The 232,381-nt window shown below is 30.8% G+C and overlaps 3 protein-coding genes across 8 annotated transcripts; all 3 read left to right on the top strand.

Annotated features, from left to right (window-relative positions):
* Positions 1–4,208: 4,208 nt before the first annotated feature.
* On the top strand, positions 4,209–187,105 carry NFAT (nuclear factor of activated T cells 3). 6 transcript variants are annotated; one of them, XM_075356140.1, is made up of 14 exons: positions 4,210–4,446; positions 7,129–7,233; positions 55,593–55,749; positions 135,246–135,359; positions 147,986–148,131; positions 152,307–152,437; positions 153,800–153,995; positions 157,124–157,314; positions 159,254–159,435; positions 162,485–162,669; positions 164,631–164,811; positions 174,633–174,677; positions 180,927–182,645; positions 186,064–187,105. In XM_075356140.1, exons 3-14 carry the CDS (start codon positions 55,659–55,661, stop codon positions 186,069–186,071), a joined length of 3,189 nt encoding a protein of 1,062 aa, XP_075212255.1. In that variant the 5' UTR covers positions 4,210–4,446; positions 7,129–7,233; positions 55,593–55,658; the 3' UTR covers positions 186,072–187,105. The 6 variants fall into 6 exon arrangements, with proteins under 6 accessions (XP_075212258.1, XP_075212257.1, XP_075212255.1 ...); XM_075356139.1 differs by lacking the exon at positions 7,129–7,233; XM_075356141.1 differs by lacking the exons at positions 4,210–4,446; positions 7,129–7,233 and adding an exon at positions 50,747–50,840.
* A 9,022-nt stretch (positions 187,106–196,127) lies between these two features.
* LOC142319161 (uncharacterized) lies at positions 196,128–210,775 on the top strand. Its single transcript, XM_075356138.1, has 3 exons — positions 196,128–196,342; positions 201,583–201,836; positions 204,346–210,775. The coding sequence occupies exons 1-3, from the start codon at positions 196,278–196,280 to the stop codon at positions 207,207–207,209; spliced, it is 3,183 nt and encodes a 1,060-aa protein (XP_075212253.1). The 5' UTR covers positions 196,128–196,277; the 3' UTR covers positions 207,210–210,775.
* A 10,971-nt stretch (positions 210,776–221,746) lies between these two features.
* On the top strand, positions 221,747–225,333 carry LOC142319160 (protein FAM32A-like). Its single transcript, XM_075356136.1, has 3 exons — positions 221,747–221,902; positions 222,229–222,373; positions 225,068–225,333. The coding sequence occupies exons 1-3, from the start codon at positions 221,838–221,840 to the stop codon at positions 225,188–225,190; spliced, it is 333 nt and encodes a 110-aa protein (XP_075212251.1). The 5' UTR covers positions 221,747–221,837; the 3' UTR covers positions 225,191–225,333.
* The last annotated feature ends 7,048 nt before the right edge of the window (positions 225,334–232,381 follow it).

The raw sequence follows: 232,381 nt of genomic DNA, 5'->3' as shown, positions 1-232,381 counted from the left end.
TTTATTTTATTTTGACAAATTATATAAGGAATAGAACTCAGAAATTAATTAATTAGTCATACATATGTGTTTATTTCTCAACTTACCAAAACCAGAAATAGTATTAATAATATATCAATGACTTTTTTTTTTTAAGTTTTATCAGTTTAAGTTAATACTTGTTAGTTTGCTCAATTTCAGGAGAGATGGCTTTGTGGATATGCCAGTGTGCTGCACTTGTTGTGTGAGGAGCAGTGGAGGGAGTTTACACACATCAAAAGTTAACATTATGAGAAAATAATAATTTCTTCTTTGGTTGGATTAAAAATAAGTTCAGGCAAGTTTTTAACCAAGCATATATTCATATAGTTAAATTAATCCTGATAAAATCCTATATTTTTTTTTAATATAAAAAAATTATGAAGCAAATCACCTTGAATCATTCTGAACATAAAATAAAAGCATAAAAACACAATTCTTTAATAAATTATTGGATTTGAGATTAGTGAACAGAGAACTAACTAGGAAACACATTCAAGTGAGAATTTCTAAGAAGCCGCAGGAGGCTAGAACTACATGGAACTAGTAAACAAGGTTAGAATGTTTTTCACTGCAGTGGGATAATTTTTTTAATTCATTCAATTAATCACCAACATCACAACATTAATCAATTTGCATCTATCTAGAGATTTTCTCCAGAATTCCTTTTGTGTGTGTGTGTGTGCACACGTGTGCGTGTGTATGTATGTCTCGTCATCCTATGGTTATATGCCTGGGACAGGTACCACTCACCATGCTCATATATCTACACTCCATTATTTTGAACTAAGCTAACACCATATTTATAACTTCCATTCCTTTTAAATCATGTATAATTTTTACTCTTTTCTGACCGTTTTTTTTCCTCTTCTACTGATTCTTCTAACACTGTTCCTAACAATCTTTCTCTTTTCATTATCTGTCCAACCAATTAGCTTTCCTATTCTGATTAAGCTTTGACTCTCATTAATTCACATCATTTAATCCATTACTCTTATCCAACCTCTTCTATGCTCACAATTTAAACATCCCAATTCTTCTTTTCTGATTTTCTTAGTAACAATGTTTCAAATTTGCATCAGACAATTGTATAAGATTGTGATGAAACAGACTGAAAGCACCTCATTACTTGATCTAAAAAAATTAACTCTGTAATTAATAGAGAATAAATAACATAATATAGCAATAGAACCATATTCTAATAATATAAAACATGCCTCTGTTAAGCTTTCTTAATTAATCATTTTAGACACTGACTTTAATTATATCAGAAACAATAAGTTGAAAAACAGTAAATTAAAAAAAAAAAAGATTATTTTGTACTATGTTTTGTACTTTAATATAGCTTTACCTTTTTTTATTGTTAATAAAAAATTTTACTTATGTCTGCTTCATACATCCAAATTCTTCTACAAGTTGCAACTTCATTGGAAGGGTCACTTTCATTACCAATACAAACTACTCATACAATAAACTTTATTATAATTCCAACTTGAATCGTAATGGTTGTGTTATGACTAGGTTGTGTTATGACTTTTGTTGTCTCTTCAAGGTTAATCATACATTCAAATCAGGATCCACATTTTTCTAAAAGTTCTTCAAAGTGATACAAAGTAAAAATAAAAGTAAAAGTTCTTCAAAGTGTAGTTTTAAGTAACTTAATTGACTCATTTAAATGTGTTTTTAACACTGACAAATTAAATGGAATATGATTCTTTTTCAGGTAGTCGTAGTTTCATCAACAAATAAGTTGGGATATGAGGCATATCAAGAACTACAACTTATTGTGGAGGAAGGTAGAGAATAAAAATATTGCACAATCATAAAATTATTTATGTTCATGTTATAATAATCAACTGACTTTCAAGTTACATCAAATTTAGAACTATTAACCTCATTCCTCCCCTGGCATGGATTATTATTAAACAATCACTTTTATTAATCAACAATTTAAGTCCTTCACCAATATCATCAGATCATGACTTTGTCGTAAAATGTAAAATTAAAATATAAAATTCATCCAAACTAACAATTGGAGCATATGCTCTTTGTAAATATTCAATGCCTTGAAATATTCAATTTTCTTCCACCAACTATCATTAGTTTTCTCAATTAAAAGTTTCTTTGCTTTATTTACTTTAATTCCTTGCCTGTTTACATTTTATGTATCAGTCTTTATGTCTGTAATGAAACACAGATATAAAAATGTCACATAGAGTTATTTGAGAAGTATATATATTAATATTAAAAAAAAAAAAAAAACTATTAATAAACAGTATTAACAAGCAAGTTCTATGGTTAAATATAAATAATATCAAATGTAAAAATCATTCGTAAGCAAAAAGATATTTACTGGCAGGGGACAGTGTATAAAGTATTAAAAATGTGCTTATGAAATACTTAAACGACTTCTAAATTAATATTTCATTCAGATTAATACATGTGTAAATCTATCAAGAATAGGTAGGTGGGGTTTTGCATAGAAAACAAAAGGAACTATTCTGAAATTTTTTTGGAGGCATAATGGAAACCAAGATTAGAGCAGCATCACACCTTATGTTTATAAACGGAAATGTTATAATTTCATTTAGTAATTATTGATTGGGTTTGTCTACATAATTTGAATTCACTAGTGAAAAATTTTGACACTCAATTTAGTGTCCTGATTACTTTTTCTGATTTTTGTAGGTAACTGAAGTTGTTTGATTTTGTATGGTTACATATAAAATATAATAAATATTTAATAAGAAAACAAGATTAGTCTTATTAAGATGCTTTGAAGTAAAACAATAAGATTCGACCTTTAAAAAACAAAATTAATTTGGTTGCTTCTCAATAACTAACTTATCTTACAAGACACCATCCGAAACTTTTATGCTATTGGCAACAAAAATCCTTCTATTTCACTAATGTTAAATATTATCCATGTGATTAGCAGTGGCAGATCCACTTGAGAACAGACTGCAAAGGTTTTATCCACTTTTGAAGACAAAATGTTACAATCCATCTAATTTCTTAAATTCAAATACAGAATTTTCTAATGAAAGTAAAATTATCTTTAGATGTAGACATAATTGTACGAACTCTGACGTGTTAATAATAATAATAATAAATGACTTAGATTTTGAAAACAACTTTTAATATACATTAAATAAATCAAAGATCTGAGAAGAGTTCCTTGTGCAAACTACTTTCCTCATCATGGAGCATTCTGCATTTTTTATGGATCTCTTAGTATAAAATTGCCAACTCTGTTTTTACAGTTGTATGACCAGTTGTAAGTAGCTTTTCTAATAGTCTAACAACAGAATCTATTTATCATTAAAGAAATGATGCCCCAAATGTTTTATTGAACATAAAACAAAAAACAGAAATTTTTTAAATCGTTATTGGAACGTAAGATTTTATTTTTTTGTTAACGTTTTCTCTAATCTTTGGGATAAAATAAAACAAGTTTTGTGTTTTATTTTTATTTTCCATTTCTTTTAATAATAGCTTATAATAACCATGAAATAAAAATCTTGAGGTATGCAGTGACATCTAACAATATTACATTTTAATCTGCTCGCAGTAGTCACATTATTCCACTTAATACAGTTAATTCATAATTATTATAGTTTAAAAAATGTCATTGTTATACCCTTTATCTGTTATTTTATGTTAAAACAAATTTGCTTCTACAAGATTTTTTTTCTTCTGCTAGAATTTGTTTGTGCAGACTTATCTATTTTAATATTTTATTTTTCTTGATAAGTGCTGAAGTGGAAGAAAAACATACAACTGTATAGGTTAGTACAGAAAATTGAATATGTTACAGTAACAAATTCACAGTAGAAAATCTTTTATTTTTATTTCTGTAGTCAGACAGACTATTTATTATAAATGCAATTGTTGAATGTCTAATTGAACATTAATATTTAATTGCTATTTGTGTATCATAATTACAATTAATCTTCTCGAAAATAATTTATAAAATATACTGTTTGAGTTAGTGACAACTACCGAATAAGCTGGTCATTTGAAATATGTCACAGCATATATTTCAAAAGGTCAGACAGAATTGCAGTTCAAATTCATTCTCTTCTAGTAGTGTCGATTGAGCCGACATCTATCGGAAACAATGGTAAATTGTAATGACGTCAAAGAACAGGCCAATCGAGATGTCAGTACGCAGAAAACAAACTCAGCTGATGAAAGAATACGATGAAAGCCAAACGAATTAGAGTGGGGATATACGAGGGGTAATGGCCGATCATCAATGATCGCTTATTATTTTCTTCAGTGTTTGTTAGACTGTAGTCTTTGTGAAATCTTGTTCATTAGTTTTTTTGAGTCAAATTCTTTCATCTTACAAAATGTTGTTAAAGTATTCTCAAGCACAAAAACGCATGAAAATTACAGGAAGTGGAAAACCTCAACGAGCAACCGGTGAGTCTAATATGATATTCATTAGTTTGTGATTGACTTGTAAGGATTTACATATCCATGATTATATTTTATTTCATTTTTTATTGAAAAATTTATACTTATAATTGTTATTAAAATTTATGAATGTTAACGTAGAATTTTTAATTGTATTGATAAGATTTTATATCTTTCTGTTCTAATTTCTGTCCTAAATTATGTTACTCGTTTTTATATGATCTATATTTGTATGTAAATTAAATGATCAGTTTTAATTGGGGATAATCATTACTTGTTAGCATCTTTAGTTAATAGATTAAGAATGATAATTGGGTTTTATTTTCTTTATAATCTGCCCAAATTGCTTAAAACATTTGATAACCTCTCATTACAAATTAAAACTTATAAAACGATTTAATAATATCCTTCCAACGATGTAGCATTTTGATGGTAGTTTTATTATTAATATTTGTATTCTTATTCTATTCAGTTTCTTTCTTTTATGATTTTTTTTTATTTATTTCTTTTATTTTATTTAGTAAATAAAGTTATGTGTTTTATTCAACAACATGAACAATATTGATTTGTAATGTTAAAACATATTTTTATTATTTTGCTTAGATTTAAGGTTGATAAGTAATGATCTGACCAAAAAGCCGTCAATTTTTTCTTGTATCCCTTTTTTATTTTTTTGATCCTGTGAAATTCAGTATTGAATATAACAACTTTTTTAACATTTATAATAAATGTTCCAATTAAACTTGTCCAAAAGTGTTATTTTACTTTTTAACTAAAGTTTGTGTTTTGAGTAGGTTGTGTGCTTTAAAAGTTTATGCAAGATACCTTCCATAGATATTTTTATGGTCGCTTAAAGTAATTATTGCTATTTGTATTGCTCTTATTTAAATGTATAATTTCTACGTAAAGCAGAATTCATTTTTGTTTAAAATTGTAAAACTGTTTATTATTATTGCTTTATGCGGTTTTTGCTTTATTCTGGTTCTGATAGCTCTGTGTTTCATTTACTTTTAATTTTCATCAGTTTTTTAATTATTATTTTTTTATTAAAATTACATATTTCTGAATTTTAATATTTCTCTGTAATTAAATTAGTTCTTTTGATAATATTATTTTAAAACGATTATCTTTAGTGTACTTCAAACACAACAAATGAAGAGTATTCCACCCTTGATAAGTATCCAATCTTAAGAGGTAGTCTGTTCAACATATGTTTTATCAGTCATTAAATTTTTATCAGTCATAATATTTTTGTTAGTTTCTTTTATATTTTAATGTTTTATGATTCTGTGTAAAAATTTATTAATAAATAAAAAAGGAATGAAACAGTTAAACTGGTTATTACTTTGAATACCCCAGGCTGTTACATTGAATTTTGTGCACATTTAAAATTAGTTCATTAATGTAAATCATCTGTAAAATTGTCATGTAAATAGTCACGTTTATTTTTTGTGCATTTTTTCATTGTCATGGTATTTTTAAACCTGTTATTAAAGTTTTAGAATTGTAGTGAAAGTAAAATATGGTACTGGTATTTTTGGATAAGATTTAAATAAAATAGTATTAAATAATACTTAGGTAAACAAACCTTGAAGACTTAAAATTTTATTGAATTACAGATTATGACAGTCATGCAATTGTGTAATGATAAACTGATAAGACTGTAATTTAAAGCAGAAGTATTGAAAAGTAATTGATCTCTTAGTTTTAATTTTATTATCATACAGTTCTTAATCTTTAATTTTATGCCATTGTAGTCAACTTAACGGCCTAATCTTGTACCTAAAAATTTTATTTAAATTTAAGTAATGTATTTCTATGGTTTAGGTTTTATTATCCTTATCAAATACAAGTATTTCTAAGAAGTATAACTCATAAGTAACCTGAATGAGCTGTTTGGTATTGTTTTTTCTTTTGACATTTCAATTCAGCTTCAAAAAGTATCGGTAAAATATATTAAAAAAATTTATGATCACTCCAACACTTGGCATAAACCTTGTTCACGTAAATTTTTATACGTGTACAATATGCTTGGTTGGGATTCAAACCCAAAACTTATATGAAAGACTGATAGGCTGTTACTTTACCATAGAGGTTATCTAATTTATGAGTTTTTTTTATCTCACTCCAGCATAATAATAATGGGATATTTGATTTGGGATGTATATTGCTCTTAATTCAGCTTCAGTATATAGCACAATAATTATTTGATTTGGAACGTATGTTTCTCTTAAAAGTGTACAAAATGACTCTTTTTGTTAGTAAGTGAATTATTATTTTTTAGAAACTGTACTCTAGTTTTTAATCTAAGTTGTTTTTATGGGTCAAAATCATTGCTGTAAGTCATCTTTCAAAATATCCTCTAAAAAATGGTAGTCCTTTAATCAATAGATTTGTGTAATGTACATTGTTTGCATTCTGTATAACAGTGAAGTCATTAAGTGTGTTGAGAATTTTAAAAATATTTGTACAAATAGATAATAGAAAAAAAAAATAGAAAAATAATATATATAATATAATAAAATTAAAATAAATAGATAAATCAAATAGATTTATACAAATAGATTAGGAAAATGTGAAATTTCTGTATCAATTGACTAAAAATTCAATAAACTGTTTTTTATAAATAATAAAAAAAAAAATAATTTTGGGTTGCTTTAATTTTTTTCAAATTGGTTTCTGTATCAGGCTTTAATCCAGTTCGTAGCTCATAGATATCATAATTTTCATAGAAATTGTGTTTTTATTTGCCATCTTTTTACACTCGCTGAAAATAATTGTATTATCATCATGGTAAGTAAAATAGACACTTTATTCTTAAATTCTATTTATTTATAGTAATCAGAATTTAAATTAAATGTACTCCCTTTTGGATTATACTTTTTTTTGTAACAAAAGTATTTTTTAAATTTTGAGTAATCAAAAATATTTTGATTAATAAAACTCACCATGGTGATATAAACCTTCACTTTTTCCGCCTTAATTTCTGTCATGTAATTTCTACATGTTTGTGGATGGTCTCGTGCAAGTGGCTTAAATTAATTTTAAAAATCCATTCCTATAACAGATCCTACAATCATTTTTGACATATTATTTCCAAATAATGGATTTTAACAGGAAGTTGATAAAAAAATATTAATTTTCATAGAATTAGTCTCTATTGTTGAACAGAGCCGTTTCTAAATGTTATCATAGGAGGAAATTCCCGTTCTTGATAAGGAATGGTACATATTAATAATTTTGGTTACCTTTAAATTTTATAATGGTATATTTCAAAAAGACTTGTTAAATATTTAACTTGTCAATCTTTTTATTTCAACAATTAGTTTTTATTAGACCTATTTAAATGCAGATGCAGATGGAGTGATGGGCTGCTCAGCCCATATATCTGGATGAATCAAAGTACAGCAGGTAGCTTATTATTTTTTTATATTAAAAAATATGCCATAAGTTGATTGTGTGATACTTCTTAATTCAGTATTTATTTTATTTAATTTACATATTTGCTATTTGGATGTTATTAAATTAATTTTATTATATACTTCATTAGTCTGTTGTTTTTGTAATAGAATATGCTATATTGTATACATTAAACTATAGTCATTGTAATTATAAATAAAATATCTTTATTCGTGTAGAAACAATTGTTTGTCAAATCTGATAATGTTTGTAATTAAGTTTACGTGATATCACTTAGTCACTGATAATTATATCAAATATTTGCTTCATGGTATAATTAAAATTTCCTCATTTTCTTTCTCTTAATCACGGTTAATGTTACGATTTGGAAATACATAACTTTTCAGTGAAAATCTGTGTTTCTAACTATTATTATGGATTGTTATCAAAGCACTTCTGATTATTTCATGTTAGTACATTTTTAACATTAGTTTAATTAAGTTATATTTTACCAATTAAAGATGTATCTGCCTTTTGTGTTACTTATGTTAAGCATTTCCTAGTGATTATTTTACAATACAGGAACATCACAAGCTGACAGGTAGTACGGCGGGCATTTCAAGATGTATTCTTGTAATTATGCTTCTGGAGAGGACTTCAATCTGAGATAGTCCTCTGGGTCTTTGTCTCTTCATCCATCTACCACCTTCTTTTATACTTATTTCTTTAATCAACCTTTGTCAATGCTATATTGTGGCACTGTTTAAACTATGACTGGAGAAAACAGATTATGACAAAACAGAACAAGTTTTTACTGAATCAAAATTAAAATATCAAACGCTAATTTTCATAATTTTTACTAAAGATCTAATAAATGAACGATTATTATAATGTATTTATTAAACATTTTTTGATAAACCAGTGTTGTTGTACTTTCTGAACATTTTTGCTATTACTGGAACTATTTACTGGAATTTTTTGTAATAATTCCTGACCTCTTGCTGATTATTTATCAATTGTTTTTTTATTATAATGCAAAGGTCTAACCTAAAATACACAAATCTGAAGATGCGACTAAACAAAGCCGCAAAAGTCATTAAATAATATAAATAAATGTGGGTTTTAATTATGCAGAATTGTTGATAGAACACGATTGTATAAAATTGTGAAAATGCCATAAGTAGATTTTCTTTAGCCAGACTTATTGCTGGCAATTGTCCATGTTACGAAGACAAAATGAAAATTTAAAAATCAAATTAAGAATCTGTGATATGATCACAGGTAGTTTTTTCATTTTTTTTTGGAATAACACATTAAAATCCATATTATTAATCCATATTCTTTCCAGTATTTTATTGTATTATTTTTTCAAAAACCAATCAGATATTTAAAGAGTGTTTTAGTGCCTGATAGTGTTTAAATTTTGTAATTTTACTTACAATAGATAGATAGAAAAACTTAATTTTCTATCTATAACATGCTATAATAATTCTTCTGTTAAAACTTATGATGGACTTATATAAAAGACGGAAAAAACAACTAATAATCACCTTCGTCGACTTTAAAAGGGCCTATGATTGTATACACCGACCATCCATGCTGAATATTCTGAGAAACCTGGGCCTTCACCCTAAACTCGTAAACATGATAAAATTAACTTTAAACAATACCCAGTCCAGAGTGAAATTCAGAGGTGAACTCTCTCAACCCTTCTACATAAAAACTGGATTGAGGCAAGGAGACGGCCTCTCACCACTCCTTTTTAACTGCGCCCTTGAATTTGTCATGAGAAAATGGTATGAAATAAATCCCAAAAATATAAAAATGGGTACTAAGAAAAACTCCATCACACTAAATTGCCTAGGATTTGCAGATGACCTCGCTCTTTTAGCAAATAATATTCAAGAAGCCAAAACACAAATCATGAGCCTTCAAAACCTAGCACAAAAGATAGGGCTTCATATCTCTTTCGAAAAAACTGAACTAATGGCCATAGATCCTCTGGTAATAGAGCACATTACGGTAAACAATCAGAAAATTAAAATAGTAAAACAATTTAAATATCTAGGGGAAATAATAACTTATAATTTAAATGAAAAAGTGACATGGCAAAACAGGACAAATAAAATGATTAAATCCCAAAAATTAACTTGGTCAACATATAACAAAAAATGCCTTTCTGCTAAAACAAAACTTAAACATTATAAAACTGTAGTACAGCCAGAAGTCACCTACGGAAGCGAGACCCTTTTCAAAATCACTCAGAAAAACCGAATTGAAAAAATTCTGAAAATAGAGAGGAGAATTGTCAGAACGTGTATCAATAAAAAACACCAAAAAGAAGGCCAATGGTGGATTGTGCCAAATGAGGTGGTGTATCGAGAAATAGAGCCTGTTACTGATACTATGCGGAAAAAAAGAATCTCTTTCTTCGGTCATCTCATAAGGACACCGCAAACAAGACTGTCAAGAAATATCATTGAAAAGCTCTGGTTCCAAAAGCTAGAAGTAGGATGGATCAAAGAAATTAGAGAAGATATGAAAGAATTGGGAATTTCCCTGACTGATCTACAGAATAAAACTGGAAAAATTACAAAGCTAAAAGATAAAAGCATTAGATTTAAACAAAAGACAGACAAACGACAAAATACAACGAAGAGGGTGTTTACGGATGAAGAAAAGAAAGCAAGATCTGAACGGATGAAGAAATACTGGGCAGCTCGAAAGAGTAAAAGAACACGCTTTTCTCAGAAAAGATCCAACTAAAATTGACTTAAGTGGTCCCATGTTGGCCGTAAAAGCATAATAATAATAATAATTCTTTTGATGATTGTAGGTAAAAGTGTTTCTAAATTGATTTTAAATTTATACTTATATACTTATTTCTTTAATCAACCTTTGTCAATGCTATATTGTGGCACTGTTTAAACTATGACTGGAGAAAACTGCCATTATCCCATAATGGGAATCAAATATATATAATGGGAAACAAATATATAATCATATATAATCAATAAATCATATATAATGGGAAACAAATATCTATTATTATTATTTTGTCATTTTAGTTCATTTTTGTATAAATACTAAAATAATGGTCTGATGTCTTAAAATATAATCAGTAGTATCATTTCACTGAATCTGATAGTTATTCTATAAAAAATAATATTTCCATTAACTATATATATATATAATTTAAGTTTTTACTGAATCAAAATTAAAATATCAAACGCTAATTTTCATAATTTTTACTAAAGATCTAATAAATGAACGATTATTATAATGTATTTATTAAACATTTTTTGATAAACCAGTGTTGTTGTACTTTCTGAACATTTTTGCTACTTACTGGAACTATTTACTGAACTTTTTGTTATAATTCCTGACCTCTTGCTGATTATTTTTCGATTGTTTTTTTTATTACAATGCAAAGGTGTAACCTAAAATACACAAATCTGAAGATGCGACTAAACAAAGCCGCAAAAGTCATTAAATAATATAAATAAATGTGGGTTTTAATTATGCAGAATTGTTGATAGAACACGATTGTATAAAATTGTGAAAATGCCATAAGTAGATTTTCTTTAGCCAGACTTATTGCTGGCAATTGTCCATGTTACGAAGACAAAATGAAAATTTAAAAATCAAATTAAGAATCTGTGATATGATCACAGGTAGTTTTTTCATTTTTTTTTTGGAATAACACATTAAAATCCATATTATTAATCTATATTCTTTCCAGTATTTTATTGTATTATTTTTTCAAAAACCAATCAGATATTTAAAGAGTGTTTTAGTGCCTGATAGTGTTTAAATTTTGTAATTTTACTTACAATAGATAGATAGAAAAACTTAATTTTCTATCTATAACATGCTATAATAATTCTTTTGATGATTGTAGGTAAAAGTGTTTCTAAATTGATTTTAAATTTATAACATAGTGTTTTTGGATTTATAAGCAAACAGTCTATTTGTATTTATACTAAAACCAAAGTGTTTTATTCCATTACTTAAGCAGTATGTGTGATTAAACAATAAAATTAATAATAAACATTCTGTTCCTCTATTCTACAATTATTGCATAAAAGTAAATGACTAAATACAAACTAATTAAATAAAATACTTTAATTGTTATTATTTCTGTTTATTTTGTTAAACACATGTTTTGTGTCAGGAATCCTAAATAAATTTCATTAGAAGATTTAATTATAATTATAATATATGAATAAGTATTTCTCTAATTATTTCCTTCTATAGTCAAAAAATAAATACTGTATTTTTGTTAATCGATTGAAATTAGACAAATGCAAATATGATATGTCCTGTTTCTTCACTCTTCTATTTCTTAATGTTCTGTTTTAACAAGTTCTGTTAACAAAAGAACAGAACCTTTAACCAAGATACTTGGTTAAAGATAGGATTGATGCTCTAAATAGATTGATAGGGGTTATAAAATCTAAATTTAAGTCTTTAAGAATAATTAAGAGAAGTAATTTGCAGAACTGTACTGCAGTTAAATATTTAATTTTTTTTTAGTTTTTTGGTACTTCTGCTAACTACTCCATGTATTTTTATACATTTTGCATATCTAGTGGCTGCTTGCCACCTAAAAGTAGGCTGCTTGTTGTCAAAAAGAAGACTAATTTGTTCTCTTAACAATTTTTCTTTCCTCAAATAGTCTTGTTTCCTTCTCAAATACATCTGTTTACACCAGTGGAGTTATCAGCAGTACTGATGCCTACACTGTCCACCTTGAAGTTCAATTAGGTCACATTTTCTGTATATGGTCAGGTTAATTTGATGTATTCATTTAAGATGTTACTTTTGTCATATTCAACATAGTTGTAAATTTCTGATTGTTATATAAGTGAAGTTTTTCATTGTTCAAATATAGTGCGGTAGATCATTAACCATATATAAAATCAAATACAAAAAATACATAGAGTTGTTGCACAGTGATAGTATCACTGGTAATTTCATTAATGAAAAAGTTTCCTTATTTCCCTGAAAAGATATTCTATAAGCACCATTTACACAATATTTAAATGCAAGTCATTAACATCTGTTATATATTTAAAATTATCACTTTTCTCATGTTTATAATTTTGTTCTGCCTATCTTTCAATTAAGATTATCAGAGCTCTTTGTAGCATTTATAGTTTTTGTAATCATGATGTGGATTGATGTTAAATTTGTACCTTTTGTTTGTCATCTATTAATTTACGGTGGTTACAGTAACTCGAAGCTCTTATTGACAAAGCCACTAGCAAACTGGCCATTCGGTAATCTAACTTGTTTGTATGAAAGTGACTAAGTAATCTTTCTGCTGATAGATAAACCAATACAAAATAATTTGTTCAAGTCGTATTTCAGTATTGTCCCCATCTTTCTAATTTTATTATCTGTTAATCTATATGTATTGTTATTTTCGGAAACACAACATATTAATTAGTATATGGTCATCTTTGACAGTTGCAAAGATTATATCTGTATATGATTATGCAAATCTAGATTCCCTGGGTCCAACCTGTGAAATATTTCAGATAAGAAAAAAGTGATGAAAAGCCCTCAGTGATGAATTGTAAGTCCTTTCGCTTTACTACAGTGTTGTGGTTTAGAAAACCTAATTTTACCTGATTATTATAGAGCCACTCAAAAAAAATAATCACTTTCAGGTTTAGAGATACACCAAGTCTTACTATTTGGTAGGGATGTGGCCGATACTATACAACTTAAATATGGAAAGAAGGAGGTAAAGAAAGTGAAAGAAAGGAGTGAATCATCAATAGGGAGACTATCTAATGAGAAAAAACACCTCCTGAAGAAGGTTAATGTAAAGCTGCTTCCTTGTTGGAACTTATTCCACCTCAGGAGAGCATTTTGTCTGGAATTAGATTGTAGATTACTAATTAACAGTTTTGCTGAATGCTTCGTAAATTACTTAATTAATATTTTCCTAAGTACACCAGACTCCTGCGAAAGGTATGATTCTTTGCATACGTGACCAGAAATTAAAAATTAAAATGTCAACTTTAAAAATAATTACTAAGAATATTAGTTTCAACTTTTTAGTTGAGGTTGAAACTAAAATTCTTAGTAATTATTTTTAAAGTTGGCATTTTAATTTTAATTTCTGGTCAAGTATGCAAAGATGAAGTTAAAGTTAAGAAATTTAGTTGATTGTCTTATTTTAGACTGTGTTTAAATATTTTGAAATAACAATACATTTATTTAAAGTGTATCTCTGAAATATAAAATTTATAAAATCCATATTGCATAATAGAGTACATTTGTGTTTTATTTTCATAAGAAAAATAGCTTTTTAGGGAAGCTTGTTCTAAATTTTTCCTTGAAGTAATATTTTTGAATTAGTCTGATTAAAATAACTGTATCTATGTAAACATATTAGTATAGATTATCCAACTAATGTAAATCGATTATAATTTAGTTAGTAGTTTTTCATATAATGTGAAAAGTTAGTTCCTTTAATTTTTAAAGTATAGTGGCATTTGATTGTTTTTAATTTCATTAAAATAAAATCTTAAATGTAATTTTCTTTATACTCAGTCTATATTTTTTTGTAAATTTTATTTATTGTTTTTGTGGTGTGAAAATTTTGATTGGTGATATCAATTTTAAGAGTGTAGTGATATTTTGTAGGGGAATTAGTTTACATAAATACAATGATTGTTGAACTTGAGTGAGAAAAATTTATTGTTATTGTTCCAGGAAAAACCATTAGGTCTATAAGACTCATCGGTTCGGTACAATTCTTTGTGCATGGTGTTGCATTTAAAAAGTTTAGTGATGCTTTTATCAACCGAATAAAGAGTTTTTTTTTACATCCAAACATTTTTCACTATAAGTTGTATTTGAGTCATAAAAACGAATCGGGAAAATTGCTGTTTTAACAGCACAGTTAAAAAAAAATTTTGAAATTGATTGACTTTTAGGAGTATGTGGTTACTACAGACCCCTGAATTATCAATTATGGGCTTTTTTTTGGGTTCAGTAAGGAGAAACGATTTATTAAACGATCCTCTTACATTAGAGCAACTAAAGATATTGAAAAGTATTTTGGTCAGTGGTGAGTCATTTGGAAGTGTGAATAAGTGTTAAGAAGAAAAAATTATATTCCCATAAAGTTTACTTCATTGAATGTTTAACATTTTGCAACATTTTAAAAATTAATTCGTTGGTTGTTAATCAGATGCTATCTATTGGAATAATTTTTATTGTTATTTGAGGATGAACTTCTTGTATTGTTATTTTTTTTATAATTATTATTAATACTATTGCTACTACTAAAGAGTAGTGGTGTACTACTATTACTAGGTGATTCCATTTTGGTGGGTTCCATAAATAGAAGAAGGTCTAATTGATTTAATCATTTGTTGGAGTGAAAATAATATTTTTAAATATGTCATTAAGAGAATGATGAAGGAATTTTGTGGACAGAAGTAATAGATGTAGCAGACATGTATGTTACTTGCCAAAAGCCCAGTCGATGATCTGACGTAGTTAAAAGTCACTTGTGAGAGTGGCATAGTCATTGTGAAGACACCAAAACTCTCTTTCAGGGATTAAAATGAGGAGTGAAGTAGTTTTATATTCTTCACTGAAGTAAGCATAGCAAGAACTGTATAAACTAAGAATGCATTCCAAGCCCGTTAAATACAGGTAATGTTCAATTACAAAGCGTTAACCTTTCTGGTGTAAGGACTGTGTATGTAGTGAACATTATTACTCTCGGGGTAAGAGACTTTGATTAGCGCTTTTTATATATTATAAAAATTATTTTAATTGAAAACTTCATAAAACAATTCTATGTTTTCCAAAGATTGCCTAAAATTTTATTACTCATCCTGATTGTAAATTTGTAAATTATGCACGTTTGCAAACATTCAGATACGCATAATTTGTGGTTAGTTTCTTGTTTTATATCTCGGAACGGTGTAAACAGAAATCGTGAAATTTGATGTTTACGTAAGATCTATTCCAAAATAGATTATCGATCGGCATTAAAAATAAATCTAATAAATTAGTAACAAGTGTATTCACAGTAGCAATCAGCATTGTATAGTTCTATTTCGCTCTCATCTCCCATCCGTTCTGTTGTGTTCGTAAAAAAACTGTCGATAAAATATTAAACCTATGTGCGTAGCACGATTTGTTTGTTGTGAACAGGACACAGTGCAGCCGAGGTCGATAGGTGATTGTGCTATATTTATGATGGTAACGTTGTCTGTAGCTGTATTATAATACTGCGTGAGAGAGCGTCGGAAGTCAGTTAGAGAAGTAAAGAATGTAATGTACATTAAAAGATAGTAATGAACAATAAAGATTCATAAAATAGTTGTGTACAGAAAATAACAGGGTTAAGGAAGAGGAAACTAAAGAAAATTGAAATAAAGAGTAAGACATGAATGCTGTTTGTTTAGCTTATATTTGGAGAAGTTTATGTAAAAAGCGTAAATAAATAAATATTTATTTATTTCTCGTTTTTATTTGGTTTTAATGCGTAGTATTGCAGTAAGCAAACCTAAAACAGTATAAGAATACCACTCTGGTAACTTATGGGCAAATCCAAATTGAGATTATAATATTTCAACTTGACCATGAGTTTCTTAGGAATATAGAAAAGGATCATAATAGCTTAGTGACGATGCTGGAACACTTGCATTGGAACATTTAAAATAAGTGATTTGTTGTCTGTTTCCTGTTAATATTTGGAAACAAGCCTATGTTATTTAAATCTTCTGATTTTATTAAGGCTTAGAGTTATTTTACTTTATAAGATTTGCGAAAGACTAGGTGCAGCAGAAGGAATATTAGTACGTTTTATTCTCTTATTTCTTGATTACCATCTCGTGCTTAATTATGTTTATTGACCAAAACTCCTACAGATGAGGTTACCTTAGGTAGTTTTTTTTAAAGAGGTAGAGGAACCCCATTTACGGGCGCCTAGACAGTTTCGGGCTCGCTAACAGGTTCCGCAAGGTGTTAAAGTGCGTATGTATACCTGCGCACTACTGACTAAACCTCCACCACTGGCTCACCACCCTTCCTGGAGTAGCTTAAAGAAGAATTTCATCAAGAAGGGGTGTGATACGCCCTCACACACACTCATACTCCAATCATGCACAGAGCAAGGAAGAACAAGAATCACACACATCACGCCAAAAGCACACCAAACAGTCGCAACAGATCAACAAAGACACATCATACACATCAAGCACACAAGTCTTTCACACTACTTGCCGGAGGCCGCCATTGAGTACACGGGCGGAGTGCCTCCAGCCTCATTGCACCCAGGCGAGCCCCACATGCACGGGGAACCCCCTAGGCGCTCAGCAGAGGGCCTGTCCGCTATCGCACCCTCCGATGCCTCGTTCTCAAGCGAGACTCCTCCCAGGCCCTTATTTCTTCCATGACCTTATTTGTAAATCCAGACATGGCCTTCCAGTTACTCTCCGATTCTAGTAGCACAGACCTGGACCTCCTCAGGCATGAACATAGTCTCTCTATGGATGTTACTTAGCAATTCCACTTTCGCATCCTCAAATCTGGGGCAGGAGAAGAACACGGAAAGGTCTTCCTCGTCATAAACTGGTCAAGAATCAGAATAGTCCAACCCAAATCTAAATAGGTAGGATCTGAATCCCCTCCATGGCCCGCCAGGAACTGAGTCAAACAGTAATCAAGCGAGCCATGGGAGAGCTCACACCATCTCCTGATATCTCTCACCAAACGGTGCATCCACCGTCCCTTATAATCACCATCCCATCGCTGCTGCTACGAATCCATAAGTTCGTCCATCAGCATTACAGTCTTGCCTCTTCTTTTCAGCAGGTGGTATCGGCCCTAACTCCCTCAACCTCCTCCGGCGTTCTATTGCAAGATCAATCGGGAGGTGCCCAGCCAGCACCTCCGCCGCAGCTTTTGAGATGGTTCGGTACGCAAACGCTACTCGAAGGCAGCATCTCGTATGCAACGCCTCTAGCACGTCCCTATATATAACGTTTCTTGTGACTCCAGCCTACACCTCTGCGCTATATAAAAGTGTGGAGTAGGCCACTCCTACTAATAGTTATCTCTTCAACCCTATCACAGGCCGGTGTTCCAAAGGGTCGGTCCAAGGACCGACCCCTGCGGGACTCCCTTATCGACAGCACGCACCATTTCACATTCTCAACTTGAAAAAACCGACTGCGTCCCGTGAGGTAGGACGATATAATCCTTACAAGATAGCCATGAAGACGTTGTGTCATCAATGACTGCCTAATTTGCCGAGTGGGTGATGCAATTAAAGGAGTTTTCCACATCAAATATGACTATCACACACATTTTACCAGACGTTCTATTTGAGCCACCTCGTATAATTCGTTCAGCCGTCGAACAGACAGCGGATACTGCATCAAGGTTGGACTTACCCCACCTTAGAGAGACTAGACAGTTTGTAATGGCGGTTAGGTTAATAATTTGTAGTTTTCGACATTTAGCCAATTAGTACCAACTGCTTTGTAAACATAACCGTAACAACTTGATAATGTTGCCTTATAATAGGAGTATTTATCTACATTCTGTAGTTGATTAGCGCACCTTCGTATTGTTAATGTGTGTTTAGTTCGTAGCGTCCTCTCGTCACAAATATTGAGATTTATTAATTAAGAATCCATTAAATAAGATACATTATTCTCTTTGTGTGAATAAATGCATAAACTCAGTTTTGTGCGTGGGAATAGGAATTGAGATTTGGCTGAGTGTAAAAAAACATTCTATGGCTGATCGGAATTCAAATCCGGGGTCTTGCGGGTTAATGGTAAGTGTGACTGGTTTTAATTACATGTACTACTCAAATTTGTTTACCTGAAATAAATAATACGTCTGGCGTTGTTGACAGATTCGTCGTAGTTTACTTTTTTATTTCCGAGATACACGAACTAGCAACTTCCTAATATGCCAATGTGATTCTGGGTCATTCCATGTCAAGTGGACCAGGAGTCCCCAGTCCATCTTCTCCAAACTTCATCAAATTTTGTGTGAACATTCGCTGTGGTCTTAAATACTATTTTACCAAATTGTAGCTCTACATCTGCTATTGCTGATTTTCTGTTAACTCTTGAAAAAAGAGTTCTTACTGGTAGTACACCTGTATACATGCAAAAAAGTATAATTTTTACTCATAATTTTGAAGGCAATATAAAGCTATAGGTTTGAGTTTTAATACTTTCGGTTAACATTTTATGTTGAATTCAAATATCTTATTCATAAGTTTCTTTTAGCACTTAGTTTTGAGATATAGCAGCTGAAATTCAGCTAAAATGTTGTAGCGACATTTTGTAAGTCAAAGTTTGAGCTTATATTATTCCTTATCTAGTACTTTAATTGGAACGAGACGTTGAAACCTAAATAAGGGCATAATTGTGTATAACAACCTAAATTTTCAAAGCAACTGGATACTTGCTGGAGATACTCATCCTCAAATTTGGTCAAAAATGTTTTAGCTCGATTTTTGACCTATCTTTGAAAGCTTATATCTCAGGTATACCTTTTTAGATTTTTTTAATAGAAAGAGCAACTTTTAAAGTACAAAATCCATGCAGTGTGTTTTTGACCTGTTGCTTGTAAGTGCCAGAAAAAAACAGTTAAAAGACAATCTTTTCACACAGGGAGCAAGTTTTCCGTAATGTTGATAGATTAAATGAACACTCTGTAGTAGTAAGTAATATCCGTCTTTCTGCCTGTTAATACAAAGTTGTATTAGCCGTACTTTTTTCTTTTTTTTCTTGCTTTTACGGACGAATTGTCGGGCACACTAACAGATTCCGCAAGATATTAAGTGCATATGTGTGCCTGCCGACTAAACCTGCATCCCTGGCTGCTGTCCCTTCCTGGTACCGCTCTTATAACACTTCGTCAGGAAGAGGGTAATGCACTTTCAGCCGCAGTGGTCAAGTACCTCCGGTCTCATTGCTCCTAGGCGACCCCACACGCTCGGGGACCCCCTAGTCGCTCAACCGAAGGCGTGTCCGCCCCCGCACTCTCCTACGCCTCGTGAGAATACGCGACTCCTCTCACAATTTGAGATCACCCATGATTATCTTCGTGTAAGCTGCAATCACCTTCCAATGTTCCTCATTTCATAACATTATGTTCTGCAGATCTTCAGGCAGGAACATGTTGTCTCTATCAAGCGTATATAGTAGCGCTTCTGTCGCTGTTTCATATCTCCGGCAGAGGAAAAATATCTGATAAGGAGTCTTCTGCTCATCACAGACCGGACAGTTATCTGCGCTGTCAAGGCCAAACCTGAAGAGGTAGGCCCTGAACCCCTCTGAAAAATGTTAGAGCCTGGCGTATGGCGGTGCGCGAAATCTAAGGTAACAAAAGCACACGGATTGCCACTGGGTCGATTCCTTTCAATTCCGACAATTCTACTCGCTGATTGACAGACAGCAGCTACTGCATCTAGGGCGGACTTCCCCTTGCGAAAATCATATTGTCTTTCGGAGAGACCTCCCGTCTCCTCTGCTCCTCTGTTGCCTTTGAGAGCCTTTGTTGCAACATGCGTTGGTTAATCTTAGCCAGTGCGTGTTTTCATGGCCAACGGCCTGTAAGATCATGTTATACCCGATATAAAATGTTGTCGGGGAAAGATCCCGATCTTTCCCAGACAAGTTAAAGGTCAGACAAAGATTAAGGTCAAGACTAATCTCTGCATCCCGAGCCCATCTCCGAGACATACCTGGTCATCATGTCATTCTTCAAAAACGAATGATGACGTTTTCTTGTGCCACTTTCATTTACGTGCCAACAGCTGCCCGGTCTCCCCCCGGTTTTTGTTGCTGTGTTTTTTTTTGGCTACCTTAGGGCATGTGATACCTCCAGGGGGGTACCCCTCTCTGTTACAGGATAGGCATTTTGAGGTGCTCCTGCACTTAGCTGCTTTATGCCCTTCCCCACCGCAGTTAAGCAGGCGGTTGCCCTGTCCTCGTCCCTGCAACTCCTTACCGTATGGCTCGTCTCCATGCAACGGTAACATCGCTGGGGGAGGCCCACAGTACCCATCCTCCACGAGACCAATCCAGTTCGGACCCGGCTCTTCTGTACAATTGAAGTAACATATAACGCTGGAAGCCGGCAAGTTACAATTCTGGTCTCTCCATATCCTGGCCTTACACTGACCCTGAAGTCGTCCGGCAAGGCCAGTCCAGACGCCAGTGCAAGCCCTTGGCGGATCTCAGCAACCTGTATGTTTGTTCTCCAAATCCTCTTATCAAGTGTTCTTTCTAGGGGGCCAATGATAAGAACGAGCTGCACCATGAGGATGCATAAAACTAATGAGGGCATCATGTTCTTCAAAAGACATATTACATATATTTCCAATCCACAAATTATTGTCATATATGCAAGCCACATATTGGCCAGGTTGCAAGCTGGTAAGTGATATGCCTTGATTAGGTTTATTAGTTTCATAAATATCGGCTTCAAATACTGAAGTATCATTTGAGACTCTGCTGACCTGACCCAAGTTGGTTATCTCTTGTTCCAGCAATTGTGTGACCACTAGTAAACCGGCTTTTCTTTTCATATCGGATTCTCTCAACTTGTGGAATAAAAAAGAACCTGATTCCTGGTATATTTTCTTTACAAAATTCAAATGTCTCTTTTTGTTAATAGCTGGTTTTCTATAGGTCGCTGAAGATTGGCACATGCTGCTAATCATTTTTAGTGCCTCCACTTCCATCACAAGGTGATTTTCCGTAGCTAGTACCAAAGAAGTTCCATTCAGCTGTAATATGAAAGTCTTCTTCATGGTCGCACAAATTGATAAAATTCTTGTATTGAGCAGCTGAACCATCACTGAAGTAGTGTATATATTTTATTTCAGTAACTGTCTTCAAGTATTTTATCAGTTCAGTCAAAAATATATGAACAGTAATGATATCATGGCGCAGATAATCAGTGACAATGCAGATGCTATGATTCCGAAGCTTATTTTTGTTGTAATAACCATGAATCAATGCAATGTAGCGTGGCTGTTTTTGCAATGCAAGCTCTGTACAGCACAACAAACGAATAGTTCCCAGAAAAATCCATCAGGATAATGGTATGATTATCATTTAAATTTTCCTTAAGTTTTAAATATGAACTTTGATGTTTTCAAACAAAATCGTGGCTAATCAGGCAAAAAACCTTTAAGGAAATCTCTTCAATAAAATCTTCCATAGTTGACTGTTGCGTCTCTGTCTTTATGAATCCACTAATTATATTTTATTAGTTCCTCCAAGTCTTAATCATTAAGCTCATCTAATAAATAGAACTCCAATCCAGTGTTTCCAGGACACTGTTCACAATTGTAGCATGCAATCCTTAGATTCTAAGCTGCAGACAATTTTCTCAATCAATATCTTGTAGTCATCCTTGATGAATATTACAACTATCATGAGCTTAACATTTTGATGAATGGTACAAACACAAACTGAATGTGTGTCAGCCGCACCAACTGTAATGCACCACTTTGGCCTAAGTTTACAAAATTTTGAGAAGCCAATTTTACGGCCACAATGTGTGCAGTAAGCTATGAACATCTCTTTTTAAATTGCACAGAAGTAGATGTTTCTGCATGTGGAGTTTTTCACCATTGATCCTAACTGAAAAAAATCTTTCTTTCGTTGACAGATTCGGGAAAATTCATTATCTTCAAAAAATTAGAGGACCCGTTGTCTAATATAATCCTTCAATTTTTTCCTCCTTTTTTTCTGGTGTCGCCAAAATATCAACTTCAGATTTGAGCTTCCTGGCCTCTTCACCATTCGCATTGAAACCTGAAATTCATCAGCTGTTTTTCAATACTCCAGATACTGGGTGACAATGTCAAAACCTGAACTTGTTGTGGGCGAAGTCAGTTCAAACGTTTGGCTTTGAGCTCTTCAATCAGGATATCCAGATCTTTACATCCTTGACACTGCTTACCCTTTAATATTTGCATTACATCAGTAACACCCAGTTCACCGGCAGCAGCTGCTGCTATAGTAGTAATATTATCTTGTGCTCTTACCTTCTGCTTCAGGTAGCCTTTTGAATTCCGTTTGCTGACATATTTAAGCTTCAAAGGAGAGATTCCAAGTGGTGACAGTGAGGCACCCATTCTTCCAGAAGCCGCTCGCATTTCCAGTCACTAGATCTGATTCTCGTTGATCATCCGTTGGCTGAATCTCTCTTTGAGCCACTTATTGCTTACATCATGAACATAACTTTTGACTTGGCTTGAAGTCATGACTTGTTAAAAGTTTTAAATCAGTCAGAAGAATCAATATCAATAGGCCACAGTCCTTTTCTGGCTTTGTGCGACTCTTTTCCAAATGGATTACAGCAGTCCTTCTGTAGGAATTCAAACTTCGTCAGCAAAACAAACAGCTTTATGGTAGGAATATGTGTCACCCTCTTCATTAAAGCTAATTCCAGATCACCGCAGTAAAAGTTCTTTGTCCATTGCTGATAGTTCTTTCACAGGCAACAGAAAGGTTTTTCCATAATTAAACGTTAAAGACTTGTAGCATTCATAGGCATCAGGCTTGCCAAGTTGGTAGGGGGGGCCAAGAACTTCACTCATTTTAAAACAGTTCAAAACACAGTTGGAGAAAGCATTAAATGTCACAACTGATTATAGAAGTTATTTATTAACAACTATGCTAACTCACAAAAGATGATGCTTATATACTCTTTCTTCAAAATAAAGAACATTCTAGATTGTTCTAGAAGCAATGAAATTTTCCAGAATTTCTAAAATGTTGGAGAATGTAGTTTTCAGAACTTTCTATAGTGTTTTGTAGAATGGAGTTTTGCAGAAGATTCTATAAATTTCTAGAACATTCTGGAAAATGAATTTTCCCCCAGATCAACCTAGAAAGTTCTACAATAGTCCAAAATTTTCTGGAAACAAATTTTTTTAAGATATTGTAAATTTTAGAATTTTCTTTAGAAAATCTAATAATATTCTGAAGCATTGAATGTTTTTACAACTTCAGCTCGTTTTAATTAATTAGAAATGTCCACAGATTAAAAATCTAAGTTCAAACTTTGACTTCCAAAATTTTGCGACAAATTTTTGGCTGAATTTCAGCTGCTACGTTTCAAAACCAGGTTTCAAAAGAAACTTGTGATTAACGTATTCGGATATAGCATAAAAATTAACCAATAGTACCAAAATTCGAATCTGTATCTTTATTTTTGCCGTCAAAATAACAATTTTTACATGTGTCCACAAACTATAAGTAAGTTCCCCTTCTTCAAGAGGCCACAAAAAATCAGCCATAGCAGATAAAGAACTGCAGTTTGGTAAAATGACATTTCAGACCGTGGGGAACCTCCATTAAAAATTTGATGATATCTGGAGATGGTCAACCGGGAACAATTTTCAAAACTGGACCACTTGACATGGAATGACCCTTCTGTAATATTCCCGATTTATAGTGTTTTCATGCAAATCTTATTAGCTTACGCTTAAAAAGTTAGTAAGTGCGCGGGCTTTAGATATGTTGCCTAAGAAAGCGCGGCATAAGTAAAAGAGGAAAGAAAGGCTTATTGTATGAAATGCGTGACATTATACATTCCTTACAGGATAGTAGCTCTCAAACGTGCTGTTTATTTTAATCGGTGGGTAAATAACTATTATAATTTTTGTAATTATTAAAAATCTAGATAACGAGCTAACTGGGGTCGTTTGTAGAAAACAATCTTAATGCGTAACAAATGATTTTGCATTAAATTTAAAAAAAATTCTTTCTAATGTTTATGAATAATTCGTTACAAGTAGAATGTAATATTATAAAATTATTGGTATTTTAGTCTTCAGTAATCTTGTAATACTCGTATTTTTATTATCTTGCATTTAGTTTCAAAAATAAACGTTACTTTATTTATATAGAATCGTATTTGCTTAAGTTCAATTAAATCTGTTGTTTTCTATGTTAATCATTGAAGTGGATATCAGTTTTACTTTGTATACTTTGTAATTAAATAAAGTTTTGACTTCTACTAACGAAACTTCAAAATAATTTTGTTTGCGACTTCTTGATGTATGTCGCTGTGTTATCTTGCGGGTAACCAGAAGTGTATTTAGTAATCTAATATTTTCCTTTCTTGTTGCCCACAATTTTAGTTGTAATTTTCATCAAAATCAGCATAAATAGTAAATTAGATTATTCAACTTGTCACGGTTCTACTGTCTTGGAGCAATTTCTTATGCTCAATGTTCGTAGAAATATTTCTTCGTACGTTACCGTGCCGGAATTTGTACACTTATAATGTGTGTGCATGAACAGGTCAGAGAACTTAAATATATTTATTTTAATATTAGTTGCTTAGTGATGAGTCCTCTGTTAAATTTCATTACAGCTATTAAATTAGAAATGGTGGTACGTGTGGTGTACGCGTACTACATGGAGTGTTACTTGGTAGTATTTGTAAAATCTCGTTGTAGATTTTTTCTGTATTGTTGTAGGCACCGCATTATCAAACAATAGTTCAATTACAATTCTTTATCAAATAAAGGTTTTATTGAATTAGTAGTCTCTATTTATACACAATGATTAATGGTTATTGGAATTAGCAGATGTGGTAGGTAGATTATTGTAGGAATGATTGTAGTAAAATTTAAATTTATTTCTACGAATTTATTAATAATTTATGTTTTTAGTATTGTGTAAAGATTTGTAAATCTAATGGCAGATCAGAAAACCGTATGCTTCTACTTAGAAAACATTTTGAGTTTTTGAATACTTTAAATCATGTTATTGCTTAAATTTGACCTAGAGAAAAGTCTTTTTTGACTATGTTTCAAATTATTTTATTTGTTCTTTTCTTTGATAGTACTTTACATATGCATCTGTTAACATTTTTAAAACGACTTATAATTCTAATAATTAATCTATATTGATTCTAACAATAAGGAAACATACTTCTGTGTAGTGATACAATCGAGATGTTGGTTTGTGTCGATCGATAACGTGCGAGCATCGATAGTTACAGTAGTGTAAAGAAAAAAGAAAAAGACAAAATACAATACATGCAGTATACGTGAGTTCTTGTTTGAGTTATTAAAGTTTCATCAAAAATGTAAATTGCTGGTTGTCAGTGTGTGTATTTATTTAAAGCACTCTGTAACATTCTGTATTACTGCGTACTCTGATATCCGGAACTACTGCAACGATTTATTGAATTATTTCCCCTAATATTGAAAAGATTAGGGACAGACTTAGGTTTAGGTTGATTAAATTAGTGGCTTTTCTACTATCTTAAATGATAAGTCATTAAGCATGTAAAATGGAGAACAAATCAGAAATAGAAGTCATGTATTCATAGGTACTCTTTATTAATATGAAAATTAGTTAGCAGCCATTGACTTTTTAAAACTGCTTTCTAATATAAAATAGAGTAGCGGATGAATACAATTGCCAGGTCCTAGTTACATGTAAGTGTTCCATTCTCAAATAAATTTACATTATTAGAATTAAGCTTTTTCAAGTTATAAAATTAAAAATAACAATGGATAAACTAAACCAGTTTGGTGGCTTGGCTGGTTTGCAGTAACATATCCATTTTTCAGCTTCATGATCGTTTATGGCAGTTAGCGATTGTCGATGGAATAAATTTCGAAGGTATCTGTCTCAACATGAGATCTGAGGCTTCTCTGACTTCATAGATTATAGTTAAATGAAGCAATTCTATGGAGGAATTCCCACACAGTTGGAAGTTTGATTCGTATCAGAAAGCCTTGCCCGTAGCGAGAGCGTCCAGTTTTCTCTCTACCTTAATATTTTCAGGTGTTGTGGTCTCTAGTTCCTAAGAGAAGAGCAAGTAAACTTCCGTTACTCGATTGGACCATCAGCCGCTAGACCAGACCTCACCACTTTAAATATTGAAAAAAATGTCCGTGGTTGGACAGAGCCTTAGCGATAGACGCTCGCTCTTATATAGATTTCCTAGTATAGATTTATAACGACGGTCTTCCTAACGTTATGCCATTTTTCCCAAGGTAAGGCTTTTTTTCTTCTGGTTATCGCAATCTGGAACGTCTTCTAGATTCTTCTGGATGTCATTTTTCCCAAGCGAAGGCTTTTTTTTTCTTCTGGTTACCGCAATCTGGAACGGCGATGGCCATCTATACTTTTCTCCAAAAAGTATTACATCATCCCGAAGTCGCTCACCGAATAACGCCACCTTCTGCACCTTTCTCAGTTTCGACATAGCAGGCTGTCTTACAATCAAATCCGTTGGAAGAGCTTTTTCTAGAACGACAGTAGGATAGCCTCTTAAACTTAGTGTAAATTGTAATTTACACTGATAAGTATTTAGTCTTGCTTACTGGAATGTAGTATTGGATTTTTTTGCTGGTTTTAATATTTGGACCTCTTTTGTGTACTTGTATTGCAAAAATTCATCTGATTTTAAATTAAAGTTCCATATTTCTCTTTCTGCACGTTCTAATATTATTTTTAATTGTGATGCAAATATCTGTCACGTCGTTGAAAGACGACTACTCTTAAGAAAAATAACCATTCCTGATTTAAATAACAATTTGATGGAAAATAGCTAATAATCTAAGAATTTACTGAGAAGTATGGGAAGAAACGGGCGATAATTGGACAGGAAAGTTTTTTTTTAATTTTTGGGAAAGTTGTACAAAAAAACTTGTACAAAATGGGAATAGTTCTTTTTTAATCTTTCTTACTGAATTTTAACAATAAAGTGGAATTTAGTAATTTTGCTTAACATTGAAAAGTTATTAAGATATGAAAGCGTCTAATGTAGTATAGATATTCGTACTTTATTTCGTTTGTATGTGTTAAATACTTATAAATCGGACACCAGCGCTGTCCAGCCTTTTTACAACTACGGGCGCGTCGGAATGATCGCAAAGGTTGCTGGGCGCTAGGATTCGTTTCAACTATCTCGACACTACTGCTGCTACTAACAAAATCAATAATTATAAATTATAATAATGACGAAAACATTTGAAACTAGAATTAATTATATTTATTCACCACATAATTAATTAATGTGAAATTTGAAACCGCATGCTTGCTGCAAGTTGAGGAAAATCTGGTGTGTAGCTGGAACAAGCTGCCCTTAACGTGTCGTCAGTGTAGGAGTCTGTCAGGCAGGATCGGTATTTGTTTTTGATGATGTTTATTGATGAAAATGCAACCTGACCAAAATATGTTGAACCAAAGAACGAGTCTTCAGTGCAACACTAAAGAGAACGGGGTATTTTTTTCTATACACCTGAGTTCATATATTGCTACACGTTGCATATGAGGATTTCAAAGAAATGTCTTCTTGAAAATGTAAAAATTTCCATTTCTGATTCTTCAATTTTATACTTTCCGAATATTTCACACACCCTATTTCCAAGTTCAAATACTGAAAACTGGCTAGATCTATTGTCAGATTCAAACCCAAGAGTTTCAAGATGCTTGGCATAAGAGGAAGGATCAGACTAGCCGTCATTTACTGTTTTTAGAATTTTTTTGAAATTTGGAACGTGTGAAAGGGAACTTCTGTTTAAATGTGTAATCCATAACTTCACTTTCTTTACAAACGCATTTATAACACTTATCATACCTAAAATATTACGATATTTCCCTTCCAATTCGAGATGTAGCTCTTTTAGTTTTGAGGTGATATCTGCCATGAAATATAAATCTAGTAGCCTTGATATATCGTCAAGTTCATGATAATATGGTCTGGAAGATGACTTCAAAAAATCTCTTATTCATCTAACAGACAGCAGAATCGTTCTAGTGTTTTACTCCTACCAAGCCACCTTATATCTGCATGAAGAATTACGTTACCATACTAAGTATCCGGTATATTCAAAGTATTTCGAAACAATCTATGACGTGTAGAAGAAGATCTGATACAGTTCACCACACGAGTTACAACGTTCATGACATGATCAAACTTTAAAAACCCCTTGCGCCTAAAGCTTCCTGGTGGATAATGCAATGATATGAAATAAATTTTTAAAATAAATAATCCTTAGAGATAGAAATCCATTATTCTTACCGGTTATAGAAGGCGCCTATCTGTTGTGGAGAACAGACCAAATGAATGACAATTAGGTAACTTGTCCTGTCGAGCTAGACCCCCTGCTAGGAGGATATTATTCCTACGTATACCATTACAAACGTGATTTTACGGAAATGAATTTGTCAACAACAGTGACAAAGAAATGAACACATGTTACAAAGGCCGGCAGAATTACTTTTGTTGAACTTCTGGAAAATACAGCGTCTAAAATGTATTTTTACATCCTTTTAAGATGTAAAATATAATGTTATATTGAATTACGAATTAGTATTAAAAAAAGACAAATTGGCGCGGACGCCAAAAGACGAAACGAAGGGCGCCTTGGCGCCCGCGGGCCCCGGGTTGGACAGGACTGTCGTACACTATGTATCGAGTAAAACTGATATGAGATCGATGAATTATGGGTCATGTTTAGATTTCAATTGCTCTAAACTGTGTACTAGCTTTAAACCCGTTGAAAAATCATCCTTGTAAAGTTTTGAACCGTTAGCTCTCAAAAGAGTAACCCACCGGGTTGGTCTAGTGGTGAATGCGTCTTTCCAAATCAGCTGATTTGGAAGTCGAGAGGTTCAAGTCCTAGTAAAGTCAGTTATTTTTACACGGATTTGAATACTAGATCGTGGATACCGGTGTTCTTTGGTGGTTGGGTTTCAATTAATCACACATCTCAGGAATGGTCGAACTGAGTGAGACTGTACACTACACTCATACATATCATCCTCATTCATCCTCTGAAGTATTATCTGAACAGTAATTACCGGAGGCTAAACAGGAAAAAAGGTCTCAAAAGAGTGAGAGCAGTATTATTTTTTGTAATCTTCTTTCATCCTTATACCGATATGAAAAAAATGTTTTATGCAAGGCTTGTATAGAAAGATCTTTTTTTTTGTGATTCCTTGCATTTAATTTATAAAATTATAGTTTGAATTAAAATTATCTAAGTTTATTACTTATAGTTAATTAATTATGTGTAACCGTTTCGAGTTTGTATTTGCGATTGAAAATAAATTTCGTTAACACAGTTGAAATAAATTTAAACTGTGTAAAAAAGTTACTTCTACAATTCTGTTGATTATTAAATACTCCAAATTATATGTGTTGACGTTGAGGTTAACCATGCCCTCATATGTAAATTACGTTGTTTTGTTGTATTAGATTCAAATTTTCGAATGTAGTTCGGGAATTACGTCGCTAAGACCGGTAGAAAAACAGAATTGGAAGAAGAGTAGGGTTTCATCTGGAAACCTGCGGAACATGATTATGGTTTTTTAAATTAAGAAACTGACATTAGGAATTTTAACGATTTAAAATATTAGAGAATAATTTTTTTCTTTTTTACGAAAAAACAATTCACGACTATATAATAGACAAGTTAATTACAGTTGAGAAGATTCAAAATACACTGCGTCGAACTTATTAATGTTGTGTGGAACTACAATATCTGTTCGGAGACGTAAAACTTTTTAAAGTAAGTTGAAATATAATAAAAGAAATAGCTATGAAAAGCGCTGCAATAACTGTTTGCCAGTGGCGGCTCAAATCAAGTGGAGTCCCCAAGAGGTAAAAGTTTTGGGGCACTCAAACTCAATTTTAGATATAGAAGTTGCAAGAAAACTCTCATAAACTTAACAAAAAAGAAAAGTAATGAAAAATTTCATACCGTTACACATTAAATAAATTTATTTAAAAAATATTTTTACATCAATTTCCGACTTACTTTATTTCTTGCAAAATCATCAATTATTTTGGCAGTGTCAGTACTGTTTAAAATTTCATGCTCTATATACAAAATGGCCAAGTTATTTAGTATTCCTTCTCCCATTGTATTCCTTAAATAATTTTTTACTGTCTGTAAAACAGAAAATGATCTTTCTCTGGACGCAGTAGATAAGGGAATCGTTAGAAAAATCTTCAATAATACTTTAATATTCGGAAATGTGCAAGACATTCTTTGGCGGCTTGATAGATGCGATGTCTATCGACACCACTATCACACGAGAAATCTACGATGTCTGGATTGTTTGGTGTAGTTTTTATGGTGTTCTCGTTTTCTTTTAGAAGTTTTAAGAAATAGTCCAATTCATCTTCCAAAGTACAAATATCAATGTCTTTTTTGTACATATACTTCAACTTTTTTAACGCTTTCTTCGTTTCTTCTGTTGACAATTCCCGATCAAATAATATATACGTAAAGGCTCTAGAACAACTTCATACTTCTGAGCTCTTTTAGGTAGTTGTACCAGATATGACATAAATGAATCGACTTTAAAATTTTTTCTAATTGTGAATACATGTCCGGCTTCTTTGTTTTCATAAAAAAACACGTTTCTCTTTCGTCGTGTGCGAGTTTGTTCATCTTCCACACTAAATGATAGGCCTGATAATAAATCGGTTACCTCTTTTTCAACTTGTTAATATTCTTTTCGGAATTTATTGATAAAATTTCCTAATGACTTCAGTAGGATAGAACCTTTGAATATTTCGCACTCTACAGATTGCAGTGATTTAGTAGTAGCATTTATTCTTTGCAAAATAGTATTCTAAATCGCTGTCATTATGGTGGTTTCATATATGTCCATTTTCTTCAAAAGTGAAGTCGCCTCCACTATAATTTGTTTTTCTTCTGCATTACAAATTTCATTTAACGCCTCTTTTATATGTGCGAATCCAAATTTTATAGCTAATACAGAGTTTGCTCTTCTTAATCTTGTATCAGAAACTCTTTTCAGTGAACCGGATTCTTTATCTTTACACATTTCTAGTTTACTCGTTAAAATTTTCCAGCGATGAGTTGATGCAGAGGAAAATGTGAATAACTTCTGGACAAACGTAAAATATTGAACTGCAGCGCTACAACTTTCTGCAGCGAAATTTCCAATTAAATTTAAAGAATGGTTAGCGCACGGAATAAAAACAGCACTTGGACTATGTTCTTTAATGCGTGCTTGCAAACCTGAGTACTTTCCTGACATATTTGAAGCATTATCAAAAAATCGTCTTCGACAGTTTTTAAAATCCACACCTAATTTTGTTAAAGTTTCCAAAACTTCTTGTTCCAAGTATGAAGAATTGTGTCTATGGGAATGAATCCCACAAATCTTTCCTTTATGTTACCAGAGGATGAAACATATATCATCACAAAAGTAAGTTGGTCGACATGAGAAATATCGGGAAGAGAAGTCAACAATTATACCATAGTAATTCGCAGATTTGATTTCTTCAATTATTTCAGCTCTTACTTGATTGCCAACAAGGCCTACAAATTCGTCATAAATATTGTGAGATAAATAGTTCACATTTGTTCGTCCACGTTCGGCATATTTTTGTAGATATAATTTCAACAACTTATCATATTCGCTTAGGTATTCCAAGCAGGTTAAATACCGTATTTATTCGAGTACCCTAGCCCCCGAATAAGCCCCACACCTCGATTTTCCGGACCGAAAATCTAAAAAAAAAAAAATCGAGTATATATTCCGGTATTTTAGTGCAACAGATATGATAAAAAAATACGAAAATATTCAAAAAGTAAAGCATTTAATTCGTTCATTTAAATTGCAATATTAATATTACATTAATAATTAATTACCGTAAGTACTAGTTAGTTCAGAATCGGTAGGCCAGTAAAACGATAAGAAAGTATCATGTTGAAAAGGATCATTTCAATGCACTTATTAATCACTGATACTGTCTGTAGAAAAGTTACCGGTAGTGTCCACGTCGCTCTGCCAAAGATGATCGTCTTCACTACCATCAAGTTCATTAGATATTCCGCATTTTTTAAAACTTTTCGTTACTTATTCCTTGGAAATACCTTCCCAAGCATCTTTTATCCAAACACAAATCCGGTTAAAATCTGGGCGTTTGATTCTTCCTGTAGACGTGAGAAAGAAATTTTCATCAGCCATCCATTTACTGTACAATTGTTTTAATGCAGATTTGAACGGTTTATTAATGCAGACAATAATCTAGTGGTTGCAATAGAGATGTCAATCAGCCTGGAATTATTACTTGGTCTGTCATACCCTTTTTTAAAATGCCTTTCACTTTATCAGTCGTATGCCCCCGATAATTATCCATTACTAGCATACCAGTATTTTTTTTTTTATTTTTTTAAAGTAAATCTCCTGATCCCTTTTGCCATACACACCTGATCCGATCTAAAATTAAGGTTTCGTCCATCCAACCTGATTTCTTTCTCTGATAATAACTCCGTTTACCTGTACGGTAGGAAGAGTTTACCTTTTAAAAACAATGTACGGAGGTAATTTTGATCCATCAGAAGTAATGCAAAGCATAACACTACACCTTTGTTTTTCATTACCACCAGTGCGAATCGTAACACTTTTTTCACCTGTTTTGTCAAATGGCATTTCAAAATATACGGGGGTTTGATCAGCGTTTCCTATTTGAGAAGGCAAATAGCCTTTTTCTTTTCGAAGATTTATTATGTATTTGTGAAAATGTCATATTTTTTGTTCATAAGCGACTGGAAGTCGTTGAGAAATGATCGTCTTTCGTCTTATTGACAAATCATTCCGTGAAAAAAATCGTGTTTTCCATCTACGGCTTGCTTTAAAATCAACTTTATTCAACGATTTCACGAGCATATGATTGACACATTTCTGTCGTGACAGCATAACCGCATTTCCTTTTTTCCATAACAAAGTCATACAATTTTTTTTCTATGTCTGTGTATTTTGGTTTTAAGCAACGAAAAGCCCTTTTATTACCAGTGCCTTTCACCAAAAGTTGTTTTATCTTACGCCAGTCTCGAATGCAGCTTTCATCAACGTCAAATTTTCTTCCTGCCGCTCGATTTCCGATTTTTTTCAGCCTCTTCTATAACGCGCAGTTTTTCATTTACTGCAAAAGATCATAGACGCTGTCCTTTTGTACTCATTTTAATGCCGTAATTAAAATAAATCACCGTATTAAACTTTAAAAGATAAACTAAACATATAAAAGCACATAACCGTCCACATATACAAACAGTACAATGACTATGGCGAATAAACAAGACGACGATCGGTAACTGATACTGTAACTGTAGTGTCATTAGAACCGGATGCAGCCTATACAGAATGAATCAATTTTATAAAAATACCGTAACTTCGTTCCTATCGATAATATGAACAGGATGTTAATAATTAAGGATGTATTCTGTATAAGCGGCATCGGGTATTGATAAACGAAAGCCTAATGTAACTATATTTATGGGATTGAATTTAGGTACTTCTAAGAAAACGTTTACTTTGCATAAATTATCCTGGCTAAAGGCTATGTTTCAAGTAAGCCCCGCACCCTTATTTTTTCTCTCCAATTCCAAGAATTTCGTGTGGTTCAGAAGTTTCGAACGCAGACAATTTATCTGAAGTAGATCTTGATGGCAACTTTGTCTCTGAATTTACTATTAAAACCTTATGCGAGGCATTTCTTTGGCTTTCAACCATTTACAGGTTTTTCGCTTTTCTCCCTCGCTTTGATGCCTTCAATTTTTACCGTAAAGAAAAAAGTCGTTTACTTTTTTGTAGTGTAAATAAATTGAATATGTTTGTAAAAAAAATGAATGCTGTGAAATTCGGGGTCCTACGGTATCCGTGGGCTCCACGCGGCCGCTTAGTTCGCTTACCGTTAAACCTGCCACTGAAATTAGCACCGTAGAATATGCAAAGCTTTTGCGCAAGAAGACTTTTAGTTTCCGACATCCTCATTACTTTGCAGTCAGAAAGCGCTAATTTTCAGAGTACAACTCACTAAATACGCTCAGTTGAGTTGACCCTATAAAGTATCAAGTTTCGGTTCACTCAGCTGTGACTCGCTGCATAAAAGCGTATGAAAAACGCACCACTGTGTAGTGGTGCGTTTTTCATGCGGGGTTATGTTGACGTACAACATAACCACAAATTAAGGTTATGTTGCCGATCTTAAATTGAGCGTAACTGAAGAACGACTCAACCAGTCTTCTTCAATTTTTTTCATATGCACAATTTCAGTTGCACTACTTCAGCATATTCAGATTTCATTGAAATCTTTTATTTTTCTTCTATTTTTTTTTTTTTTTTTTTTTTTTTGGTTGATAATATAACCACATAAACTTGAAACTTGTGCGTGGGATATGGAAGTGGAATTTTGTAGCGTATGAAAAACGCCGTGCCCTGGAATTTGAACCCGAGACGCTACCACTCTGTCACGGAGATCGGAAATTGATCTAGTAGTTGTGAAAATTTTCGACCCACAAAATTTTATACGTGATTGCTACTTTTAAGATTTTCGAGCAACAAAACTTCATACGTTAATGTGTATCTCTGTAATCATCATACCTCAAAACGTAAAGAAAGTCCATTTTCACCCTCCAATCCCACCTTAACGACCGAAAGTAATACCTCACTTTTCTCCGAAAAGGCGGTAAAAATAAAATAGTGTTCATTAAAAAGATATATATATCGAAATATTGTGTACGGGAAACTTATAAAACAGCTAATAGTACCATTCTTATGTGAACGGAGTTAAATAGAAATATTAATCTGTATATATCATTTATGTAAATTAACTTCTTAAAATAACGTACCATTTTCTGGGAGGGATAACGTATCATTTGCTCTATGTAATTGGTAAGCGTGGGAACGCATCCGTTAGGTCATATAACCTTTCAAGATTCCTTTTAATTATCGTCTGGGAGATTGACATTATTTTTAATTGAAGAGTAATAAATTAATTAGTCTCCGCGAATTTTTTTAAAGGAGTTTTCTGTTGTGTAGTTGTTTGTGTGAATGCTATTACAATTTTCTGTCACTGAGTGGAGGTATTGTGTAAACAAAGCAGAAAATAATTTGTTGATGTGCATTTTTCAGCCAAACGTTTTGACTGTGGGAGATGTAAAACACCTGTCATAAAAGAGGTGACCAAGGTCTAATCTGAATTGTTTTCTCTGAAAGTTTCTATTTTTTTTCTATTCGTCAAATCAAATCCCCATGGGAAACCCAATTTAATTGTAATGTGTAATATTACCTGCATTTTGATGAACTTTGAATATCGGTTTAATAAAGAAGATTAAGGGAAATTGCATCTGGCTTAGTTTATCCCAGTATGCTTGGCACGGGATTGTTCTTGAGCATGGCTGTGCTATTTTTCAGTTGTGCAACTTGTGTTTCATGTAAGTTGGCTATAATTATTGTGGTCATAGCATATAACGGATGTAAATTCAAATGAATTTTCCAGTTTTTTACATATGACTTTGTATTATCACTAATAGGGTGAATGTGGATATAGTACTTATAGAGTTTTGCACGAAGTATAATTTAGTAATTGCCAACACCCAATTTAAAAATCGTAATAGAAGAATATACACTTGGAAAAAGCCAGGCGATACTGCAAGGTATCAGATAGATTATATCATGGTTAAGCAAAGATTTAGAAATCAACTCGTTGACTGCAAAACTTACCCTGGAGCAGACATTGATAGCGACCATAATTTGGTGATAATGAAATGTAGATTGGGGTTTAAAAACCTGAAGAAAAGTTGTCAGATGAATCGGTGGAATTTAGAGAAGCTTGAGGAAGAGGGGGTAAAGAAGATTTTTGAGGAGGACATCGCAAGAGGTCTGAGAAAAAAAGATAAGGTAGAAAATGTGGAAGAAGAATGGGAGAATGTTAAAAAGGAAATTCTTAAATCAGCAGAAGCAAACTTAGGCGGAATAAAGAGAACTGGTAGAAAACCTTGGGTTTCAGACGATATATTGCAGCTGATGGATGAACGTAGAAAATATAAGAATGCTAATGATGAAGAAATTAAAAGGAACTATCGGCAATTAAGAAATGCTATAAATAGGAAGTGCAAACTGGCGAAAGAAAAGTGGATTAAAGAAAAGTGTTCAGAAGTGGAAAGAGAAATGAACATTGGTAAAATAGACGGAGCATACAGGAAAGTTAAGGAAAATTTTGGGGTACATAAATTAAAATCTAATAATGTGTTAAACAAAGATGGTACACCAATATATAATACGAAAGGTAAAGTCGATAGATGGGTGGAATATATTGAAGAGTTATACGGAGGAAATGAATTAGAAAATGGTGTTATAGAGGAAGAAGAGGAAGTTGAGGAGGATGAAATGGGAGAAACAATACTGAGATCTGAATTTAAGAGAGCATTAAAAGATTTAAATGGCAGAAAGGCTCCTGGAATAGACGGAATACCTGTAGAATTATTGCGCAGTGCAGGTGAGGAAGCGATTGATAGATTATACAAACTGGTGTGTAATATTTATGAAAAAGGGAAATTTCCATCAGACTTCAAAAAAAGTGTTATAGTTATGATACCAAAGAAAGCAGGGGCAGATAAATGTGAAGAATATAGAACAATTAGTTTAACTAGTCATGCATCAAAAATCTTAACTAGAATTTTATACAGAAGAATTGAGAGGAGAGTGGAAGAAGTGTTAGGAGAAGACCAATTTGGTTTCAGAAAAAATATAGGGACAAGGGAAGCAATTTTAGGCCTCAGATTAATAGTAGAAGGAAGATTAAAGAAAAACAAACCAACATACTTGGCGTTTATAGACCTAGAAAAGGCTTTCAATAACGTAGATTGGAATATAATGTTCAGCGTTTTAAAAAAATTAGGGTTCAAATACAGAGATAGAAGAACAATTGCTAACATGTACAGGAACCAAACAGCAACAATAACAATTGAAGAACATAAGAAAGAAGCCCTAATAAGAAAGGGAGTCCGACAAGGATGTTCCCTATCTCCGTTACTTTTTAATCTTTACATGGAACTAGCAGTTAATGATGTGAAAGAACAATTTAGATTCGGAGTAACAGTACAAGGTGAAAAGATAAAGATGCTACGATTTGCTGATGATATAGTAATTCTAGCCGAGAGTAAAAAGGATTTAGAAGAAACAATGAACGACATAGATGAAGTCCTACGCAAGAACTATCGCATGAAAATAAACAAGAACAAAACAAAAGTAATGAAATGTAGTAGAAATAACAAAGATGGATCACTGAATGTGAAAATAGGAGGAGAAAAGATTATGGAGGTAGAAGAATTTTGTTATTTGAGAAGTAAAATTACTAAAGATGGACGAAGCAGGAGCGATATAAAATGCCGAATAGCACAAGCTAAACGAGCCTTCAGTAAGAAATATAATTTGTTTACATCAAAAATGAATTTAAATGTCAGGAAAAGATTTTTGAAAGTGTATGTTTGGAGTGTCGCTTTATATGGAAGTGAAACTTGGACAATCGGAATATCTGAGAAGAAAAGATTAGAAGCTTTTGAAATGTGGTGCTATAGGAGAATGTTAAAAATCAGATGGGTGGATAAAGTGACAAATGAAGAGGTATTGCGGCAAATAGATGAAGAAAGAAGCATTTGGAAAAATATAGTTAAAATAAGAGACAGACTTATAGGCCACATACTAAGGCATCCTGGAATAGTCGCTTTAATATTGGAAGGACAGGTAGAAGGGAAAAATTGTGTAGGCAGGCCACGTTTGGAGTATGTAAAACAAATTGTTGGGGATGTAGGATGTAGAGGGTATACTGAAATGAAACGACTAGCACTAGATAGGGAATCTTGGAGAGCTGCATCAAACCAGTCAAATGACTGAAGACAAAAAAAAAAATTATCACTAATCTAGAATAATGTTTAAAAAGGTTTAAATAATGTTTAAACATTAGGTCTTAGGTCTAGAATAATGTTTAAATAGGTATAAGGTATAAATGTAGATATTTGGATTAATTTAAACTATTGCTTCATTATGTTTTTAAATGCCTCTTAAGACGTTATTCTTAAAGGGCATATTATTTTAGCTAAAGTATTAGAAACGGGTTCAGAAAATGTGACGTTAGGTATTAACAATCTTATTGCCAGAAGAGTAAATTATTTTATCGATTAACTAACTGTCTTAATGTTTTAAAGTTTTAAAATCTGAATATCTAATCAATTAAAATAACAGTCGGATTCTGAGTAACGCTCTAAACTATGTTTTCTCTAAGGTTATTGCTTCGATTACACTTTGAACATGGAGCGAGTAGCACTTCCTGTAATATGAAAGACAAGGAATTAGATAAAATTCCAGCGGTATATGCCACGTGTAATAAACCTGTTCTCATCTGAAGCCAGACAGACGTGCTAGTAGCAGTTTCCTTTGAATGAAACTCCATGTGTCATTTTGTCTTAGTCGACTTCACTATTTACAAATAAAAGAGGGTTTTTTGTTAACTTTTTTCAGTCTTCATATTAAACTATTTTTTTTTAAATTATCTATTTCTATTGTTTGTTATTATATTAGCAAAAACATTTCCAAGGGATTACGAGTCCAGAGATTTTATTCCAGGACCGTCGATTCTTTCAAATTAATAGTTTATCGAGATTTTATAAATATAATTTTCGTATGTATGTTTAAAATTAATAATTCGTAAATTTATAGATTTTATTTACTGAAGTAGTATTTAGTGAATTAAAATGGGTATTTCAATTTATACACCAGAATCTCTTACGAGATCATAAAACATAAAAGAAATCCAGTAAACCGTATTTCTTGTTGGAATGATGTATTAGATATGTTTTTGTTCTTTTTTCATTTGGGGCTGTCGCAGTGTTTTGTATCAGTTACTAGATTAATTTTTGAGAAAAATTAATTTTATTCACAAGTAGTCAAATAATTACAGCCAAAGCTGGAACATTTTTTTATATTTGAAACTGTGTGATAAATTAGGGAGTTTTAATTTTTCTTTTTTTGTGAAGGTATGCTGCCCAATTATAATACAAATATTTAAGACTAACCTGATTGAGTATTTATTCATCGGGTAAAAAGAAAACTATTGCTGTTTGATTTCTTTAATGTGATGAAAAGAAACCATAGTTTAGTTTTGTTCTTTTAAATATCTGGTTGATATTTAAGTATTTACAGCTTTCATAACATTTAAACTAAAAACAAAAACAAAATTTGGGTATCGCTTAATTAGTGATTTAATGTCTATTACCTTTGGTCTTGCATTGATTTGTAATTATGTAATAAATAAATACATTCATAATATTTTTTTTTAACGGCATTGTTAATTATGGGAATAAAAATTACGGTGTTTTTAGTTTTCAGAAAATTACTACGTAGTGTCGGATTGCAAGTAATTTCTACACCCGAGTTGTCTTACATGTATAAAGTTGTTATAGTTATTAAAGTTATTTTATCTATTATTATCAGTTTTGTTTTTTAAATTACTGTTTCTAATTATTTGTTTTTATTGTCCGATATTATCTGTAATTTTTTTTAAATATAATTGTTTCAAATAGCCTTTTAACATTAAAAAGTCAACAAAAAAAGGTTTGTTACTGAATGTGTGCGTTTTCCTTCTTTCAGTTTTAATATTTTGTCATATTCCTAGTAAAACTTTATTTTATTTCTACTTTAGGTAGATTTCATAAGAAAGCTACCTATTGTAACGGGTACCATGATTCGACTCTAATGTATCTATACATGTATATATATTTCACTTTCTTGTTGACAGGATAACTGCCGTAATTTTGCGCCAATCATTTTCAAATTGATACATAAAATATAACGACCGAAAATCTCGTACGATTTCGTTAATGGGCAAAATCGGACTGTGGGGGTGAAAATGGGAGGGCTTTTTCGAAAAAACCAAAATATCGCTGTAACTTTCCTATTAAGTACAATATCGAATTCGTTTAAAGTTCCTACTGTTCTTTGGATATGGGCCTAAAACTTATCTAAGTAAAGTTTTTTGATATCACCAATATTGGCCCAGGGAATGGACAAATTGGGCTTTCGAAGAGAAAAAATCATACCTCCCTTAATAGGCACAGTATCGGATCTGTTTAAAGTGGTCGTTAGTCCTCTAAACATTACCTTAACTTTTTATCTGATGCAATTTTTGATATAACCAACCCTTACGGCAAGGGACGACCAAAATGTTGCTGGAATTGTAAGAAGATGGGGCTTGTCATATGCTAAATACGAGAAACTTTTTTTCACATGCAACCATTATCGTATCGAGTAAATTTGAAGTTTTTCTTAACTTTAAGATGGAAGTCATTTTTATCCCCTACTTAGCCGTGAAATCTATCCTACTACTATTACCGGTGAAATCTATCTCTGCCTTCCGGCGTGGCGAAAGGGATTTTTTTTTAAAATGAATTGTTAATTTTTTTTTGTTACTTACTTTTCGTGAATACAAAACCGACATATTTAAAAGAAAACTGATTTTCGAATTTAATCATTTTTTTTTTTTTAATAATTAATCAGAATGTATTTATTTGCTAATTTAATAATACCACCTGCTATAGTTTAGGCAGTTAGTGTATGTTTGTTACCTATCTGTATCCGACAGCTCATTGTTGCTGAATTTAATATTTTTTCGTCTTTATTAGTATTTTAATTTTAAATAAGTTTGCTTTTTTTTGCATCAAATTACTTTCTTTTTTTTTAGGGTCTGAAGTCGGTATTTTATTGTTGTAATTCAACATTTTTATTTATTAGGGGCCTGTTTTTAGTTGTTATGACTCCCAAATTTAACTCTAATTTAAAAAAAAAAACATATTTATTTTAAGTTCTCAAATTTTACGAAGGTAAAATAAATAGATTTACACAATACTTTTAATTTTACTGGAATAAATCCATACAAATTTAAGAAATATTATTTGAAATGGAAGATTCAGCAGTAATCTAATTAATATTCCTTTATAGGATAATTTTACTGAATAGGCGTTGCTAGGCAAACCCTTTTATCACGCCTGTCAACCGGCTATTGTTTACACTCGCTGCTAAGTTCTGTGAATGAACTGTTGGTTCAGTACAGTTCAGTGAAATACATTTAATACGATAAGACGGATCAGATATTTTTTCACGACAAAGAAAGAAAAAGAGAGAGAGAGAGAGAGAATGATGGAGCGGGAAGGTAGATCTTTAATTAATAATTTATAGTATACAAAAAAATTAAAATTATTTTTCTATTTATTTTTGACGTTCTAATAAGCACAGAATTGCCCTTTCTCATTTCTTCTATACTTCAGATATTTGTGGAAGTACTTTCGTAATTATAAAATCCTTGCACTGCCAAAAAAAAGAAGAAAATCTGAATCTGCTGTGATTATTGAAAATTAGACGATATTGGCCTATATTTACCGACTAATTCGAAGTTATAACTTAATGCATTTTAGAATTTTTATAGAATATAGCTTATTGTTCCCGTAATTTAAAAATCATGAACCAACAGCAGAGTTGGCCGCTTTTTTTGGTGGAAAAGCGGTCTTTTACAGAAGTGTAAAAGAGGCTTTTACACTTCTGTGAGCACGTGTTCAAACGCTCTCACAGCGAGTATTATGCAAGCAGACTACATCACAAGGAGCACGTTCACATAAAGTTGGAACCTATAAATTGTTAATGTTTGTACACTTCATACATGTATGTTCGTACCCATCGCTATCAACACAGTTAAATAGTTTTGACTAGGTCGCGAAATATATATATATATTTTTTTTTTGGAGGGGGATCGTGGAGCTGAAAAGGTTGAGAATCACTGTTCTTGAAAAATGAAACTATAGTATAAAACACCTTTCAATTTAATTGAAACATGTGATTTGATCTGATGATGTAACCTTTTGTTTACTTTGATATCCAATTTTTCTGATTTTATTTACACACGAATTATTTTAAATCATATTACAGAATGTTACGTGAAACTATATTTCTGTAATTATAAAAATAGTGTATACTCTATCAACTGATAATTTTCAGTTGGAAGTTTATAACTAATTAATTAATAACCTCTAAAACGTTATCTTTGATTGAACCCCCTTTGATGTAAGTTATTTTGAGTATTTGACAAGTGTGAAGCTAAGAACTTCTTATTTCAATATTTGATTGTGATTTCGGTAAAATTTCGTTTACCTTTAAGTTACACGCTGTTAAAAAATTCTTCATTTATAAAATTAAGCCGTGCAATTTCGTTTCGAAAATATCAATATTAATTATCCTTCTTTGAAAAAACTTTAAAGTTTCTGAAGAAGAAATTTTCCGTTACGTTGTTATTCGGAAAAAAGAATTGATCTCAGGCCCTTTTCCAAAAGGTTACAGGCCATGTGTGATTAGAAGTAGTATTAATATTTTTCGTTTCGTTTTCCCTGTTTAATGAAATACTTGTAAAAAAATTATGAACAAAACGAAATGTTTTTAAAGGGTTTGCATAAGCCTCTGTCTCGAGTTAATTGTGATCTTAAAAAGCTGTTTAGTATTTGTGTTCACTGTTGTCAGTAATTACTTGCATGTATGTTTTTGCTTCTATTTGAAATCCAAAAACAATTTGGTTATACATATATTTTTTAATTTAAAAAAAATTGTTGGTTTACGTATAAAAAGAACTAATTATACGTTGTTCTTAAGTAGTCTCAGAACACGTGGAAACAGACCTGTTTCAACGTGCCGGCAAGATATCCTTGAATGAGTCACTTACTAGCTATTTATCGATAACAAATCATTTGTTCATCTTTCAACGTCTTGTTTCGGGTACGTTTGTTTTATCGAAGCTTTATATCGATATTTTTTTTATCTATCGTAGTTAATTTGAAGCGTCTATAAAAAATAAACACAGTATTGTACGACATTTCGACCCGTCTGATAAAATAAGATGCGATGACGCGTCTCCTCGCCGGTGGCGTCAAGTCAGGCTGTTGCTTCTCGAAGGGATATGAAAACGCATTCCCTGATCGGTTGACCAGTCACTCTTTAACATAATAGTTGTCGGTGACGTTGCACGCTGCTCCGTATTTCCCCACAGCGTGTTTGAGCTGTCATACTTCTCTCTCATTTCTCTCCCACGAACCCTTCTTTATCTCTCATTCTCTTCTCTCTCAATTTCTTTCTCACTTCCTCCTCGTTTACTTTTCCATATCCCTTTATCATTCTATCTTTTTTCTTACTCGCATTCTTTCTCTTCTCATTCTTCATCTCACTTAAAATGTCCACTTTTCTACATGTCTCTGTTCTACCCGTCTCATTATTCTGTCGGCTGTCTTCATTACATGGTTTTCCTATTCGTCACTGTTCCCCCCTTCTTTGTCCGCCCCGTCGATTTTATAATTAAAATAATTGACAGAAGAAATTACTTGGAATTTTCATTTTCAGCTTGCATGAATCCTGTCCGTCCCCAATTGTGTGTGTGCTTTATATTTGTTTTAATAAAATAAATACTGCGCTATTCGCTAGTTTTAAAAACTATGTTAGTAATAATATTTTCTGGAAGTACACTCGTGCTAAAATTCGAACAGCTGCTTATTTCTATGAAAGCTACGTTGCACAACATACATAAATACTACTTCTTCTTTTATTACATTACACCAGTCGGATGTTCACGCCGAAATATAAATTTCTTGTTTACATCATGATAAATTTTATTTAAATTTAAAATGTAGGCTACTTATTTATTTTCGAAATGAATTTTAATTTTGTTTTTATTAGTATTATTTTTAAAATCACCGCATGATCGTCGGTTGTTGTGATATCCCGTAGTTAAAAAATTAAAAACAAAGGGCGATAAAAAGAGTTTTTCTAATAAGATACTATAAATTAAAATTTTTTAATTATTTTTATAATAAGAATCATTTTAATTTGTATTTTTCGCAGGAAAGAGCTTTCCTTTCCATAGTGTTAGCAATTACACTGTGTGGTACTAAGCGAATAAATTCAAATTACGTTGTATTTAAATAAAATTTTTATAGATGATTAGTCACAAAAGGGAACACGTGGTACTCTCTCTGCAAATGCTGTTGAAAATGTGATATCAGATAATTTTAATAGAAATTTGTATTGCTCCAATTGTAGTTTTGATTTTAAAAGAAGTACAGCTTATCTCTTTTCGTTTTAAAAGATCTTATTTTTACGGTTTTATTTCTTATGCCTCAACTGCTGTTTAGGTACCGTACTTTCCTAAGTTTAGCTTGCTGATTTGTTATCTGTCTGCGTGTTTGTGATAAATTACTGTTTAATGAATTTTCATATACGAATTTAGGTACTAAAAGAGGTAATATACATCATTTCTTTTCATTCTATTACTGACTGATTAATAAATATTACTATTAAAAAGAAATTGAAGTATGAAAAATGACTTTTTCTGTATTCTTATCAAGTAACATCAACATTGATGTTAAATTAAAATTAAATATTTATAACGGTTAACTGAACCTTATTGTATGCTAAAACAATTTTTTAAAGTCTTATTTCAGTAATCTGTGCAAGTATATGTGTCTATTGAGTACTCGAGGCGTTTTTAATTATCATAGACGACGACAAAAGTTTTATACGACTTGGTTCGGTTTCAGTTACAAAAATTATCTTATTTTTTATTCTTTTGTCTAGTAATTTATCACAGAAATCTCGAAGCTTGTACTATTAAAATACTTGTGAAATATGAAAATGGGAATTTTGAAGTATAAAAAATGCCATGCTTGACCGGTATTCGAACCCGGGACCTCCGGGTGATAGGCCGAGACGCTGTCACTCTTCCACGGAATATTTTAAATAAAAATATTTAATTTTGAACTTATGCTGTTGGAAAAAATTATCATTTTAATCTTATCTTTTCTTTCTTTTTCCTGTTTAGCCTCCGGTAACTACCGTTTAGATAATTCTTCAAAGGATGAATGAGGATGATATGTATAAGTGTAAATGAAGTGTAGTCTTGTACATTCTCAGTTCGACCATTCCTGAGATGTGTGGTCAATTGAAACCCAACCACCAAAGAACACCGTTATACACGATCTAGTATTCAAATCTGTGTAAAAATAACTGACTTTACTAGGACTTGAACGCTGTAACTATCGACTCGCAAATCAGCTGATTTGGGAAGGCGCGTTCACCACTAGACCAACCCGGTGGGCTACCATTTTAATCTACTCGTATTAAACGATACCTTTTGAGAAACAGATTTAATACCAACTTTTGCAGTGGTGGATGTAAACAGTAGTGTACTATTATTCGGGACTTATCGCGGAATGAAAATACCCAATTTTGCCACCGAATTCCCGGAAAAAAAATTGTTTGATAGGCGACAAAAGTAGGAATCTTTTGTCCCCATGTTGTATTATTATTTTATGATCGTTATGCAATTACAAAGCTGCAGGAAAATGTTCATAGCTGTAGGACTAGCTGTTTTCATGAAAAACAAAATTTTAGTTGAAAAAAAAACAGGGTTTTTTAGCCCTGTTTTAAAAACGATGAACTTTTTATCTTCTAAGTATTAGAACTAAAACAGTGACATTTTTACTGAAAATCCGTAATTAAGATGCCTAGTAACATCTTGGTAAAACTTTGACTGAAATGCAGTTATTTCTGGGACAAAAGCGATTCGACGAAATGCAGGCCATACACACACACACACACACACACACACACACACACACAGAGAGAGAGAGAGAGAGAGAGAGAGAGAGAGAGAAAGAGAGAGAAAGTTTCTTGAAGAAAGTTCAGTGGTTTCGAATGCAGGATCTAAAATGATATTCGTATATTCAATACAGCTATGAATAAAAAATATTCAAATTGTATTTTTTTTTTTCATGCTATTAACTCCTAAACTTGTAGTATGTTTAAATTAAACCCACCGGGTTGGTCTAGTGGTAAACGCGTCTTCCCAGATCAGCTTGTTTGAAGTCGAAAGTTCCAGCGTTCAAGTCCTAGTAAAGCCGGTTATTTTTACACGGATTTGAATACTCGTGGATACCGGTGTTCTTTGGTGTTTGGGTTTCAATTAACCACACATCTCAGGAATGGTCGAACTGACAATGTACAAGACTTACTTCATTTACACTCATACATATCATCCTCATTCGTCCTCTGAAGTATTATATGAACGGTAGTTACCGGAGGCTAAACATGAAAAAAGAAAGTATGGTTAAATTATCATGAATTCAATAAATTTTTTGAGTTATACTACATTCTCAGAAAGTTGTGTTACGATTACATTAAACGTGGCGAATTATGCGAGTGCTAATGGCGTCTTTTAAATATTTTAATTTTTAATGTACTTGTATTAGTATATGCATGCGCTATTGCGCGATTCGTTCGCAATCGCACGATTGTTCTTTGTTGAAAATTTATTTAGATTATGTCCATTTCAAGTCCATTTTTTAATATATAAAATTGTATTAAATTTGTTGATTATTTCTAAACTGATGTTTTAATGTAAATTTCTGACCGAATAAACAAATCATGAGAAATTTTAGTAACTTATTTGATAAGTTATTTTTTTCTTATCAGTTGATTTTAAAAATTACTATTTTGTTATTAGTCGTTTAGTCAGTTAAAAAAATAATATCTATAAGTGGGTTAATTCTAAGAATACGTTATAATCTTTGTAAATTTTTATCTTTTTTTTTTTATAATATTTATTAAGTGAAAATTATACTTAAATATATAATTGCGTACGTAGATAATTATCTAAGAAAGCAAATGACTCAGTCCCACAAGTATTATTTATGAAACTTTATGAAGATATAACAGCCTAATAATATAGTGTAATGCTCTGCACTACTTTAATAATTAGCACTAAAACTAAATAATTCATTAAATAAAATGTATATATGTCGGGTTTAACTAAATTGTGTAATAATAATTATTATTATTATAATTTTAATGATTATTGATACTGTAAATGATTACAGTCTTACAATTAAAATAAAGAATAAAAAATATGACTAAAACGCGGAATAAAATTTATTACATTATCTATTTATATTTTTATTTCATTATTACAGTATAGTAGTGGTAGACTGACCGCGTAGTGTAGTGGTAATGCTGACACACTTCTGTCCTGGGTTTGATTCTAGTCTACGACCTTTCATTGGTCTCCGTCTTTCAATATAGTACATTTTCCGTATGTCTGTTTTGGTCTATGAATACTATTATTTAATGTTCTGCCCGGAATGTGTGTGTTTTTTTTTTATTAAATACGCTAATGATAATTTGCGTTTGGGAATTACGTGTGTTCTTAAACTAGAACTCGCGTTGTATCTGTACCGATGAGTTTGAACCTTAACGATTCGTTTCATTACCGTGTTAGAAAGCCGATTTTTCCCTCATTCACTTTTATGTTAATCCACGCATTTTATTTATTAATGAAATTTTTCTTCTAAACTGAAAACTGAAGGACAGGTTCACTTTTTAGTATCATCCATTCATTATTAATGCAGTAAGATTTTACATCTTTTTCGTTTGAAACGATTAATACAACTTCCAAAACTATACTTTAACTGTTTAATAAAGTTTCTTATTATCCTCGACTAATTTGAGCGAATGGTTTTCTGTTTATCGGGCAGTTTTCTAACAATAGCCATTTTAATCAGAGTTGTTATTTTAACACGTTCCTTTCTCAGATCATCAAAGAATTGTATTTTTAATTTAATAAAAAAATTTGACTATCAAAAATTTTCTAAGTTGTTGAATAGTTCATTCCGTTATAAAGTAATAAAAATATTTTTTTCAGTAATTCAAACACTTTTATTTCGTTAAAGATAAACTAGAATTAATTCGTTCCATTTTTATCTTAGTTTTCCTTTTTTTGTCGTTCAAAACAATTTTTTCTCGAAAATCGTTAGTTTCCAAAGTAAATTAAACATGGCACTAAGATTTTGCTTCATAAATTTAAACGGGAAAGTATCTGTTTTTGTTGTTTTACTTAATGTTTTTGTTGTGTATTTATGTTTAACAGAAAAAAATTGGTTAAATAAAATTTTGATTATTTTTTTCAAGTTACCAGTAAATGTTTTAGAAAAAATTTATGGTTTTTTTAAACATTCTTTTTACGCGTAATACAATATAGCTACAGATTGTACTTAAAATAATGTTTGTTAAAAAATGTCAGGTAGATATTTGTTGATTAATTTCATGTCTTCAAATATAGTTAATTCAGAAGTGAGAAAAGGTTGTACCGATATAATGTGTTCTGCTTGTCAAGTAATGTTGTTCGTTCTTGACAAATTTATGTCCTTGTATTTGTGACTTTTTTTTGTATTTTATTTCATATCTTGAGAATGGAATGATATTTTTTTTTTAAATTAGTTCCTTTTTTCACCATTTTGAAAACTAAAAAATGAAAAAGACTAAAATATCTGTAACATTTTTAACCGGTATAGCAAATGTTTTACTTATAAAACTGGTAATCGATTTATTAATTTAATTTTAAAAGTTTATTTTTAACTAAGCGGTTTCTTTTGAAATTCATATTGTGTCTTCAAAAGTGAATGAAACAAATAATTTGACTAATCTCGGGAAAATAAAAACGTATGTTGTGTGTTATAACAGATAATGATTGTAGGCGACCTCATAGTCAGAAGTCACTTCTGAAAGTACCATAATCCGTTCTCAAGAACAATGAAATCCCATGCCAGGCCTACCGGAGGGAAGTTAGGAGTAAATATCGGTCACTTTGTAGATATAGATATTTTCCAAGTAAAGACAAGTGATTTCCCTTGCCTTCTTCACCGAGTCGATTGTACGGTCGCATATCAGCATCACAAATACGAGTACATTAAAATGCACTTGATATTCAAGTGACTTCTGTTCCCCACAATGAAACCTTTTTTTTTTTTAGAGGTGGGAGGATCCTCATTTACGGGCTCCTAAACAGTATCGGGTTCGCAGCAGGTTCTGCAGGATGTTATAAGTGCGTATATGTATACCTGCGCACTACCGACTAAACCTCACCCCTGGCAACCCTTCCCCCTGAAACAGCTAGTAGAGCAACACTTCAGAGGGTTTAACGCTCCCACACACCACAAGGAAACATCAGCGCCGTATCATCACAAAACACAGCACATCACAAAAGGATATCAAGCACAGTACCAACCAAGCACAAACTCCCACAGGCGCATTAGACCTCCTCAAACACACACGGGTACAGACCCCGCCAACGCACAGACACAGACATCGCAAGAGCTCAAGTAGAGAGAATCACCAAGCACGAAAAGCACTCTTGAAAGCAGTGTGTTGTTGCCCATCAACCAACAACACATGCACTCGCCGAGCCCAGCAAAACATGTACTCAACTCACATACTTACCCGTAACAGCTATCAGTCGTTGCTTCAGTGATGAGGGCAACACGCTTAGGCACCGGGAACGGAGTGTCCACGGCCTTAACGCGCCAAGGCGACCCCCGCACGCTCGTAGGAGCGACGTCTTCTCTGCCGGAACTCCTCCCATAGACGGAGCTTGTCTGTCACCTTCCTAGTATATCGAACTACCGCAGTCCACTATTCCTTTCCGCTCATTAATAATAGCCGAGTGTCTTCCGGCTGGAACATATTTCCATAGCCCAGGGTATCTAATAACTCCTTTCGCTCTTCCCTGAAACGTGGACATCTGAAGTAGACGTGCAGAGGGCTCCTATCTACACTCCGGACAGAGGTCGGTGTTCCCCACAAGGAAATCTATTTGGTATTCACCATTCTCTTAAAGAAAAAACAATGATAAATACTTCTTGTACCTTTGATGTTACACGTTCCATACCTACAAGAAAGATATGATATATAGCAAATTATTGTCTCCTTTTCTTTTGTGAAAACACGCGTTGTATATTGTACATTGCTTCAGCTTAGAACCGGTAGAAAAATTATAGTAACGATATTCCTGAACTTAATCCAATTTATGACTTAATTATTTTCTTATTTATGTATTTTCTTATTAAAAAAAATAAAACTGTAGGTTGTAAGACAAACCAGTAAAAAGTAATAAAATAAATATTTATTTTTATATCGATAACAGGTTGACGCCCAATTACAATCGCTTAATTTTTTTTAATGATGTGGAAAAACGCAGAATCACTTTCGAATCCAGAATCTTTCGACCAAATATACACAATCAATTCTCCGGTAAAGTTCTCTCTTGTAAGTATCATAAAAAAATTATTAGATAAAGAAAACCAATTTCTTATCTTCTATTTTATTAACCTCTCATTACGAAAAAAAACAACAAAACAATAAGTTGAAAGTTAAATGTAACAAAATTTATTATTTTTTTATGTTTTAGAACTTTTATGTTTTGAACTCTGAAAATTCTTCATTTTTTATTGGCTAAAGAACACGCTTGAGAAAATTTTCATAAATTCTATCTCCCTTGAAATATAGAACTCTATTTCCAATATATTTTTTTTCTTTATCCGATAAAAAAGCTGAATTAATGGCAGTATATAAAACCGTTTTAGGGTAAGATGGATACATCAATTCAGAAGTTTTTTCCAGGACCATTATTTTTGGACTCTAGTATATCAATACGTCAAAAAATTCATAGAATTGTTTTTCCTGTAACCATACGTTCTCCTTCTGTTATTTATTTATTATTATAGCCGGTAGAGACGTTACTACTCTGGCACAAAGGTCGACAGAATAGCGCATCTTCGTTTACCATACATAGACATAATTACTTTAATCGTCCGAATTCAATAATACTTTGTTGACGTTTTAAACAAATATGAAATATAGAAGTTTTATTCAGGAGTATGTGGTGTACAGTTTTTCTCTTATTATTAAATTGATCGCGTATTAAGTTTATTATATTATAAATGTAAACAAACGTAAATTATATATATTGTAGAACAGCTTTATTAATTTTCTAAATGAGTTTAGTTTCATCATGTTTTAGTTTTTTGTTATTATTTATAAAAGAACCCCACGTTTCGTGACTAATAGTGCAAATAATGATGAAAAATGTAAGTTACCTGCGATTTAGGATCGTTGATAGTTAATGCTTTTATAAAAATTAATGTTAATCAATACTTGTTGAAACATATTTAAAATTATGTTTATTATTTACATTTTTTTTTTTTACTAATTGTGTGTCATTAATTTCGTTTTCTGATTTCTACATGAGAAGAGTTATTGTTGGAGTGATATCTAGTTTAATTATTTTTGTATGTTTTTTCCGTGAACCAAATAAAGGCTATAACGATTATCTTGAAACTGATTTCAACGATTTGATGCGAAAATACTGACGGATGATAGGCTTATTTTCTCTCGAGTTCAAATACCATAATGTAGTAGTAGGTAGTGTTAAGATAATGGAATTCAATTGTTCAATCACAAAAAAAATTAAATACTTCATGATTATAAAAAATAATCAAATAATATTAAATATAATTGAAATAAATGCGAATTGGATCGCTGGAGTTCTGTTAAGAAATTGGTATCCTAAATACAACAGAGGAAAAATCCTACCTTTATAAATAAAACTATTTATTCATCCTACCTTTACTAAACTTATTTATTTATCCTACCTTTATTAAAACTATTTATTCTGTACTGAATGGAAACAGTATGTATGTTTTTTAATCAATTGCTTTCCACAAAAAGTAAATTGTTTTACATTATCTTTCACAATCCTTCTTATGATTGCGACGCAAGTAATATATTTGAGGTGACTACTTCATTCCTCATTTCTTTTATAGGTCTAGCATAGATTATTTTTTATTTTTGAAAAAAGGGATACCATTTTGTGAACGACTCTGTTTCGTGTCAGGTCGTCAAAAATCATTATGTTACATACAATACAAAAACGTACAATAAATATAGTTTGATTACTGATTTTACTGCATATAAAAATATTTTCAATGATTATTGTATCAGGCTCCTACAATACAAACTAAAAAATTTCGCCGTGAAATACAATAAGATTTTGTTTGTTTTTCATTATAGAAATAAAAATTCACTTAAATTATTTTTTCTTTTCATTTCTTATCTTCTTCTAAACGACTATTTAGAAGTAATAGCTATTTCCCCATTCCAGAGAGCCATTTCTTATGCTCGGTAGTAGTTTCTTATCATTGCGCATTTTCTTCAGAACTTGCAAACGATAACATATTCTGGCTTTCCAGAGAGTTTTAACTTCACGTTCGGTGTCAAATCAACGTAGTTTCTCTACATTAACGTTTTTTTTTAGACTTAAGTGTTTCTCCTTTACCTTTTGGTGCCGTTTTTCTTACTGTAGCATTTTCAATCATTTTATTATTAAAATAATAATATCTGTATTATTGGTAACAAATTTTAATAGATCTTTATTATTATATTACAAGATTAATTTATCATTTTGCATTGTATACTAACAGTACTGTATTAGTGCGTAAATTGAGATGGTATGCAACATTCGTTCCAATAAATTACGATTCTTATCTTTTTCCGCTGTAATTCATTTATATCATGTAACCTAAATTTATTTGCGGTTTTTTATGAATTCTTAACATAGTCATAAATTTATTTGTCTTGCATTTTATTTCTTCACAATATTTATATAATCGGTAGAATAATACACAAGATAGATTTACTTGATTAGAAATACTGTGCAAAAATGTAATATCACTTCTTGCGCTTAAAAATGTTGACTATTATTAAAAAAAAACATTGTCCAAAATTTCAAAATGCGTTCCGGAAGTTTGTAATAAAAATAATGATTTTGTTAATAATTATTGACCAGTCAAAGTGAAATGGTTTTTTTTAACTCTGTCTTCTGGCACTTCGTTAGTTTATGTGTTACGAATTTTATAAAATCTTTCAATAGGATTCCTTGTTTCCAAGCAACCGCCGGCAGGCTGAACACGTGGTCTCAATTTCACTCCTGAGGCGATCAACTGCTTCCTTCACACTTAATTTTCAGCTTTATCTCAGTGGCTACGCTTTAGATACTTCTTACTCATTTTATTTCATACTTAAGTTAATTTTTTTTTTTAATCGTCCTAGTACTGCAACAGCATCGCGTCTTTCTCAAAACGTTTTTAATTGCAGAACGATCTTGCATTGATAATCACTAGTTTCTCGTTAATTTTAGTACAAAACAAAAATCCATGAAGGTTTAGTGGAAGTACCTCTTTGATCGTCATCAGTCATCTTGTACGGTGTCCCTAGAAACACTGTTTACGATATGGCTGTTATAGTAAGAGGTTTATACAAGTATTTAACACTATAAACGTTTTTTGCTCAATTATAATCGACAGTTTGATTTTATACTTTAATTTTCACATTAATTAATAATTTTTTTTCGAGCTGAATTTGTTAAATACTATTGGCAACGTGATCGGTTGATAAAACTATTTGTCATGATAAAATAACGTAATAAAGAAAAATATGCTTGATGGATCGACCAGATTTCACCTTTTTTTTTTTGGACCAAATTTTACCTTCTTACCAAAAGATTTTCGCATATTTATTTTTCTTTAATCCTGAGCTCAACTATTTGCTTCTCAATAATTTCCAACAAATTTACATAATGTTATCCTTAATTTGAGACTACTTGTTTCCAAATTTGTCCAGCAGGAAATGTCACTCAAATTTTGGATAACCGGTTAATGTTTTAATGTTGTGGAATTCAAATTTTGTACCTTAAAATTATATTTTTTTAAATAGAAATTTAAATGATTAATATTTTTAGCTGGTTTGCAATTAGTTTGATTTGTAAATAAGGTCGCATTGCGTTTAGAAATAAATCCTTACCCGTTACACTGTTGTTTAAATTGTTTCTACATACATTATTGACATTTAATTATTGGGCGATAAGAAGTAGATTTTATTAGTAATTGTTGGCATCACTGCGACTGAAACTCTAGTCTGTCTATATTAATACAACACAGACGATTGTCTGTGTTAATATAGCCGGCAGTATATCGTTTAACAGTTAGTCTATTATTAAGGGTGCATTAATAGCCAACCCATTCAGCTTTAAAATTAGATAATGAGATTCAAACATAATTATTTAGATTGAAACTGTTAATTTTTTGAAAAAAATATGTACGTTACCATGTGATTTTTCGTTGTGTGATATTTGTTTGTTTTCTTTGAATTATTGAATGATATGGAAAGAAAGTTAGTTATTAATCTACGATGAATGCACTATCACACGTTATGCGGTTATTTGTAACTTCCGGATTGCTAGATCCAAAAACAAATAAAAGTGACCTTTCTGTTCCTTCTTTATGGTTGCTCTTAATTTATTCTGTTCTTTATAAGTTCTACTAATTAAGTTCCTTTTTTAATAAAAAAGTCTCAGTACATGATCTTTCTTAAAAATAAGTTTTTTATTAATTAAAAATTTGAAGAATTTTTTTGCATTGAACTGAAGAACAACGAAAGCGAATGATTGACAATGTTTTGCTTATCTATATTTGGCTGGGAGCAGTTGAAGCACGCAACCTTGTAAAAACAGGTCTTTGACTTTGTGCCTAGTAACTACAGTTTGTTTCTCCATCTCAACGATTCCTTTCTAGTGCTACGACTACGATGCAGGAGTGATAAATGCTTTACAACAATGGTTATTTTCACAGATGGCGCCGTTCTTCGAGGGAACCAATGATAAAATTGTTTAAAAGAAATGATAAATGCCTGAATAATGGTGGAAGTTATGTAGAAATGTAGTTTAAAGGAAGTTTAAGGAGGTTCTTCCGTGAAATAATAAACTTTTTCTGTTAAAAATTATGTGTATTTTTGAATTAAGTACTTACTTTTTTTAACGTCTCGTATTTCTAACTTTTGGATTTATCAAATAGATTTATAGTAATTTAAACTTTATTTGAAGTAATGAATGATATTAGAAATAATATTCTTAACTAAAAAAAGTCCTTTTACTGATTCTTTGTTTTAAACTATTGTTTGTTACAGGTGGTAAGATAGTTTCTGTGATCTTTCTCTACTTAGCTCAGATTTGCGTCAATCCCTTTCAGCGCCATGGTGTTGGAAGTTTTCCTCTTCGTCTCATCTGGTATTTACGTTTGCAGTCCGATATCGAATGCCTGGATACCTCATTTATGCTACGGAAGTAGGTATCCCTAAAAATATGAGCACAGAGTCCATTACGTATATTAGTAACTATTAATTTTGTACGCTGTTAGAACTCGTGTAGTTTAGTATTTGATGTGTTTTTCTATTTTGTTGTTAGTGAAACAAAATATGGTCGTGTAGCTAATGTGTAGTTAAAATAATTATAAAAATACTTGCTAGAATAATAATAATAGTAGTTTAATTTAATAAATGACTGCCTGTCTTCTCTGTATGACAAACAACATTACGTCTGTTGGTTTTTGTGCTATTTAGTAAATTACTAATGCTGTAGTAATTGATACTCTCCTTTGTTTTTCTTGTAATAAAAAAGTATTGTTAGTTTTTATTCCTAAAATGTGGTTTCTGAAGGTTAAAGTCATAAACACGTTGCGTTTTCGATGTAATCATAATCATTATTATCGTTTAAGAAATAAAAAGTCGTTTGAATATTTTCATGTGTATACTGTATTAATTTAACATTTTAACGGCGGCAAATTATTATCCTTACATCTTATCCTGTAGGAAGTTACCCGAATATATTTCTCATAGGTGACAATGATTTAGATGGCACCTAATTTGATAATTCATTTCTTAATTCGTTAGATTATTATAAAAATACTTTTTGATGTAGTCATTCATCCCTTTTTAATAGTTTGTTTATGATCCGTGTGGCTTCATATTTTATTATTTGTTGAAAGAAGGAGTATTACCTGGCAGTCTTTAAATCTTACTGTTCAGGTTGAATAAGCCCAGCAAATGTAACCTTTTCTTAACTAACTCGGTCGTATGAAAACCAAGATCTGAATATTCTTACAGTTACATAGTTGTTTTTCTTTCAACGGTTCCTAGTTCTATATTCATTCATAATGATCTGCCATTAGGGCTGATCCTGTTACGGCTGCTGCTCTCCACCTTTTTCTATCCTTTGCTAATCTCATTGTTTCAGCATATTTTCCCTTCTCCATAATCCCATCCGACATTTGAAATCTCTTTCTTTCCTTCCATTCACCAAGCCTTCTATCGCATCCACTAATAAACACTTTCTTCTCATATTGTACAATGTCCTAGTCAGTTCCTTTCCCTATATTCAATCACATTTGCCATTTTCCTGTTCTCCGATTCTCTTTACGATTTCAGTTGTTACGTGCTCTTGCCATCTGACATCATTCTGCGCCATACCTACATCTCAAAAGCCTCAATAGTTTTTATTCTCTTTTTTCAACGTCTACGTTTCAGCTCCATAGAGCAATACACTCCAAATAAAAAATTTCATTAATATCTTCTTTAACGCTAAGTTTAACTTTCCACATAGCAGTCTTCCCTTCTTATGCCTGTTTACTTCTTGATATTCTTGTTTATATTTTTACTGTGCAAGTCAGGACATCAGTTATAAAGCTCCCTAAGCACTGAAATTTCTTCACTCGCTCTAAAACTTCATTCCCTATCTTAATCTCAATCTTCTCCTCTTTTCCATCTAATACCCTACATTTTGCCTTCTTGTTGATTCTCATATCCTGATTTCGCAAGCTTCGTTTAAGTCATCAAGCATTTCATTTAGTTTTTCTTGGACTTTCCACCAGTACCGCCATGTCATCAGCAAAACGTATGCATTCTCTTCTTCCACCGATCTTTCTTCCTCTTTTCCCATTCAGACAGCACTTAATTATTGTTTCTAGATATATATACTAAAGAGTACTGATGACTTGCAGCATCCTTGCCTCATCCTCTTCCAATCTCTATTCTGTAATTTCGTCTCCTACCCTCGCTTTTATTCTCTGGTAAAAAGAGCTGTACTACAGTACAGGTCCTTTATTAGGTGCCTCTCATTCCAGTCAACTCCCTTTTTCTCCTTCTTCCTTCATTTATGTTTTTAAGTACGTAATAAATTGTGAAGTAAAGAATGTAGAGTTTATGTGGGCTTTTGACGGGGGGGGGGGGGACGGGCTGAGCTCACAATCCGAAGTTAACGTACGTATTCTCAGGATAAAACCTACCTGGATAGATTAGAATCTGTATTGTAGATTTACTTATTTTTTGCAATTTAGTATGAGTTCTTTAATTTTCTTAGAAGATTTCCTGGTGCATCTTGTAGGAACTGCATTTTTTTAACGTATTGCATGACCTAGTTGCAGTGGCGCCATGAAGCGGGGTAAATAGTCAGGCCAAACTGTTATGTTGAAATTTTAAAGAAATTTAGTCTCCAGCCGTTTGTTAAAAAAATAAAGAAAAAACTGGTTTCGAGCCCACTTTGGAATCTAGCCACTTGCTGCTACTAGGACTAGTATATGTTACAACCAGCTAGTTCAAGAACCGCATATTTAATGAAGCTGAAATAGAAAACCTGTTTCCTCTGTTTATGTTTTTTCTTTTCATCTATTAGATAATGGATCGGTGCTGTATTTTCGAATAGATTGACATTTTAGTACAACCTGATGTGTTGCATTATTGTTTTTTATTACTGTAAATTTTATCTATTACAATTTTTCTGCGATAAAGTTTACTTATATGCGTAATGTTATTCGTTTTTCAATTTTTGGAATTAACAGAATTTTTTTTCACATTAGGAACTGGTAATAATTTAACTACTTCGCTCCAAAGTTACCAAGAATTATGTACCATGCTACAGTTTCGTAGTGTATGCCCAGGATCGATAAATATTGTTGAATACACCAACAATGATATAAACATCCTGCACGCGTACTCCAGTGCGTAAAATGAAAAACTAAGTTCTTTTTTTTTTAATTTTTTCTTTCTTAATTAATTAATGTCAAGTACCCGAAATTAAAACGATCGGTTATTTTTTAACAGCTAAAAAAACTACCGATGTTTACTTGTAATAGTACATTTTCCCGTAAATTAATTTGAAAAGCTCATGCTGATTACAATAAGAAATCGTTTTTTTCTTTAAATAATGTTTATGTTTATTTTTATTAGTAAAATTATTATTTGCAAAATTTAGCCTGTAATGCGATGGTTTTGGATGCTGCAGAGTTTTACGTAACACTATAGTTGTTTTAAACAGTTATATTAAAAAAATGTGGAAAAAGTGTGGACGAAATTTTAATTCATTTGAAGGTTTCTTCGTAAATAAGTCGAAATGTGGAAAATAAGTTTTGTGTTTATCTTATGATATTAAAAACTTATTTTGTATATCGTATTTGTTGTACCTTCTGACCACCGTGATTGAGATACGATCAGTTTTCATATGCGCTGCTAGATATTACATGTTTTTGTGCAACTTTGCTGTGTATTAAATAAATATACGATAAATTTGTTTAGAAGTAAAAATTAATAATTAAATTAAAAATTAAAATTTTGTTCGAGGATAATTATTATATGATCAGTGTGGCCGCGAAATTGATTTACCTCCTTTTATTTAAGTGTAAAAATTGGACTTTTTTATTTAGTAATAGACAAATTGCGGTGTTATAGTTCTATTACGAGTATTACGTGTTGGTTATTTAAGTAAGTGAAAATTAAACATATTTACAAAGAGCTATGAATCAATTTTTGTGACTTCTCAGTGAAGTGATAAGTGGGTTTGCAGAGAAGCTTCACCTTTTTTTTAACGTACTGCAATTGGGTAGTTGGATATTTAAAAATGTAGCCTGTCGACTTGTAAAGTCTGAATAAACAAGTTTAATTTCTTATTCGTTGTAAACCGTACTTCTCTTATTTTTATAAATTTAAAAATCGTATCACGGCAACTGGAAATAATTTCTATGTACACACTCATTATTATTAAGCGTTTTGTTAAAATCTTGTTATATTACGTACTGCATTGATTTATATCCGGGTTTTTCCCAGACCGTCTTTTTAAGCCCGTATATAAATTACCTGAACCCGATATATACACATTATTAATTCAATATATTATTCGTAAAAGTTTTTTTTTGAAGATATTTTTAATCTGGTTTCTGGTCACTAGAAAGTTAACCTATATGGAACCCCACCATTAGCTTCGGGTTTTACCCCACTGTTTCAGTTTAACATTATTCTTGTGGTCTCTTTCTTGGTAAAGATGGCGTGTAGTTCGCATATTTGTAGAGTTATTCAAACCATGTATATACCTCTCGCAAATGTTGGGAAGTTTTACGTTCCTTCTTAGTACTCATATTAATCTGTGTTTACAAAATCATTTTTACGGTTTGTTAATCGAGAAAAAAATTATTTGAATTTCTCTGATTTTTTATTTATCTATTTATCGAATTCTGGCGCTTTATCTGTTTTAGAATTTTGTGGTAAATGCGTTTCTACTTTTGGTAGTGAAGAACTGGTAATGGCGACTGCTTATCTATGTCGTCTACATAATATAGACTTTGTGGCATACATATCTATTCGTTTACTTTAGAATATAAATTGTATACGCGTATAGTTTCCGATTGATTTTAAGAATCTTTTTCAAAAATTATTTAATCCATTAAATAATTAACGCTGTAATCGGACATTTTTATTCCTTTTTTTAAAGTGATCAATTAATTCACCACATACGTTTAAGGCTTATTTGTGGAATTATGATGTATAATAATCTTAGTGATGAAAAAACACCTCGGCTGACCGGGATTTGAATCCAAAATCTTCTGTCAAAGATCAAGACGTTACCACTCCGCCATGGTCAGTGGTCAAATTACTTAAGTTTATTTCGTTTAGCAATAGATTTATTTGAATACCTTAAAGATTCTACGTCGCAAAATCCACGCGGAATCCTTTTTGAATTAAGATTGCGTCATTTTTATGAATTTTTTGAGAATTTTTCAAATTTTAAAATGTTAAAAAGAATTGTTTTATATATAGATAAATGGTCATAGCTGCATTTAATTTAAATAGGTCTTCCCAAAAAAATATAAAAAGGATATTTGAACAGCCAATTGTTGCCAAAATGTCCTCTCGTGATATATTTTTTCCTCATAGTTTATATTTATGAGCCTCTAGACATATATTTCTGGATGTCCCATGTTTTTTCCAAATTGTTCACAATGTTTAAATTTACTCTTAATGTTGTTAGCTGTATTACTTGCGTTCAACTAAAGAGCTGCCAAACTATTTTGTCTACTTAGATATAGGGCTACATTGTGTTAGTGTTTGAAAGTACAGGATGATGAAATGCGATTATGGTTCGACTTAACGCGTAATTACTTAGATAACGTCGTATCAGTTAAACTTAGATAACACTTAGATAATGAGTGCAATTATAAGTCTTATACTGTTTAATTTATTTATCAATGGGTATTAAATAAAATAATGACACTTTTATTTGAATCCTCCTATGCAGTACCACAAGATTTGTTTGTAACGTGATAAATCAACGTTGTGAACCCAAAGTAGGGGTTTTTCTTTACTTAAACATGGAATCCGCTACACACCACGTACATTGTACAGTTTTGTATGAAATGCAGCACGCTTTTCCCGAAGCTTTATAAAAACTTTAAGAATTAAGGAAAGGTGATTTAAACAAAATGTTGAGAATAAAATTCCTGATTTTTTTTTGGAAATGGCTTTGTTATTTGATTGTGCGTGTTTTTACATTTAATCTCCCCTTATTCATTATTTGAAGTTACTTCAAAATGTTAACATGAACAATCTTTAAGTAACCTGATTAAATTTGTCTTATTACACGGAAGAACTGATGATACAGACCGGTAGTTACCGACCTAAGGTTTGTGGGGCCTTTCCTTATGATACGCTAGAACATTCCGTGCGAACAAGTATTATAATCAGAGAAATTACCGATAAACTAAATCAGGGAAATAGTTTTTTTACTTCCTTGTACAAAGTACGGGAAGTATTTTGATCGCGAAAAATTTCGGTTTTCAGATTTCAACGGAAATATCCATTTTGTTCATCCCTGAATCCATTTTGACTAGTTTCGGCATGACGTCTGTACGTACGTATTCTCGCATAACTCAAAAATGATTAGCCGTAGGATGTTGAAATTTTTGATTTTGGACTGTTGTAACATTTAATTATGCACCTCCCCTTTTGGTTGCAACTGACTGGACCAAAAGTGTCGTGATGTGTTTCCCCTTTTGACTAACCAAAAGTGACCGAAAAAGCCCAAAATCAAAAAAATTTGGATTTTGGAATTTTTCTTAACTGCAATTATAAGACCTCATTGAGAGCTTTTCAACGATGTATCATAGTGGTACTTATTTTCATCGGTTCCAGAGTTAGTCAAATGAAATTTTAATTAATGAAATACGTATCTTATAAGGGGAATGGACATTGGTTTGAGTCAGACTTCATCTCCTTTTCTTCTTTTTTAACTTTTTTATTTAATTTAAATATATTGATTTATTAATAATTATTAACCCGTCATTGTAAAAAAAGGTTTTAGAATAAATAATTATTCTGTAATTACATGAAAAAATCAGAAATTATTAATTAATAAATTAATTAATAAAATTAAATTAATAAATTAGAAATTATTAATTAATAAAATTTTTTGTGCTTTTAAAAATGTGTATAGATAATTTAATTGGCATTATTACATATCTGTATGTAATAGATTTGGTGAAACATCTGATTATTTAATATTAATTGAAAATTATAATTTATAATCGTATTATTTTTGGATTTTGTAGTTTAATTTTATTTAATTATTCTGGAATTTCTGTTTAATTTGATCTACATTAAAGTTAACTAGAGTAATTGAAAAATAGGCCCTCACAAGAACAACATACGCATTGAGGCATACATGCCCGATCTTTAATAAATTGCAAAAAATTCTTATCTTTTAGTTCATTACTCCTCTGATAATGTCGGACAATATTCCTCCAACTCGGAGTATTGTCGGACATCATTTCTTTTATTTATTTTTTTTTGCCAATCATTTAATCGCTCTTCAGTTTGATATAATTCTTCTTTCTGATCTTAATTTGTGTACACGTTCTCTAGTTTTCAAATTTTCTCTTTATATTAATCATCCTCTTAATCGTTTTATTCTTTCTTTGGTTTTAAAATTTCTTCCTCTTCATATTCATCTTCTTATTTTTTTTGAGATGTATTTCTTCATGTTACCTTTCTTTTTCCTCTATGATTATTTCTTTTTCATTTTTATTATTCACCAAATAATGCAATAATAAAAACTGAATATTTTACACCGTAAGGTCGAAATTAACATCTGTAGCCAGTATACAGGAGTTCACTAAACGGAAAGTTTACTTATTAACTTTTATTTATACGACACATCAGAAATCTGAAAATTTTGTTAATCAGCCGCTCACGAAGATACGATAAACACTGATCTAGTTATACAAGTAATAAATGGACTTTTACTCTATCCTAATATTTCATGTAAGATTGTTGAATTAATAATTGTATAAATATTTGAAGTTAATAAAAACTAATGTTTCATCAGTTGTGTAATTGTGCACTTTATTAAAGAATTGTATCTCGCTTTCAAATGAAATGAAACAAAAAATGTTTATTTGTAATTTAATAGGAGTACAAGAAAGTCATGTGGTATCCACATTAGATATTTTTCGTTTTAATTTAATCAACATGGTTAAAAGCAAACACTTGTGTAAAGTAAATACTGTGTTGTGTAAAATACTGTTAAAGTAAAGTATATTATACTGTTCAAAACCGATTTTGATATAATCGTACTTTCACCGTACTAGCCTGCGTTGTTAAACTTCGTCTTGAGTAATTCATAAGTAATTCTCGGAAATTATTAGTAAAATATTTCACAAAAAGCCGTGTTGAATCCAGTAGCATGTAGATATGCTAGTTCTTTTTAAGAAATCACAAAGAACTCGTCTAGCGTATTTATATATTAAGGGAAATTAATTGAATTAAACCATTTAACATAGAAAATCGTATAATTAAAACTCCGGTCTAGCACTCGTACTATTCGTTATAATTTAGGGAAAACCTGTGACACATTGGTAAGTTATAAATATCGTAATACCTTAATGTAATTTTTAAAGGATGAGCCCATAACAGCAGGATCACCTTTCAGACGTAAGCAAATTAGATATGAGGGGCATCCTGTCGACAGTTAACGTTGGAGTATCTCGGCTATAATCTCATTTTGATTTCGTTTACCTCACTTTTATCGCGTTGATAGCTGATTTTAACATTTTTGCTCTTTCCTAGATATTTTGTTTATTATTTTTAATTTAATTATCAGTAAATTAGTGTGTTGCGGTTAAATTTCGTTTATTAAGTTAGTTTTGCAATTCAACCAAAAATTGTATATTAAATATTTATAATTTTCAATGCGGACTGAAGATAGTCTGTTACGCTTGCCAGTTATTTATGTGCGGAAATGATTTCAGCTCAAGGTTTCACCAATCATAGTTTGACCTTGCTACTTTTGAGATAAAAGTTAATGTTGTGTAGATGTATATTCTAAGAATATCTTATCTGATATTAACATAAAGTATTTAGTGAATAAATGAAATAATGTAGTATTATATTACGTACTAATGCTAATTTTTTTTTTTACTTTCTCGACCAGTATAGTAAAGGTACGTACAGCTATCTGTAAAAATTTCACCCTCTCCTTTTGTTATTACTTGTTATGAACATTTCTGAACACAGAAATGCAAAATAAAAAACCTTTCAAATTTGTGTAATATACCCATCACCGATGTTGTGTATTAGCATTTTTTGAGGCGTAATAACTTTGGATAAATTTCTAAAATTTGGTACGATTATTTTTATGCGTAGGATTCTATTGTTAAATTTTTTAAACAGATCCGACAGGGTTTGAGTAGGTATGTAGAGTGTAGTTACTATTGCATATGGTAAATGATTGATTGGTTCCGTATACTTCTGAGCAATAAACAGGTTGTAAAAATTAATAAAGCCCTAACATTAACATTAAAAACCTTTTAAAATAAAAGCCCTAACATTGAAATATTTGGTTAGTTTTTATTACATAAATTACATACAATTGATATTAAATACACAATTTTAATGCACACATGGATCAAAGGGTGTGAAAAAATTGTATATTATTAAAAGTAAAAGTAATTTTTATTTCATAACAAAAAATATTATTACTGTTAACAGTAAATTCACAACATTCGTAAATTCAAAAGAATTAAAAAAAAACCGTAAATTAAAAAAAATTAACATTAACTTATACATAAATAAAATCGTTTCGCATCTGAAACGAAACCCGCAATCCTCTACAAAAATACTAACAAATAATTTTTATCTACGTAATGATTTGTTTAAATTCTCTTTTATAAATAACATTGCCAACATGTTGTTAGAAATGGATTTATCACAAGTCAAAATAGTTGTGAAGGATGAAGGATTTCTGAATTGTGATTTTGAGATCGTTATTTGGATAAGAATTTAATATATGAATCTGTTTCCTACTAATGATTACGTTTTCTCTTACGTACATTACATTTGCTGTTCTTTACGATACGCATGAAAAATATGCACGTATGAATTTATATTCATAGGCTCAGAAGAACTAGCAGTCTTTCATAGAACTCATTTGATTGTAGGAACAACATTTCTAACAATTTTATCTAACCATTTATATTATATTTTCTTCCTCTTCTTCTTCTAATAATAATAATTATTATTATTTGTATTACTACTGCTATTACGTTTAACCCTCTCCCATGTTGTTCCTATTGCCGAATTGTGTAGGGTGTTTGCCCTATCTTAAGCGGTCATTTCGTACGAGATGATGTTTAAAACTTTTTTTTTTTACATTACAATATTATGCTAATTATCTTCATAGTTTTAAACAATGAATAATTGTTCTTTTTGAATATTTATCTTTTGGTACAAAAAATTAATTTTTTTTTAAATAGCGATTCGTTTTTTCTTTTTCAAGACATGTAAATTGAATGTAGATCCGAAATTTTAGAACGTATTTTTAATTTTAATTTCTTGTTATGTTTGTATAAAGTTTAATTCATTTTCCAGTAATTTTGATCTCATTTATTTAAAATGTTCAGTAATTATTTTGTCTATATGACGATGAGAAAAATCGTTAATTCATAGATTATTGTTTTGTTTTCTTGTGGATTTTTTCATTTAAATGCCATAAAAGAGAGTTTACAACTAAAGAAATCGTTTATTCTAAATTATAGTTATTTCTTATAATTTTTTTTTTTCAATATTACGAAACCTTGAAGCTAGCGATCGAAAGTAACAATTTATTTTGAACTGCAATTTAACCTTACATTTTTTTAAATTCCGTCAACATAGTTTTTCTCTCTTTCTCTCTCACACGCGCGTGTACGTGCGCATGATTTTTTTCTTACCTTAATTTGTTAATGGGAAATCCTAACATTAAATATCCATATTGTTGTAATATACCCTGTTGTATTAGTCATTGTGTTATTTATAAATAATCATTTTACTATGCAATATAAAGACTTGTTTTCTTTAATGGCTATTTTGTAAAAATTGACGTAAAGTTTTTTTTGTTAACTTATATTTTTGTTACCTGTAAAAAAAACTATTTACCATCTTTGAACGCATTTTATGATACTGAAGTATTATATAACAAATTATATGCGTTGTTGAATGATACTTGCTATTGTAATAATCATTTTAATTACAACATTCTAATATTTACATCTGTTAATTAAATCCTTGTAAACATTTTTACTTTTAAAAAAAAAAAATAGAACGAAACTACAGTCTGCTATGTTTTAACAGAAAGTGTGTTAGTTCTAGTGATTATTAAAAATGTTCTTGTCCTCGTAAAAAAAATATAGTATTTATAATATATTTGTAAATTTCATTCGCTCTATTTTCGGAAAAATAAAATAAATTAAAAAATTTTAAAGTTTTATTGTAAAAATTTCAAAGGGTTTGCAATATATAAATGGTGGGTAGCCGTTGTGTTAGGTAACGGAATACTGCAAATTTGTAACTATGATAATAGTGGACAAATGTATTTAGAAATTGTAACCTTGTACTTATGAATGAATGCTCGTGTTACCACTGCCGCGGCGTTCGACAACCCCGACACAAGTGCGGCTAAGCACATACTGGCCGGCGTTAATCTGTAATGTGGTTACTCAGTCGACCTCACTCGTAAGTGTTTAAGTATCCTCCATATTACTCCCGTAATATTGGCCACGACATTATTCTGTTTTTAAATAAGTGATATATTAATTCGGTATTTACGTATCTTTATAATGACAAAACTAATCAATGATATATTGACTATATTCTACGTAAAATTACAGCCCTGACTTTGTTTTAATTTTAGTTAGATTGGTTTTTTGTAGCCTACATTTAGCTTATTCGTTCAAATCAAGATTGACTTTTTCGTTTGGAAACATAAAAACTAAAAAAAATTTTTATAATTCATGAAATAGTAGTTTTCTTAGCGACATGTATTTATTGAATTTTAAGCTGAATCAAGGGTTTTATTTTTTCCGATTGAGTTTTCCCACAAAACATCGTCTTGCCACATCTTTTCTTCGTATCAGGTTATTTATTAATCCTTTAGACCTGTAGTAGTTTAGTCCTGTAGTATCCTTTAGTTATTTATTAATCCTGTAGTCCAAACCTGAGAATTCTTTTATTGGTTTCTCGAATCTTCGCAAAAATCTGTTAGTTCTTAAGGAAAATTCTTTATCATATTTAATTGTACATATTATTGCCTCAGCCTCCTCCAACATACACTTAATTTTTAGTTTTTGTACCTTCTACAATTTGCCGTCTTCGACTAGGTTTCTCTGTTCAACAGTAAGATGTGTGTATTTGAAATAATGAAGAAGCTTGGGTGGGAAAAGATAAGGTAGTATTTTTCTTTTTGACATCGGTGAACACTTTTTCAAATTATGCGAAGATCCAAGAACGCTTGTAATGTCGTAAGGAAATATTACTTACTAATGTTATCGTTTAATTATATTGTTAAATGATTTGTTTTCATTTATAACATTTTTAAATTGTTTTAAAAGGAAGTAGGTTATTCAAATTGAATAACGAAAAATCTTAGTACCGTCTCTGTTTAACAATCAAATATGTGTCAACAGAGAATAAATGATTTTTTTTAATGAAAAAAATAGGAAGAAAAAACGTTTAAAATTTTTATTGGAGGAATTTTCTATAACGGAAGTAATTAAGTGACTACACGAATATTAAATGAGTAATTAATTTTCTTTTTACTTTCCCCATCTAGATAGCGCTAGCTCTAGAAGGGATAGTATTGTAATCGGTCCAGTTTGGGCATATGCGGTTTTCACCGGATCTTGACGTTTTCACACCTAAGGAACTCGTAAAACCGGATGCAAATTTTCCTTATGTTAATATTCGTATGTACGTGTGTGTTTTCGGTGTTGGCCTCTTATCGCCTTATATCTCCGGAACTATTGGACCTATTTTTACAAAACTTGATCAAATTACTTTTACGTGTGGGACATTGATGCCGTTAAATCTTCAACTTAAAAGATCAAGGAGATGAGGCTGTACAGCAAGGTCATCCTCAGTATCTTGAAATTTCGCCTAATTAAGGTCGTATTTTTCCTAGGCACATATGTTAACGATTAAAAAATAACAATATTTGCAAAAAAAAGACCTTTTGCAAAACCGCATCCCCATTCCCAAAAAAATGCTGTTGTAGTCGTTTGAATAAATGAATAATATTTAAAGTTTAAAAAAGTAACTCTGTCTCTGGCTGTGTCTTGAACTCGGCCGCCTAGTTGACTCGGTACTTGGTGCGTTAAGCTTTGTCGCTACGCTAGTCTGCTGACCGTACAAGCGAAATTTGTTCTATGTAAGTTGTGAAATTATATTAGTTTAGTTATGCCGACCGTCGCCGGTATTACCGCCACGCCCGCGCGAATTAAATACGGTATGCGCGCGCGCTTTAGTTAGAATCATTGAATTAAATAAACGAAAAATATTATATTTAAATAAAATTATAAATATTTCAAATCGAGTTGTGTGTGTATGTTTGTGTGTAAGCCGTGTATCAGAAACAACCCACAGTTGTAGGACTTCCCGGATCGCGGCTTTAGCCGTTTGACGGGTAAGTCCTACAACTCTATTGTCAGCTGTTTTCAAATTCTTATGTACGTAGTGGTACTTTCGTACTGAAGTATTATTAATTTAATTTAAAATTCGTAGTTTTTCTTCAATACCGAATCGAACTATTTCGCGTAGGAATATGTTGTTGATTTATTAAATAGATCTTTATTTGAATGAATATACGGAACAGAGAATTAGTATAGCCCGTATTTAAGTAGCTTTATTCTGGATATAACACCCGATATAATTCCCAGTATCGGTAATGTACTATCCAATCCGGAATAAAATTTACGCAATATGTATATAAGTTGCCATTTCGTCTATAGAATTACATAAATAGCTTTTTTTTTAAAAGCTGAAAAAAAGCATTTTTAAACATGAAATATACGCTCTCTTTCGTCAGTTTTATTTTTTATCTCCCTTGATGAGTTGCAAAGTTTTTTCTAATTTAAAAAAATGGCGTATACATATTGTCATCCCTTTTCATAAAATCAGTGTATCAAGTTCTCCTCGTAAAGTCGAGACAAATCGTTTTGATACTTATTTAACAAACAACCAAATAATAATTTTCTTCCTAACGTAATTTGCTAACGATTATTGTACTATGTTTTTTTTTTCAGAAACGATTGTATTCTAATATTTACTAAGTATTGTTTTGTTATCAGTTAAGTAGAAAATAGTAAAATTACAAAAGTTTTATATTCTTGTTTTCAGTGTAGTCTAAAATGCCTCATTTATCTGTTACTGTGTATCACTGCAGTTATCATTTATTTATTTATTTTTTTTTTTTTTTGACTACATGAATAAAGTTTACCAAGCATCGAGAAATAATAAAATTATTTCGTAATTTGTTTTCGTATAAATATTTTACCAATATTCTTGATTTATTTACTGAATTTTAAGATAACTTAAAAACACAATTTACTCCATTAAATCGGTTTTAAATTGTGTGATCTGTTTATTTAACCTGGTTTTTTAGACTGAATTATTTCAAAATGTTTATTTATTATTTAAAATACTCACTTTTTCTGAACGATGTTACAAAATGTAGTGCAATATGGGTTCTTTTTCTTTAATTTATAAAACTCTTAATTTTGAGTCCGTGGATTTTTTTTTAACGTAATTATAATTATTTGACATTCTTTTTTGAAATTATTATTCCAGCTTTATTCTTAGCTGTTGCCGTTATCCTCTGTTACTGTTTGTAATAGTGTTTGTAAATAAAAAACCTTCAAGATTTATTTTGTAGAGATACTTATTCGTCTATTATTTCTGCTTGTATTGTTACTTTACAGAGTTTTCATTATCCATCGTTTGGAACACAAATGAGTTTCGTTTTTTGCCATTTTTTCCGTTTCCTATTTTTTTCGAGTGAAGTTCATAATTTCAAGATTAAAGATAATATACCTACAATCTAAATTTGAATTAGTGCGAACTGAAAACTCCGGTTTTAAAAATAGTTTTACTTTACTTTTCGTTTAATAATTAATTGTATTATTTTTCTCCTTACCTAAAACTGCATTTCAACTGGGATTTAAGTTTATTTCTGAATCTAGATAGCGGTATAGCTGTAGAAGCGAAAGTATTGATATCGGTCCAATTTGGGCGTATGCGGTTTTCACCGGATCTTTACGTTTTGAACCTAGGGATCCAAAAAACTGGATGAAAATTTTCCGGATGTTAATGATCGTATGCACGTGTGTGTGTTTGGTGCGTTGGCCTCTAAATCACCTTATATCTCCAGAACTACTGGACCGATTTTTACCAAACTTGTATATACGGGGTTACTTATATATTATTACTTATATATATATATGGGGCATTAATGCTAATAAATTTTCAACTTAAAAGGTTAAGGGGTTGAGACTACACAGGAAGGTCGCCATCAGAATATCGATCGAGATTTCGCCTAATTAAGGTCATATTTTTCGTAGGTACATTTGTTAACAATTAAAAATAACAATGTTTGCAAAATCGCACTCCTACTCCAAAAAAAAACTCTAAAATAACTCTTAAACTAGTGGCTAAGTAGACGTATCTGCGTCAATAGTATTACGTATCACCACAAGGAGCGCTAGTGTGGCAGTCCGCCTTCTTGGAATTTCCCTTTTTCCCTATGGGAAATTTAATTTTCCCTCGTCCTTTTGGACCGGGAAATTTTTAATTCCTTAGGGAAGCCAACCAAATTATTTTTTCACTTAAAATATGAATTTATTTTATTTTATTTAGTTATTATTTCAAAGGTTGGTAGGGCTAACGTACAGTTGTAGTCGTCTGCTAGGTTGTGACGTCACAGATGAGAGTTAGAATTGAATGAATGAATAATATATAAAGTTAAAAAAGTAACTCGGTCTAGCTGGGTCTCAAACTAGATCGTCTGGTTGACTCAATACCTATGCGTTAAGCTTCGCGGCTACACCAGTATGCCGACTGTACAAGAAAAATTTGTTCTGTGTAAGTTGTAAAACTACATTACTTTAGTTAGTGCCTACCATCGTCGCTAGTACCGCTATATCCGCGTGAATTAAATACGGTATGCCCGCACGCATTAGTTAGAATCATCGAATAAAATAAAATAGAATAAAAAATATATTTAAATAAAATGATAGATATTTAAAATTAAATTGTGTGTGTGTGTGTGTGTGTGTGTGTGCGCGCGCGCGCGTGTGTGTGTGTGTGTGTGAGGACTTTCCCATCACGCGCCTAAAGCCGCGTTCCAGAAAAGTCCTAAACTGTGTTTTTAGCCTTTTTTACATGACATCAAGATAAATAGGTCAGTTTACATCTTTTAATCGGGTTTATCTTTTATTGTGTGGTTATTGTAAATATCATGTCAATTAATTTTGATCAGTTTCAAATTAGTTTTTTATCTCGTCGGAAAGGTTCAAGCTGTTTTTCATCTATCATTTATGTAAATATTCCTTAAAATAATGATTATTAAATAATATTACAATTTAAAAAAATTAGATGATGTATTATTGTGGTGTTGGTACAACTAGAGTCGGACAGCTGATATCGCTAATGTTTGGTGTCTACTGAATTAAGTGTTTTTGATTGAGATGTTGGTAATTTATTTTTTAAAGTTTAAGTATTAGATATTGGGGAGCGTTCGAAAAGAATTTAAAATGTGGCTTTGAAAATGAATGTTGACTAGAAAGATTCACGTAAGCATATCCTTAAATTCAATTATTATAAAGTTATTTGGTTAATATGAAATCGTTTAGTTGTGTCTGTATCGCATTTGTTTCAGAATGATTGCTTCATTAATGAAACATTTCATCATATTTTTGTTTAATATTCCAAATTTGTTAATAAAAAATGTTTTTATACTATTAACTATGACAGTAGTAATTTATATACGTGTGTTTAAGTCTCTGCTTAGTGGCTCTTTATATATAACTTTTACAACACGCAACCATGATTCAGCTGCTAGTTTATGTGATTCATGATTTCATCGTCGCTTGAAATACCTAATGTATACTTAAAGATTTAAAGGCTCTTAACCTAATCTGCCTCATTTAAGTTGATAGTAGCGCTCACAAACTAAAAACTTTTCTTTATTTCTTTGAGTGTGATACCTTATATTGTATTGATTTTTTGATTAGATCAATGCAACAGATTTGTAAGAAATTTTCTTTCACCCTTAGTTTGGAATAAGTGAAATTAAAATCTTTACAATAACGTTCGTTAACTTTATCGTGGTATGTCATGCACCTTACATTATAGCTAAGCGGAATAGTTTTTTCGTAAATAGCCTAGGGTATATCCGTAATTAAAGTTTAGCAGTAATCCGGTAGCACATTATAGCCCTTCGTTTATCTTTTTTTTTCAATCGTTGCAGTGGTTTTTCATCTCTAAAATATCTTCGTGGTTTCTGATGAGGTTTGGAAAAAACACAGATGTGGTAAATGCGGGAAATGAATTTTGCCTGACATATTTCATTCGATAGCTTTCCATGATTTAGTAAGTTCATCCGTAACATTTTCATATTTTGTGGGTTGACAAACAGAAAACTTTGGCATATTTCTTTTTTTTAAACCCTGCGTTAGCTGTGAGTGAAAGTTTCAATTTTGAACGATTCCCTTATTTCTTGACCACGAAAATTTACGTTAAGAAAATTGTAAAAAAAAATAATTGAGTGTTTTGTAATTAAGTAAAATCTATTTAACTATAATAATTGAAATTTTCATTCATAATAGTGTCAATTATCAATATCTATTTCAAATTAGCAGAAATTTTTAAACGTATCTTACCAAAAATAGAATATCTAACTTTTAATTTCAGACGCTGATAGAAATTTATAAACGAAATACGAATATTGCAAAAGTTTTGAAATATACGGAAAAATATGTATGAAAATGATTTTGATGATTTATTTTTCGCTGCGGGAAAGTGCAAAGTTATTGGAATCGGTGGGTGCGTCATTGACCGTGATGAAACTTACCATTTTCCATCAGAAAGTGATGATTTCAGTGCAGATAATTCAGTTCAAGTATATCTAACAGAAGAAAATACAAGAGTCACGAAAAAATATAACTGTTAAAAAACTTAAAGATCGTCTTTTTTGTTTGTTGGTTTAACCTTAGATGATATAAGAAGTACGGTAAATAATTTACCGAGCGAAATTGTAATTTGTGAAAAGGAACCACCAGATCACTAAAACATAAAGAAAGAAACGGAGGAAGGAAAGTTAACTGCACATTGGTAAGGTCTGTATTAAATATAAGGTAAAGAGGTTACTGTTAGTGAAGTGAAACCGCTAAAAGAATATAGAAACCCATGTAATAAATCTGTAATTGACAAAGTTCGCGTTGCCATTTTTCATGAATATTGGGACTTAGGTTATTTTATAAAAAAGAGTAGCTTTTATTATTATACACATCGCAAGCAAAGAATTATTGTTCAGTCAGGGAAAGCGTAATTCTCAATGAGAAAGAAATGGTCATTAAAAATCCTGAGGTGTTTCTGATATAAAATATGATATAAAAAAAGAAAACAATAGCAGGAATCGGAACTATTTGATCTCATATAAAATGTTTCCCTTCTTTGTTTGAAAATCAGTACACATGAGGGACAAAAAAAAAGTATCTTCCATTAAATCTAAATTTACGAACCGTGTATGTATGATCTGTATCTGAAGAATACCAAAAAAAAAACCGGTTTGAAGAAAATTCTTTTGCGTGAATTGTTTTTTTTTTTTTAATTCTTAAATCCGTGCAACAACCCACAAAGCCAATAAAATTTTACTGGTACGTGAGTTCTTTAATGAGAAAGTCATTTCCTGCGGTCTATGGCTCTCAAGGTCGCCACATTCCCATATTTTCATTTATTTATTTTTTAATCTAAAAGAAAAAGTGTTCAGAAATAATTCTTACACATCGATTGACTCGAACCGAACATTTAAGTCGAAATGTTTATTTACTTTAACCATGAGTGCTTATACTTTATTCCACGAGTGTTTTTTTCAGGCGATTGGTGACATGTACTCCAGACACCTACTATCTGTGAGATTCAGTGTGTTTCCCAAATGACTCAACGTAATCCGACTGTGAAATTCTGTTGTATCTCCATCCATATTGGAATTAAATGCAATGAACGCGCTGATAGTGTGGCAAAAGTGGCTTGTTTGCAGCCTCCTTTCACTAAAAGCGTTGTCCCGAACGATCTTGCCTCTTTTCTGAAGAGGGGTGTTTCATGATGAGCGGCAAAGTGAACGGAATCCTACTATCAACAATAAACTTCGTCCAGTAAAAAAAAAAAGCTCACAACACTGTTGTAGGACCAAAACACGGCTTTAGCCGCGTTACAGTTTTGGGACAGTCATACAACTGGTGGGTTGTTTCTGATGGACGGTTTACATACACACAACTTAATTTAAAGTATTTTTATTTTATTTAAATATATTTTTTCGTTTATTTTATTCAATGATTGTAACTATCATGCGCGCGCGCATACCGTATTAAATTCACGCGGATGTGGCGGTACTAGCGGCGACGGTCGGCACTAACTAAACTAATACAATTTTCCAACTTACATAGAATAAATCTTGCTTGTACGGTCGGCGGACTGGTGTAGCCGCGAGGCTTAACGCACAAGTTACCGGGCGATCGAGTTCGAGACCCAGCCAGACCGAGTTACTTATTACTTCGTTGAACGAAGTAAAGGAAGTTATGCGATCGCGAAAAATTTCGGTTTTCAGATTTCAACGGAAATATCCATTTTGACCATCCCTGAATCCATTTTGACTAGTCTCGGCGTGACGTCTGTACGTACGTATGTGCGTATGTATTTCGCATAACTTAAAAACGATTAGTCGTAGGATTTTGAAATTTTGAATTTAGGACTGCTGTAACATCTAGTTGTGCACCTTCCTTTTGATTGCAGTCGACCGGACCAAAAGTGTCCAAAAAAGCACAAAATCCAAAAAATAGGATTTTGAATTTATCGTAACTGAAGTAATAAGTCCTAATTGAGAGTGGTACTTATTTTCATCGGTTCCAGAGTTATAGCTAAATAAAATTTTAATTAATGAAATATTTGTATCTTACAAGGGGAAGGCACATCGGTCGAATCAAGACTTCATCTCCTGTCTTTTTAACTTTTTTTTAAATTTAAACATATTGATTTAGTAATACTTATTAACCTCTGATTGTAAAAAGATTTTTACGATAAATAGTAATTCAGTAATAACAATAAAAAAAAAAATTAAATAATATCAGAAGTTATTAATGAAATAAAATTTTATATATTTTTCATTTAACAAAAAATGTGTATATGTGATTTAATAGGCTTAGAAGATTTTTAATTCGGTGTCCACATCAGATTTTTTACACTTTAATTATTATTAATTTATTTTATTCTACTGCTCACCTGTGACGTCACAACATAGCAGACGACTACAACAGCATTTTTTGGGGTGGGCGTGCGATTTAGAAAATTTGTTATTTTTTGATTGTTAACAAATGTGGCAAGTAAAATATGACCTTAAGTAGGCGAAATCTCGAGATACTCAGAGTACTACGTCTCTACGCCTCATCCCCTTGTTCTTTTTAGTTGAAAATTTAATGGCATCAATGCCTCATATGTAAAAGTAATCTGACCAAGTTTGGAAAAAATCGGTCCGTTAGTTCTGGAGATAAAAGGTGATTTAGAGGCCAACACCGAACATACTGACGTACATATGAACATTAACATTCGGATCCGGATGTGGATTTAAAAATTTGTTTATTCATATAATCTTTCTCGTCTATTTATGCAATTTGGCGTATGCCAGATGGTAATTTCATGCTTTTAAGTTATTTTTTTAATGTTGTATTCAGTGTGGTTTTATTTCGCTTTTAACATAAGTCGTGGACGTTTTCCATGTATGCTGTGCTTTTATAACTGGTTTACTATATAAAAATCGTATGCGGGCGCTGATAACAACACTTTGTAGTACACCTAGGAAAAACACGTAAACTATTAAAAAGGTGGCTGCTAATGGGAAGAACGCGTATGCCTGTATAGCTATAACCTCGTTTTCTGGATGCCCAATGGTCCGATGAGCAATTGACCGTCGTGCGAATCACGAGGGGTACGCTTGATGTCGTACTGGTGTCGGGATACTTCCAGCTTGGATGGAGTATCGACGACTTGCTGGCGAAGTTAGGTAGGATTCTGGACAGGCTCCCTGGGACCAGAGTGCTGGTTGCTGTGGACGCGAACGCCAAGTCTACCGCTTGCGGTTCATCACTCACTGACCCCGGAGGCGCTGGTCTCGAACAGTTAGTGAAAGCCAGAAATCTCTACATGATTAATTATGCGGAGCAGCCGCCACTTTCTCTTCCGAACTGGGAGAAAGTTACATAGACGTCATTTTTGTGACGGGCGACTTGCTTCGAGGTACAAGTAGTTGGATTATCAAGTCTGGCTGCGATAGGGTCCATCCATTCGCCAATGGATGGACTCGTAACAGGAGGTCAGTCCGCTGATCTGAGCTTGCCTGGAGCCGTCATGACCGCTGCTTCCGGGGGTCCGTCTGTTAGACGCAGTCGGAGGCCAACGAATAAGTGGTGGTCCTCTGACCTTAGCGTGCTGCGCGCGCGTCCGCTAGGAATAAATACCAGCGTCGCTCCCTAACGGGGATTATCGTCGACGACGTGTGCGTTGAGCTTCTGCGGATCTACCGGCGTGCCCGTAACGAGTATGTTCATGCTGTCAGGAAGCCAAACTCAAGTTTGGCAAGACTCGATGCGCGAGTTGCAGCGCAACCCCTGACAGCTCGCAAAGTCATGTTACAGGCCGAAACCATTGCACGTGCTGTCCAGTGTTCGGTGCGAGTTTGGTGGCCGGGACCACACTTTAACATCTGTGGTGACTTACCAGGCGTTCCTGGATACTCTGTTTCCTGATGTTCTGGAGGGTGATACACCAAAATTAACGATCAAAATTGGCGAAGGGGAGATCGGCGTCAAGGCGGGTGATACACCATTCTCTGGCATGCGGACTGTGGATCCCGCATATATAGACAGAGTGGTTTCTCGAATGGCACTGAGGAAGGCACCTGGGATTGACCAGCTTAACCCGGATATATTTTACCATCTGTTGCCTGTCATACTCTTATGACAGGCAAGCCTCTTATGAGCGGCTCCTCTTATGAGGAGCCGCTTGGCAGACTTCTCGGGGTGCGTAAGCTGGGGCTGCTTTCCGGCTTGCTGGAAGGTGACTTTGGTGAGAGTGCTCTTAAAATCTGGAAAGGATCCTAGTGAGGTCAGTATTTATCGATCCATCAACCTCTTGCCGGTCACCGGTCACCGGCTGGAAAGGCTAGTTGTGGAACAGCTCTGGAAAAGCTTCGATATGAACTGTTTTCTAAATCGAGGCCAGTACGGCTTCATGAAAATGGTTGGCACCGAGGATTGCATCTTAAATGCTCTTACCGAGGTGGAAAGCGCCGACTGCAAATATGTTTTGGCAATTTTTATTGACATAGAAGCAGCATTTCCTTTCTTGTGTTCTGTCCTCTATGAGTTGGAACGCCGCAATGTTCCCGTAGCCCTGCAGGCCGCAGTAAGAGATTATTTGTCTAATCGCTCGGCTCTGTTTAAAGACGCGCACCTAGTTGTGAAAAAATCCGTCACTAGGGGAAGCCCGCAGGGTTCCGTTCTCTGTCCTCTGCTGTGGAATCTGATTTTTGATGGATTTCTGGGATTGGCATTCTAGGATTGACATCGGCTTTCGCCGATGACTGTCTGTTAGTTCGTAGTAATTCACGACCACAGCTAGAAAGTATAGCGCAGCAGGTGGCTTTGTCAACCACGGAGGGCGGGATTGACATGCAAAATTTAAAGTTTTCTGTGCCCAAGAAGTATATGCTTCTCAAGGGGTAGATAAATAAAGGGTGCAGTCGTAGCGCCCCATATTAAATATAAAGGCTGTGTAATCAGCCGAGTGAGGGTTCATAAGTACCTAGATGTTTTGTTCGATGAGAAGTTGTTTAGTAACCGCATTAAGCAAGTAGCGGCGGACGCCGGCTCAGTGATGCACAAACTTAGAAGGATTGCTCGGAAAGACTATGGTTTGTCGGGCCGTCAAATATGCACGGTGTACCGAGGTTTCTTTGAGAGCATGACCGGTTACGCGGCGCCCGTTTGGGCGCATAGGTTGGATATGAATAGAGCACAACTTCAAAATTTAAGGAGTGCCCAGCGTAGAGCCTGGATAGTATGCACTGGTGTTTTTAAAACGACCTCCTTTGAGGCTACTACCGTATTGGGAAAGGCTCTCCCAGTCGATTTAGTGGTGAAAGTTCAGGCAGCCATGTGTAAGTTGTGAAGAGGTCGGGAGGTCGAGGCATTTGGGATGCGGTTTCGGGCTGGGCCAGTACCGGAACGGTGATCTCAATGCACCGGATCTAAATTTCGTTCAGTTGCCCATCTCCCGTCTACGGAAGAAGCTATGGAGCCTCGCGATGGATGCATGACAGCTGGAATGGCACGCCACGACTAACGGAAGATCCTTGTATAAATTTATACAAGGGATAAATTATACAAGGTATAAATTTATACAAGGGATGGGGGGGATAGTATGCCTCAAGTTCGTTTTTATGGGCAACTGGTGCCCAGGTGCTCACCAACCATTTGAATTTAAACCAATATCTGTTTCGGTTCCGCCTGGCGGCTGATGAGTTGTGCGTCTGCGGGGAGGTCCAGTCAAATGAGCATATGATGTTAGATTGCCCTGCTCTTGGGGTGGCCAGAGACCGGGCCACCCGGGAACTTAGAGGTCGAGGGCAAAAACTGGCCGCTCACAAACTGCGAATCAGTGTGGCAAGAGCCGCATTGTCGGACCGTATGGGAGTTCGTCGATGCGGCTGCGTTGTTCAACCGACATCGGTAATTTATTTAAGGGTATAAGACTCCTACCGTACTGCTGTGGAAAGCTAATCCAGAGATATTGGCTGGCCACCAGCCACTTAAAGCTCCAAGCGCTTTAATATGCTGGACAGGTGACTGAAAATTGCTGTCTTTTAATATAATAACGAGGGGTGCGCCTCCCCGGTTTTGGTTTTAGTCTTACGACAAGTGAGCGGTTGGGACACGTTAGCCGGTGGTGTATGGCACCGCGCTTAATCCGCTCACGCTGTTAGGTAAGCTCATTAGGAGCTATTAGATTATTGGTCGCTAAACTGTTGAGGTACATTAGCCGTTTTTGGAACTGACATTTGGTCATATGCTCTAGGGCGACCGAACGGGGAGGTGGCGGGAGAAATGCCTGTATAGCTGCAAACTGAGGACATTTCAACATTTATTATTATAAAATTACTGTAAGATATGAAATTATATAATATTTATTACTTTAATTTATTAAAGTTTTTTTATATATTGGCTTCCATTATGTATTTTTTCCAAATGGATTGCGTAATTTTTCTCTTATCCTATGTGTTATCGTTAACTTTGATTATTTAACGTTGCTTTTGGGAATCAAAGATAGATCCGACTATGAAGTTGAATTTAAATTATTGCGACGTTTGCAATGGCAGATATGCTTACCTCGGATAAACGCACTCGTGTAAATTCTTGTGCGTTAGCTTCCGGCTTTGTAAACCGATAGTGACATTTGATTTCAACTGTTCTTGTAATGTATGTGTGTGGTGTGTGCTGTATATATGTGTATATATAATACAAAACATATCATTTTTAATGAGTAGTAAATGTTACGGCTAGGTTGTTACACATATAAAATTTATAAACAAAAATTAATAAACAAATTGGTGATCACTGAAGAACTGTAATGATACCCACTTCATTTTTTGTTAAGTATACCCTTAAATAATATTTAAATTTCTATTCTTACAAGTATATCTACATTGTAAAAGTCGATCATTCTCTCTCTCTCTCTCAAATCTTTTTTTTTATGCCGATATTGTTGGTCTTCATTTGTGTCCTTAACTTAATTCATGATTTATATAAAATGAATAATAATAATAGAGTAAATAAAATATCGTTGTTTTTTTTTTCAATTGTTTGATCTGTTTCCGATGTGAACAATTAAACACGAAGAAATGGTCGCTTTTAATAAGATAGAAATTCTTTTTCTCTCTTCTCTTTCCCTTCTTGTTCATTCCTGAATTCTATAAAATCGTCTAACTATCCTCTTTACCACTTCTCCACGACTAATCTTTGTACCCCTTCACCCCGTGACATTTCTGATATCCCGGTCATATAGTGCACGTGTCAAGTTTTGTTTACGTTTTAATTTTGCTAAAATAATATTTTGTTACCTTCAGTTTATTCTGTATTTACTTATTTTTACCTTAAGTATTTCTAAGGACAAACATTTTATTTTTTTTAATATAAATAATTGTTTTTAGAGTAATTTTATATTATGTAAGATTACGAGTCTAATATCAAAATTTCTTGTATCAGTTATTAAATATAAAAATGTAATGATTGAGCTCGAAAAACGTACTCTTTATTTTATGTAGCAAATGGCATTCCATTATAGAATGTTGGCAGTTACATTCTACACAAAGAAATCTGAAGCCTGGCTTTAAATTCCTGAGAGTATGTAATCATTGTTAGCTTCCAGCTTTGTAAACCGATAGTGCTGTTATTTAATCGTATTGCTTGTCGATACATATTTATAAAAATTTTTGAAATGTATTTTCAAGTATAAAACATTACACTTCGAAGGTGATAATCTTGCTTTTTTTAAATATAAGTTTTATATTTTGTGAAGTTTCATACTTTTAGTCCAAAGTGTGGAGAACAAATTTTTTCGTCAGCACTTAACGATATAGTTGAATAAATGTATCATTATTATATTAATAAAAACAAAATTAGAATAAATTTTGGCGGACTCGAAAGGTTTATTGTATTGAGTGAAAGAAATAAAAATTTAAAGAGTGTATTTTAGAACGCTGATCGGGTATTCCAACTCATAACAAACAATACAGTCAATTTTGTACATCTGATCCTAGACGCTGAAATATTAGATATCTGAGCTGTGTTCTGGCTAAAGTTAGCTACCAGTAACAGACAGTATGATAATTTTCATCCTACAGTCTTTATGTAAAATATTTGAATGGACGAGCAAAAAAAAAGAAACAAACCATCTCTCAAGTTGCGAGCACGAAGCTGTTCTTGGTGAGGGTTTTTAGCAGTTTAATTTTACGCGTGAAACTAAGCTTAACTGCGGTTACAATTTTTCCTCCTGATTTCAGTGTTGTTTCGGTTCTGCTCAGTTCTGTTCTCTTTTTATATACTATTAACGTAGTTTAATTGAATGGAACTTATTTATTCCGTTAAATTCGTTGTTAAATAATTTACTGTCGTTCGAACTTCGTTGTTCTGGCTTTATACAGAATGTTCAACTTAAAAGACATTACGTAGTTTAGCTTATAAATAACAGTTTATTGACAAAACTTACATAATAATTTAAAGGTGTTGAAAATTACGTCCATCCACTTTTATGCACTCAACACATTTAACCACGTTCCTGGGTACTGTTGTCAGCTATACCAGGTCTATTTTGTGACACTCATCGGTAATGTTTGTCTTCAATTCCTGCAGGATGTGGTGGGATTGCTCCTTCAAACAATTTATTTTGATTAACCCCACAGAAAGAAGCCAGACTAGTCAATCACGGAATCTTGGTGGCCACAATCCTTTAGAAATGATTCTTCCACCGAAAAAATCCTATAGTATCTCCATAATAGAGCGAACTTTACGACAAATGGCGCTTTCTTGTTGCAAGCAGCAGTCACGCTCATCCTCTTGCAGTAAGGCTGTAAACTGTTGGCTAATATCTACGGAAACGGCAGCATCCACAGTTTTTTTGTTTTTTTTTTTTTCAAAAAAAAGGGTCCTATTATTCGTCCCTTTGAAACCGCACACCAGACATCTATTTTTGGGTATAGGGGAGATTCAAAGAAATTGCGCGGGTTTTCTGTATTCCAGGTCCAGTTGTCCTAACTATTAACATGCCCACAGGTAAAACCACGCTTAATCTGTGAAAAACACGTGGATTTAAAATGCTAGTGTTGCCACTAATGAAGTTACTGAACCGTTGATAGTAGTAAACCCTTTTAGCGTAATTAGCATCAGATAGTTCATAGAAAACCTGCATTCGTTATGGATAACATTTCAGCATTCTCCTCTGAGAATAAAATGTGGTTCAGCCCACTCTTTTAGCAACGCGGGCTGATGCTAGTGAATGCTCTTTTTCCGGCTTAGTCTCCGCAAAGATTTATGAGAAGATGTAACTGACGCTTTAATTTCCTGTACGAGCTGGGTCGTTTAAACTGAGCTGTGTTGGGCAGATTTCTAGTCTAACACCGAACCTGTTCACGGAATTTTTAACTAACTTTTGAATAGCACTTTTCATTGGTGCTTCCTTTTCAAATTTCCTCTGAACGTTTGCCGACACACAACCTGAGATTCCGTCTCTAAATAAGTTGTGCCGTTAACTGCATTTTAAAAAACAACACACGATTACGCAGCCTTGTTCAAAAGCCAATGCTCGACACAGACTGGCGATACTAAAATGTGCAGACAATAAACAGTTCTCACTCCATTGTCAGTACCAATATCTTCCATATTCTTTTACCCATCTCACACCAATATATGCATTTTAACAAAAATATGCATTTAGTATAAACTGCCGGCTGATGGAGCTTCTTTTAAATTTAACATCCTGAATGTTCGCTATAAATCCTCGCTTTTATTGCTTATTTTTTCTGTAAAATAGTTTTTGAATATCTGAATTTGTCTCTTTTTTAGGTTAGGAACGGTTAAAAAAATAATATATAGTATTTTGTTAAACTTGTTCAAATATGATAATAAAGTTATTGGAGTGTTAACGAAATTGTTTGTGAAAAGGAGTTTAATAATTGAATGGAAATGAAATCGAGTAAAATTTAAAAAAAATATATTTAACTTTTAATCGCATTTTTATTTTTACTCTTAAATAATTTGAAAAATATCTGTTTCAATTTATTCCTCCTCCTATGTTTTGCTACAATTAACAAATTATTTGGATATTAAAATTCAGTTAAAAAATCCGACAATAATTTTATTCGCCGTCAGAAAACGGTCGAAATTTTTATTTTAATTTCTAATGTTGGACGAATATAATAATAACATTGTTTTACACCGTTTTGATCTCTGCCCCAAAGTCTTCTCCAAAAATATTAAACTACAAAAATTCAGCGTTCCTGAGAGGGATTGTCTGATAATTTTTTTAACTCATCTATATCCTAAATCATTATTAAATATACGGGTGTCAGCCGGCGTTAGTCAGTTGTTTCAGATCTTTCTATTTTCCCGTACAACGACATTGATACGTTGTTATTTATATATTTAGCTCGCAGGAATTTCAGCCGTGAAACGACTATAATCTTGAAAATTTGGATTCTCATTTCGTCTAAATTAAATGTATGTAATCTAAAAATTAATGATTATTGAATTTGTTACATAACAGATTAATTTCTTATATGTATTTGTCCTTTTGTTTTATCATTATTTTTTCTTCCTAATTGATTGTGCTATTATGTGGATTTTTCTTTATTCCTTATTAGACTTTTAACGAGTTAAAAGTACGTAATAATAGTAACTTAAAGGTTTTTTAATGATAATTATAATATAGCCCGTCGATAAATTCACTATTAATTAGTTGTTTGTGATTAGTATTCAGTATGCTTAAATCGCTTATCTGGCTGCCCTTTGAGGTTTAATGGTAAAGTTAACTGATGAATTTTTACTAGGATAATTTATAATCACACATATATATTCTTAAAACAGATTTAAGAATATATATGTGAAAACACGTATATATACGAGAAAACTTACTGAATAACAATAATTTGTTATTCTGGTATGTAGAAAGAAATAATGAATATCAATGGCTCGCAAAGTGTAGTAGCCTGTTAGTACTATTTTCATTCTTTTTTTTTTTTAATTTAAATTCAACCTTCCAAAGATGTTAATTGATGATAATGGATATGGCGACAGTATATCTGTCGCTCATTCTCTGTAAATTAACATTCGTACCAGTTTCATAAAGTGTGTCTATGTTGTTTATGAAATAACTATCGTTTGTTTATTATCTAGGGATCATTGTCCAGTCTATGCCTGTTATATATCGTTACCGTGGTTTGGTGTGTGATGGTTGAATTAAAATCGAACTCCACGATGCTTTGATCACGTGTTTTATACTTACTTTTTCTGATTTCTTCCGATTTTAATTTCATAATTATACTATAAACTATACATTACAATATCTATTTTATTTAATATTTTCAGCATAAATAAGTATAACTTGATTGATTTTTTAAAAATTCACGATTTTTTTTTTGGATTCTGAGAAATAAAATCCGTGATATAAGAAAGATAAAATCTATTCTAATTAAAATAGTTTTAGTAGCGTAAAAAGAATTCATGAACCGTCTGAAAACTCAATATTATTGTAATTTAACTTCAAATTGTGGTAGCTATACGGTTTTTTTTTTTTAATAAACTAAACTTATGTCCTTAAAATTTAACATATTTCATACCTGGACTTCTTTAAGAATGGTATTCTGAAACATAAAGGATGCGAAACAGTGGTTATGCCTTGTCAGATGAAGTTGAGTTTCTATAGCTTCCCAACGGATGGGTAAAATTCATTTTGATATACTAATTTTATAATTTTGTAATAGATTTACCGTTAACAGCCGTAACAGAACTTTGTAGAAAATCAGGTTGAGATCTTTCTAATGACTCGCAACTGTTTTTCTTGACACGGCTGCCTTGTAAAACCCTTTCTTTCACACTACGGTAAAATTCATTCTGTGTTATATATTGGCTTTTGTAGTTCGTTAACCAAATACTTATTTAAGTTTCGGGTTAATTTTTTTGGGTAGGAACGATGTAATTGTGGAAATTCGTTCTTGATATCATAAGACCGATTATTTTTCATTTTTAGCCAGAAATTGTAAGTTATTTCGTCGTTATTGTGTTTCTAGATAGCTCAAGCCATCATTACTAATTTTAGTTTATTTATTTCTACGGAATGTGATCAATCTTGCAATTACGATATTTCCGATGCGAAATTACAGAGATCTCTCTCCGCTCTCCGAATTATCGAACTCAAGTCGGGACACGTTTTTTGAATTTTTTTTTGCCGATTTAGATGTCGGTTAACAGTGTTATCGTATTAATAAAATAAGTTTTCAATTGTTTCTACTCGTATAAATAAATCGATATTACAGAAATACTGGCTAAACGTTTAATCGGTACGTTAAACTTTTTAATTTACTTGCCAAATTATAACCTTTACCAAAATAAGGTTATTTTTCTTTGTCACAGCCGTTATTTTAATTAAGTAGAAGTCAGCTCCTGCATTGACGACTGCATTAAGAGTTTCCGGAATCATATACATTGATTTTAACTGCCTCTCACGTGCTTTAATCGATGTATCAGGCGTTACCCAGTTGCTAAACATTTAATAGTTTACAACGTAGTTTTGTTTTCCTATAAAATATAAACTACGTATTTCTGATGATTTTTTTTTTAATTTTCTTAATATATTACTTAAGGATGAACGTACTTACATCTATGCTTTGAATGGAACAAAGTACTGTAGTATTGTTACAGTTAAAATTGGAAACTTACGATAAGACTTGACCAATTCAAGAAAATATATTTTTGCTTCATTAATAATTTATTGTAATTAGTAGTCAGATTCTTATTTCAAATAGAAGTTAAAATGAATAAAATTATTCAAATGTACACTAGTTTTTTTTTTTCAGAATTAATATCTTTCTTTCGAATCCTTGCCGGATTTTATGCATTTATGAAATGCTATTTTTTAATTTTTGAACAAAACTTATATAGATAAATTTATCTATAGATAAATTTTATTAATAAAAAGGCCAGTCGCAATGTTCTTAAAATCCTGGTTCGACATTATTAGATATCAAAGTACTGTCATTATCGCCAGTTACTGTTCCTTCCAATAGAAACGGATTACTCCAGAAAAAACATACTTCTTTTAACATACAACTCCAGTTGTTCTAGTTGTGTGAAGCACAGTAAGTTCTGTTGTGCCTGTTTACATAAAAAGTAAGGCAAAATGATTGCTTCATCAGATCAAAGATCTTGCGAAATAATAAATAAATCAGTCTCGCTTATCAAAACCATTTTCAGGTAAACATGAACTTATTGCAGATGTAATATTTAAATTTAGATGATTCAACGGTCTTGCATAGTGGACTTTTTCGTATATTCTAAATTTTCATAATTGAATTACTTGGGATCTGAACGAACACAACAGCTAAAATTTTCTTGCATTATAGGTTTTTTTAGGCCATCTTTTTCTTGATGACATGAGGCCATCGGTATGATCTTTAGAATTCTTAATGTAATAAAATACTTTCCCTCTAGACGTCATAACTCTATCGTAATTACTTTAATTATCTCGTAATTATCTTTATTCTGTGACAGTATTAATGCCATTCTTATTAAGGTTTTCGCTATAAATACCTGTTCTTCGTAATCGGTTTGCTAAATTCACGTAGCAGATTAAATTTAATTTAGATGTTTTGAGCTCTGGAATACTAGTTAAATCTGTTCTTATAACAGCTATTTGCTGATTAATCAATCTTTAATAATAAATAGTGCTGCCTACATTTTGAATTGAAGTTATTCTATTATTTAAACAGCGCAAAATAAAAGCTGCCAGTTTTCAGAATGATTCTTATTAATCCATTAGTCGTATTTCATCTTTCATCTGTTAAACAAAAATAGATCAAATAACAGATCAATAATAAGAACGTAACTAATGGACCATTTTATTGGCATAATGGACCTATCGGATTAAGTTGCATTTGATAACATTGTGAAACATTCTCTTAATTAAACTGCTTTCTTTGTTTTCACATGTTTAATAAATGATTATTTTGTCTCCTCTATAAATATATACATATATACATTATTATTATTATTATTTTTCCTCTATAAAAATATATATTATAATTATTATTAAATAAACATAAAAATTGTTTGTCTTATTTTAGTTTCTGTGAGAAACATACGATTGTAGCGTGATCAGGGATGTATATTAATTACTTACTATTTTACTATTTTGCGTATTAATATAAAATAATTTGAATATAGACTCGCGTTTGCATTTTCCTTTTACGGATTTTACATTTTATGTAGTGCCCTTTTTTTACAGTAGCACAAAATCAACTTTATTACGTATTTGTGAACCATTTCTCGAATTGGTGTTGATTTAACTTACATGTCTCATATTTTGCTACTGCTGCTGTGTTTTTATTAGGAATTCAAATTTTCAAATTGGAAACTGTTGAATTATTCGCAAGAAAGAAAAATTTGCAGTATTAAGTATCAGTTTCTTGTCAATAGTTATCAGAGTACGACCGTAATAAATATCGACAAATGACAAATCTTCAAGAGAATATTTTTAGAATGTATTTTGTATATTTGCATTCATCAAGGAGCAAAGTTGGCTGATCTTTGCCGCAACTTGTGTACGGTATTCAGTCGTGAACTACGCAATTGACAGTGAAAGTAAGGAAGGTTTAATTTCTGCCGTTCAGTTTTGACCCGTCCAGTGGCAGCAATATCAATCCACCGGGTTGGTCTAGTGGTGAACGCGTCTTCCCAAGTCAGCTGATTTGGAAGTCGAGAGTTCCAGCGTTCAAGTCCTAGTAAAGTCGGTTATTTTTACGCGGATTTGAATACTAGATCGTGGATACCGGTGTTCTTTGGTGGTTGGGTATCAAATGGCCCACACATCTCAGGAATGGTTGAACTGAGACTGTACAAGACTATACTTCATTTACACTCGTACATATCATCCTCATTCATTCTCTGAAGTAATATCTGAACGATAATTACCGGAGGCTAAATAGGAAAAAGAAAAAGAAGTGGCAACAATATCAAAATGATTTCAAAACAGTTTGTAATAGATAAATAATCTAATGAAATAGAAAAGAGGTTTGTAATTTCTAACTGTTAGGTTGGTTAATTATTCTTGTTTTACTTTAATTCATAAAGTATTAGAATGTACGGTAAACAGAATGTTACCGTCATAAAAATGTTAAAATGTACAGTAAGCAGAATATAAATAAAATTATAAAATGTTCAATTCATTTATTAAGCGTTAAGTCGTTCTTCATACAGTTATTTGCATTTTCTAAATTTCGGTCTATTTCTGGATTCGATTTTCATTTTTTCTGGTAACGCTTCAAAGCTGTAGCTCTAATAATTATCTTTTTTGTATAGTGTACTCGGTTAAAACACTCGTCTGGAATTCTTTGACGATTGCGGTACGGATTATATGTTTTAAAAGTTAAAAGATTTATTAACGAATGATGAACGGTTGTGTTAACGATTTAGGAAGCTCAGGATCGGCTTTATTCGATGAACACTTAGTCTCTAGATCGGACTTTTTGTACGATTAACTGTTACGGAAAGAGAATCCCCAGACGAGTTATACGTAGATAAAACGTCCGCTACCGAACTCCACCCGCATCCGTAGCACTGATCCTAAAGGCTTCTAACCGCTAAAACTCAGGAAGGGAATACACCTGGGGAAAAAGGTCGAAGATGAGGAAGGGAGTGACTTATCAGAAGGATGATCTATATACGGAAGAAACGAAACGTACAAATATATTCAAAAGAGTACTTATCGAGGCCTTCTTGATGGTGGTTGCTGATCTCTGTATTTCTTTAGCAGAGCAGGGAATAATTTGTAAACGGGATGGGAACAGCAACTTGCGGAATCAAGAGTTTGTGAATCGTGTTAGGTGAACTTCTTACGTTTTTTGATTAAACACAAAAGAAAAATCAGTAACCGACTTTTAGGGTATTTCTACTTGGTTTCCATTATGCAGTTACCTCACAAACCTATTTAATAAAATTGTACGTTTTACGAGCTCTTTCATTGATTTCTTCATAAGGACTATGATGACTTCCATCACGAATTCAGTTTTTTAGTTTAGTCAATTAATATTCACAGACACCGTTGATCCAACTGATTTCACACTGTTATTCATTTTTTTGACAATCTATCCTTAAGTATTAAAATTTTAAAATGTTTTTTTTTTAATCGTTATTATTGAGCGACTAAGTTACTGATTTAACTTGTTTGCTCATATTTTATTGTTTGTTATTATTTCGAAAAACATATATTAATAACCCAAACCGGTCTTATCCGCGGTAATAATTATTTCTATAAATGTTATTTTTATTTTCTTATCTAATTTACATTGCATTTTAATTATAGTGGGCTAATGATTTTGATAATAAAGTTAATTGAATTTAATTATTGATTGTTTTAGTATAAAATGTTTTGTTTTAATCTATTTATAGTCTGGTTGTAGTGATTATAAAATAATTTGTATTCCTTAGACCGCTACTCGTTTATGAGGTCATTTGATAATTCTAAGTTACGTGTAATAAAAGATCGTATGTCTTGCAACGTGCGTTCCAATTGACCACATTTATTTATTGTTATCTGTATAATTATTATTTACTTCGTGACTGTGTGATATTATCCATCGCTTACTATTAGTTTTCAGTTTTTAACGATTGTTTTGACTCGATGTTTGTACAATAAACACAGTAGAACCTCATTATTTTGGTTGTTCGTTGTTTAAGAATACAATTTAAAAGGAACGACAAAAGAATGCAGTGCATTTTGTAACATTTAATTACTTACATTATGAATTATTTTTCGGTACTTTTGAACAGAGATACCGTGTGAGTCTACGACCTTGATTTTTCGATCGAGTTTAAATGATGATGCGTTTTTAAAATCCTTGAATACATTTCAACTTCACAGAATGTAAAAAATATTGCCCGCGTCTGCGCATCTTACGTATCTACATGAAAATGTGACCCTTTGGGGCCTAATAGGTTGAGAATTAGTTAATCCATTTAAATTAGTTTTTTAACTGATATTCTTCTTATTAGTACCGTTATCGTAACAGGTAATTCAGTAAGATGTCCTTTTTTTCTGATCCAAGAATTCTTTTTATGTATTAAATTCCTTCGGTAAGATTTTCATACGCGATTTTTACGAGGAAAATCAAGTATTGATACGTGGATTTTTTTTGACATCCTAGTTAACAAAGGCTTTTCTTTTAAAGGTAATTATAATTTTAACGAAAATAGTTCCACTTTGGGATTACCATTCGTTGAATGTTAAAATTTGGCTCACATTTTAATAGGTAGTATTTCTCTTATCTTTTATTTCTTGGTAATGTGCGTAATTTATATATATATATATAAAAAAAACTTTCAGACTTTGTTATTTGATTATTAATATTTATTTAATGTATCTTCTCTTATTACTTAGATAATGAGGTAATTAATTTATCTTATTTTACTCGTAATAAATACTAAATGTTCACAGTTAAAAATATTTATTACCTTGCAGTTTGTTTTTCTGATGTTCAACAGATGTTTCAGAGTGTGGATGTCAACATTCTGTTGCAGAAAACATTTCACAGAGTAGGCTGTGTGCATGAACTAGGATAAAAATGAATCGTGTACGTAAGAAAAATTTGTTACCAATTATATGGATTCAACCAGCGTATATTAATACTCGTATATTTTATAATAATTCGCCGAATTTTTTTGTACGTCCTTATTTGTAAGTAATATATTCGTTTTTATGAAAAAAGATATGTACGTATTAATTTTTGTTTACCGTGGGAGTAAAAAGAAGCTTTAGTTATATTTATTTATTAATCTTTTATAATTAATTTTAAGTAGTTATTTGCTCCGGTAAAATTAGAAATCAAAGATTACATCAGTATTGCATATAAACCTAAATCTAGAATTTGCTAATTTTAGCGTAAACATCGGAAAAAATATCCGACATCTGAATTTGTTCTAAATATATTTTCTAGAAGCCTATTATTACTTTATGAAGCCTATTTCAAATTTATGATTTTTGTAACGGTTTTCGAACTGTTCCTGAACAATAGGATGAAACATGGAGATGCTATTTCGTCACGTAGGTTATTTGTACTATTTGTAATCTTTCTCTTTGGATAATTACTTTTCGAGTACAGAACTATACTTATTTCTCAAAAAAAAAAAAAAATAATTGGAAATTAATTCCATAGTTTGTTTTTTACTATTTTCTATTGATCTGCTCATAACTTTATTGCATTCGGATTGTCTTTTATCTTTGTATCTTTTTCAAGCAAAAAGATTATGATTACTAAGCTACATAAAAGGCGTAAATGCGAAGAAATTAAAGACTTTGATTAACCGATAAGCACAATATCTCAATAGTTTCGCTTTTAGTGCGGTTAACGAATTAGAAACTGTATTCCTTGGTGGTCCTTAAAACAGAGCTCCTTCTTCCACTAAAACACACGAATACTAGAATGTAGCGACTCGAACAGATCTAACAATATTAACACGGATGCAGTACACACTTGGCTAAAGCCCGTAGAATATTATGGGAAAAAAGATACGAAGGACAGCGGAAAGAAGTAAAAGTGCCGTGGAACGATGAAACGAGACAAGCAAAACTTTCCAAAGGAGTGCTTCAAGACCACCACTCCTTGCAGTTAGTGTCAGTACTGTCCGTAATTCCTCAGTATCGTGGTATTTTCGTCACAACAAATCTCTGTTCCTCCAGTTTTTAAAGACCGTCTGAGAACAACCTCAGTGGTTTTTTTTTTTTAAAGAAAGCCATCGTCTATCCTTAGAATTTTTTGCTTGTGGAATTTTGTAAGTGTGAAAAACTAAAAGCGAGATTTATGTACGATGACAATTTTAGCGCCAACTAAGGCTTATAATTTTTAGGCTCGCTTATCAGATGTTGGTCTCCTAGTAAGTTTTCATATTTTTATTTTAGAAGAAATTAAGAGTCTCGTCTTTACCGATTCAGTCATGTAGCTTATTGTGCAAACACCTGACAGAAAATTTCCGATCTACTGTTTCAAAACACAAAAACGCGGTTATAAATCTGTTCCTCGGCCAGATTTCCTCGACAGATTCCCCCAGGGTCATCCCCCTCACTACAGTTCATTTCAAAGACGGTGGTTCCCCGTAGTAAATCGAGGATACAGAGATTGTTGTCCCACCTTCTTCCGTTTAAACATAGCAGGATCTGACTTACACCCGCAGAACATAGAGTGGAAAGAATGGCTCAAGGAAAAGAAAGGAAGGAGTTATTTGGTGAATAATGACAGGATGACAGTCGTCTTTTCATAAGGATCCGCAGTACGAACAAAACATCCCATCCATAGAATGGATAAGTGTTCCCTCTGGATAGCTGATTTCATTCCGCCCTAACTCCTTGAATAAGTTTGCCATTTTTACCTTGGATGGGTGCAGTCGATTTAAGAAAACACCGATTTTCAGGTTACATAGTATTTTTATCGTTTACGACTCATTTGATTGTAGGGAAGCGAAAATGTTTTGGTAATTAAGAGTTTTTTGAACCACGAAATAAATTTGATTTTAAAAATGTTGAAATTTTTGAGATCCCTGTTTTTGTTTGCAATAATTTTTTTCGGTGTAACGCCCAATCAGAAATATTTTTACTAAGTTTGCGTTTTATAAGTCGAAAAGTTACTCCTTTTTCTTACAATTAGAGAACATAAACATCAATGGATAAAAGATTCCATAATATTTTTATGTGCTAGGAATAAGACTTTGATTAGTTACACCTGAACAGTTAATTTTTAATTAATTTCATCAAAGATGTGCTATTTAATTTAAATAATTATTTAGTTGTCTCTTCTTCGTTCGTTATGTAAGTTTTCGTAAATGTGTAATTTGCGCCAATGAACTATAGGAGAAAAAAAAAGTTGGTGACATATGGTAAATCAAGTGTTCTGTTAATACAAATTGAAGTGTGTTTTTTATTTAATAGATTGCAGTAATGATTTAGTCTCTCAGATAAAATGAATTTAAAAAAGAAGAAAAAAGTTAAATACGTTCAAACCCATACTTATCTGAAACACCTCTTAATACGTGCGCATACACACACGCAACGAGAGATAGACAGATAATAAGAAAAAAAGATCTGTTCTTTTCCTGTATTTTCTTACTCAAATTTTTAACCTTTTTTAAATTATTGAACATCTAAAACCCGAGTGATTTTACTAAAAGTTGAAGTTATAGTCTTCACAATTACCTGAGTTAATGAAATGTTTTTAAAATCTCACGCGTTTTAGTTAAGGATACTGGTTCTGTAATAATTATAGGGAACCGGCTGTTAACTACTAAATACTCCAGGATTAAAATTATTTCCTTCCTTGAATTAATTACACTCATTCTTCTGCAATTATAACTTACCAAAATAAGATGTTTCTAATCATTTTTCACTATTACGTAAAAATATATCTTTACAGAATTGTAACTGTAATATCCATCCGGTTAATTTTTAAACTTATGATGCAGTTCTTTCCGGCATATTGTGGGTTTTTATTTTCAACAATTACCTGATATATATTAATTTTTGAATCGATCTGGCGGCTAGTAATTAAGAAGATTATAAAAATATTATAATCCCAAAGTGTGAATAATTTTTTGACTAATAAGTTCCGTATTGATGTTAGTTGTATTTCTAAGGTTTGTAAGAAACAGACTATGAATTTTTGCATGTACACTTCTCTAGAACCGCCCAGGCTTTTTTTGTTGTTGAAATAAGTCGTAGTATTCAAGAGCTTAACTGGCCTTTTTCCTTATACATTTACTAAATAAGTGGGGAAAGGAAAAACTATTCAATAAATTAATGAACCTCTTTTAATAGCCCAGTCAAGTTTTATACTCGACAAGAACTCAGATTTACCAGTGTTTGTCGTGTTTTACTGTAATAGCAATTCACCCTTGCCGAAATTTCTCACATGCGCGCTACTTATACACACACCCATAAAAAAACAGGAAACTTTCCTCAATGGGTTTTAGCTGTTGAAAATTTGTTTACATTTCTGTAGCGAGTACGTTTATGAAATGATATCGTACTGTCCAACTATAATGTTTTACCTACCTAATTTTAACTTCCAAAAAAAGTATAATCTCCTTGATTTTAACAATTGTAATTACGTTTTTGACTATGAACATTTTACCCCGTTCGTCCCGATATAAATAATTTGAGTGATTTGTCGAATAATAATTTTCCGTTTCTGTCATGAATGCTTTTACAGAGTTCTGTTATAATTAATTTAATTTTAAGTAATTGTAAATAAAATAAAAAATGTTCTAATTATTGTTATTACATTTTTAGTTCTGACGGTTTGCTTGTTCTCTAAATGTAAAAAGGTGGTTCAGTAGATAACACCAACACTTAACGGGGCAACTTTTCCGTAAAACTTAATTAATTTAAAAACCAAGCCCGTTTTCTTTGAAGCCTCATAGGTACAGGACTCACTAGTCACAGGTCTCCTTTGAGGGTTCTAGAATTGTTTCTCCGTACATTCGTTACACCAGTCCATACGGTGAATAGAGAGTGAAATCCAAGATCGTGAATCCAAAATCTTCGTTTTCTTATGAGATTTCAATTAATACTTTCTATACCAAAGTCATTCCACTCGTCGGAAGGATTAGACATGTTCATCGTATTCAAACCTGGAGCGAACTAAAATAGTAGGAATTTTATTCGGCAGGATGACGTTCTCGTCTGGCCCGCCCCAAGATTACGTTCGACCTCCGTCAGACTGACGGACAGCCAACAGAAATACGTTTGCGTTGGTCTGGTCTGTTCGTTTCCAATCGAACCGTCTGAACGTAAAATCTTCTAAGCTTGAGAAAAGCTCGTGTTATTTCAATATGTTTATGTTACGTACTTTGATGGTTATTTTTATTTTATTAATTAGAATGATGTGGCATTTATTATACCAGGAAATGTTATGACGGTGAATCACTAACTACACGGTGTTAGAATTATATCTGATTTACTAGTAATTATTCATTGTGTTGTGCAAGTTGAAATTACTTTATAATATTATAACGATTTATTTTATTTACTTGACTTAGTGGCATTTTAATTATGTTCCAATACGCTGACCTTCGGACCTTCATTTTTTTAACACGCTCGCACGCTTATAATTTTTTTACCCGTTGGGCTTTTACCTACTTGTGGATGTAATTGTTATAAACTTAGAAAAATTCTGAAATAAGTTTTAAGCTGGTTTCTGTTTGCACGATTTATACAAAATTCGTAATATTGGTCTAATCACGTTTTTTATTTACGAGTAATTTAATTCGTAATCACCTTGTGTAAATTCTCTTCGCCGGCCTACATGTTGGAGTAGTTTATCTTTCATTTGGAAGATTCTTGATTCGCCCCCCCTGTAAAGCTAGGTGTTTTTCATCTTCTGCAAATGTTGTTATTTTAATTGTTTTTTTCGTATGAAGTTTGTTATTTGTGTTAATGAAAGCGTTTATTCTTCCACTTTTGTTCTTTTTTATCTTCAGTATTAAGTAAGATACCGTTGATTTTGCGTTTTAATGCGTTAATGTCAAGTTAGGATTTTCAACATTTATATATCAAGTGTTTTACGAGTCTGGCATTAATACATAGATTTTTTCGCGGCATCGTAATCTATATGTATATTTTTTTTTAGAACGTGGAAGTAAAAAAAGATAATGTATTTACTGTAAATAGTTTCTGCGGTATCGTCGATACACTGTAACGTTTCATTTATTTTACCGCATTTAAAGTCGTTCTTAATAAATAGAACGCTTCCTAATAAAAGAATCTACACTTTTTTATGTTTTCTTTAAATTAAGTTTGAAAAGCTTGTCTGAAATACAACATATTAAAATAGAAATAAATTGATTGATGAAGCCGTGGATCATCTATCAAGAAATACATTGTTTGGAGGGTTTCTACGTGTTCGTAAAGTACTATGAGATATTCAACTACACGGATCTTTAAAAATACTTCTTAGGAAGTGTAAATTTTAATTATACATCCTTACAGTAATGGTAATGTTAAATTATTTTTTTATGAAATTATTGACTGTACATTGGAATTGAATTAATCTTAATTCCTGATCGGACTTATTTATTCGATACTCTTAATAATTGGTCATAAAATTAGAATTGAGATTTTTGTTAATCGATTTATTTTACTTTATTACGTATTAATATGCTTTAAAACTGGAGGATATTATTAATAGTTATATTTTGAAACATTATAACTGTACCTTGTATGGAAGGACAAATATTAGCTAAAGTTAGATCATCTACTGTACGAAAAATAAAGTAATATCTATTTATTATACGGAGTGAGGCTTAGAGAAGCTACATATTTTTAAATTATCTCTTTTTTATTTAAAAATTCAAAATATTGATTTACTAATCTTATTATTAAGAATGTCTTGGATTATGAAACTGGCCATTCAATTTTGATTAACGGCTATTTTATCCTGTATTTTCTAGCACTTCTGATGTTATATCAACAATTTCCTCTTTAACTCTTAACCGTCAGCTTGACAGTAGTTGTGAAGCGCTGAGAGTATACCCTTGCTTAATCTATTTGTATAAGAAAAAACCATACGTCATTGCATATCATCTGGGAAAGGTCCTTAAGCATTTCACGTTTATCAGTCGTGCATTATTTTAGAATATCAGCTATTGCCTAAACGGCCCTCGTATGCCAGACTTGTTGAGACGAGATGTGCTGAGGTTGAGGTAAAAGAAAGTCAATATCCTCCCGCATTAATATTCATGAATATCCCTCAGGGTCCTCAAAATGGAGAAGTTGATATCGCCTTCTTCGTTGCCATACCAAACAATAACTTATCTGTTAGACTGATAGGTCATGGAGATTTCTTACGTTATTGTATGACCAAAAATGAAAATTTTACATGTCAACTACCTCAAAAACCTGAAGCCGATTTCCGTTGCGGATTGTAAGCGTCTACATCTTCGGTTCGTAGATTCCTCGTTTCGAATCTGGTCAGGCGTGGCTTGTTTACACGCTACAAATTTCCATTTTTCATTCGTTTTTGTAGGTAAGCGGTAGGAAGGATTAACGGCTGTGAAATCTAAATCTCTCCTCCTTAAACTTAAATAAAGAAATTGGAAAAATGGTCTGAAAAAGAAAAAAAATTCTTTCGCAGTTCTGCGCAAGAAGACCGACTTTCGTTATTTTACTTGTTTCCTTTTGAAAAAGTAACAACTCATTCTCATCAAAAAATCATTACAATAATTTTTTTTTTTAATTTAACTCGCTCACTACTGTGACTATATATAGCGTTTATGAGAAATACACCCAGTCAACAACCCAGTCAACTGCAACTTTTTTCTACTTTAAATTGAGTAACTCAAGAACGAACTCGATCAATCTTCATCAAATTTTCATATACACAACTTCACACTACTTTATGTACTGTACACTACTACAGCATGTTTAAATTTCAGTTATATTGACACTGTAGTTTGGAGATTTTCGAGCTACAAAATTTATACATAGGCATATATATATATATATAAGGAAACTCGATTTTAAATAAAGGTATTTTCGTACTCCTATACCAAAAAACCTAAAAATCCATTTTCACTCCTCGTCCGATCATGCGATCGAAAGTAATATTGTACTTTTCTTAGAAAAGTGGTAAAAAGATAAGAAAAATAGCCTTCTCAGATAACAGTATCTTATTACAAAAAATGTATTACAATAGATTTTTACCTTTGCATGTTTTTTGTAAAATGTAAACGATTTAATTTATCACGACCGATCGATCCTTCGGACAATTTAAATTTTGTATGAGCTGAAAAGCAAGATCTGTCTGAATAAAGAATACGAGATATATAAAGAATAATGTGATTAGATTAATTTAAATTCTTTCTTGCTGAGGCTCACAATTTAGCTACATTATCAGGAGTATGAACAATTAGCAACGGCCCGTTGTTTTCATTGTACACCGAACATTTAAATGCCACTTCTCGTCAATGATAAAGGGGGGGGGGAGTTGTTTGAAATTGTGAAGGATCACCATCACATTGTTATAGAATTATCGCTGATCATATTGCACTCATTATAAAACAACTCGCTGCGAACAATTCCACTTATTTGCTTTACTAAATCTAAAACGTGTACAAATATAATAGTAAGAAAACTTGCCTCATTCTTTATCGGAAGTCATTCATAACAAGTGATTTTTCTTACCTCAACCTATTTCGTGTACTGTACAAAATATTATATACTCAGTATATTTTTGGGAAGATTTTTTCATGTCCATGATCATGTATGTTCAGATTGAATTGTTGGTCAGCGGCAACGAAACAATTTTTCTCTTAACATGAAAGATAATTTATCTTAATAATAATTTATTTATTCGTAGATAATTATCAATAATACTAATAAACATAATTTTTGTTTCCTAACATGCGATACATGGTTTTAATCTGTTTTTTGATACTGAAAACGAATATGAACTCAGAATTTTTCTATCACCCACCATTATGAAAATGTTTTGAAGTTTAATTGAAGGATTTTTTTTCATTTTTCTACAAACAGTTACCATTTTAAGCTCATATATTGTATTTTGTTAGCTCATTTTTTATTGTTTAACTTTGTTAATATAATTTGTAGTCTATAAATAAACAATACTAGACAAAGAATTAAATCATATCATAGTCACATATTGTGACAACATATCTAATACTGAAGAGTGAGCCATCATGGAAAAGATTAATCATGTCTGTGCAGGTCAAAACATGTAGATGAAAACACAGCTGTGTTGTTTGTATTAAGCACTGGATTTAGGAATGAATTAATTTTGTTCAGTCTTATTGCTATATTAAGTTTGTTAACATTTCAGTGTCAATGCTTTGAAATTGTGTAAATTATGTGGATGCCTTTTGTTATGTGTGTGGTGAGTTTACCATAAAATAAAATAGAAAAAAACATTTCACCTTTAATTAAAAAAAAGCATATCATTTGTACTTTCAGTGTAAAATTGACGATCAGGATAAGACGTGGGATCCTCATATAGTATGCACAAATTGTTATGTATATTTATGAGGATGGCTGAAAGGTACACCAAAGGCTTTGCTATGATGTACCTATGGTTTGGCGTGAAACAAAGGATCACGTAACCGATTTTTACTTTTTTTTAACAAGTGTATCTTGAATTTGTAAAAAATCTAAACATACTGTAAAATATTCTTCATTGCAATTTGCAATCAGGCCTGTACCTCACAGTGAAATTATTCTAGTTCCTGAGTCAAAAGCAGCGATGAAGAATCAGGCAGTTCTGAAGAAGACAACAATGATTTTGATTTTGAATTATCTTTCAATAAGCCGCATCATTAGGTAGGAAGCTATTATAAAGGCTTCCTATATCACAAGGTGAATTAAATGTCTTGATTAGGGATTTAAATTTATCAAAAAATCAAGCTGAACTGTTAGGATCAAAGACTGCAAGGTTGGAATTTACTTCAAAAAAATACAAAAATTTCAGGCTTCTAAAGCTGACAAAAAAAACTTTTTCAGTACTTTTTTGATGAAAATAATTTGGTTTATTGCACAAATATTCATGAGCTTATGTTACAGTTAAGACAAGTTCATAAACCTGAGGACTGGCACCTTTTCATAGATTCGTCCAAGTGTAGTAAAAGTGGTTCTATTACACAACCGTAACAAATATCCTTCGGTACCAGTCACTTATGGTATTAATTTGAAAGAGCCTTACGATGTGATTAAAGACGTTATTGAAAAAATAAATTATAAAAAATATAGTTGGAACATATGTGGCGATTTGAAAGTTATAACTATTTTGTTAGGCATGCAGTTAGGCTGTACTAAGTACATGTGTTTTCTTTACTAATGGAACAGCCGAGCTAGAGATAAACATTATGTTACCAGATAGTGGAAGAAACGAGACAATTTAACTCCAAATGAGAAAAATATTATTCATGTGCCCTTAGGTGAACCCATAAAAATATTTTTACCCCCTCTCAATATCAAGCTAGAACTAATGAAAAACTTTGTAAAAGCAATGAAGAAGGATAGTCCCGGATTTTTTAGATCAGGCTGAAATTTCCTAATATAAGTGAAGGAAAAATTAAAGAAGGAATATTTTTTAGTCCTCAAATAAGAGATTTGGTCAAAGATGATGCATTTAACTCGATGTTAAATAATGTAGAAAATGCAGCTTCGGCTTCGTTTAAAGACGTTTGCAAAAACTTTCTCGGCAAACAAAAATCAGACAATTACCACGATATTGTTAATTAACTTCTTACTTAATACAGAGCTATAAGATGTAATATGTCTTTTCCTCCACTCACATCTGCAATTTTTCCCGGAAAACCTCGGAGACGTAAGTGACGAACAGGTGAACGTTTCCACAAAGACATTTCTGTGATGGAAAGCCGCTATAAATGGAAATGGAATACTAGCATGCTAGCCGATAACTGTTGGACATTAATTCGGGATGTGGCTGAGGCTGTTCATAAAAGAAAAGCATCAGGGAAATCATTCTAACACAGGTATGCCCATGCAAAATTGTAGATTTTACAGATTTTAACTATATTTTTCCTTAATTTTTTTTGAAGCGTAATTTATTTAAAAGTAAAGGTAGAAAAATTGTACTTACAGATCTGTAATTTACGCAAAAAATCAATTCAAGAATGGTATCGCACTTAAAGAAACATTAATAAAATCTTTTTTTGTATTAATGTAATAGATAATTTATTCATTTTGTCTTAACTGAAAGATAGGATTATAATTTTTAAATAATTTCATATCGATTATTACCTCGAAAAGCTAAAGCAATTTGTTTAATATAAAATTATGAATTAAACGAATAGTTTTACGATTCGTTAACTCCAAATTCATTTTGTTATTGTGCATCCGTAATACGGTGGTTTAATGTAAACATATAGTCGACTCGTACCGATTTTGAGTAATTTACTGAAGTATATCGTAAGGTACATATTTTATTGCATGCAAAATGAAGTACAACGTTATTCAGTTTTTCTTTCTTTTTAAAAATAAATTAAACATTGGTCTAAGAAAACTAAGTTGACTGGCTTACAGACTGGCGTCATTACAGACGAAAGATTTAGTAACGAGAGGGACTATTATGTAACAAATGTGATAAATTTTTTAGGCTCACGGTCACAAAACGCTACCAAGTTCTGCGAGTGGTAAAATAAGATGAGCAGAACTTAAACTTGGTTCATCTGTGCTAGACTGGGTCAGATAAGGTCCGGATGAATGAAAGTCCGAATAGTCGGTTGAAATCACAAAAAAAATTGTGAAATGAAAAATACGTAAAGCTTGTTTGAAATCGACTTTATTATGGATCGTATATTAATTATATATTCAAATTTAACTCAAAATATGATCAGTTTTGAAGAAACTATATGTATAAAATAGAAACTCTGTCTACAGTACAGTCTCTACGTCATTCCCATTTCTTCGAACGGGGGTTGGATATGTTCATAGTACTCTTGTAGCTGACACTGTTTGTATATAAACACGCATCTAATTGATGAGTATATATTAATTTACCGATATTAAATATTAAAACCTTCTATTTTAACTATATGAAAAAATAATTAATTAAATTAATTTTATGATGTACCGATAAGAAATTAGAAAATGGATCAAGTTACGAAAGAAGTGAGGTTCCGCAGTTTAGTAAAAAATAAACGATGTAGTATATAAATATCTCGACGCTGAATCGATTCTTATAAACGGGATTATAATATTTACGTAGACCTTACGGGCGAGTGTTTCGTCTTATAATTAAAAATTAGTTAAAGTATCGAATGAATTTATTCTTACGGGGTTTGCTTTTAGAAACTACAGTTGCATAAGAGGCAATATTTTTCGATTTTGTATACTTCATGATTTAAGGGTAAATTATTGTTTTTGGTTTTTATATACTCCGATACTTTTTGAAATTTATTTAGCGTCGTTACGTTGATTTTTTTCTGATATACAATTAGTGTAGTTTCCATTTTATCATGTGGCGTAATCCAAAGAATTGTTATAAATTATTTTATTAATACTTATCGTTTGGGTAAGTAAACTCGTTCCTCCTATAAATGTACTTGTTTTACTTATCTCCTGCATATTTTAAGAACTACAATTATGTTGGAAAAGCATATTTCTGTTATTCTTTCTTTTTTACCGTTTTACAAACAGATTTATTTGTTGTAATAAATAATAAATAAAAATGTTGTAATAAAAAATCTTTATTGGTTGGTAATTTACAGGTAATCTTTTGTTTTATGTTGATAACTTTTTATTATTTGAATTATATTGTGATACTATAATTAAACGGTCTGTTTTATCTCACTAATGGGGCGCTGTTTAATAATCTTACATTTATTAATTATGTTAATGTACTTTACAGAATTCCATATTGAATTCTGATTAACTTGTGCTGTATCATTTGGTTTTTTTTCATTTTAATGTAAAGTTTTAACTTCCTTCAAAGTTTGTTAAAAGAACTGTTTTATTTAAAAAATTATTTACTCATAATATATGAAATTCAGATTTGTTTTACGAATTTCTTCTCTTCTCTAAGTTTAGTAATATGAATCTGTTTGAGTTTTATAATAATATAAGATCTGTACATGCAAAATTTTATAGGCATTTATTCAATTAGAAATGTTATTTGCCGAAGAAATGTATCACGAATGTGTAAATGTAATTTCTAATTTATCACGTGCTAAACTTCTAGAATAAAACTGAAGCTTTCGAATTTAAATTTATATTAAAAATAAAATAAATTTATATAGCATGTTATTAACTGATTAAACTATATATAATTATTAATACATGGTGGCTTTGCCTTCATCGGTCGGCTGGTGAAAGCGTATAGGCTTATTATTATTAACAAGTATATTTTAAAAGAGCTAGGCTAACTCGATATCTTGTTCTACAGTAGCCTTGTTTTTGTTTGATCATCTGACGGACGATTGACCTTGCCTAGGTTGTGACTCTTGTTTGCTTCATGCATACATTCTAAGAGTGAAGATCGAAAAGGAATATTTTACTCTTGCTTTTTATTCATTAAATTAAAGCACATGGACAGGTGGAAAATTTTCATCTGCATTACAGTTTAAAATTCTCTTTGTCTTCATTAATTTTCCCGTTTGTAATTGAATTTTTCCTTTGTTTTATTTAAAAAATTATAAATTAAAATTTAGTAAATAATAATCGTAAAATACTTTTTGTTTGTTTTTATTTTATGGATTTATTGCATCGAAAGAATTTTCATTTATTTTCCTTTAAGTTACAGTTTTTCATTATAAGTTAATTTTAGATCTATAATAGATAGTAGTGTATGGTCGTCTCAAGCGCTGAGAAAATAATTGCATGTAGATTCATAAGACGATAGCCTAATAAAAAAGTTGGATGAAAAGCGTAAACTCCCACCGATTGAGGGTGCGCTTGTTTCCAAGGAAATGGGTACGTACTACCTTGTTTTCAGGTACGAAGACTTTCTACGCGGATTTGTATGAATGTTACGTATAATGGTTTCCGTAGCCGTAACGGTTGCATTCCATTACCCAATTTGATAAGTCAATCGATCCCAAAAATAAGAAAGAAATTTTTAGAAATAACCAGCATCCCTTTTCCCGGTTTATAGTGAAATTGAAGTTATTTCCCGTTGTCTTTTTCGCCATATGGAATATAAAATTCCATATAGCATGTCATATCCACGAAATGGTGATATTTAGCTCTAAAAGGGCATTTTCACTCTCTCTCCACAGTGAATATTGTTACTTTAAAAGTACATGCATGTGTGTGCGCGTGAGTATTTTTTCACCATTACGTCATTCTTATCAAAATAATAGTTGCTTTTAACATTTCTTATATATGTTTTTTATTCATTTATCAAAACGAACGTATAAATTTTTTTTAAATTTTTAAATATAATCATTCCTGACTGAAATAGCTGTTGCTTGAAAAATGGCCAGTAACTGGGAAAACAACCCAGTTTTAGCGTAGGCAATGCGAAAAAATTGTTTAACAGGGTAGATTTTTAGAATTTTTGCGCGTTTTACAAGGATGTAAAATCGTATTACGTTAAAAAAAATAGTAAAAAAGAGTATTTTTTAATAGTTTTTCTGTATTTTAGTAATAAAATGAAATTATAAAGGTTAATAGAAAAACAATCGTGTAATAAAACAAGACAACTCTTAATTTTTTATCGTATTTCGAAGCGATTTTCAAGTTTTTACACCCTAGTGTAGGTTGATGAATAATGTGTGGTTACGGAACATTATCTTATCGGCAATCAAGAAATGCAATTCAAAAGAAATACAACCTTCTTTCTAATTATCCAAGCATCTTTTCTATACTGCTTATCAGGAGGCTATGCAGAGGATCAAAACTATTGAGGATTTTTGTATTAGCAACATTAGGGTTTTTTTTATATGACTTAACCCGATCTACGATAGATACTTTGTCCTGAAATTAATTTTCCGTAATTATTATCTTTTTGACTTAGCGCAGTTTATCGACTCGTGACAGAGAGCTCCTCTGCCTTCATTAGTACTACGTATGCTTACATCTGCTGCATAGTCTCCCGGTTTACAATATAACGCTATTAGGCCTTAAAGTTAATGTTATTAGCATTTGTCCGACGATAATAATTTTAAGATATACCGATCGTATTTCAACGAAATTACATCATATTTTTAATATAAAGTAAGAAAAATAATAAATTTTGTCGTGAAAAAATTGTGCGAGGATGTTGAGAACGTTTTAGAAAATTGTGATAAGAGAAATTTTTCTTAAGATTAGAAGGATACAATTTATAACTATGTAATAAGTGAAACGGATTTAAATATGTTCTTACAAGTTAAATTAATCTTATGTCTGTAATTTTGTTACTAATTTTTTTCTGTGATATTTTTAAGAATTTCATCATAACATTCATTAAGTAGAACATAAACAACATCAGTTTGCTTTTGGTTATTAGCAATCTTATATGAATCTGAAGGAATTGTGTCAATCACCAAATTTGAATTCGTGCCAAGTTAATCTCTATCTGTTTTGTTTTTTCTGCATTTTTACTGTAAATTAAGAGTGTATTTGTTAAATTTATTGTGCATCTCCTTCACTTTATTTTTATTAAACAGTTTATTAATTTAATTTTAGATTTTAAGAGGAGATGAAGAAATTATTAATATCATACCTTTTTTTGTTGTCATATTTTTTTATAATCTCCCGTTAGCATTATTAAATATGTGATTCTACATTCTTAAGACATGTGATCTAAATCTTCTCTCTTATGTGTTTTGTCAGTGCATTATTATTTTAAGTGTGGTTATTAATTTTGAACCAGATTCTCGAGATCGATTTGTTTGGGTGTATTATTATTTTAAAAGCGCAATTTATCAACGCTAAGTCTTAATAATTTGCACTTAATTACTTTACTTTTAATTATATTCTCTGTTTCATGAATTGCTATCGTTGTATTACACTTTTCTTATTCGTTCATTCATACCGTTATATAAATGGCTTCAAACCCGAATAGCGTTAGCTAATATCTAGTTGTGCACCTCCCCTTTTGATTGCAATCGACTTGTCCAAAAAAGCTCAAAATCAAAAAAAACATGGATATTGGACTTTTTTTAACTACAGTAATAAGCCCTCATTGAGAACTTTTCAACGATATATCATAAGTAGTCTTTTTTTCATTGGTTATAGAGTTTTAGCCAAATAAAATTTTAATTAATGAAATATTTTGATCTTGCAGGTGGAAGGCACATCGGTTCGAATCCGACTTCATATCCTTTTTTTTAAAATTTAAATAGATTGATTTATTAATAATTATTAACCTGTAATAGTAAAAAAAAAATTACAATAAATAATTCAATAATAATAATAAAAACCTGATGTGGACATCACTTGACTTCCTTGAAAGTAATTACATAAATACTTTCTTTTTTTTAATGAAAAGTATATAAAATTTTATTTCATTAATAACTTCTGATTTTTTTTTTTAATTATCTTAAATTTTTTTTACAATCAGAAGTTAATAATTATTAATAATAAATTTATTGAACATGATTCCGCTGATATATTTTGATAATTAAAATTAATTAATAAGTGATATATCCATTACCAGCAAATAAGTGTTAAGTCCTCAAGATCATTCTGTTTTCTCAAACCAGCATCAGGAGTTAAAATATTATATTTAAGTCAAAAATTAAAATACGTATATAGTCATGACTGTTTGCACGTTAACATTATACTCTTATGTTGTTAATACTCTGTACTGTTAACATGCAAACAGTCAAGTATACGTATTTTGACTTACCTATTTTAACTTTTGACTTAATTATAATATTTTAACTCCTGTTATTGGTTTGCAAAAACCGAAAGATCTGGAGGACTTATTTGCTGGTAATGTGAATATATCATTTATTAATTACTTTTAATTATTAATAAATGGATATATTTAAATTAAAAAAAAGAAGTTAAAAAAAAAGGATATGAAGTCTGATTCGAACCGATTTGCCTTCCCCTTGTAAGATCAAAATATTTCTTTAATTAAAATTTCATTTTACTATAACTCTGGAACCGATGAAAATAAGTATCATTTATGATATACCATTGAAAAGCTCTTGATGAGAGCTTATTACTGAAGTTTAAAAACAGTCAAAAATCCATTTTTATTTGGGATTTGGGCTTTTTTGGACACTTTTGGTTAAGTCGATTGCAATTAAAATGCGAAGTGCACAACTAGATGTTACAGCAGTCCTAAATCCAAAATTTCAACATCCTACGTCTAATCGTTTTTGACTTAAGCGAGATACATACGTACGTAAGACGTCACGCCGAAACTAGTCAAAATGAGTTCAGGAATGGTCAAAATGGATGTGTTTGTTGAAATCTGAAAAGCTAATTTTTTCGCGGTCACAATACTTCCTTTACTTCGTACAAGAAAGTGAAAATCAGAAGTCATTAGCGAAATAAAATTTATGTGCTTTTAAAAATGTATAAATGTAATTTGATAGGCGTACAAGTCATGTGGTGTCCACATCAGATGTTTTAACTAAACAAACATTTTCTGTTTAGAGAATTTACTCTTTACTAGAAAATGACTTTTTCATTCTATTATTTTCACGTCTTTTGTTATAGAATTTTTAGAACAATATACTTTATAGACTTAGATTTTTTTACGTTGAACGGTAGTAAAAAAAAAAATAATGAATCAGGAAATTTGGAAAGAACCAGATTTCATTTTTGTCAAAGATTTAGAAACGAGATCGCTTATGATCCTGATATAATAATGCCCGCTTTTAAAATTTCTACTATTGTTCATTTTAATGGAAATTCTTTCCCGCTACGTTTGGTTTGGATAATCATAGTTTATTTTATATTTTCAAAATTAAAGTTAACTGCATTTGGAAAGGTTCAAACCTTGATATTCTGAACCTGTCGGTTCAGAATATCGTACTTCTTGAAACATTTTCAAGAAGCATTTGAAACGTTTTCATTTGATAAGGTGACCAAAACTTGGCGATTTATTATTTGATAATATCTAGTTATTTCCTGACAGTTTTTATCGTGCACTATTATTTAATTTATCGTTTGCTGTATTAAAAAAAAAAAAACAAAAACAAAACCTAAAGCGAGCTGAAATTTAATTAATTAGGGTGTTTATTAGTATTTAGTTAATTAATTTATGATATATAATGAAACTTATATAACAAAAATATATGTTATTTGTTTTCTAACATTTTGTTAATTTGATGTGGGTATTATGAAAACTTTTGTAATGTTTTTGAGTTCAAAATTTGTATTTCCGTTATATAGGTCGATGACCTGTAATACTCTAGTTGGCTGCCCGATTGGCACGTGTCAACTCCATATCCCCGACTTAGATCATTCGGAGTTACAGTTTCTATTGTTTCTATTTATTTAATTTTGTTTTTTTTTAATCATTATACGTAATTTATTTAATGATGTAGTAATTTAAACTAATTTTTACCTGCCATCTTAACCAGTAAAAGTTCTATTAAGTCGAAATTTTACTTGTTAAATTTTTCTTCTAGTTGAAATTTCGCAACTCTATAAGGTCAACGTAACAATTACAAAATTATGTCTCTCCGACTCAAACGTTTTGTGAAGTCAAAGTAAAACACAGCGGAACAATTGCAGATTGAAAACTGCACCGTAGATCAAATGCGGAAATAAGTTTAATAAAGTAAGACCGAAGATTTCGACGTACATGATCAACGTTATTCGTGAATTGAAATTGATAATTTTTACTTCCACGAGAAATTAATTGTATGTGGAGATTAGATTACTTCTTACGTTTCGCTTTTCCCCGGTTAAAGTTTATTCATTACATGTAATTTAATTCCAGCGTACATTTTAAACGTTAGTAGCAATTATAAATTATGTAAATTACTTCCAAACTGTCTTTCAATCCTTTGTAAGAAATTTATTTACAATAGTAACGTACTGTGTAATAGAATTAATAAAAGTAATTATAACCGGAAGAAACAACATATAGTCGATCTTTGCCAAACGATGTTGGAATCTTACTATCGAAAAGTAAATAAACAGTAATTATTACGAAAGCTCGGAAAAAACTGTATGATTTGCGATAGTAGGATCTATAGACTGGAAAACTCTTGAGGGCCATTGCAGCCATTTTCGGTCCCAGTACTGTAACAAATATTGATTATATTAATCGTTCTGTAATATTGTATTTTATACACCTTCCTGCCAGATAGCAGGCATCCTTTCCAAACATAATCCCTCGGGAGATGGAAACATCATTACATAGTATAGGAGCAGAACATTTTCTTTTTTAATCTTGGACCACCGTTAGGTGTTACTTTAGAGGATGAGATGAATGAAAATTTTTGTAGCGAGTGAAAATGCCATGCCTGACCGGGATTCGAACCCGGGACCTCCGGTTGAAAGGCCGAGACGCTACCGTTCACGCCACGGCGATCGGCAGAGATCAGAACATTACTGATTGACGAGTTTACGTTGACCGGTTGTTAACATATGCTATAACAGATTACTCTTCTTATAATAAAATAATTTTTCTTTAAAATTTTCACTTTTTCTTTTTAAACCGACTTTCATTAGAGGAAATCTTGTTCAGATTGAAAAAAAAAAACACATTTATTTATTACATCAAAGATCTCCGCAAACCATTCTTAAAACGATACGATAAGTATTGGACTGTTAAATATCAATAAAAATTTTTTGTTATTGATATTAATAGATAATTGATATATAAAAAGTAATTGATATCAATAGTTCATTTGATCGGTTCTGTTGTAAACAATCCATTTGTTGCTTAATGTAGCATCTTCATCGATTAATTTTTAATAGCACTGTTTTATGATTCTGCTAGGCCGGACCGAATTAAAATTCTTCATTCTTTGTTGTGTTTTGATTTGAATAACCGTGTTACCGGTGTTAAATCATCGGAGTTAATTAAACGGCACCGTCTTTTGGCTGTGAGATTGAACCGGCTCATCCGAACCGTATAAGTTACTGTAACTGTATCTGTATTTAGAACCGAATTGTATTTGCCTGTATTAGATAGCAAGATCTTAAATGAATATAAATGATCCTTTAATATTATGCGGGTGTTGAGATACTTTTTTAGCATATCGTTCCGACCTTCTTAGAATTTCTGTCGCTTTTTTTGTTCGACCTTAAGGGATTATATTTGCATCGGTTTATTTACAAGCCATATATTTATAATGAATCTATAAATAACTGCATAAATAAGAGAATAATCTGTTTTTTCCTAAATTAAATTAGTTTGCGGAATTAGATCATCGATCGATTCAGATGAGATACAGTAAGCTTCAGTAAATCGGTCGATAGAGATGATCGATCGATATAAATTTGATGTTAAAAATAAAAATTGATGTTGTAATTTTGTATTATAATTATTAGGTCTATTATTGTGAGAAAATTATTACTTAATTTGATACTAATTTACAATACTAGAATTAGCAATAAGTAAAAACAATTAATATGTCATCGAACTGAACGTAAAGCGGAGAACATGAAAACAGACACATAATTACGTCAATTTTCTGCCATAAATCGGCTATTTGTTAACCGATTTTCAAAAATAAAATGTAATTTTGTTTAAAATAAAAGACTTAATATTTTAGTAAAAAAACATAAATTTTGATAAAACAGATTGAAAAATGAACATGACCGCCATTTTGTAATTTGCGAAGGTATTTAAGTCCTGATTTTTTGCTGATTTTAAAACTTTATTACCAAGACGCTTACCAAATATTAATTCGATACGTCTCTCTGAACTTGAGATATAAATTTTTATATAAAAATAAAAAAATGGCGGACAGGAGAAAAACGAAGGTGAAATTGCCGTTTTTCCTAAGGATATTTTTTGTTTAGTTTTACAAGTAGAATCTGAAAAAGTATAGCCAGCTCACCATTTAAGAAAAACTCTGTATACAAAACGGTTAATGTATGTGTGGCCGTGATTAATCGGTGTAAAAATTGGAGCGAGAAATATTCAAAAGTACACAACTGTACCATGTTAGCTAAACTCTTCCTTGAACTCGCCTTCGTGGGTCAAATTCTGTATTCTATGATCATGTGCAAACACCTTTTTAAATTATTTCTTGTGCTGATCTCAAGCTTTACACGATTCGTGCTTCATTAATATCACAAATATTCAATGTAATGTGCTAAAGATTGAGTTTGCGAAGTGTAGTACTTACTAATGAAACTAAAATCGTACAGATTTTTTTGCATATTTTATGAAGCGGTAATTGGTCCGTAATTAACTGAGGATGCATAGAAATTATTGAAAAATAAGTTTTTTTTTTTTTTACCTTTTATTTACGTTTGAAGAGCAAGATCGTATCCGGATGAAGTAGGACATTTACTTAAATTTAACGGCTTACTACATATGAACACTTGACGGAATACCAAGGTAACTTTACAGTTCTGTTGAGACATTAAACGTTAGACAACTCTGGAAATGATGAATGTGTTTTCGATTTTTTTTTTTTTTTTTTTTTGTTTAACAGAACATGCGGACTTCGTGTAGGTCTATGGAAGACTTACATAAAAAATTATCATTAGTGAGCGTTTTCTTAATTTCTGCTGCTTTTACGAGCTGTGAATCTCCTTTGAGAAGAATGATTGTAACAGTGAAATTAAAAGGTACATAGTCTGTTGCCTCGCGATTTTTTTTATCGTTTATACGTTTACCGTTATTGCCTGGCGATCTTTATAAATCGTTTATCGCTTTTCAGTATATACTCGGTACCTACTCCGCAATCCTTCGTAGAGCCGGGGTTATTTTTTGTAATTTATTGTTGTAATTCTTTTCAGAGGGAAAGTTGCACCCCTGTAACCAACAAAAATCTCGCTATTTTACAGCGAGGAGCGTTTGTAATGTCAGTTGTTTATGGTAAATACATTTTTAATTAAATGCGCAAATTTTCTTCATCTGAAATTAAGATGGTTTTAACGAAAAATTAAGTTTTTTTATTTTTTTAATAAATACAAATTTTCTTTATTATATGATTTATTTTCAGGATTATATTGATTCCTAATATCATATTTGACGTTTTGAAGTTAAGCTTTAATAATTACCAAAATAATTAACGAACATATTAAATTAAATGAATCGTTAAACTGAAAGTTTGTTTCTTATTATGAAGATAACCCAAGGTCATTTATATTGTCGCCTAAATTGTCTTGCATGCTCTCTTTTCCCTTTCGTAATTTTTAAAATGACATTTTTTAGTTATTCTTTATATGTCTGTGCCGCCTCTTTTGTGCCTGTTTCTTGTTAGGTTTTTTTTCTGTAATTTTATGCAGTATTATTGTTTACGAACATATTCTGAATATCTGATTTTATATGAATTTTAAATTAATATTTAAAAAAATTACAATGAAATTGTAAATCGTACGGTAAGAGTCTTGCAGATATCATTTCTTCCGCTCAAAAAACAAAACTTTATGTAATATGATTAAAATTACATTTATGTAATTATGATTAAAAAATACATGTTAAATATATATAATAGACAATATATATCCAATAATAAACAATGTTTAAGCGTTACATATTAATAAGAAAAAAATAGAAAAATTTGTTAAAAAATTCTTACCGGCCCGATTTCATGTATTAAGCAACGAATAATCGTAAGAATTGTATTATTTCTGTAAGTGAAATTATTACATATAAATGAAATCGGGCCGGTAAGAGTTTTATAACAAATTTTCTATTTTTTGCTTATATGGAACGCTTAATCATTATTTATTATTGTATATCTATTGTCTATTACATATATTTAACATGTATTTTGTTTAAACAAAATGCTAAGTTCATAATAGATTTTGATAATAGAAATGAAGTGTCTTACCTTTTTTGATATCAGTATCGCTTTGTTATAAACAATTTTATTTATATTACAGAATTTTCGTTTTTTGAGCGGAATAAATGATGTCTGCGAGACTTGCCGTACGGTTTACAATTTCATTGTAATTTTTTTTTGTATCACTTCGTTTTGTTAAATTATTCTTTTATTTTTTTTTATGAATAACTGATTGTTGTCTTATGGATTTATTATTAAAATTTATTGCAAATATACATTTTTCGGCAATTTTTTTGATGGTCATATTATTCACTTCATACACTATTTTTCCGTTTTTAATAAAAATAATATAATGACCTTCACGAATCGAAGATCCGTGATGTAATATTGAATTTATTACTTTGTAAGTGTAACCCTCGATTTTTATCGTATCCGTGGACACATTTTTTGTATTGTAATTAAATAAACTTTTTTTTATTTCGCCTTCAATTAGTTCAAATAGTTCTAATTGTAGAATAAAAATTTACCAATCTAATTTATTTCTGTTTTATGTAACAAATCTTTGTCGCCTCATTTGCAGCACTTTCTTACTGTTGTTTTTTGTGTTTTATTAGCAGCTATAATCTCTTGTAAACTAATACTTTTATTTTTTTTTTAATGAAGTGATGGGAATTAAAAAAATTGTTTCATCTTCAGTTCGTTCATTTACATAAGAGCATTTAGTATTAAAACAAGCTGTAGTATATTTTCTTTTAAATTTTATTATTTTAAGTACTTAAGTTTTTGTACAAGATCATTCGTAAATTCAAAGGCGCTGTTACGTACTGCTACCTAGCGGCGCGATTCGTAAATCCACCTTTTTGAAGAAAAATTGGCAAAGTCCCACGGTTCGTCAAACGGAAGAAAAAAACTTCTAACAAAATTCGAGATATTTTTTGAAAGTATTCTTTATTACAAATCTAATTGGATTGAAATGTTATGTTTTCATGTTTATTTTTTCCCCCATTTTCATTTTACTTTTAGGTTAGGTCATGTTTAGAACTGTAAACGTAGTTCGTTGACTTCGCCGTGCTTTCCAGTTCTGCGGACTCTTACCGGCGAAATTCTAACGAACTTCTTGATTTCACTTCTATTACGCCCTTGCTTTTATTTGATAAACCGCTTAACAGACCAATTTTCGTTATGGATATCTTAATTATTGTTTTGTTTTACTGTTCGATGAAAGATTTTAGCGTAGTTTCTTAATTTTGTAATTGCCCGATTAACTGTAATGAACATTTCGATTTTGTTTAAAAGGATTTTTTTAAGCGGTCGAATCAAATGAATTCATTTGTGTATGATCCATTTTGAAATAATAATATTAATTCACGGTTGTCTATTGCAGTGGATAATTTAGAGTTCGGCTCCTTATTGAGGCAGCTCTATTAGATGCTTCCCTTTTCTATCTAGCGTGCAGTAAGTCTTAATTGATACGCCGTTATGCTGACAACATTGACAGATCAAAGCGCATTTTAAGTACTAACATTTTGGCCGATTTTAATATTAACGTAACATCGAATAATCTAACATGGCGGGCTCTTCGAGTGTCTTTACTCGAAGGTTGGTTGCGCCATCAGTGATTCTAATTAATTTCATTATTTTTTCATTCCGATTAGTTTTCGTTAAATTTTTACTCGTAAAAAAGAAAAAAAAAAATTATTCTAGCACACATCTTCCTGAATATACGTATTGTAAATAATTATCAGCAGATCGGTTGTAATAAATTACTAATTAAATATTTATTTTCATTATTAATGTATACTTGATTGTAAGCCGTTTCTGTAGCTAGCCGTAAACTCTGATTATGTCAGGACGCAGATCGGTTTTATGAATTTAAAGTAAATGGGGGGAAAAATTAATAACTAGTTCGTTTTGTATATATTGGTATCGGATTTTAGAAATGTCCTTACGTTTATTAATTGGCGATTTATTTTAAATAACGATTTTTATTTTATTATGAAACAAAAAATTGCTGAAATATTGGCTTAAAAAGAGGCGTTCTAATAACTTTAAAAAGTTGTATGTTTAGTGTGAAAAGTACCCGAGTAACCGACCTATTACTGTGCTCCTTTCTTATAAGAGGTAAATTACCCACGTAATAAATTTATCGGACAAAATCGATTCAGAATACATTCTGGAATTGATTTAAATATGAACAGGAGTGACCTTGCGATTAAAAAATTTTTATAAGTTATTTACAGAATGTATTTTTAATCTCCTTTTGTAAAAAAAATTCTGAAAACTCCGAACATTGAACAGGTCTGAAGGAATTACAGTTTTATCATCGGGTATGTAATTAATTATTCCCCGTCTTAATCGTTCTTCATATAGAAAGAAAAAAAAATAATCTCATCCTTGCGATCGTCTTTTTTGCCGCAAGATTATATGGATGCTTGATGTAGATGTAAGGAAGATTTTTTTTCATTTTTCCATAAGATTTTGTTTTCTTCACAAAAGTGCGGAGATGCTGTTATCAGAAACTCTCTAAAGATGAAAAGTGAAGATAAATTTCCATTTAAATGCTTATTTCATAAAAGCAGATTTTTTTTTGTTTGTACAAAATACAGTGTGATTCAAAGAAATGGGAAATTTTGCAAGTTGTGTTGGTAGCCGTGGGCAATTGGTACCACATGATGAGTGGCGCCAGCCTCTTTAACCTAACCTGCCATTTAGTTGTCATGGATCCTTGGAGTGGTGCGCAACGTGCATTTGCTATCAAAGCGTTTTACAAAAACAATGACAGTGTGGAGGGAGCGCGTAGAGAATTTCGCCGTCATTTTAATCTGGGACGGCGCGACCGTGTTCCATCAGCACATGCAATTAAAACATGGATATCTAATTTTGAGGAAACTGGTTCGGCAATGAAAAAAAAACCTCCAGGCTGTGAGCGAACCGTCCGTACACCACAGAATGTTCAAGCTTTACAAGATGCTGTCACACAAAGTCCGCATCGGTCAATCCGTCGTCTCTCAGCATCTTTACAATTGAATAGTTCAAGTGTTCGAAGAATGTTAGTCAATTCCATCCGTACAAGTTGCAGATCGTCCAGGAACTGAAACCGAACGATGCAGTTGTGCGAGCACAATTCTGTAATGTAATGCTTCAGAAGATAAATGATAACGAAGAGTTTGTTCACGAACTGTGGATGTCAGACGAAGCGTATTTCCACCTCAGTGGATTTGTTAACAAGCAAAATTTCAGATACTGGGCACAAGAAAATCCTACGCAGCTACACCAGCGTCCGTTGCACAGCCAGAAAGTGACCGTGTGGTGAGCTATGTCTACTTACGGTGTTATAGGCCCTTATTTTTTTGAGGATGACAACGGTCTTGCGATTACAGTGACGTCGGCTCGTTACGTAGCCGTGCTTGAAACCTTTGTTGTGGAACAACAAAAGAGATTTCCACCGATTCTTAACACAGCCTGGTTTCAACAAGATGGAGCAATATCACATAATGCACGAATATCGATGGCAGCTGTACGCCGATTGTTTGGACAACGTGTCATTTCACGAAATTGTGACATTAGATGGCCTCCCAGATGGCCTGATCTCTCAGCTTGCGATTACTTTTTGTGGGGTCACCTTAAAAGGAAAGCGTTCCACAGTAGACCTGCTACAACGGAAGAACTGAAGGCAAAGATCCGAGAAGCAATTGCGGAAATTCCAGTTGAGATGTTACGTCAATCCATGAACAATTTAACGAAGAGACTTCGTGAGTGTTTACGTAGAAGAGGAGGTCACCTGCAAGATGTCATCTTTAAAAAATAAAATAAAATGTATGTATCATTGTAAAATGGTAACATTTGTACAATTACATGAAATAAAATTCATTTTCTAAAAAAAAATGTTCATTAACATTATTTAATTTTTTAAATTTCCCGTTTCTTTGAATCACCCTGTATTAGAAGAAATGTATAACCGTAGCCTTGTGTGCAATTATATACATTATTATTGTTGCATAAATAAAAATAACAAAAAATTCTTTGATTCGATCGACGGCCGTTCTAGAATGTTGAGCATTAGTTAAAAAAAATATATATTTTTTATTGGTTTTATTACCTGTCCTTTAACGTAAACAAATCTTTACGTTATTTATTTTTACCGTTAACTTTACCTCTGCTATACAGTCATTACGGGACTTCGTGATTTTAAGTGTACTTCACGTGATAATTTTTGTTTTTTATACTCGAGAAATTATGTTGTTTACATTGTTCTATACATTTATATTGTAATTAAGTATTTCACTACCGTTCTTTTAAACACTTATAATTGGCCTAGTTAATAATAATAAAATGGTTATTAATTTATAGTTTCATAAATCATTAATCTGCCCAAAGTTCAATATAGCGTTTTTTTATTTATATTTTAAATAGCTCACTATTTTTATATACATCGCTGTTACTATTATTATTATTATGGTTAATAGTATATTTATTATTTAATTATAAAACGTTTAAATATTTTTTTCAGTATGTTGGTCAATAAAAACTTCACAGAATTAAACTATCCGCTTTAATTGAAATGTAATTTGATTTGTTAGTCTGTATATAAAAAAAAATCTTTATGTTCGTGAGATAGTATTTCATTCAGTAATAGATTACTGGTGTTAAGATAGAGGTGCATTATTCATTTATTAGCAATTTCGCTAATGAAGTATTTAATGCGTAATTAGTATTAACCATATTATTTAATAACGTCAGTATTAATGTTTTTTTTTTAATTATTGATTTCTTATAACATCATGTTTCCGTAATTTAATTTAGTGTATTACTGCATTATTATTTTTAGTGCTTTCATTACCAGTAATTAAATATTATTGCACCCAGTAATAAATTTACCGTATAATAAAAATATTTGTACGCAACAGACTAATGAAGTTAGGCACATGACCACTACCATTAACAGAAACAAAAGAGGGTTTCGTTAATCATGAGAGCCTGAAAAATATGGGTCCTTTTTGGGTAGGCGGTACCACTACTTTTTTTTCAGAAAGTAACTAAATAACCCGATATTTATTAATAATAATTAAAAAAGTATTATTCGGTTATTATATAAATGTAAAAATGCGCGTTTTAATTATTTTTAAAAAAAAGGGTGGTACCTGCTTACCAAAAAAGGTCAAAATGAATTCTGGAATGCATTATTCTTTATAATTTAGTTAATTTTGCCATTGTAATGTTCAGGTTTTTGAATTCGTATATTTTTTCTTCCATGTTTACATTAAGAATCGTATACAAATACATTTATGGAGATAAGAATGGGGTCGAGTTAACAAAACAGAATAAACTTTAGGAATTAAACAGGTCCCTTATTCATTATAGAGTTTGTTTTAAAAATATTGAATAAATAAAATAAATTTGAAACAGATTTCTGAAAGTAAGCATAATAGAATGATACAGTTAACTAAAAAGGAACGAATTGCATTGATTTTTTTTTAAATCTTTTTTGTTGTTTTCTAGGCGATGAATAAAAATCATTGACAGCCTTGTTGTAATTCCTTCATCACTACAGTAGTAATTAATGATGCATCTTAAGATAGGTCATTGAAAATATCTTTATAATCCTATTAATTTCATATATATATATATATATATTTTTTTTTTCTTTTATTAAACACTGTGTAGTTTGGGCTACATTATACGCTACAATAATCAGTTTTTACAAATTATACACTTACTCTTCATTATTAATAATAATAATTATTTAATAATAGGTTATCTATTGATATTTATTTCATTTTCTTTTGACTGATTTTTTCAATGCATATAAGCAACTAATTGCAATAATTTCAACAGCATTTGAAAGAAAAAAGATAATGATTACTTCTCTGTTTATAATTATACATTGTTGTTATATGTTATTATTGAGTCACATCTCTGTTTTCTAATGCAAAATTAAAATTACCACTCCTTTTTGAGTATAAAAATGTTATTTACAGTGAACACATCATCACTCAAAATGGTGGGTGCAAGTTGGACCCTGAAGAGGGAAGATAGAAGAAGGATTGATCTTTTGAACTACTGGTACTGAAGAAGAATGCTGCGAATACCATGGATAGCCAAAATTACCAACAGGGCAGTTTTGGAGAGGGTCAAACCAGCTATGTCCCTTGAAGGCAAACTACTTTGGCTCAAGCTCTCGTACTTTGGGCATGTCATGCAGTCAAATTTATTACAAAAGTCAGTGGTCTTGGTATGGTCAGCGGCTAAAAGAGACCTGTTCGCTTGATACCATCACAGCTGACGCAGGCATGGCCATGAAACAACTGAAAAAAGCAGTCAGTGATAGAAACGGATGGAAAACCCCATAGAATAGCCGAGATTCAGACACGACTGAACAGATAACAACCTTTAAGCAAAATAAAAGTTGATTAGTATTTCTCAGGACCATTACTCCTGAAAAAAAACTAATACCACCTTAGAACTTCGGTCACTAAAGCACATAGTAGTAACAAGGATTTTCAGTTTAATTTAAAAGTAGCTACATTTTTAAAATTAACCTTGGTCCTGATTCAATATATATTTATTGTATTGTAATTGAGTACTGCATTATCAAATAATGTTAATGTTCAGCAGATATCTTTGTAGGTGGTTGATTTAATAAACAGGTATAGCAGAGCCATTCTAGCAAGGTACTTTTCCCTCTGCTTACAGCTGCACATCTACTCCCCTCCACAAGCACCTTGCTATAACTTGTAAGCTATAAATATTTGCTTTCTATTTCATATTTTCACAGTCATAACGAGCAATTTTCCTACCATTCAGTTTTAATATATCTTATCATTTTATATGCATTTATAATTCCTTAAGATATTGTATTTCTTCCTCCTTAGCACTGGAAACTGTGTGCATCTTGCTTTACACGTTCTCACAATTTTTTTTTTATGACTAGCATTTGTAAAGTACTAAAAGTACAAGTGATAATAAGTGAAGTTACTTTCCCTAAGGGTAATAATATTCATTATGCAGCCAGTTCCTGAGCAGAACGGAGTGAAATTATCAATATTAAGGTCGATCACTCTTTCTTTTTCCTGTTTAGCCTCCGGTAATTGCCGTTCAGATAATACTTCAGAGGATGAATGAGAATAATATGTATGAGTGTAAATGAAGACTCTTATCACTCGTATTTTAGTAAGCTTGTTATGCTGGTATTTGACTTTACATTCACCATACTAAAGAAGGTATGAAGAAAAATATTCCTCATTCATTTCATCGTTTCATTCTCCTTAGAACTACTGGGATGGAATGCATATTTTCTTGGAAAACTTTCTGCCAATTTCAGGAGTGACTTTATCATACCTAATATGAGACAAAGTTATAACTACAACCACTGTAGTTGTATCACCTTACATTCATACACTGTTGCAGAATCACATTATGATTATAACTGATGAGAAAAGATACTGTATATCTTTACAATATCATGTCATGCATTTTATGTGTAGTAAAACAATAATTTTTGTTTAATTAATTACTAAATAGTTTTATTATTAATTTGTACTTGCTGTGAGGAAGTTTATAAGTACAGTTTTGTAAAAAAAAATTAAAGTTCCTAACTTCTGTTTTTTTTTTCAAACAATGACTTGTGTGCTTGGCTCATGTATCTAAGCTGTAAACTTATTACAGTGTGAAATCTGTTGTGTAGTAGAATGAAGAAATGTCTTTGTTAAGATTTACATTTTACGCTTTAATATTTAAATTAATTTTGTTTATTGTTTTAATTTTGCTGATCGACTGTTACATGTTTTAGTATTATACTTTCAATAAAAACTGTTTATTAATAACATTAGACATATGTTAACAGAACTGAATCATTTGTTTGTAAAAATAAATGGCCACTATAGCCTGACTTGAATATAAAAGCCTGTATAATATGTATTTTACAAGTCTGAAGAACAGTTTGATATATGCTCAATGCTTCGCTTCGATCCTAAATTTAGCCAACGGGCATAAAGTTGTATGCAATCTAGAATATTTCATTACTTCTAGCCATTCCTTTCATAATTGAAACCCTACATCCTGTTTAAGTAGTCATTAGTTGGTGATTGATTATTTAGTCATATTATCAACATTTAGTGGATACAAACCTATGCTTGAGAGCAGATCATGCTCTTAAGCCTCTACTATGTTGTGATCAAACATTTAGTGTCATAGTCAGAAAGTAATACAATAAAAATTGTCCAAGTTAATAAATTCCTTTCCCCCTATTCAACAATGTGTTTTTTTTTTTAATCTTATGATGGTAGTGAATGTAATTAAGTTTTTTAAAATATTTAAACTTATAATGAATGATGAAATAATTTTTAATTATTGATTTATCAGCTTACACTGAAGATAAGTATTGTATGTTTCATTTCTGTTAAGTGGTGATGATGCACTTCAAGTATTTTTAAGTTGTTCATATGACATTATATTAATCAACTACTCTTTAAGAAGGTACATTTGTATCTAACATTCTTGACATTGACCCTTTTTTACTACTTCAGTCATCCTTTTGCAAATAAATAATATTAAAGGTTACAAATATCCCCATCATTATATAACTTGATAATATAGATTATGGTTTATGCCAAAACATAATTTCATTTGTAACTTTTTTCATTACAATTTATGTTTATGTTTACACATATCATTATGTTTTTCTATTTGTGCTGTTTGATAACAGAAAGAATTAATGAGAATATTTAGTTTCATACAGTGCTATTATTGAAATTTCTTTTCTTCATCCTCAGTAATTTTCCAGGAAAAATTAATTTTTCTCATCAGTTATAATCATAATGTGATTCTGTAACAGTGTATGAATGTAAGGTGATATAACTACAGTGGTTGTAGTTATAACTTTGTCTCATATCAGGTATGATAAAATCACTCCTGAAATTGGCAGAAGCATTTCCAAGAAAATATGCATTCCATCCCAGTAGTTCTAAGGAGAATGAAACGATGAAATGAATGAGGAATATTTTTCTTGATACCTTCTTTAGTATGGTGAATGTAAAGTCAAATACTAGCATAACAAGCTTACTAAAATGCGAGTGATAAGAGTGGTCACCCTTATATATTGATAATATTGATAATTTCACTCTGTTCTGCTTAGGGACTAGCTGTATAATGAATATTATTACCCTTAGGGAAAGCAACTTCGCTTATTGTCACTTGTACTTTTAGTACTTTACAAATGCTAGTCATAAAAAAAAAATTGTGATAGAATGTGTAAAGCAAACAGCACACAGTTTCCAGTGCTAAGGAGGAAGAAATTCAATATCTTAAGGAATTATAAATGCATTTTCCTTGTTCAAAAATCAAATTTCTTATTCCAAAAAGTAACTTTATATGGTGTTATTTCTACTTCGTTTTTAATTAGTTGATTATAAGTTAATAACTGGTAAAATGTTTTACTGTTATTACTTGTTTAATATTGATTATGTGCATGCATATAATTTTATTAAGACCATTAATAGAACTGCCATAAAATCCAGTGTTTGTATGCTTTGTGTTTTAATTTATGTTATTTTTCGTACAAATATATATATATATATATATTTAAATCAATTGAATACAAACATATCAGTTACATGAATTTTTTGTTTTTGTAGAGTTTAGACATGTCTGAGTATTCTGTAGAGGATTTCCTGGTGACATTACATCCAGTGAATATGTTAAGATGATTTATGTATCCGGTGTGAGCTGGAATTGGGATTGGTGGTTCATAGGCCAAAGGCCAGGAAGATTGGCTACCAGTTATCAACAGCTAAAGTTGTTTATTAGACTTATCTCTAGAGTAAACATAATTTTTAGGTGCTTTCTATTCTTGTTGCATCTTACACTTCAAATTTTTTTAAGTTAAACATTTGCATTCACATGTTCTGTGTAATTAATAATTTGGTTTGGAATGAAATGATTGAAACAATAATATATAATAAATAATAATAAACAGTAATGTGTTTGTAATAATAAAATTTTAATATTAAAAGAAAATTTTTTTCAATTTCTTCTTTTCAATTTGTATTCATTTTTTCTAATTATATATTATAATACATAAATTCCAATATTATATTGAATTATGTTTCATTTTTATAGTATACAATACCATCAAGGTAGTTTTGAGGGTTAATGTTAATTTTACAAGTAGTACTTTTAAATTTCCATTTTATTTGTAAACTGAAACTATTAAAATTTAATAATTTAATTTAATTTAGTATTATACATCACAAAAATATTTATAATTATTATAATAATAAGTAAAAGTATAACCCTAATGAAAATTGCAATAAACGCAGTGATTAGAATAATAATTGTTATTAAAATCATCCTTATTTTAATTTACCCTTTGAATCAGATGGGTAGAACATAGGTGTCAGGTACCTGTTAAATAAATAAATCTCATTCTCAAAATCACTGTTTTATATTCCTTTTAAGTGGAATGTACGAGATCTGTAAATAAAGTAATAAAACTGGTTCAGAAAAACATTTTATTTACAATCCAATTATAGATGGACTCTTATCACTTTCGAAATAGTTCCCTTGTGAAGGTACACAATGCTTCAAACAGTTTTTTCTACTCTTCATAGCAGTGTTGGAACTCAGAAACCGGAATATCCTTCAGATGGTTGGTTACATTTTCTTTTATGTTTTCTACTGTTCCAAAATGGTGTCCTTTGAAGGTTTGTTTTTAAAGTTAAGAACAGGAAAACCTCACAGGGACTGAAGTTAGGTGTATAAGGTTGTTGTTGTTGTTGAGGATCTACAGGTATGTTTTCTTTGCCAAAAACTCTTTAATCGAGGGTGCAGTGTGGACAAGTAGCATTGCCATGATGCGGCATCCAGTTGTCTTTGATGGCTGGTCTCATGCGGGCAACTCTTTTCCGCAGTCTTTCAAGAATTTATCGGTAAATATGATTTACAATCTGTCCTGAAGGCAACAACTCCTTATGGACAATACCATTACTGTCAAAGAAACAAATTAGCGTGGTTTTGAATTTTGATTTGCTAGTTTTTGCTTTTTTGGGATGTGCTGAGTTTGAAGTGTGCCACTCCTTGCTATGGCGATTTGTTTCTGGGTCGTAGTAAAATATATCCAAGATTTATCACTAGTAATAACATTTTTTTTAGAAAAGAAAGATTAGTTTCAACTCACCCTAGAAGATCGTGGGGCACACTTCCACCCTGTTGTTTTTCTGTTCAACAGTGAGGTTTTTTGGGATCAGTTTTGCACAAACTTTTTTTATGTCCAATTCGTTTGTCAAAATTTGATGGACTGATATGGTTCAAATTCAATTGTTCTGCAATCATTCTGACAGTTAATCGCCAGTCGTATCGTATCAAGCCTCTGATTCGCTAAACATTGTTGTCACTTTTTGACGTTAACAGTCTTCTAGAGCGTGGATTGTCTGGAACTGATTCTTGGTCATCTGAAAATGCTTTCAACCACTTAAAAACTTGGGCTCATGACAGAGCGTCATCTTCATACACCCTTTTCAATTTTGAAAAAGTTTCAGTAGCATTCTCACAGAGTTTAACACAAAACTTGATTACACAACGTTGCTTATAATCAGTATCACTAATTTTTGTAATGCACAACAAAAACTCATTGCACGAAAAGTTTGTTTATGTCTCACGTGGTAACAATAGACTACAAATATTAATACCTAATATAAATCAGCTTTTGATATAACCATATGTTTACTAGTAACTTTACAGTGATGCCACTTTGGCTGCCAAAATAAACTAGTCTCATTACTTTATATACTGGCATTACTTAAATGATATTTCAAGATTCTTTTTTTTGTAAAATATTGAAAATTGGCTGTAAAATTAGTTTTATTCTGATTCAGTTCTATTAAAGTAACAATAATATTCAAAATTTGAAATAGGATTCTAATTGAGAATATTTTTTGGTCGGGTAAACATAAAATGTAGTCCTACTAGTTGTGCAGCTATTAATTGTGTGTAATTGTCATGTCTAAGTACAAGGAGAGTTGAAACTTTTTACTTGAACGGACTAATAAATAAAACTTCACTACATATTACAGAAACTTTCAGATCAGTAACTTTCACATCATACAGCTTTAAACATCGATCGATATGTGCATCTGGTAAAATTATTTCCCAAAATCAATTTTTTTTTAATAATTGAATAAATAATGCGTTTCTTATTCATTATTACGGTCATAAAGATCATAAGTGTCTCTTGACAGAATTTCTTGTAACCTTAATCACATTTTGATCCAATAAGTGCTTTATGCTTATTGGTAGGTAGAAAATGAAACCAGGGGTTGATGATTATGTAGTTCCTTTTCATTCTACGCTTTTAAGATCCTTGAAATTCTTTTATTATTTCCTAAAATGGATAATTATTGAAATACAACCGACTCTCATTTAGAAATTTAAATCTTGTAATATTTATACAGCTTACTTATTTTAACAATTGCAATAAAATTTGTTAATAATTAGTACTGTCGCCAGTAGTATGAAATATTTTCCAGATGTTGTGTAAAAAGATTTGGAAAATGCTGAGTAGATGCAGTAGAATTTACTGTAATTATTATATTTGAATGATTACTGTATTGATTATCTTAATATTTTATTTTAAGTGTTATGTAATGTAATTTCATAATTAATAAAAATTTGGTTATCTCTGCTGTTCTGAAAAATAGTTAAATTTTTTTTTTATAAATAAATTATTGTTACTTCAATGTTTAACATTCTTCGATTGGTTTTACTTCAATTATACTTTTGTAATTCAGAAAAAATAGTTTACATTTTACAAAATATTTTATAATAATAAAATAATAACGTTTTACAATAAAATTTATTTTTATAATTTTATATCTGTCATAAGTTAACTAGTAATTGAATATTGAACATTTTATACTTAATTTTTATATATATTTTTTAAATGTTAATTGCCTAAAAATGTATTTATTTATGTATTACAAAATAATGATTTATTATTCAGAGTATTCATTTCTAATAATAAATTTGCTCTAAGAGAAATCATAAATGATAGATATGTATGTTTTATTGAGGTCAAATAAGATAACTTATTGAGTGAAATATTATAAACATGTATACTGATATTGTTTACTGATTATTACTTTTTTATTTAAAGTTTATTCCGGTAAAACTGTTACAAATGTATGATTTGCAAAACACTCATTTTTTGTATTTTGGGTTTTGATGGACCAGAGAAGTCCTGATGATTTTTATGTGGTGGGTTGTGTTTCTGTTGAACTTGATTTTCTGTTGCCTGGGTTTGGATTGCACTCCAGGACGTGATGGTTGGGGTTCAGTTAACTAGAGAAAGGCTTAGGAAACTGAAAAACTTGTAAAAAGAATTAAATATAAAACTTTTGTATTTGAATATACGAAACTTATCCAAAAAGTAAGTACAACTTCCTTCTGCCACCACTGTTGCCCTGCAATCACAACTCAGTATGTGCGCCACATTCTCTCATTCATTGGCTTTCAATAGACACCATTACAAGTTCAGTTTCATTTATTTATACTTAATTAAACATCATTTTAAATGTTCAAGTTATCGAGAATCTCATCGATTATAAAATTAGAGAAGTTATCAGATTTTTAAATACAAGAAACATCAAACCAGCTTATATTTATTAGCAAGTTAGTGAAGTGTATGGTGAAAAAAGCTATCAGTGATGAAATGGTTAGAAAATGGGGGCAGCAATTCATTGAAGGACAGTAATGTGGATGATGAGCAAAGGAGGAGTGGGAACTCTCTTGTCGTGATAAGATTCAGTTACACAAATAGATGAAAAAATTAAAATTATGTACCGAGTTCCCTGAAATTTCATGAACAAATTCTCATGAAATCATAAATACAAAACCTAGTCTATTACAATACAAGACCACGACACTGCCACATGCGTTAAGCCGCGTGAGGAACCAGCCTCATGCGTTAACTGCAAGGGGCCTCATCCGGCTAATTACCGGGGTTGCCCCTATTATAAGGAGCAAGTCAATAAGGTCAAGGGCATTAAAAAGCCCGCGACTGTTGACGGCCGCAGCTGGGCCCGTGTTGCCGGTGGGGGAAAATCAGCCCCCAAACCGGAGGTGCCGGCACCTGTGGCCAAGGCGGTAGTGAAAAAAGGGGAGGTACCCTCCCCAACACCCGCCAAGCCAAAACCGGCGGCGACCACCAAGAAGGTGGTGAAACAAAAGGCGGCGACAAAGCCGGCCCCGGCGAAGAAGGCCAAGCCTTCCTCGACGGGAAAGGCAAAGCCTGCTCCGGCTGGGAAGGCCAAGCAGGCTGTTAAAAACACCGCGGCCCCTGTGGCCCCGCGCCCCACCAAAAGGGCGGCCGCGCCAAAAGGCACCTCCAGCGGCAATCCGAAACCGGCTACCCCGTTGGAGACCACTGGCATGGACTTCCTGTCGCAGATGACAGTGAAGGATATCCTGCCAGATATCATGATGGTTTTGCCACGCCTGCTCCAGGCAAAATCTCTCAAGGACTGTATTCAGTCCTTAATAGAGTGCCTCATGGCTGTACTGTCCAGGTATGGTTAGGCCCACCCTCAGACTCTTGCAGTGGAACGCCAACTCAGTAGTAGGCCGGACGGAGGAACTATGCCGTCTGGCCGAGGATCTACTGATAGACGTGATACTGTTGTCTGAGACGTGCTTGAACCCAAGCAAGCAACTGACCCTTCGGAACTATTTTACATATAGGACGGATAGGCCAGTTCGACCCGGATCTCGCACCTCTGGTGGAACTGCGGTTTTAGTCCACAGACGCCACATGCATACGCGCGTTGTTCTTCATACAAACGTGATGGAGCAAACGTGTGTGCATGTGGAGCATCTGGGCACGGTGTATCGGCTGGTTTCGGCTTATAGCAAGCCGAACGACGCGGTAACCGGCGCAGATCTGGATGCCGTGCTGGAAAATTGGGATGGACCCATGATACTCATGGGCGACCTCAATGCCAAACACGTGTCATGGAACAGCATTCTGACAAATCCGAATGGCAGATTGCTGTACGAAAGGGCGAGAGCCCGCCGCTTGGTCGTCGTAGGCCCTGAGGTGCCCACGTTCATGCATCGCTCAGGCAGATCTAGGCCTGACGTGCTGGATATCGCAGTCATGAAGGGGGGTACCCTCCCATTCATGATTGAAACGATAGAAGACCTCAGCTCGGATCATTCCCCTGTCCTGTTGGAACTAGGTCAGGCAGGGGGTGGCCGAGATCCCCCGCCTATACCCCGAAGGTCAGTCAACTGGAAAAGGTTCTACGAGACCCTCCAGCGGGAGTACAGGCCGGTAAATCCTGAGCTCCTGAACACCCCGGAGGAAATCGACGACACTGTCGGGCGCGTCACGTCGTCAATGACCGAGGCCCTGGCAGGCAGCTCATCGGCCAAAACTCAAGCAGTTGTTCGAAACGACCTCCCTCCTCATATCTCCGAAGCCATAACGGAGAAACGACGACTGAGGAGGAGATATCGAATCACCCTGTCCCCCGCTGATAAGCGGGCCTTTTATAATCAAACGGACAGGGTAAAACAACTGCTGACAAGCCATCGAGAGGATTCGTGGAACGAATACCTCGCATCGGTCTCTGACGACATCTCCTCGGTGTTCAGGTTGAACAGGAGACTGCGAGAAGGGAAGAAGCCTCACCATCCGGTTGTGGGGCAGCGAGGTTTTCTTGCATACTCGGAGGCGGAGAGGGCCGAGGTATTCGCCGATACCTTGGAGGAGCAGTTCACTCCAAACCCCCCTCCCTCCCCGAACGACGAGCACACAACCGAGGTGGAATCCTTTCTTGTAGATTATTTCTCACAGGTGGAGGACGCCCCTCTAGAGATTGACCAAGTCACTGAAGCGGAAGTTTCCGCAGCCATTAAGGCCACAAGCCCCGACAAGGCCCCAGGTGTCGACGGGATCAGCGCCCGTGCATTCCGGAACATACCGGCCTCCGTGATTACAGCAATTTCGGTGATATTCACGTCCATTTTGTACGTTGGATATTTCCCGAATTGTTGGAAAACGGCCAAAGTCGTATGTTTACCCAAACCGGGGAAAAGTTTACTTTTCCCTCGGAATTATAGGCCAATCTCCCTGTTACCGGTATTGTCTAAGTTGTTCGAGAGGATTTTTCTCGAAAAACTGAGGCGATACATGGAGGGAGAAGTGCGGCCCGAGCAATTTGGGTTCAGGGAGGGTCACTCAACCACCCTCCAACTGGTAAAAATAATAGACGACCTTGTCGGAGGCCTGAACAGGAAACGGGTGACTGCAGCCGTTTTTCTGGATGTGGCCAAGGCCTTTGACAAAGTTTGGCATAGCGGGCTGCTTTATAAGCTAGCGCGATCGGCGATCCCCTACCGCTATGTCAGACTGATGCGGTCATATCTGCTAGACCGACATTTTGTCGTGCGCGTAGGGGAAACGATTTCCTCCACCAGAGAAATAGCCGCTGGGGTTCCCCAAGGAGCAGTACTTTCCCCGTTCTTGTACACTTTGTACGTGAACGATATGCCGCTGTCGGAAGGGGTCAAAACGGCCCTTTACGCAGACGACACGGCATATTTCTACGAATCCGCAAATGTGGATTACGCGGTCCGGAGGCTCCAAAGGCAGCTGGACTTAGTGGAACCGTGGCTCGACATGTGGAGAATCAGGGTCAACGGTGAAAAATCGGTGGCCGTGATGTTCACATGCAAGACACGAAAACCGACCAGAGAGCTGGAAATCTCAGGGGAGAAAATCCCTTTTGAGAAAACAGTTAAGTACCTGGGGGTGGTGTTGGACAGGCGGCTTACCTTCGGCGAACATGTAAATTATGCGACCCGGAGGGCTAAGGCCGCCAGAGCCTCGCTATACCCAGTGCTGAACAGTGCCAGCCCGTACCCACTGGCAACTAAGCTCCTCATTTTTCGGCTGTACGTACTGCCGATTCTAACATATGCTTACCCGGCATGGGGGGCAGTGTTGAGCTCCTCGCTTCAAAAGAAGATCGAGGCCGTCCAAAACATCGCGTTGCGGACGATTTTTGGAGCTCCGTGGTTCGTCAGGAACGCCACTCTCCGATCTGATGCGAGATTTCAATCCGTGTCCGAGGTGGGGGTGGCGCAGGCGCGCAGACTGTTCGGGAGAGCGGCTGTGTCCGAACACAGTCATCTTCGGGACATCTGCCGAGAGGACCCAACTCCGACAGTTGTAAGGAAGCGGCCTCACGCCGTACTGGACGAACCACCGTGATGGTGCGGTGCGGTAGCCGAAAATCGACAAACCAGGCTTAGGGGGCCTCCATATCGCATGAGCCATAAACGGAATAGTGCGTCAGACGCGTTTCCGGGGTCGCGAGTGAAAAGTTTTCGCGAGTTATATAGTTTGAAGACGTCAAACACGGTAAGTCGCGCATAAAACAAAAACGCGGTCTAAAACTTACAGTAAGACAAAATATCCCAGCAATTGCGACTCCTCCGGAAAAGGGGACGCATTGCTCCCTCCTTATAGCTAGTGCCCCGTTGTGGCGTATTCCTGCTAGCCTATTAAAGAGTTAGCACCGAAAGGACTTCAGTGGACGGTCTGAAGGGGAATTACGTCGGGAGGACAGGCTTTATAAGCCTAGCCTTCCGCGGTCGGCCCATGAAATGGGTTCGATAACGCTGGTTTAACAACGGATTGGAATGCAATTAAATCCGTCTTAAATTCACTAAAATAATAATAGACAAAACTTGAAAAATTAGATCCGAGATTAAAAAATAACCCTTTTAAAAACAAGCCCGATTAGAATGATCCAGCAGCAAGGGACTCTGTCCAGGTTCTGCGATAAAGTAGGGAGTAATAGACTCCTGCCAACTTTGCATTCCATTCCATTCCTACAATACAAACTCTGCTCTTGTTGGGTGCCAAAAATGTTAATGGAGGTTCACAAGACTTAAAAGTGATTTGACTTCTACTCAAGTCTTTTCTTACCTAATACAAAAGTGAAGCTGATGATTTTTTGAGACATATAGTGACTGGTGAATAGACTAGGGCCTCTCACATCACTGCAGAAAATTGAAACAGCAGTCTGAAATGGTGACAAACAAATTGAGGTTTTGTTGCTTCTCAACAATTATTGTCTTTGAGTGAAACTCAAAGTGTGATTGAATAATTTGGGTGAGAGCAGTTGAAACACCACGTTATAGTCCTGTCTTCATGATGAGGGCTACCTTGTTCTCCATCTCAAGTGATCCCTTACCAGTAGTCAGCACTTTGACGGTGATAGTGATATGAAAAATGTAAATGTACAACAGTGGTTGTCTTTACTGATGGCACCACTCTTTGAGAAAGGAGTGTAAAAATTGATTACGAGGTATAAAAAGTGCCTTAATAATGGTAGAAATTATGTAGATAATTATAATTTTCTATATGAAAATCTATATGCTCTTCCATAAAATCATAAAATTATTCTGTTGAAAGTTGTGTATTTTTTAATAACAAGATGGTACTTACTTTTAAAATACTTCTCGTAAAATTATATTACTTAAATAGAAAAAGGTGAAAATAAATTTATTAAAAAATTAATTGCCTTTTTGGATGATGTGTTCTACTAAAGGGAATCAAAGATAGAAGTTCAATATTAATAGTAAAATGTATGATTCAGAAAGTCAAACTATTGTTTTGGATTACTGAAATTAGATTGTATCTTTTTACACATTTTGAATATTACTTTTTATCAAATTCTAGCGATTCTAGTGTTTTGTGTTATTAAATTGAAAATATGACATGGCATAAAGTCTAGTGTTTAACTTTATTTTATATATTTCAGTTATGAGTTATTCTATTAACCCAAATTTTCAAGCAAATAAAGCAAGTGCTCATAATCATGATAATCTTTATAGAAACAATAATACATTCTATTTGTCTTTTCTGACTATGATTTAAGATTGTTGAGCATAAGATAAATCATTTTAATAATCATGAAGATTTAGTCGCTATGCTATAACACATTTTCCCAAACGGAAGTTATATTTATAATTTTTTGTAAAATTTAGTTTTACGGAAAATATAAAAATGTTTAAAGGATTTGAAACCCATTTAAGATTTTGCTGCTCGAATAACTACTGATACACTAGTGATAAAAATTGTTCTTTGATGCTGTGAAATCCTAGTAAATGTATTCATTTATTTTATTTGAATTTCATTACCCATTCTGTTCCTGAACTTTTTCGTTTCAATTCAGATACAGCATGATATGAGGAATGACTGAGCTTAGTGAGGGCTAGATATGCTGCAAAACTTCATTAAGGTAGGACGTAATGTAAAGATGACAATTTTTAATTGCTGATGTTTTGAATTATTTAAGCATTTTTAGCATCTCTGAATCCATCTCAATGAATCTTAACAGATTTATGTATGTTTATTTATGTGTGTCTCATTTTTGTATATTCTGAACAGCAGTTCCTTCAAGAATAAGTAAGATCTGATTAAGTTAAGAAGGCAAATAGTTGTTGAGCTTACTCTTTTTTTATTTGGTTACAATCTCAGTTAATTTTTAAAATAGAAAAGAAGAATAAAATACTTATTATTGTATGCTAATTATAAAAAATATTAAACTTAATGGGTTGGTAGTGTTTGAATTAAAAAGATTTTAAAATGTATTGGATAAATAAAAGAAGTTTATTGCAAAACTTTGTGGGAAAACAGTTGTGGCTTATACCCACCCTATATCAAAGGTTTATCACCTTGTTTGAATTTTATGTGCTGTGTTTATAATGATTGATATTAAATCTTATGTAAAGTTTTAAATTATTTTCATTACAATGAATAGATCTGTGATTGGTAGATTGGGTAAGTGCAGGAAGTGAAGAAGAAAAGAAAAGTTAACACTTTTAAATTGAAGGTTTAGGGTGGAACATTTATTTTGATTTTTAAAGATTTACACTATTCAATCAAACCAGTCTAATATCCAAAGATAAAAGTATATGTATAGCAATGGAACAAGTGTTATATTTTATTGAATGACCAAATACTGTGAATATAGTGTAACAGTTAAACATACTGAATTTTCAATTTCTTCTTTAATTTAATATTTGAATAGTATGCTATATTTTAAAGTCATATTATGATAATGAAACTTATTAAGATATTGAATAATTAAAGCTTGAATAAATAGTAGGAGTAATTTAAGAATTTAGTGAGTTATTTTTCCAGTTGGATTGTTTTATTTTATTTTTTATGTAAATTAAGCATTAATATTCATTACTTTTTGTATTAACAAGAGCAGTTAATGCACTGTTCCTTACATTATTATTATTTCTTCTGTACTGAAATTTATAAGTTTGCCACGTGTTAACATTTAGTAGTTACGTAAATTGTAACACTAAAGATTATTGATAATATGTTTTAATTGTGTGTCACCTCTAGAAATATTAATATTACAGTTAATATTAAACATTTTTTCATTATATTAAAACCAAATTAATTTAGAATTTTATTTTCAAGTAGGTTAATAAAAACCTATTACAAAGAGTTTCACATCTCATGTCATCATGCTCATCTTTATTTTTTTTTACAATAATCCAATTTAAAGTCACTTATTTATAGACATGACTGAAGTAGATTCATTGAATATATACTCTTTAATAAGTTCAAGAACATAGGTAATAAAATCAATACATTTATCAAACTAAAAGTTAGGCCTAATTATCCTCTAGAACAAGATAATTTTGTAAATAATAGGTGTAGAAATTTTATTAAAATATAACCTTTAATAACAAAACCATTTATACATTACTTCACATATGCGTTGCTTATTTCTGTAAATTATTATGAAGTACATACCAACTAACAAATTTAATAAATAAATAACATGAAAATGATTCTGGGAAGGAATTATTTATATGAAGGTTTACTTTATCAGAATGTTGAAAATTCTATTTGGGTTTTATCTTGCTTTGTGGTATAAATAATCATTGCAACTTAAAGTATGTAGTACCTTCTTATTTTAGTAATGAAAATTTCTCAGCCTCAAAATATACACATATACAAATATTGGCTGTATATGGGTACAAGTGTACCTATATAAAGCATAAAGATATAAGAGCATTAATTAAATCTTTGTTTCATTTAAAAAATCATATTTTAAGTACAATATTTCTTTATTATGTAGAATAGAAAGGAAAATAAAAACAGAATGTGTAGAAGTTTAATTTTAGAAAGGGATACAGGAGAGCAGGATCCTGCAGTAAAAAGGAACAGTTTTGGTGATGAACAGGGAAATATATATTTATTTCATTCAGTTAGGCAAAGCATTTGACAGAATGCTTGCCTTGGAGTATGTTATTGAATATTTTAAAAGAGGTTATGCATGAAATAAAAAATGGTAGTCAGAAAATGATTTAAAAGAAAGATGCAAGCAAGAAGCAAAATATAAAGTGTATTGAATATCATTTACTAATATTTGAATATTAAGTAATTATAAGCAGAAAAGATGAAAGGATATTTAAAATTAATAAGCAACTTAATGGAACTAAAGAAAAGAGAGGTTTGCCCACTGTTTTATGCATACTATGGTTCTGAAACATACGTACTTATCAAAAAATAAATACTTGATAAAACTTTGAATCATGGTTGTAAAGAAGAGTTGATGTGTTGAGGAGAATAAAAAATAATGGAATGAAAAACTAATTCTCTTATCATGAGGATAAGGGAAGAATTTCTTTTAATTCTTGGTTGAGTGGCATACATTGTATTTTATTCTCTATAGTAAAGAATAATGGGATGAAAAGTGTAAGGTAAATCAGGAAGAGAAAGAAGATTTGGAATACTTGAATCATCAAAGAAGATGAATCATGAAAATGATTATTTTTTTATCCATACAAGCTTCAGTTCTTTATGAAAGAAATATGGATTAATTTGAAATGAAGAAGCGAATTAGGATCAATGAAAATGGGTGATGCCCAGTAGATATTTGTAACAAGAAAGATTCATCAGATGAAATTTATGTGTAATATATGGCACCTTTGCTTTACTTAAAAATATTTTAGAAATAGGTGTACTTATTTTAGATTGTGGCAGTTAACAATTATGGCTGGCATTTAATGTGATACAAGGAAATTGTTCTTATAGTTACTACACTACCACAATAGGAAATTTTATTTTTGAGGTCCCTATCCTTTAAAACATTTAAATGCTAATTACCTTTTGATGTGTAACCATTTTATTTTTTATTCATTAAGTTTACGTTATCATTTTTCTATGTATTTGGATAAATTTTCTTAGTGTATTAAAATTTTTATTTGATTTATTTATTTATAAATATTTTTGTAAAATTTGATATTTTTACTAATAATTTATTTGTAATCTCTCCGTCAAAATATATTTTTATCACCTTGTTTGAATTTGATGTGTTTTATTTGTAATGATTGATAGTAAATGTTATGTAAAGTTTTAAATTATTTTTATTACAATGTATTTTATGTTAAGGCACTGTACTAAATATTCTATTTTAATAGTTCAGTAGGATTTTTCTTACTGATCACTAATCTCTCAATTTCTTGTTTTTTTTTTTCAATTTTAAATTAAATTAGCAGTTAAACTAATGAATTGCCATGTTTATAGCAAATAATAAATATACAAACTTTTTCCTGATAAAAATTTTACATTTTCTTTAAAAATATTTAACAATATTCTTTTAAATGTGTTGATTTTTTTTGAGTTAATAGAATCTGAATTTTGTTGCAGGTATGATGAAGCTGACATCTACAATGATGAACGTTGTGCCAAGAATCCACAGAAAAGTTATAAAAAACATTGCGAGTAAAAGGCCTAATTCTACACATCACAGAATACCTACTGGTAATTTTTTTTCTATATGAAATAGTACAGTTAAGCAAACCCTGAGTTTATGTTTCTATTGGAATCTTTTGCACTTAAAAAAGTTTGAAAAGATGGAACACAGCTAAAATTTTATTCTTGCATTTTTATTACAGATGAAGTTTGTAAATTTTGGCCCATTTACAAGAAAAAGGAATGATTTCCATCTCTGCGTCCTAAAGAATGATTAGAGTTTCACAACCTAAATTTTAATTGTTATTAGCTGCTTACTAAGAAATGTACTCTAGTCTGTTATTCAAATTAAACTCATGTTACAAATAATGGCAGTGTGGTTGAAAGTCTATTATTCAGTTTACTTTCTCGTGAAAGTGGACAACACTTTTCCTAAAGAGAGTTTAAGTTTCTTAGCTCAGATCTCTAGTATCGACTGATAAGCAATTTAGTATAGTTTATTTGAGCTGTTGAATGCAAAAAATTGTTAATCACTAATATGCTCCTGCTAGTACGTAGCCCTCTGTATTTCTAGGAATTGTAAGAGTTCCACTTTGGAAGGAACTGGCCTTCAAGCACTCCTTTGGGTGTGGTTATTTGTTAATTCTGTGGTGGATTTCCCCCTTCTCATTAATCTACGTCTCACCCTTATCCTTGATTTATTCACACTGGACCTACGCTAAGGACGTAAATAAAATCTGCTTTATCCTGCTTATTCTTTCTTTATTAGGTTATGAAATCTCAATCCATATTCATGTACATCCAAGTTTGTGTCCTGTTTTAAAAATTTAACACCTAGTTCATTCTCATTAATTTCATTATCATTCTCATTCTCATTATTTATGATTTACATTCCTTTTACATAATTATTGTTTGAATTAGTGATTATCTATGATGAAAATTCTTATTTTGATGTAGCAAATCTCTGTATGAAGACTTTTAATACATTTAATATTCAGATCTTCTCTTATGAGAAGTTTTAATGAATGTGTGATATTTGTTATAAACTACTTAAAAATAGTGAACGATCAATTAGATCTTTTTATAAATTACTCGGTTAACCTTAGTTTGCGTGAGCATTAATTACATTCTTTATTTTTTGTGGGTAATTTTTGTTTTCTGCCAAAAAGCAATGTCACAAGCAAAATCGTCTTTTTATTCTAGTCTGGAATTTTAACTTCACTCTTTCAATTTCTTAATTGCTTCTTTAATTTTTTATTTGAAAAGCAATAGGAAAACAGGTCATAATTAAAAAATTATATTATCAGCCTTATGTAAATTCTCTTTTTATTTATGAACTTACATTTAATTAACGTTTTATAAAATTACCGAATTTGTTTGCTTTAAATTAGTAGTTGTACTGGCATAAGACTTAATAAAGGAAATATTATTTTTTGGGAAAAATATGGACTGGAAAGTATTATTACATAGATTTATTTTAGCAGATTGCAATTAACTTTCATTATTTACACATTTTATTTATTGTAATTATTTTTTTTGATCATTTTTTCAGCGAGGTTAAAGTTAAATGATTATTTTTAGTGATTAATCATTAATATTTAAATATAGTTACGATTAAATGTTTGAGTAATTAAAAGATTGTAATAAAGCAGTTCCTTGCATTTCTGTTTGTCTATTGACTTCAGCGCATTATAATGTTAAAAAAAGCTTTACTGACCTATTTTCTTTATTTAAAAAAAAAATAAAAGTTTCTTATTAAGGTCAGTCTACTGTAATTTTTTTTAATCACTATTTCAGTTAATCTTTTTAGTTCACTGCTCTTTTATTGTTTCATTTTGACTGATGTTAAAATGTCAGATTTTTATTTTCAGTTTTATTTAAATGGAATTCTTTTTAACCCTATTTATTTTATAGAATGGATATGAATTTTTCAAGTCAGTTTTCTCTTTTTCTGTATAGATTGATTGTTGATGATTGAACACTGGCTTAACTCTAGACCTTTACTTTATGTTACTGTATATTGGTCCTTCCTTTGTGTAGGGAAACTTTTAAGTTTTAAAACGTAGGCAAGGATTTCTTCTATCTTTAATTGTAGCATCTTATCTGTGTAGGTTGGCCACTATCAAGACTACTTATTTTATCAAACTTTGTGCAAAATAATTGGACTGACTTATTGACCAAATCACTGTTTTCAAGTCCACAATGTTATTTTCAATCCTGTACTCTACTTCCTAAAATTTCCCTTGAATAATAAGTTGAAAAAGTAATATTTCAGGCTCTTCCCTGATATAATATTAATGAAAACATTTTTCAGTTCCTGTACTCTTTTATTTATTTGAGGCGTATGAGGATTTATTTAAATGTAATTGTACATTAATGGTTGCTTTTTCTTTTTTTTTGAGAAAATAAGATTGTAAATAACATGAACTGTAAGAAAAATAATAAACTAAATTGAACAGTTGAGAGAAAATAACTCATGACTGAGTTTGAGTCTACAAACACATTGTTTTTGTTGGTGTTTTATCAGCAAATGCACACTTATGCAGTTTTTTAAAGATAATTAATTGATTTTTTCTACTATTAATAGATCTTAATACATAATATTGTGCATAAAATTAATGTACCAAGCCATATTTCATTTTATATCAAATTCTAGACTGTACAGTTGATCTTGTAAATTTGATTACATATAACACAGAAATGTTCCATTCTCTACGTATAATAAAAGTGCCAGTGTCAGGAGGCAGTTGTATGTTTCTATAAAACAAAAGACAGTTCACTTTATTTTCTTACATTTCATTTTTAAAATATTATTCACGTTAAAAGTTGCCATAAGAAATTTTGAATAATTTCCTGGCAGTTCGTAATTACTTTTTGCTCACTAGGTTAAAATGATTTTGTATTTTTGCATATTTAGAAGGAACGTCAGCACAGTTGTGTGTGGTCATTCCACCACTGACATTAACTTCTTTTTACTTTTTTGTATGAAGTATAAGGGAAGTATTGTGATTGCGAAAAATTTTGGTTTTCGGATTTTAACGCAAATATTCATTTTAACTAGTTTCAGTGTGACGTCTGTATGTATGTGCGTACGTATGTATCTCACATAACTCAAAAATGATATAATAATTATAGTGACCTTTTTCTATAAAAAGTTAAATCAGTATAAGGCACCTAAGATTCATATTACTGTAGCAAACAAGGGGAAAGCGCAGGCTTCAGGACACAGATTTGAACCATATTGCATGACACTGTTTACATGTCTTCATCACAACTATACTGACATGCAATATTCAATTATACTCAAGCAAAATCGCCCTAAACATTTCGTTAGCATATTATGTTAGTTTATAAGTTAATTTTATTTCACGTCGCTCATGTAAATATGTGATGTAATTGAGAACGTGTTGGATCCTTAACCACGTACACATCGGGTTGAATCCACCTTTATATGCATATGTATTTTTTAACCTTCTCTTTTTTATTTAAATATATTGATTTATTAGTAATTATTAACCTCCGATTGTAAAAAAAAAATGTGTATATGTAATTTAATAGGCTTACAAGGAAGTCATCTGGTCTCCAGATGACTTCCATATCAGATTTTTTGATAAGTCTACCAGATCACTGAAGATGTTATTAGGATTAAAAAATCTAATTTGGACACCATATGACTTCCTTGTATGCCTATTAAATTACATATACAGATTTTTAAAAGTACATAAGATTTTATTTCACTAATAACTTATGATTTTTTTCATATTTTTTTTTTAATTGTTATTATTGAATTATTATTTATTGTAATTTTATTTTACAATCAGTGGTAATAATTATTAATAAATCAAAATATTTAAACTAAAAAAATAAACAGGAAGAAAATGTTACAAACAAAAGAATAAAAAGAAAGGGAATTGATAAATATAAAGAGGAAGAAAATGTTAAGACCAATGAAGGAATAAAAAGATTAAGAGAGAATGATGAATATAAAGAGAAGAAAATTTGAAAACTAGAGAACGTGTACACAAATTAAGATCAGAAGAATCATTTCAAACCAAAGAGCAATTAAATGATTGGCAACAAAAAACAAATAAACAAAATGATGATCAACTTCGACTTAGGGAAAATATTGTCTGACAATATCAGAGGAGTAATGAACTAAAAGATAAGAATTTTTTGCAATTTATCAAAGATTGATTAAGTAAGCCTCTGTGTATGTAGTTCTTGTGAGAGTCTATTTTTCAGTCACTCTGTAGTTTTAAAGTAGATAAAATTAAACAGAAATTCCAGAATAATTAAATAAAATTAGCAGAGATTAAACTAGAAAATCCAAAAATAATATGATTCTAAATTATAATTTTCAATTAATATTAAATAATCAGATGTTACACCAAATTTATTACATATACACATATGTAATAATGCCTATTAAATTACATTTTTAAAAGTACGTAAAATTTTATTTCACTAATAACATCGGATTTTATTTCATAATTTTTTTTTTTTTTTTATTGAATTATTATTTATTGTAAACCGTTTTTCACAGTAAATAGTTAAAGTGCTGATATCCTCTTTTACAAATTTACCTTAATTTTACAAATATTAATTACAATTTAAGCTGTAAATTAATTAAAACTTTTAATACAATCATTCATAATAATTTCAAGTAAGTGATTCTGACAATAGGAATTATTTTGAACTTTTTTGTTTTGTTAAAAAAAATTGTTAATTCAAATTGATTATTTTAAATTTTGGGTAAATCCATGCATCATTATTATTATTATTATTATTATTACTACTATTATCAGTGCCAAATGTGTTTAAAAACAGGAAAATAATGCATATTGTCTTTAAAAATAAAAAAAAATCCCAGCAAGTTGCATAACTTTTCGTTGAAACTATGAAAGGCAGTAAAACGTGACTACTGTATTAAAATCTGTTTTGATAACTTTCAAACACTTGACAAACGAAAAAATTTAGGAAACAAGTTACATAAAAAAATGAGGGAGAAGCGAGTCAAAAAAAGGTTTCAATGAACTTAAAAGAAAAAAAAAAGATGGCAGCAGAACAGACAATTAAAATTACATCAATGACCCACAATACAAAATTTCATAAAAATCATTTATTGCAGTCTGAATATATCAAGCAATGTCAGTTTAGTTTCAAATGCTATATGTGCATATGGTGCCTTTTTTTAAGTTTTTAAAAGCGTTGTTTCATTGAAAATAATAATAATCTTGCTTTAGGATTTTTTAGTGAGCGGTCAAATGGTGTAACTGTTTACAATTAAATTCTTACGCAAAATAGGTAAATTTAAGGAAAACAAAGTGAGCCATCTACATCCAGTGAATCGATTGGTAAAAAGACAAGATTGTGCAATGACATACTGACCCCGAAGGAGAAGATCCCTCCATGTGACTATTCCGGTTGCCTCATCGCCCCCTCTGTACCTACCTTTATGGGCTTTACTGGAGGTCATCTTCTAAACCCACAAACTGAATAACATCTATCAGTTAACAACTTGGCCTTTGTCAGGATGCCACTGATGTAAATGCCACTTCCATCTGTGTAAGAACATATTGTCAATAAACACAAAGCAAAATCAAAAACACACTAATATGAACAGAACTGAGTAGAAAGAAAATATTTAAATTTTGAGCTATAGTACTACCAACAAAATAAAACGAACATCATAAAACAACCAATCAAAACCGAACTACGGAGCATCTGCCTTGGCACAAGAGAACGCCCAAGCGGTCCCTAAACCACCCGGTTAACTCATATTCCCCATCCTGCACACCCTCCGCAACTCTCCAAAGAACCAAATATTTCATGAAGTTCTCCACAATTAACAATTTGGCCTGGCTTTTCCAGTTAACATATAAATCTAAAGTAGGCCCAGCAATATCTTCCAGCTGCCTCACTACTGTAATTGTCTTTGATCATATCGATGACAGACATATAAAACATGAAAGACATCATCTAATCTGCCACACCACAGATGCAGACCCGAATCAGCCAAGCCGAAATGAGCCAACCTATCCCTAAAAGCACCATGGCTCAAAAGAAACTGAGTTATATACTTGATAGGAGACCCCCAAGAGGCACCCTGCAGACTACTCACCTCAGAGAAAAGATTATGCGTGTAATGCTCATCAGTTGTCTCATCTCACCTAATCTGCCACAATTGAAATCCATCATTCTAAATCTCTGTAATTCTAGCAGAAGTTAGTTTATCCAACTTATTTGCGAAATAGTGTTGTTGATGCTCAAGCACAAGAACATCAATAGGCTATACTTCAGCAATTACCAGAACAGCCTCACGAGAAATTGTACGGTAACCAACTGTACCTTCTGTCACTTTTAACAACAAAAGGCCCTCAACAAAATGTCCCTATAAGTTTTAAATTTTAGACTATCTGGCCAGACAGTTGTGGCATACAACATAATTGCCTCACACACACCCTTACAGAGGATACTCATAGTCTTAAAATTCAGACCCCAATCTGGATTAACCACACGTCAAACATCAAAGAAGGCACAACTTGCATTCTTTGCGACATACTGTAAATGATCCTTAAAACAACAATTTTTGTTAAAGTGCACCCCAAGGTACTTCTGAACCTGAACATACTGAATTCAGTGGCCTGACATTGAAACACAGACTCGCTGTGCAGCCAAACGGCGCTTCAGCAGCATCATCTTAGTTTTATCCAGTCTGAATATATTGACATCCCCACTATTATGTGTATATCCCCACAGCTCAAGTATCCTGCATGCCTGAGATGCGTGAAGCTCCACTTCATTCCACAAATGTCCTTCGATCAGCAGCAACTTGTCATTGGCGTAAGCGACAATGTGACAGCCACAAGGCAACCTCAGCCACATCAAAGAATCTTAACTCCACAACCCACAATAAGGGTTTGAAAGGACCTCCATAATTGGAAAACAGATGACTTGGCTAAGTAAGTTCTTGCGTCCACTAAGAGGCCACCCTCTTCTGACCCAAACTGTGAAGAATGAAATGCTCATCGATGAAAGCTGCCAATAACCGACCTGCCAGGTCTTCAAGAACAAGACCATTCAGACCCCTCTCCAAGACACGGAGCCTGGCCGAAAGAATTGTGGCAACTCTATGCAGTTATTTAAATTATGGTTTTACCTCATTGGGTGGAAAACCACGGTGCGTTGTTTACTTTCAAGTCCTCTCCGATGAAACCATGAAGCCATCAAAATTAATTCAACACTTGGAAACTAAACTTCCAAATCATAAAAACAATCTCTTGGAATTTTTTGAAAGAAAGTTACATACTTAATCAACTAGCTTCTATTTGTAAATCAAGTCATACTGTTAAAATTATACTTAAAACATCTTAGCTAATAGCATTAAGACTAGCTAAGATGTTCAAACCTCATGCAGTCACAGAAACCCTCATATTGCCTGATATGGTCAGCGTTTTAATATGTGTGGAAGAAACAAAAAATTGAAAAAAATCCGCTTTCTAGTGAATCGATGTCATGGCTGTCGATGTTTGTCCATCACCAGGGCAAGCTCACAGGGTTCCATTCTTGGTCCCTCGCTCCTCGTTCTTGGTTCTTGGGACTTGGTCTTTGACGGATTTCTGGGATCGACATTCTCAGAAGGGGCACAGCCCAGGCTTTCACCGATGAGTCTCCTATTAGTTCGTGGTAACTCACAACGGTAGCTAGAAGATCAAGCCCAGATGGTTTTGTCAACCGAAGAGGGCTGGATGTACATGCAAAATTTAAAGATTTCTGTGTCCAAGACGAAGTACATGCTTCTCAAGGGTGCAGACAAATTATCGTACACTCAAAACCCCCACATTAAGTATAAAGGGTGTATAATCAGCCGAGTGAGGGTTCCTATCTGGTCATGCAACAGTAAAATGTCTCGTTGATGTTTTTATGAATCTATTAAAAACTATAACATAGATTGGACAAAAGGTATTGCAGTATGTAGTGATGGTGCAAAGGCAACATTAGGAAAGACCAATGGCTTTCTGAAAAAAGTTGAAAGATCATCTTATGTCAAGGGTGAAATGGATTGCTTTCATCACAGACTTGCTCTTCCTGTAAAAAATATGCTGGAAAATCTCAAATGAATGCTTTGTAAAGCAGTAAAAATGGTATTTTTGTTAAAAGTCGCCATTATAGAATAGGCTGTTTGCTAAATTATATAATGAAATGGATGAGAAAAATCTCTTCTTTTACAGATGGTTATCATGGGGAAAGCATTAACCCGGTTATTGAAATTGTGAGATGGACATTTTTCCAAGATAAACAAACGCCATTCTCAGTATTTTTACAGAATAATTGGTGTATGTTGCTGTGGGCTTACTTAGCTGATATATTATCATATTTAAATGCCTTGAAATGTGAATTTTCAAGGACATCATACATTTTATTAGTGACAAGACTAAGTTCACACATTATGATGCTTGATATCTGGATTATTCGCCTTCAAACCAAAAATTCTGATATGTTTCCACTCATCTCCGATTATATAAAGAAAATTATTAATAAAAATTTATTAAGACACTATTATTCACAACAGTTTGGAAAACATGAAGATACATTTGCACGAGCTAAAATTTCAGTCGACGAAGTATTTCCCTGAAGATAAAAATGATTTCTGTAAGATATAGCTACTGACTGAATCCATATAGTGAAAATATTGTAGCTGCTAAGTTACCAATTGAGATTCACGACCAGTCCTCATTGAAATGTCTGCCAATAAAACATTGCAACTACAATTCACATCTGAAAATTTAGATTCATTTTGGCTTGTTCATTGAAGTGAATACAGAAATTTAGTCACAGAAGCTTTGCAAATATTAATCCCTTTCACCACATCTTACCTCTATGAAAAGGGTTTTTCGTCTATGGTTGCACTAAAACTAAATATAGGAATTATCTTTCATCACTCAAAAACAATTTGCTTTGTGTGTTTCCGACATTGAATTCACGTATGAAGAAATTTTTAAATGAAAAACAAACACAACCTTCTCATTAATTTATTTTCTTTTACTTACAAATGTAAGTAAAATGTTCATAATAAATGGGTTTTTTCTCTCATAAAATGATTTCATTATTTTTTATATGTAAAATTCTAGGCTAATTTTGCGACTCCCAGGTTGAGAAACGCTGCTCTAGAGCTATGCTGCAAGATGATAGTTTGGTAATCAGTCTAAAAATGGGATATGATTTTTTTTTTCATTTTTCGATGTTTCATGACCCAGGGACCCCAAAAAACAAAAAAAGTGTGGGGTAATATTCATATGTACATGCATTGGCGTGTTTGAAGCTTAATAATTTTTGACTGGATAAACTGATTTTGTTGAAATTTTATACAGAGACTTATATATATATATATATATATATATATATATATAGGGCAGTTTGTTGGTAAAACTTTTGGGCCAATATCTTCAGTGGGTGGGGGGGTTTTGTGGAGTTAATTTTCTCAAAATTTTGCAAACAACCCCACCTTATATTAAGATTGTGTGTTTATCTTACCATTTTTGTAAAAAATTGCCCCAACATTCCCCCTTTATATAAGCAATCATAACCAATACCTGGAAAGTGTTAAAACTTTGCTATCAGACTTTTATATTTCTGTCTCTAAAAATTATTAAAAAAAAAATGTATCATTGTTACTCTTAGTAGTACTTAGGTGTATATGTCATCATACTTATACATTTGTAAATAAAGAGCTACAGACTTTCTCCTTATGGGGAAAAACTGTAATTTAATATTTCCCATATAGGGAGTAATATATTATATTATGTAATATATATTACTCCTGAAAAGTTGCAGTGTTTATTTTGCAAAGCTTAGATACACTGAAGAGGTATTATTACACAGTTCTGTTTAATATTTATTTACTATTTGCTAATAATAATATCACTCTACTTTTTTTTTACAAAATTAAACAAGCTTTACTTAATACAATACAAAAGAAATATCACATTTACTGTCTGAGCTAAGGTAATTGTAGTCTCTCAGTTGGCCAAATCACAATATCTCTGTAAAATATTTTGACCCACAAAGTTTGTTTTTTTTTTGCCCATTACTGATTTGCAGTAAAAGAAGGATTATTGTATCCAAGCCTTAATTATCATTGGACATTAATTTAAAGTAAAGGAGATGAACACGTAGAATCCACAAAGCTAGTAAATTGAATACAAATATTCATATGGCTAAAGCAGATCTCCATGATGCTTCAATATTTCACTTAAATGTTTCTAAAAAAAAAAAAATATATACGGCTGGATTTCCATGTTACAAATAATAATTATATAATAATAAAAAAATAATATAAATACATGTAACTTAAATTGATAATAAAAATTGTATATACGTGTAAAGTCAGAGTTAATATAATGAAAAATATTGATACTTGTTGAGAAAACACAGTAGATATTTCTACTACCTTTTTTTTTGTAGGATCCACCTCCATAGCCAAGTTGGAGAAATATGTTCTTATTTTTAAAAAAAATTAAAAATGGAGGTTATCAATTTCACCCGTGTATAAAAAACAGTTAATTATTAAAAAGCAGTAAATTTCTTTTAGCCATGCTCAACATGAGAGCTATTGAACTGAATTGTTAAATTGTGTGAATGGTTTATTAACAAAATTTTAATCATGTGAATTTTTTCAATAAAAACAAGTTTCCTACACTTATGATTGGCTATTAGAAGAGTTATAAGATTATTTTTCCTGCTGATGTTACTATTGATTTGTTATTAGAATTCAGTTGGCTATAGGTGCCTTGGTTACGTTGGTGGGTTGTTATAACTTACTGAAACAAAATTAAAAAAAAATAATAATTAAAAATAAATAGTGGAATTCATTGAATTTTATTTTTGTATTTTTTTTTGAATTCCAGTTTATTAAACAAAAATAGAGAAAGAAAGCTTTGTCATTAAAAAACAACTTATGTAACTTGTATCTTATTTATTTATTACTTTTTTGTGTTTGATGAATCAGAAAAATGTTATACTAGACTTGAAATCAGTTTCTTCAAATAAGGAACTTTTAAATAAATTTTATTTTAATAAAAATAGATTTTCCATTGCTGAATGTAGTCAGCGTATTGATACAAAAGATTTCTTATAAAAGTGGATAAATTAATTTATTGCTTTTTTTTCTGTAATTTCTTTCTTATGGCTGTAACATATGTAAAGCATCTGAGATATAAAAAACATACTAGATTGAAGGAGCAGTTAGATAAGTTTTCTCTTAGTGTAATGATTTTAATTACACAGCCAGTACTTATAGTAAACAGAATGATGGCATCACTTGAAGGACTGAACATCAGCTGCATTTAAATGGGTTTGTCATACTGATATAAAATACTGTATGCAGCTTAATGAATAAGGCAATAAGAACCACTATACTCTTCATTTTTTCCTCTTAAGCCAAGAATAGTATCAAGTTATTTTTAACACTGATTTTCATTTTGGGGAATATCAATTTGCCTTTATCTATCATATTGTGGTTGTGGCATCTATCAGATACAAGAAAAAATAATGAAAAATTATAGTCTATTCTTTCCTGTGCATTACTTTGTCAAAACCACAAAATATTTTTTAAAAACATTTCTGGTTTTTATTGGCATGATTTTTTCCAAATATTGTTTTTTGTATCAGAAATGTAATTTACATAGGTAGTATAAATGTAATCCACCAGATTGGTCTAGTGGTGAACTCATCATCGCAAATCAGCTGATTTCGAAGTCAAGAGTTCTAAGGTTCGAATCCTAGTAAAGGCAGTTACTTTTATTTGGATTTGAATACTAGATCGTGGGTATCAGTGTTCTTTGGTGGTTGGGTTTTTAATTAACCACACATCTCAGGAATGGTCAACTTGAGACTGTACAAGACTACATTTCATTTACATTCTTACATATCATCCTCATTCATCCTTTGCAAGTAATACCTTACAGTGAAATGTATTTGGAAGTATAATTTGAACTTTTGAAGAATTGGGGGTTTGGAAAATCAGATTCTTTACCCTCCTGCGTAGAAATTTTCAAAGTACATCTTGTTGGTGGAAAGAAATGTCTTGTCAGATTTAAATTTTATTAGGAAATGCCTTTTGTTATATGAAGAGAATAACTCCACATGCATATAAAATCATTTATGAATTCCAGTTTCTTTGGAAAAGAAAACTAGAATATGATTACAAATCAAAGTCTGATTACTTCCTTAAATTTTTACTTGGCTGGAAATCCAGTAAAAACTGTTTTTTACATCAGTTAAAAAATAATAATAAATGTCAATAAATTGGATATTTAAAAAGTGTTCTATTTTCAATTATTATAATATCCTTGCTTTTTAATTAGATTATTAATGACAACATGTATTACGGTTTTCTAAGCAATAAGATGAACATATATAAAGAAATCAGATAATGTTCAACTGAATTAATTGAATCTTAGTACTTATTTTAAACTTTATTTACTATTCAATTAATTTATCTCCAGCAAATGGAGGTAGTTATATCTTTTCAGACAGGATTGCTTCTATTAGAGAAAATAACACATTTTATTTTATTTAAACTTAAGATCTTAAATGTAAATTACATTATATATTTTTATATATAATTCGTCATAAAAAATTATGGAGGATTATTATAATGTTAATTATTATTTTTAATTTTTCTTTATTTGCAGCTTTGAAGAGGCACGAATTAAGGCCTATTACTGCTGTACCAATTGATCCTTGTGATAACTCAAATGATTCTGGTCTTGGTTTTGATCAGCATATAGATTATCCAGTTCAGTCACAACAGCCTGTTTTGAGGTTTCCAGGTCAAGAGGTAATGTAAATTATATTTTTTTTTACCTATATAAATTTTTGTGTGATGTTTTGTTAAAAAAAAATCATACTAAACTTCATCGATGGTATAAACAGACTAAAATGTTTTTCACTGAAAGGGAACAGATAGAAATAGCCATTGAATATAGTTTCAGTGAAACTTTTGCATTGTGACAGCAATATGAGAGGGAAACAGTACTCTGCTTGTGAGTATAACATTACTCAGTTTTATGTCCTTACTGTTCTCCAAAATTAATTTTATATTGGTGTAGTATGTAATGAGTGTCATCAAGCCTACCATAGCCTATATATAACATATATTTACTAAAAAAAATACCAATATAGGGTGTAATAAGAGATTAGTGAGCTTTACTTGTTCTGATAGATTTTTTTAAGCAAAGAACAAGAAACATGTGGGTAAAAATGTGTAACTTAGAGTTATGCATTGGTCTTCCAAAATTTTCTTGTTAACTTCACATTTCAAATATTCAACCATTGTCAGATCTTTTCTCAAAATTGTCTAATCTTAAGTTATGGACATCTTGTTTGATGTTCAGCATGAATAATTTTTAATTCATTATTAACAGTTTTTACACTGTAGTAGTGTGCAAATTAATTCAAACAGATATTATTTAATAAAAACTATCTTCATTTAGAAGAAAATCATACCTGTACAGTCTGTGAATATCTAATTATTAATATGTCCTTCTTTATTCCTAATCGTGTAATGTACATGATTTGGCATCAATTCAACAAGTGTACTAACTTTTTTTTATGCCTTCATCATAAAACCATACCAAAATTATTGCCTTTAATGAGGTCAATTTTTGTTGTAAAATTCATTTTTGAGTCATTTTTTTTACTATTGTCCAAAGATATTTAATTGGGTATAAGTCTGGGGAATTTAATGGGAGCTTTTGATTTGTTCTTTGAAAAATTTGTCCACTTTTTTGGCAGTATGGTACAATGCCAAATCTTGTTGGAGCACTCACTTTGTTGTCTTGTAGGAATTTGTTTTGAAGTTGTTGCACAACCCTTTTCTTCAAAATCTTCAACACTTTTTAACATAGCATCTGCTGGAGGTAATGAACAAGGGTCTTCAAATATGAAACAACTCTAAAACATTTTATTCTGGTGGTGTTTAACTGATTGTTGTTGCTGGTGTATTTTCATCCGATGCTTTTCTAATGTATGAAACTCTTTGCCCCTTATCATAAAAATGTGACTCGTCAAAAAACCATAACATTTTTCCAGTTTTCTTTGGTCCAGTTAGCATGTGCTTTTACCATCAAGAGTCTTTTTTTGTGTATTGCCAATTAAAGGCTGCTTTTTAGCTGGCTGATGAGCTTTTTCCATCCAGCTGCAAGAAGGTCGGCATCTAACAGTTTTCACATGTAAATCTGTTCCACTAACTACTATTTAAGTCCATAGCTGATAATTTTGGATCAAGTTTTAATTTTTCTCACTAACTAAAACTGTGTTGGAGTAGTTTTTCTTTTACAACCATATCTGCCTTTCCTTTGAGATGAAAAGAACCAGTTTCTTTAAATTGTTTAAAATAGCATTCACTGTCCCTAGTCCATCACCACAATCAGAAGCTGTTTGTCATTTCATACTGGTATAGTCAGAAAAAAAATGTTTAAATGGTTTCTTACAGTAATGTCCATTATATATTTAAGAAACAGAACAAAAAATACCAAAAGATGATTTTGTTAAAAAAAATGAAGTAAACTTTCATAAAACATTATTTATAACTTGAAAATTTCTAAATAACCAAAGAAAAATAACCTCCCATTATACAGACAACTTAAAGAATGGTTGTGGTCAAGCATTGCAGCCACAACATAGAAATAAACAAAAAAATTACTGTATTCAGATTAATTTGCACGCTACTATACTTTCTTACATACCAATCATAATAAATTATGGTACGATTATGTATTACCCTCTGTGATTGACAATAAATAAATGCTCAGATGAATCATTCTGAGGATTTCTGATCAAACACAATAACTAATGTAAAATTTAATATATCATTTTAGAATTATTACTTTATTTCCTTGTTTTCTACAGTTTTAATTCAAGCAGATAGATTTTTTAATTTTCACTGTTTTTCCTTATATTACTGTAATTCTAAAATATGTAGTTCAAATTTTTTGTAATTTTATTGAATATTTGTGTTTTTTTTAAATTAAATTATAAATACTTTGAAAAGGCTCAGAATCAAACTTCAAACTTTATCGTAATACCCCTGTAAATGATTTTTATAGTGTACTTAACTAAGATATAACTGCTCTTTTTATCATGAAAGAATTTTCATTAACTCTGGTCTTTACTCTTTCAATCTGCTTATGTTGCTGTGTATTTCATTTAATTATATATGTATATATATATATATATATATATACATATGTATAAAATAAAGCAAAATTTAATAGAAAATATTCTTTCTTAGCAGGAAAGCTGTCAAAATATAATTCTAAAAAATGTTTAAGTTATTATATTTTAATGTCTTTTCTTTTTAAATAAGATACAGTTCTACATAATATAATAACAGTTGTATAAAAATAATGACAATTAGTGTGTTATAAATAATATTACATTATTCGTATTAAATTATACCATTAAAAATATTTTTATTTTTGAGAAAATTTTAATATTTATTAGAAGTTGGCAATCGATAGTGAAAAAGTTCCGCTATTGGAACTTTTTTATTGATTTCTAAAAGTGAGTTCTATGCTCTCTGTCTTCTCAATACTGGAAAAATGTCTTCATACAGGCTTTAGTAAGCAATCATGAAAAATAAAAAATCTAGTTATCTACAGTAAATGTTAAGAATACCTTAATCTTTTATTAGATGATCAACCAGCAATCATAACAAAATAAACCCCAAACTCAGAACAACATAAAAAAATAAACCAGCATAATTAAAATTAAAAACAACAGTAAAAATCTCCCAAGGATTACAGTTTACCTCATCTAAATATTAACCTTAAATATTAAATGCCAGGAGACGTAACAGATGTTTTAATTTGAATGTTCTAATTTTACCCATAATATTAGAAAAATAAATGCTTCACTTCATTGTAATAAAAAAATGAATTGCTGTTCACGATATATAGATTTCTATATATAGACTTGCTTTATTTATGTTTATCTGTGCTTTGATAAACCAGATTATACTAATAGTTACTTGGTTGCCATGTTACTGCATTATAAAACCATAATTACACCATCAGTATTTTAAAAATTAAAGTTAATTTTTGTGGGTTTAATTTTTTACTGGCATTTTGAGGAAAAAGGTTTGTTTTTTTTTTAATTTTTTAATTTAAACAATAATCAGTCAATATAAAATATTGCAAGGCATTTGTCAGTTATCTGGGTGCCACCTACTTTTTACTGTTATTCACTGTGCTTTTCTGTTATACAGGCCCCACTGCAAATATTCAATATTTATTGATATCCACAATCATTTAAATTATTAAATGTTATAAAGTTGATATGTAAACTTAAATGAAAAGTAAAATGATTATAAAGAAGATAGCATTTTAGGTCTATGTTAAGGTTAGGTAACTAATGATTTAGTGTACTGAACTTTGCATAATATCAATTAACGCTCGCTTCACTTGCTAACCTCATCCAATTATTAACCTTGTATGTTAATAAAAGATTGTTGTTAGTCTCCTGGCGTTAGCCAGGAGACTAACAAATGTTTTAATTTGAATGTTCTAATTTTGCACATGATATTATGAAAATAAATGCTTCACTTTCTAGTAACAATAATTTTGTATCGACAGATATATAAAGTATAGTGGCGCCCATATACATAATACATGACAAACAGCATGGTGTCCAAATATTTTTAACTGAAAAGTACATATTGTAATATATCATTTGTAGTTGTCTGAATTTTTTTTACAAGCCATCAAATTAGCTAGTTGAATAATTATATCCAGTAATAATTAAATTTAAATTGGTACTCAAATTGTTAAATGATTTACTAATACTAACTCTGCAATGAAGAGCTTAATCCATTATAACTCAAGCTTCTGTTCCTTATTTGATTTACTAAAGTATGAAATAAAGTTCTTTTTTAATTTCTGTCAAAATATATAATAGGAAAGAGCTGTAGAAAAAGTTGAATGTGAAGTATATTATTGTGTTAATTTTTTTTAGGCTTGGTCAGAAAGATTACCCACTTTGAAGCGGCAAAGGATAGATATCAAACTGGAGTCTGACAACGCAAATGATGATTATGCATTCCCAAGAGATATTCAACAAGAAGAGGCTGCAGCTGTGCCCTTGTGGTAAGTAGCGTGTTTATTAGACTGAAGCATCATTCATGCACTACTTGATTGTTGTTTTCAATATTAATTGCTAAGTTTTTCTTTTTTTAATAAATTTTACAGTGATTATACACTCAACACTTAATTTAAATTATGTTTATATATGCTTTTTTTTTTTCAAAAAATTACTTATTTGTAAATTTTACATGAGGAGTTAAATATTACACGAGGAGTAATATCATCATATTAATACAGCAATGCACTGGGACTCAGTATATGTCTTAACTGTAGTAGAAAGAAATTTGTGCTGGTATTACTCATTTAATAGCAATCACTTAAATTGTATGCTGCAGTTGAAAACCTAGTGAATTCCAAAGTTTTCTGTATAATATAATTTTTTGTAATTATAAAATGGTTGAAATTTCTTGTCGGCTTCGAAAATTTAATGAAGATAATGTAGTGATTGATGGATAAAGTGGGACAATAGTGCAGTATGTTTAAAAATGATTAGTCCAAGATCCATGAACAAGAGAGAAGTAACAGGGTAACTTATTTTCAATGACCCTTTCTATCTTTTACACTTTTAATTTGATAGTGGTGCCGCATTCCATGAAATAAACCAAAAACACTCCTCTCCCCTTCAGTCACAAAAAACATATTTTTTTTTTTTTGGTTTAGTTGGGGAGTGATTACAGCCCCATACCATCAACTGGTTGTTTCTACATTCTGATGTAAAATCCAATATTGCCCATAAAAATTTTAACGAAGTTGCATAATCTTCAATGTTGTAAAAATTCAAGAAACGTTAATAACAATCCTATCTAGTCAACTTATAAAAGAATTTAGTTATCTGTAGAGCACAAAACCTACGATAGCCAAGCAAAACTGTGATCACTTCATGAATATCTAAGTGAGAAGTCTCAAAAAATTAGTCAAAAAAACTAAAACAGTGATCACTGGAAATTTTGTACCAAACAACTACCAATCTCATGAACAGGAGAGAAGTAGCAGGGTAGCTGTTGTTAATGATGAATTTTAAATGGAAACTGAAATTAAATGGTTCAAGCAAATTAAAGAGGACCTAAGGGTAGCAAGCATAAACTTAATTGATTTAAAAGATAAAAGGGTGCTTAGTAAAAAAATTTTAGAATACAAAGGAATCCAGAAGGAGAAAAAAATGCACTAACCTAAATTGGTCTGAAGAAAGAAGGAAGTTTCATGGAGAAAGAATGAAGGACTGTTAGAGAGCTAAAAAATTACCCAGAAGTTAACTATTCTTTGTATCTCATAGTAACCAGTGTTGGAAAAAAAATTAAATATATATATATAAAAGTTAGATGAATTTTAAAAAATGTTAACAATGAAAATGATTTTAAATTTCAGTATGCCGCCACCACCTCGTTCAACTGAAGCTTCACCAACATTACTTAATAATCAATCAAACTCTGTATCAAGTGATGGAAGAATTCAATTACAGATTATTAGCCAACCAGAACATCAGCATAGAGCCCGGTACCAAACTGAAGGTAGTCGTGGAGCTGTTAAGGACCGTTCTGGAAATGGATTTCCTGTTGTTAAGGTATTCTAACTTAATGAATGTACTTAAAATATAATAGTAAATAATTCTTTATGTCCTAAAACATTAACATACATCTGTAATGGATGTTTCATATTACCATACAATTGAAAATAAAAACATCCTCTCTTCAAAGTTACTTAATTTTTTTTATTGAAAATTGGTCGTTTTAACTTATTTTCTTAATCAGGTAGTTTTTTCAGAATACTGATGGGATCATTAGAGAAAGGAAAGCCCAGCAATGAGTCTTTTCACTTTGTTTAGAGGTTAACTACCCTTTAGTGTTTAGTAATGATTTCGTTAATAAGATTACCTGGGGTAAACTTCTTTGCCACTGTAGTAAACTTTTAATGTTTTTCTATTTGATATTTTTACATATTGCATTTTTTTATCAACCATATGTTTGTCAATCTTATCATCGGTAAATATACTAGCAGTGGCATCAAGAGAGTTCACTACAAAGCTAGTATGAAAAGGAAGGTGATTTTATGTGTAGAAAAAAACTGGAATAGATCAGTTTCAAGAAAGTTTGATAGTGAAGAAACAAATCTTTATTGATGGCGTGAACAACATATCTGATTTTTACTTGCAAATCTACGACAAATAATTTCCCAGATCCAAAAACAGGAAGACTTCTTCCAAGTAGATTAGCTCAATTTATAAAGAATGTTTGATCTAAAGCACTGCCACTAACAATACAAATGTTTGATAAATTAAAAATTAAAAATTTTAATGCATTAAGAGGCTAGTGTAGAAAATTTATTAAAGTGATTAATAAACTAAACTAAATAAATAAATTAAACTTAAGTGAAAATTTTCTCTTAGATGGAGAATATCAATCTGCCAAAAAGTTCATGCAGATTTTGAAGACAGCTCGTCCAGTTTCAGCGACATGGCATTGGATTTTGTACAAGACACACATATAAATTTAAGAATATTAGAAATGCAGATGAAACCCTTCCTTTATTTTTATATGCTGTGTAATTATGCAGTAACTTCAAAGGGTGAAAAAGAAGTTAAAATAGTAGAGGATATGAAAAACATGTCACTGTAATGCTATGTATTACACCAGATGGCCAGAAAGTATTGCCATTTTTAATGTTAAATAGGAAAACAATCCCCCAAAAAAATAAATATCCCAGTGATGTGATAATGTGTACCCACAAGATTGGTTGAATGACTTCCAAAATTATGGAAGACTGGGTAAATGCTGAGAAGACCAGGAACTCTCCAAAAACCTAAAAACATACTTGTAATGGATGCATTAAGAAGACATTCAGATTCAGTAAGAAATAAATTAAAGAAAAAAACTTTGACTGTAATAATTCTGGGTGGTATTACGACCAGCCACTCGATGTCTTATGAAAGCTTTCAAAGACAATTTAAGAGAAGAATACAAAAACTGGTTACATTCAGCAGATCATCCTTCAACTGCTTCTGGAAAAATAAAAAAGACAAGTTCTTCAACCAAATGTTAAGAATGGGTTTTTATCACCTGGAATGAAATCCTGAATGAAATAATATCTCTCTCTAAAAAAAAAATGCAGAATCACAAATGCTATTGATGGAACAGAAGATGACTTAATATGGGATAATGTTGATGTTGACTTCACTTCCAGAGTCAGTAGTGATAATGAAAGTTAGTGTTTATATGATTTAATTATTATTTATTCATTTTAATCACTTAAATGGAATTATTTTATTATTGCGACTATAGTACTTAAATTTTAGTTTTATTAGTAGATTATCTTATCAGATTATTTTTTTTATACAATCCTTTGAAGTAATTTTTTTCTTTTTTTTAGATAAATCGTATTATTCTTATTTTTATAAATATATCAAGTTTCAATGTTTCAGCTTGCATTGTTATAACTAATATTTTGTAATATGTAAATATGATTGATTTAATAATTACAACATTTATATCCTTCCTTACAGTCTAGGTGTTACCATTTATTTATAAAATTATTAACATTACAATAATCATTTTTAATAAAATAATTGGGCAAAAGTTTCTTAAAACTGTTAGAATAATATAAGAATTTGGACTAATAAAAAATTTACAGAAAGCAAATTGAGGGCCTTTGCCTTAATCTTAAACTTATTAGTGTGACAATTTATTTTATAATTGTTATTTGCTTTTTTATATTTCATTAATTTTATGTGTGTTGTTTTATAAATAAAGTGTCCAATATAAAACTATTTAAAGTAAGATCTACTTATTAGTATTTTACCTTCTTTATCACAAGAAGGAATGTATCCCTCTGTGGGATTTTATTGTTAGTGAACCAATCACAGTGAAAATTGTTAATATAACTGCAACTATGTTTGTTCATGCTATTAGCCTTTAATATTAAGAATATACCTCAGACAGTATCATTAATTTTTATTTTTTATACTGAAAAATATGAAGATGTTTTTAAAGTAAGAATTGTTTTCAATTTATTAACAATTAAATTGAATTCTTTGGAATGCAACCTGTTCTGGAAGATGTCTTAAGTTGTCTGTGACACTGTCAGTTGGAGCAAGCTCTTAAATGCACTAGTTGTTAATTTTCAGTGGCATTTCATCAACCATTTTAATTATCAGTCCACTGATTGTGAGGTATAATCAGTAATTCATTTTTTAAATTACAAAATTTACATCTGGCTGAAATTCAACAGCAGCTAGTTGAAGATCATAGAAAAGGTATGATGAATAAAGTAAATTTGCAGAAATTTACTTTATTCACTAAAATGTTATGTCATAATGTAAATAAACACCAGTTTGGGCTGCTTACTTAGGAAGTGTGTCTGCTCCACAATAACATGTCTTTTTATGTTTCTCAAAACATCTGGTGCCATCTGCTTTTCATGCTTTCCTGAAATTAAATAAATTTTTGTGTAGAAAATGCACATAAAAGACTATTTTCCATCAAACTGTCATGACTTGTTCAAAGAAAGGCACCTAAGTTCTTTAACATGGAGATTATCAAGCTTGCCTATCAATTTAAGTAGTTTACTTTTTAATTGTGCTTCAGATCTGTTTGTTAATTTTTTTAAGTTACTATAATAAAAATTTCTTAATGATGTTATTTATTTGATTAATATTTTTTAATATTGTTTTAGATCATATTGTGCTTTTCATTACAGTTAGTTGGATACAACAGGCCTGCCATTATCGAAGTATTCATTGGAACAGATCATGGGCGTATCATCCCACATATGTTCTACCAGGCATGTCGTGTATCTGGTAAAAACTCCACGCCGTGTGTGGAGAAGAAAGTTGATGGAACTGTTATAATTGAGATTGAAGCATTGCCAGAGAGAGATATGACTGTAACGTTAGTATTATTTATATATATATATATATATATATATGTGTGTGTTTATGTTTATTTATACTTTATTCTTATAAATGTTTTCTGTTTCATTAACTATTTTTAACAAGTGAAACTGACCACTGTGGTAGATTATTGGCATTTCAGCCTTTTATCTAGGTCAGCTTCAAGTTTAAAGTTTAAATCCCAGTCAGGCTTACCATTTTCTTTTTGCTACAAAATTTCATTTTGTTTTCTCATATACAAAATATAAAATTGTTTGCTGTAACCATTTACTGAGGACACTCACTGATTAATATGTACAGACATACTTTTTGTGGTGTATTTTTCAATACAGATAATTTGCAATGAAAATAGTATATGACACACATTTGTAGATATATGAAGATTATAACTGTGAATTCTTTAACAGAATACAGGTAATTTTACTGAAGCACAGATCATTGATTCTATGATGTATACTCGCATTGAAAAATTGTACAAAACAATTCCTTCACCACAAATCACACAAAACAATACAACAAAAACCCAGTCAATTTTAACACTCCTCTACATCCAGTAAAAATAAAAATCACAGATTTTTTTATGTTATTTATGATATATGTTATTTATTTGTTTGAGTTAGACCCTTTACAAACCATATGTATATTCATAGGTCAGTTCTATTTATGGAATACACTTCTAACTCGTGTGAAACCAGTAGGAACAGAATATTTTTTTAGCATTTATAACACTTTTTCTTTTTTCAATTCCTGACCAAAATGCTACATTTTTTATTTTTTTATTTGTAAGTGTATATGATTAGTAAAATAATTGAAATTAATTTTTGATAAATACTGAGATGAGAAGATTCATTCTACATGAAGTGTTTATTTTAGTAATAATTTTTTTCTATTGACTTCAATACTTTATTATCAAGTGCAAATCATTAAAATATAACTTCACTGTTTGTAAATTTACAGTGATATGTTTTCTTGTATTAAAACATGTGTGAAAAGAATTTATTTAAAATTAAATTATTTAATTAACTATTGCACTTATTCTGAATTGTTAAAAAATTTATGAAAATTAATTTTTCAAACACTTGTTAAACAATAATTTCATAAATTCCTGTTTGATGCATTGCAAGTGTTCTGACTTGCAAACATTTATTTTTAAAATGAGGAACTTTCATAATTCTAAAACAATCATTGATTTCTTCTTCTGTTTAAGTTTGTAACGTAAAACATTTTACATTTGAGAGAAAGGGTTTAATTTTTATTTTTTATATGTTTTCAAAGCATTGCTACATAGTGACATTAAGTATTTGTAATCATGTCTAAGTTAAGGTATGTTTGGTCAGTTATGATTGCAAACTTTTTTACTTGATGTGAACAATTTTTCCATGAGTAAATATATTGGTGATAACAATTAAGGGTCATTGGAATACAGCTTTAAATATTTAGATTTGGGTTACAAAGGTAAGGATCAGATTACTCAGTATTCATCATTACAGTTGCATAAGCTTAAGTTTGATTGGAAAAGAAAATTTCTTCACCATCTGTTTTTTTTGTTCTAGTTTCTTATTCTTATCACTTTTCGAGATGTTATCAAGAGTCCTATTCGTTGAATCAGCAGTTAGCATATTAATTGCTGATCCACTGTAGTTATGGTAGTTATTTATTATTGGATTTAGGCAGACTGTTAAAGTAAAAAGTGCACTTTGGACATTCAGGATTAGTTTCTGTTTAAGGACTCTACTTATGTCCGAATATAAAGATATTCAAAATCTTAATTGGTATATGTCTTGTAAAACTTTACAGTTGTAAATAATAACAATTGTAATTTTTATTTTTGTTAAATCAAATTTTGTATTATTTACACATTTGTGTAGAGTTCTTAGTTTTTTTCCATATGTTATTTGTATAAATTCTAAAAAAGAAATGTTTCTATTTCATTGCAGGTGTGATTGTGTAGGAATCTTGAAAGAGAGAAATGTTGATGTTGAACATAGATTTCCTGAAGAAAGCCCTGGAAGAAGTAAAAAGAAATCTACACGATGTAGAATGGCTTTCAGAACAATTGTTACAACTGATAGTGGATCAAGAGAGACATTGCAAGTTGTCTCACAACCTATTGTTTGTAGTAAGTTAATTTTTATATCTAATTTAATACATGTTGTGCAGTGGAAAATCCAACAAACCTGAACAGCAATCAGGGAAGGGTTTTGTTTTTTTTTGGAACTGTTCTGTAATTAGTTTTGGGAGTAAACCAAAAAGTAATGTATTCAGTGATATTATATGCTCAATGAAATTTCATAAGTAATCACAGAAAAGTGTAATTAATTCTTTTAACATTTTCATTGCTCGTTGTTTTTGTAGGTTCACATATTCAACTGTTAGAAAAAAAATTGTCTTTCTCAAATAAAAGAATATTAATCTTTCATGTATGCTGTATAAATTATATAAATTGTTTCTTAGTGCAGTTGCGGAAAGTAAAGGTTACCTCAGTGACAAAACTTTGGCCTCGTTCAGTATTTCAGATTTAAAAAAAATTAATTTCATAATATTTTAAACCATTAAGAAATAAGTGGCATTTATTTCTTCTATTTGTGTGCCGCCAACTTCAGTAGTAAAGTTTTATGTCTTTCGTTTGGAGATTCTGACTTCAAAACCTGTCAGACGTGGTATGTTACAAATATCACAAATTTCCATTTTCCATTCCCTTTAGAAAATTGGTATCAAAAAGGCATTCATGGGTAAAATTCACTCAAATCTACTCACCAAACCCCGAAGAATGAAAGAAATGAGTATAAAAAAAAAAACAAGATTTTGAAACATAAATGTGTTGTACTTCTCTGTTATTATAAGTATGTTGTAGATTTATATGATTTAACTACCTACCATTTTAACTACATTAAGATAATGTAAATCAATTTTTCTATTTGAAAATTGATTTTTAAACGTATATTAGTTTTTACCTTAACGTAAACAATGAAAAGGAGTCTTTTCAGAATGAATAATTTTACTATTAATTATTAGTGATTTGTAGTAATTTGTATGTTTAGTACTGCTTACCTTTCTAAGTTTCATTCTTTTATCTCTTGTTGATGTGTTTCGGAGTTTTAACACTCCATTGTTAAAACTTATAGTACAGCACTTTATATTTCTGTTGATCTTTATATAGTGTTTAGTCAATGCCCTTTCCTATGTTTGATGTCATGCCTTATCTGGCCTTCTTGTTTATTTGATTTTGGTTATACTTATCTTTTAATTTTATTTATCTATTTTCTGCTTTCAATAGATTGAGGTTCTTGAAAAGGATATCTGCTTGATTATTGATCTATTAATTTATGATTATTTAATTGTTACTTTTTAATTTAAAAATTTCTAGATTGAAAAATGTTCATTCTTCTTCCTTTAACACATTTGTGAATTAATTTCGTTGATTCTTCCATTTTCATTGGGGTATGTCTTTCTTTTATTAAATGCATTGCATAATCAGAATATTTTTTTTTATTTTTGAAAGATCTCATGTGTTTGTTTATCTTAATTTTAATTTTCTTTCCATTTTCCCAGTGTATGTTGCATTGCATTTACATTTAATTTTGTATATATCATTACTGTTGTATATATTTATTTCTTCTATGTTGCTATTAAAAAAAATTTTTTTTTAGTATATTATTTGTATTTATAACCATTTTTATATTATATTTATTAAATAATTGTTTAATTGGGTAATTTTTTCCCAGTAAATGTTAATTTACTCCATTTAAAGGTTTCTTTATCATTTGTTATTTTAGTTTTATTTAATCTATTTCTATTTTTACTCATTTTTCTGATCATTTATTTTTTATACCCGTTATTTTCTGATTTGAAAGATAGTGTTTAATTCTTTTTTATATGCAGGTTTCTTTAATGGTAGTTTACATAGTCTATCACATATCTAAAAGCCACTAATTTATGCTTCATTGGGTGATTCAAATTGTAAACTATGATGTTATCTGTAAAGATTTCTTTTCTGTATATTTCAAAATCTTTATTATTATTATTATTTCTTTTTGTTATGTCTAGAAAATTAATAGTTTTGTCTTTTTCTTTTTCCATCGTATATGTAATATTATGGTGGAATTTGTTAATTTCTTCCAGAATCTTTTCTTCATTATTATTTGTTTCTTTTTTAAATACTAATCAAGTGTCACCCATGTACCTAATATATTCTAACATTTGTATTTTTTCATATTTGGTATATTATTATCTTCCATATTCTGGATTTGTAATAACTAGTAATAAATAACATGAACACTTATTCACATTTTCCATGTAGTTTTATTAGGATGAAGAGATTTTATGTATTTCATGATTTTTTTAATTAGTCTGAATTGTAAACTTATTATTAGAAATTCATTACAGTTGTGAGTAAAATACATAACATTAAAACAAATTAACTTAGCCAACAATCTATACTAAATAGTATGTATTAGAAAGAAAAAAATCAAAAATGCATAATTTTAAAGTTATTAAAGATGAAGGAGATTAATCAGGATAGCCATTGTCAATTTTAGGAAGAAAGTGAAAAACTACATATAAGATTATTTGTATCATACTCTTATTTAGCAAAAAATATGAGTGTTATTACATTGCATGAAATTTGAACAGCTTCTTTGTTTTTACTCCCAACGTAAAAGGAGAGTAATTGACAAATTTTTATGTTTATGGTTTTGTTAAATATTTGACAGCTCTCAAAATAAGTTATGAGAATCCTTCCTTCGGTTGTATAAGGAATAAGGAAACAATAAGTATTATATTTATTGTTTTTATAGTTTTGCTGAAGTAATTTAATAATGGTCAGCAGCAGATTTTATTAGTTTCAACTCTGTCACTAATATGTTATGTGAATTTTTGTGTAGCTCTTGGCAAATAATTTGATGTGTGGCCTGCAGTTTGTTACACCTAAGGATGATGCTATTATATTTATTTCTTATACCCCAATCAAGATAACAGTGCATGAATGAATTATTCTTTATTTATTCTGTCACTTTTTTGGGTTATTTACTATTTATAAGTTGTTTACTTTAAGTTTATTACACTATACAGTTTTTTTAAATGACAGTTAAAAATGAATAAAATTATATATATATATATATATATATATATATATATATACAAATTGCTTATTTTACTGTCTGAAACAGCCCAACCACCAGGAGTTCCTGAGATTGGGAAGAAGTCACTGTTAGGATGCCCTGCTACAGGAGGTTTAGAAATTGTTATTCTGGGTAAAAACTTCCTTAAGGATACAAAGGTCATATTCCAGCATGAAGATGCAGAAGGTCGGTGGGAAGCAATTGTACCACCAGACAAAGAGTTTCTTCAGCAGGTAACCTATTTGTATGATATTTTATGATAACAAATTAATTTAGAAAAATCACTTTATTGTTTAAAGAAAAATGAAATAAAAGTATATTAGAATGCATTTTTTATTTATAGTAGAAAGTGAGTTACACTGTTTGGTATGGTTTTAAAAGTTATTGTACTTATTATAATATAGATTGCACAAACAGCTTTATCATTGATGTCTTTTAATTTTAATACTTCCAAATTAAGTACAGATTCATTTGTAATGATCTAATCAATGTTAAATATAAAATTTGTGATGCACATGTTTATGTAATATAATTTGTCCATGTAAGTATCTCAGTGGCATTTAGAATGCCATGATAAATCATGGTGTGTATTAGAAAACCATTCCTTTGATAGGTAAATAGAAATAGCTGTTTAAAACAAAGAAATTAATCAAGGAAATAAAATCAAAATTTTAATTAATTCACACATCAAAATATAAAGAAAATATTGTTGACTTCTTCTAAGAATCAGTAGGAGTTCTAGTTAAGATAACCCCCATTTTTAAGATATTCCATTTAGAAGATTGTTAAGATATCCCCATTTTTAATTCACCTCTAAAAATCACTATAAAAGCGGCAGAAGTAGTAAATTACCACAGTATTAAAGAAGATTACCTTGGTTTCTGATAATAATGCAACACCTAATCGTTAATTTAATAATACCTCTTGCTTTCTGTCGCATAAAAACTGAATCCAATAATTAGAGTTTACTTTTATTTCTGTTCTCATAACCCATTAACCCATATGAGATACTTTTCTAGGTGATCAACAAGTAATTTAGCAAGTGTCTGACCCGTTACATAGCTCTTAACTAAGAGGATTATGAAATCTTCATCAGGAATGTCATATCTATTAAACCTCATTCTAAGGCACCTAGCATTTAACTTTTATCTTCTCCCCAACTGATATTCTTCTATAATCCAGGTGCAGCCAAGCATTATCCAGAATCCAAGAATGATGCCTTCCAAGGTTTTGGAAATAGAATTTGGTGGCAGAAGTAACCCATTTCCATTAGCTGTAATTTGTATTAGAACAGTATTTACCCAGATATTTCAATAACCTAACAGTACAAAAATAATTTTGTCACATAATGTTATTTTTCAAATTTTTTAAGCAAAATATTTAATAATAAAATGTTTGTGACTAAAAATCTTCTGTTAAATTAATAAAACATTAATTTCATTACTGAAAATCCCAAAATATATATACCAAGCAAACATAACCATACCAGCAATACAATACAATTATGCATTGAGCTACTGACATGCAGAAAGATTAGATTAATTGTTCATTTTATGACTGTTACCTCACCAGATGCTGATACCTCATCTAAAAGGCAATTTCTATACAAAATTGATATTTTTGTGTGTTAGTGTTTTGTGAATAGAAAGAAATAAATTTTTTTTCTTCACATGTGGAAAGATCACATAAAAAGCTAACAATGTTAATCATGTAGATCATGAAAAATAAAAGTAAGTCTGTTGTTGAGGAGAATTTGTAACTTAGAAAAAAGAAATTTATTCCCAATTTAAACATATTTTATTGACAGCAGGCAGTAAGGTAGAGTATATACATATTTTGGAGCAAGTTCATAGAAGGAATATTTTGAATGTTAACATTGTTTATAACCATGATAAAGCCATCTTAGTAATCTAGCGATTAATTTTTGCTGAATCTACATTGTGATTTTGCAATATTTCAATTAATATCATTAGACATTTTTTAACAATAAACTGTATAAAAGGCTTCTCAAGAATCATAATTTATGTTTATCAAAGTAATGTATTACTAAATTTTAAATTAGCGAAGTTAATTTTGTTTTTACTAAGATCATCAGATGAGATTATAAAGCTTAACTATTGCATAATAATACTATTTTGTCTTTACTATATGAATATGGTATTTTGTTTTGATAATTTTGGTTTTAAAATTGCAGTCTCATCTGGTATGTGTAGTGCCGCCTTTTAAGCAACAAAATATTCAAGCTCCAGTCACAGTAAAATTGATTATAAAATCCAGTGATAAAAGAAGTGATCCACATGATTTTATTTATACTCCTCCTAGACAAGTTTATAATTTATACCCTGGGCCTTTGCCTATGCCTCAGCAAGTTCCAGGTATGTTAATTTCATCTAGTATTTAATTGTTATAACTAATATGAACACCTAGCCACATCAGCAGCATGATGTAAAGTAGAGCAAATTATTCTAATAACAAACTAACTTGATGTAACAATGAACTAACAATTCCTTACAAAGTAAAAGTATAAAAAGTTATTGCTTTGTGACTGTTTAAAATACATGTTATGTGATGTGTTTAAGTTTGGAAATAACTTTGATAATATTTTCTCTAGACAAGTTCTAACTTGTTAAATGACATCATATTTTTATATGAAGATTCAAATTACATAATGTGTTAGATTCCTTTTTTGACCTATATTTGTAAATATTTAATTCATTTTAAGTTTTTTCTTCACATCAAAAGAATGATTATTTATAAGAGGTCGCTGGATCTCACATTGTGTCTGTGTGTGTAATATGTATATAATATATATATATAGTAATAATGTGCTCATATTACATATTAAAAAGTTAGTTACTGTAGTATTATATTTAATTATTTTTTAAATTATATAATTTCCATATTGTTAAATTATTGATTACTAATACTGATGTATGTTATTTAACATTCATTAATTTAAGTATTTAAATCTTATTTTCCCAACTGAACTCATTTTAACTTAATTTTTGTTATAAATCTTAGTCTTTTCATCAAAAATTAAATACGAAAACTTGCCTTTTGTTAATCTGTTGAAAAAAATTTATTAATCTTGCTTGGCATTTTGGAACTTGCTCTGTTTTACTGGGCTGCTTTCATCCTCAAATCATGGAAAAATTTTTATAAATTTATAATGTATGAAATATGTGTATACTTTTTTTGAAAAATTATATGCATGCCTTTTTTTCTTTTTGGTTACACAATTCAAGCAGTAAATCATTTTTAACTTTTTAGTATTGTTTAAATACTGTTTTTTATTATTCTACCTTACCTCATATTTGTTAAAAGTATTATGTAATATTTAGTTTTATTTTATATTCACTTTTTATATTATGTGCACTTTTTTCCATAAAAATATATGTAGTATACATGTGTTTGAAAGTATGTAGAATTTACTGATCAAAATTGTTTAAATTAGATAATACTTATCACGGCATTATTTTATCTATCTCTTTTAATTAAATTGAGTGCACTGTTTTCTTAATTGGCCATGATTTGGGTGTGGCTATGGTGTTCCAACACAAGTATGGCATGTTGCGTGGATATAATTGTAGTTCTTGTTTGCTAAACCTAATATAATTAGAGTAAAGCTTAAAATACTGCCATTTACAGAAAGAAAATAAAGATTATTAAAAGTATATTCTTATTTTAATATTATTTTTTTCAGTTCTCAAATTTATTTAACATATTTACTTATTTATTTTAATGGAAAATCGTCTCCACATGTTTTAATTGAAATACTGATTTAGCTCATTTTCAGTGTATAGAAGAAAATTATTAATTATACAAGTTGTATGCTATTTAATTATTGTTTTTAATAACATTTTTTTGATTTTATAAAATTGAATTAGAATCGTTGTCATTTAAATATTTTCAGTTAAAAAAATATATAAGGCATTATTTAAAGCTGATCTCTTTGTATATAAACAAAGCAAAACCATCCAGGTTGTATAATCTTTCCCTTATTAATAGTCTTATTATTATTATTATTATTTATTTTTTTTTTTATTATTTTTTTAATATAGTAAATTAAACAGTGAAATTATAGTTACAAATTCTATTTATAATTTAAAAAATAAAGTATAGAAAATTGGTTTTGCTTTTGTTTATTTATTAAAATTGATGGCAAATACAGAGCTTGAATGATGTGTGATAGTTAAGTATGTTAGATGTGTGCAGTTTTGTTTGATTGTGTGTGCGGATCTGAAGTTTTTGTCATCATATATAATTTTTATTTTGTGAACAAGGCATCCAAGCATTCTTTTCATAATTTTAACTGATTAACTACTGTTTCTAGTGTTAAATTGTATTATTGATTCAGTTTTGTTTAATTTGAATATACTTTTACACCTTTATGTAATCTAAATTTAAAAATTAGCTTTATTATTTATTTTTATTAATTAATTTGTTTGAAACCAAAAGAGAGAGTAGAGTAATATTCAGTTTAAGTACATTCTGAATGAAGAAAAATTTTATTTGGATGATTGTTACTTTATCAGATTTATAAACTTATTCACATGTTATGAGTTGCTTTGTTCACACTTCTATAAAAATTTGTGTCAGAAAGCTTTATTTTCAAGAGTAAACATTTAGTTCTTTCAAAAATTATATTTTCTAGCTTATAAATTACTTAATCTATTTTTCTTGTATATTTTTCTAAAATTTTTCCTTTTTTTTAAATTTAATTACCACTATAATTGTCATAATTATTTTAATATTTTATTTATTGTATATTTTTTTATATTGATCAGTTTCTTTTTTGTCATTATTAAATATTATGTTTTCTTATTTACATTTGTCATAAAATATAAATATATATATTTATATTTACATATATCAATTTTTTTATAATTACATATAATTTTTTTGTTTTTATGCTAATGCTGACACAGATTTTAATCTATATAATATGAAGCATTTTATTATTGCATTGCTAACATTTGTTTGTTTCCGGACCATATATTTTTTTTGTATGTTATTGTGATTGTTTCTATGCATTTGCTTTGGTCCGCCTGTTTGCAGCAGCAGGTTTAGGTTGCCGGCACAGGGGCTAGCGGGTGCCAATTTACCACGGGTGCAGGGGTGCCAATTTTCTACCCCGGCGCGCGACACAGGTTCTGTCATCCCTCACCCTATTATTTTATCATTGCATATATTTGCCTATATAGAAGCCAAATTTTAAAATTTTTTGCAACATTTTGTTATATTTATAAAAAATAAATGAATCTGATCTCCAGAAAATTTTTTTTACAAAAATATTTGTTTTGTTTTTAATTAACTTTTTAAGGATATAGAATTATTACAGAAAAACACTTTTTACTTATAAAAATTGCAGTAATGGAGATCTTTGCTTTATTTTTATATTAAATATGTTTTGTTTTTTTTTTTGCTAAAGTTAAAAACTGTCTTATATATATTTTTAGAGGCTTCATTTTAGTCATTGTTGCTTATAAATTTTATTATTTTACTTATTTATATGTTTTATATTTTTATATATACATTTAATTTTTTTTTACTTTTCACCATGTTTGCTTTTGCAATTTTATTATTCTGTTAGGAATTTTAGTACTTGTATAATAATAAATGGTGATATTTTTTTTTACTTTTTAATACAATTCTTTAACCAAAATTTTAAAGTTTCGTATGAAAACATGAATTTTAATACCAATAGAATGTTTTTTAATTATAATTTTTGTTAAAAAGTTTAGTTTATAAAATAATTTATTGATAAAAGCCTAATATTTTATTTTAATTGTACTGTTTGTCAAAATTTATTTTGGTTTATTAATTATATACAAAGTAGTTATGGCAAGATTGAAACAATGAACCCTTTCCCTCTGAATTCACTTCGTCACATCTCACGAGATGATACATTTTACAAGTAAGTATGGTAATTGTCCCAAATTAAGAGATTAATAAAGTAAAATTAAATTATCTGGTTTTGCCTGAATCTTTTGAATATTATAAAACTTAGCATTTAAATGAAAAAAAATATATATATATATTGCTTAATAGTAAAAAAAAGATTGAAGTAATATAAAAGTTGAAAAAAATAATGGCCTGATTGATAAAAAAAGGCATGAATAGTTAACTGATTGATATTGTAAATTGGAGATATTTAATATCTTTTATTCTATTGATATGATTTTTCTTTTTATATATTTATAAATAATGAGTCATATAGAATTGAGAATGGTTTATATAATTGAGAATGTTGATTGTTGGGGATAATACTATTTATTTTTGTTTAATTTTTTTTTTATTTTAACAACTGACAAATTATACTGAAAAAAAAATTATTTCAGTTGTTTAATGCATGATGCAGTAGCAGCATTTAGTGGGTAAAAGGAAAAACTAAAGAAATACTTAACAAAGATTACATCTCAAAAATAAGTTTTAAAAGATTTTTTAAAATTCTCATTATTTCAGTATTACACTGTCTATATTTACTATTTGTATTGCTCTTTGTTCTAGTGCCTTCTACCAGTTCTATTTATTTTTATGAAGAAATCTGAAGTAACATCAGCACAACAATTTTTTTTATTTTATGTATTTTCAGGTACCCATGCTGATGCAGATGATAATAATCCCTTTGCTAGACCCAATCTGCCAAAGCATGTTTGAAAGTAATTTTTGCTATGCATGTGCTGTATGATGTATTTCGCTTTGTAGTGTGCTTAAGTGTGATTTGAATAATTGAATTTGTGTGAGGGCTTCTGTATCCATTTCCATCTGTCATATCCTTGCACCACACTTTTGTTTATTGATTCTTTTCTCTTTCTAATACTACTGTTTAGCTACTTTCTGGCTTTAGAGTTTTTCCAAGGAAGTGTATTTTCTGAACTATTTTTTGAAAGTACTTCAGTTACTTTCTTATCCTTGTAATATTTATTAATATGTTATATTTATATGAAATATTTAGTTTTTAAGTTAACTATCAAAAATATGAATTCTTATTAAAATATGGATGTTTCTAATTTTAATAAAATTAGTTTAGGGTTATATAAGCCATTTGATTGTGGTGAGTACACTTGTTACTGTGCTTATCTGTTATGGGCCAAAAAAAATCCAGCAGAATTATATTCATGAGAATGTTCATCATTTGTGTGTTTTAATTGTGTTAGTCTGGTGCCTAGGTTTTATAATTAATAGTTCTCAGTGTTTATATATATATATATAGATAGATATTAGAATTTATATTTGATGTTTGCGACAGAACATTTGCAACAGAAGAAGTATCTTTTTTATTATTAATTTTGGAACTCTAGAGCCTCTCTTTTGATCAAAAGACAAATTGTAATTAATGAAAGGAATATACAAAATGTACATAATCACAACTAATGTTGAAAATAAAAAATACTTAGAATTTTTCTTCTTGTACTTTTCTCTACATTATCGATATCAACAGCAACATTATAGATAAGGTGCCATAATATTAAAATATATTCTAAATATAATTGAACAAATTAATTATATTATTTTTATTGTCAAAATATCTTCTAAAAAATATAATAAGGCATTTTTCTTTTAATCAGACCAAGGAATCCGTGTTTTATTAGTCGTCAGATTGAGAAACTGCATTTTTTATTGATTATTGCTATAATTATTAATGAATGAACTACCAAATATCATAATTGAAGAGTTCTCATAAATTTCAAAGCTCCTTTTTATCTTACAACCACTTTAGATCAGCTTCAGTATTTCATAAAAAAAAGACTCCATATGCAGTTAATGCATTAACTTTATATGCAAATTTAATTAAAATGTCAAGTACAAAGGTACTACTCAGTTGATGAATTTTATTACTGATCAATTACTGCATTATATATTAATAGTTGCGTATTTCCAGAAATATATTAATTTATATATTTATTGAGATTAATTACCAAGGATTTCTGTAGTTTCCTGTCTCACATAACACCCATTTCTAGAATTATAATAAATTTCAGTTCAGTTGAACATATCTAATACCTCTATGTTATATTCTATTGTAAATGCATTGTACATTTTTATAATTGTATTGTTAAACCCACAGAAATAAACAAACAGTTTGAACATGAAATGGATGTTTCAGTAGATTATTTATTTAGTTAATCAGTATTAGATAAATACTCTTGAAGAATCTTAAAAGGTCATACATATTGATGCGGGCACAGCCAATCTGACAAATAAACCCAGATACCTCTGTTTCAATAGATTATTATTCTCATTTTTAAAAGGTATATTATTTATGGAAGAAGAATCGAATTAGTTTTAATAAGATCTGAATTAAGAAATAAGAACACAGAATTTTAAACATCACACCACAAGTCGCATAGCTTTAACAGTACTTAACGTATTAATTAATTTAAAGAATATTTTCATAAACAAACTGCTGCTTGAACCAATATGAATTCAGTCAATCTGGATTACATATCTATGCAGACCACCTGTGTGTGGGTACATTCAGGAATTTATATACAGATAATTAAAAAGAGGTCTTTAGATTGGAGAATTTACTGCCACTGTTTAAAACATTGAAAATTATGGATTTTTTGCTTTCCTTTTAACTAGGTTAGGTTGTAAAAGTTTATTGGGAAAATATTTTGAAAAGCTAAATATCTGAAAGAAATTTCAATTAATACTGGAAAATATATTTCAAGATATATATTATGAACATAAAAAACTTAGCTAATAACCGAAATGTATGAAAATACCGAATTTTCCCGGTTTTAAAAATTTGCAAGAAAATAGTTGTAGAATAATTAAAAGATTATGGCACCCACAGTAGAAATTGAAAAACTTTCAATTATAAGTATTATCTCTTTTTATATTGCTTGTTACAGGTAAAAAAAATAAATAAAATTATGTCATTATAATCATTTTGTTTTATTAATTTTTAACTGTTACAGAATTAGCAAGATAAAATATTTTCTTTTACAAAGAAGTTGTATATTTTCTTAATAGCATGTTTTAATAATTGTATATGTTTTTAAAAATGAATGAATTTTTTTAGTACTTATTTATTTACTTTTCACTGCCAATTTTTTGTGGTCATCATAATCTTAATTCCAGTGTACTTATAATCTATTCATACCATTCATAATACCAATCCAACAAATCACACTAACAATTATAGCTACATAAATAATCAACTTAAAATGAATAATTATATCAATAATTGCATAGGTTAAAGTAGAGTACTGCATACTCAATAGATTGTATTGTTTTACCGTTTTACAAGTACAAAAATCTGAATTTTCCTGAGTTCTGAAAAAACTATATACAAGAGAAAGTAAGTTCCAAAGGGCTTATAAAAAAATCAAGAACATGCTCACATAAAATTGTTACTGTTCTTTAAGTTATAATGACTATTTTGAAGTCTGTATTCTACATTTTTCCATCATTGTTGAAGTACTTGTCATAGCAGGGTACCAGACGTTGTATCCCGTCATCATAGACTGATGCCTCTTGTGATGCAAGCTATGAATTAACTAATTGTGGCTAACAATTATCATCATCAAGATGAAATTGTTAGCCACAAGTAAGGTTTTAAGATACAGTTACAGGTAATAGTCACTTAGTGCAAGAGCATTTGGTTTCAGAATTGTTCTACTCTGTGTGTAATAAAGGCAGCATTGTTAAAAATCATATTGATGTGTATGTTACTGTGTTGATACTGAATATGTTAAGTAAAACTTCATTTTTTCATTTTAAAATGATTTACTACTGTGTTCAAATTTTATTTTGGAAACTAATTTTATAAATAAAAAAGCAAAATTTATTGTCTAAAGCACCGTTTCAAAATACTCCTGAACATTTAATAAAATAACTATAATTATTAAATAAATAATAAATAAGAAGTCCATCCAACACATTTTTTTGTAGTCTTTTTGAGTTTATGTTTCCTATTTGCCACAACTGATCTGTGTTATTAAATATAATTATGATCATAATTTATTTCCCATTACTATTAATAATAAATTTTCAGTCTGTTGAATATCAGTTATCAGTCTTATTATTGTAATTCATTCTATGTTTGTTTTTGTTATTCTGTTTATTTTCAAAATAGAGTAGAATTCTCATGTATAAGAATTGATAACTCTTAATTCATCATACTGATTCATTAAAAACTGTTTAATAAAGATCTTACAACTAAAATTTATCATCTTCTCTTTAAGATCATACTGTCATACAACAGTTTGTAAGGCCAGTCGGTTAACGTTGTTTCATTGGTGTCTTCTTTCTCGAACATATACTCATAACTCATAAGAGAGCATAATTATTTAAATTCAAACAGAGAAAGACATAGAATCAGCAGCATTGTTATCAAATGTGTATATATATATATATATCTTCAATAAAAATTTGAGTTTAAACTCTTCAGTATCGCAGTAACTAATCTGTAACTATCTTCTACTCTTATTTTGATGATGTGTTGGTTTATTCATTCATTTTTAGTTTTTATTCATATATAAGTGTTAAAAATGTTATAAAAATCACATTTGAACAATACTTATATGCTGTAGTAAAATTTTTTTGCACTAATGATAAAATGTTTCAAAGAATATTAAAAACAAATCTAAATAAATACATGTTTCTAGTTGTTATAATAATGATACAGCATGTTTAAAAATAAATTTCTATAAAATCTTTTATTTTTTATTATTTTTATTATTTATTTGTGTAAAATAAATTGCAACATTTACTATTAACATACAATAATCTAAACTATCATTCTTGGCTTTGTGTTTGTTCAATTTATTTGTTTTTTCTGTTTTTCATTTTTTTTTAAATATTATGATAAAGGTGCCATAATTTTTATTAAAGTATGCTGAATGCATTATTGAAAAATGTGTGGTCCTACATCATTCCTTAAGATTCCATTTTCATTCCTCCTGCCAATTTTTTATTCATTGATGTAAAAATGTTCTGAGTTTTTATGAATTTGTTGAAAATAAAATTCTAATTATAATAGAAAGTAAATAAATTTGTGAGCTACTAAACCTTATTATTCAGATGTACAAATTTAATACTTCATTTTTATTTAAATTATAATTTATTTAAACAATTGGTAATGAAAAAGTATGTATGTTTTATAAAATAGTGTTTATGAAAAAATTCATTTTTTTTATACCGTAAGTTAATTCATCTTGAAATAAATTTGATGTTTCTTTGATTTAGGTTATAAGTAAAAATTTAATGATTTAACATTTAGATGTTTTAAAATAAAGTTTGCTTAAAATTGTAGTACTAATTTTTTTCTAAATCTTTTTTTATTAATTATTAAAAAAAGCACTATTACAGTTAGATAAATTTGAATATTTAACATTAAAATAATGTAGTAATGTTCTTAATTGTCACATTACAAATTTAACGTTATGTAATTGTTGAAAGAAAATAAAACAGCAGGCCTACCATCCAATCTATACATTGCCTGCCTGCCCTTTATGTATGAATGATAATTTGAACTTGTCTTTTGTGTGATGTTTGAAAGGGGCTGTGGTACATTGGGTCGTGCCTTCTAAGCCAGATCTTTTTTATTTTAGTTGGAAATATATTGTTACAGAATTAGGAACTAACTTTAGCAGTTCTATTTAGCTACAAATTTTTATAGGTGTAAGTTATGAGAATTAATTTACTTTTAAAATGATAGCCGCTAAAACAAATCTATCATGATATCTAAGTTTCTATTATTATAAAATAATAATATTATATAACGATATATTTTTTATGTGCAGATACAATTTTTGCATATTTTCTTTGTCTTATTGAGCTTCATAAGTGATTAACTACTACAACTTCCTTTGATTTGTTGTAACTTGTTTTGTTAAATAAATTAATCAGTAATTTTAAATTTGACATCTGTGAGTTTCAAACTGGAAACTGCTCCCCTGTGTGCAGATGTATTTATTCATTTAATCATCTTTTGAAATTAAGCAACACTGTTTTTCATAAGTAGTTCTTAACATTGATTTGATTTATGTGAAAAAGAAATTAAGCATTTAGCTCAGTTTAAAAAAAATCATTCGTAATGTTTTCGCTTTGTTATATTTTAAATTTAAATAAAGACTGGCTTTGAAGGCTGCTCTTGCCCTCATGTTTTTCTTTCAGATGTTCCTGATTTATTATTTTAAGTATTACTACATCTCTCTATACCTGTGTTTCTTTTTTCCCACAGCTGTTACATGTGATGATGCTTGCAGACCTCCCACTGCTACTAAAAGTAAGATCATTTTAAAATTTATTTTATTATTCATTTTTCTGTTAAATTGTACCGATTTAACTTTTAATTTTAATGCAATTTAATTCAGTTTTAATTTTAAGACACTGTAAATGCTGTGAAGAGTCATATTTGTCATTATTATATATAATCTGGGTTCAGATGAAGATTCATTTTCTATTTTAGTTAGATTTTAAAGCCTGCATTTCATTTGACATTTTGGAACAATTACCAGCAATGAATTAAGATTAATTAGCCTGACCAAACAATACCTACTGCTAATCAGTAATTAGGCTTATAACTTATGAGATAGTAGTCTTAAATAATTACAACAAAAATTATATTCCATTAGACTTCAAACTGAAAGATAAAACCATCTGAAATAACAATAAGGGATTTTAGCCCTTAGAAATATATAATTTCTCTTGATTTGCTGAAGTTACACAATTTGTTAAGCAATTCCTTTCAGACAGTTGACTTAATCCATATGATAGTGGTTAATGGCCATACAAACATAGGTGTGTATTATTTGAAAATTGTTATGTTTTTTTAATCAGGACAAAGAAATTTGACAGAAATAAAGAAAAAGCAAATCTAGTTGACTTGTATTCTTGTAATTGAACGTAGAACATTTTAAAATAAATTCTTAGTTGTATTTTCTTCAGTAAAACTACACAGACATCAACTACTGATACTTAATTGCAATATTCTGCTACTTGTTTGAAAATTCAAATGCATGATTTTGTAATATTTTTACAACTTGTTAATATGGGGTTAATAAATAAGTTGTTTCACTATTATTATATTTTTTGATAATTTGTTATTTTACTATGAATGTTCTTTTTTATATTTTGATCTATAGTGAATTCTGTTATTGTGAACGAAATAATTATTATTTTAATTATTGAAAGATTGTTTCATCTTCTTTAAATAGATAAAAATGGATAAGTGTTCTTATTTAGTAGCCAATAAATAAATTTAGATCAAATTTTTTTTGTAAACATATTGTAAGATGTTTGAGAATTTAAACATTCCTCTTCAACAGATAGAAATGAGAATAGGATAAGGACTTCTCCCAGGTGTAAAGCAGACAAAGTTGCTTTTTTGCCTTCACTTCTGGCTCAGTTTCTATTAGATTTCCTTGATGGAGGGACTGGGATTTTTAAACTTTAAATTTGTATCCCAAACTTTCCAAAGGAAGTAGTCAGTGGTTGCAGTTGGAGTTAAGTTTTACAAAATTTCATTTTTAGGTTGAGTAAGTTTTTTAAATTTCATATGCCACTGAAATCCCATTTTTGTACTGGATGCCTTGAAAGTTACCATATATAATGTAAACATCTCTCCTGTACTACAATTTTGATAAAAAGGAAGATCAAAGAAGAAAAATTGTTATGAAAATTGTTCATTTTGATCAAAGGAAGATCTAGATGTGACTTTTGTTAGAGGTGGAAGTGGATGCCCTATCCAATAGCTGAATAATAGATGTAACTTTTCTTCAATTTGATCTGTCATTTTCGATTTATAGGGGTATATTTATCAGAACTGAATTAACAACAATTTGCTTGAAAGAATAACGATCTATATAAATATTACACAATAATGGAGGCCTTGGAGTATCAGTTAATGTAATCCTGACAGTTGACAGAATCAGTGATCGAAAGAAAGATCAAGAAACTCAGGAAAATCTGATATTGGGCCTTGAAATGGTGGAAAATATTGAAGATCAGGTTGGGAAGCATGAGTTTGATAGCTTTTTCTCCTGTTAGAGGAAATTTTCTATTCTGAACCTTTTTTGTAGACTTTGCAGCCCTTGTAATTGGGTGGGTATGCATCATTGCAAAGAATACATTTTTTTTGCTTGATCTCACCACATAAGCTTGAAGCTTATCTGTGAGATGTGGAAATGGAATTTTTGTAGCATCTGAAAAATGTTGTGCTTGACCGAGATTCAAACCTGGGAAATCTGGATGAAAGGCCAGAGGTACATTCTGCAGTTATTGTTGGATTTGTTTTTTCTTATTCAATTGTTGGGTGATTTCTAGTATATTTTATATAGCAAAATGGATGATGGCAATAAGTCTTTGAGTGGCCATAACATTGGCACCTTTGACACACTGAGTTATTTGTTTTATAGTGTAAGGTGGCTCAAAACTTAGCATGTAACAATTATGTTATTTCTTTATTATTATATTTCTGGACTAAATCAACAAAAAAACAAGTCAATCATTCCTTTGCCAGTATGGTGGCTTATCTTACGGATTTTGATTATTTTGTGTCCTATTTAAAATTTAAGTTTGTCAAGGCAGAATAAATGATGAATTCCATTTAAAATAACCCTAAAATATGTGTTTGATTAATTTTTTAAAAAGTATGAAAATTTATGTGATTATCTAATAATTTGCCTACTTATGAATACATTTTAATTGTCTATGACCTGGTTTAAATCTGATCTTTATTTTCTAATTAAGAAAGATTTTGATATATGCTTAGGAGCAACAGTACAATCATTTTAATAGTATCATTTACATTTACAGAAACAATGAAAATAATTTTCAGTTCAGTAATGCCACCTTAGTTATCTTTTTGGTTAGGATTATTCACATTACTGTCATCCATTTTGTCATCACTGTTGTTGGAGAAAACATAAAATTTATTAGTCTCGTCTAGAAATTGTTTGAAATTATTGGAGAAGAGTTCAGTTTCAAGTTGGCACCGGTAGAGGTATGTTTCTGGGGTTTTTTCCCCATTTAAAAATAATGTTAACCTGAGAAGAGTTTGAAATATATGATTTACTAGTAACAAATAGATGAGACAGCTGCTTTCAAAATTCGGAGCTAATGTTACTCACAAAAGTACAAGATTTAAGTGTTGTCATGCATTCCTTTACACAGTGGTGTTAAGGATTGGATATCAGAATTATACTGTGAATTTAAACTAGCTTCATTATAATCATAATACTATACAAGCAATCTATTTTGAAACCTCTTGGATAGTTAGTAATTTCATTATCAAAATAATTAATATTATGAGGGACAGTCCCATTACTAGTAGTAGTATTATTTCCTTAAAAGGTACTTTGTTTACAATAACTAACAACATTGTGAAAATGATTCGCCATTGTCATTGCCAAGCTATCAGAATTTAGGTTAAGACTATCAAAATTAATACATGGATGCTTTATAAAATTAAAAGTGAACTCGCCAAGAAATATTATTACAAATGTTAGTTACCAGTTTTTAGTCAGTTCAGTCCAAGCTTTTTTTATATAATAAGCAATAAAAATACTTTTATAGCTTTAATAAACTCAAGAAAATTAAAATTTTTTTTTTTACATTCCTGAGAAAATGTAAATAAACAGATAAATATTTCTTCCAGAGCAATACATAACAATGCACAGAATAGTATTACAGATCATGTAAGGAATGGTTAGGTTTGTTAGCTCGAAGATAATATAAATAAATCACTTCAGCATTTGACTTAAAAGATCAAAGGAAATCATGAGGAACTTAATCAGTGCTGCTTGAAATAAAAAATTAATAAATACAATAGGAAATGGTTATAATCCATATTAATACATAAAAATAGTTATATTAGATAATAGTTGCATAGTTATGGAAAGGCAATAGTAAAATAGTTTTGAATAAATTAATTTAAAAAAGTAGTTAATTTCATATTTTAAACCTGTTAAAAAAGTATTGGTGAAATTCAGGTTTATTTAAATTCAGGTTGGTTAAAAAAGTATTTAATTTTGTATTTTAAACCTGTTAAAAAGTATTGGTGAAATTCAGGTTTATTTAAATTCAGGTTGGTTAAAAAGGTATTTAATTTAATATTTTAAACCTGTTAAAAAAGTATTTGGTGAAATTCAGGTTAATTAATATTATTTAAAACTCATTAACCAAGTAATTGTTTTTGTAAAGGAAATTGTATAATTTTAAATAGATTGATAGAAATAACGTTTAATTGGTAGTTAATTTAGTAAAAGTTGCAGTATGATACCCCTCCTCATTAGCCAAAATTCTAAAACTACTAAGAGAGGTAAATATTATTATTTATTTAGAAATATATATATATATATATTTTTTTTTGTATAGATATTAACTGCTTACTTGTATTTCTTACTCTCTATGAATAATTATTTTTTTTAATATGAGGTATAGTAAAAGTTTCGGGTCTAGATAAGAAACAACATTTCTCTGGGTACATTTTGACTTATTTTTCCACATAGTAACCATTAACGTTTATACAATTAGCTCAGCATTCAATGATAGCATTTACGCCAGTTCGGTAAATCAATTTATCCAAATCATTAAAATAACCATCTACAGCAGCAATAATTTTATTATTGGTCAAAAATCTCTTCCCTCTAAGCCATTTTTTTAGGTTAGGAAACAAGTGATAGTCTCTGGGAGCCAGATCAAGTGAATATGAAGGGTGTTAGAACAATTTGGAAAGTAATTTTTTATTTTTGCCATTGCAGTGACTTAAGTTTGAGCTGGAGCATTTTCTTGATGAAAAAGTACTTTTTTTTTGACAAATGAAATCGTTTTTCTTTAATTTCATTGCTAAGATGCTCAGAGGTATGGTCACATAATATTCCCTATTTATTATTTCACTCTTTTTAAGATAATCAGTGATTCAATGTGCAAATTATTTCATGTACATCCCAAAAAAACAGTTGCCATTTCTTTGTTAAAGGGTAGTGTCATTTTCGTTTGTTTTTTTTTTTTTGGATCAGGTTGACTTTTTTCAACCTGTTGTTTTGTCTCAGGACTGTAGTGTTGAACCCAAGCCTTATCAACTGATATAAATTGTCATAAAAATTCCTCTGAATTGCGCTAAAATAGCTCAAGACAATTACTTGGAATGTTTTTTGGCACTGTTTTTGATCAGGCATGAAAAAACACGGCATCTATCTACCACACAGCTTGTTCATGCAAATTATTGCACACACATTCCGTTGACATGCCTATAAACTCTAATAACTTCTTCATTGTCAATCATCAATCTGCCAAAACAATTGTATACAGTTTTTCTATAATTTCTGGTGCAGTCACTTCAGAAGGGCATCCACTACCTGGTTCATTGCTAGTGCATGATTGACCCATTTTAAACTCAGTGACCCGCCATTTAACTGTTGTATTTGATGAAGAAGAATCTCCCAAAGTTATATCAAGCTCTTCATTACTTTCTTTTGCCCTTAAGCCTTTAGCCAAAAGTATTTAATCACTCCATGAATTTCCAGTTTTTCCATTTTCTAAAAAACATCCTAATTCCCTACTTTGATGGATTGTAAATACTATACTAAGTGATACAGCGACTTGAAAGTCTTATAGTAAACTAATGAAGAATGGAATCATGCAATATTGTCAAGAAATTATGTGTACTAAGCGTCTGAGAGGCACATAACTTTTCACCTCACCCTCATATAAATACATGGTTCATTTCCAAATAAGGTATCAGTGGATAGTTTTAAATTTTTTATGAAGAATTTGTAAATATTAAGTGCCAAATCCTTGGGCTGTTGTGACATCCGTAATCTAAATCCCATTTTGAAGGCCTATATTTTTGTTTTGTACATTATTAAAAATTAAACTACCTGTTTGTGGTTGGTAAGATATGATTCATCAGCTACAGTCAGTTCCTGATTATATTTTAACTAAGTTTTTTCATTAGTAAGAAGTGTAGACTAAATCAAATTTTTTTCTGAGATCACAAAAATAAGAAAAGGGAGATATGTTTGTGTTTCATGCGGAAGGTTTGTCAATAAAATATGTTTTTCAAGAAACTTTAAAATTCTTTTACAAAACTTTGTTAATTATGTTTAGAATATTTCTTGCAGAAAAATGAAAACCTTATCACAATTGGGATATACTCCATTTCTGAAAGATTTTTTTACTAAATTAGTAAGTGGAAGAATAATTCATCTGTGGTTGCTTTTAGAATAGAGACAGGAATTAAATTGAACTAATTGAGTAAGGTAATTTGCCTTGGATTGTAATAGACTAGTCTCTTTTGTGTAGTAAATGTAAGATAATAATTTATTGATTTCTTCTGCTGTTCAGTTAGGAGTGATGGTAATTGGGAGTAAAGAAGTTCTTTTGAATCTTTTTTTTATATTTAAACTAGATTACATAAAACTATATTTCTACACCATGAAGCTCAGATGTAATTATTCTTTCATTTATTTTCTTACTCAGTATAATAATTCGTACTGATTGATGATACATTTACATATTTTGTAATGTTCAGGTGGGAATAAACACGTTCATCCTGTGATGATGTGGCCATCACCATTAGCCATAAAACAACCAAGGTCTTCAACTAGCATGGGAGATGAAGAGATGCCTCCACCTCCTCCTCTTCTTCCATTGGCTGCTCGCAGGCCTTCAGTACCCATGATTATTCCTGAAGCTTTGCCTCGTGAAGAGCTAAAACAAGAAGCAGTGGAAAGTCCAAGTTCCTCTCCGGTACCAAAATCTCCTTCAGAAGCTGTTGCTGATCTTTCAACTACACATTCACCTTCAATTGCAACCCTGCGTCAGTTTGTTTCTGAAACACCAAATTTACCATCTATTTCTGTAGAAAACTATCTCACCAGAATTGAGGTCTCACCAATTGAAAATTCTAATGCAACTTCCTATGTGCCAAAAGAGCTTGTAAAACCACCAATCATCAGTGATGAAACTCAGTCTTGTACGTCTCAGTTACATTCATCCCCAATTATGAGTAGCTGTAATACTGTATCTGATCTTGTCCATTCACAAATTATCAGTGATATTCCTCAGCAGTCGTCATCTCCACTACATTCATCCCCAATTATGAGTAGCTGTAATACTGTATCTGATCTTGTCCAGACACAGATTATCAGCGATATTTCACCACAGACATCAGTATCACAGTTGCATTCGCCTCCTGTATTAAGTAGCCAAAGTACGGTTCCCAGTGCAGTTAAACAAGCTCGATTCAGTAATAATTTATTATCAAATGTGCCTGCTGTGATCGACAGTACTGTTAATCCTCTGCCAACAACATTGATAATAAATTCAGATAATTCTATACCTTTTACTCAACCTTTAGAAACTAACAGAAGTGCTACATCTCAGTGCATTACAGAAATTCTGAGTACCAGGAGTACTTCACCTGAATTACCACAGCCATCGACCTCACTTATCAATGAATCAGAAAGTGCTAGGTTGACTGTTCTCGTTACAAATTCAATGGATCAACCAAGTTCAACAGAACGATTAGATGCATTTGTGAACTCAGCTGCTGAGAGCCATATCAGCCCTGGACGTGATCCAATTCCTCCACCAGTCCATTTGTCTCCTGTATCATCAGACCCATCACCATCATCGGTTGAAGCACAGAGTATAATTTCTCATGCTACCTCACACATAAATCCTCTTCTACAAGGTGTTCAGAATGATTGCCCTAGTTCAGCTATCACTAGCACATCATTGTGTTCATTGCTAACTGGACCTCCAATTTCCAGACTTGAACAGCCGTCACAGACTAGTGTGACTCAGACCCTTCTCCCTACACCTCTTGCTTCACCTAACAGAATTTCAGACTTGGTTTCCCAAAGTATTTCCTCTGATGTTCTTCCAAGCACTGTGAGTATTGTTCAGACTAATTTACCTACATCTTCCCCATACAGTGAAAATCAGGGTTTTTCAACATCACAGGAGATGCAAACAACCTTGATGAATGAAGTAGAACAAGTAAAACCAATGGTAAAAGAAGAATTTATGCTGATGGAAATTACTTCGACTCAATGTTCAGTTCCGTCAAGTTGTCAGCAACCAGAAACCACTTCAGCATTAGCTGTTACAACAGTGCATAATGCCACACACACGACTGTAAAGAAAACAGAGGAAGGGATACCGCTAGGTAGTGGCATTCAAGAATTGACCCAAATGTCTGACCATGATCTTATCAGTTACATCAATCCCAGCTGCTTTGATCAAGGTATGTATTTATGTCTGACTAAAACTGAGATGGTTATTGTTTTATTATTGCAATGTATGTATAATCAGTAGGAAGTTTTATATTTAATTTTAGCTATGTGTAAAGTTTATATTTCTGAAATAGCTAGTAATATATAAATACAATGAACCTCCTTTATAGCAGTGAAACTGCTTTATAGCATATCTACTATAAATGCAAACTAAATTTTTAAATATTACTAATACAAACTGTTTATTGATTAAAACTCCCTCTATGAATCATGAGACCTTGCTGTTGGTGAGGGGGCTTGAGTGCTCAGTTATGCAGAGTAGCTGGATCAAAGGTGCAAACATATCGGAGAGGTATCTGTTGAGAGCCAGACTAAGGAATGATTCCTGAAAGAGGGCAGCAGCTCTTTCAGTAGTTATTAAGATAACTTAAATGGCCATATCAACATCACTCAGTCCTCTGAGTACTGCACAGCTGAAAGCAATGGAAAACAACAGCTGCTTTTTTTTCCAAGAAAATGTAGCTCTCTGCATTTTCATATAGCAATGATGGAGGCGCCTTCCTTGGTAAAATATTCCAGAGGTAAACTAATCCCCCGTTCGGATCTCCGGGTGGGGACTTACTAAGGAAGGGGTCACCAGAAAAAATAACATTATACGAGTCGGAGCATGGAATGTTAGAAGTTTAAAAAAGGTTGGTAGGTTAGAAAATTTAAAGAGGGAAATGGATAGGATAAATGTAGATGTAGTAGGAATTATTGAGGTTCAGTGGGAAGAGGAAAACTACTTTTGGTCAGGTGATTTTAGAATAATTAACTCAGCTTCAAATAATGGGCAGGCAGGAGTAGGTTTCATAATGAACAAGAAGATAGGGAAGAGAGTAGAGTACTTCAAAGCGCATAGCAATAGAATCATTGTAATAAGGATAAAATCAAAACCTAAACCGACAATGATTGTTAACGTCTATATGCCTACAAGCGCCCATGATGATGATACGGAGAAATTGATGAAGCAATTAAACACATAAAAGGAGATGAAAATGTAATAATAGTTGGAGATTGGAATGCAAGCATTGGAAAAGGCAAGGAAGGAAATATAGTGGGTGAATACGGGTTGGGCAAAAGGAATGAAAGAGGGGACCAACTTATAGAGGTTTGCACAAAGAATAATTTAGTAATTGCCAACACCCAGTTTAAAAATCATAATAGAAGAATATACACTTGGAAAAAGCCAGGTGATACTGCAAGGTATCAGAAAGATTATATCATAGTTAAGCAAAGATTTAGAAATCAACTCATTAACTGCAAAGCTTACCCTGGAGCAGACATTGATAGCGACCGTAATTTAGTGATAGTGAAATGTAGATTGGGGTTTAAAAACCTGAAGCTTTTGAAATGAAGAAGCTTCATCTTGTTTTTGACAAAGTGTATAAAGGGTACTTACATATTAATGCCACCGCAGCTACAGCTTTATTTAAAAACAAAGTAGTTAATTGGATTTCGGTAGAAAATGGGCCGATATAGAGTTTAACATAGATTCAAAACAGTCTCTTTATTAATTTTAATAAATGGTTATTTATTTTATAAATATAATTTAACCAAACTTAACTGTACAAGCTCACTACGTCATGATGTGGCTATTTACTTTTCCCCTGATGAACAGCTGTAAAAAGTTTGGTTTATGTGGTATAATTGGCATGCTTCATGCATTATTTTATCAGATCTGTAGTTGATAGTTTATATTAAAGCGCTTGAATAAAAATTAAAGAGTATGACAATAAAATGTCAGTCAATATATCTGGTTTTAATACAATGTCTCACCTCATCTTATACCTCTTATAGAAATATACCATGTATTCTTTATTGATTATTTAAAAAATGCTAGTACTAAATTTTTAGAATTTTTTTAATACAACTTACAAAGTTTATTACCATACCTAATTTTTGCTTTTAATTTTAATTATATTTCATATCTTTGTTCTTATTAATTATAAATCCTGTTGACTGAAATAAAATGATTACTTGGGGTAATATATATACTAATAAATAGGCCATTCTGTTTCTTTGTATAAATATCTTATAAACTTTTCAACCAATGTAAGCCATATGTTAAAATACTTTAGTCTCTTAATTGTATTTACATTCATTATCATCTATTACCATTTCCCAAGTTTCCTTGGGTTGGGACATGGCTATGCCTCCAAAACACTTGTTTTTGAAGTAAAAGTTCACTTTCAAAACCTTTTTGTTTATTGTCAATCCAGATCTGAACCACATTCTTACTTCTTCAGTTGGATACCAACTAACATTGTTTTTACCTATCTTGTCCTACTGTCAGTTACTGTTTTGTAACAATATATATTTTGTGCCATCTAGCAGAACATTTAGTTAATGTATTGCATGCAGCAGGTATGAAATGATATAGTTTTTAAAGGTTATACAGAGCAAATATAGCCAGTTATATTTGTTTTGGTATATTAGTTTTAAAATGGTAGTGTAGACAGACTTTCTGGAATCATTTTCTCGAATTAATTAAAATCATACAAATAAAATATGATACCTCTTAGAGATTATTTTATATATATTCTAATAATTATATACATATTTTTTAACGTTTAACTGCAAAATGTAGAAAACATGTACTGTATAATGTTTATACAGTTTATAGTGCTCATCTCATGCAAAATGTTAATCAGGGCTATCTAAGAAAATCATCTTACAATAAAATGTTTGATTAAATTGGTGATTTCCTGAGAGCAGCTTACTCAATTTTAGTGAATAAAATATCAAAACAAAATCCAATTACCTTTCTGAATTTCATGTTTGGAATCCATGTTTGATAATGTTATTTTACAGAATGTGATTTAGTCACCCAGTCAAAATATTACTACGTGAAAATTGGTGCTGTAAATAATGATGTCACCCACATTTTAAACTTGATTGATTACACAATAATGGAATTATCTGAATAAATTAAAAAATCATTCTCAATTTTTGTAAAAAAAAATTTGTAAAAAAATCATTCATATTATTGGCTCAATGCTTTTTGAGTTTTTAGTGCACATCATTACATACTTACATAATGAGTTATGATTTATACATAAAGATTGTGTGCGTGTGTGCGCGCCAAGTGATATTTTCTACTCGAGTAATAAAGGACTTTGTAAAAAAGAAAATCATGATCTGCTGCTCAAACTTAAATAATCAAAGGGTTTATTACTTATGGTGAAGGTGTAATGGTATTTTTAAAACAGAGTAATATCTGTATAATCTAAAAGAATATTCAAAAATTAATAAAATCAAGTTTAAAAAAATGTTTTAGCCGATTTCTTTTCAGAAATGTATTTTTTTTTTAATGTTAACATACCTTCAAACTGCTGATTAATTATTAATGTAACAAAATAAGTTTTACCTTCTTTTCTTTTTTTGCAGTTGAATGAACTTAAACTTACAGCTTGAATGACTGCTTGTTATAAATTAATATACGGTGTTCCTTTTTCTTCGTGGAAAAAGAAGATAATCATGGTTTCTTTCTTGAAACGTGCAACAATCTTTCACAAATAAGCGAAGGGATATTCTCAGTTTTTACTGGTCGATATAAGACTGATTTTTATAGTGTGAAGAAGCTAAGTTAATTTAAATTTAAAAAAAAAAATTTTAATCTAATGAAAAAAGAAAATATACCAAGTGTTTTCAGTTAGTTTACATCAAGATTATAATTGTGTAGATAGTTAAGTACATGTTTTGTTTCAATTTTTTATGTACAGTTTGTAGTGTCAGTATATAAATTATTATGTGTATATTTATTATGTACTTAATCATTAAATTAGTGGATTGGTGCTTTTGTAATCAACAACAGCGTTTAATTATACACTTATATTGTCATCACCATTATTATAGTGTTAAAATGCCTTTCTATGTGTATCTAAGTGCTTTAAAATAAAAATGGTGAGGTCAGAAAGGCTAAATAATTGTAAATATCATGATACTTTTTACTTAATAAGGAAGTAGGGTTTTAAAAATAACTAAAAGTGTTACTCCACATCCTGACCATTTAATGGACACATAGTTACGTAAGAGTAAAAGTCTTAGATGTGAAACCAAACATTGTTTAATTAATTTTTTTGAGCTATTCAAAACTGCATAACCCAAAATTAATCTTTTTAAAGAACATAAAAAAAAAATATTTTTGTAATCTGGTATAATTTGATTATTTTATTCATAATTATATGAGAATTGTTGATTCCCCTTGTTATATGTATTATATGTGAAAAAGTCTATTGTTCTGTTTATTTGGTGTAAAAATAAAAATATACCCAAATTTTGACTATTTAGAAAGTTTAGAAGAAATATTTGTTTATTTTTGTTTTCTTATTGTTTTATTTTGTATAAATGTTAATTATTTTTGTTGTATTTATGTATATATTGGATAACATTGTGCAATTTTTAAATGCAGAGCTTTTTTAAACATTTATTCAAATGAATATTGATATTGTTAATACCTATTTGCAAATGAATGCAATTTTTCATCAGCTTTGTTACATTTTTAAGATTAATTTGTTTGTTTTCAGTTGTGTTATTGTTAATGCTTGAATTAAGAAAAAGAGACTGAAAGTAACAAAAAATCGCCAAACAAATAAACTATTTTAATAAAGTGTTTGAAAAAATGTATTTAAAAACTTTTATACTATGAATATTGATCTGATCTGCCTTTACAAAATGTAGCAGTAGAAATGGAATCTTTAAAAAATCCTCTGACCAGTTATGAATTTTTTTTTTAGGAAAAGACATTGCTGCCTCTGAAAAATCTTTTTATGAATATTTTTTTCTTTTAAAGTCAGTTATGTGCCATAATTAAGTTAAAATAGTATGTTTAAGCTTTCTTTTAAAAAAGAAAAAAAAAAGTTTTTAACCATGTTAAAATTCATGTTAAAAGTTTTAACCGTTCTTGTAAACCATTTGTTTCTTATTGAGACAATAAATAAAATTTGTCATTGTCTTCCTAGAATCTCTATTCCTATTACTTGGAGTATTTAATTTTATTCTGCAGTTAAGCCTTCCAGAAAATTGTTTGTAAATGAAATAACCTCATTTAGATAAATGAATTTTTTTCTTACAGATTAGCCAATTTATATTTATCAAATTATTAACTCTTTAGAAATTTTTCTAAAAACTGAATTGTCTAATTAAAGAAAAAAATGTTCTGCTCTCTTTCTAAATAAGTTATATTTTTCACTCAAGCACTCACAGAAAATATTAGCATTTTGCCAAGCATTTATGTTTTTTTCATGTAAAGGGATTTGTTATTTTGTTAGAACTTTACCTGAAAAACTCAGACAGATTATTGATTAAAATTGTGTATATAGAGTAAGAATAAAAAAAGTGTTAATGATATCCAATAAATATTACTAATGGCAGTCAGCTGACACCAACAGTGTTATTTCCTTTTTTTACTGTCCTAATGTGTACATTGTAATCTGTTCAACTAATGAACAGTAAGCCACATCCCTTATAGCCCAATGAGATGAGAATGAACATGTAAATGATGTTGTGTAGTCTTGTACAGACTTAGGCTCACCATTCCTGAGACATGTAGTTAATTAATTGAACCCCAGCTACCAAAGTATACCAGGTCCACTATCTAGTATTCAAATCCATAGAAAAGCAACTAACTTTTACTAGGATTGAATCTTTGACTTTAAAAATCAACTGTTAGACAACTGATTTGCGTCGACGAGTTAAACACTAGGTGGGCCATGTTATTTCTGATAAAAGAATTTTTAAATCTCATTAACACAATAAATCTAACTTTTCTTAATAAATATTATAAATAATAAAGTAAATTACTATTAGCCAAATTGTTTAGATGCTCAATGAGTGAAAAAAAAGAAGTGGTTTCTTTAATTTCTTTAAGGTAAGATTATAATGGGGTAATAGCATTCACTCATATTGGCATTGTATATTTTATTGAAATAATTTAATTTTCAAACACTAGAGTTTAAGCAACACTGCATACTGTAATTAGCAATCAGACTTATGTAATCATTGATTAAGTTTACATAGTTGAATAACTGAGTGTTAACCCACTCTAATTAGCTTTGAAATTAAAATTCAGCACAGGTGAGAGTTTTTTCTATTATTTTTTGATTGTTTGAATCGGGTGGCCCATTTTTATTATACTGTTGTAAAAATCTCATTCAAGATTTAGTTAATATCAAGTTTTAGAGCATAAAATAAATATTTTTATTTCTATCATATTAAAATTTAATTATATAGTAATTTTTGTTGTATATTTTCTAATTATTTTATCTAATACAATTTTCTTTTTGTATACATTTGCAATAATATCACTAAAATCGTAAAAAAATAGTAGTAAAATAAACTAAAATATTAGTCTTTTTTTTACCTGATTCTTTCAATAAAAAATGTGTATGGCTGTCTTAGTGGAGAAAAAATGAGGTAATTTCATTTACAAAAAATGATACTAGTGAAAGAGATAGAGTAGGAGGAAATTGTTATCAATTACAGCCATTTTGAGAAATCATAAAATAATTTCTCTTTCTTGTAATTTATGTATGCTAACTTTTAATTTAACTGTCATAATTTGTTTTGCTATTTTTAATAATTTATTGTTAGGTCATTTAAACTAAAAAAAAATCATTAAAATATTCAATCATTGTCAATTTATACCATAGCTTATTTATGAAATTAGTTCTAATGCAACATTTATATAAAAACTCTGGATATTTTTTGTCATTATGTATTTAATTTTAATTTATTTAAGTGTTTTATTAGAGAACTTTCTTAGTTGATTTGTAATTTTTTCATATTTTATTTATTATGATTGTTACTTTGTTAAACAATAAATAATAAAATTCTATATTAATATTTTATAGTAATGATTATTTTTCTATTCTATTAAGGATTTAAGTATATGTAAATTTTGTAATATGAACTACCTAAAAAAAGGGAGAAAATATTTTTCCCACTGATCTCACAACAAAACTATTTTATCTTATTATTTTTTATTATGAAAATGAGAGTTATTTTCTAAAAAAAACTATCAAATATTTTATTATTTATTAATTTTTCCCGGTTGAAACTTTGAAGAGATAGAATTATTTAGAGAAAAAATAAATAAATTTACATGATAAGGGAAAAAAAGCCTTCCTTTTTTACCCATTTTCCAGAGTCCTGGGTCATCATAAACTTCCATTTTATTCTGTCTTTTTACCACTGCATAACAGTTTTGACATCCGTATCCTTACTTGCTACCTTCAAAGAATTTCTTCTTTCTTTACTCACTTAAATCTCCAAACCATATGAACCTGCTTTTCCTACCCTCTCCAACTTACTTTCCATATTTATAAGAGCACTTACATCTTCATTTTTCACATGTCCCTGTAAACAGGGATGCTACTTACCATCTTGTCAAGAAATGTAATTTCTGAACCTTATAGTTTACTTTCCTTTTATTCTTTTTGTAGTCCAATCATCTGAACTTTGCAGAAATGACATGAAGCACATCTTATGTAATAGATGTTTACATTTCCTTAATAATTAGTAGTCCTCTTACACTCTGATAAAAATCTCTTGCATTTGTATTCTTTTTGTTCTTTCTACTAATCCTCTGCCAGCTCTTACTCACATATTTAAAAACTTCTTTTCTTCAATAACTTTATCTTATATTTTTAACTTTCCTCTTTGTTTTCTCTCTTGCTGATTATCAGCAGTCTTGTCCTTTTCTTTGCTTACTTTCAATCATGCTGCAGTCCTTTCATCCTCAAATACCAAACATTCTGTGAATTTCATTTTCATTTTCACCTCACATGTCAGTATTGTCTAAAAACCATGCTTTTCTTGCTTTTCCCTTTTAGTTTTTTTACTTCTTTTTAAATTTCATCCATCCCTACTCTTAATCAAAAGTTTCTTGTCCCAAACCAGATATAAAATCACTCAGAAAGTCCAACTTTTGTTTTCACATGGCTGTACATTTTCTTGACTATTCCTATTATCTCCTTTCTCATCTTCTTTATATCTAGAAATACCATTACTGAATCCTTCATTCTTATTGCAACAGTGAAATCTTTCTCCATTAAAGCCACAACTGGCAAGTAATGGAGGGGGTGGTGTAGCGACCGGACACACTACGAGGCGGGTTCTTCTCCCCTTGGGGGGAGTCGAGATACAACAGTGAAATCAATTCTAGATCTATCTTTTCAGAAAGTATACTGTTCTAACTCTTAATTAATGATCTCCACCATTTTTGTTATTCTGGCTTTTAAAATATTTTCACTGCTTGCCAAAATAAATGCCAACTCCTTCACCTACTGAAATAGGAATTGTGAAGTAATTTCCTCCAACACTTTTAAAGGTCTGTATAACATCCTTTCCTCACACCTCCATCTCAAACTTTTTCTATCCATGCAGTCTTTACCACCAGATCACAGACGTGGCTGATTATTAGGTCACAGATTTCATAACAATCAGCTGCTTTCCCACTTTCATTTTAGTATTGGCTTTCTCAATATCCTTTGTTTCTCATTCTAGTTAATATCTCAAATTCTCACTTCACTTCTGTTTTCTCTGTCATACCCCAGTTCACATTTAGTAACTTTATAAGATACTTATTTACCTCCACTTACCTCTGATTTTTACACCCCCTGTCAATATATTTTCAGTTCTTTATTGAAAATTGAACTTTCCAGTCCCTTTTACCTCTCTCAGTATCATGAAGTATTTTCCTTTTCCCTTCCCATTCATTTCGTTTCTGTAGTTTTCTTTTTCTTCCAGTACATCTTTCCTCTGTTTTCCCACTTATCTTACTCTCTCATTTCATCATTATGTCCCTTTTTTTTCTCTTATATTTGTTGCACAAATTAAATTTGATTTAATAGAGCTGAAAAGCTCTATTAAATATTATTTCTGCAGCCTGAAATAATCATAGAAGAAAAATCATAAAAAAAATATTTATTTTTCTATTGATTTGTTTTTTCTTTTTTTTCTATTATACCTCCTCACTCCACCATCTTAAGAATCTCGCTCTTACTTCCTTATTCTTTACTGTACTACCATGCCTCATACAATATTAGCCTCTATGATCTGTAATCAGTGCAATATCTGTCATTGCAAACAATTTCCTTCTGTTCATACAATCAACCAAAAAATAATTATTTTTTTTTTAGCCAACCGTATATTGTAAGTTTCTTGACCTCTTCTAAACCAAGTGTCTATAAAGGTAAATATACCTTTACAAAAATCTTGTCAAAACATTCATTTGCTATTTCTTGTTTTATATTCAAATAACCACTCCATTGCTTCCATTTTCCTCGTCCATTAAGGTTTTCAATTTTTATTACTCTTTTTCCTTTATTCTTCCAATTACATTACAACTCTTCTTTACTTTCTAGATCCCCTGATTGGGGATCATATATCTATAATAAATCATTCTTGACATAAGCAACTCACTCTTACTGTATTTTATAACTCACATATTCTACTTTAATATGATTTTTTACCACCTTGATAACTGCTACCCTTCCACTTTCCCCTTTTCCACCACTCCAGTACAAAGTAGATCCAGTTTTTATCTTGTATTCTTTATTATCTAATCATTACTTATGTAAGATGAAAAAATAATATTCATTGTTGCAACTTTAGTACCTCCTTCCTTTTTTTCTCCTGCCTTCCTGCCACTCTCTTTGTCCTAGTTGCACTTTTACACTACCCTTGACAACCAGATAATAAACATCTACTGCAGAGGATGCTTAAGCCATGGTCTGCTTCCATCTTGAACATTAATTTATGTTTTAAATACAAGAAATATCAACTCCCAAGAGCTTTTTATAGATTCTGCCAGTATTAAAAGATAGTAGAAAACTATAATGTGACAAACTTTCCAAATCTTCAAATACTGTCATGTTAAGATTCAAAATAAATAATCTGTTAACTGGGAGGAGCTGGTAGACAGCTTTAAAGAGAATAGTTCAAGTATCAGAAATTTTGTATCAGAATTTGATATTTTTTATTGACTTATAAGTAATTTTGTTTCTTTCTATGATGTTTGTCAAACTATTATTACATTTGTAATGTTGAGTATCCAAGCTTTTATTTTTAGTTGTATGAAACATCTTTTGCTTATTTCAAAAAATGTTTTTAGGATTTTATGCATTTTAAAAAGCCTGGGACTGTATTGTATAACTCTTACATAGAAATGCAACTCTCGCTGCAAAGGAACTTTCAACAGACTGTAACTTAGGAAGAAAATTAAGTAGAACATTGAAGTGCGTGGGCATGCAAATATTGTGTAAAAAAAGGATTTTTTGTAAAGTAATATAGAGATTATTATAAGATTAAAATATTGAGATATAGGATCCATGGAGACCACTCCTCCCTATAATACCAATAATAACCAAAATTAAATTGGATCAGATACCCACATGCAGAAATCATTACACAAAATTTCATAAAAATTGGTTAATCCAGTCTGAAGATATCAAGCAAACAAATAACTGAGACTAAAAAAAATAACTTGGCATATTATACCCCACTCCTGAATGAAGTTGCCCAAATACATAACCAAAAGAAAGAAAAAAATTTTGTTTTTTTAGAAAGGAATCATGTCAAGAAAGAATTGTCAAGATCTGCAAAAAGTTCCACATGCAAAATTTGACCCAGTTAGTTTACTTTTCCTTATATATTATTGTATGTAGTAAGTATACAGTACTCTATAGACAAACATAATAAAAGAATTCTTAATTTTTTTATAATATATTTTTTATTTTTTACTTATATAAAATGTATATTAGCTTATAATACCACAGATTATAATAATCATAAAAACCTATAATCACAATTTCAGTAGATTTGCAGTTATTTTTAATGTTAATGAGTATTTCATAATACAATTTATTTTATTGTAACTTTATAATTACTTGTTAATGATTTCAGTAATAACTGATTACCACATCATCACCACAGGAATGAATCTATTTGTAAAATTTGAAGTCGACTGGATTATAGGAAGACAGTAAAAAATTGACTGCAAGATTAGATTTAGGGTTAAAGAAATAAAAAATTAATACAGCAATAATTCTAAACATCAAACAAGAAAAGAACCCTGTCATAATAAGTGTGTCAGAAGGGTGGAGTCCTGGTTTTAGTTAACCTTGAAAATGCATTCAAAAACTCCATTTTTTGGCTCTAAATTCCAGTTCCTGTGAATCAGTCTACTTGAAAATCAGTAAGGCTCTATTCCCAATAAGTTTACATCACCCCACCAAGTTTCATCAAAATTAGTTACGATTTGCATCCAGTAGAGCAGATGAAAAAATCTTGTACATAAATATGATTGCGCAGTAGTGATTTCAGAATTCTTTGGAAATTCACTAAAAATACATATTAGTTATATTATTAATATTGTAAATAAATTATACATTTACAGACTGTGGAACAATTATACATACATATATAACTTACTTAAAACATACTTTACATAAAAATTCAGAGTTAACTTGTAATCTGCAAACTCATTTTATTCATTAATCAGTTCACCATTATCATTCCACATTATGATGGGACTCATATATTTTTGCAGAAATAATTAGTTTTTTTTTTATTTAAAAAAATATTTCAGTACATGTTTTCAGATAATAAATCATTTACAAAACTATTCTTAATTAACAGGAGAATCATTAAACAAAGAACAATTGGAGAGAGATATGTTGTCAATAAAGCACAAGAAACATGTATAGAAGTTATAAAATGGATTCACACTACCATTTCTAAGGCGATACTATGAAAAAAAAATGACTGATCAAATGAAAAATCATGAAAGAATGAATAAAATATAACACACCAAATTTATAATTTTGTTTGATAACTCTAATGAGGTATTTTAAGTAATGTTTCAACTTCAGAGAATAGCATGGAGCAAAATTAGACAAATTAAATCGGAGGTAAATTTTCATAACTTACCTTAAAATAAAGGTAAAATAAGTAAAGGTCAAGTTATATTTTATATAATAAGTTATATAAAGTATATATAAGTTACATATATATAAGTTATAGTACATATAATATAAGTTATATGTAGATTGTCTTCTCCAGATTGTTTTGTTCTCAGATCTTTTAAAAACATCACTTGAAATTCTCAGTCCTGCAAAGTTTCTAATTTATTTAAACAGTTTACATTTTCATCTTTCAGTCATAAAATTAATATTGTTTACTGATTGTGTAAATCTTTTTGTGATCAGTAAAATGTTAAAAAACTTATTTTGTGGAAGGAGAATATGGTTAAATATTTATATAATTACAATCAGAAATAAAAATTAACAATAATGAACCCAGTATGATGAATTTTAAAAATATTTCTTCACAATTTTTTTTTTAATATTAAATCACTGTTATAAAATATTTATTACAGAAATAAACTAGATAAGTTAATACAAACCACGGTAGTTGTGTCATGGCAATTTTTAAAAAGCTAAAATTACAAATATTTTTTTTAATTCTTTTTATCAACAGTAGAGTATTTTTTCTTTGAAAAAATAAATCATGCTATTAAGAATTTTCTGTTAATTTTTTTTGTATAGTTTACTGGGAAGAGTTATTTGTGTTGCATTGGAGTAATAATTTGGTGTTTTTTTAATTTTGTTTGATTTCTAATGAGGTATTTTCAGTAGATATACTTCTTCAGAAAATAGCTAGTAAAAAAATTAGATGAATCGAATCAGGGTAGGTAAAGTTTTCATAACTTACCTTAAAATAAAGTGTTCTTAGTAAATTTTTTAAGTACACTATGGTAAAAAATTTTAAACATCAAGCATTATTACAATTCTTCAGTTTTACATATTATTATAAAAGTGAGAGTATTCTTTTGATTGCCCTGATAAAAAAAAATTAACTATCAGTAGCTACTAATACTTATATTTGACAGAAACAAAAAAAATATATAAAAACAGGAAAAATGTTTGATTTGATGTACACAAGAAATTTTTTACCACACATTTTGGGACATTTGGCAGACAAGAACTAAATCTACTTTACTATGAACTATACCAAGTAGCTTTTAACCGAACCGCCTTACAGAGTTAGTTTTCTCACATAGAAAAAGAACTTGTCCTTTGAGAAAAGAATTTACTTTCAAATACCCGCCATATTTACCTAACTTTGGCATCTGGATATAATTTTATTTCAACTCGTCTTCCATTAACATGAATAATCGTAAATTATTTAACTGATAAATTAATTTTATTACAAAATGTGATAATCATCATTAAACCCTGTTTGAAGAAAAATGTTTTAAACTTTATAAACTTGCAAACTTGTAAAGTAGTTATCTTCGATTTTTACTCTAACCGTACACAGAAGTGTTTAATAAAATATAAGATGCTTTATTAAAAACCTTAGATAAAACGGTGATTTCTGTACATTTAGGTATCTACATCTTTAGAGTGGATGCCACTGGGATCATCCTGCTAAAAGGGAAAAATAAGGGATTAATTATGTTTGTAGCAATGTCTATTATACGGCTATAGAAAGTACATCGTAGTGTCTTGTTTATAATTTGTTGATGTTTAGTCTATGGTACGTCTATTAATGATTCTTTTATGGTATTTTTCATGATATTTACTGTATTCTGAAATATGAGTGAAGAAAGGGAAGGTGAACTTAATATTTCTCAGAATATTGTAGTTAAAAGTGAAGAAAGGTCAGTATAAAATTGTGCAAATCTGGCCTAACAGTAGTATTATTACTATTTTTAATAAATTGTATATTTTTTGTTAAGTATATATTATTTATAAAATTTGTTGAGGAAATTACAATAAACCAATTTTGATTAATTTATTGAACGTGCAGAACATATGAAGTTGTATTTTACTTTGAAATATTTATTTTTGTACTGAACGAATTTTATCAATCATACTGCATATAGCCATATTTGATTTGAAGTATAGACGGAAAACTTTCTCCCTTGTTTAAATACCGATTTTTGTTTGAATATAGTTTTTTGTGATTATTACGTTTAGTTTTTTATAAAACCATTCTAAAAGTAAACATTTTGGTAACGAAGGTTAGGTTAACTGTTTTTTGAGCATTTTTTTTTTAACTTTATTGTTAAGATTGCAATAAAAATGAGATTGTACTTCATTAACTCTGTATTTTTTATCGGGAGTACAGTGCAAAAAAGGGTGCTTTAGAATTCAAGCATATTTTTTTAATGAAATTGAATTAAAAGTAGTTTTTCATTGAAAATATAAACTTAAAGAACTCATTGTTGGTCTCTCAAATGCATTGAGAATTGCATTGATATCTTCTTTTGTAGTAAATTTATAACAAAAATAATAATTTAGTTTTTGAGCATTGCCATTAAGTGACGTGCCTTATAAAATAAACATCATCAGAAGTAGAATGTAATTTCTTTTGTAAACGGGATGCCTTGCAACTTTGCCCCTAAAATGAGTTATATTGGGTAATCTGCATGGTTTCGTGGATATTAAGTAAAGAGCTGTATAGTAGGAAAATGAGAGTGGTGTTCATTGTCCAGAATTTTGTTTGAACAGATTTTGATCAAGTTTTATTATGAATTTTTATAGTAAAATATTGTTTCATTTTAAGATAAGAACTTATGTTGAAAATAGCAGGTAATGGTGTAAAATTTTTCCCCCAATAATTTTGTAAAAATTGTGTCAACTGCTAAAACTTTGTGTAAAGATGTATTAAATGTATTTACAACATATTAAAATTTTATCACTCATGTGAATATATTTAAGAGTAAATTTTGAAATTGTAACATTTTTAATAATTTTGTGGAAAATAATAAGTTAAACTTATTTTTGGTAAGAATTCCTGTAACATTAAACTTACTTAAAATTTTTGAAAGCATAAAAATAATTCTTTTTAAGTCCAGTTTAGAGATTTTTTGATTTGGTAATCCTTATCATTCAGAAGAAATCACTTTCATATTTGGTTTTGGCTTATTTAATTGGATGCAGTTTTATCTTGCTCCAATTTACAATTCAGTAAAAAGAATTATTATCCTTCAGATTTATTAACAGATCAGTGCTATTTGTTTAGAATCCCAGAATTAAAAAAAAAGAAATAAAAACAATTATATTTAATTTATCGAATTAGAAATCTATTTTTAATTACCTACTTTATTATTGTGAAAAAGTAAAGAGTTAAATTTTATGTTAAATTTTTCCAGTCTTTCATCTTGGTGAATTTCAATGATGTGACATATTTTGTTGTATTTTCTCTTACAAATTAAATTATATTTGCATTTCTATCAGTTTTTCAGATTCTGAAATCTGGTGAACTGTATTCCCTGTAAAACAACAGAAAATTAAGTTTGAATTTCAACTCTGTTCTAAAAACGTTTGAATGTATTCTTGTGTTATTGAATAAATAGAGCTTATTGTTATGTTTAACAACACGAATTATTGTACTTGAAAAGCTACAAAGATAATAAAGTTTCTCAGATTAAAAATGGTTTTATAGCATCCAGTTATCATACATTATAATACAATACTGAAAATGCTTCTTTCTTCATCTATTTGCCGCAATACCTCTTCATTTGTCACTTTATCCACCCATCTGATTTTTAACATTCTCCTATAGCACCACATTTCAAAAGCTTCTAATCTTTCCTTCTCAGATACTCGATCGTCCAAGTTTCACTTCCATATAAAGCGACACTCCAAACATATACTTTCAAAAAAATTTTCCTGACGTTTAAATTAATTTTTGATGTAAACAAATTATATTTCTGACTGAAGGCTCGTTTCGCTTGTGCTATTCGGCATTTTATATCGCTCCTGCTTCGTCCATCTTTAGTAATTCTACTTGCCAAATAACAAAATTCTTCTACCTCCATAATCTTTTCTCCTCCTATTTTCACATTCAGTGGTCCATCTTTGTTATTTCTAATACACTTCATTACTTTTGTTTTGATTTTGTTTATTTTCATGCGATAGTTCTTGCGTAGGACTTCATCTATGCCATTCATTGTATAGTTAATGGTGAGTAATAATGAAACTGCTGCATCTTCCTGAATTTAATAATAATTTCATAAAATCTAAACATCGTCCATATTAACACTTACCCTTTTTCCAAGATGATTTTGCTGTTATAGAAACAAATTGTAGGACATGTTGCTTCAGAGTAATTGCCCAAAAGATATGTAATTTATTTTTTAGTATTTTGGTTATGTTGGAGATACCACTGGGATAGAGTAATTATTTAGTAAGGTTTTAAAACTAAATTGATATGCTTCCAAAATGTTTACTTATAATCCATGCTGCATGGCAACAAATTTTCTGTTTCTGCTTTCCTCCAAATTTTAATTGTATGTTTCTTTGTGCCCATATGTTATTAAATTCAAGCATTTAATAACATTAATGTTAAACATATAACAAGCATTTTTATTTAAAAACATATCAGATTTTTAAATAGAATTATTAATGTGTTTTATATATTTTTTGTACAATAGATTTATTAATTTTACAAAAAAATTGTAAATTCTCATTAATAATCAAATTATTTGTCTATATTGTATAAGTAACGTAAGCTACTAGCCAATTAAAATTTAAAAAATTTAATTTGAAAAAATGGTTATTTTTATATTCTTTCTTATAAAAAAATAATAATAGTAATATTAATCCTCTGATAGGTGTAACTTTAGTGTAATATAGTAAGAGTTGACTAAACTCAAACAATTCCATACATTTAAAATCCCTAGATTTTAAAGAAAAAATTTGGATTCAGGGGACCTCAAAAGATTGAAATGAAAAGATAGATACCCGATATTTTGACCCACATAGGAAAAGTATTATTACTTACCTTATAATATAGTGAAAATTCAGTTTATTATTGTTCAGTATATTTTACTGATAACTCCTTAACCCTGTTCCTAGCTAGTATTCTCTTTTTGAACTCTAATTAACAAGATATCCTAGTTCAGCAGTAATCCATGAATGGATTACAAGCTTGTGTCCATTACAATGGACACAAGCTGTGTCCTATGTTCATAGAATGAGGCCAAATCAAATAAGCTACATTAAATATATAGTTATATCAAAAAATAAAAGAACAGATTGTTATGAGGAATGAGTCTAAACAGTTGTGTTATTAATAATTTATCTAAAAGATTATTTATTTCTTATCAATGCTATACTGTTGTTTTACAAAGCCAAGGTAAGGTGGTGATACACAACAGTTACTATTAGCTATTATATGAATCTGTTATGTAACATAATTTTTCCTTCACTTTCTGTAATTGTGAAAAGTAGTGCCAGTAAAGAACAAAGCCAAGAGTGGTGGGGTTGATTTGTTAGTGGAAGCAATTAACAAGTTCACAACGAATGCATTATTTAAGTGGTACCATATGTAACAAAATAAATGTACCTGCACCATGTAAGAACTGATTCTTATTAATTGCCCACGATAGGCTGAGAATTCTAATTTATGTGATTATTAACTTTTTCAAATTGCGTAGAATAAACTCCTATGTTATCTTGTATATATGTAAACATTCATACACTATGTGAACAGTGTTGTACATTAGTTGTAAAAGAACACATAATTGTATAAAACTGAAGGTGTTCATAATAATTTTTCTCTAATTTATTATATGTTTTTAAAAAAATTGGCTATCTTGGAACTACAGGGAATAATAATTATATTTATTGTTGAGTACGTGTGCAGATTAGAAAAAGAGACTAACATTTTCAGTCAGAAATAAACTTCAAATAGTTCTCATGTTATTTCATATGGTACAAATTTCATTTTTAAATTAGTAAATTTTGGATTCATTTGTCTTTATTAATTTTTTCTTAAATCAGAGTAACCCTTATTAATTAAGATTTTATTCATCCCCTCGAATTGTGAATCAAGGAAAGAATAACTAATATTTATATTAATTTTAGGTATATAACATTAATTTCTAATCACTACTAGAAATAGTTGTTAATTCTGGGTAATGGAATAAAGAATGTTATTTATTATAGTTGTGTGATTAATTATTAACATATAGAGGTTATTATAATTTTGATCTTCTTACACACTGCATTCTGGATCTCTTGGAGTTGTAGGCAGCAAAATGTCTAGTTTGTAAGATTTTATTTAATGAAACTAAGACAAATTAAGTGATATAATTTTTTTAGTGTTAAATGAGCATTAAAATTGAAGATATACTGCATGGTGAATATTGTTTGTCTTATTATAAACTTGTGGTTTAAACTATTTGTGAAGTTTAACTTGCACAGTAAAGGGAGTGAGTAATTTCAGATTTTTTAACTCATTATCATATCCAAAGAATTTACTTATCATCATCAGCGTTTCAGAATAATTTTTCATCCAAAAGATTTTTGGCCAAAAAGTGTTTATATACTACTATTTGAACTGCAGTGACTGAATTTGGTACTTATCAGTTATAATGGAAAGCTTTTTACCCTTTAAGACTTCTATAAGTTGCATGATTGATCTGGATGCGATTGAAGTGTAGATGTAGACATGTATTAACAACTAACCATTTTTGGAAATAGCTCATGAATGTTTATTGAAAGTGAATGAACAATTAGTCACTAGTAATTGATGCTATATTTTGCAAGAAACAAAGAAACCATTTTATTTGTCTTTGTGTTATTCAAATCAAGTAGATATTTTTCCCTCTCTTGATAGTAAGTACTCTTCCTTTCACCAAAGGTTAGAAGTAAGAACTCAGTCCACACCCTTCTGTCTATTATCCTTCTGCAGCAGTTCATCTTTGTAACTATCAGTTATTTTTATACCTTATTGGTAAGTGACATATTTGTGTGTTATTTTTGTCATTTGAAATTTAAAACAACATAAGTGGAGTTTACATTTAAGACAGATGCGAATTATGTTATGTTGCCTGGCAGTATCTGTAATTAAGTAAAGAGTAAGCCTAATGACAAATATATTTTACAGGTCAGATGGTGAACTAAATAAAATAAGAAAATGGAAGTGTCAGAGATGTGATAAGTCATTCACTCAAAATGCTGGTCTTTATAATCATATGAAGAAAAAACATGGATTAGCTGTGTATGTGAAAGCATCAATTATGTGTAAAGAACCTGGGTGCACTTTCAAATGTTCAATGAGAGATAAACTGCAGGCCCATCTTGTTAATATACACAACAAACCACTGGCATTTTCAACTTTGAAATTCAGTTCTATAAGAGGTTGTAATTTTTGTAAATATTGTTTTTACCTGATTTATATACTTTAAATACTTTTAAATTATTAATTTATATTTATAGTTAGACATAAATAATTATTATTATTTATTGTAAGAAGGTATTTCATATAATAAAAGTTCCTGTTTACTTAGATGGAGTGTCAATAATTTTAAGTTATGTTATCTTTTGTCACGTTTTTATTTCATATATTACCATATTATTGCAAACTACATTAATCTGGAAGTGGTGGGATTTTTTTTATTATAGAAGAGGAAAACAAAACTAAAACTTTTAATTTTTAGTTTAATAAAAAAAAAAATAGGTGTCCTGTTTTGGTGAATTATAAGTAGTGGAATTATTATAAGGCAGTACTTCCATTCCCAGAATTTTGTGTTTTTCCTTCCAGTTTTTCATAGCTAGTAGAAACTGTGTTAATCAGCATCTTCTTATCCAGTCTTACAATATATACTAAGGTTTTAAAACCTCCATAAGGCTAAATCAAATTGAAATATTTTAGCCGATGCAGTTTTTTTTTGTTTTTTTTTTTAATTATTAGATGCTTTCTATCTCAAATGTTTTTCTGTTTTGGATAAAACAGTCAGTTTTGGTAACAATACTTATATAGAAAAAACCTATTGTCATTTAGTACCTGTATTGTTGAATTATGTATATAATTAATGCATTTTTTAAATAACTGCCAAAAGAATAAACTGGCATGCTAACTGCTGCTTGTCATAATTTATTGGTTTTACAAGGTTTTGAGAACTATTTGAATGTTAGGTTTAATTGCAGCAACTCTAAAATTATGATAGTACTGGTAGTATTATGAAGTATGGTAGTTGTACTTTATTTTTTGCATAGTAATTAATTGTGAAGACCTTTGTTATTTATTGTGATCTTTGTTATTAGAATCAATACCAATGGTTGTTATTGCCATAAGTTTTTATTAATTGCAAGCTATACAAGATAAACAGCTGGCTCTTCTTTTTCTTTATGAAGAAGTAATTTTTCTGATTTTCATAAACAGGACATATTTGTTTGAATTATAATGTTCCTAACTATGTTTTCTTTTTTCATTTAGCACTTTGAACAGTATGGTTTTATTTTTTGTTTAATTTGTAGGTTAATATAAAAAGAATTGTTTTGAAATTAGCCGGTTTATAGTGTTTGTGTTTTTTGAAAATATTTAGAAAAATTATATAGTTATGAAAATATTGAATAGTATGTAAAACATATAAAAATAAAAATGTTAGATTTTAAAGTTTGAGAAAAAAATAAGAGGCTAGAATTAGAAACTTGGACAACGGTCACTCTGTTGGTCCCCAACAGTATTTATATCTTCTGAACTGCAGTACCAATACGTGAACTGGTCTTTTAATTGATGTCATAATAATTTTCATTTTCCTCACCTTCACTTTTCTAGAAAGAATCCTTTTTTCTAGATTCTTCTTTCTGGAAGCCTCTCTATCCATTGCAATATGTTCCTAAAAGTTACTATTGGATAGCATAACAATAACATAAATATGCCATCAGGTACTATAAGAAACAATCAAATACAACTATGCACAATCAGCAGTATTTACATGAAAACTACGTTATAAGACACTGCCTATTTCAGTTACAACACTCATCCATTTGGTTACAACATTTGCTAAATTATATTCACTCCTAAAGATAGTTACTTCCATGTATGTTAATGTTCTGTAAGTTGTGCAAAATGGAGAGGTTAGTTGGGTAATCTCATTAGTGGTTGAGGGCTTCTTGTTTCACTGATAAATGTAAAATGTTTCCTATAATCTTTATGTTACAAGCATATTTTAATATTTAACATTTGGCTTTGTAACAAAATCCTAGGTATATTAAAATATGCTTAAAATATCAAAGGCATAATAGATTTCAGCTTTTGCTTACTCAATACCAGGCAAGTTATTTATTATTGAAAATTAGAGAAAAGTTGTTCAGTAAATAACTTTTTATTTAACCCATTTATTTACTTACCACATGACACAAATTACAAAATATGTTTTAGAATTAGTCATGCTATAGACTGATTGTATTATATTTTATATTGTATTTTTCATGTGAACTTCTGGTGATCACAGTTGTATTTAATTGTATCTTATTTAACTTGATGGCACAAAGCATCCATACATGTCTGCAGGAGGATGTTGTCCAACCATAAACACAAAAGGTTCATTAGAATTAATAGTAGCCTAGATTCCTGAAGCAATTGCCTATCACTCCATGATTTTATGGGGCATTTTGAATTGTTTTATCAGTATTTGTATTATTATTTGTTAATGTATGTAAAATATTAGTAATGTTTTTGATATACGAGTATTTTATTTACTTAATATGCTCTTTATTGTCAGAGAATAAAGAGAGTTATTCCTGGCAATTTTTTATTATATTAAACATCGATTGTCAGTGCTCTATTGTCTATTGAACTGTAACTTTTTAAATTAATAAAATTTAAATTTAGGTATATTTTTAATAGAATTTTTTTTTCCAGAGTTTGAAGAATGGAAAGAGGTGTTTGAAAAACAAGAAAAGTGTAGATTTGTAAAGAAGTCAGGTACTAGAATTAGAACACATACTGGTGAAAAACACACCTATTTGTACTGTAGTCGCTCTGGTACATTTATCAGTAATAGTAAAGGGAAAAGAACTCGGATGAAAAAAGGTACTTGCAAGATTAGTAATTATTGTACTGCTTCTATAGACTGTATTGAAGAACAGAGCGGTACTGTAATTGCTAAATTGTGTTCTACTCATTATGGTCATGAACCTTCAGTTGAATATCTTCGGTTGACAAAGTCTGATAAATCAGTAATTGCAGATAAATTAGCTCAAGGTGTGCCACGTGATGTTGTCATAGATAATGTTCGAGCAAGTGTTGGAGAAAATCTTGATCGGATTCACTTTCTTACAATGAAGGATATTAGAAATATTGAACGTTCTTTTGGGATAAAATCTGATGCAAAACAGAAGCCAAATGTTCAAGGATTTGCTAGTGTTAATGAGTGGGTGAATGATATGGATAGTTTGGGTGATGAAAGCCCTATTATGTTTTACAAGCAAAAAAATACACCTAAAGTTTTATCTGATGATTTTAAATGTCTCGATATTAGTGATTTTTGTTTAGTTTTAATGACCAAAGGACAACAAGAAATATTTAGGAAATTTGGACAAAATGGTGTTTTTTATTTAACATGGTTGAATATAAGCAATGGCTATGATTTGTCATTATTAACTCTTATGGTTGCTGATGATCTAAATGAAGCATTTCCAGTCACTTATATGATTTGCAGTAGAATTTCTAAGGAGATAGAAATTCTGTTGTTCAAAATCATTCAAGAAAAATTGGGTTCATTTTGTGCAAGAGCTATTATGACAGATGATAGAAAATCACTGTATGATTCCTGGTGCTCTGTGATGGGATTTGTTCCTTATCACTTACTTAGTAATCGATTTGTTGATGCTGACTGGAGAGATAGATTGATAACTGTCCAGAATGAAGATGTTCAATGTGCTGTTTATGAAGTACTTTATTCATACCTTAGTTGTACAGATTCAACAAAATTTGAGGAAAATTTAAATGCATTTATTAAACACTTAAAGGAAAATGATGATACATTGGTTTTTGGTTTGTACTTTGAAGATAATTATTTACATAGAGTTCGATTATGGGCAGGGTGTTACGATAAAAAGTGCGTAGGAGTAAATGAGCATCTAAATTTAGACATTGTTTACAATGAACTTTTAACTGTTTGTAACAATAAAGGCAAATTCTCAAAATTGTTGGATAAAACCCTTCAAGGTTTGCTGACAATAGTTAGAGATAGGCAACATAACAGAGTTCAGAAAATCACTAAGCAGGCACAAGAATTGGGTCATCATCATGCAATTTCAATGAATATTAATTTAGAAGGGATTCAGGCCATAGAAAACAGAAAATGGCAAATCAAATCTGAGAGTGCAAATTTAATGTTCACAGTTACTCGAAAAACTTATGAATGTAGCATAAAATGTCCTCTGATTTGTTCAGATTGCAAAATGTGTGCCCACATGTTTGAGTGTACTTGCAAAGTATATAACTTCGACAGAACAATGTGTAAACATATTCATGCTATCGGTAGGTTATTTCAAAAAAGCCTAAAAGTTTTAGAGGGAATTGATTTAGGATGCTCATCTGAAAGAAGTGAAAATGATGATGAGAATTTAGAATATGATACAATAAAATCTGTTATTCAGGAAAAACCAAAAGTGTTGGAGTGGAAGGAGAAAGAAGAAATGGAAGTTCAGAATGTAAATTCTGATTCTGTACAAGAAGAGCAAAATCCAAAAGAAGATAATATAAAGTGTAAAGTGGAGGACAATGTAGATTCAAAAAATGAAACTGTAGAAGACAAACAGAAAAAGAAATTAAAAGGTCACACATTGGGAAATAAAATTAGAAATCTACTTCAAAGTATAGAAAATGGTATCAGTGGAATCAGTGATCCAATTATATTGAAAAAAGTCTTTATTAAGCTTAAAAAAGTTAAAAATGTCTTAGAATGTGATTCAGCTATCAGTAAATCTGTGAAAAGAGGCAGAGGACGTCCTAGGAAAGTAAAAACTGAAGAAAACAGTGTGTTATTATCTGCTAAAAGAAAAGTTGGTCGCCCCAGAAAAGTAAAAATTGAAGAAGAAATTCCTAAAGTGAATCGTCCTAGAAAATTACAAGAAATTTTACATGATGATTTTCTCGAAGAAATTTCTCAACGAGAAGATTCTTCTGATGAGGGTGATGAAAATGATACAAGAAATGAGGATTGCAGGAAAGAAAATGTAGTTGCTCAGGAACAGACATATATTCCAAAAAAAAGAGGGCGAAAGCCAAAAATGAGAATAGAAGCAAGAACTGATGAAAAGGAAGAGGATGCAAAGAAAATAAAAATAGAAGTTGCTGAAGTTACAGAATATTTACATAGAAGAAGATCTAAGAGAAATATAAAAGTTAGAAATTTTGATCTTGGTGACTGTTGTGGAAAACGGACTGATTTAGTTCTGCCAAAGGGTAAAGGAGAGGTTGTTTGTTCAGAGACTGATAAATCGCCTGTAAATTCTCAAGAAAATATTACTAAAATAAAACAGAATGGATCTACTGAAAATAATCAAGTAGAAAAAGATAATGGAACTAGTGTTATTAAAGTAGTTAAAAATAGTTGCACTACATCTGAAAGTGTACAGATGGAAACAGAAAGTGTTAGTAATAATGATATTAGTATTAAAAATAATGATTCCATAAGTTCTGAGAAAGAACCTACAAAGCTTTCTGACACGATGGTTAATATGAATGAAAAAACACAAGAAAGCAAAGCTGATTGCTAAAACAAGTTACTGTCACAAATTCTTCCATTTTTCCATTTGACATTGTTTAACTGAGAGCTGAAAATAAATTATAGTTTCTAATATTAATGGATAACTGAATATTTTGTGAGATATGAATGAAGATATAATATTGGTCCATTTATGTAATTACATCACTTGGAGATCTTCAAAACCTCCATAAATAGCAGCTGAAAAAATGTTTACTTATATGTTAATCGGTATATTTTTAACTTAAGTGTTGGTAATTTTAATTTTTTATTATTGATTTTATTATAGAATATTTATGCTGTCCAAATAACATTTTTTGTTTTTACTTATACATACTATTCTTAATTTGTATATATTTTCAGTGTACATATTAGCTAATTAAACTGATGTACGACAGTATATTCAGTATATATTTTTTTTATTCTTATTTCTGCAAGGCAGTGTACCATAATCAGTTTTAAAGTACAGTGGTGAAAAACTTTTAAAAATGAGTGTATGATTACTTAAACTAAAAATTATAACTTAGTTTTTTTAAGATTGTGCCTTAGATGATGAGCTCTTTAACATAACTGATTATTTTTTTCAGTGCTCTTTCATTTATACTCCTGCATAATATTTTGTTTTATTTATTTTTTGCACTTTCACAACTGATTAAACAGTTAAAATAATACTTGAATTTGGGTTTCATTATCAAGTGCAGTCTGCTTCAGTAACTTTCTATTTGGTGTTGAATCACACATGACCCACTCAAAACCAACTTTGGTTTCTAATTCAGTGTTGCATTTATTTTTTCACTGTTTTCATAGTGATATCTGAGCATGTTTTTTATTACTTTGAACTGTACCCTTATTTCTCTTTTTTATCGATGAAGACTATGAAAGTGATATGAATTGAAAAATTAAATTCATTTGGTAGAATTTATACAATGTATTTTTTTCAAATTTATTTACTTTAATTTTTTTCATTTTTTATAAAATTAAAAAGATAAACATCATTAATTTAAATATTTTAAATGGACCTCAATATATCATGGAATTCAGATAGTAAAGACCACAATCCAGACTAATTCCAGTATTGGAAATAATAATTTTTCCAAGTATGAAATTCTAGTGATCAAATGAAGGTAATGATGACCAAGACAAAATAACTTTTGTGATATTTTAGAAACTTTATTATAAATAATTACTTTTTGATTTTGTGAATTTTTTTTACAAAAACATTTTATTTTAGTGAAACTTTTTTGTTAAGTACGAGGGTCATTCAGTTATAAACCAGAATTTATTTACATAGTTTTATTGATATTAGATAAAATTACAAATAAATTACCATATTTTTCTTCATAGTTTCCTTCAACAGAAATACATTCCTTCCACGGATAGGTAATTACAAAATTAAATATCTTCCTGATCTCCTCATCAAAAAACAAGATAGCTGCCCCAACGACCAACTGCGCACATAATGCTTGACTGCAGCATCATCTTTGACTTTTCCCCCAAAAGCTTCTTTCAGCTAACCAGACATGTTGAAATCACATGGTGACAAGTCTGAACTGTACAGTGAGTGTTTTAAGAGGTGTCCAATGAATTTTAGCGAGTTTATCAGGAATTTGAGCTGCTGTATACAGTTGTGCGTTGTTATGGAGAAGGAGGACATTGCGAATTAGTTGTCAGCATCGTTTGTTGATTTAAGTAGCCCTGATGTCATCCAGTATTTGGCAATAGTATACCACATTTACCATCCTTTGTTCATGCAGGAAATAATCACAGCACACCTTTTGAGTTCCAATTCACAGTTGCCAGAACATTATCTGCTGACAACTGTTTCTTGGCCTTGATCAGTGCCCCTTCTTCTGGAGTATAGTGGTTTCATTGCTTGTTACAGTATGAGCCAAAAAAGCCTCTTCTTCTTCCTCTAAGTGATTCAGAAGCCACTGATAGATGTTTTTCTAGTCATTTCTATGTGCCTTGGTGAGAAGATTTGGAACCCACCTCGTCATGACATGAAACCTGAATGTTATCATGATTGACACTGGTGCATGGATAACGTTTGTAACTTTCGTTCTCCACTGCATCACAGCCACTTCAACATTTTTTAGTCCAATCAAACACTTGAGTTTTTGGCAGGATAGCATCTCCTAACTGTGCTTGTACTTAGTCAAAATTTCAGAGGATTTGACCCCATTGGTGAGATTATAATTTGTTTTACAATGGACGATGGTACCTCCTGTTCAGACATTCTTCTGCTGACATGGGAGCATGATCTACAGGCATAGCTGGCCAGTTGCACCCCTCCACACATACCCACCTAACTACCCAAGGCGCCCCACCACATTCACTATTCATCCTCAGTCTGCGCAGCAAAATTCCATTTTATATTTGAATGACTCTTGTAAATTCATATAGAATAGCTGAGCAGATATAAGCATAATATAAAATAAAATTCATTAACTGCAACATTGTTGAAAATTACACATTGCTAATGTTAGTAAATGATCCAGTAAAATTATTTTTAAAATAATAAAATAGTTTTTATCACCTCTAGGTTGTGATTAAATTTGTGCTTTATTTTTTTTTATTTTAGTTTTCTAACATTCAGTACTGCTGAGTAATGTGGCCCAGGCATATGTTTTCTTAAGGCTTGTGTAAATTCCTCCTTTGTTTTATAGATTTTACAGAAGGAATAGTCCCTCATCTCAGCAGTTACTTTCTGATGCAAAATTTCCTGCTACAGAAGTTCCCAATAACTTCTGTAGCTTAACAATTGACTCAATATAAGGTCAGTCGGTTTAAGGTTAACGATATGCCCTTGCATGATTTTGTAGATTTATTTTGACTTTTATTATCATTGAAAAGTATAAAAGTACTTGTTTATAAAATGTGTTACTCCCAGACCAAAAATACTGAAAGATTATTTTGGAAACGTGAACAAATTTTTTGGCTTTTTGTTTATAGTGACATAATTGTCATAGCTGATAGAACCAACTAACTGTATAGTGTAGTAATAACCTGGGTTATGAATAATGATAATAAAGCATTAGGGTTGTGGTCTAGACAGTAAATACATCCCTTACAACCTCACATTTCTACTGCTTCAGGAATGTCTCAGTGTGTAAAAAAATTGAACAGTAAAATGTACTAATAGCCCAATTAACATTTAACAGTACAGTTCTTGTTGAAGTTAAATGCAATTGGGTGCAATTTCCTTGAATGTTGTTAGCATTTATAGGTGATTAATGGATGCAAATTTAAAAATAAATATATGTATATATATATATATAAAATGTAGATTGTAGGTGGATTTTGTTATTAATAAGCAATAATAAAAATTTATATTTAAGTATCACTTGATGTGCACACTTATTAGTTACAGAGATAAGCAAATTTATAGTGTGAATTTTTGGAGACTCAATTTTGATTTTATAAATTTATGTTTGATCATTAACATTCACAATATGATGAATCAGCTTTATGATTTAAATTTAGATACAGATGCATCATAAATTTATTTGTTTACATAAGTAGAATCTATATAGTCATTAATAACGGAAATTGCAAACCATTTGTGTAATAAATTGTCGAATAAATGTAAAGGTATGTCAAAATCATGATGTTGAGCATTATTGGTTTAAAGTATCTATCTTTGAACTGAATCCTGCAGTTGAAACAATATTTAAAATACTGACCTAACTTAAAATATTTTATTGTTGTTATTGTTATTCTTATTAATTTAACAAAACGTAGTACTACCTTCAGGGTAGACATGTTTTATTTTTAACATGTACAATTTTGGCACACTCGTTCATTTAATTTAAAGAAGCTGGTGTTGGAGTTATATATATATATGTAACATAAAAAAACAATTAAATGAAAATTTCCAAAAAAAGATTTTTTTTTGAAAACGTTTTGGTAAAGTAAAAATACGACTTACAAATGTAAACAACACTAATAAGATGATCAATCAAATAATGTAATTTTATAAACTTTGATGCTGTTGATTTACTTCTGTTGAAAATAATTTTAAAATTCTGATAGTTTCACAGATCACTGTGGGCAGCTAAAACAATATTCACAGATATGATTTTAATTTTGTGTGTGTGTGACTGATTAAATTAAAGAATTGCATAAAAATTTAGGTATACATAATGTTAACATTCTGAACATAAACATAAATAGTGAATCAAAAATATAAATACAAACATTTCCTTTGGAAGATACGTAAAAAAATTTGTAAAATACAATGTACGTTTGCTTTTCTGTATGTAAGTCATTCTTTTTTATAAAGAGAAAAATTGTTAATGATTAAAATATACAGTGAATGCTTTGCCAAGCATCATCCAACAATAAGGCCAATCCTGTTTAACTAAAATATAGGAAGTGACATGTCAAACTTCAGTAACAGTGTGTGGAACACACACTTCAGTAACACTAATCAGGATCAGTGCAATAACATCAGATTTTGTATCTAACTGTATATAAGTGCTAAAGAAACACATGAAGACAACTTTAAAGTTGTATGAGCAGTTTTGTAATGGTTGTGAAGCAGTTGAAGACAGAGAGTTTGGGTTGTCTTTCCATATCAAAAATCTCAGAGAATGTTGAAAGAGCAAGCAAATTGAATCGGTCAAACAGAAATTTTCTCAAACAGGGAACTCATTTTACGAAAATCTCTGAAGGTCTGAACATTGTCTTTAGTTTCATTTAAAACATTTTAACAGCAGGTTTGAACAGGAAATGAGGGAGTGCAAAATTTGTTCTATGCATTGTTCCAGAAGTTCACAAGCTTGCATACTCCTTTTAAGAAGAAGGTTTTCAGTTGATCACAAAGCTACTTTTGCACCACTTTTCCTGCATATCTAAGTCTGTAGAAAATTGACAACCTCACAATGCATGCTTGAGTGACCCAAATAGATGAAAGCCAGAGGGAGCAAGATGTGGGTTGTAGGAAAGGTGTTCAGTATCTCAAAGTTAACTTTTTAATGGTTTGAACAGTGAGGTGGGTGGCTGTTGTCATGCTATAATAGCACTTTCTTCTTCTACAATAGACTTTATGTAAGCTGAACTTGTCGATGGTTTGATGGACAGATCCATGACTAATATTCAAAAAAGATGCTACCTCATTGATGGTAATTCACCTATTTGTCAGAACCATCTTTCAAGCTTGCTGAATCTTGTCTGTGGTGAAGGTTGACGGCATCTGGTTCCCTCTTCATGTGTCGCACTTGTCCGGTCACTTTTAAATTTTTCAATCCACAAAAAGAAATTTTACATGGTAAAGTGCTGTCCTCGAATTGTGGGAAAAGTGTACAATGGATTTCAGCCCTACAAATCTATAAATGCTTTGATTGAATCTTAGTAAAATCTAGTAGTTTTTTCTTATTCAGGACTCCCATACATTCCTACATTCTGCAACCAGGGTGATAGAAAGTAGGATCTGGGAGATAAGCTCATTAGGATGGTTTTATGTTATAGTATGTATATAACTAGTATTTATTTATCTAATACAATTTGTAAATTACAAAGAAAAATAACTTACTTACTTTTTCATATTGAGAAAAATAAAACGAAAATGTAATATTCAAAAATACTAAGAAATAATACAATTGTGATTGGTCAATACACATAATGAAGATAGTAACATTAATTGCTTGCTTCCTTTAATAGTTGTACTGAACACATCTTTCCCTTGAAAATTTGCATTTTTTTCAACGTTTCACATCTAGTTTTTAGGTTAATGAATCAGTATATTAATACTTTAATGTGGAAATACCATATGTTTGTATATTCTTTAAACTTTCATATAAATTAAAGTCATAATGCATTTTTTGTTTAAATGCATTTAAACAAAAAATGCATTTTGTCCTTGAATACTATACATGGTTTAATTTTCTTTCTCTTTAAGTGCACATTCTTTGTTAAAGCCAAATTTTGGTAAATTTTCTTTTGACAATTTCATCTGTTGGATTAATCAATGACTTAGAATAAATCCTGGTAGTAAAATGTTCTATTTGTTTAGCACTTTGTATACTCTGCCGTCTGAAATTTTATTATGGCTAGAATATTTAGGTTTCATAGAGTTGTCAGGGAACTATTTCAGTTATTACCGATATTGCTTTTCTCATTTTGAGCTATACTCCTCAATAGACTTTTAACTCAATCCAACTTCTTATCAACAATTGTATTTTTCTTTACCTTGTAATTAATGTAAGCAGATCTCTTTCAGGCAGCAAAGTAAAAGATAACTTTTTAGTCATTTGAGATTATATGACTGTAACCTCGTATTCTTTTGTCTAAGCTGGACAAAAAGGAACGCTGATTCCAAGCTGGCGGCTGGCTGCACAACCAATATGCTGCTGTGGGTGCCACAGGATTCCAAACTTTGCTCACAATGCTTTTCCATGCTTTACAGTCTATAGCAATGATCCTGGCTTGGTTGAGGTCAATTCACTGAACCCTCAGATCATCTGCAACTTGTTTTATCCAAATTTTCTTTGTCACAGATTTTTTAATTCCACTGCATAGAACGTTGCCTACAAAGGAGTATGTGCAGCAAGCGATCTAGGTCCATCCAGTGCACATTTCCAAACCAGCTCAGCCTCAGCTCAGCTCAGCTTGGATGTGCTCTTCAACTGTTGGTTGCTGCCTGCAACTGGATCTGATCCGGACATCAACTTGTCATTTAATAATTGTTAATTAACTAAGTTCTACTAGGAAATATTTTAAGTCTCAACAAACACTTAAATGTCAACACTTTCAAAGTTCACAGTAAAAAGCCACATTTCTCACCCTAAATTAATATGGTTTCTATTTGCTTTATTTTACACAATTAAATTAGATTTTGATTTTACATGATTAACTAATAAAGAGTGATTCTAAATTGCACGACATTCTATCGGGAGATGAATCTATAGCCAAAAATAAGAAAAGAAGTTCTTCTAAATTACAGGTCAGAAAACCTTTCTGACCTGTATTATATTATATATATTTGCGAATTAATCGCATAAAAGCTAACTACCTTTACTAGGATTTGAACCTTAGAACTCTCGACTTTGAAATCAGCTCATTTGGGATAACGAGTTCAGCACTGGACCAACCTGGTGGGTTCCTGCTTTCTGCTAGCTCTTTGAAATTAAGCTCCACTAAAATTCTTCGGCTACAAATTGAGGGGTAAATTTGGTGTTTCCTTATGGTTTTTTATCTAAGAAATTGAATAAAAGTGGTTCTAGACCTCTTATCTTATTTAGATTTTAAGAAAAACAGGCTAAAACACAAAAACATTTTGTTGGAAACTACACTTTTTTAGGTTTGGAGTAAAATAGCTTTGTTAATTTACCAATAAACAAATTAAAATTTCTAGTTAAGTTTGTAGAGAATTTAATTCTGAGAAATTTGATATAAATAACATATATTAAGGTTAAACACAAATTTGAGAAGTTTAATTTTAATTAGAAACAAACATACACACTGGATCGGAAAAGTGATAATATCTTAAACTAAACAATTTTCATCAATGTTTGAACAACATAATGTAAATTAAAACAAATAGAAACATCAATAACAGAAAAAATGAATAAAAAATAACATACTTTTTGTTTTTTTTCTAAAAATTATTAAATATCAAATTGGTTATTTGATAAAGCTGTAAACATTTCTTCAAAGCAGTTGCTCAATGTGGTCGCCATTCTGTTCACCCTCAATTTGTACCCCAAAAAAGAAAAAAATTTGGAAGAATTTTAGTACATTTTAATTTCACTCACGGAATAGAAAAGTATGGCCAAATGTTTCGCGAGCTGAAACTTGTTAACGATTCGTTTTCTGTTTAGATGAACCTTTTTCTGATTTGTGGCTGTAGAATCATCTCCTGATGAGATTGCCAATTTATAATCACCTGTATATAAAACTAATTTTAAAAACATGTATATATATATATCCATTGTTTATACAAGATAACACCTCTATTTGCTTGAAAGCCAGCCTGATCTTCATATGGTTATTAATTACTTACAAAATAAACACTGATCAATACATCTAATTTACATCTACAATACATCTAATTTTTGGAGTTAAAATTTGACTAGAAAGTTTAGTGGTTGTGTTCATCAATTTATCAGTAGTTGAATGGATAATTTATATCACTTTTACTAAATTGGGCCAATAATGAATAACCTTTGATCAAGCACCTTTTTTTCTCTTTTCCTGTTTAGCCTCCAGTAATTACCATTCAGTTATTACTTCAGAGGATGATATGTATTAGTGTAAATGAAGTGTAGTCTTGTACAATCTCAGTTCGACCATTCCTGAGATGTGTGGTTAATTGAAACCCAACCACCAAAGAACACTGATAACCATGATCTAGTATTCAAATCCATATAAAAGTATCTTTGATCAAGCACCTGGAACATTCTATGTATACAAAATAAAATTAAATAATGTTCTCATTGTTAATGAAATATGTAAATCTCATTAGGAAGATACTCCACACAGCAATCTTTTTGAATGTACTTGATCTATACATTGCACTCAAATAATATAAAATTTAAGAATATTATATTTTAAATTCAATATACTGATAACTAGTAAACAGTCATGACTACTTAATCATTTGTTTTTGACTGTATTTTATAATATTATTTTATTCTCCTGATGATAGTATAAGGACTGAATGATATAGAGAGACGCATTTAATTTGCTGGTAAGGTGAATTTTTAGTTTTTTAATAAAATTTAAGGCAATGAATTGATTGTAAACTGAGATGTAATAAAATGTAATTGAACTGATTGAAATACTGCTTTTTTCCTTTTAATCTTTTTTGTAAAGCTCATCCAGCAAGCAAATTATCCTTTTTGTATTCTTCAGACTATTTTTCCAGAATTAAGTATTTAGTCGTACAGTTATAGTTTATACCCTGTAATTAATTAACTTAGTTTCCTAAAATATTTGTTAGAATTTTTTTTTCAGAAAGAAAAAGCATAAAGATCCTCATAAAAATGTAGCCTTTTGAAACTCTTAAAGGTTTTTCAACTTTAGCTGAAATGCAGCTTCCATTAAATTGTAATTAGGTTGTCCATTGCTAATGTTATTATGCTTCACTGATGTTAGTTCAACTGACTGAGCAGCAATTTTAGACACCCAGATTTTTTTTGTAGATCTGGATTTTCTTTCTGTACTACTAGTCCCAGATTAGTGTATCTAAAATTTGATTATTTTCCATTAGACCAATCAAACACTCAATTTTATTCAACTTATAACTTAATAACTGCTAATACAATTTGTCATCCCAATAATAAAATTTACATGGCAACAATATATTCATATATATTTGCTCAGTGACTGATGCTAAAATTACTTCCATTTTTGTAAGCAAGAAGGAAGTAATCCTGGTTATGGTTTGCATTCCCAAATAGACCTTTCTGACATCTTATTTTAATGTGCTTCTTATTCAGCTAATTTAAATTATTTTTTATTTTAATACTTCCAAAATAAAAGACTTCAATTATTTGTCATTGTATCTTATGATCAGAAGTAATTTGGTTCATGGAACCTACTCATAAAGACATAAGTTACACAGATAAATGGAGTTGGATTACTTTCTCAAATACTTGTAATTTCAGTTACCTCTTTTTTGGTTGATGCTGTGAAGGATTGAGATCTTGACGATAAAAATATATTTGTTTTCTGCCTTATGCTTCAAAATATTTGGTTGTAATTTTGACTGTATGGTGACTTACTTTACATGCAGTTTCATCATTTATTAAATTCATCTAGTCATTAGAAGTGACTAACCATTTATTGATAGCCATGCCACCTAAAAATTCTGTACTGCAACATACATTTGTTGTTTGCTCACACAGATACATCTAAAATGTTCTTAAATTTTTTCTTGTTTCTGTATAATTATGATCATTCAAGATGATCACAATTATAAAAAATAAGATGATCCTGATAAGTTCTCCCATAGCAGTATTCTTTTGTAAAAAATTATCTGCACTGTATAACCAAAGTGAGATTTATTAAATTTTTTCCAGATAGTGGTTTACCTAATCTACAAAAAAGAGCTTAATATAACTCAGTTTGGTCCTCAATTAATCACTCAAATGAGTAGTAATTAATTTAAATTAGTTGAACAGCAATGTTCATTCAATGACTCTGTTATACTGACATTATTGAAACATTTTTCTGTTTTAGTTTGTCTTGAAAGTATTTTATTTATGGACGGAATTAATTATTGCGTTCTGATCCTTTAGACCGGTTGAGTATTTACCGGGGCTGACCTTGGGAGATAAGCCGCGTGTGTGCTTCGTTCTCCCGGCAAGATTCCTCTTTAGTTCTTTTAGTGCCAAAATCTTGGGAGGCCTAATTGTTGTAGGATGCAATGCACTTCCTTCGCTGGAGGAAGTCTCATGTGCTGGCAGTGACATAATTATAGCTGTCAAAGACAAAAGCTATTTATAACAGGCCTGGGGTGTAAAACGTTGCAGTATCACTGATTCCCAGTGGTATTAACTTGCCCTTACGCAATTCAAAAAGGGGAAATAGAATATAAGTGATTTTGGAATCTTTTTCAAACGTTATATTTTGAAACATTTTTCAGGGCGACGGCGAAAGTTTAGGTTAACCGTCATAAATACTCGAATCGAGAGGGGAAACTGGAATGCCCACTACAAACCTTAGTGTTTTTCATCTATCGGCGTTTTTCTCTTCTTTACTCAGCCGATAGAATTTTTTACGGCCACGAAATGTTCAAGGTCAACAAATTCTTAATCATAAAAAAAATCACATTTTCGATGCGAACATAACCAAACCGTCGTTGTCTTTCGGCGTTATAAGTATGCCCATACTTGTATAAAGGGCTACATTTACAAAAAAAGGGATAAAACGTTATTCTATTTTAGAATCGATTTTTTCAGAACCACGGCAAGCTCTGAGGTTCACGTTCGGATCACCCGATATAAACCAGGCTCCCGGCCTGGGTTATCATTACTTGAAACTTTGCGTCCCGCCATTCACAGTGGTTCGTTTAATACGGTGTGGGGTTTTTTCCTTGCACCCTGCGGAGTAGGATCCTCTCGGCAGATGTCTCTGAGATGCCGGTGCTCAGACACGGCGGCCCTGCCAAAGAGTCTGCACACCTGTGTTATCCCCCTTCTGATACGGTTTTTATGCCTGCACTATAGCGAAGAGTGGCGTTTCTGACAGACCACGGTGCGCTCCAAAAATCATCCGCAACGTGATGTTTTGGACATTCTTTTCCTGGTGTGAGGAGCACGACAACGCTCCCCATGCTGGGTATGCTTAGGTCAGAATTGGCAAGACGTAAAGCCGATATATGAGTATTTTAATCTTCAATGGAATGGGGCTGATGCGGTTAATTACTGGGTGGAGGCTCTGGCGGTCTTTGCCCTTTGGGTCACATGCTGTGCTTATTCTCCTAAGGTAAGTCTTTTATTCAGAAACACTCCGAGATACTTGATTTTCGTTCCAAAGGGGATTTTCTCCTGAGATTTTCAATTGTCTGGCCGGAACACGTCGCTTGTATGTGAATAATACGGCCACGGACTTTACTCCGTTGATCCTGATTCTCCACATGTCGAGCCACGGCTCCACTAAATTCAGCTGCTACTGGTGCCTCACTACCGCATAATCCACATTTCAGGATTTGAAGTAAAAAGCCGTGTCGTCGGCGTATAAAGCCATGCTGACTCCTTCCGAACGCGGCATATCGTTCGTATATAAAAATGACGAAATCACAGCCCCTTGGGGTACTCGGGCGGCTACCGCCTAATGGATGATACGGATCCTCTCACACGTACTGTGAATTGTCTTTCCAGTAGGTAAAACTTTATCAGTTTGACGTGATGACCGGGGACTGTAATTAGGCTAGCTTATATACTAGGCCGTCACACCAAACTTTATCAAAGACTTTTAGTCCAGGCGGTATCTGTTTTAAAATGGGCATATTTGGACTTTTTCTATATTTTTGCTTTAATTTTTCTTATTTCTTGCTTTAATGCCTCCGGAATATCATCAGACATGATTATTTCGTTATGCACCAGTTGAAAAAGGTGTGCTTTAACTTTTATTAAACAAAATGTAAAAAAATCGCAAAATTCTCCTATTTCCCTAGATAACTCGATAATTGCTCATTTAGAGAAAATATCGTCAGAAAAACTTTTGTTATTAAATTATCACATAATATCATCATCGGTTGCAAATCGAAAAATACGTTATTGATGCAAAAATAGCAGTAACTATCAAAAAAATACAAGAGTTTTTGGGAATTTTTTCGAGTACTTATATTACACATAGGACCTTCAGATTTTCCCTCAAATAACTTTTTGATATGATAAAACAACACGCCAAATTTCAACAAAATCGGTCTGAGAGGTTTTGGACAATAATTTTGCAATCTAGATTTATATATAGATTGCATCAGTTTTATATATATATATATATATGTTACAATCAAAGGCCGATTTACAGTCATTCCTAGGTTTGACTAGTCAAACCTGCAGATTGACTAAGCTTCGTAATAAAAGCTGAAAACAGACTTTCTCTTTCAATCTTTGGCTAAAATGCTTGTAGGCAATCCTAGGAGCGACCAAATTGACCAGTCAAAGTTGAAAACTCTCAGACAATCAGCTTTGTCATTAAATACTTAACTGACAATGTGTTTTTTTGTCTTAATTTCACATGTATTATTGTTGAATCAATAATGTTTTTTTTTTTTTTTAATTGTTAGTATCTCATTTATTCGACGAAAATTTTGTTTCTGTGTTAGTACAATCGACTTAATAGTACATTTCTAAGTAATAAACTAATTTTGGATATCAACTGAAATGCAAACTGTCAATAGTTAGGGCGCTGAACTCTACTTATTGTTACAAGTAGTCGCTTTATGAAATTTTGAGTTGAACAAAACAGCTTATAAAACCCTTCTTCTGTTTTCTCTAAAACTACACCGAGGACGTTTCGAGCATCTCCTTTACCCCTGTCGACACTCGGGATAGAATAGTGACGGTTTTTCCAACCTCAACAGTAGAAAATTTATTTTGAGATGTTTGCTTCATCACAGCAGCCTGAGCTTCAAGTCCATCGATAGCTCTTTGCTTGTTTATATTTATTTGTACTTTTTTTGCACATCGAATGCAAATGACTTCACTTCCGTATCTCTCATCTGAAGTGAGTGTGCTATCGGAACAGATGATATGAACATTTTGCCCACATTTTTTACAAGTGTGTCCTCCAGAGCTCTCCTTTTGACAAATGCAGCACACCAAACACTAAAAAAAAAAACTGATTAATCGTTTTCTGCAAATAAAATTTAAAAAATAAAATAAAAGTCGGTTAAAATAATCCACGATTTTTTTTGTGTACTCACGTTCAAATTCTCATCTGACAGACGAAGATTCGGAAGCTTGCCCTTTTGATGATGCTCCTGCAACTTCTTGATTTTTATTCTTCAAGGAATGTTCGTTTACATTATCCTCTGTATCTTCTGCCGATGAGGTTTCACAACAGATTCTGTGTTATCTTGTTTTACTGATTCAAGTGCGTTATCTAAATTTTCTTCAGTTTGCAGAACTTTTCTAATAGAATCCGGTAATGTCTGTATTCCAACATGAGCTTTTCTTCCTGCAGAACCATAATCGAATAAATATTAATAATTCATAAATATTTCATATTAAAAATACTGAAATTATATTATTAGGGAAATTGTAATTTTTCTATTGCTCTCGTTCGCGATTTGTTTCTCCACACCCACCTCGAGCGATTAATTATAATAATTATTCATTATTAAGTAATATTTAATTATTACTAATTAATATTTGGTCGCTCCTAGGATTGCCTAAAAGCATTTTAGCCAAAGGCCGAAAGAGAAAGTCTGTTTTCAGCTTTGACTACGAAGCTTAGTCAGTCTGAAGGTTTGACTAGTCAAACTTAGGAATGACTGTAAATCGGACTTTGACAGTAACTTATATATAAAAAAACGGATTAATGTTGCCAACATTGTAAATGCGAAAACCTGTGCAGGTTCCAAAAAAAATGATATCGTTGGAAAGGCATTATTTAATCACATAAAGAAGTTCTTTTAACCTCCGGGACCACCGTTTGGTATTGATTCAGAGAATGAGATGGGTGATTTGTAGCGTGTGAAAATGCCATGTTCGACTGGGATTCGAACCCGGGACCTCCGAGTGAAAGAGTTTGAATCCCGGTCGGACATGATATTTTCACACGCTACAAATTATCCATCCATCCTCTGAAGCAATACCTAACGGGTTTTACCCGGAGGTTAAAAAAATTACACAAAGAAATCGTGCGTTTATTAAATCTGTATTTAAGAACCAAAATTGATTTACCAATAAATGAATGTAAGGAGAACTTTACTAGAATTCATGAAATTGCAGAATTCTTATTCGTAATTTTTAGTGCAATACTTGTGTACTGCGATCTCATAGGTTTATATCTCATGAGTGGGAGCCGTCTATAAATAAGGTTGAGAACAAAATTGTTGGTGGTGGTAGGGAGTGCTCCCTCTCAAGGTATGTACGTTTCGTAAGATACTTTTTGCCAAAGCTTGTAAATTGTGATCTGCTTGTTACTGACGTTTTGTAAGTAGCAAGGATTGCGCATAATTGTTGAGATGTCAGACTATGAAGTCGTGGAAAAAACTCCTTTAAAACTAAAAATTGATTGTGGCACTAAAAAGTAAGTTTTGTATTTGTGTGATGTATTGTTATTATGAAATAGAATTTTATTTCAATCCTAGCCTTAAGATGCTCGTAAAATAGAAATTTTATTAAAAAAAAGAGAATGTATTTTATGTTAGTACTTTGTTTTATTAATAATTGCTCATGGTATTGATGATTTATTATACTTTGATGTTGAATTTACTGGTTAATTTTGTTAACTTATAGTATAAGTTAGTTGTTAAAGTGTAAGTTTATGGAAAATATAATTTACGTAGTTAAAATATTGAATTTTACAATTATTGGAATTCTGTTAACCAACTTTTGTTTTTATTTCTGTAATAGGAAAAAGAAAAAACATAAAAATGAAAAGAAACTTCTGGAACAGGTATCGAAAGTGTTAGAGACAACAGAACGTGAAAAAAAAGCGATTTATGAAGTTAAACCAACAAAAGCAGAGATTGCATTTCAAAAGATGCAAGAAAAAATGGTTAGTTAAAATTTTGTAATCAATGCATGCTTTAGGTTATGCTTATATATAGCAAATTCAGTAATTGTAACCATTTAAAATGCATTCAGTTCTTCATTTTTTAATTTTAATAAAGAGTGCATTAAAGAAATATGCTTTTGTAAAAACCCAAAGCCTCGTTTAAAACTTAATACAACAAATTTTTAATGAAATAGTTGTCGGGTTTTTAGGTTAGGTGTTAATTGACTGAAGCACACATTTCATTAAAATTTTAGTTTAGTAAATACTGTATTATTTATTCAATTATCTAAAGTACTATTATTAATTAATTATCTTAAATGCATAATTTTCTCATTTATACTCAAAACAAAATGAAATACCAGAATAGCTGCTTACTTTGTATAGAATAAAAATTTGGAAATTGATGTAGTCTATGTTGGTAACTTGAGTGTGTGAGTTGGAATTTAAGAGTGTACAGTTTGGATATCATAAGAGTATTATTTTATCTAAACTAAACACTAGATACTGCAATTCCTGACTATAATGATCACGAAATAGATTCACAAAATGTATCTAAAAATTAATGAACACTATGAATGTTTTAAAAGCTGTATGCAATTTGTGTTTTAAAATCTATTTTACTGTAAATCTGTTCTTAAAACAGTGTGTATGTCTTTCCTTATGATAGATTCAATAATGCAGGTTCTTTGAAAAGATATCACACATAGTATGAATGCTGTGTTGTAAATAAGACCTGTTTTTTTATTTCATTCTTTAAAATTTATACTACTTTTTACGTAGTTACCTTGTTTGTTTAAACATTTATTGTAGCGTTTTACTAATTTTTTATGTCCATGTCAAAGCCACTTGTGAAGACAACCTTTGTTTTCACTTATTAGCATCAAACTGCTGACTTCTGAGAAACTCCTTCAGGTAGCAGAGCAGGTGGTTGCTTGGTGCAAGGTCCAGGCTGTACGGTGGGTGGTCCACTTGCTTCCATCCAAAAGATCTGATTAACACTAGAGTTTGAGAGGCAGAATGAGATCATGCATTGTCATGCACCAACAAAACTCCAGATGACAATAGGCCATCGCTTATTTTGTATGGCACACTGAAGCTTCATCAAAGTCTCGCAGTATGTAGCTGAGTTTATTGTTGTCACTTTAGAGATGAAATTGATTAACAGGACACCATGTCTATCCCAAAACCGAGTTGCCAGAATTTTGTATGTTGACATTATCCATTTGGCTTTCACTTTGATTGGAGATGTGAGTTGCCTTTCCATTGACTGCTGGAGTGATGTGAGAAACCTGTCTTATCCCTGTGACAATGTGATCCAGGAGTTCATCTCCTTCCTCACAGTATTAGGATGAAAATGTTAAGGCACCAGCCATTTTCCTTTTTTGGTGTTTTTCAGAAAGTAGCCGGAAGCCCATAGTGAGTATTTGAACTGCAATATTTTAGAAACGTTTTTGTATAGCAGTGACCTTGAAATGTGTGTGAATATCAGTGACAAAGTGGAAATTGTGAATTACTAGTCTTCTTGCATCAACTTTGCACACACAGTCATATGTGATTACAGAGTATAGGCCCAATCATGGTGTATCTTTTTTTTTCTCAGAAGTAGGAAAATTTGCCTAAACTAAACGCCCAGCCCGTACATACTGGGTGTGTGGGGTTCACCACCTACTGCAGTGGTACCCACTTTCTTTCTTTTTCCTGTTTAGCCTCCGGTAATTACTTTTCAGATAATACTTAAGAGGATGATATGTATGAGTGTAAATGAAGTGTAGTCTTGTACATTCTGTTCGACCATTCCTGAGCAGTGTGGTTAATTGAAGCCCAACCACCAAAGAACACCGGTATCCACAATCTAAGACTTTACTAGGACTTGAACGCTGGAACTCTTGACTTCCAAATCAGCTAATTTGGAACCATTAGACCAACCTGGTGGGTTACAGTGGTACCCACTAAAAACCTTCTCATGCGATGTGGTGTAGGAATTACCATTAAAACATTACCTCAGCACCATGTGCGTTCACAGGCACACCTCACATTCATATAAAATATATACATCTCATTCACACACAATTGTACACTATATTTACAACTACCTACCCTACACACCTCTTCTAATATATACAGATTTCTCTTATTTACATGACATATATTTACCTTACATACAGCACCAGCACCCTCTTTTTCCTTTTTTTTTTTTTGGTGTATCATGGACATTTTGCCGCCCAGCCTTACTCGTTTATGTGCTTTGCTGTCGCTCATTGAATTAGGCCTGTAAACCTCACATATCTTACAATGAATGTCTACTGCTGACATGTTCCTTTTAGTCAAAAGTCGAATCACAGGTTGTATTTCACAATATAAGTTGTACACAGTAACGCTTCGACTACACTTTGATCTTAGCCAAGAAGCAATAGTAATGCTTCAACTGTCGCCTTAATGCATTTGGCTACACCAGCTTCATAAAGTAATGCTTCAACTGCAAACGGCGCCTGCATTTATGCAAGCCTTGCCAGGAGCCAAGGTGTATGCATGTTTTGACTGCTGCACAAGATTTACAGCTACAGCCAATCAGACCTTACTTTTAAAAAAATAGCCCTTGTACATGTGCTCGTAAAATATGTTTTATGCCTTTGTAAGCATAAGTCTGTTATCTAAGTAAAATGTAATGAAAATTTTTTGAATGTTCTGTTACAGCAAAAGGAGCGGATTATGCAAAAAGCTTCCATGACTCATAAACAACGTGTAGAAGAATTAAATAGACATTTAGATAGTTTGACAGAACACTTTGACATACCGAAAGTTAGCTGGACAAAATAAAGTGGGATATTTTTTCTGCTACTGATTGTGTTAATTTTATTTTCTATAAAAGTGTTATTTATATTGTAATGTGTAAACTTATTTTTAGTTAAATATATGTAAATTTTATTGTAATAAAATAAAATCACAGTACTTAGAACATATGTTGGTAATGTGACTAAATTCTGAATAATTTATTGTGTTGTTTTAATATGTTATTATTTTCTCTTTTGTGATAAACTTTCCAAACACAAGAATGTTGTAAACAGTGTTTCTATCACATCGTTGCTCCATATAACACATGGCAGCGAGTCAACTGTAATTAACATTACATACTGATTGTTCAATATTAATAAAAGTGATCATGTGTTAAAGCAGTAGGTATATTTCCACGTCACTACTATTTATTCTTTATTTTGGATTAAGTTGTGTAAACAATGCAGCACATTGCGTATAAAATTATAATCGATTCAAGTTAGTAAAATGCTGTTCGAGGCTTATATATCAGTTGCCACTCTTGCTTTTAAATAAATATGTTTAAAATAGTCATGGTTAACGTGTAATTTGTTTGTGGTGGTATTGTGCTTGTAGTTGAACCAAGCTATGTGTTTGACACACATGCTTGTGGGTATATTAATATCTGATGTTGATTGGAGCATTTGTGACACATTGATAAATAAAAACGATTCTGTGTACTTAACTCTGAAAATTTGTTGATTAGATTCATAATAAAAAAAACCCCTTAATTATATTCTTGAGTTCAGCTATTGTTGTTTAATCATTTTGACATCTTTTATTGTTTAATTTTTTTTCACAATCTGTTTATTCATTTTGAACTGAAATATGTAATTAAAAGGGTTCAGTCATTTAATTTAATATTCTGTATTGGTGACTAAATTCTTAGTTTCAGTTTTTGACCATGCAGAATGAAAAATATTTCATAGGAGTTTCATATATTCTGATAGCAGTGCTGTATTTTAGATTTTAACATATTGGCTTTCACTGTTTGCAAGAAAAATTGTTCCCCAGAGACCATAGAAAAAAAAACAAAAATTAACTACTAAGTGTCAGTAGTACAGTTATTAACAAATAGAAATAGCTGAAAAGAGATGTCACAGCATATACACACTTTTCATTTTTTCCTACAGGCTGTCAGAATTAGAAAATCAATAGCCACCTTGAAAAGAAACAATGATATTAAGAAAACACAATGTTGATGTATATGTTGATCTAAGAATCTCCATGTGAAGCATTTATTTTGAAGTCAAATTAATATTAAATATATGACATATAAAACATATAACATAAAAAAAATCATCTCGCCATTAATCTGTTTCATTTTTTAATTTTACATTTTTCCTTGTTAACTTAACATTAACTATAAACAGAACAATGCAAATATTATTTATGGACTGAATCTGAAGTCCCATATAGTACTAATGTATTTAAAGACATGATGCAGGATAAATTAAAGTGTAAGTACTTTATTACTAAACACTTAATACATAACTTATACTTTTACAGGGACTTAAACCACAGGGTTGCAAAGTATATTTAAAATGAGGTATTATACAAGGACGATTAAAAAAAAAACTTCATATATTTAAAAGCATATAAAGATTTATTGAGATAACTTTCAGATTTGGTTGAGGTCTCATTTCATAGAATAACACAAGTTTGTCACCCAACATTCACTTTGATTCGATATGGCTTCCATTTGTAATGCGACATATATCCTACCTAAAGTCGGTTTCATTCCAGACTGTAGCCAGCAAGTCAGGTGTTACCTCTGCAGCTGTGGCATTAATTTGAAGTCTTAGCTCAACAAGATCAGCAGGCAAAGATGGTACATAAACCTGATTTTTAATGAAACCCCACAAGAAAAAATCTGGGGAGTGAGTGGACCCCTTCACAACCAATCCACTAAGCTGGGAATCAATTACCAAGAAAATCTCAGACTTCTAGGTGGTGCCCTGTCTTGCTCATACTAATAACATCCATCTTGGTCATCATCGTCTGAGGAATTAGAAAATCTTGAAACATATCCATATAAATGATACCATTTATGGTTGCTTCTTGGAAGAATGGAGGCCGTATCTTTTTTTTACTTAGGGCACCAAAAATATTGACCTTAGGGACATCTACATTCAACAGTTATGGGTGTTTATGTTGCCAGTGAAACATTGACTCATCACTAAGAATTACATTGTCCAAAAATGTATTGTTGTTTGCAATTTTATCCATCATTTTCACACAAAACTGCAGCCGAACAACTTTGTTGTCATCTTTAATGTGTTGAGCCATGATTAGTTTGTTTTAAATTTTTAACAACATTGGTGGTCAAATTCGGAATTGACGAGTCAAATTTTGATGTATTTTGCTATAAAATGAGACCTCAACATAATCTGTACCATTTTGTTAAATGAGTCTATAATAATGGCTATTAAGGGAAATGGAAATAATTTAAACACTTAGGTTCTAATCTCATTTGAAGATTATTAACGCTCATTATGAGATATTAATCTCATTGAAAATATTGATAACAAATTCATACATTTAAGTTATTTTTCTGGATATATAGTAACTTTTCAGCAGGAAAAGACTTTTTGTACTTTCTTTTCTCATCCAAACCACCACTGTTAAACATTTTGAAGAGAATTCAGAAAAAGGGTCAAAGTAATCATTAAACATGTAGTAAATTTTTGATTCTGAAAAAAATTAATTTCTTTGTCTCAACTGATTTCACTCTGATAAATGGAGTACAAATCCTGTTAGTTGCAAGTATTTTTTATCATATGAATAGATATTTTGACTGTTTTCACAAATACGTTTAATCATAGATTTACTAGGTCTATGAAGTTAATTCTAAGATTTGTCAATGCTTTCATCACAAAAAAATTGCCTACCTGAATATTTCTCTTTTTATTACTTATCCTTATGACGTTTCAATATGTGTGAATTTTCATTGAAAGAGGGACAATATTGTTGGGTAATTACTCTATGTATTTACCACTGGTTCAAACAATAAATAAATATGGACATTTATCATTTTATAATTAGATATGATCGTGTAATGTTTGAATGAATAATACAAGATTATGTATAAGTGTATATAAATGATTTTAATGATTCCATAAATGATACATTGTTAAAGTATATTATATTTTGTAAGTTTGTGCATTGAGAACATGAAGATTGAAAGAAGACTGCCTGAATGTAGTGCGGAGCTGGCTTATATAGTGTGTACAGAGCCGCTAAATTTTCAGGAGCCAAGTGCATCCAAAAGGAGCTGTGTGAACTTATGGAGCTGAGTGCAAACTGATGACATTTAAATTTTAAAGTCCTTAAAAAAATATGTAATAACACGCCCAGAGTCTGAACATACTGCCCGCTAAAAAATAACACTATTTTTTTTATAGTATTAAAATGAAATGTTATGCAGGTCTAGACCTCTGCCCGTCATGACAAATAATAATTGCATAGATTAAAAAGAATTTGTTTGCGGTAGTGGCAGTACATCACTATAACTGATGTAGCTTTGTTCCTGGTTTGAATGTTTTGATTGTGGCCTTAAATCTTGATAAGGTTTAGGTTTATTTTTACTATCAATATTATTATCGTTTGTATTAATGTTAAGATTTGTTTTTGGTACAATCGGTTTCCTTTGTTGTGAATTAAAGGTTTTCATTGGCATCTGTAGGTTTTTGTAAAATCAAATCATTCTTTTTTAGGGGTTAAGAGTCTTTGCCTTTCAGATGCCGAATATGTTTATGCTTCAATTTAGGAATATACTCTTAGGATAACTTACGCAATCTATTTTGATAAATACTATCTCATCTTGTTGTGAAAGTTATGATTATCATCGATATTTGAATTATCTGGATTATGCTTAGAATACTGTTTATTGTTATTGTAAAATTGTTAAAGTAATAAAATGCCTTTCGACATTTGACCCTTGTCTCATCTGGATTGTTGATGACCAGAATAGCATGAATCATGTTCTTTTAACTTTCCTTCAGATATTTTTTTCTTCATTACATTGGCAACTGCAGATGATCCATGCTCTGGAAGACTTAGTGTCAAAAAGTGCTGACAGTGTTGAGCAAATCAGAGAATTGATACTGTACAACCGGCAATAACTGTCAGAATAACTGCAGAACAATTGAAATTGAACTATACCACTGTCCATAAAATTTTGACAAATGAATTAACATGAAAAAAGTTTGTGCAAAATTGGTCGTCCCAAAAAACCTCACTGTTGAACAGAAAAACAAGGTGGAAGTGTGCTGCGATATTCTAGGGCAAATTGAAACTGATCGATTTTCTAAAAAAATGTTATTACTTGTGATGAATGAATCTTGGTTTCTGGGTTGAATCATTTTCTGGGTTGTACTCAGGTACAACCCAGAAACAAAACGCCTGAGCAAGCAGTGGTACACTTCAAACTCACCATATCCCAAAAAAGCAAAAATGAGTAAATCAAAACCATGCTAATTTGTTTCTTCGATAGTAATGGCATTGTTCATAAGGTGTTTCTGCCTACAGGACAGACTGTAAATTAATATATTTACTGCGAAAATGAGTTGCCTGTGTGAGACCAGCCATCAAACAACTGGATGCTCTCAATTAATGCGTTTTTGACAAAGAAAAACATGCCTGTAGTTCCTCAACTACCTTATTCACCTGAATTGAGTCCCTGAGAATTTTTCCTTTTCCCAACAATAAAAAACACATCAAAGAACCCCATTTTGGAACAGTAGAAAACATTTTAAAAAATGTAAGCAACCATCTGAAGAATATTCTGACTTCCAACTCTGCTATGACAAATGGGAAAATTATTTGAAGTGTTGCGTGGCTTCCCAAGGGAACTATTTCAAAGGTGATACAGTCCATGTGTAACTGGATTGTAAATAAAAAATTTTTCTGAACCATTCTCATTACATTATTTACAAACCTCATAAGTATAGATTCGAATTACAGAATTAAGATTGGTTAAGTTAAATTTTGAATAAAAACTGACTTTTTTCTTTCATATTGTTTATGATATAAAGTAAAGCATTTGTTAAAAGTTTTAGTTGAATTATTATAGTGATTTACTTTGACATTGTTTCCTGTATTAACTTGCGTATTTGAAGTGATTACCTTAATGTTTTCCAGCAGTTGTCTTCTCGTGTTGAGAAACTCTAGTCTTTAAAGTTGGGAAATCTTTGATTTAACAATTTCCCATTCCATAATGTTAGTGTTATAATCCAATTTATATGTTGGAAATTGGACTACGATAAGTTCATATGTATTAACAGGAAGTTGCATTGCTTCAAGTGAATTTACATGCGAGGATATTTTATTAATAAAATTAGACAAAGTATCTACAGATTCTCTTTTAATGGAATCTGAACTTATGATGCATTTAGCATTATGAGAAGCAATTAAATATTTTTCAAATCATACCTCTAATAATTCTAGAGCAATAATATAATTTTCATTAGTTATTGGCAGATCTTTAAAATATCTACCAAAGTGCATTATCTCTCAAAAATATATTAAAAATTACCACAATAAATAAACTGACTTGGATGAGTTAGTTTGGTTTTAATTTTAGTACTGAATTGAGGATAGTTATTTATTATAAGGTTCTATATAATTTGAATACTAGATTTTGGATACCAGTGTTCTTTAGTGATTGGGTTGCAATTAACCACACATCTCAAGAATGGTCAATCTGATTCTGTACAAGATTACACTTTATTTACAATCATATGTATCATCCTCTGAAGTAGAACCTTATGGTGGTTCCAGAGGCTAACAGATAAGGAAGAAAGAATGTTCTATGTAAACAATTTTATCTTGTCTGGTGTGATAATTTTGTTACTTATAAATATAGTAAGTACTTTCTTTTTATTAAATGAGTGCACCTTACTGGGCTATGCTATAAGTGAACCACCTGTACACTTTTTCATCAGGATCATCCAGCAAATTATAAAGGTTGTCAGGTGTATAAGGAGAGTCTACTGAGAAGGAAAGGCAAAGAATGCTCGTAAGATGGCATTTAAAGAATCCCTAGGTTCCCGGGATAGCTCAGTTGACTGTGCCCAAGATGATTTTTCATCACTGGGATGGGATACACTTAAGAATTGAAAAATGTTATTTGTCTGTTTAAAATAATGTTTTTGTTCAGAGCTGCTTAGAATTTAAAGAAATTGTTTAGAAGATAGAGAATGAGTCATTCAGGTATTTAGTTGAAAATCTGTCCCCTCTCAAGAGAGTGATTATTCATTATGGAAACTTATGAAGAAATTCAGGCAGTCACTGCTCTAATCTCCTCCTTTAAGGACTCCTGTCGGATGGCTTGTGGCAATGCTGAGAAGACCAACATGTAGGCAAGGTATCTTCACATGGTGTTTCAAACAACCCATAGATTAGATAAGCAATAAATTAACTAACAAAATCAATTAAACCTTTCAATCCAATAGAAGTACCACTACAAATTAAATCATTTTAATTTATTCAGTAATCAGTAACATGAGCACACCACAGAATTCTATCAACAAATAACCTACAGCAAATCATGATACATGATGAGGGAGAAATTTTTTATGTTTTGAATAGCCCTATTTCTCTGAGTCTGCCCATGAGATCACTCTCCTTGGAAGAGGTATATCTAATGAACTCAAGGGGATGCAAAAATAAGAAAGGCTCCTGGGATGTAAAGATATTTATGCTGCTGTTTTCAGCTATGCTCTAAATAAGAAACTTGTCTAATGAGATTCTTCAAGTGAAACACTTCCCTCTGTGGAACGTTTCTCAGGTGACGATGATTCTAAAACCAGGTAAACCCACACAGGAAGTTTCTTCTAACAGGCCGATTTTATCTAAGATCTTCAAGAGGCGTATGAGGAGAGGATGTATTTCTGGAGTGTGAGGATGTAATACCTGACTATGAATTTAGTCTTAGAAGTGACTACTCAACTATAGAGAAAACCATGGAATATGTAATGTTATTATCCATGTCTCGAGAGAAAGAGGTACAGCTCTGAAGCGTTTTTAGACCTACAACAGGCCAATGACAAGTCTTCAAATTTAAATCTTGCCTTCCTCAGTCTTATTGTTTGATTCTGCAAAGTTACTTAGATGGTTACTTCTCATAGGTATAATCAAGAGCTATCTAACTTCTCTGAAAATAGGGGTACCCCAGGGCTCGGTTTTATCCTAGTG

The sequence above is a fragment of the Lycorma delicatula genome, chromosome 2 (assembly GCF_047948215.1).
Source record: "Lycorma delicatula isolate Av1 chromosome 2, ASM4794821v1, whole genome shotgun sequence".
Taxonomy (NCBI): domain Eukaryota; kingdom Metazoa; phylum Arthropoda; class Insecta; order Hemiptera; family Fulgoridae; genus Lycorma; species Lycorma delicatula.
The sequence above is the reverse complement of the archived record's forward strand: the minus strand, read 5'-3'. Positions and strand labels throughout refer to the sequence as shown.

Bases quoted from the DNA above. Each gene is read 5' to 3' on its own strand.
- LOC142319160 (XM_075356136.1), top strand. From the start codon at position 221,838: ATGTCAGACTATGAAGTCGTGGAAAAAACTCCTTTAAAACTAAAAATT. The intron at 221,903-222,228 runs GTAAGTTTTGTA...TTTCTGTAATAG, and splicing joins ATTGATTGTGGCACTAAAAA to GAAAAAGAAAAAACATAAAA. The intron at 222,374-225,067 runs GTTAGTTAAAAT...GTTCTGTTACAG, and splicing joins AAAAGATGCAAGAAAAAATG to CAAAAGGAGCGGATTATGCA.
- LOC142319161 (XM_075356138.1), top strand. From the start codon at position 196,278: ATGAGTGAAGAAAGGGAAGGTGAACTTAATATTTCTCAGAATATTGTA. The intron at 196,343-201,582 runs GTCAGTATAAAA...TATATTTTACAG, and splicing joins GTAGTTAAAAGTGAAGAAAG to GTCAGATGGTGAACTAAATA. The intron at 201,837-204,345 runs GTTGTAATTTTT...TTTTTTTTCCAG, and splicing joins GAAATTCAGTTCTATAAGAG to AGTTTGAAGAATGGAAAGAG.
- NFAT (XM_075356139.1), top strand. From the start codon at position 55,659: ATGGTGTTGGAAGTTTTCCTCTTCGTCTCATCTGGTATTTACGTTTGC. The intron at 148,132-152,306 runs GTAATGTAAATT...AATTTTTTTTAG, and splicing joins TGAGGTTTCCAGGTCAAGAG to GCTTGGTCAGAAAGATTACC. The intron at 159,436-162,484 runs GTAAGTTAATTT...TGTCTGAAACAG, and splicing joins CTCACAACCTATTGTTTGTA to CCCAACCACCAGGAGTTCCT.